Below are 258042 nucleotides of genomic sequence, written 5' to 3'. Positions count from 1 at the left end.
CGTGACTGTAGGAAGTTCAGTACTGTTAATTGAGCACTTACTAAGTGCCAGAGTTTTGCTGAGCGCTTTACAAGCATCCCATCATGTAATACCCCAACAACTCTTTTTGACAGGCAAGCTACTTTTAACCAAGTAGCTTAAAGCTGGGAGAAGGCAATGGCACCCCACTCCAATACTCTTGCCTGGAAAATCCCATGGATGGAGGAGCCTGGTGCCCTGCAGTCCATGGGGTCACCAGGAGTCGGACACGACTGAGGGACTTCACTTTCCCTTTTCACTTTCATGCATTGGAGAAGGAAATGGCAACCCACTCCAGTGTTCGTGCCTGGAGAATCCCAGGGACGGGGGAGCCTGGTGGGCTGCTGTCTATGGGGTCGCACAGAGTCGGACACGACTGAAGCGACTTAGCAGCAGCAGCAGCTTAAAACTAGATTCTGGTGTCAGGCTGTCTGAGCTCAAATCCCATTTAGCTGTTTATTGGCTGAGGACCTTCCAGGGTCTCACTTGTAAAACGGGGGTTATGTGGGTAACTACCTCACCGACTTGTGCTGAGGATTAAATGAGTTAAAACACAAAACAGTATCTTAAGTGCAGACGGTGGTTGCAATTGCTAAGCGCCTGCTAATAGTACAAGCAAAGTGCTACTATGATCCCCATTTTTATGGAGGTTAAGGATCTTGCCCAGGGCTCACAGTTATTATTTTGGTAGCAATATGACTGGAACTCAAGCAGTTGGACTTGCGGTCAATATGATTAATATTTTCTAAATTGCATACCAAGGCCCATCTGTGTTAGGCTGATTTCCCCGAAGTCGTTATATCCAAGCTTTCTTAATTTGAAAAAAAAAAAATGTTTAACTAGTATTGAAAAAAGTAATGCATCTTAACTTAAGGAAATAGAATGTGCAGATAAGCACCTGGATGAAAAAATCCATCCCTAGAAGGAACTACTGCTAATAATACCTGAGCTATCTTGGAGCTTTTTTCCTTAGGATTTGATAAAGGAATTTAAGGCCAAATTGAACCCTCTGCAGGGGATACAGACCGATCTTCCTGGGCGCACAGGCAGAGTACAGGCAACTTCCCAACCCCCAAATTCCACTTTAGGAGGTCCTGTCAGGGGACTGAGGGGGAGAAATCAGCCAAAGGCAGAAGGGGCAGTCCTTGGGTGACAAACGGTATTCTGAGTCCAGCAACTGAACACTTGTAAGAACAAAATCCTAAAGAGGCACATCACTATATCCTGCTTCACACTGGGGCTCAGGCACTTTGACCCCGAGGCCCCTCTAAGCCACAGCTTTATGAAGAAAAGAGAATCCTTCCTTTCTGTCAGCCCCTGAGGCTCCAGCCCCAGAGCTGCACAGCTTGCAGTTTACAGCTATGGAAAGTTGGTCAGATTATTTAGTGCTTCAGTTATCTCATCTCTAAAATGGGGGCGATAATACTATCTATCCCTGAGGGCTGCTTCAAGAATTAAATGAGATATTATCTGCAGAGTGCTTAGCTTGGGTGTATGGCATACCCTAGGAGTTAATGTTTTACTATGCATGTGAGGATCTGTAAATACACTTGTAGCAAGTTTTCAAAATGTAAATTTTGTGAGGTTATTTGGCTAAAGGGGTGTAGTATTGCTGGCATCAAAAGAAGTTTGTAGTGCATCTCAGTGGAAGGGTGAAAGCCTCATCATAGTATTTCTGGGATTATACTTGTGGGGACGGAGACAGAAATGGGCTACCATAGACATGGTGGTTAGAATTTTTTGTTGTTATTCTAAGGGCTAAAGGAGGGGAGGACTATTGAATCATATGGTAAGAGCAAAGAAAACAGAAGGAGGTGATTTTGTCTGAAGGAAAGAGACTGGGGAGAACAGCAGGAGGAAGAAGGGGTTGAGGCCCTTAGGGAAAGTGGGGCCCATTTGTTGGGTGTGGCCCTAGAGCTATGGTGGCCCTAGGAGGGCTGTAGGTGGGAAAACAGAGACAGACTTCCCAGAAGAGCTCCCAGGCAGAGAGACTAGAAAGTGCAAGGGGCTTAGGTGGGAATGGATTTACTTTTATAAAATTGGGGTCATCTGTTCCACCCCTCAGGGGCTAAGCTGGACTGGAACTGGAGGATCAACCCCTTCCCTTAATGCATATGAGGCCCTGCCCAACAACACTTGTCCCCAAGAAGCCTGACTGCTAAGTCACTTCAGTCGTGTCCGACTCTGTACGACTCCATGGACTGCAGCCCACCAGGCTCCTCCGTCCATGGGATTTTCCAGGCAAGAGTATTGGAGTGGGGTGCCATTGCCTTCTCCCAAGAAGCCTAAGGATACTCATCCCCCAAGTCGTGGCTCTCAAGCTTTATCAGACCACAGAATCACCTGAGGTGGTCAGGGAAGAGGAGTGGTTAAGCAGACAGGCTTCCCAGGGAGATTCTCATTTACAAGTCTGAAACTAAGATACAAATGAGCCCTCTGAGCACTCCTAGAAACACTACCCTGAGGCTGTGGTGACCTATTGGTATGTGGTCTCCAACCAAGAAGGGGCGGAGACTAGCATCAAAGAAAGAAAGTGAAAAAGAAAGGAAGAGAAAGAAAGGAAGAGAGGGGGGAGAGAAAGTAGGAAACATTGCTCCTAGTAAGGGTGTTTAGGTTGTTTCAGTGACATATGCATGTACAGGTGTGAGCACTGGAGATTGAATATATTTTTCTGAGAATCATGATCAAAAAAGTTTGAAAGCTGCCCCTCTAAGGTGACATTTGGAGCCTTGGTGGGAGTATGGGGGAGGGGAGTGCTGAACTTGAACTTTAGGGCTTGCAGAGGCAGGACATGGTGAGCTAGGGACAGAGAAGAATGTAACCTTTGTTACATTTTAGTCATTTAACAGATTTATGGAGCACCTTCCTATGTGCCAGGCTGTGCTTAAGACACTGAGGATACAACTGTAAAGAAGAACAAAGTCTACGCTCCCAGACGAATAAAACAAATGGGTATGTAATATAATGTCGGTAAGTGGTAAGAGGGACGAAAAGGACTCACAGATCACAGGAAAGAAGGCTTGATGGAGGTGCTGATATAGAAAGGATGCAGGAGGAGGTCTCTTGGAGACCTGGAACTGTGTCCTAGATAAAGACAGCAAGCAAACTGTGAGAGTATCTGGGGAAGAAACTTTTCAGGCAGAGGGATGAGCAAGGGCAAAATTTCTTTTTATGCCATGAATTCTGCTCTCTCCCCTTGCCAAAGAACTGTACACTTGTTACTGCTTGTACACTGTACAACTTGTTGCTGAAGGAGGAAACAGACAGAACAGGCTCCATCTTGAAAGCAGGACTCCATCTTGGGCCGGAATTGTGGACTTTGAGCTATATGCCCAGTATTTATGGAAACGACACACCAACTGGAAAACCAGACCCCACCCCCCCACACCACCTCCACCCTCCACCCCGTGATGGAAGAGCCCCAGGGCTTGTATCCAGACTCTCCATCACCTGAAAGAATACACCAATTATCTGTGTAACCAAATAGAATCATAAATTCTATTACGCTTATTGGGGTATGACCACAGGCCTATTGATAATTGTCCACTGTTAACTACCTAGGCTTAAGGCATACGAATCATGGGTTAACTTTGATTGTATCTTTCTTTTCCTTTGTTCAGACTAGTTTCAGGGAATCTGGGGATGTGGGTTTGAACATGTACACTTAGAGTATATAAGGTTTTCACAAAAACTGGTCGGGGTCCTTGGCTAAAAGGAGACTCTGCCTTGGGCCCGCCAGTGTAATAAACTGCATTGTCCTTCTGAGTGAGTTTGTTTCCCGGAACGCATGGCTACATTACCGCTCTGCTCACGGAGGACTGGCTAATAAGTCTACAGATGAGGTGTTGAAGCAAGGAATATGACTTTATTCAGAAAGCCAGCAGACCAAGAAGATGGCAGAATAATGTATGAAAATAACCATCATCTCGAGGTCTGGATGCCAGGTTCTTTTGCAGATGGGAGTAAGGGTGAGGAGGTAAAGTAAAAAAAAGACCATTAGTCTTACAAATATATCCTGGAATAGCTAGCCTAGGGTAGGGGATGTGTTAATATCTTCCTTCCTGTTCAGTTCAGTTCAGTTCAGTTCAGTCGCTCAGTCGTGTCCATCTCTTTGCGACCCCATGAACCGCAACACGCCAGGCCTGCCTGTCCATCACCAACTCCCAGAATCCACCCAAACCCATATTCATCGAGTCGGTGATGTCATCCAACCATCTCATCCTCTGTCGTCCCCTTCTCCTCCTGCCCTCAATCTTTCCCAGCATCAGGGTCTTTTCCAATGAGTCAGCTCTTTGCATCAGGTGGCCAAAGTATTAGAGTTCAGCTTCAACATCAGTCCTTCCAATGAACACCCAGGACTGATCTCCTTTAGGATGGACTGTTTGGATCTCCTTGCAGTCCAACAGACTCTCAAGAGTCTTCTCCAACACCACAGTTCAAAAGCATCAATTCTTCAGCGCTCAGCTTTCTTTATAGTCCAACTCTCACATCCATACATGACCACTGGAAGAACCATAGCCTTGACTAGATGGACCTTTGTTGACAAAGTAATGTCTCTGCTTTTTAATATGCTGTCTAGGTTGGTCATAACTTTTCTTCCAAGGAGCAAGTGTCTTTTAATTTCATGGCTGCAATCACCATCTGCAGTGATTTTGGAACCCAGAAAAATAAAGTCAGCCACTGTTTCCACTGTTTCCCCATCTATTTGCCATGAAATGATGAGACCAGATGCCATGTTTTCTGAATGTTGAACTTTAAGCCAACTTTTTCACTCTCTTCTTTCACTTTCATCAAGATGCTCTTTAGTTCTTCTTCACTTTCTGCCATAAGGGTGGTGTCATCTGCATATCTGAGGCTATTGATATTTCTCCCAGCAATCTTGATTCCAGCTTGTGCTTCCTCCAGCCCAGCGTTTCTCATGATGTACTCTGCATATAAGCTAAATAAGCAGGGTGACAATATACAGCCTTGATGTACTCCTTTTCCTATTTGGAACCAGTCTGTTGTTCCACGTACAGTTCTAACTGTTGCTTCCTGACCTGGATACAGGTTTCTCAAGAGGCAGGTCAGGTGGTCTGGTATTCCTTCCCTGTAGCCATCCACAAATGGACAGGGTCCTAAACAAAGGCATTTTGGTTTAACATTCAGGCAGAGGGGAGGGTTCCTGAAGCAGGCCATTGTGTATGTGTTAGTCGCTCAGTTGTGTCCAACTCTTTTCGACACCATGGACTGTAACCCACCAGGCTCCTCTGTCCATGGAATTCTCCAAGCAAGAATACTGCAGTGGGTAGCCATTCCCTTCTCCAGGGGATCTTCCCAACCCAGGGATCAAACCTGGGTCTCCTGCATTGCAGGCAGATTCTTTACCATCTGAGTCACCAGGGAAGCCCTTCCATTAGGTATGGACAATTTAATTTTAGTGAACAAAAGCCACAGGAAGCAAAGGTTAAACTAAAATAAACAGATCCAATATGGAGTCAGTTCTTCCCTGTAACAAATTTACATTCTGAAATGGCACCACAAGTATATTTTACAGATTCCCACACACATGATAAAATTTTCATTAGCTCCTACAATATGACATAGGTGGGAATGTGTTTATTTTTATAAAATTGGGATTATCTGTACATTCTGCTCTGTAATCTGACTTTTCACTTGTTTATGATGTTTGGTTTTGGTCTTTTTTTTTTTTTTAACTTTTTAGTAGTGAACATTTGAGAAAATTCTGTTGAAAAGGACTATCCCCGGCCTTTACTACCCCTCAGGCCTGCTCTTTAGTGGTGGCCCTTGTCTGCCTGCCTGTCTCTGATGTCAGGCCTGGAAATTATCTGACTGGGGCTTGCATGGTTTACAGGAGTGGCAAGAAGTCTTTCAGCACTGTGGCTTCTTTTCTCCTGTGATGTATTCACAGCATAACCAGTCTCAACTGTCACCTTTAAGAGGGGCTAGGCCGTCTGCTGAATGACAGCCTCAGACCACATAGCTGCCGTGTGGTGAAGCCTAGGCCGCTGAGCAGAGAGAGTCTTCTCCACTTTGGCCAGACAAGATCCAAGAAGAGACTGGGTGAGACCAGGGCTTGTCTCCAGAAGGCTCTCAGGATCAGCCCACTTCAGAGGAATGACAGTATCAAACTAGACAAGCAGGAGAGAATACTGCTAAGGCAGTAAAAAGCCAAGAACTAGGTTTATATCAATATGTATATAAGGCAGAATTAGAGGCACTGGTTTCATTACACTAAGGGGCGAAAAGGTCAGGGGTAAAAGGCAGTATGTGAATTTGCCTTACTTACACCCACAGCATTCTATGTTGTGTCCTAATTGGCTGTCCATGACTGACTTCCACTCTCATTTTTTTATTCAAAAATACTCAGTGATTAAAAAAAGAAAGAAAGAAATACAACCATGGGAAAAATCACCATAAAGGATCACCTCCATCCTTAAATGCATCAGTATTTGGCAGGTGAGAAGTGAATATAATGACCAGAAGTGGCTGTTTAAAAAGAAAAAAAGGAAAAAAATACAACCAAGGCAAAAATATTCCATGAGCATAACTGAGCTCCCCAATACTATAGCCACAAAAACATAGTACCATGGGTACTAAAATTTAAAGTTAAAATTAAATTGTAAAATCAACTCTACTTCAATACAAAATTTAAAAAAATTTTAATGTTATTCACAGGAAAGAAAAAGTGGTTCAAAATAATAGTTTGTCTAGTGCCTATCTCATCGGAGAAGGCAATGGCACCCCACTCCAGTACTCTTGCCTGGAAAGTCCCATGGACAGAGGAGCCTGGAAGGTCCCTGAGGGTCGGACACAACTGAGCGACTTCACTTTCCCTTTTCACTTTCATGCATTGGAGAAGGAAATGGCAACCCACTCCAGTGTTCTTGCCTGGAGAATCCCAGGGACGGGGGAGCCTGGTGGGCTGCCGTCTGTGGGGTCGCACAGAGTCGGACACGACTGAAACGACTTAGCAGCAGTAGCAGCAGCAAATAGTCAACGCTATACCTTCTTTTTCTCTAAAGAAAAAAAAGTGTTTCACAGCCCAACAGATTCTAAGAAACAACAGGGCAGGAAAAAAATCCTGACAATTACTCTTAAATACCAAGATCTTAAAGCTCAGGGTCTGGCTTTCTAATGAACAGACCCACCCAGAAGAAGCACCCCCACCACACACACAGTTAGAATTAAATACAATTTAAAAATCAGTTCTTCACTTAAACTAGCCACATTTCAGGTGCTCAATAACCACAAGTGGCCGGGGCTAGGAGATGGTAGAGAGAAGATACAGAACACTACCATCATAGTAGAATGTTTTATTGCAGCACTATGCTAGACGCTGTGTTAACACAGCAATCGATCCAGGTGGGATCTATCAGCCACTGCCCACATGGAACTCCCAATCAAATGAGAAAGACAAGAAAATGAAAAATCATGCTAGATGGTGGAAAGTGTGGGGGTTTTGCAAGCACAAAGGAAAGATGGCTAACTCAGGCTGGAGGAAGAGAGGTATGGTGGGGAAGACTGTGGGCAGAGAGGGAGATGGCCTTTAAGCTGAGGATAGTGAGGCAGAGACAGGTGATCAATGTAAGGACTGTGGACAGAGGGAACACCTGTGCAAGGATTCACAAGTGACAGCTGAATAAGCCAGGGAGCTGCAAGTGGCTTCAACCACTGAAGCATATAGTATGGGTGGTAGAGGTGGATGCTGAGATTCAAAGATAAAGTATATTCCAAACCTTACAGAACCTGATGAAGGAATTTGGATATTAGTTATCTTTTGTGTATAATAAACCATCCCAAAGCTTAGTGGCTTAAACAGCTGTTTATTTGCTCACAGTTCTTGGGGTGGCAAATTGGGCTGAGCCCAACGGGGCTGTTTTTCTGATGTTTTTCTGGTTGATCTAAAATAGCCTCACTCAGGGATGTCCCTGGTGGTTCAGTGGCTAAGACTTTGCATTGCCAAGGTAGAGGGCACAAGTTCGGTTCTTGGTCAGATAACTAAGATCCCACATGCCGTGCAGTGCACAGAAAAAAAATTTTTTTTAATTAAAATAGTCTCAGTCATACAGCTGGCATTTGGTGCTATCTATTGGATGGGCCGTGTGTGTTAAACAGGCTAGCTTGGGCTTCTTCCTGTGGTGGCAATATTTCAAAAAGGTGAGAGCAGAAACTACTTGGCATTTGAGGCATGAACTCACCAGACAAGTTCAAGGCCAGCTCTGATAGGAGAAGCTACAAAGAACTTGTGGCCATTTTTAATCTATCACACTGGGATGATGTTGGCCTAAAGCAGGGTGGTGGGTATAGAGAAGCGGAGAGATTTTTATTTTTTGGATATTTAGGAGTCAGAATTGAGAAGTCTTGGGGATTGTTCTGGAACACAGAGGAGAGGGTGAAATTACAAATGACTCCTGGATCCTTTGGCTTAGGTGATTGATGAATGGTGGTGCCCAGTACTCAGAAAAGAGGAAGAACAGGTTTGGGGGGAAGATAATGTTTCCAGTGTGAGTCATGTCAAGGATGAAATGTCATCTAGGTGGAAGTAGGCAGGAAGCAGGTGGATATGCAGATCGAAGGAGAAGTCTGGCTAGAGATACCAGTTTGGGAATCTCTGGTGCCTTCGGCCTAAGGCAGCTTCCAGGGGGTCTGCAAACTCAGAGCTGGAACATATTACCAGGCAGGGAGGGACCTGGTAAGTCAACTCTGTAGCCGCGCTAAGCCTAACCTAGTATCCCAGGCAAAGTAATCAGTCTCTCCTGGTTGAAAGTTGCCAGGCTGTTATGAGAAACAGGGATGAAGTTTCTAGGCAGAGTCCTTGGCTCTGAACTAAGATTAATGTTGTAAATGGCAAGAAGGTAGATCCCAGCTCCTGTCAGGAGGAAATCTCCTAACAACAGACCACTAACTGATAAAGTAATGAATGTATCGTCACTGAGGGAGCATTAACAGAGGCTAGAGAAACTGTGATGCAGAGGCTTGGAGGGGATTCCCTCTCTGGGTCCAATGATAGACCTCCATGTCCAGCCCTGACACTCTATGAAGGTAAATTTCCCTCACCATCTCAACTTCTGATCCTACAGATACCTAACTTTCAGAAACTCCACGAGTCTTCATTGAAGGCAGTTTTGCTGGGAGATCAGCACTGCAGGAGGCACCTATTAGGGTGCAAAAGAAATGTTGACTAGGGTCCTTGCCGTTTATTCATTTGTTTATTCATTCAACACACATTCAACCAGCCGCTAGCAAATCCTGTGCTCTGTACTAGGAACAGAGAGATGACAAGACTCTAATCTAGAAGGAATTCAACCGCAACCACAAAAACTGTCTTGTAGCTGCTGTTAGTTTCTAGAACCGTCTTCCCAATGGATCTCAAGAAGTACTCCAGGGTCTCCTTGCTATGGTGTTGGGCTGTCAAGGTTTGATGAAAGAAAGAAAGAAAGAAAGGAATGGGGGTGTCTGAGACCTGGAGAAATGTACAAGGGAGGGATCTCTGCCTTAGCGGAATAAGGGAAAACTCCTAAGAAATAAAGCAACATCCCTATCTGAATGAATAGTTAAAAAGAAGACATTTATTAAGTGCTTTCTCAGTGGCTATTACAGTGATACATGGTTTCCTTGTTTTATACAGATTCTCTGGCATTGGTGATCTTGAACACATTAATCCTATTTTCTGGAACCTTGACCACGCACTGTTGCAGTAAGAAGGCGGCGGGGCGTTCTCGGCTCAACCCCCGAGAGACGTCAGGTGAGCGGAACCCGGGTTCGGTGGCTGGAGAGGGCGCCCGGAGGGTTTTCGCAGGACTCCAGACCTAGCGACGCGCACTTCGTTGCTAAGGGCGGAGGCGCCGGAGGCTGCGGAGCCTGGAGGCTGTGGACGCCGTCGGGTTCGGCGTCCTAGTTGGGCCTCAGCTCCCGGCCCGGCCGGCCCGCCGGTGGGTATGGAGCCCGAGGCGGGAGGAAAGGGCGCAGCTGATGGGAGGGGAAGTGGGAACCCTCGCGCTCTCCGAGCCGAAGCCGCCTGACTGGCCAAAGCGGGGAGGGCGTTCCCGGGGCCCGCCTTGGGTTGGGTGGCCTTACATCCAGTCTTGGGTGAACACCCCTCCATCCATTCCCACCCCCCACCCCCCACCCACCTCAGCTTCATCAAAAATAAGCTTTGGCCAAACGCTTTGAAGAGGCGCAGGGCATTTGTGTGATCTGAAAGGAAAAACTGCACAGAGTTTGTCCCCACAATTTGGGGCAACCTTGGGAGTTCTGACGTAGTGCTGATTCCCTAAATGATCTTGGGCAAGACCCTCTTATTCTCTGAGACGCTCTTTCCCCTACCTGTACCATTAGAAGGTCATATCGGACCATTTCCTACTTGCTTCTACCTGTGGTTTTGTTTCTGTTTGAGCTTTGGTTTTAGATTCCTTGGTCTTCCAGAGTGTAGTTTAGATAAGTGCAGAAGGAGATTTGGGGAGAAGGAGGGGGATATGAAATCATCATTTACATGAACAGTGGACCAGTAGTCCAGCTGAATAAGATCCAGTGCCCCAGCTTCACCCCTTTGTGACCTTTGGAAATGGAAAAAAGTGAAAGTGTTAGTCACTCTTTGTGACCCAGTTGACTGCCGCCCAAGCTCCTCTGTCTGTGGAATTCTCCAGGCAAGAAGACTGGATGGAGTGTGTTGTCGTTCCCTTCTCCAGGGGATCTAACTGACCCTGGGATCAAACCCGGGTCTTGTGCATTGCAGGCAGATTCCTTACCATCTGAGTCTCCAGTCCCAGTTTCTTTATGGAAAGTGACAGGTGGAAATATTCTGGAGTGTACCAAGGAATGTTGCACTGGAAAGTTAAAAGAGAATTCTCTGAATTATGCTTAGAGTGACCATTGAGGGGCTTTCCTGGCAATTCAGTGGTTAAGGTTTCATGCTTCCACTGCAGGGGGCACAGGCTGGATCCCTGGTGAGGGTACTAAGATCCCACATGATCCACAGTGAGGCCAAAAAATTAAATAAGATAAAAATTTAAAAATAGAGTGACCACTGAGGATCTTAAAGGCCTTTGGAGAGTAGCTTGGGGCAGAAATGAGTTCTAGGATTCAGATTTAGGCCTGATTTGACCTGGAATCAAGTCCTCTATGTGGAACGGGTCAGAGTAACTGCTACCTGGAAAATCTGTTATTGGACAGTGGTAAACGACCCGAATATTGTTGGGGGCTTCCCAGGTGGCACTAGTAGTAAAGAACCCGCTTGCCAATTCAGGAGACATAAGAGACATGCCTTTGATCCCTGGGTTGGAAAGATCTTCTGGAGGAGGGCATAGCAACCCACTCCAGTATTCTTGCCTGGAGAATCCCATGGATTGAGGAGCCTTGTGGGCTATGGTCCACAGGGTTGCAGAGTCAAACACACCTGAAGCAATTTAGCATGTATGCACATATTGTTGCTGCTGCTGCTGCTAAGTCACTTCAGTCGTGTCTGACTCTGCGCAACCCCAGAGACAGCGGCCCACCAGACTCCCCCGTCCCTGGGATTCTCCAGGCAAGAACACTGGAGTGGGTTGCCATTTCCTTCTCCAACGCATGAAAGTGAAAAGTGAAAGTGAAGTCACTCAGTCGTGTCCGACTCTTAGCGACCCCATGGACTGCAGCCCACCAGGCTCCTCTGTGCATGGGATTTTCCAGGCAAGAGTACTGGAGTGGGGTGCCATTGCCTTCTCTGCACATATTGTTAGGTCCTTAAAAAAAGCTTGCCAAGCAGACTCTCCCACCTTAGTATTCCATTCATTCATTCAAGAGATATTTGCCTTGCATCTGTTTTCCTAGGCCATGCTTAAAGCGCCAATACAAAAATGAATAAGACATTTTCCTTCCTCTCAAGTATACTGCAGGTTCACAATATAAACTATGGCAGATAACTTGAATAGTGTTTTCATTTCTTAGTCTACAGCAACATGGACATTATCCAAGTACATATATTTTGTTCTCAAGGTTTTAAATCGCCTTGCTATATCATATCTGGGCTTCCCGGGTGGTGCAGTGGTAAAGCATCCTCCTGCAATGCAGAAGGCACAAGAGACGCAGATTCAGTCCCTGGGGCAGGAAGATTCCCCCAGAGAAGGATGGCAACCCACTCCAGTATTCTTGACTGGAAAATTCCATGGACAGAGGAGCCTGGCGAGCTACAGTCAGTGGGGATGCAAAGAGTCAGACACAACTGAGCGAGTGGGAGCATCCTTTCCTTTCATATAATATCTAACATAATGAATTCTTAGCCTTAGTGTGATCAGTCACTCTGGTCAGGAGACATAATTGGCTTCAGTTTAATATACTCCAGACTCACTTTCACATGTGTATATTCTCTGTGTATATTTGTAATGTATGTTTAATATCTGTGTATTAAGAGTAGAATTAATAATAGTGAAAATTGCTGCTTTTAGCATTGCTATCTCTGTCAATCCAGTAACCATTCTGGTAGTCATCATTTGTTACTAACAATCTGCAGCTCGAACCAAGAGTTTGAAATGCACTAGTTTTTGCAGAGAGGGAGTGTAGTAAGCTGGTAGGGAGCAAAGCCCCTGGAGCCCAAATGCCTATACTCAGGTTTCAGCTAGGACACTTACTTGCAACTTATGTGTAAACTTGGGCAAGTAATTTAACATCTCTGTGCCTGACTTTTCTCATCTGCAAAATGAAGATAGTAACGTCTATCTCAGAGGCTTGTGGAATAGATTAAATGAGTTAAATATAAAGCGTTTAAAAAAGTCCTTGGCATATTTTAAGTGCTGTTTTAAAAAATATTTATTTATATATTTGTTTGGATTTCCCAGGTGGCTCAGTGGAAAAGAATCCCCCTGTGATGCAGGAGACTTGCGTTTGGTCCCTGGGTCAGGAAGATCCCCTGGAGGAGGATGGCAACCCACTCTAGTATTCTTGCCTGGAAAATCCCATGGACAGAGGAGCCTAGCAGGTTGAAGTCCATGGGGTCACAAAGAGTCGGACCCAACCTAGCTACTAACCAAGAGCAACAGCAAATTTATTTGGTTGCTCTGGGTCTTAGTTTTAGCACACGGGATCTTTAGTTGCAGTGTGTGAGATCTGGTTCCCTGACCAGGGGTGGAATCCTGGCCCTCTGCATTGAGAGCTTGGAGTCTTAGTCATTGGACCACCAGAGATGTCCCTAAGTGCTATTTTTAATCTTCACAGAAGCTGAATGATAGAGTTATTATCCTATTTTACACATAGGAAACTGAGACTTAGAGAGGTTCAGGAACTTGCCCTAGACTGAACGAAGCAGAACTATAATTCAGACGTAGGCCTCATTTCAAGGCTAATGCGCCTAATGAAATATTATTCTGACTATTTTGTGCTGCTCTTAGTAATTAGAATAAGATCAATCAATAATTAGAGTTTATCTGAGTTCTTAAAATTTAGTTGTTAAAATGCTGTAAAGCTGTTTCTTCTTTGTAGATGTTTATAGTGGAAATTCTGGGCTAGAAGTCAAGAGCTCTACCTAGTTAGAATTTTGAGCAAATGATGTTTCTGCTCATATTCTGAAGATCTTTAAATAAAGAGTTTATATGTGATGATTTTGAGAAACTGTTTCTACTTAAAGTAATATTTTAAAAATTCATACTTAAAGTATTATTTTAAACAGGAGAATTTGACTTTCTCACAAAAACAGTAAGCTTGGAAGTAAGCAGTCACTCCTGAAGATTTTTGATAAATGAAAATATTACTATGAGTAAAATAAAAATATTTAATGATGAGTTTAAATATATCCTGTTTTGCATATTTAAAAATAGTTGTATAATTAACATTATGGTATAGTTTCCCTAAGTATTGGAAATGTACAAGTTATAAAATCTTTGAATTTTGCAAAATAAATCTTTGTGAGGGGAAATGACACTTAACAATCTCTTTAACAGTTTCTTATTTACCTTGTAAATCTCCTTTCAGTACAAACATGGTTAGAGAAGAGATTAATTGTCTTTTCACTAATTACAGAGATTAAGAAGTGGCTGCCTGAACTATTTTCCAAAGGATAGCTTTACAAAGCAGCAGCTTACCAAGTTTACAAAGTTTACAACTTTTAAATACGGCAGTTCACCAAGAAGATCCCACTGGTTTGGGCGTAAGTAATTCTAAAGATTTTCTTTTCCGTAGATTGTCCCATGAATATGCTTCAGATAGGAAGTATGGCTCTCAGAAGATACCAGCTAAAAATCCAATCAGTTTTAAGCAGAGTCAATCCATTTATAGCATCAGTGACCTAGATCTGTGGGTGGCATCTGTCCTTAGTTTGATGGCAGTGTTAAAAAATGGGTTAGGTTGGCAAATAGGAAGCCCTGCAATCTCTTATCTAACTACAGCAGTACAACACTGCAAGCTTTTTGAAAACTATCCTGGAATTTTTCCTGGGGACAAATTTGTGGTAACTGAAAAACTAGGTTCCCCTCTTGCTGAGTGTCAAGACCAAAAATACACAGCCAAGCCAAAGAGCAGAAGAAAGGATTTACAACTTGCAGCAAGTTGGGAGAACATGGATACTTGCCTAAACTGTGTCTCTCGGAACAGCAAAACTGGAGAAGTTTTAAGATAAGAGTGCACGCATATATATGAAAGGGCTCAGGTGGTGTATGCATATTCATAAGGGGCTTGAGTAGAGGAGAGTTCAGCATAAATTTGGGACACAGGTTGTCAGAGTCACAGCTTTAGTTGATTAAGTCACCAGGGTCAGCAGAGGTCAGCATCATCATTCCTTAAGTACTAGATAGTCTTGTGGTTCGGAGAAGGCAATGGCACCCCACTCCAGTACTCTTGCCTGGAAAACCCCATGGATGGGGGAGCCTGGTGGGCTACAGTCCATGGGGTCGCACAGAGTCGGACACAACTGAAGAGACTTAGCAGCAGCAGCAGTCTTGTGATTGAGTGTTTGAGGGGGTTTGGATCCTGCACTATAGCTCAAGAACGTGCCTCTTGCTATCCTGTACCTTCGAAACAGAACTGGGAGTCCTTTTTTAAAAATTTTAAACATTATCTAGTATTTCAGCTCTGATGGGTCTTTGTTGCTGCACGGGCTTTCTCTGCTTGTGGTGTGTGGGTTTCTCATTGCAGTCGCTTCTCTTGTTGCAGAGCACAGGCTCTATCGGGCTTCAATAGTCATGGCTCCCAGGCTCTAAAGCACAGGCTCAGTAGTTGTGATGCCCAGGCTTAGCTGCTTTGTGGCATGTGGGATCTTCCTGGACCAAGGATCAAACCTGTGTTCCCTGCACTGGCAGGGGAATTCCTTACACCTGAGCCACCAGGGAAGCCAAAGAACTGGGAATTTTTACAATTGATTTATCATCTCCCTGGAGAAGGAAATGGCAACCCACTCCAGTATTCTTGCCTAGAAAATCCCATGGATCGAGGAGTCTGGGAGGCTACAGTCCATGGGGTTGCAAAGAATCGGACACGACGGAGTGACTTCACTTCATGTGGTCAAGAGCAAGCCTCTGGCCAGGCTTAGATCACAAAATGTCTAGGCCTATAATGGTTCTCTTATGTCAAAGAAGTTCCATCTGGTTCTCTTCCTCTGGGAACCCTCTGGTCTATCCGGCAACACTTGTGCTTGTTACAGAGAACCCTACATCATCTGAACTAGAAGAGCCCTTCAGTTCAGTTCAGTCGCTCAGTCGTGTCCAACTCTTTGTGACCCCATTAACCACAGCACGCCAGGCCTCCCTGTCCAACACCAACTCCCAGAGTTCACCCAAACCCATGTTCGTTGAGTCGATGATGCCATCCAACCATCTCATCCTCTGTCGTCCCCTTCTCCTCCTGCCCTCAGTCTTTCCCAGCATCAGGGTCTTTTCAAATGAGTCAGCTCTTCACATCAGGTGGCCAAAGGATTGGAGTTTCAGCTTCAACATCAGTCCTTCCAATGAACACCCAGGACTGATCTCCTTTAGGATGGACTGGTTGGATCTCCTTGCAGTCCAACAGACTCTCAAGAGTCTTCTCCAACACCACAGTTCAAAAGCATCAATTCTTCGGCACTCAGCTTTCTTCACAGTCCAACTCTCACATCCAGAGCCCTTAGGTTTGTGGTTTCACAACACATGTGTTTGTCACATCGTGCAAGCCGCTTGAAGTACAGAGAAGGATATGAGAGTCCCTCGTCTTATGGAGCATACAGTCTGCTCGTAATCTTGGAGTCTGGTGTCCGTGTTTATGCATTAGAGGGGAGGCTGAGGCACAGTGTGGAGGATGGAGGAGCTCTATGACACATGACACACGTGAGACGAGGAAAGCCTGGCACCAGGGCCCAGAGCTCTTGATGCCACTCACCGTGTTCTTTCCACTGCATTTGCTTCTGTCCCTTGTCAACTTAAAGAATATTCACCACCTAAAAGTTGAGAGTTACGTTTTATTCGGTAGGAATTTTTAGGACTTCATGCTCGGGAGGCGACATCTCAAGTAATCCCAAGAGAACTATTCCAAGGAGGCGAGGGGGTGAGCTCAGATATATAGGAGTTTTGCAATAAAGGGCAGGTAGTCTGAACATCAAAAAATTATTGTTAATTAAAGAAAACCGCACACACAAACAAACAACAAAAAAAAGAAAACCAGATGCATCAAGTTAGGGAGTTTAGCACTTTTCTATGTATGGGAAGATGCAAGAGTCTGGGCTCACTGCAATCATGCCTTTGATCTGCAGGATACTTTTCATATCCTGAATTTCCTCAGGATTCACCAGCTCACCGTAGTCTGTGGCTGCAACTCCTGATGACTGTGACATCCTTTGTTTCCTGATATGGCAGGAAATAGTCTATTTCTCACTGGTTACCTGTTCTTTTCAGGAGGTCAGTTCTGGCAGCTTTCAAATGTAGGCTGAAATTCTTCTGGAAGGCTGTGGTGGGTTTTTTGTTGTTTTTAAGTGTTTTGTTTTTGTTTTCATCTATTTTGTTCAAGTATAGTTGATTTACAATGTTGTGTTTATTTCTGCTGTACAGTAAAGCGATTGTTATACATGTATATGCATGTATTCTTTTTCATTCTGGTTTATCACAGAATGTCGACTGTAGTTCCCTGTGTGATACAGCAGGACCTTGTTGTTCATCCATTCTGTATATCATCGTTTGCACCTGCTAGTCCCGAACTCCTAGTCCATTGCTCCCCCTCGCCCCCTTGGCAGCCCCAAGTCTGTTCTCTGTGTCTGTCAGTCTATTTCTGTTTTGTAGGTAGGCTCATTTGTGTCATATTTTAGATTCCGTGTATAAGTGACAACATATGGGATCACTTCCTCTTTCTGACTTACTTCACTAAGTGTGATCATCTCTAGTTGCATTCACACTGATGCAGATGGCATTATTTCATTCATTTTTATGGCTGAGTAATATTCCATTGTGTGTATATGTACTACATCTTCTTTATGCATTCATATGTCAGTGGGCATTTAGGTTGTTTTTATCTTGGCCATTATAAATAAATAGTGCTGCCATGAACATTAGGGTACACTTATATTTTCAAATTATGGTTTTCTTCATATATATGCCCAGGAATGGAATTGCAGGATCACATGGCAACTCTATTTTTATTTTTTTGAGGGACCTCCATAGAGTGGAAAACTGTGGGGTTTTTTTAAAGGTAATGAATGATATGGGACTTCCCTGGTGGTCCAATGGTTAAGACTCTGAGCTTCCACTACAGGGAGCCTGGGTTTGATCCCTGGTCCAGGAACTAGGATCATGCATGGAGAATACTTGGTGAGTTTTAGCTGCTATTTCTCATTATAGACTATTCTTCCTAGAACTAGGTAGGCTCATCATTCCCATAAGAAACTCATCTCCTAGAATTTCTTCAAGCAGAGCCCTGGAAGAGATGGCGACTTGGTACTCCCACCTCTGCCACTCTCACTCCCACTCCCACCTCTGTCCCTCTGCCATCTCAGGGGACAGCTAATTGAGTAGCAGATGAACGTTACCCAGAGTAGCTGAGACTATGTCCTAGTCATGTGCCTTCAGTCCCATCAGACGTCCACACTGGCCACATATTCTGATCTTGACATTAAAACCGAGATATTAAAAAATATTTACATATTAACTCTTTTAAAAATAATAAACCTTATTGCATGTAAACATAAATAATTTTATGAAACATAAATATACTTTTGAAAACACACAAAAATGTTTGATTGGAAGAGAACGGTATTGTTTTACATTTTTGCAAATCTCTTTACTGTTTGGCTTAAACAGAAGAAAGTTGGATTCTCAGGTCTGCTTCTGCATTCAGTCTATTGCAGTATGTTGTTTGCATTGTAGTGTGAGCAGAAAGTCAGGACTCGCATGGAGACGTAGTTGGGAGAAGGATTTCACAGACCCCCTGCAAGGGTCTCAGGAACCCCCAGCAGCCCTGAGATCACACTGTGAGGCCTGCCGGTCAGGTCATTACCTGTACTGTCTCATTTAGTGTCACTGTCTCCCACGCCTCATTCTTATTACAGAATAACCTCATGACCCTGGAAAGTATTTAATAGCAGTCCCACAGGCTAGGAAGGTTATGGACTTTTAGAATAACTAAAGCTGTTTCGCAAGAAGCTTACTGGTATAGATTGGGTTTTTTTTTGGCCTTGCCTCAAAACTTATGGGATCTCAATAAGTGAAAGCGCTAAATCCTAACCAGTGGACCACCAGGGAATTCCCAGTACTTCATTCCTTTTAATGGCTGAAAAATGTTCCACGGTATGCATAAACCACATTTTGTTTATTCATCCATTGATGGACACTTGGGTTGTTGTTAGCTTTTGACTGTTGTGAACAGTGCTGCTCTGAACATACATGTTTAAATTTTGGATTGAACACCTGTTTTTGATTCTTTGGACTATATACCCAGGAGTAGAATTGTTGGATCACATAGTGATTCTATATTTGACTTACTGGGGAGCATCTTAATATTTTTAAAGTTAGTTTTGTTTTTGTTTATCTGCAAATGCTGTATGGTGGGATGTTGCCTTCCCAGGGCTATAAGAGTGTGAGGCAGGGAAAGGAGGAAAACCAAATGCCTACAGTTAGTCTTTTTTTTTTTTAAAAAAAAAAAAAGGTTTTAGCATAACCATAATACCTGTCGTTCTTGTGCCTCCCAGAGTTAACAGTGTGTATTCTTCCTTTTACCAAACAGGGAACACAACTTCCAGCAGCCCCAAGGGATGCTGCTACTCAGGTGCCATCTGAAACGAGCTCTTCCCCAGAAGGTCTCGTGCAGGTTCTGTGCAGTGATGGGGAAACTGCAGAGCAAATTCAAACACAGCACTTACAAATACAGGTATAGCAGTCTGCCCTCGGGTGGGATCCCCCGTTTTGTGCCCCATGACAATTCTTTCCTATAGAAAGAGAAGGCCCGGAGCCATCGTTGATGCCCTCCCTGAACAGTCAGTTTGGTCTGTTTCCTTTTGGATAAGAAACATCTTAGTTGCTAGTGCCTACAGCCCCATGGCGAGGGGTCCCACATCTTTGGGAATCATCTCTAGAGCAAGCAAAGACTCTGGGTTTCTTCCCTTATCAGACCCCAGTCATGCACTCCTGAGCATTTACAGAGTTAATCATGCCATCCTGGTGACATCGGTGTGTCTCCTTTCTCTACTCCCTTTCTGTCTTTCTCCTCAGCCTGGCCTTGTGGTCCACACTCTCTTCCCCTTGCTCCACTGTGCACCCTACACTGTGGGGCTCATTTTCCATCCTCTCTTTAGCAGGCCTGATGGATTTATCGAAGAGAAGATTCAAACTAAAGCCTTTCAAGAGTATAGCCCAGCTCATGTGGATACCGTCTCTGTTGTTGCTGCTCTGAACTCAGACCTCTGTGTTTCCGGAGGAAAAGATAAGGTGGGATTTGCAGTGCTTCCCAGGGAACCAGCTTATTGCAGAGAAAGGCAGATGTTTGGAAAGGAAGTGCTGGCTTTTCATTTCCAGCAGCAGGGTTGAATAGTGTAAAAATATGCGCTTTAGAGTTAAAAAGACTGGGTTTAAATTCCTAGTCTGCCGCTTCCTGTTACTTTGGGCAAGTCTTTTCATTTTCTTGAGCTTCAGGCTCCTTACCTATTAAATGCGGGTAGTAATGCCAACCACCCAGGATAGTTGTGAGGATTAAATGGGAATACCCTCAGCACTCTGTAAGACCACCCACATGCTTTTTATAAATGACAAGTATTACTCCAGCCTATCCATTTTTACATCTGCATGCACACAGGAGTTATTTATCAGCAAAAGGAAAGTTCTAGTCTCTTTTATGCATCTCTTTTGCCAAAATATCTACCAATACTTCGAGACTGCTCCCATTTTCAGTGTAAATCTGGTTGCTATATCTCCCTCGTATTTGGATCTGTCATAGCACTCAGACCTAGGCTCTTGGTAGCAGAAATGCTGATTCTTTCATAACAAATAATGCCTCTAATCTTCAATAGCCATTTAGAATCTTCAGATTCCATTTTCATACCATATTTCACTGATTCTAAGATGTGCATGTTTCCATATTTTAACACCTCTGAAATCAGGATGCATCTAGAAATTGATAATAACATCATTTAATTGGCAGCATTTTGTTTTAACATCTAGACATATGAAATTATATTTCTATGATCCTCACCTGTGAGGGGTAGACAGTGCAAGGATTAGCCTCTCTGTTTTGCAGGTTATGAAACTGGGATTTAACTAGGTCATAGTACTGAACTACAGAGAGTAGGCCAGAGAATGCTTCTGAATCCTGTTTAGGGGAGAAATACAACAAAATACTAAAATGTATTCCTGGAAAAAGGATGGGAAGACAATTTTCATAATGATTCTCTCTGGCAGATGGGATTATGGATGAGATTTTTTGAAATTAAAAAACAAAGTATGGGGACTTCCCTAGTGACCCAGCGGCTAAGACTCTATGCTCATAACGCAGGGCCCGGGTGCGAGCCCTGGCCTGTGAACTAGACCCCACGCGCTGCGACTAAGGCTCCTGTGTGCTGCACTGAGGATTGAAGATCTCACACGCCTCGACCAAGACATGTCGCAGCCAAATGAATAAATAAATATTAAAAAAATACACAATCTGTTTCACAACAGTGTAAATATACTTTTATTTTTTTGGCCATGCCACATGGCGTGTGAGATCTTAGTTCGCCAGTTCAGTTCAGTCCAGTCACTCAGTTGTGTCCGACTCTTTGCAGCCCCATGGACTGCAGCACGCCAGGCCTCCCTGTCCATCACCAACTCCTGGAGTTACCCAAACTCATGTCCATTGGGTCGGTGATGCCATCCAACTATCTCATCTTCTGTCGTCCCCTTCTCCCACCTTCAATCTTTCCCAGCATCAGGGTCTTTTCAAATGAGTCAGTTCTTTGCATCAGGTGGCCAAAGTATTGGAGTTTCAGCTTCAACATCAGCACTTCCAATGAATGTTCAGGACTGATCTCCTTTAGGATGGACTGGGTGGATCTCCCTGCAGTCCAAGGGACTCTCAAGAGTCTTCTCCAACACCACAGTTCAAAAGCATCAGTTCTTTGGTGCTCAGCTTTCTTTATAGTCCAACTCTCACATGCATACATGACTACTAGAAAAACCATAGCTTTGACTATACGGACCTTTGTTGGCAAATGTCTCTACTTTTGAATATGCTATCTAGGTTGGTCATAACTTTTCTTCCAAGGAGCAAGTGTCTTTGAATTTCATGGCTGCAGTCACCATCTGCAGTGATTTTGGAGCCCCCAAAAATAAAGTCTGACACTGTTTCCCCATCTATTTGCCATGAAGTGATGGGACCGGATGCCATGATCTTAGTCTTCTGAATGTTGAATTTTAAGTCAACTTTTTCACTCTCCTCTTTCACTTTCATCAAGAGGCTCTTCAGTTCCTCTTTGCTTTCTGCCATAAGGGTGGTGTCATCTGCATATCTGATGTTATTGCTATTTCTGCCCGCATCTTGATTCCAGCTTTTGCTTAATCCAGCCCAGCATTTCTCATGATGTACTCTGCATATAAGTTAAAAAAGCAGGGTGACAATATATAGCCTTGACATACTCCTTTCCCGATTTGGAACCAGTTTGTTGTTCATGTCCAGTTCTAACTGTTGCTTCCTGACCTGCATACAGATTTCTCAGGAGGCTGGTCAGGTGGTCTGGTATTCCCATGTCTTTAAGAATTTTTACAGTTTGTTGTGATCCACACAGTCAAAGGCTTTGGCATAGTCAATAAAGCAGAAGTAGATGTTTTTCTGGAACTCTTCTTGATTTTTCAGTGTTCCAGTGGATGTTGGCAATTTGATCTCTAGTTCCTCTGCCTTTTCTAAAACCAGCTTGAACATCTGGAAGTTCACAGTTCACATACTGTTGAAGCTTGGCTTGGAGAATTTTGAGCATTACTTTGCTAGCATGTGACATGAGTACAATTGTGCGGTAGTTTGAGCATTCCTTGGCATTGCCTTTCTTTGGGATTGGAATGAAAATTGACCTTTTCCAGTCCTGTGGCCACTGCTGAGTTTTCCAAATTTGCTGGCATATTGAATGCAGCACTTTCACAGCATCATCTTTTAGGATTTGAAATAGCCAGGGATCAAACCCATGCCCCCTGCACTGGAAGTGCAGAATCATAACCCCTGGACCACCAGGGAATTCCCTGAATATACTTTTAACACTACTAAATTGTACATCTAAAAATGATTAAGATGGTAAATTTTTTTTAAGTAGGGAAAAAAAATCTAATCCCATGGAGATTTTCCTTCAGCATCTACACCCAGAACCTCAACCTAAACCAGATGCCCCTGGGGAGTGTTATCCCAAACCCATAATTAAGGCCCAGACGCTTCCGTGGAGTGGCCCAATGGCTCTGGAAGAGACAGAGAGCTCAAACTTGGGGAGCATGAGGAGCGACACTACAATAAAACCTTGGTAGAAATGGAGAAATTAGGTAGAGAACAAGATAAAGGCTTGTAGTTTCAGCTAAACAAAAAAAATCAATTAAACTGAAATATTCTACTGACTCTCTGCAGACAGCTGTGGCCTATAACTGGAGAACTGGAAATGTGGTGAAAAGGTTCAAAGGACATGAGCGAGAAATCACCAAGGTAATTGTCATACGATTAGCATCACGAGGAAATTTGGAATTGAATAAAGGAACACCTGTAGCTTTCGGTAGTAAGAGTGGTTGAATATTTCAGTGTTAAGGAAAAATGCAGAGGTTTCATTTGACGTCACCGTGTGAAGCCCCACTCACACCAGAGCAAACCATTCACTCAGCTATAGTTACAGGTATAGTAGACACAGTTTTTGTTTCATCATTAAGCCCTTCCCAGCTAGCGCTAACCCACCTGCCAGTGCAGGAGATGTAAGAGACATGAGTTTGATCCCTGGGTTGGGAAGATCCCCTGGAAGAGGGCATGGCAACCTACTCCAGTATTCTTGCCTGGAGAATCCCAGGGACAGAGGAGCCTGGTGGGCTGCGGTCCATAGTGTTGCAAAGAGTTGGACACGACTGATCGACTTAGCACATAGCACAGCACAGGTAGTAAATAGAGAACAGCTGAGATCAACTCCCCCTGCCCTGTCCTAACTCACCAGGGTCATGTATCGAAGCCTTACTAAGTGTTTAGGTAAGAAAATGACAAACTCTCCATACTGAGGAAACTTTTAGTCTAGTTGGGGAAATTTTTTAAAAGCCAGAAACAGTTAAATAATTAATTGTTAAAGAGCATGACAGAGTAGACTGAGATTCCAGCAAAAATGATGGAGAATGTCAGATTATGTAACTCCCCTCTCTGAAGTCCACCTACATGAACCAAAAATTGAGAAGCAAACTCCACCGTAATGAGACAGTATCAGCGACAGCCACAGAGCACAGACCTGCCAGATACAGTGCATTTTGAACCAGCCTGAGAGCAAACACCAGGTTCTAGCACTTTTATCTCCAGGCTTTTTCCATTTTTAACGTCCAAACAAGCACACTAGAGCTGTCCTTTTTTTTTTTTTTTTTTTGAGCAGATAGCGTGTATTTATAAATCAAGCCAGTTCTTCAGCGCCTCTCGCGATAAGATGGTCATGATGTGGGACTTGCAGAGCTCCTCACAGCCGAGACAGCAGTTTTCTGGCCACACCATGGTGGTCACTGGACTGACAGTGAGTCCAGGTGAGGTTAAACCAACGTCTTCCCAACACCAATACTGTGGTACTTTCCTGAAAAGCCCTGTCCCAAGTCCGTCTCATGGACCATCTTCTTGCCATTGTTCCCTAAGATTCATCACAACTGTGTACCGGCTCCCGTGACAACACCCTGCTCTTGTGGGATGTGGGGACTGGACAGTGTGCAGAGAGAGCTTCAGTCTCCAGGAACCTGGTACGAACTCAAACTTGGTCCAGAGGAGGGCAACAGAAGGGAGCCTGGGGTGAGGAAGAGCCTAGGAGAGAGACATGGAGACTGCATGACCAGGCCTTAGAGTCTTGGGTCCTAATTACTGCTCACGCCTAACTAAGGTCTTCTGCTCCAGAGAACAACTCCACTAGTTTATATTGGAGTTTTAAATGGTGTCCTCACTTATGCCTTCAAAACATAGTTATTCCATATCTTCTGTGGGCCAGGCACTGTGCTAGAAGCAGGATTAGTGGCCCAGGGCTTGGTTCCTGGCCTCCAGAAGCTCACAGTTTATGCTTATCATGTGTTCAGTATATGTAACATTATGCAGAGAAATAAGCATGATCTTTTGCTATTTGTATAATTTGATTTGCTTATGAAGACCAGTGTTTGCCAGTAGCAGACTGATGTCAACTCTACTGCCTATGAGGTTAGTCATACCTGGGTTTAAAGCATGGATACATCACTTTTTAGCTGTATTAACCCAAGAAAGTTACTAGAAGTCTCGGTGTCTTCATTTATAAAATGGGGAGAACTATATCACCCGACATGGCAGTGTCCTTTAGTGGTTTTCGGACATCAGTCACGTGATCTTTTCGAGTTTTGAAGACAACTGCCAGTGGCAAGATGTGCTCGCCCTGTGCCCTCCGCATTTGTACAGGTTGCTGGAAGAAGTGAAAACCGTGTTACCTCGGGTTGTTTTGAAAACTGTTTCATGCCTATCCAGCAGGGGGCTGCAGGGATAAAGGGAAACACGGACACGCTTCCTGAACCCGAGGAGGCCTCAAGTTAGGGTTTCATCAGTCCCACTTGAAAGCAGAGGCCGCTCTCCTTAGCTGCCACTCGGCCAGCGGTGTTTGGGTTTCAGACACTCTGAGAGTGCTGCGTGCATTTCGAGGCTCACGCCTGGTCCAGGTGCTTCTGTTGCTGCTGATAACTTAGGAGCTGCAGCTTGAGCATGACCGGTGGGCCTCTGCACCACATAAAATCCCTCTTAAGTCAGATGTGCTAGGCTCAGCATCCTTGAGAAGTAATGACAGGGCTGCTCTTTAGTGACATTTACAGAAATTACAGCGGAGAAATGGCATGGTGTGGAGAAGTTTTGAAACTTTTGCTTTTTCCAGGTCACTCACTTGTGCTGGGTCCCCCGAGAACCGTACATACTCCAGACCTCCGAGGATAAAACCATCAGGTGGGCTTACTGAGCAGCAGTGCAGGTGTTTCTGGTGGAGGTCTGTGGCTCCCGCGCTTACCTGGCTCGTCCTGCTCTGCTTCTCCGCGTTGCTGTGCCTTGCCCAGGGCCTTCCCCTCCTCTGCACTTTGCCAGTGCTGGTGTCTCTCTGATCTGGCCCCGCGGATCACCTGGATAGAGGTTAAATGGCAGGAGGTCAGCTTGTTCTGGCTGGTTTTTAGAAGCAGCTGATTCTGCCAGCCCTGACTGTGGGAACGTGTTCAGATTAAACTCAGGGTCAGTTGCTTGCTTGTCCCACCCCTTAAAGTGGCCCTTACTGGGCTCCAGGTGTTCTCAATCACCCAGCCCTCAGAATCACCATCAGGGAAGTCAAATGAAGTAAATCCTTCTTAGACTAGAAAGCATGACCAGAAACATTGGATCTCAAGAGATTCTTCTTAGAAAATGGTAGGAAGAAGATAAAGAAGTAAAATTGAGACAAGAGGTAAAACAAAACGGTCCCCAGTTGACCCCATGAATCAGTTGGCCAAGTCCTATAAATCTTCTGTGTCTGACTCTGGAATGATGCCTGCTTCTCTCCATCATGATATGTATCTTTGAAAATTTTTGTTAAATCACAGGCACAGAAATATTCTCTCTCATCTGTTGAAAGTAGTACCCCAAGAGACCAAATTAACAAATTAACTTGAACAATTAAGATGCTTGGTCTAAATTCCCATTAATTAGATCTCAAAATAGAAAGAACTCAGATGTCATTCAGTTTGGTTATTTCCTGACAGCTTTACCATCCCTGAGATTGATCTGGTTCCTGTTGCTGTTTTTAGGTAAATCCCAGCGCTCTGTTCTGACTTGCCAAAGCCCGCAAAGAGCCAAAACTTCGGCGTTTACAGGCAATTACAGGTGCACTTCAGCACATTTACTGCAAACTCATTCGCTGCCGTAATTTCTTTCAGACTGTGGGACCGTCGGGGGCTGCAGGTAGCTCATACATTTCCCACCCAGCAGCACATCCAGACGTACTGCGAGGTCAGTGAGGATGGGCACAAGTGTGTCTCCTGCAGCAGCGGCTTTGAAGGGGAAGGCTGTGAAGCGACGGTGAGAGACTGCGGGGTCCAGGTGTCGGGGTGCTGATGAGAAATGACTTCCTCTCGCCTCCTGCCTGTCCTGAGCTATACAGGCAGGCTCTACTACAGTCTCAGGCCTATTCCAAGTGCATACTATACACAATCCTTGGCATTCTGCATGCTTCTTTCAAGAAAACTCCATTGCCTAAGCTCTCTGCATCGGTCATAGAAAAGAGAAATGTGATGGGAGTCAAGACAGGAAGGCGTTAGACACAGAACCACCTGCTAATGTCCCTGATCCCAGTAGAATTTAGAAAAGGGATGAACTGATCGAAGAATCAAGTGTGTTCCCATTTTACATGTGGTCACAGTAAAGGAATTCAAGTTCTTTAGGAAGTTTGGGGCTCTAGTGTTGGTCAAGGGCCCACTGCATCCTGAACCCCTGTACCTTTCCTTGCAGTTAATTTCAGGATAGATTGCCTTGGCTCCTCCAGAGTACCTTGGATTTCTCACAGTAAAATATTAGTTAAAAGATTTATCTAGTATCCAAACAGGACAACTACAATTCCCATTTTATTGGACATTTATTATGTGCAAGGCACTGGGCTGAGCATATCATGTGCATTATCTCATTTAATCCTTAAAACAATCTTGCTAGTTCAGTATTATTATAGTTCCCATTTTACAGATGGGGAAATAGAGGCATGGCAAGTTGAAATCTCTTGTACAAGACCACACTTCTCATAAGTGGTAGGTTAAAGTGTTGAATCCCAGGCTTCTGATGTAGCATTTCTTCTCCAAGCTAAGCATTTGCATTTCCAGCTCCTACAATTATTCCTTGGACAGCGACTCAGTGTCCAGAGATTTCATTATTTTTTTGGACACAATCCATGTGCTCTTGTCTGTGAACATTAAGTGTAGTCGGATTAGTATCAACAGGAGTGGACTGGCAGGACTGTCGTCTCCCTTGTTATAGACTCTAGTCTTCCTATACCAAGAGTCAGTGTCTTGGTATTAAATCAGAAGGTCTGAACCTGTATATACTTATGAGAAGCTGTCCCTAACTGTGGTGTCTCCATGGGACCCACAGATGCCAGGAGGCTGGTATAAGGCCACTCTTGACCTGTTGTAGAAAATAGGCCACCCCCTTCTGTCCTTCCACTGTGCTGCCATGATGATAATGAAAAAGGCAACAACCTCAGGTTAAACCATCTTTAACCTAGCTTGTTTGACACATAGTCACTGCCTGACTAGATGGATGGATGGGAGGGATGAAGATAAGGGTGTCTGTGAGGAGGTAGGTTGAGGGAGTAGGGGCATCATGAGAGGCTTGGGAGAGGAAACTAGAGAATGAAGCATGTCTGAAGCTGGGAAATATGTATGCAAGCCAGCCCCTGTCATTACTTTGCAGCTGTGGGACCTAAGGCAGACACGGAGCAGAATCTGTGAGTACAGGGGACATTTCCAGACTGTTGCATCCTGTATTTTTCTACCCAGAGCTTTAGCCTCGATGCCTGCAATTGCTACCTCATCACATGACTGCAAGGTGAAGATCTGGAATCAAGACACTGGAGGTAAGGAGCCTGCCTCTCAGCTCAGTTCACTTCAGTTCAGTCGCTCAGTCGCTCTGTGACCCATGAATCGCAGCACACCAGGCCTCCCTGTCCATCACCAACTCCTGGAGTCCACTCAAACTCATGTCCATCGAGTCGGTGATGCCATCAAGCCATCTCATCCTCTGTCGTCCCCTTCTCCTCCTGCCCCCAACCCCTCCCAGCATCAGAGTCTTTTCCAATGAGTCAACTCTTTGCATGAGGTGGCCAAAGTACTGGAGTTTCAGCTTTAGCATCAGTCCTTCCAATGAACACCCAGGACTGATCTCCTGTAGCATGGACTGGTTGGATCTCCTTGCAGTCCAAGGGACTCTCAAGAGTCTTCTCCAACACCACAGTTCAAAAGCATCAATTCTTCAGCACTCAGCTTTCTTCACAGTCCAACTCTCACATCCATACATGACCACTGGAAAACCATAGCCTTGACTAGATGGACCTTTGTTGGTAAAGTAATGTCTCTACTTTTGAATATGCTATCATGTTGGTTGGTCATAACTTTCCTTCCAAGGAGTAAGCATCTTTTAATTTCATGGTTGTAGTCACCACCTGCAGTGATTTTGGAGCCCCAAAAATAAAGTCTGACACTGTTTCCCCATCTATTTTCCATGAAGTGATGGGACTGATTGCCATGATCTTCGTTTTCTGAATGTTGAGCTTTAAGCCAACTTTTTCACTCTCCTCTTTCACTTTCATCAAGAGGCTTTTGAGTTCCTCTTCACATTCTGCCATAAGGGTGGTGTCATCTGCATATCTGAGGTTATTGATATTTCTCCCGACAATCTTGATTCCAGCTTGTGCTTCTTCCAGCCCAGCATTTCTCATGATGTACTCTGCATATAAGTTAAACAGGGTGACAATATACAGCCTTGATGTACTCCTTTTCCTATTTGGAACCAGTCTGTTGTTCCATGTCCAGTTCTAACTGTTGCTTCCTGACCTGCATATAGGTTTCTCAAGAGGCAGGTCAGGTGGTCTGGTATTCCCATCTCTTTCAGAATTACTGTCCACAGTTTATTGTGATCCACATAGTCAAAGGCTTTGGCATAGTCAATAAAGCAGAAATAGATGTTTTTCTGGAACTCTCTTGCTTTTTCCATGATCCAGCGGATGTTGGCAATTTGATCTGTGGTTCCTCTGCCTTTTCTAAAACCAGCTTGAACATCTGGAAGTTCACGGTTCATGTATTGCTGAAGCCTGGCTTGGGGAATTTTGAGCATTACTTTACTAGCGTGTGAGATGAGTGCAATTGTGCGGTAGTTTGAGCATTCTTTGGCATTATCTTTCTTTGGGATTGGAATGAAAATTGACCTTTTCCAGTCCTGTGGCCACTGCTGAGTTTTCCAAATTTGCTGGCATAATGAGTGCAGCACTTTCACAGCATCATCTTTCAGGATTTGAAATAGCTCAACTGGAATTGCATCAACTCCACTAGCTTTGTTCATAGTAATGCTTTCTAAGGCCCACTTGACTTCACATTCCAGGATGTCTGGCTCTAGGTCAGTGATCACAGCATCGTGATTATCTTCATCGTGAAGATCTTTTTTGTACAGTTCTGTGTATTCTTGCCACCTCTTCTTAATATCTTCTGCTCTGTTAGGTCCATATCATTTCTGTCCTTTATCGAGCCCATCTTTGCATGAAATGTTCCCTTGGTATCTCTAACTTTTTTGAAGAGATCTCTAGTCTTTCCCATTCTGTTGTTTTCCTCTATTGCTTTGCATTGATCGCTGAGGAAGGCTTTCTTATCTCTCTTTGCTATTCTTTGGAACTCTGCATTCAGATGCTTATATCTTTTTTTTTCTCCTTTGCTTTTCATTTCTCTTCTTTTCACGGCTATTTGTAAGGCCTCCCCAGACAGCCATTTTGCTTTTTTGCATTTCTTTTCCATGGGGATGGTCTTGATCCCTGTCTCCTGTACAATGTCACGAACCTCAGTCCATAGTTCATCAGGCACTCTATCTATCAGATCTAGACCCTTTAAATCTATTTCTCACTTCCACTGTATAATCATAAGGGATTTGATTTAGGCCATACCTGAATGGTCTAGTGGTTTTCCCTACTTTCTTCAATTTCAGTCTGAATTTGGCAACAAGGAGTTCATGATCTGAGCCACAGTCAGCTCCCAGTCTTGTTTTTGCTGACTGTATAGAGCTTCTCCATCTTTGGCTGCAAAGAATATAATCAATGTGATTTCGGTATTGACCATCTGGTGATGTCCATGTGTAGAGTCTTCTTGTGTTGTTGGAAGAGGGAGTTTGCTATGACCATTCTCTTGGCAAAACTCTATTAGCCTTTGCCCTGCTTCATTCCATATTCCAAGGCCAAATTTGCCTGTTACTCCAGGTGTTTCTTGACTTCCTACTTTTGCATTCCAGTCCCCTATAATGAAAAGGACATCTTTTTTGGGTGTTAGTTCTAAAAGATCTTGTAGGTCATCATAGAACCGTTCAACTTCAGCTTCTTCAGCATTACTGGTTGGAGCGTAGGCTTGGATTACTGTGATAGTGAATGGTTTGCCTTGGAAATGAACAGAGATCATTCTATCGTTTTTGAGATTGCATCCAAATACTGCATTTTGGACTCTTCTGTTGACCATGATGGCTACTCCATTTCTTCTAAGGGATTCCTGCCCACAGTAGTAGATATAATGGTCATCTGAGTTAAATTCACCCATTCCAGTCCATTTTAGTTCGCTGATTCCTAGAATGTCGACATTCACTCTTGCCATCTCTTGTTTGACCACTTCCAATTTGCCTTGATTCATGGACCTGACATTCCAGGTTCCTATGCAATATTGCTCTTTACAGCATTGGACCTTGCTTCTATCACCAGTCCCATCCACAGCTGGGTATTGTTTTTGTTTTGGCTCCATGCCTTCATTCTTCTGGAGTTATTTCCCCACTCATCTCCAGTAGCATATTGGGCACCTACCAAGCTGGGGAGTTCCTCTTTCAGTATCCTATCATTTTGCCTTTTCATACTGTTCATGGGGTACTCAAGGCAAGAATACTGAAGTGTTTTGCCATTCCCTTCTGCTTCTCAAAGATACATGATGTCCTACAGGTTTCTTTAAAACTCTTTCTTCCATTGCTCAGCATATACAGAGTCACTCATGTCCTGCCACTGTCCACCACCATAGTGGTTAAGAGATGACATTAAGAGATCAGACTCCCTGTCCAACTGGCTAGAAGCTGTCACCACGTAACCCCTGGTATCATGTACAGACACCTTCCTAAAAGCTCAAATATATTTGGTTCCTTCATTCTTTCTACCTGAAGTTCCTCATCATGTTTTAAGTTGTGATGCTCAAAATGTCTGGAAAAGAGAACAAGAATTTCCACTTTAAGATTCATTTTCAAGGGCTAAAACGAGAGCCTCAGTTTGGTGGGGGTGACGTATGGGGTCAGGATAGTCTCAGAAAGACTCTGGCCTCTCTTGACTCTGCAGCTGAGGTTTGGGATCGTAGTAAGGTCACGCAAAGCACCAGAGAAAGACACGCTTTGGGGAGCCAGCTCACCACCGTTTCCTCGATGTGCTGGTGTGCCGGAGCCAGCTTCTACTCACTGACTGTTAAATATTCAGGAATATTTAATATGGTCATGGCAGGAGTATTTAACATCATAAAAATTGGCAAATGCTGTGAATGAAGGTTTTTTTTTTTCTTTCCAAAAAGCCAGTTTACCAGCACCCCACTGTCTCCATACTATTCTGTCCTAGACACTGGCTTTTGGCAGACACAGGGCTAATGTTCATTTAGAGACCCTCAAGCCAAATCCCTTCGACAATCATCTCCCAGAAACTCAGCTCCTAGCAGGGGAGGATAGGGTCGCCCCCCTCAGACGTGTGGGGTCACGTCTAGCAGCTTCCACAGTGAGTGCATCAGGTACCCTGACCTGGGCCCTGGGCGTGTGGGAGGAGCAGCTGTTGTGGATTCAGGGATCGAAACCGAGACCAGGGAGGACCAGGTGTGAAAGCGCTGCTCTGCCCGCCAGGCGTGCACTTGTGCTCTTAGAAGAGCAGCCTGCAAGATGCTGACGGAGGAGAGTGGGTCAGCAGCCCCAAACTGCCCTGCAGGTGCCCTGTCAGCCTTTGTCCTGAAAGGACAAAGCAAGTCCCTGGGGCGCTGCAGCTGAAGATTGGTATCCTTACCTTTTGCTCTGCGCTTTGTTCTCTGGGCAAGCACCTGAGGGCAGCATTTTAACATGGCCTTGCAGTGAGGCCCCAGTTGTCCAGTGTACTTCCAGGTGGAATACGTCCTGTGCTGACAACCTGGGGTTGACTTCCCCACTGAACGCTTCTCTGAGGCACTGGATGCCTCTCTTACCTGGATTAGATGCGTATACATAGCACGTGTTTTATTTCTGTAGGTTTCTTACAAAGACGCCGCCTTTCATGATGTGGCACCCTTGGTCTAACATGCCGGCTCCCCCTTCCTCCCCAGCCTGCCTTTTCACCTTGTCTCTGGATGGATCAGGACCTTTGACTTCCCTGGCGGTGGCCGACACCATCTCCTTATTGTGTGTGAGTTTCAGCAGAGGAATTCACTTACTCAGGGTGGACCGCAGCCAAGGGCTGGAACTGCGGGAAGTGGCAGCATTCTGAGGCCAAGAGACCTTCAGTGGACAAGAGCAAACTGTGGCCCCTTCTTTCTCAGTGTGACTTTGTGTTTTTTCATGTTCTCTTGAGGGGAGGGTGATGTGGAGCTGATGTTCTTTGCTTAGGTTCCCTTGGAAGATATGTCAGTGTTAGAAGTCAATTTAAGTCAAAATCAGGTGCAGAGATTAGAAATACGGACTCAAATATGGTTCTCAATTGAAATTAAATCCAAGTACAATTTTTACTTGGGGGCTTTGGGGACTACTCTTTAAGAAAAGTGAGTTTAGGAGCCTCTCGCCTTTTGAGATGGCCCACACTCTTGTATCTGTGGAGTGTTTCTCCCAAGGCCATCTTACCTTCTGAGATGGACTGCATTATGTTCATGGAATGTGTATCTCTCTTAAAAAAAGAAAAAGGTTTATAGCTCAGAATGATGACCTGTGGGTGTAAGAGTGATAGGCCTCTGTCTGTGAGAGTCAGAACACAGGTCTGAGTCTACTGAACTGACCTTTTCCATGTCTCCACGAAAGAAAAGAGTGTAGCGGAGAGAGAAACTGTTGTGGTTGCCTCACAATTATCTAGATGGGAAAGGTTAGTGCAGCTCCATGGAAGAAATGGATTGCAGACATGAGATTAAGCTCTAATCACAGCCCCTTCCCAGTGTGAAGAGTCAAAGTTAGGGCCAGGAAGCAAAAGCCGCCCAGGCAAGCACTGCATGAGCAGGAAGCCTGCGATGGCGGGCAAAGAGGCTGACAGCCACCCTGCCCGCCCGGAGTTAGACGGATCATCAGACCCATTCCACGGATACGGGAACCAAGAGATTAAGGCTAAGAAGAATTTCATTTGTGTATTTTAGTATCTTTACTTAGTTTTATATAACCCTTCCTGGGAGATGGCCAGAGTGAGGCAAAGGGAGTGCCTGCCATGACAATGGAACATGTAGAAAGAAGTAGAAAGATGGACTCAACTGTGCCAGCCACTGAGCCCCACCTCGGTGAAGAGGAGCAGAGTGCTCCCGTCTGTCTGGGTGGTCCCCAGGAGATCAGTCCTGAGCCTGGTGCTCACAAGCCTGCTTTCCTCCAGGGAAAGTAGACTCACTCCTGCCTCCAGGCAAGCCCACACATAAGGCAGCTGAGGCTTGGAAAGTCACTTTCTGACGAGTCCCAAAGAGCCCTCTCTGGCCCCTGCCTGACCCTGATACCTGTCCCTGACAGCCATCTTCCATGTCCCCCTCTTGCTCCTCTTTGGGGCCAGCTCCCCCATGCTGTCTCCAGCCATCGGAGAGGAGTATCTTAAGCTGATGCAAAGCATCAGACCCATGTTGGACTCTCCATTTCCCCATTCAACTGGATGATCTTGGGAAAGTTAAAAAACCTCAGTTTCCTCACTTAGAAGATGGAGTTCATAACCCTACTTTCCTCACAGGGCTGTTCTGAGAATTGGACCATGTTAAATGCCAAGCAAGCTGCTGGATGCTCACAGTTGGCGGCCCCAGCTCCTCACTGCCCTCTTTGCCCAGACTAAATGCTGTCCTTCCCATATGACACATTCACCACTTCTTCACCCATTCTCCTTAGATGGTGATTTCTAACCCTTCAGTCATTGTTCAGCTTCCCTGTGATCCCTTAAGTTACAGATTTTTGAGCCTAGAAGGACATGGTGAGAGAGGAAGAGGCCTCACCGAGCACCAACAGATGGCTGAACACACATATTCCCACTGTGGTTCTGCTAGTCCCCTGTCACAGATGAGAAAACTGAGGCCTGGGGACATGCAGTCCTCTGCCCGAGGTTACACACGTGGGGAGGAGCCCTTTGCCTCACCCCTTAGCCTCTGCATGATGTCACAAAGTCCACTTTAGAAATTCTTAGACCGTGACATTGTTTGTATCTTTTCTAGACCAGTTATCAACTTTTTGGCTCCAAGGAGATCCTCCTGACAAAGGGCCTGGGAGTAGTAGGTGTCTCCGGGAAAGTCCTGCTGCTGCTGCTGCTAAGTCGCTTCAGTCGTGTCCCACTCTGTGCGACCCCATAGATGGCAGCCCACCAGGCTCCCCCGTCCCTGGGATTCTCCAGGCAAGAGTACTGGAGTGGGGTGCCGTTGCCTTCTCCGGGGAAAGTCCTAGCGAGTCTTAAACTAGTAGTGCTACAACTGAGCCTTTTTTTCTAGGAAGAAGACAGAGGGTCTAAGGGAGTGGGTTGGGAGGGGGTCTCAGGGAAGACGAATTAGAGGGAATGTATGTGAGAAAATTCGGAGAAGGCAATGGCACCCCACTCCAGTACTCTTGCCTGGAAAATCCCATGGATGGAGGACCCTGGTAGGCTGCAGTCCATGGGGTTGCACAGAGCTGGACACGACTGAAGTGACTTAGCAGCAGCAGTAGCAGCCTGTGAGAAAATTAAAGGGCTCTGACAAGCCCAGTTCTATTACCAATTAAATCGTTTCCCTACACTCTACACCTGCTTGATGTAAAAATTCTTTATCTGTGCATTTTAAGTAGAAAATAGATTCATAAATGCACATGTTTTTATAGGATTTTTCAGTCTTATATGCCCTGATGCATTCATTTGTTCATCGAACATCTCATTTTAGAGTCTATTCCTCTAAAACCACATAAGGGAACCTTCCAAAGACAGTTGACTTTTTTTTTCTTTTTTGGCCATACCACACACATGGCATTCGGGATCTTAGTTCCCTCACCAGGGATCAAACCCATGTCCCCTGCAGTTGAACTGTGGAGTCTTAACCACTGGACCACCAGAAAAGTCCAGCCTTTTTCTATGAAAGTATTTAAGCCCTTGGAATCTGGCTAATTATATTGCAAATTTTTTTTAATTCATATATTTACTTATATAAGTTGAAAATATTTATATACTAATATTTAAGGAAAATGCATAGTGATTATTTATGACCTTCTTTTTAAAATATTTATTTGGTTTTTTTTAGTGGCTTAAACTATCTTATGAGGACCTTTATTTTTTCTAAAAGGTTAAAAATAACCTGGAAAAGGGTGTTTTCTTTAAAATAGCAGCATTTCTACCTGCAAGTATTGTGATGCAGTGAACATCTTTGGTATCCTCGCAGTATCGGACAAGTCCTGATTATCACTGACTTCCTGAACAATGATTATTAAAGAAGGTTCCTGAAGAATTCTGAGTTTACAGTCACCGAAACAGAAATAATAATATCTGATCTTTCAGGACAGCAGCAGAAATGTGCCTTCAGATGTGTGTTTTCAACATTGGTATTGAGATTGTTTTCAGTCTATAAGGACCTTTGTTTTGATACAGGGATTGCAAGTATAGAACTCAAGAAGAGGGGACTATAGAACTCCCCTTCCCTTCTCGCCTTTAGTCTTTCCCAGCATCAGGGCCTTTTCATATGAGTCAGTTCTTCACATCAGGTGGCCAAAGTACTGCAGTTTCAGCTTCAGCATCAGTCCTTCCAATGAATATTCAGGAATTATTTCCTTTAGGATGGACTGGTTGGATCTCCTTGCTGTCCAAGAGACTCTCAAGAATCTTCTCCAACACCACAGTCCAAAAGCATCAATTTTTCTGCACTCAGCTTTCTTTATAGTCCAACTTTCAAATCCATAAATGACTACTGGAAAAACCATAGCTTTGACTAGACGGACCTTTGTTGGCAAAGTAACGTCTCTGCTTTTTAATATGCTGTCTAGATTGGTCATAACTTCTTCCAAGGAGCAAGCGTCTTTTAATTTCATGACTGCAGTCACCATCTGCAGTGATTTTGGAGCCCCAAAAATAAAGTCTGACACTGTTTCCACTGTTTCCCCATCTATTTGCCATGAAGTGATGGGACCAGATGCCATGATCTTAGTTTTCTGAATGTTGAGCTTTAAGCCAACTTTTTCACTGTCCTCTTTCATCAAGAGGCTCTTTAATTCTTCTTTGCTTTCTTCCCTAAGTGTGATGTCATCTGTATATCTGAGGTTATTGATATTTCTCCCAGCAATCTTGATTCCAGCTTGTGCTTCATTCAGCCCAGCATTTCTCATGATGTACTCTGCATATAAGTTAAATAAGCAGGATGACAATATACAGCCTTGATGTACTCCTTTCCCTATTTGGAACTAGTGTGTTGTTCCATGTCCAGTTCTAACTGTTGCTTCCTGACCTGCATACAGATTTCTCAGGAGGCAGGTCAGGTGGTCTGGTATTCCCATCTCTTTAAGAATTTTCCAGTTGGTTGTGATCCACACACTTAAAGGCTTTGGCATAGTCAATAAAGCAGAAGTATGTGTTTTTCTGGAACTCTCTTGCTTTTTTGATGATCCAACGGATGTTAGCAATTTGATATCTGGTTCCTCTGCCTTTTCTAAATCCAGCTTGAACATCTGGATTCACATACTGTTGAAGCATGGCTTGGAGAATTTTGAGCATTATTTTGCTAGCGCTTGAGATGAGTGCAATTGTGCGGTAGTTTGAGCATTCTTTGGCATTGCCTTTCTTTGGGATTGGAATGAAAACTGACCTTTTCCAGTCCTGTGGCCACTGCTGAGTTTTCCAAATTTGCTGGCATATTGAGTGCAACACTTTCACAGCATCATCTTTTAGGATTTGAAATAACTGGAATTCTATTACCTCCACTTGACTTTGCATGGCAGGATGTCTGACTCTAGTCCAGTGATCATTCCATCATGGTTATATGAGTCATGAAGATCTTTTTTGTATAGTTCTTCTGTGTATTCTTGCCACCTCTTCTTAATATCTTCTGCTTCTGTTAGGTCCATACTATTTCTATCCTTTATTGTGCCCATCTTTGCATGAAAAGTTCCCTTGGTATCTCTAATTTTCTTGAAGAGATCTCTAGTCTTTCCCATTCTGTTGTTTTTCTCTATTTCTTTGCACTGATCTAAGGAAGGCTTTCTTGTCTCTCCTTGATATTCTTTGGAACTCTTCATTCAAATGGGTATAGCTTTCCTTTTCTCCTTTGCCTTTCACTTCTCTTCTCTTCATAGCTATTTGTAAGGCCTCCTCAGACAACCATTTTGCCTTTTTCATTTCTTTTCCTTGAGGATGGTCTTGATCCCTGCCTCCTGTACAATGTCACGAACCTCCATCCGTAGTTCTTCAGGTGCTCTGTCCATCTGATCTAATCCCTTGAATCTGTTTGTCACTTCTGTATAATCAAAAGGGATTTGATTTAGGTCATACTTGAATGGTCTAGTGGTTTTCCTTACCTTCTTCAATTTAAGTCTGAATTTGGCAATACTATTCTGAATTTGGCAATAATGGTAATCTATTATCATTATCAATGGTAGTCTATTGATGGAGTCTGTTTTTTCCACCCCTTGTATCTGTGATGACCTTTGACTTGGCTGACCGACAGAATGCAGAGGAACAAATGCTATGCAAGTCTGAGGTTCAGCCTTAGAGCTTGCAGCTTCACTTTTACCCTCTTGGAACCCTCTTGTTGCTCTGAGGCCTCCACACTGGAGAGGTGACTGAGGCCCTGTGGAAAAGAAGCCAGAACCACTACACAGATGAACAAGGTCTCCTTGGACCTTCCAGCCCTGCCAGACCCACAGCCGAATGCAGCCACTGATGACATCAGAAGAGAAACTGGACAACTAGCCACTCAATCATGAAGAACAACCAGTTGTTTTAAGACGCTAAGTTTGGGAACAGTTTGTTACATAGCAGTAGAGCTAAGTGAAACAGTTTGTGTTCTAATCTTGAGCCAAGTTTCTTTGTTTCAACATGTTTGCGACATAGATTCATATTGTTGGATAGTATTGTATTGTGTGACAATATTATAATTTATCCACTTAACTACTGATGGGCATATGGGAAGTTTCTAGTTTGGGATGCTTATAAATAGTGCTGCTGTGAACATTCTATTAATAAGTCATGTGATGAAATCTGCTTGCATTTGTGTTCACTGTATAAGCAGGGGAGGCCTTTCTGAACCATAGGTTATCTTACATGATCAGCTTTAGTAGATACCACCTCTTTTCTAAAAAGTTTGTCCCAGTTCACATTCCCACCAGCTGTAAGACATTTAGCAGAGTTTCAGTTCCATATCCTTGCTAACACTTTGTGCTCTTAAACTTTCCTTAAAACTCTCAGCTTTAAAGATGAGTGCAGGGACTTACCTGGTGGTCCAGTGGCTAAGACTGCACTCCCAATGCAGGTTTGATTCCTGATGAGGGAACTAGATCCCACATGCCACAACTAAGACTCAAAATATAAATAAGTAAATGAGTGTGTAAATGAAGACCGCAATAGGGAGGTGTCAGCTCTGTGAGCCAACATTAGAAAGAAGCTGGACCAACTGGTTTTGATTCTACCATTCTTCCTGACACGGCCAGTTAAGAGGCCAGAATTTAAAACAGAATCTTATATGCTCTATACTTTACAAACCACTTTCACAACCATAATTTCGCCTGAGTCTCCTAATAAAATAACCCTGGTATCAACTAGCACTGCATATCTAGGTGCTGAACTCAGTCTATCCAGAAATATTCCTTTGGAAACTGGCCTCCTTTATATGACTGATAACCTTGCTGACATTTAAAATGAGGCTGCATGGAACATTGTCCATGATTCACCCTAAGTGAAAAACACAGGTGACAAAACAGCCCCATACAGCCTCATCCTATTTTGGTAAAAACATATCTGCATATATGTCTATACTCATAGATGAAGGTCTGGAAGAAATTGAGCAAAAATATTAACAGTGTTATCTCTGCGTATTGAGCTTAAAGATGAATTTATTTTCTACTTTATGCCTGTATTTTTTTATAATGAGGATGAATTGGTTTCATTTTTAAAGTTTAATTATTTTTGAAATCAATAACACATTTATATAGTCATAATCAAGAGTACAAGAGGTTACACAGCAGTCTCCTCCTCATCCACATCTGCCTTCCATCTGGCTGCCTCAAGAGGTAACCAGTGTTCCAGCATCTGCAGAACCCTTCCAGAGACGTTTCATGCATACACTACAAGCAAACACATAAATTTAATTCTTCTGACACTTTTATGATAAAAAAAAGACTATTTTCATTTTGAAGAGAACGTTGAGAACGTGTCGTGATGTGGAAAGATAAGTAGAAAGACTACACAGCAGTGCATGGAGCAGACATTTTATAATGGTAGTGCTGTGGTTGCTAAGTCGTGTCTGACTCTTGTGACCCCATCAACTGTGGCCTGCCAGGCTCCTCTGTCCATGGGTTTGTGTTTCTCCAGGCAAGAATACTGGAGTGGGTTGCCACTTCTCCAGGGGATCTTCCTGACCCAGGAATCAAACCTGGGTCTTCTGCATTGCAGGCAGGTTCTTTACCAACTGAGCTACAAGGTAAGCACCTATTTTATAATAATTTATGAAAAAAATTGTATATTTAAAATACTAAAAGGCTATATACCCAAATGTCTTGGTGGTCACTTCTGTGTGTAGGATTTGGGGATGTGGCCTGGGTTTAGGGTGTGGACCCCAGCACCACAATGCCTGATTCGGATCCCAGTCAGCCCCCTCTTAGCCTCACGGACCTGGGGCCAGGGACCTACCTGTGTCTCCGTGCCGTCACCTGTGAAATGGAGATTATATGATGGTAACACCTGCTCACAGAGCGTCATCAGAAATGTCACAGGTTCAGGTAGAGCCCCTCAAATAGTGCCTAGCATCGCTCCTGAGTATCGTATTATTATTCATCTGAGTCACCTAATTTTTCCATATTGCACATGTATTACAATAAAAGTTAAAGAGTAAATTCCCATGAGAGAAGGGAAACAGATGTAGAGGCAAGCGCCGATGAGAAAGTGCCACAGAAAAGCGTGCAGACCATGAGGCCCTGTGGACCCACTACGGAGGGTGGGGCCCGGCTTCCTGATTTTGACTGACAGCCCCGTGAGAGGGTCCCTTTGCCTGGTGCTGCCCGCTGAGCACTCCAAGAGCAGAGATGGACTTTGGCCATCTCTCTCTGGGCATTTGGAGAAGGCTTTTGAGACCTTCCTGGAAACTCCCCTGTCCCTTCCTTTTATAAACAACCTCTTGCAACTCTGCCACTGTCTTCCTTCCTGGCAGGGGTCACATGAGGAAAGACTCCAGGGTAAGTGTGAGGTCTTACCTGGCTGTGCCTGGCCCACCTCATACCAAGGAGCTTCGGGGGACCATTACTGCCAGCCCAATGTGGCAGAAGGTCTGGGGGTTTGGAGAATGAGATGCTTCACAGCCCAGCTGGAGGAAGAACTGTCCGATTACAGTTTTGAGTTTCCGAATACAATCCAGGCAGCATGGGCAGGAGACCTGTTGTCCTGTGTCTGCCTGGGGATAGAGCGGGGAGGGGAAAACAGATGAAGGAAGGGGCTGAAAGCCCAGGGCTGGAAGCTGGAGGCCCTGGTGGGTCCAGCCTCAGCTCCCACATTTCGAAAACTGATGTTAGCTGGGAAAAATTCTCAGTTTCGTCAAAATTCAATCACTGCTTACAGAACTCCTCAAGTTGATCTGGGAATACAATGCCAGGTGTGACCTGCTTGGCGAGGGTAATTATGTGAACTACTTTATATTTGAAAGAATATCTAGATCTTGTGTAGTTCCTGCTAAGTCTGAGGTAAATGAAGTTTGGGAAATACTGCAAATCAACATTTCTAGATTTATTCAACCGGTACACTTTAAAAATAAAATGGTGGTCCAGTGTTTAAGTCCTTGCCTTCCAATACAGGGGTTGCGGGTTCGATCCCTGGTTGGGGAGCTAACATCCCATTTGCATCACAGCCAAAAAGCCAAACCATCAAACAGAAGCAGTATTGGTTGGCTCTCTCTCGAGCCAACCCACTGTTCTAACGGCATGTCCCACTCTAATGCTGTTCTCCTCTCATTCCACCTCACGTCTGGAAATTTGTTTCCAACCCACACACAGACCACGACAAACCCTGCAAGCTGCATGGGGCAGCCAAAAATAGATAAAACAGAAGCAATATTGTAATAAATTCAATAAAGACTTTAAAATGGTCCACATTAAAAAAAATCCTTAAAAAAATAGAATAATAAAATAGTTTATAATCCTTATCCACGATTCTAAAATTCCCACACTCTGGAGACAAAGTTTGTTACTTGCTCAGTCGTGTCCGACTCTGCAATCCCATGGAGCCCACCAGGCTCCTCTGTCCATGAAATTCTCCAGGCAAGAATACTGGAGTGGGTTGCCATTTCTTTCTCCAAAGTTTTTCTTATTAAATTTGGTGCCAAAATTGGCCTGACGGTGCTTATTCTTTCAGCTTTCACTCTATAATAAATTGCAGAATATTAGTACATTTTATTACAGTGTGCTGCCTCAGATCTCACGAGTGTATGGTCAGTGCATCATATTATGTTCCTAAAATATGAAAAACTCTGAATTCTAAAACACATTTGGCCCCAAGGGTTTTGCATAAGGATTGTGGCTTGTAAAACAGATTCAGATGCTACACAAAGGAGACACAGAGATGTCCATTCCCACGCTGAGATTTACCCAGCCCTGACTGGAACATTATCTTCTTGGTGTCAGGTCCATGGGAAGTCTTTAGGAATCTGAAGATGAATGTACTCAGGATGAGTCAAGGAGCATGTATTGGGGATATTTTTCCTAAATTAGTCCTCCTCATACTCCAGTGTGTCTCTGAATTTCCCCGGGGATCTTGTAAAAATGCAAATTCTGACTTAGTAGGTCTGGAGTGGGCCTGAGCTTTGGCATTGCTCTCAATCTCTGGGTGAGACCTCTGCGGCTGGGACTTTTCTAGGCTCTGGGTGGGCCTAAGGCCAGGCGCCAGGTGACCCCCATATGGTGCCCCACAGGGGGAGCTGCCCCTGCCCTTTTGGGGTGGGGTGTCACTCAGGCCTGATCACCGGACCGAACCTGCCTCATCACCGCCTTTACTCCCGCCTCCACTGTCCGTTTCCTGCCTTCTGCTGCCTCTTCCTCCCCACGTGGTTCATGCCACCTTCCGCCTCCACTCCAGATCTTGGCTGGGCTCCACCACGTCTCATGACTCTTCACTCACCCAGTTTCAACGGACTGCTTAGACAAGGTGCTTTTCCAGCTGACTGACCTCACTTCCCAAGCATGAACTAAGTTTGTTCAACTCTCAGATTCCTGAGATGCCTCACTATCTCCCCTGGGTATCTCCCCGGAAAATTTTCCACAGTTTGCAAAGTACTCCCTAGCCCCGACCACCCAGAGACACTGTGATAGCGCATTTGCTCACTAGACAAGAAGTGACCCGGGAAAGGGCCGTGGTTAGACGAGGTGTTTTATGCTTGCAATGCCCTGATTTCTTACACACCCACCTTCCTTTCTCCTTAAGTTCTGGATTCCCTGGTTGCAGAAAAGTCAGACTTACTTATTTTCCAAGTGAATTCCCCTACTCCAGAAGTGAAACCATTAGGGGGCTCCACTCCAGTCCTTTATGTCTCAGAACAGAAAGAATTCAGCAAGAGGCAAAGTAATAGATAAAAAGTGATTTATTAGAATAGGACTCTTATGAGGCTTACAATTGATTGGTGAGAGGGTGCCGCCTCAAGAACTCCATGGCTTATGTTTTTATAATCAAAGGAAATGTGGGGAGGGGAAAAAGACCACTTTCTTTCTCATTCTTCAATAGATGTCACACTTCCATCATCAACTCCTCTTCCAGGTTGGGTAGGGGAATTTTCTTGTCCCTACATGGTCAAGCTGGCACTACGGAAAAATTACTTCAGGTCTCAGTACAATGAAGGTCTTTCACTTTGAACTGTCACCTTTCCATAAATCATTGTTTTTTATGTGTGCAAAGAGCGTGTCCTAGGAGTCATTAACTTCCTGAGCTCCCTGGGCGCGATGTGGGCCTCATGCCGCCATTGTTGTATTGTTCCGGCCATGCTTCTGCTTCATGGTTTCTGTTGCTACGCAAGCCTACTTGATTTTACAATTAATCAAATCTGATTGCTTAAGTGATCATTAACTTACTGCTGCTGCTGCTAAGTTGCTTCAGTCATGTCCAACTCTGTGCAACCCCATAGATGGCAGCCCACCAGGCTCCCCTGTCCCTGGGATTCTCCAGGCAAGAACTGGAGTGGGTATAGTCCCCCAAAGTCCCTTAAAATTCCCTCTCTATCTATGATCCCCTAATGAAATTTCTGGGCTACATATTTGATTATCCTACTTTGTCCCTATCAAAAGTAATACATATTTATTAATAAAAGTTTAAAAAATATAGATAAGAGAATGACAATACCAGTAAGCCTAGCATGCAGAGATAACCACTGTGACATTTTGTCTCATGGCCTTCAGCCTTTACAAGTTTTGTTTTACAAAATCTGACTCACGCATACAATATTTTGTAAACTGCTTTGCCCCGTCCTTTTATAGTATATTGTGATCATTTTCACAAGTCAATAAAAATTCTTCCACAATATCATTTTAAATGATTGTATAGTTTTCCACTTAACTGATGTGCTATAGTTGGCTCTATTTTTTAAAAAATTAATTTGTAGTTAAAACTGCAATGAACATCCGCACTTAACCAAAAGATATAGGTATATTCTGATTGTGACTGATTCTGATGTGTCTGTAGTTCTCACACCAGCTGGGTGTACAGTTCAACTCCGTTCTGACACTGCCTGGCTAGAGAAAGCATCAGATCCCACAGCTAATAGGTTCAGTGTCACAAGACTGCCTCCCCTCCACACACACTTCAGAAAGTCCACGTAGTTCCTTGTGCTTCTGACCAATTGGCTATAGATCAGAGGTTCCCATGACCCCATCCTTGGGTTTGATTAATTTGCTAGAGCAACTCACAGGACTGAGAAATATTTGCTTCCATTTACCTTATATAGGTAATTATAAGGTAGCATATTATAGAGGATATTATGAAGGATATAGATGAGCATATGTATGTCTAGTCAAAGCTATGGTTTTTCTAGTAGTCATGTACAGATGTGGGAGTTGGACCATAAAGAAGGCTGAGGCCAAAGAATTGATGCTTTCGAACTTTGGTGCTGGAGAAGACCCTGAGAGTCCCTTGGACAGCAAGCAGATCAAACCACTCAATCCTAAAGGAAATCAACCCTGAATATTCATTGAAAGGACTGACTGATGCTGAAGATGCAGCTCCAATACTTTGGCCACCTGATGCAAAGAGCCAACTCATTGGAAAAGACCTTCATGCTGGGAAAGATTGAGGGCAAGAGGAGAAGGAGGGTGACAGAGGATGAGATGGTTGGATGGCATCACTGACTCAACGAACATAAATTCGAGGGTGACAGAGGATGAGATGGTTGGATGGCATCACTGACTCAACGAACATAAATTCGAGCAAACTCTGGGAGATAGTGAAGGACAGGGAAACGTGGCATTCTACAGTCCATTTATTTAGTCACAAAGATACAACTTAGCGACTGAACAACAACAGATGAACAGCCAGATGGAGGAGATGTGTAGGGCAAGGTATGAGGGAAGGGCTGTGGAACTCACATACCCTCTCAAAGCACACCATCCTTCTAGCACTTCATCAGTCCAGAAGCTCTCTGAACTCTATCCTTTTGGATTTTTATGAGGCCCCATTACACAGCCATGATTAATTAAATCATTGGCCATTGGTGATGGAAGTTAATCTCTAGCTCCTTTCCCCTCCCAGGAGGTGGAGGGTTAAAGTTAGGGTTGTAAGGACCAGACTGAAAACTCAGACACAAAATCACAAGGTTGATTCCCTTGGCAATCAGCCCCCATTCTTAGGTTATCTGGTGGTATTTTGAAAGTTACCTCATTAACATAACAAAGACACCTTTATTGTTCTCAATCACTTAGGACATTCCAAGGGTTTTAGGAATCTGCACCAGGAACAGAATGAAGGCCAAATTCTTACTATAAATCACAATATCACATGTATATTTTGGATACTTGCAGGAAATTATATTATTATGTCAAATTGTATAAACTTCATGGTTTGCAAGAGTTGCCAAACCAGAAAGCATGGCTTCCAAACTTTCAAATACAAACCAGGTCTTCTGGGCTTAATCAGTGTTTTGAATTCTCACTAAACTTAGTTAACCAGAAATGAAAAGTAGGGCATTCCAGGGCTGAAAGGGAATTCCAGGCCACCAGGTCAAGCCGTGAGACATCCCTCTGTTTCCTGATCAGACAGAGGAAAAATGCTTCCTGAAGAACACAACTATTTTTCAGGCAATTCTAGGCTTATTTAAATCCTGCAATCATTTTGGCATTTATTTTTCCATCCAATGTTTATATATTTAAAATGAAGGGATTAGGGGGAATTCTCTGGGGTCCAGTGGTTAGGACTCCAAGCTTCCACTGCAGGGGCCCAGGTTCTGTCCCTGGCGAGGGAACTAAGATCCTGCATGCCTTGAGGCACAGCCAAAAACAAAGACAAAGGGGTTAGATCAATGAGGGAATGGCTGGGCAGTTGGTCACTTGGTGAGGGTGGTGGTAAAGGGGACGGCTTTAGTTGGCCTATGTCTATAGTAGACCAATGGGGTGATAGTTGATCCCCAACTGCAAGGAGATCAAGTCAGTCAATCCTAAAGGAAATTAGTCCTGAATATTCACTGAAAGACTAATGCTAAAGTTGAAACTCCAATACTTTGGCCACCTGATGTGAAGAACTGACTCATTGGAAAAGACCCTGATGCTGGGAAAGATTGAAGGCAGGAGGAGAAGGGGACAACAGAGGATGAGATGGTTGGATGGCATCACCAACTCCATGGACATGAGTTTGAGAAAGCTCCAGGAGCTGATGATGGACAGAAAAGCCTGGCAAGGTACAGTCCACAGGGTCGCAAAGAGTTGGACATGACTGAATGACTGAACTGAACAGAACTGAGCATCCAACTGCTTACCCAGGACAGAGCTCGAGTATATGGCACCGCAGGAACTGACTTCAGGGCCCTGATAACAGGCTGCCCCTGTACCTCTCAACATGGGGCAGGGCTCTCCTCTGGTTTGAGAATGGCTACCCTTCAAGATGAGCCAGTCGCTGAGATTAGTGTTGGTGCCCATGGGATGGAGTACAAGGCCCATGATCCCCCACAGTGGCCACTCTGCAGCCCTCAAGAGCATATGAATGCCCTGGAAGGGGCCTACTGGACACCTGTGCCACAGCCTGAACTGATCGGGAGACCAAAGTGATCCTGGTGTGTGAATATGTGGCTCAAGACCTGTGGTCCAGGACAAGACACCCCCACCAGGCTTACCCATGGAGACCATCAAGGGTCTGAGGCACCAGTTTCTAAGAGGCCTAGATTTCCTTCATGCCCACTTCTTCATTCACCAAGACCTGAAGCAGAGAACATTCAAGTGACAAGTGGTGGAAAAGTCAAGCTGGCTAACTTTGGCCTGGCCAGAACCTGCAGCTTCCAGCTGGCACTTACATCTATACTTGTTACAGTCTGGTACCCTGAACTCCAGAAGTTGTTTTACTGCCTATGTATGCAACACCTGTGGACATGGGGAACGTTGGCCATATCTCCACAGAGATGTTTCCTCAAAGGCCTCTCTTCTGCGGAACCTCTGAAGCTGACCAGTTAGGTAAAATCTTTGAGGATGACAGGCCCTGAGAAGTGTCTCTGCCCCATGGAGCCCTTTCCCCCAGGGGGCCTGGAGCCCCTAGTCGCTGGTACCCGAGGCTGAGGAGTCTGGAGCACAGCTACTCCAGAGATGCTAGAGATGCTGACTTTTAACCCACACCAGCGAATCTCTGACTTCTGAGTCCAGAGGCACTCTTATCTACACGGTGACCCAGGGTGAGCAATGGGAATGGTTGCATCAGAACCAAGAGAGGAGATACTGACATTTCCCTTCCTTCGAATCCTGGAGTGTGACCTCTGCCTTGGTCTCTGAGGCTTCCAAGACTGGAGACTGGAGACTTCCTCCAGTTTTTAATAGAGACTATTTTGCTGCCTTAATGACATCCCCCTCCAACCCCTCCTTTTTTTTTTTAAAACATTTAACCTAATTTTTGCCGGGAGCCGGCGAGAGACATTCCACTCGTGACAAAGGTCATGAGGAAGGGGGCTCGGCATACACAAAGGCGGGATCGAGCCTCGGGAGTGCCCCCGGATATTCTCGAGCATCTACCCCCCAAAAAACCAGAGTCTGCCTACTTTATTGCTTTGTGCTCTCACCTCTGACTTTACTGGGGGCTGTCCCGCACCACCATCTCACTCTCTCTGTCAAAGAGTTAACTTACAGCTCCAATTAATAAAGTTCCTGGGCAATTAGGAGTGTTTAAATCCAAACCCCTCAGATGGCTCTCTAACTCGCCTGACAAGTTTACCCGGACACCTACAGCTATGCATACGATTGTTTACAGTCTCCCAGCCTCCAGAGGCACGGGAAGCTTAAGATATTCAAATAGCTTAGAGCCTCTCAGAGAATTAGAAACTGTCAGAATAAAACTAGTAAAAGATTTCATTGATGAGCCAATGTTTGTTGCCAAGTTTTCACATCCCCTGAATTGTATCCTTGAATGTGCATTAATTAATATAGTTGGTATGTAGAAAAAATAAGTAGTGGCCTGGTGTTAGTAACTTTAGACCCTTAAGGTAGTAAATTCTTTCCTTTGTAAACCCATTACACATCCACCCTACAGGAACGTAATCTTATCTTCGGAAGATGGCGCCAAACCTTAAAATAATTACTCTTAGAGAAAATAAGTCTTTGTTGATAAGTCCTTGTCAAGAGTCATAAAATGTTAATAGGCCTCTGGCCAGAAGATGATGTAAATCACCTAAACCATTTGTATACGATAAATCTGCAGGAAAGAAACCCTGGTTTTTGATAAACATCAAAGACTGCTGATTTTGCATCCCCTATTGTCCTCTATGTGTAACTTAGGGTATAAAAGCCCCTGTTGAAAATAAAGCTATGGGCCTTGCTCACCAAACGCTTGGTCTCCCCATGTCATTCTTCCCTTTAACTTCCAGCTGAGTGTCCATCTGGAGCGTGGATATCCTCTGCGACCATTTATTTGCCTGGGCTTCTAAGACCCACTCGAGAAGGTGTCTAAGGTGGGGCACCTTCCGCTATTCGAGAGGGCGCCTGCGGCCTCCGTGGTCAGAGCTAACCTGGTGTCACGGGTTATATTGATTTTCCGCGTAAACCAAGCCACTCAGCTTCTTTTCTCCACTGAATTTTCCTACTGAGCTATCCTCATTCTATTCCTCTTTATTATATCTAATTAACATTTGAATAGGTCGCCTAGCCGTCTCTCCTTCGAATACCCTGGATCAGCCGGGGCTGGACCCCGGCAAATTTTATTCATGCTTGCCTTGGGATAGAGAATAGATCTCTCAGTAAAAACATATGGTAAAAATAAAATATGTCTTACCATGTACAACTTTTAAACTACAGTAATGATGTACCTTAATTACTTCCAGGCATACAAGTCTAACAGTACAGTTTTTTTGTTTTTGTTTTTTAATAAACAAGGAACATTTTGTAATAAAGTACTAATCATTCTTAATTTTTCTTTGCAGATAGATCAAGCACCTCCAAAATACAAATTCCTATACACAGTGAAACTTAAAAGCTCAACATTCAAAAAACTAAGATCATGGCATCTGGTCCCGTCACTTCATGGCAAATAGATGGGGAAACAGTGGAAAGAGGGACCGACTTTATATTTGGGGCTCCAAAATCACTGCAGATGATGACAGCAGCCATGAAATTAAAACACCTTTGCTCCTTGGAAGAAAAGTTATGACCAACCTAGACAGCATATTAAAAAGCAAAAACATTACTTTATCAACAAAGGTCCATCTACTCAAAGCTATGGTTTTTCCAGTGGTCATGCATGGATGTGCGAGTTGGACTATAAAGAAAGCTAAGCGCTGAATAATTGATGCTTTTGAACTGTGGTGTGGGAAAAGACTCTTGAGAGTCCCTTGGACAGCAAGGAGATTCAACCAGTCCATCCTAAAGGAAATCGGTCCTGAGTATTCATTGAAAGGACTGATGCTGAAGCTGAAACTCCAATATTTTGGCCACCTGATGCAAAGAACTGACTAGAAAAGACACTGATGCTGGGAAAGATTGAAGGCAGGAGGAGAAGGGGACGACAGAGGATGAGATGGTTGGATGGCATCACCAACTCAATGCACACTGAGTTTGAGTAAACTCCGGGAGCTGGTGATGGACAGGGAGGCCTGGCATGCGGCAGTCCATGGGGTCACAAAGAGTTGGACACAACTGAGTGACTGAACTGAACTGATACACAGTGAGTGCTTTACTGAAGACTAATGGTGCTAAAGCTGAAACTCCAGTACTTTGGCCACCTCATGCAAAGAGTTGACTCATTGGAAAAGATTCTGATGCTGGGAGGGATTTGGGGCAGGAGGAAAGGGGGACGACAGAAGTTGAGATGGCTGTATGGCATCACCGACTCGATGGATGTGAGTTTGAGTGAACTGCGGGAGTTGGTGATGGACAGGAAGGCCTGGCGTGCTGCGATTCATGGGGTCGCAAAGTGTCAGACATGACTGAGCGACTGAACTGAACTGAATACTTAAGTAAATTAGGTACATGGACAGCCTTAGGATAAGTTGACATTATATATTCAGCTAAACAGGCAACAAACCATGGAGCTAAATGGAAAAAAAATGTATTTGCAAATAAAATTCAAAAACTAACATTTTGTAATTAAGTACAGAAGATATACGTGAACCGTGAACTTCCAGTTGTTCAAGCTGGTTTTAGAAAAGGCAGAGGAACCAGAGACCAAATTGCCAACATCCGCTGGATCATCGAAAAAGCAAGAGAGTTCCAGAAAAACATCTATTTCTGCTTTATTGACTATGCCAAAGCCTTTGACTGTGTGGATCACAATAAATTGTGGAAAATTCTGAAAGAGTTGGGAATACCAGACCACTTGACGTGCCTCTTGAGAAATCTGTATGCAGGTCAGGAAGCAACAGTTAGAATTGGACATGGAACAACAAACTGGTTCCAAATAGGAAAAAGAGTACGTCAAGGATGTATATTGTCACCCTGCTTATTTAACTTATATGCAGAGTACATCATGAGAAATGCTGGGCTGGAAGAAGCACAAGCTGGAATCCAGATTGCCAGGAGAAATATCAATAACCTCAGATATGCAGATGACACCACCCTTATGGCAGAAAGTGAAGAGGAACTCAAAAGCCTCTTGATGAAAGTGAAAGAGGAGAGTGAAAAAGTTGGCCTAAAACTCAACATTCAGAAAACGAAGATCATGGCATCTGGTCCCATCACTTCATGGAAAATAGATGGGGAAACAGTGGAAACATTGTCAGACTTTATTTTTTGGGGCTCCAAAATCACTGCAGATGGTGACAGCAGCCATGAAATTAAAAGACGCTTACTCCTTGGAAGGAAAGTTATGTCCAACCTAGATAGCATATTGAAAAGCAGAGACATTACTTTGCCAACAAAGGTCCATCTAGTCAAGGCTATGGTTTTTCCAGTGGTCATGTATGGATGTGAGAGTTGGACTGTGAAGAAAGCTGAGTTGCGAAGAATTGATGCTTTTGAACTGTGGTGTTGGAGAAGACTCTTGAGAGTGCCTTGGACTGCAAGGAGATCCAACCAGTCCATTCTGAAGGAGATCAGCCCTGGGATTTCTTTGGAAGGAATGATGCTAAAGCTGAAACTCCAGTACTTTGGCCACCTCATGCGAAGAGTTGACTCCTTGGAAAGACTCTGATGCTTGGAGGGATTGGGGGCAGGAGGAGAAGGGGATGACAGAGGATGAGATGGCTGGATGGCATCACCGACTCGATGGACATGAGTCGTAGTGAACTCCAGGAGTTGGTGATGGACAGGGAGGCCTGGCGTGCTGTGATTCATGGGGTCGCAAAGAGTCGGACACGACTGAGCAACTGAACTGAACTGAACAGAAGATACAATGACTTGCTAAAAAAAATAAGATGTGATATAGTAACACTTGACTATAAAGAATGCATACCAGAACATTTTTAAATGGTGAGTGAAACTTATTAAGAATAGTTTACTACAATAAATGCTGGCTGAATAGAACCACCTCTCCTTTTGCAGCTTATCCTTCTGCCCCCGTGTGTCCTTACACCAAGGGGATGTCCCTTGTTCTCTCCTTCACTATACCTTGATATTTGGATCCTTTTTTATACAGGAAAAACAAAACAAAGGAAAAAAAAAAAGGAATGGTTAAGTAATTTCTGGTACAGTCATTCAATGAAATCCAATACAGCCATTAAAAAACTGAAGGGGCTTCCCTTTGGCTCAGTGGTAAGGAATGTCTCCTGCCTATGCGGGAGACACAGGTTCGATCCCTGGTCTGGGCAGATCCTACATACCACAGAGCAACTAAGCCTGAGCGCCCCAACTACTGACACCCGAGTGCCCTAGAGCCTGTGCTCGGCAGCAAGAGAGGCCAGTGCAACGAGAAGCCTGCACACCACAACTGGAGAGTGGCCCCTGCTTGCCGTAACTAGAGAAAAGCCCATGCAGCCAAGAAGACTCAACGCAACCAATACATACATAAATAAAATTATTTTTTTAAAAAGGAAAAAACTCTTTATACACTAATACAGAATGATATCTCAGATACATTATTAAACGAAAAAAGCAAGATGTAAAAACGTGTACCATATGCACATTTGTGTAAAAGGGAGGAAAAGAAATACATAGACATTCTAACATAGGAGTTTTGCTTGTGTATTCATAAAGCATCTTGAGAAAAATACAGAAGAAATTGATAGTATAATATGCTAATTTTTAGGGAAATGAGGTAGCTGAGAGAAAAACATTTCCATTGCCAAATCAGACCTCTCATTGTGCTGAATACATGAATGTGTCACCTATTCTAAAGTAAAAATTGTAAAACATAAATTAAGGGGACTAGGGCATTTGATTACATCACCAATACTTTCATTTCTGTTTTTTTTTTTTTCCTCCAAACCCCAATTTAAAGGATCTGTAAAGGAAAGGATCCCTACAGTCCATGGGGTCTCAAAGATTAGGACATGACTTAGCGACTGAATAACAAAAACAAAAAGGAATAAAAGAAGAATAGGAGAGGGAACAAAAAGTAGGTCATATGAACATGATTTGGGGAGAGAATGAGGCAACAGAACAGATTTCAGGTCACACGTCCAGTCCCAGCTCTTTAATTTGTTTCTCCTGAGCTCTTGGGCAAATAAATCTCTTTGAGCTTCTGATCCCTTATCTGTGGAAGAGTAAGGATGGGTCATTGATGTTCTGTTTTCTTTTTTTTTTGTTTTTTGTTTTTTTTTTTTTTGATGTTCTGTTTTCTATATTGTGCCTTGTGGGAATACTGGGAGGATTCACTGTCAATGATCAGAAGGATTTAATAAAGTACATAGACTGCTATTATTACTTTTAATAATAGTAGCATTTTAAGCTATTAATTCAATCTTTCTCAGTCTTATAGGAAAAATAGCAGTATCTTATTTAAATTTGAATTTCTCTAATTATAAATGGGGCTTCCCTTGTGGCTCAGCTGGTAAAGAATCTGCCTGCAATGCAGGAGACCTGGGTTCAATCCCTGGGTTGGGAAGATCCCCTAAACAAGGAAAAGGCTACCAGTATTCTGGCCTGGAGAATTCCATGAACTATAAATGAAGAGAGTACGAAAGCTGGTTTGAAACTCAACATTCAAAAAATGAAGATCATGGCATCTGGTCCCATCACATCATGGCAAATAGATGGGGAAACAATGAAAACAGTGACGGATTTTATTTTCTTAGGCTTCAAAATCACTGCAGATGGTGACTGCAGCCATGAAGTTAAAAGATGCTTGCTTATTGGAAGAAAAGCTATGACCAACCTAGACAGCATACTGAAAAGCAGAAGCATTACTTTGCTAACAAAGGTCCATCTAGTCAAAGCTATGGTTTTTTCCAGTAGTCATGTATGGATGTGAGTTGGACCATAAAGAAAGCTGAGTGCCGAAGAATTGATGCTTTTCAACTGTGGTGTTGGAGAAGACTCTTGAGAGTCCATTGGACTGCAAGAAGATCAACCAGTCAATCCTAAAGGAAATCAGTCATGAATATTCATTGGAAGGACTGATGCTGAAGCTCCAATACTTTGGCCGCCTGATCCAAAGAGCCGACTCATTAGAAAAGACCCTGATGCTGGGAGGGATTGAAGACAGGAAGAGAAAGGTTCAACAGAGGACAAGATGGTTGGATGGCATCACCAACTCAATGGACATGAGTCTGAACAAACTCCAGGAGATGGTGAAGGACAGGGAAGCCTGGCATGCTGCAGTCCATGGGGTCGCAAAGAGTCAGACATGATTTAGCAACTGAACAACAGCACAATTATAAACGAGATCGAATCATTACATGTCTATTCCATTCGTATTTCTCTTTCTGTGATTTGCCTGATTGTTTATAATAGTTAACATTTACTGCATGTTACTGTGTACCAGGCACTGTGTTATGATCTCTATCCAAATTATCTCATTTAACCTGCAGATCAAATGGGCAAAATTATTATGCTCATGTTCAGCTGAGAAAACCAATATTTAGAGAAGTCAATTTGCTCGTCTGCATCACTAGTAAGTAGAGTCCGGATTCTGATTGAGGACTTGACTCTGACCCAGAAATCTGACTTGATTGAGAACCCAGGCTCTTCGGGCTTTGGCTTCAAAGACTCTCCCCCTGATCATTTTCCTTGTGCATTATTTGCCTTTTCCTAATATTTTGCAAGAGCCCTTTGTAATTTGGTGGTAGGGCTCAGAGTAGTGGAGGATCTATCTGGGCCAAGGGGCAGAAGTGACTTCAAAGAAGCACCCTGCCTGACCTTCAACTACCCCTATGGTGGTGTGTCAACCTAGGCGGTGCAGTCAGACCTGATGGCCGCAGACCCAGCTGTGTTCTGTGTTACAGAACACGGGTCTGCAAAGACAAGTGGACTTCAACCCCTTTAGAGAGAAAGCAAGAGTGACTCACAGGAGGAGGATGAAACCAGAGCTTTCAGGCTGTCCAAAGTCATCAGAGGGAAAGAAGAAGAAAACATGAGGCGGGAAGCTGGCCAAGAGCTTCCTGAAGACCATGCAAATGAGGCCCGCCCACAGCTGCCTGGAAACCGCGCGCCAGGAGCAGGCGGAGCCCAGAGAACAGGCTGCAGGACCGCTCAGCCAAGGAGGAGGAGGTGGAGGAGGCTCTGAGGAGCAGGTAAGGAGTCAGGGAGGGTCGTGGAGGGAAGGGTCACAGGGCCTTGCATTCTGGAGAGGCAGCTCATCTCTGGGTGAACACCGGCCTGGGAGGCAGGGCTCCTGGGATCATCTTCCAAGTTCAACCATTCTTTAGCTGTGAAGCCTTGGGCAAGTCAATTCACCTTTCTGAGTCTTGACATTCCCATCGAGAAAATGAGTGCAAAAATGTCATATTAACTACGCGTTGAGCATCTGCTGTGCTTTGCTGGGCACATAATAGCCATTATCTGTTCCTCACAGCAAGCTCATGAGGTGGGCTCATTAGCCTCTATCATAGAGGAAAACAAAGCTCAGAGAGGTTAAGCCATTTGTCTAAGACCTCACAGCAAAGAAGTCTGGTTCTAAAACTACATACTTTCCACTCTTGATCCTGCTTTTTTCTGAGGGTGGTTTTACACAATCAAATGGTCTATGCAAATGGAAAAAAAAAAAAAAAACTGTAAAAGGCAATTATACCATCAAAATGGGAATCACTCCACTCAGACCCTGGCCAGAACTGATGCCCTTTGTAAACTGGGAAGTTCTATAAAATGGTAGTTCTTCACCTCTTTCCTCTGTCCAAGTTGAAAGCATTGGGGTGATGCTACAGACAACTGATATTTGGCTGAGTGAGCGGGTCACAGACGGAGGTGATGTCTTGGGTGGTATTGGGATATCCCAGCTTGAGAGTGAGTCCAAGTTGGATAAGTGGCCAGTGTCTCCTGTTTCCTGGAGACAGACTCTGAAACCACAGCCAAGGCCTGAGGGGACCATGGCCAATAAGGGCCCAGGTGCTGATTCGACCATAATCATCCCTTCTCACAACCCTTAACAGATTTAGCCATGGAACTTCAGAAAATGGAAGTCTACCTTGTGGGGAAGGAAGTTCTTTAAGGGTAGTAATATAAGCTTAGCACAGTAAAGTTTGAATTTTCAGATAGAATAAAAAACAAGCCAACAAACTTATACTCTTACCCGCAGAGATAAGCACTGTTGACAGTGTTTGTTTTTCCACGCATTTTTCCCATTGCACACATATATTGGAAAATTGGATTGTACTGTAATATGGTTTTACTGCTGGTTCTTTTCACTAATGACATGTCATGAGTGTATTTCCGTATCAATAGGTGTTTTAGGACATTGTTTACAGGCTGCAGAACGTCTCTTTGTATGGATGGAGAGAACTTATTTAATCAGTGTCCTACTATTGGATAATTGAGCAGTTTTCAATTTTTCACCATTAAAGCAGCACTCAGATCTTTGCACAGGACCTGGATTGTTTACACAGTATAAATTTCCAGCGAGAGATACTGCCGAATCAAGGTTATATACATTTTAAGGTCTGCTTCTGACACATTCTGGAATTCAGGGGCTTCTCAAAGCTCAATGCAGAAACCTTCATGGCTTCAAAGTCAGCCTTTTTAAATTTTATTTTATTTTTGGTTGTAGTGGGTCTTCGTTGCTGTGGGGACTTTTCTCTTGTTGTGGCAATCAGGGGCTACTCTGTAGTTGTGGTGCATGGGCTTCTCATTGTGGTGGCTTTTCTTGTTGCAGAGCACAGGCTCTAGATAACAAGGGCTTCAGTAATTGTGGCACTTGGGCTCAGTAGTTTCAGCTCCCAGGCTCTCGAGCACAGGCTCAGTAGTCATGGCATGCTGGCTTAGTTACTCTGTGGTGTGTGGAAACTTCCCGGACCAGGGATCGAACCTGTGTCCCCTGCATTGGCAGGCGGACTCTTTACCACCACCTGGAAGTCCTCAGAGTCTACCTTGAGCCTTCCTCTCTCTCAAAGCCCTTTGCAGGGATAATTCAACCACCTCATAGACAGTCTTTCCTGGGTGCCAGGTTCTGTCTAAGAACTTTACCCTCTGAGGCACCACCACTTTTAGCTTCCTTTTCAGAAGAAATGGAAGAACAGAGAGGTTAAGCAATTCAGCTGAAATCACAGCCCTAATAAGCAGTGGCTTGGAGAGCAATAGCCTTGACAATCTGGTTCTAGAATCTCTGCTGTCCACTGCTTCTCAGAGAGTACGTTTGATCCCATCTCCAAAGATATCTTTTACCCATCCCTTTGATCTTCTCCACCATCGCCTCACCTGCAGCAAGTTCCACCATCCCAACGTGGACCACCACTAGCGCCCCATCTGGTCTTTGATTTCCACTCATCCCTTTCAGTCTGTCTTCTGCTCTGCAGCTGAAATGGTGTTTTTAAAATAGAAACAGGATCAGGTCAGCCCCCACTCCCCAGCGCCACTGGCAAGCACACACAGACACAGACTCAGCCCTAGAATAAAAAATCCAGATGCTTTCCCCAGCCTCCAGGGCAGTCTCCCTTACGATTCTCCTAAGTCCTCTCTTAGGATTCTTCCTAAGCCACTTTCCAATCTAGACCTGCCCACTACACCTCAGTTACCCAGCCTCCTTTCACTTCCTCAAAGCTGCTTTTCCTTAGAGTTTTGGCACAGGCTGTTCTCTTGAGCTGGAATGTTCCTACTCCACTCTACAGGGTTGGATTCTTTTCATATCCCTTCTCTGGTAATCTCTTCTGAAGCAGCCAGTCCTCTAAGCTCACTTTCCTTTTTGTTTATAGCATTCATTAAAATTGTGCGTTTATTTATTGCCTGTCACTCATTCATTAAATGTTGCCTTCCCTCACTAGACTCTACATGTCGTGAGGTCAGAGGCTACGTCTGTTTTGTTCCCTGTTATTTACCAAGTGTCTAGCACAGTGCCTGACCTGTGATGTTCAGTTCAGTTCAGTTCAGTTCAGTCACTCAGTTGTGTCCGACTCGTTGCGACTCCATGGACCGCAGCACACCAGGCCTCCCTGTCCATCACCAACTCCCGGAGTTTACTCAAACTCATATCCGTTGAGACCTGTGATGAGCTCTTGTTAATTCAATGACTGCTGGATGGATGGACGAAAGATCCACAGGAGGAGGCATTCATTGGTCGGGATCTTTGGCAAACTATCCCAGCCTTGGCCAGAGCTAGTTCATCCTCCTCCGGCATGTCTTCCTCTTCCCTACACGAGATAGTGACCGAGGTCTAGGGTCTAGCAGGAAACCAGGAAACCATGGTTGAGAGCGTAAGCAGGTTTTGCTTCAGGTGCCATTTCAGTCAGGGTAGATGAGGTCATGTTTGAGGCACAAGGGAGACACATTGTCCCCAAATCCCCCCTGCATGCTTCCTGGATTCCTACCATGAGAGGAATATTTATGGCCGCTAGAACTCTCCTAGTGAAATGCAAACTCTCACTATCCAGTCAGTAACACATATGCAGCAGGTGAACTGAATGGTGGGTTCTGTCTCTCTGACAGCAGCATGGTGGTGGCCTAGAAGTCCTGAGGTCACCAGTGGGTGACCCTGATGGTGGTTTAGTCACTAAGTCGTGTCTGACTCATTGCGACCCCATGGACTATAGCCCACCAGGCTCCTCTGTCCATGGGATTATCTAGGCAAGAATACTGGAGTGGGTTGCCATTTCCTACTCCAGAGGGTCTTCCTGACCCAGGGATCGAACCTGGGTCTCCTGCATTGCAGGCAGATCTCTACCCACTTAGCTATGAGGGAAGCCCATGTGTGACACTGGGGGAGACTAAAGGGCTCCCCAGGTGGCGATAGAGATAAAGAATCTGCCTGCAAATGCAGAAGACACAGATACACGGGTTTGATCCCTAGGTCAGGAAGATTCCCTGGAGAAGGAAATGGCAATCCAGTCCAGTATTCTTGCCTGGGGAAAATCATGGATAGAGGAACCTGGCGGGCTACAGTTCATAGGGTTGGATATGACTGAGTGCATGCGCGCGCGTGCGCGCGCGCACACACACACACACACACACACACACACCAGCAAAATGAGGGCTTAGGTTGGAGAAGAGGTTTAAACTTTTTTCTTTTTCCTCAGAAGCTCAACTCTTCTGCTTGTTCAAATGATTAATATAAGGAAAGCCAAGTGTTTCTGGCTGAAATACAGAAGTGGGGCTGGAATGCTGCTCCTCCTCCATGACTCCCCGTTTGAAGTCCCCAGGGTGGTGGGAGGGTCAAGTCTTAGACTCAACTCAGTAGTCAGTGCCTGCTGGCTGACTGTCTGTGTTCTAAGAACAATGAAGGCAGCGAGGCCTGCATGTTCTGGGTGTAGCTCCTTGGGCTCATTAAGTGATCAGGAGGGCATTTGCTGAATCTGATATTGAGAGAATAGTCAGAGACTTTAGGCAGGGCAGCAAGTGAATTTCATAGCAATTGAAGGGCAGGGCTGGCAGCCCCTTTGTGCGAGAAGGAGGTTTCAGCCATTTTAGAAAAGAAATGAGGGCCCAGGAGAGAGGAAGCCCAGAAGGCTCATTTACCCTCTCCACAATCTAGAAAAAGGAAATTGCCACCCCTGCCTTTCCAGGCCAGGGATCCCAGGCCTTGAGGAGACCGCCCACAATCTCGCAGATGCTTGGCTTCCGGGCGCGCTGTTGGCCACACCCCAGTGCAACGCTGGTCCCCCACCTCCCCACCTGCCGCTCTGGCCGGCGCTGCAGGCAGGTGTGCTCCAGAGGCTGCAGGTCGGGCCACCTGGCAGCTGCAGGCACTGCGTGTGCGCTGCCATGGAGATGGGCCCTGGGGTTGGTGGCGAGAAGGCAGTCTCCCAAGGCTTTGTGGATGTTGGAGAGGAAAAGACTGGAGCCTCCGACCTTCCGGGGCAGTCTGCCTTACTACCCTAGTGCCAAGGAAGCCCAGGTGGGTGCTTTGGGGGTTTCTAGGACAAACAGATGGAGGAGGAGCCAGGGGAGACCAGATCTTGGGAGAAGGCTCTGGAAGGGTTGATCTGGGGAGCCAGGGAGGGAGGAGCCTGTCCATGATTTCAGGTCAAAGGGAAAAGCCTTCACAGAGGTCCCTTTGCCAGGCCAGCGTGGTGCCCTGCACAAACACTGGGCCCATGGACTGTGGGGATTGGCCCTGCAGCCCAAGGGGATGAGGAAGGGAGGGCCTGGCATCTGCCCCCAGAGGAGGGGTAGACCAGGTATCGGCAAAGCCCATCTCTGCCCTAGCCAGGGATGGGAGGTAGCAGGTAGGGAAATGTTCATCCTCCAGGAAGATCTCCTGGGGGAGGGCATGGCAATCCACTCCAGTATTCTTGCCTGAAGAATCCCATGGATAGAGGAGCCTGGAGGGCCACTGTCCATGGGGTTGCAAAGACTCCGACAGGGCTGAAGTGACTCAGCACACCTAGCACATGAGGCACCATCTGTGGTTCCCCTGCCTCTCCCTGGGGTCCAGGGAACCAAGGGCAATCCCATACAGCACAGGGAGCATTGTAATCCGCTTTCAAGGCCAGAGAGCTGTCTCCTCCAGCGTGAGCTCAATGATGCTGCGGTGGCTTAGGCCTTTGCCCAGCAGAGGGGATGCTGCCGGAGCACCAGGCTTAGGAACCTGGTGATCTGGAACAATCACTTTTTTTTTTTTAATTATTGGCATATAGTTGATTTACAATGCTGTGTTAGTTTCAAGTGTACAGCAAAGTGAGTCAGTTATACATATTCAGTTCAGTCGCTCAGTTGTGATCGACTCTTTGCAACCCCATGGACTGCAGCACGCCAGGCCTCCCTGTCCATCACCAACTCCTGGAGTTACCCAAACTCATGTCCATTGAGTCGGTGATGCCATCCAACCATCTCATCCTCTGTCGTCCCCTTCTCCTCCTGCCCTCAATCCCTCCCAGCATCAGTGTCTTTTCAAATGAATCAGCTCTTCGCATCAGGTGGCCAAAGGATTGGAGTTTCAGCTTCAACATCAGTCCTTCCAATGAACACCCAGGACTGATCTCCTTTAGGATGGACTGGTTGGATCTCCTTGCAGTCCAAGGGACTCTCAAGAGTCTTCTCCAACACCACAGTTCAAAAGCATCAGTTCTTCTGCGCTCAGCTTTCTTTATAGTCCAACTCTCACATCCATACATGACCATTGGAAAAACCATAGCCTTGACTAGACAGACCTTTGTTGACAAAGTAATGTCTCTGCTTTTTAATATGCTGTCTAGGTTGGTCATAACTTTCCATATATCCACTCTTTTTTACATTCTTTTCCCATATAGGTCATTACAGAGTACTGAATAGAGTTCCCTGTGCTATACAGTAGGTATTTATTAGTTATTTATTTTATATATAGTACTGTGTACATGTCAGTCCTGATCTCCCAATTTATCCCTCCCCCGCCTACCCCCTGAGAACCACAAGTTTGTTTCTACATCTATTTCAGTTTTATAGATAAGTTCATTTCACTTCATCTTTTTGAATGTAAGTTTCAGTTTCATCTGCGAAATAAATATGGATGATAATGCCTTTCAACAACCCTCAAGACACAGCCTGGGGCCAAGCACGGGCATGGAGACTAATGGGTGTTCCTTTGCTCCTTTTCTGCCAGGACGTCTCCTGTCAGACCCCCGCAGTGTCTGGTCTGAGGATGGCAGAGCAGCAGGGCCGGGAGCCTGAGTGCCCTGTCTGCTGGAACCCCTTCAACAACACATTCCACACCCCCAAAGTGCTGGACTGCTGCCATTCCTTCTGCGTGGAATGCCTGGCCCACATCAGCCTGGTGACTCCGACGCGACGCCGCTTGCTGTGCCCGCTGTGTCGCCACCCCACCGTGCTGGCCTCCGGGCAGCCTGTCACTGACTTGCCCACGGATACCGCCGTGCTCACCCTGCTCCGCCTGGAGCCCCACCATGTCATCCTGGAAGGCCACCAGCTCTGCCTCAAGGACCAGCCCAAGAGCCGCTACTTCCTGCGCCAGCCCCGGGTCTACACGCTGGACCTGGGCCCTGAGCCTGCGAGTCAGGCTGGGCAGCCCCAGGACGTGGGCCCTAGCACCAGGCCAGTCCCCATCCCCAGCCGTTACTCTCTGCGGGAGTGTTTCCGCAACCCACACTTCCGGATCTTTGCCTACATGATGGCGGTCATCCTCTGCGGCACCGTGTTGTTCATCTTCTCCATCTTTTGCACCAGACGATTTTTCTGGGGCGTGGGGTGAGCATCTATTCCAGACACCTTTCCTGGCTGCTGCTGGGTATGGGGATTGTGGAGCACCACTTGGGGTTGGTCTTCCTTCATAGTATTGTTCATTTTTACAATCCAGGGGTCGGCTAGGCTGTGCATCTGCTTCTAGCAAGAGTCCTAATACAATGAGAACCTCTGAAAGCTAACGGACTGGGGAAGATGTGAAGAGACCTCTGGGTGTGAACCGTGGGTCATGGAAGGGCAGAGAAGCAGACCTGTGATTACAGAGCCAGAAGCAAGTTGTGCCAAAAGGCTGGATGAGGGTACCCAGGAGCCTGTCCAGCCCAAATAGCAGGTTGCAGTTCTTACTGGAGCTGCTTTGAACTCAGTTCACATTTTTTGTTTTGTTTTTTGAGTTGCTCTTTTTACCATTGGTTGCTAAAAAAAATCTGGAGTGAACTTCAATCGGGAGCAAGTGTGCTTGTCTTCTCCTTTCAGTTTTCTCTTTGGCTATCTTGCCACCATTCCCGGTAAAAAGGGCCTGCATTCATTAATTTATTCGCTTATTCAACAACCCATTGGCTGGTCCTCTGTCAGAACTAGGGGCAGAGAAGGGTAGGATTAACCAGGAGTGGCAGAGTCCTTATCAGTAAGGAGGGCAGGCCCACTCATTTGCTTCTTGTTCACGATGACCTCTTATTAGTATGTGGTTTATGGAGTGTTAAGAGTATAAAAGTTTAAAGGGAAAAGAAACCAGAGTCAGTGGATCAAAAGAAATCTGGGATTTGGAGGAAAAGATTCTTATTCCTCCTGGTAGGTGCAGGGTAGAGTTCTGATTCCCTTCCTTCAACCATTGTAATTCCGGCCTTAAGAGGTAAGGCAGGGTGCATCCATCGTGGCCAATGCAGGGGACACAGGTTTGATCTCTGGTCGGGGAAGATACCACATGCCGAGGAGCAACTAAGCTGCAACTATGGAGGCCGCATGCCTATATCCTGAGCTTGGCAACAAGAGAAGCCACTGCAGTGAGAAGCCCCCGTTCACTGCAATAGAAACAGGCCTCGCAAAGCAACGAAGACCCAGCGCAGGCAAAAATAAATAAAATTATTTTTTACAAAAAAAGAAGTAGTAAGGCAGGGAATTCTCTGGCAGTCCAGTGGTTAGGACATCCTGAGTCCACTGCAAGGGAACTAAGGTTCCACATGCCATGAGGTGCAGCCAAAAAAAAAAAAAAGAGGTAAGGCAGAAACTCCGGATAGAGTAAAAGCCTTAGCTCCCAGCCCAAGCAACACAGCCAGGGGACCCTGGTTTTTATTTTGTATGACAGCATCTAGGGACCAAGGACAACTGGATAGAATTTGGATGCCACTTGACTGCCAGTGGCCACCTCTGCAGTATCTAAAACCCTGACTTCTGTTTTAATGCTACCTGGTGACTCAGGTCTCTGAAACGACCTCAAAGCAAATTAGAACACCATCACAAAACAATAACATTTTGTTTTGGGGGGATGAATTTGTAGAATAAGCTTTCAGAGGCCAGAAACTGAGTTGATTTCATATGTTCTATATAACATTTTGTGAGTTTCATGAAGGTAGCTTCTATAACGGAGAAGGCAATGGCACCCCACTCCAGTACTCTTGCCTGGAAAATCCCATGGACGGAGGAGCCTGGTGGGCTGCAGTCCATGAGGTCGCTAAGAGTCGGACACGACTGAGCGACTTCACTTTCACTTTTCACTTTCATGCATTGGAGAAGGAAATGGCAACCCACTCCAGTGTTCTTGCCTGGAGAATCCCAGGGACGGGGGAGCCTGGTGGGCTGCCATCTATGGGGTCACACAGAGTCAGACACGACTGAAGCGACTTAGCAGCTTCTATAAATTCTTATGTGTCTTAATGTATAAAATAGTCCCAAATTGCCAAGACATGCAGACTTCATGTTTAGCAACACCAAAGCCTTAAGCTCCACTGTGAAGGAAAAGTTCTCCATTACGAAATTGGAAAGCCGCCTTCATATCCTGCCAAGGGACTAGCATCTACCTCTCCATTTGCGCCATCAGGTAATTACCCTAAAGCTGGGACTCCACACTTCTCCCCACTGACTTCATTTCTTTACACATTCTTGCTTCTTAACCTTGTGGCGGGTAAATTAGGCAATGAGCTCATGTTCTCAGAGCCATGAGGAACAGAGAGGAGCTGGGGGAAGCTCAGGAAGGAACACCCGTCTCCGTACTAGGGCCGACTGCTCCTGAGTTCAGGAGGTCTCACCCCTATTTCACAGATGAAACTGAGGCTCCCCAAGTTTAGCTACCTTGTTCAAGGTCACCCAGCTAGCATGTGGTGGAGGCCTTACAGTCAAAACAGAACCTCTACTCTTGGAGTGGCTGATTCACCAAGCAAGACTCAGCTTTGAGTATTCTGGAATAGGGAAGGTTATAGTTAACACTGCAGCATCTTCTGTTTTCACATTTAATATTAATGGTTCTAACACTGGGCAGTGCCATCCTTCTAGAGCGCATTTAGAAATCTTTGGTCCTCCAATGCAGGGGTGAGTTTTGTTTCTGGCTGTTGGTACTCAGAGGTCAGGGATGCTAAGACATGCTGCAATGCTGAAGACATTTCTACAGAACAAAGCACCATCTGACCCAAAATACAAATAGTTTCCTGTTAACTAACACTGCAGGCTCCTTGTAAGTTCACAGGTACAAGTGATGAAATTAACTCCCTTTGGCATGAAGTCAGAGTAACAGATGCAGTGATGTGGTATAAACGGTGGAACAGGCTTTTCTAGTAAGTGACCTGAGGTGACTTTTTTTTTTTTTTTTTTAAGGAATGAGGCAATTTATTAACCCAGGATCATTTGCCCTAATGCTGCTTGTTGCCAGCTGCCACCTGTCTGGTGATTCTGTCCAGATCTTTTTCCTGAGATGTCAGTTTGCAGCCCCCATCTTGGTCCTTTTCCCCCATTTTCAGGCCCTGCAGGGCTTGGAGGACCTGATGGGCCACACTCTTGGAACCTCTGCTGAAGTGGCTGGGCATGACGCCATTCCTCTGATGCCCCTCCAGATATCGTGGTCGTGGGGCCAAGCCCAGCGCCCCTGGAGGTACAGGTGCTGTGCGATGGAAGCAGCTCGTGTGTAGGATCAGTTCTCATTGTAGGGAGCGAGCTCTTTATGCTTGGCCAGCTTGACAGTGTCCAGCCGTTCAGGGACTTTCAGCTTCCCGAACTTTTTGAGGAAGGCGGCCAGTGCTCTGAGATTCCTGCTGGTTCATGTCTTTTCCAGTAACTCCAGGCATCACGCAGCCTCCATGCGCCGGCCAGGGGAAAAGAAGGTGACTTCTAAAAATGGTTTGCTATTCAGTTGACCCAGAAATCCCAGAAAATCATGCAAATCAAGAGGTTCAAAATCTTCACATGTTCACTTTAAGAACACTTGTGAAACGGCCCAGGCCATTTAGGGTATGCATATTTGAAATGCCACCAAGTATCTGAATGATGTCCCTTTACAGAACATGTGCCATGCCATTCTGTCGTCACAATGGTAGAGTTTGTAGGTGTGCTCAGGCCAAAGTGGAACTGGATGCAGGGTTGGTGGTCCAGAGGGCTGAGTTTTTACTGTATATGCTCAAAGATGCAGAGAGCAATGCCTAACTGAAGGGCTTAGATTCATATGCTCTGGCCACCAAGCACATCCAGGTGAACAAAGCCCCCGAGAGGGGGCGCAGGATTTACAGAGCTCGTGGTGGGTTCACCCGATCCAGGAGCTCTCCCTGCCACACTGAGACGATCCTCACTGTCCCTGCAACGGTGAAAAAAGGACAAATTCTCACTGAAAGAGGAGACTGTTCCTAAACCGGAAGAGGAGGTGGCACAGAAGAAAAACATACCCCAGAAGAAAATGAAGAAACAAAAAACCTAATGGTCTGGGAATAAATGCCGCCAAAAAATAAATGCAAAACAAGGTAGAGTGGTTAAAAAGTTCAGGCTTTGTACAGGGAACAGGCTGTGCTGGCTGGACTGGTGGTTTTTTTTTGTGGGGGCTCTGGTCAGTGTTGCTAAAATACTAAAGTCCTATGAACCTCTTATAAGGTCAGAGTCAAGACTTTACCACTTACTAATTAGGTAATCGGGAGCAAGTTACTTCTTTGAACTGTACTTTAGTTTGTAAAAAAGGCAATAATAATTAACTCAGGAGATTGAGAATTAAACAAGATGTCTGTGTGGCCGGGCAGTATCTAGACAAAGTGTCCCTTTAAGTGACGGCGGTAGTGTTTCTCTCACCATTACCATGAAATGCCACACTTAGTGTCTGCTCCTCAGCCAAAGGCTTTCTAACAATATTTCCAGTGAGGAAATGTATATTCCGCATTTCTTTTGCCAAAGGCTTAGATGAAATGTTTTCACTCAGTTGCTACTTCTAAATCACTTGGAACCCCCCATCCCCTCAAAAAGAAGACAAGTTTGAATGATAGTAAAATTTCACTTTGAGAAAATCTTGAACACACTATATTTAAAAATTGCATGCTAATATACTAAGGTTCATTATTAGTTACAACACACTACAAAGGTAGTTATGAAAAAAACAATTCTTCATGGCTTAACTATGGAGGAAATGGTAACCCATTCCAGTATTCTTGCCAGGAGAATCTCATGGACAGAAGAGCCCGCTGCGCTACAGTCCATGGGGTTGCAAGAGTCGGACACAACTTTGCAACTAAACCACCACAACTATGGAGGAAATACAGCCTGTTAAACAGCGAAGAGTGAAGTGGCCAACGGAAGGCAGAGCTGATAATCCAGAACCTCCAGAGGCACACAGGATGCGTGCCCACTTGGTTGCAACTGAAATCAGACTAAAAAGTCCCTTTAGCTACATGTCACTCGTTCATAGTTTGTATAAGAGTAACTGTCAGCCTCCCTGGGAAGCAAAGGACAGTGTTTTGAATGTTCAAGAAGCCATCATATAAGCCCTTCAATTTTCTATATACAATCCTTGCCAATTCTATTTTTGTGTGAATCTGTGTGAATTCAGAGTTCAGTGGTTGTTTATCTGGGGTAGAAAGAGAAGGTAACTGCTGCGTGGCCAATGAATAAGAATTAGAGGGTCCAGATACAGCTCACTGGTAGTCTGGCCTACAATGCAACAGCCCTCTATTTTTAAAAAAATGACTGACAGAATGCTTACTCAGGAGATGGAATTGGAATAAGCCATACTTGAGATCATTTGTTATATCCCAAACTTAAAAAAAGGGATCTCTGTGGACCAATGGCTGGGACTCAGGAAAGGCTTCACTATAAAAATAATTCTTTAAAGGACAGTTTTTTAAATAGGATTTTACTCTGTAGCAAGTGTGCAATAAAGAAAAAAAGTTTATGTTTAGGAATACCCATTAGGGATTTTTTTTTTCCCCAGAATTATCTCCACATGAAGGATACATATAAATAACCAACAGAAAAGAACTTGCACAATAGAGACATCGTGTTTGCTTTCTAAAAATTTCACTGAATCTTGACACAATGGCCTAGTTTTGGGGTAACACAAAGGATGCCAAACTTCAAAGCAAAATGGAAGACATCTTCTCAAGAGGCAGATGCTCAGTTCTGGACTTCCTGATGCAGTTAGCATTCTAAGTGAACTCAACAGGATGAGGTGAACCTCTGCTGCGTAAGCCAGGACACAGCTGTGGCCCACGTCTTCGCCTTCCATGCTCAGGGCCCTCCTCTGTTAGGTGCTGTTCAGCCAGCGCACAGAGAGATGCGCTTCTCTACTTGAGGGCTTCCTGCAGAGCACGGCCGTCGTGCTCTCTGGGTCACATGGAGTCCTGAAACACGTACCATGTAACGGAAAGCCAGGTTTCAAGAAGTAAAAATCTTGAGTGCTTTGAGGGAAGCAAGAGGGCATTTAAACAAAAGATTAAAAACAATGTCTACAAAGTTCATAGAAGGGCTTGAAGAGGAAAACTAAAATTTTTCAACCATGGAAGGGGTTGACCAATACCCAAGGATTGGGCTGCTTGCCTGAAGTGGGAGCTGAGACAGAAATTCGATTCTTTTGAGGATCTATATACATGGTAATTGGCAAAGTACATGATAGAACAAAACACATCAGTTCCTTTCTTTTGAAAATGGCTCTAAAGGGAGATTGAGTCCTTCTTCCATGGTCCTGCCTATTCAGCCATCCAGAGCTTGAAGGTCCTGTCATAGGAGCAAGTGGCTATGAGCTGCCCATCGGAGGAAATGTCTAGGCCCATCACTTTGCCTTCGTGGCCGGCCAGAGTCTTCAGAGGGGACCAGCCTGGGTGAGTCCAGATCTTGGCTGTGTTATCATAGGCACCAGTGAGCAAGAAATTCCCATGGATAGCTACAAAAGAGAAGAGGAATTACTTCAGGAATTGAAATATTCAAGAACGTAAGAAAAAGAACAGAACCCAAATCTGCAGGGTGTGTGCTCAGTCGTGGCCGACTCTTTGTGGCCCCATGGACCGTAGCCCATCAGGCTCCTCTGTCCATAGAATTTTCCAGGCAAGAATATTAGAGTGGGTTACTTCCCTGGTGGTCCAGTGGTTAAGATTCCATGCCTCCACTGTAGGGGGCATGGGTTTGACCCCTGGTTGGGAAATTAAGATCCCACATGCCACATAAGGAAAAAAAAAATCTGAAGAATTAAGAATACTGGAGTGGCTTGCTATTTCCTCCTCCAGGGGATGTTCCAACCCAGGGATTAAACCCACGTCTCTTGCATCTCGTGCACTGGCAGGTGGATTCTTTACCGCTGTGCCACCTGGGAAGTCCCAAAATCCACTAGAATATACTATCTTCAAAAAGATGTTATTTTGGCATTCATAAAACGCCAACCTCCGATCTGCATTTTTACTAGGCCTCTCCAAAAAAGAGAACGACTACAGACAGACTTAGGGAAACAAATAACATTATTAAGGTCTTTTGGTTCTTGCCCTGATACACAACCTATTCAAAATAATATTAAGAACTAAGTGCTTGGACCTTCCATGGAAAGCAAAACATGCACAGAAGTCTTCTTTACTTCCTAGCAACAAGAAGCATGCGGTCATAGCTCTGTCTGAAAGGGTGGTTGAGGGAAGGAAAGGATCATTTGTTCCTTCAACAGGGTCCAAATTCTCTCATGTTCCCCTTCCAAGTTAAGCTAACACCTGGCCTGCATTTCATGCCAATGCAATCTGTGTCTCGTAGTTAGGCTTACAACAGAAGGAAAACTTACGCTCGAACTTGACACCTGTCACTAAGTTCTGATGGGCAGGAATGGTGTAGACACAACGTCGCTGTCGGAGGTCCCACACCTTGCAGGTGTTGTCGCCACTGCCGGTTGCAATGTGGTAGCTGTGGATCGGACAGAGGGAGGGAGTCAGAAGCACAGAATACTTTCTGACCAGTAACCCTGTCCACCCCTCATTCAGTGAGCTTATTTACCCATTGGGGGAGAAATTTATTCCATATATTTCCTTCAGGTGACCTTCTAGGAACATGATACAACGTCCTGTGCGCAGGTCCCAAACTCGACCAAATGCATCCAGTCCCCTGACAAAACAGTTCATGAATGAGTATTGTGAACCCAGTTCTCTGTGGAAGCAGGCAGATGTCAGAGGTCAGACAACTGAGCTGCCCCGGCTATGTGGAAGAAGCCTTACCCAGTGCCAGCCAAAGAGCCATCTTGATGGAAGGCAATGTCATACACACCCATGCTGTGGCCCTCCTGGTGCAGGATCTCCTCTTGAGCTTCCAAATCCCATAAGCGCCATGATCGGTCATAGCTTAAAAAGTCAAGCTAATAATTAACCAGCAGATACTCAAAGTGTACAAAGCGCTATAAATTACAAGTGTACAAAGTGCTTCAATGTACCGAGTGCTGTAAATAGTTGGAGCTCAGGTTATATTCCTGAAACTATTCATACAACCATATTAACAAATTCTTTTCTGGCATAAATAATGTCTCCACAACTAAGCGTATCTGTCTTGGGTGCTAAATGGGAAACTGTGGACTGCCTATGCCTAAAAAACTACCTCACTGGCTATTTTAGAAAACAGAATTCCCTAAGAATGGCCCAGAACAAAGACTCTGTCACCTACTTTCTTCCCCAATTTCACTGTTATGTCCTTCCATTCACTGAGCATTTACTGAGTCCTAAACTGAATGTTGGAGATATAATCAATCACAAGTAAATCAACAGAATATAACAGAATAGAGAGTATATATAGAGGCCCACATATACACCATCGAATGATTTTCAATGCGGCCACCAAAGCAATTTCAATAGTGAAAATCTCAATAAATGATGAGAAAACTGTAATACATATGGGAAAAAAGATAAAACAAATAAAAAATCCTCAATTAAAAAATGAGTAAAGCACCTGAACACTGAACAAAAGAAAATACACAAAGGGTCAATAAGCGTATGCCTCAACACCAACAGTCATCAGAGTAATAAAAACTGAAACCATGAGATTTCACTACATACTTGCAAGACTGGGCAAAATGATGAAACTGCCAGTGCCAAATGTTGCAAAGATGTTAAAACAACAACAACAACAACAACAACAACAACAACACTAGAATGCTGGGAATGCAGAATGACACCAACACTATGGAGAACCCCTTGGAAATTTTAAAAGTTAAATATACATCTACCCTATAATCTTGCAATTGCATTCCAAGGTATTTATTCAAGATAAAGGAAAGACAAATACGTCCACAAAAAGTACTGGACAAGAGTACGTATAGTAGCTTTATTCTTACCAGCCAAGAGTTGGAAACAGCCCAAGTGTCCACCAATGGGAGAATGGATAACCTGGCAGTTATGCAACTGACTATTTCTCAGCAATAAAAAGCAACTACTGATACATGCAACGACAAGAATGAATCTTAAAAATATGCTGAGTAAAGAACCCAGACACAAACGAGTTTATAAGGTATGACTATGTAGAATTAATTTATGGTGACAGAAATCAGGGCAGGGGTTGTTTTGGAGAGGGGAGTTGGCTGGGAAAGGCATGGGGGAACTTTCTGGGGTGATGCAAGTGTTCTCTCTATCGACAAGTGTATGGCTATGAGCGTAACTGATGCCGTCTTGGGCCCATACAGTTCTTCCTGTCCTCCTGCTGACCCCACCCAGAACTGTACTGTGTGGTAAATCACTTTTCTATTGTCAAGGGCTTTTATTAATAGTTAATAGATATTGTTTAACAACCATTAGGACCAGGAGACCTCCATGCTCTGTTAGTCGTCAAACAATGAAGACCTTTGCTGATGTATTCCCAGCACCTACTGGGTTACCCACTCATAAATCTTGACTTAGGAATGTACTTCCTGCTCCAAGCACAGACCCCCGTACCCTAGGTTAACTATAAAACTGCAATGGCTTCTTGAAGGTGCAGACTGCAGCTGTGAATGCTTCCGGACTGCTGACCGCCAGATCCCACCCTATAAGTGACCCTGTAATAAACTGATCCACTGGTTATATGGATGGAGTTGTCCACCTTGATTATTCATCTCCAGATGCTTCTCGGGGACATCCCTCGTGATACAGTGGATAAGAAGCCACCTGCCAATGCAGGGGACATGGGCTCAATCCCTGGGCCACCCGTGCGCCGCAACTACTGAAGCCTGCGTGCCTAGAGGCTGAGCTTAGTCAGCAACAAGAGAAGCCACTGCAGTGAGAGGCATGTGCACTGCGACAAAAGCAGCGCCCGTTCACAACGAGAGCGCCCACAGCGGCAACGAAGACTCAGTGCAGCCAAAAGAAAATGACTATCGGTTTGGTGGGCACTTTTTGTTCCCTTGGACCTCCAACAACAGGGATGTGGGTCATGTGAATGTATGCATTTGTCAAGACTGACTAAATTATACACTTAAATCCATTTCACTGCATGTAAATTGTATCTCAAAAACTTCTTTAATAGATTCTGGCCTCACTGAATTTATAGAACCAAGAAAAGAGACTGATCTGTAAGCAGTGAAGTTATAATACAACATATAGCCCACCCCACCGCCCCTCTCCATCAAAAAATGCACTTCTAGTATTGGCCAAGAAAGAGAAGAGGGAAACTCTAGCTCTCTGGCATTTAGTGACCGAAATCTCAGATTAACTGCAATTTAAAGTCAAATACACTTAGCCTTAACTGTACCATATAGTCTTTTTTGATTCTGATTCATTGCAGTCCAAGAAAATATGACTTGAAGACAGAATAAGAGGATGGCTTACCAGGTGGTACCTAAGAAACGTCCTGATGGATGCCACATCACACGGGCCACACGCACTGTGTGCCCTTCAATATCTGCCACCGGTTCATCACTGAAAAGGAACCAGATACCCTAAGTAAACTATTTTACAGTCGTGCAAATATTCACTAAATTTTTTTTTAACTGTTGAGCACACAGGCACTCATTCTGCATGGGTGGACAGGCCAAACTGTAACTTGTAATCTGTTAAAATTTTAGGGCCAACGATAATCTAATCACCTCCCAAGGTTATAAAAGCTTTGGGACTATTACATATGTCCACAGGTGAACATTGCCCATTTTTGTTGTTCAGTAGCTCAGTTGCGTGCTACTCTTTGCAACTCCATGGACTACAGCCACCAGGCCTCCCTGTCCTTCACCATCTCCTGGAGCTTGCTCAAACTCATGTCCATTGAGTCAGTGATACCATCCAACCATCTCATCCTTTGTCGTCCCCTTCTCCTCCTGCTTTCAATCTTTCGCAGCATCAGGGTATTTTCCAATGAGTCAGTTCTTCTCATCAGGTGGCCAAAGTATTGGAGCTTCAGCTTTAGCATCAGTCCTTCCACTGAATACTCAGGGTTGATATCCTTTAGAATTGACTGATTTATTCTCCTTGCAGTTCAAGGGACTCTCAAGAGTCTTCTCCAACACCACAGTTCAAAAGCATCAGTTCTTCGGAGCTCAGCCTTCTTTATGGTCCAACTCTCACATCCATACATGACTACTGGAAAAACCATAGCTTTGTTTATATGCACCTCTGTTAGTAAAGTAACGCCTCTGCTTTTTAATATGCTATCTAGGTTTGTTATTGCTTTTCTTCCAAGAGGCAAGTGTCTTTTAATTTCATGGTTGCAGTCGACATCTACAGTGATTTTGGAGTCCAAGAAAATAAAGTCTGTCACTGTTTCCATTGTTTCCCCATCTATTTGCCATGAAGTGATGGGACCAGATGCCATGATCTTAGTTTTTTCAATGTGAATTTTAAGCCAGCTTTTTCACTCTCTTCTTTCACCTTTCATCAAGAGGCTCTTTAGTTCCTCTTCGCTTTCTCCCATAAGGGTGGCGTCATCTGCATATCTGAGGTTATTGATATTTCTCCAGGCAATCTTGATTCTGGCTTGTGCTTCATCCAGCCCGGCATTTCTCATGATTTACTCTGTATGTAAGTCAAATAAGCAAGGTGACAATATACAGCTTTGACATACTCCTCTCCAAATTTTGACCAGTCTGTTCTTCCATGTCCGGTTCTAACTGTTGCTTCTTGACCTGCATACAGGTTTCACAGGAGGCAGGTCAGGTGGTCTGGTATTCCCATCTCTTTCAGAATTTTCCACAATTTGCTGTGATTCATACAGTCAAGGCTTCAGTGTAGTCAATGAACCAGAAGCAGATGCCACAGCACTTCAATAAGCATTGTCCTTCTATTTCAATTCACTGTCAACAAATTCTTAATTCTATACCACTTAAGATTAAGAGAAAATAAAATATACTTCAACCTAACAAGTAAAATAATTTCTCTGAACCAAAGGACTGCTGAGATTCTAGAGAGAAACATACTTTGATAGAGATGCAGGGCAATATCATACATTTCTGGTGCAAGTGGATTATAGATAATTTTATCTCAAACCTCAGCTTGTTCAAGGATCCACATGAAAGAAGAACTCCTAAACAGAAGCTTAGTTTCCTTTCAGTGGCCATTAAATTCTACTACCAGCAACAGCAGAAAGAAGATCTGAAACACCAGTGAAAGGAAATAAACACAAACCCTAAAGAGGGCAATTAAAAAGGGAACACTATTAATGTGGATACACAGAACTAATCAAAGCCCTAGGGGAACAAATATTGCTACATATTACCAAAGCCAATTAAAACTTGCTGTGCTCACAGCTAAGATCCTATCTAGCAGAGTGGAGATACTAATTAGCTCCTCACAAAATCCTAGAACAAAAGCCTCATGTGCTTTCCCAAAGAAGGAAAACTAAGCAACTGAATTCAGAAGTCTTTTAGGCAACAAGGTGCTTCTAATTATTTCTTGGAAAATAATAAATAATCACAAACACATTAAAACAGACAAGCCTGCTGTAATTGGAAAATATGGTTTAGGTAAAGGATGACAATATTGGGAGGAGATATCACTTCCTTGGCAATACTGCTGGACATAACCTTCTTTCTTTCCCCTGCGGCTGTTTGCTAAGAACCAATGTGCTGTCTGGAGTATTATTTTCAGTCAATCTACCAAACAGCACATTTGTCCAATGTCAATCTATTGCAATGGCAGGTATAATGGATCGTTCCAGAATAACTGGAGCCAGGAAACAGCAGTCACTGTATTAGAGGCAAAAACCAAGGTACAGAGTTCTAGGTCCCTAGGGCCAACCAATCAACTGTTTACTGCGGTGACTGCCGTGCGGACAGAGCAGTAATATTCACCTGTCAAGGCTCCACAGCTTCACAGAACCGTCAGCAGCACAAGAGGCCAGATTGACGTCTTTTTGGTCCAAGGAGACTGTGGATTTGGGATGGAATACGATCGCTCCCACGTTTGTGTTATGGCCTGAAGGAGTGTAAGAGATGGAAATTAAAGGGCTGCTGTTCTGTTATAACTTAAGTGTAAATATACACAATGAGGAATATTATATATACACATTCCAGAAAACATGAACCTATAAAGTATTCGTTATTCAACTACTAAAAAACTGAACTTTTAAAATTTAAACTAACGTATAAATTACATTAAAAGAAAAAGCTTAACACAAAAAAATATGTTTCTTGCTTTAGAGATTGTAAATGCCAGAGTAGGGCTGGACATGAGAGAGAAATATGCATATGATGTCATTATCATTCAGCCTTGCAGTCAAAGAAAACCAAACCAAGTCAGATCATATCAAGAATTAAGTGTGTGTGTAGCGGGTCTGAGTGTCGGTAGAGCTTTAAGAGTTACACTGCTGGATAGAGTCTGAACTGGGAAAAAGAGCAAGATTTAGGTAAGAGTCTAACCCACCTCGAAGAGTGTGAAGGAGGTTGCAATCGGGAACAGACCAGAGCTTGCAAAGCCCACTCCTATCAAATACAAAGGAAAGCATCTCAGCCAGGGTTGGTCTGGGAAGGAAAAGGTATCTTGGTAACATTACTAAAGGACAATTTCTTCTTACCCCCCAAAATCGTTATAGTGGCAGACAAAAAAGAAAAGGCTTATCACTTGGAGGGTTATGTAAGAAAGCTATAGCCAGGTCCGAAGCAAACTAAGGCCTCTACTGGACTATAAATATTATAGCACAAGTTGCTCTTCTCCTTAGCTGTTGGACCAATTTCTAGGCAAAGTAGGACAAATGAAATTACCTACCTGTAATATTAATAATGATACTATCTCCTTAAATATGAACAGCATATTACTACTTACAAAGTAATTAAACAAAAAAAAAAAGCTTTATTTTGAAAAATTCCAACAAATTACTTTTATATCTATCATCTCAAATGATCCTTATAACAGATTTGTGAGGTACATAAGACGGAATGATCATTTCTACTTTACTTGTGTATTCGTTTTATTCTCTGGTAATTAACTCTTTAAACTGGAGTCCAGATGATTTACAACACTGTGTCAGTTTCTGCTGCGCAGCAGTGAGTCATTTCTACTTTATAATAAAGACAGCTGAGGCTTGAAGAGGTGGACAGATCTACATAGGTCCTTGGTTTTCTCCTGAATTGGTCTCGATTTCTGCCTAGTCACATAGCTCCTGTGTGTACAACGTAAGGAAGATTGCCCCTCACTAGACGACAATGTCCCACAAGAACAACTAAGTGACTGAACAGAACAAAACAACAAAGTTTTCACATCTTAAAAGTTTTTTGCATATGCGATGGCAAACAGAAAACAGAATAAACACAAAAACGGTAATTTGCTTTGCTTTACAGATAAAGAAACTGAAGCTTACACAGAAGTATCTTGCTTAGGTCACATAACTAAAACTATGAAGTATCTTGCTTAGGTGATATAACTAAAAAAGAAAAGCTGTATCAAGGTGTATATAGTTAGTCTATAAACTCCCTGTATTAATATATCTGCTCCAAAATGATGCAAATGCCAAGAATGTGACTGACAGATGCGAACTGAAAGCTCTATTATAAACTACAATGGGTACGCGTTACCACCTCTAGTTTGATGTGATCATGAGGCAGCAGAGGAAAATGGGATGGCAATGGCCTTCTATTTATTTTTCACATTTTTTTTGAAAGTAGCTCAGTCACATCCGACTCTTTGCGACCCCAGGGACTATACAGTCCATGGAATTCTCAAGGCCACAATACTGGAGTGGGTAGCCTTTCCCTTCTCCAGGGGATCTTCCCAACCCAGGGAGTGAACACAGGTTTCCCACAATGCAGGCGGATTCTTTACCAGCCGAGCCACCAGGGAAGCCAAGCAATGGCCTTCCAAAACAAATGTTGACTTTTCCCCCAGAACCCCATTCAGGGAAAAGAAAACAGAACACTATAAAATGGGGACTTACCAACAGGCTGTGGCCAGCATTTTGGAATTGGGACTGAAGTGACAGTAGGAGATAGGCCGATCATCCCCAATCTGACTGCAGAAATTATTCAAAGACTTAAAAAAAAAGACAAACAAGGGATCATTAAATGCTAACCCAAGACTTTCTTGGCTTTTCCACCATTAAAAAAAGAAAAAAAAATCTTTCCAGTTTTATCCCACCCTAAGATTCCCCATCCCTCCTCTTTTGTCAGGAGACACTTCTACAAATGAACGAATGAACGGAGTCAAGGCTTATCTGGAACTCCCCCATGCTGTCATCTACAGTCTGTGTCAATAGCTTCTCTGTCAGCTAAAAATAAACCAGAAAGCCATGGCAAGATTTAAAGTACAGTCTAACATATTAAAAGGGAGAAGTAAAGCACAGGAACCATAGGCCTCTGCCTGGTACGAAGTGCAGTAGGTTCCCTGCCACCTTAACTGATGGGTCCTCCCAAGCAGCAACAGTGCAAGCAAGGAAGATGTACAGCTGCCTTTTATTTGTTAGAGGCGGGCCAAGGTAGAACATTTAACAAATACTGCAGAAATCTTTAAAACATCGGGCAATCGCTGAGAGAGCCTTACTCGGAGAGATTTGTGCAGCTCTTGCATCTGGGAGGTTCTAGTTGTCTCAGGAATCTCTTTATGAAGACGGGCCTCTTCTAAGCGTTTCATTGCCCTGTAACACGGAAAACACGACCCTGGGCAAACAGGCTGGAAACAAGGGTCCAAAGAAGTCTCTGTATCACTCAATCTCAACTAACAACCACAGTCATTATAAAGCAGATCCTCAGTCCCTGAGAGGAAATAAGAAGCATGCTTCTTCCTCCTCCTCACATTTCTCCTTACCTGGGCAGTGAATAATTAGCAATCCACAGTCTAGCAACCTTCAGGCTGTTTGGTCCTTCATGGTACCAGGTCTGCTGATACTGAAAGTTAAATAAGAGCAGAAATGTCAAGTCTGAAGCATCCCTGCCTCTTTCATAGCTATCAATTCCCTACTGTAACTGCCCAGGAAAAAGGTGAATTAGTTCAGTATAATATGATGAAATCAGGTATATGCGTTTTCTGATGTGTTTCTATGAGTTCTTATTGGATGATTTCTGGTTCCTTTTTACAAGGGAAACCAGGAATGCTGTGCTTCTTTCCCGAAATGGGAAACTCACTTACTTCCATTTGTATCTACAAAGGAACCACAAACAACTGCCAACAACTATTCCTGAACAGCAGTCTCCAACCCCTGCTCTGGCCCTCATCTGAGGCAAAGTAAAGCTCTGAAAACAGAAAACGAGAGAACTAGCCCCTTGTCTCCTGCGTGCTGACACTATGAAGCCAAGGACGTATTTACCTCTTCTTTGGACTTCTTTGATTTCTCATCATCTTTTTTGGTCTTTTTTAAGGCATCAGTACCGACCACTGAGAGAATATTTCTTAACCTGTAACAAAGAAGATCAGAATTTAAATAGAGTTGAGGTAAGGTAAAGTAGGACTTTCACCTTACTTCACTCAGCGTGTTGGATACTCTTGACGCGCTAAGTATAAAAAATGACTAAGAAACAGCCCTTGACTTCACAGGGTGCTAAGGGGAATCCTGAGTAAACAACCTAGACTTGGAGGGAATCAGGGAAGGCCTTACGGAGAAGATGTTCTCTAAACTGAGACCTCAATCAATCAGGTCAAAAGGTCAAGAATTTTCGGAAAGGACAGCTAAGGCAGAGGGTTCCACAAATGTGAAGGTCTAGAGGCAAGCATGTTGAGCCTGGAATCAAAACAGTTCAGTATGGCTGGAGCATGGGGTACTGGGAAAGGCTGAGTGAGAGAAATGGCTGCCAATCTAAGTAGGGGCCAGGCCACAGTGCACTCCTAATGCCAGGGTGAGCAGAGTTCACATTTGAGAAAGACTCCTGGAAAAGTATGGAGAATAAAGAGGGAAGAACAAAGGAGGGAACTCAGCATACTGTGGTATCCTCCCACTTGAGTCTTAATGGACTGAATAAGACGGTGGCGGGGGAGACTCCAGACAGTCACCTAAGGGACACAAGCAACAAACAGTAAAAGTGTATCCTTTGCGAGGCTATTAAAGTAACATAACAAAGTGACAGAGCACAGTGTCAGGGCTCACTTTACCAGGGACCAGAGGTTAGGAAGGGCTTCTTTAAGGAGGTGGTATTTATGCTAAAACCAAAAGAACTGAAAAGCTCTAAAAGGCGAGAGCTCCACTATTCTTGTCTAGAAAATCCGTGGACAGAGGAGCCTGGCAGGCTACAGTCCATAGGGTCGCAAGAGTTAGACACAACTTAGCGACTAAATCACAACATAAAAGGCGAGAGAGGGGAACAAAAAAAGGAAAATTAAGTCGAAAGACACACACAAAAAAGCTTGAGCATCCTAGGAGGATCATTATGGCTACTAAGTCTAGTAAACGGGAAGAGGGGTACAAGGTAAGGATGAAGAGCATGTTAGGAGTTTTTTATTCTAAGTTTAGTAAGAGACACTGTAGGATTTTTGTTAAGCAAATTGTTAAGCAAACAATTAATACAGCACATCTGGGGTTATTACAATAGTCTAAAGGTGAAACTAGTGGAGGGAGAGAAAAGAGGACATGCTGGAGGTACATTTCAGAAGTAGAATAAAGAAGATTTTGCTGATGGGTTATACAGAAGGTGACGCAGGTTTTTAACTGAAAACCGTGTGAATGGTTGTGTTATTTGCAAGAATAGGAAAAGGATGGGAAATAGATGAGTTCAACATCAGTTAACTTCAGTTCAGTTGCTCAGTCGTGACCGCACGGACTGCAGCACGCCAGGCCTCCCTGTCCATCATCAACTCCCAGAGTTTACTCAAACTTATGTCCATTGAGTCGGTGATGCCATCCAACCATCTCATCCTCTGTCGTCCCTTTCTTCTGCCCTCAATCTTTCCCAGCATCAGGGTCTTTTCCAATGAGTCAGCTCTTCACATCAGGTGGCCAAAGGACTGGAGTTTCAGCTTCAGCATCAGTCCTTCCAATGAACACCCAGGACTGATCTCCTTTAGGATGGACTGGTTGGATCTCCTTGCAGTCCAAGGCACTCTCAAGAGTCTTCTCCAACACCACAGTTCAAAAGCATCAATCCTTCGGCACTCAGCCTTCTTCACAGTCCAACTCTCACATCCATACATGACCACAGGAAAAACCATAGCCTTGACTGGACGGACCTTTGTTGGCAAAGGAATGTCTCTGCTTTTTAATATTCTGTTTAGGTTGGTCGTAACTTTTCTTCCAAGGAGTAAGCGTCTTTTAATTTCATTCAATGTAGGTCCATGAATAAAGGTAAATTGGAAGTGGTCAAACAGGAGATGGCAAGAATAAACATCGACATCTTAGGAATCAGTGAACTAAAATGGATGGGAATAGGCAAATGTAATTCAGATGACCATTAAATCTACTACAGTGGGCAAGAATCCCTTAGAAGAAATGGAGTAGCCATCATAGTCAATAGAAGAGTCTGAAATGCAGTACTTGAGTGCAATCTGAAAAATGACAGAATGATCTTGGTTCGTTTCCAAGGCAAACCATTCAACACCACGGTAACCCAAGTTTAAGCCCCAACCATTGATGCTGAAGAAGTTGAAGCTAACCAGTTCTATAAAGACCTATAAGATCGTCTAGAACTAACACCAAAAAAAGATGTTCTGTTAATCTCAGGGGATTGGAATGCAAAAGAGGCAAGTCAAGAGATACTTGGAGTAACAGGCAAATTTGGCCTTGGAGTACAAAATGAAGCAGGACAAAGGCTAACAGAATTCTGCCAAGAGAATACACTGGTCATAGTAAACACCTTTTTCCAACAACACAAGGGACAACTTTACATGTGGACACCACCAAGTGCCAGACTGATTTTATTCTTTGCAGTCGAAAACGGAGAAGCTCTATCCACTCAGCAAAAACAAGACCTGAAGCTAACTGTGGCTCAGATCATCAGCTCCTTAAAGCAAAATTCAGGCTTAAACTAAAGAAAGCACGGAAAACCACTAGCCATTCAGATACGCCCTAAATCAAATCCTCCATGATCATAGTGGAGGTAACAAATAGATTCAAGGGATTAGATCTGGTAAACAGAGTGTCTGAAGAACTATGGACAGAGATTCGTAACACTGTACACAAGGAGGCACTGACTAAAACCATCCCGAAGGAAAAGAAATGCAGTAAGGCGGAGTGGTTGTCTGACAAAGTCTTACAAATAGCTGAGAAAAGAAGAGAAGTGAAAAACAAGGGAGAGAGGGAAAGGTATACCCAACTGAGTGCAGAGCTCCAGAGAACAGCAAGGAAAGAGAGGGCCTTCGTCAAAGAACAATGCGAAGAAACAGCGGAAAACAGGACGGGAAAGACTAGAGATCTCTTCAAGAAAACTGGAGATATCAAAGGAACATTTCATGCAAAGATGGGCACAATAATGGACAGAAACAGTAAAGACCTAATAGAAGCACAAGAGATCAAGAAGAGATGGCAAGAATACACAGATGAACTGTACAAAAAGATCTTAACGATCTGGATAGCCATGATGGTGTGGTCACTCACCTAGAGCCACACATCACGAGTGTGAAATCATGAGGGCCTTCAGAAGCACTGCTGCCAATAAAGCCAGCAGAGGTGATGGAATTCCAGCTGAGCTATTTCAAATCCTGAAAGACGATGCTATTAAATGATGCTGCATTCAGTATGTCAGCAAATTTGGGAAAACTCAGCAGTGGCCACAGAACTGAAAAAGGTCAATCTTCATCCTAATTCCTAAGAAGGACAGTACCAAAGAACGTTCAAACTACCAGACAATTGCGCTCACTTCCCATGCTAGTAAGGTTATGCTCAAAATCCTTTAAGCTAGGCTTCAGTACTTGAAAGGAAACTTCCAGATGGACAAGCTGGGTTTAGAAAAGGCAGAGGAACCAGAGACCAAATCGCCAACATTTGCTGATCATAGAGAAAGCAAAGGAATTCCAGAAAAACATCTACTTCTATTTCACTGACTATGCAAAAGCCTTTGACTGTGTGGATCACAACCGTGAAAAACTCTTAAAGAGATGTGAATACCAGACCATCTTACCTGTCACCTGAGAAACCTATATGCAGGTCAAGAAAACAATAGTTAGAACCTTATATGGAATAAATGACTGGTTCAAAATTAAGAAAGGAGTATGACAAGGCTGAATACTGTCATTCTGCTTATTTAACTTATACGTAGAGTACATCATGGACATGCCAGGCTGGATGACTCACAAGCTGGAATCAAGATTGCTGGGAGAAATATCAACAACTTCAGATATGCAGATAATACCACTCTAATGGCAGAAAGCGAGGAGGAACTAAAGAGCTCCTTGATGAGGGTGAAAGAGAGAGCGAAAAAGTCAGCTTGAAACTCAATATTAAAAAATCTAATTAGATGGCCTCTGGTCTTAACACTTCATGGCAAATAGAAGAGAAAAAGGTGGAAGCAGAGACAAATTTCCTCTTCTTGGGATGAAGAAAATCACTGCAGATGGTGACTGCAGCCATGAAATTAAAGATGACTGCTTCCTGGAAGGAAAGCAACGATAAACCCAGACAGTATATTAAAAAGCAGAGATACCACTTAGCTTAAAAAGGTCCATACAGTCACAGCTATGGTGTTTCCAGTAGTCACGTACGCATGTGAGAAATGGACCATAAAGAAGGCAGAGCACTGAAGAACTGATGCTTTTGAACTGTGGTGCTGGAGAAGGCTCTTGAGAGTCCCTTGGACAGCAAGGAGATCCAACCAGTCAATCCCAAAGGAAATTAACCCTGAATATTCATTGGAAGGACTGATGTTGAAGCTGAAGCTCCATACTCTGGCCACCTGATAAAAACAGCCAACTAACTGGAAGAGACCCTGATGCTGGCAAAGACCGAAGATAGCAGAACAAGAGGGCAACAGAGGATGAGATGGTTGGATGGCATCATCAATTCAATGGACATGAACTTGGGCAAACTCCAGGAGATGGTGAGGTACCGGGAGGCCTGGTGTGCTGCAGTCCCTGGGGTTGCAAAGAGTTGGACATGACTTGGTGACTGAACAACAACTTAGAGATGTCAAATTTGAGACTATAGAACAGCTAGGCTACAGAGATCTGGGAGTCATTAGACTCCATGCCATGGGAGTCCATAGAAACTCCACATAAACCATGCCATGGGAACGGACCTGATCCCTCATGGTTGGTGTAGGACAAGGACAAACAACAGCAGTTTATAAAGGTTACGCAGGGGGAAAACGAGGCTTAGAAGAATTAGCTAAAGAAACAGGAGGAAAACCAGGAGGATTGGGTTTTATGGAAGCCAAGGAAAGGGAGCGTTTGAAGGATGGAATAGGTGGCAGTGTACTGGGGCTATTCTTAGTAAAGATGAGCTGATGACCTTAATGAACAGCCATTTCAATGTGGAAGTGGTCAGTCAGTCTGCACTGGGCTGAAGAGTGGTAAGGGCCTTAAGAGAGTAAATGTTATAAGTGAGGAATAGTTAAGCCCCAAGTCCTGAAGAGGCAGGCAGGTCACATCCTCATAACTGCACACGACTAGCCTGTCACCGAGAGATTTTGGAACTTCAGAATCACAAGAGTAGCATTATCTGAGGAAAGTACCTCTTTTCAATAATGTCCAAAATACACTTACCATCATGTTTTATGTTAATAACAAAAAACGTGTTTGCTGTTTAAATTTTCAGAGTTCAGTGACAAATTTTACCCAACTCAAAACTATACACTAAGGAGAGGAAGGGGAGGGAACATGTTAACATCTTCACAGTTTATAAAGAAAAATTAGTAGTGCAGAATAAACTGACCTAAGACTTAGATTATGGACTAAACCATATTCACACAACTTAATAAGATATTCTGTCAACATTATGTGAGACATTCTATTAAAGGTTTAGCTACAAGTACCAACTAAATAATGGCAGAAAGTGAAGAGGAACTAAAGAGCCTCTTGGTGAAAGAGGAGAGTGAAAAAAGCTGGCTTAAATTCAACATTCAAAAAATGAACATCATGGCATCTGGTTGAATCACTTCATAGCAAATAGATAGGGAAAAAGTGCAAAGTGTCAGATTTCATTTTCTTGGGCTTCAAAATCAATGTGGATGGTGACTGCAGCCATGAAATTAAAAGACACTTGCTCCTTGGAAGAATAGCTATGACAAACCTAGACAGTGTATTAAAAAGCAGAGACATCACTTGGCTGAAAAAGTTCCGTATTGTCAAGGTTATGGTTTTTCCAGTAGTCATGTATGGATGTGGACCGTAAAGAAGGCAGAGTACTGAAGAATCGATGCTTTTGAACTGTGGGGTCGGAGAAGACTCTTGAGAGTCCCTTGGACAGCAAGATCAAACCAGTCCATCCTAAAGGAAATCAACCCTGAAAATTCATTGGAAGGACTGATGCTGAAACTGAAGCTCTAATACTTTGGCCACCTGATTCGAAGAGCCAACTCACTGGAAAAGACCCTGATGCTGGGAAAGATTGAGAGCAGGAGAAGAGGACAACAGGATGAGACAGTTGGATGGCGTCACCGACTCAATGGACATGAGTCTGAGCAAGCTCCGAGAGACAGTGAAGGACAGGGAGGTTCATGGGGTCACAAAGAGTCGGACATGACTTAGTGACTGAACAACAACAACTAAAATCTGGAACTATAATCCTGTGATTAAAAAAGAGTAAATACTTAGAAAGGGTACCTTTCTCTTCTTTCAGCAGGACCTTCTCCAAAAAGTGTGATGGGTTCCCCCAAAGCTCTAAGGCAAGCCTTGACCTCTGAGTCATCTGTGGAAACGTTGATTTGCCGGGCTCGCTTCCTTCTCTCAAACTCTGCTAACACTTCAGCCTGTCTCTCACTGATGTGCTCTTCAATTTCAAACACTTCTCCTATAAAGAGAACAGGCAATATCAGCATGATCACCAATCTTCTTCAATTAGGCAGAGAAATAAGTTCTTACAACTGGAGTCTGCATGCCTCTGCTGCTGCTGCTGCTAAGTTGCTTCAGTCGTGTCCGACTCTATGCGACCCCACAGACGGCAGCCCACCAGACTCCCCCTGGGATTCTCCAGGCAAGAACACTGGAGTGGGTTGCCATTTCCTTCTCCAATGCATGAAAGTGAAAAGTCAAAGTGAAGTCACTCAGTCGTGTCCGACTCTTAGCGACCCCATGGACTGCAGCCTACCAGGCTCCTCCGCCCATGGGATTTTGCAGGCAAGAGTACTGGAGTAGGGTGCCATTGCCTTTTCCAGTGCATGCCTCTAGGGACAGTTAACTAATCTGTAAGAAACTTTACAGTTTCTCAGTTTATTCAAGTATGCCAAAAACAGAAAACTAAATGAGGTTTTAAAGGCCAGAAACTGGTTCAAGTCATCTTGTTTCCTTTGGCAACTTACACGTACATAAACACACAGCTTTCATGAGACAATGCAAATACAGAGCACTTTTAACAAGTTAACTAGGCTTTCTCTCCATGGCAAAATAGAAACATTATTTTAACAGTTGCCAAAGCTACTCTCTGAAACAGTCTCAGTATAGGAACACTAACAAATATAACAGTAAACTGGAAATAATTACCATGAAAATGATAAGCCTTAACTATAAGGCTTTTTGGATAATGTAGTAGCTAGTTTTAAAACTCACATAAAAAACAAGCATTTGGATGAGAAGTGAGTACAGTCGTGATGCCGTCATGTTTAAAATAACATAAAAGGTTTAAAACTCATGAAAAGTGCACGTGTATAGAAAAGAAAATGTGTGGGAGGGTCGATGAGAAACTTGACAGAAGTCCTATCTGCACGCAAGTCTTTTTTATACCCTTCCATACTGTCTGATGGAGAAGGCAATGGCAATCCACTCCAGTGTTCTTGCCTGGAGAATCCCAGGGACGGGGGAGCCTGGTGGGCTGCCGTCTATGGGGTCACACAGAGTTGGACACGACTGAAGCCACTTAGCAGCAGCAGCATACTGTCTGAATTTCTTATGACAAACATGAATGATTTTATTTTTAAAATATAGTAGACTACTAGTTACTGGCATGAAAAAATACCCTCAACAGTGTGTGTGTACTTATTGGCTTACTTGTTTCCAACTCTTTGCGACCTGGTGGACTGTAGCCCACCAGACCCCTCTGTCCATGGGGTTTTACATGCAAGAAATACTGGAGTAGGTTGCCATTTCCTCTTCCAGGGGATCTTCCCCACCCAGTGATCAAACCCACCTTGTCTCCTGTGTCTCTTGCATTGCAGGTGAATTCTTTACCCACTGAGCCATCAGGAAAGCCCATTTAACAGAATTCAGAATTGACAATGCAGGTTACAAAACAATTTGTTTATCGTGGTTTCATTTATGGAAAAAAAATGTTTTTTTTTATAGCTTTATTAAGTTCTTGAAATGATATAGCTCCGATTAATAAAGATTACAGGTTTTTCTACTTCATATATTTCTTTATTGTTTAACTGCTTTCAAAATAAAGATGGCTATCACTTTAAAAAGAGATAATTTCATTTTGGGTGAAAAACAGTTGGAAAACTAAAAAGAGGAGAATATTAGGAAACACAGTAGCTTCAAGCTAACGCCAGAACTACACTAGATTCCAGAAGACAAAGGAAATCACTGAATCCAAATACACACTGAATAAATTCCTAGTAAAATTACTAACAATTCATTGAAGAAAAACTGTATAAAAGGTTTAAGAAAAAGGTTCTCTGGATAATACCAAGTCAGGCAGGCAGAGAATACGGACTTCGATAGGTGCAAGCTTATTATTTGTAGTTTTTTGACATAAACTAGTGATATTTGAGGCAGGTAATCATTACAGAAAATTTGAGCACCAAAGGTAAAGATGAACTCACAATTTGCATCTTACCAGAGGTTATGTTAATGTTTCCTGCTTCAATTCCTGCTTTGAGTCCTTCTTTTCCCAAAAGCCCAGATTCTCCTTTGGCCAGACGCTCCCTCTCCTTCTCTTCCAAACTTCCATAATAGATGTGTGGTTTCTTCACAACAGGAGCTACTAAGTCATCTGGTGCCTTAGTTTTGGTTGCCTGCTAAAACAAAGACCTAGATTAACCTAAAGCTTAATCTTACAATCTAATAAGCTTCCCAGCAGAATGCAGCTTATTTAGAGCTTCAAACCTATTTCTTCCCCACACAAAGGACAAACCAGGCACCAGTGAAAATGTGTCTTTCTTGATCTGGGGGTGGAGGTAAAGAGTGGTTCCAGTCTCTTAATCACTTAAATTTTGTAGATAGGAAGAGATGGATAAAACTAGTGAATTTCTGGTGCTGATTTTTCTGTCAAAGGTTTTCTCTCGAACATGTTTATTTCATACGGTTGCAGTAGGTGCAATCTCTTCTTGGCTTTTACGAAAATTTCCAGAATTACTGCTCATCACAGGGGTATCAAGGATAACTGAAATAATCAAAGCGATGGTACGGGGGACAAGTTAGAAAGTTCCTGTTCACACATTTCAAACGTTTCAGACATGAAGCAGTAGATAAGTTAGGAGCAATTAAGAGTTCGGAAAGTGTCATAAATCTTGGCCAAGACTCTACTCCCTTTCAGAGCTCCGTTTCTGAACCAGACGGAAAAGATATTTACATTTCGGGGCTGTAGTGAGAGGTGAAAACGAGCTGAAACAGATGAAAGCACTTAAGAATTAGGAAAACACAGCAGCCTTCCTCCTCGGCCCTCCACTGCCGTAGCCCGTTCCCTAACGGCCCTATTTCGCAGGGACCCCCACCCTCTCAGCGCTCTCTGCCAGAATGAGACCTGTACCGTGGAGGAGGGTCGTGTGGAAGCCATGCTGGGCTCCGGAGACGCGAAGCCCCAGCGAAAGCGGCGCTCTACGTTTCAGACCGTCCACCGCGCGCCCGGCAAAGCGGAACTACGTCGCCGACCGGAAGTGGTCCGAGGTCCGACGCAGCATCCTGGGAGGCGTGGAGCATTGTGGGAATCGTAGTAGCAGGGAGTCTGGGCTAGTTGAGAGATATGATCTGCAGAGCCTCCGAGAAAAGCACGCGGAGGACAAGGTTCTGCGAAGAGAGAGACTCAGAGGCAGTGTGGGAAGTGTAGTCCAGTTGGCTTAGCGGATGATTCGGGGTGGGCGCCGAGGTTCCGGAAAGGGACTGAACAGGCCTGAAAAGAGGTAGGTGCGGGGAATCGCGCGGCTGCGAACTGAACTCAGGGAGCGAATCGAGGGATTCCGGGGCCTGCTGTCGGCTCCCGGCACGGCCAGGGGCTCTAAGTCCTCCTGGCGCCAAGGGCCATGTTGCCATGGAAACTCTCGCCCTGGACCCTCTAGTGCAGCCCGGGAGCTGCAGCAGGAGTGCTGTTCTCCGCTGTCAGGAAGTTCTCTTGGCAGTTTCTTCTGAGCTGGGTGGGTTTTCGGTGGATTTGGGCAGTGGTGAAACAATAAGTTCAAAGAGCCCTCTAGCGCCGAAGTGAAATAAAGACCAGGCGGAGGAGCCACGCCCCGCTTTTGCTGTCTTCAGCAGGTCTTTCTGTCTTATTCTGAGTGAGATGATGAATGTGAGGCGTCAGGTAAACTGCAAGCAAACAACTTGGCACAACCCTGCTGCCCTGGGTGCTGGGGCATCAGAGGTGGACAAGACAAGATTTTTGCCCCCTTGTAGGGGGTGAAAGTGAAAGTGAAGTCGCTCAGTCGTGTCCAACTCTTTGCGACCCCATGGACTATAGCCTCCCAGGCTTCTCTGTCCATGGGATTTTCCAGGCAAGAGTACCGGAGTGGGTTGCCAATTCCTTCTCCTTGTAGGCGGTGGAGATGCACAAAATATTGGTGTTTCCAGAGCTGGAAAGAGCCCCCTCCCCTCCCCTAGGCCTCTTTACGATAATAATGGCTATTTACTGTGAAAAATTCTGGAAGAGATGGGAATACTAGACCACCTGACCTGCCTCCTGAGAAATCTGTATGCAAGTCAAGAAACAATAGTTAGAACTGGACATAGAACAACAGACTGGTTCCAAATCGGGAAAGGAGTAGTAAAGGCTGTATATTGCCACTCTGCTTATTTAACTTATATGCAGAGTACATCATGCAAAATGCCAGGCTGTATGAAGCACAAGTTGGAATCAAGATTGCCGGGAGAAATATCAATAACCTCAGATATGCAGATGACACCACCTTTATGGCAGAAAGCGAAGAAGACTTAAAGAGCCTTAAAGATGAAAGTGAAAGAGGAGAGTGAAGAAGTTGGCTTAGAACTCCACATTCAGAAAACTAAGATCACGGTATCTGGCCCCATCACTTCATGGCACATAGAAGGGGAAACAATGGAGTGACAGACTTTATTTTTCTGGGCTCCAAAATCACTGCAGATGATGACTACAGCCATGAAATTAAAAGACACTTGCTCCTTAGAAGAAAAGCAATGACAAACCTAGACAGCATATCAAAAAGCAGAGACATTACTTTGCCAACAAAGGTCCATCTAGTCAAAACTTTGGTTTTTCCAGTAGTCATGTATGGATGTGACAGTTGGACTATAAAGAAAGCTGAGCGCTGAAGAATTGATGCTTTTGAACTGCAGTGTTGGAGAAGACTCTTGAGAGTCCCTTGGAGAGCAAGGAGATCCAGCCAGTCCATCCTAAAGGAAATCAGTCCTGAATATTCATTGAAGGACTGATGCCGAAGCTGAAACTCCAATACTTTGGCCACCTGATGTGAAGAACTGACTCACCTGAAAAGACCCTGATGCTGGGAAAGATTGAAGGCAGGAGGAAAAGGGGATGACAGAGGATGAGATGGTTGGATGGCATCACTGACTCAATGGACATGAGTTTAAATAAGCTCCAGAAGTTGATGATGGACAGGGAAGCCTGGCATGTTGCAGTCCATGGGGTCACAAAGAGTTGGACACAACTGAGCAACTGAACTGAACTGAACTGATTGAGCGTTTGCTAAACGCCAGGTTTTGTTACAGGAATTTACACTGCAATGCAACATTTAATCCATATAACAACAGATACAGACCAGGAAACCAAGATCTAGTAAAAGGTGAAGCCAGTTATCCAAAATCAGTGGGGATGGAATTAGAATCTCTGCCTCCAATTGTTGTTCAGTTGCTCAGTCATGTCAGGCTCTTTGCGAGCCTATGGACAGTAGCATGCCAGGCTTCCCTGTCCTTGACCATCTCCTGGAGTTTGGTCAAACTCCTGTGCATTGAATTGGTGAAGCCATCCAATCATGTCATCCTCTGTCATCCCCTTCTCCTGCCTTCAATCTTTCCCAGCATCAGGGTCTTTTCTAATGAGTTGGCTCTTTGCATCAGGTGGCCAAAGTATTGAAACTTCAGCTTCAGCATCAGTCCTTACAATGAATACTCAGGGTTGATTTCCTCTAGGATTGACTGGTTTGATCTCCTTGCTGTCCAGGGGGCTCTCAAGAGTCTTCTCCAGCACCACAGTTTGAAGGCATCAATTCTTTAGTGATCAGCCTTTTTTATTGTCCAGCTCCCACATCGTATATGTCTACTGGAAAAACTAACTTTGGCTATATGAACTTTTGTAGGCAAAGTAATGTGTGTGCTTTTTAATATGCTATCTAAGTTTGTCATTGCTTTTCTTCTAAGGAGCAAGTGTCTTAATTTCTGGCTGCAGTCACCATCCACAGTGATTTTGGAGCCCAAGGAAATAGTCTGTCACTGTTTCCATTGTTTCCCCATCTATTTGCCATGAAATGATGGGGCCAGATGCCATGATCTTAACTTTTTGAATGTTGAGTTTTAAGCCAGCTTTTCACTCTCCTCTATCACCTTCATTAAGAGACTCTTTAATTCCTCTTCACTTTCTGCCATAAGTGTCATCTGCATATCTTAGGTTATTGATATTTCTCCGGCAGTCTTGATTCCAGCTTGTGCTTCATCTAGCCTGGCATTTCTCATGATGTACTCTGCATAGAAGTTAAATAAGCAGGGTGACAATATACAGCCTTGACGTACTCCTTTCCCAGTTTTGAACCAGTCCGTTGTTCCATGTCCAGTTCTAACTGTTGCTTCTTAACCTGCATACGGGTTTTTCAGGAGGAGGTAAGGTGGTGTGGTATTCCCATCTCTTTCAGAATTTTCCACAGTTTGTTATCATCTACACAGTCAAAGGCTTTAGTGTAGTCAATGAAGCAGAAGTATATGTTTTTCTGGAATTCTCTAGTTTTTTCTGTGATCCAAGGCATGTTAGTTCTAGAAGGTCATGTAGGTCTTCATAGAACCATTAAGCTTCAGCTTCTTCAGCATTAGTGGTTGGGACATGGATCTGGATTATTGTGATATTGAATGGTTCACCTTGGAAACGAACAGAGATCATTTTGTCATTTTTGCAATTGCACCCAAGTACTGCATTTTGGACTCTTGTTGACTGTGAGGGCTACTCCATTTTCTTCTTCTAAGGGATTTTTGCCCATAGTAATAGATACAGTGGTCATCTGAGTTAAATTCGCCTGTTCCAGTCCATTTCAGTTCACTGATTCCTAAAATGTCTATGCTCACTCTTGCCATGTCCTGTTGGACCACTTCCAATTTACCTTGATTCATGGACCCTGGACTTCAAGGAGAGCAAACCAGTCAATCCTAAAGGAAATCAGTCTTGAATATTCATTGGAAGGGCTGATGCTCCAGTACTTTGAGCACTGATGCGAAGAACTGACTCCTTAGAAAAGACTCTGATGCTGGGAAAGATTGAAGGCAGCAGGAGAAGGGGATGACAGAGGATAAGATGGTTGGATGGCATCACTGACTCAATGAACATGAGTTTGAGCAAGCTGTGGGAGTTGGTGATGGATGGAAGGCTGGTGTGCTGACGTCCATGGGGTCACAGAGTCAGACATGACTGAGCAACTGAACTGAACTGACTGATGGACCTAACATTCCAGGTTCCTATGCAATACTCTTCTTTACAGCATCAAACTTTAATTTCACCACCAGACACATCCACAACTGCGTGTTATTTCTGCTTTGGGTCAGCCTCTTCATTCCTTCTGGAGCTGTTTCTCTGCTCTTCTCCAGTAGCAATTGGACACCTACCAACCTGGGCGGTTCATCTTTCAGTGTTGTATCTTTTTGCCTTTTCATACTGTTCATGGGGTTCTCAAGGCAATAGTGCTGAAGTGGCTTGCCATTCCCTTCTCCAGTCGACCATGTTTTGTCAGAACTCTCCACCATGGCCCGTCCATCTTGGGTGGCCCTACACCACATGGCTCATAGAGTCATTGAGTTAGGCAAGGTTGTGGTCCATGCGGTCAGTTTGGTTAGTTTCCTGTGATTATGGTTTTCATTCTTTCTGCCCTCTGATGGAAGAGGATAAAAGGCTTGTGCAGGCTTCCTGATGCGAGGAACTGGCTGTGGGGCAAACTGGGTCTTGTTCTGGTGGGCAAGGCCACGCTCATCTCCAGAGCAGGCACTTTTATCTGTTACTCTATACTGCTCCCTAGTGGTGAGCTTTTTATAGTTTGCAGAAAGGTTAAAATGTGTCTCAGTTCTTTTTTTAAACATTCTCCACCCTTGGAACTTTGGCCTCCTCTACTTTTTTTCTACATTGGAATCAAGATAATATCTGATTTAGTACAAAGCAATTTGAAATGTGATGTGCCAGTGTTTTGTATTGATAACATTACTTGTGTCTGTCCCAACCTTCGTGGGAGGAGGAGACATTTCTTCCTTTGTGTATTCCAAAGTCCTGTCTATATCCTAGATACATGTATTAACAATTTATATCTATACATATATTTTTGGTTTTTGTTTGTTTTTTGCTTGGTAAGAAGTGGATTTATTTAAAGAGAAACACACTCCACATAGTGTGGGCCATCAGAGAAGGCGAGAGGGGCCTATGCATACTTTAAAGGAGCTTTCACTTACATGCTTCTCATGTAATCCTCTCCCTGTGGCCTGTGTACAATTTTTATAGGAGGGTGACTTTTTTTTTTTCCCCCCTTCTCGAGGCATGTGGATCTTAGTTCCCCAACCAGGGATCAAACCGGTGCCCACTGCAGTGGACACAGAGTCCTAACCGCTGGACTGTCAGGGAATTTCCCAGGAGGCTGACATTTATTAATCAAACTGAGCAGCTAAGACTTTATCTGAGCTAGCTTTATCTAAATAGGGGTAATTTTGCCAGCATCATGGTATTTCTGTGTTAGAGTAAACCTGAGAATGTAAAAAGAAGAGTGTAGCACAGTGCTCAAGAAAACTTCATTTCCCTTTTTTTTTGGTTTGGATCTCTCAGTTTATTCAACAAAGCATTTACTAACGGTTATTATAGATGATCTCTACTGGATACGGTGAGGATATAAAGATGATGCCATCAACAGGTTTTAAACTCAATTGAGGAGTTTTATTTTCTTCTAAAAGAAAAAAAAAAGCTTTTTTTTTCTTTTTTAGCATAAGCATTACCTTTCAGATTCCAGAGTGTTCTCTTGAGCCTCTGTGTATACTTATTCTCTCTGCCTGGGATGCCTTTAATCCCCGTTTTCTGCTTGTCCTTCAAAAATCAACTTAGACATCATCTCCTCCACATCCCTGTTCACCCCACTGGATTGGGTGCCTTTGTGATGTCATTACATTACCCTCATCAAAGTTCTTACTACAGTATACTGAGGTTTTCTCTTTATGTTTGTTTTCCCCACAGACTGTGACTATGCCTTTTAACTCAGTAGCTGGAGCACAGGAAGTGTTGGTTGAATGAATGACCTATCTATTGAGGACCTATTTAGACCTTTAGGATAACCCTGTGAACTGGTGAGTTAGAAGGAGTTTTCATACGATTTCACAAACTAATTTTAGTATTCAGGAGTGATCATAAGTCTCTCACAATTCCTACATAGTGTTGGTCAAATCTATTGGCTTGTATATTCTCCTACTAACTATACTGAATTAAAATTGTGATATTTTAGCTTTATTCTCTTAGCTAGAATAATTATCTGGGAATGGACATGAGATTAAAGTGATTGATGCCTAGAATCCTCTTTTATAGGCAGCTTGCTATTTTAAATTCTGGAAGAAAGAGATTTTTGGAATTACAGAGTTGTGGATCTGCATCATGTAATAAAAACATGATAATTATATCCCTAAGGACTTAGAAGCCAGTGTGTGATTCCAGATGAGTCTTTTGTATCACCATTTGTTCTAGTGTGCATGCTTACAAACTGATCTTATGTTTGTAGCTAAGATTTATGCCTTACAATTTTTTCTCCTTTCTACCATTTTTAACAGCTAATAGTGTACTGCATCTGCCCTTTAGTATTGATTTCATTATGCTGCGACGAAAACCAACCCGTCTAGAGCTGAAACTTGATGATATTGAGGAGTTTGAGAGCATTCGAAAGGACCTGGAGGTGAGTACAACTTTCAAACCCTTAGGAATATTTAAAACAGTAACCCTTAACTTTTGAACTCCAGATTCTCATACCAACAGCTTGTTTGAAATCTCTATTTGGATGCTTTACAGGCATCTTAAACATAATGTATTAGCTTCCTGTGTCTGCTGTAATGAATTTCCACAAACTTGGTGGTTTCAAACAACAGAAATTTAGGCTTTCACAGTTCTGCAGGCAAGCAATCTGAAACCAGTATCACTGATCCAAAATCAAGATGTCAGCAGGACTGTGCTCCCTCCAGCGACCGTAGGGGACAGTTCTGTTCCTTGACTGTTGCAGCTTCTGGTGGCTGCTGGCATTCCTTGACTTGTGGCCACATCAGTCCGGTGTCTCTGTCTGTAATCACATTGTCTTCTCTGCCTGTCAAGTCTCCCTCTGCCCTCTCTTACAAGATACATGCATTGGCATTAAGGGCCCACCCACATATTCCAGGGAAATGTCCCCATTGCAACATCCTTAATTGAATCACATCTACAAAGACCATTTTCACATACAAGGCAATAATTACAGGATCCAGAGATTAGGGCCTGATAGCTTTGGAGGTCATTATTCAGCATACTAAACTTAATATGTTAAAACAAAAAACTCTTGATTTCTTCCTCGAACCATGTTCACCTCAGTATACTCTACTATGTCAGTGTCTATATAGTTGCTCACACCATAATCCTGAGAGTCAATCTTAAGTTCTCCCTTTCCCTCACCTTTTATATTCAATTTTTCCATAAATCCTTTGGTTCTACCTCCAGAATATTTCTAGTATCTACCCATACCTTTTTTATCTCCACCGTTAGAACCCTATTCCAATAACCGTTATCTCACTGCACAATTTGAGTAGCATCCAAGTTCTCTCTCCACGTCCATTATTGTGTCTTCATTCCTTTCTCCATTAGGTATCTATATAGAGTGATCTTTAAAAAATTTCAGCTCATGTTATTCTCATGCTTAAAAATCCTCAGTGGTTTCCTGAACCTGGAATAAAGCCTCAGTTCCTTGTCATGCCTCAAAGTTTTTGTATGTTCTGGCCCCTCTCAGGTTTCATCTTCTACCACTCTTGCCTTGCCCTCTGTACCCTAGGCACATTCGTTTTCCTTTGTCCTTGAACATGCCAAACTGTTTATAACTCGTGGCCTTTGCACATGTTATTTTCCTCTGCCTGGAGTCTTTCCTCTTTCTTGATGTCTCAGTTTGAATGTGACCTCCTCAGTCTGAGGCCTCTTCTGACCCTGCCCAGCTTCGGTGTTTTCATTCCTACCCGTGCTCTCTCCATCTCATTAGGGTCTCTCAGAACACTGTAATCTTTTATTTCATAGCACTTATTATAATTTACAATGATTTGTTTATTGTAAAATCATTTACATTAGGAATGCTGATTGTAAAAATCATGCCTGTCTTCTCCACTGTTGAGTTCCCAGCATCTAGTAGGAGTTCAATATGTATTTTTTAAGCATAGCCTTACCGTACGGTATTAGATGTCAATCAGTAAGACTTAAATTCTTTTCTGGCTTTTGGAATAAAGTACAAATTCCTTAGGATGACATAAAAGGCCCTTTTGATCTGGTCCTTGGTCATCTCTCCACTTTATCTTCTCCTGATGAGTTATCTTTAATTTCAGTGTCAATAAACACTCTGTGCTCTTCCCCTGAAATGTCCCTTATGGTTTAAACTTCAGTTGTAAAAAGTCTTATAAAGTGTTAGTCTCATACTGAAATTTGACCTTGCAGAGTCAGCTCCCCATTGAGTTACTTTTTTTTTTTTAATTGAGTTAATTCTTATGACTGAGTAGTATTGTATGGTATATCTATATAGATATAGATATAGATATACCACATCTGCATTATCCATTCATCTGTCATGAGGCACTGAGGTTATTTCCATATGTTGGCTATTGTGAATGATACTGTGATGATATGGTGGTGAACTCATCTTTTTGAAATAGTGTTTTCATTTTCTTTGGATATATACCCAGGAGTGGAATTGCTGGATCATATGGTAGATCTACTCTTAACTTTTTGAGAAATCTCCTTTCTGTTTTCCTTAGTGGCTGTACCAGTTTACATTCTCAGAATGTGTGGTTTCCTTTTCTCCACGTCCTCTCTAACACCTGTTATTTCTTGTCTTTTTGATAATGGCCATTCTAATGAGCATGAGATGATATCACATTGTTGTTTTGATTTGCATTTCTCTAGTAATTAGTGATGTTGAATATCTTTTATTATACCTCTCGGTCATCCATCTGTCTTCTTTGGAAAAATGTCTATTCAGATTCTTGGGTCCTCTGTTTTTTTGTTGTTGAGTTGTATGAGAGTTTTATATATCTGGGGTATTAATCCCTTATCAGATAAATTATTTGCAGCTATTTTCTCCCATTTAGTATCATGTCTTCTCATTTTGTCGATGGTTTCTTTTGCTGTGCCAAAGATTTTTAGTTTGATATAGTCCCATTTGTTTCTTTTGTTTCCCTTGCCTGAGGAAACAATACTCAGAAAGACTGATAAGACTAATACAAATAGCATACCACCTATGTTTTCTTCTAGGAGAGTTTTATTGTTTCAGGAGGTCTTATAATAAAGTCTTTAATCCATTTGGAGTGAATTTTTGTGTATGGTGCAAAATAGTGGTCTAGCTTCATTCTCTTGCATTGGCTGTTCAATTTTCTCAACAGCATTTATTTAAGAGACTGTCCTTTCTCCATTGTATGTTCTTTGCTACTTGGTTGTAAGTCAATTATCTGTATATGTGCAGGTTTATTTCTGGGCTCTTAGTTCTGTTCCATTGACCTGTGTCTCTTTTTCTGCCAATACCATGCTGTTTTGATTACTGTGGCTTTGTAGTATAATTTGAAATCAGGGAATGTGATACCTCCAGCCTTGTTCTTTTTTTTCAAGATTGCTTTGGCTCCTCGGGGTCTTCTGTGGTCCTATACAAATTTTAGGAATTTTTGTTTTATTTCTGTGAAAAATGTTGCTGGGATTTTGATGGGGATTGCATTGAATCTGTAGATTGCTTTAGGAAATATAGACATTTTAACTGTCCTATCCATGAGCATAGAATACCTTTTCATTTCTTTGTGTCTTCAGTTTCTTTCAACAATGTCTCATTTTTAAGTGTACAGGTCTTTTTACCTCCTTGGTCAAATTTATTCCTAGATATAAATTTATGCCTTGATATTTTTGTTGTTGTTTTTCATCTTTTTACTACAGACAGTTATTTAGAGGGTTTCACTTGTTTTTTAGAGCAACTTTGGAGGGAGGAATAGTTTTTGTCCTATGCTAAAATGGAACAGAAAACTGGTATTTTGTTACTAAAATTAGTTTAATTACATTTTGCTGATTCTGGATTTTGAAACAGTCAGCAGTTGTTCACAGTTGGAAGCCTTTTAAATGATTTCATTTTACTTGGATATTCTGAGTTTCTCACAGCTTATAAAATGATATATCATCCTGTGCCTTTTAGAACTTATCTTCACAAAGGTGTTTAGGGAGAGCTTTTCTAATGTTATGTTAGGTAGTATAACCTAGAGAGTAACTCAGGAGGTCATTATGTTTATATATATATATATATATATATATATATATGTGTGTGTGTGTGTATGTATATATATAAAGTAATACCTCACTGATGCACTATATACTTTGATGCTGGCATTTAAAGGCTCCCAGATCAGCAGTGGTGAAGAATTGCAGTAAGTGGTGAAGAATAGCAGTGATTCCAGGGATTGGGATTGGTGTAGTGGAGCCATTCTTCTAATAAGGAACTCTCAGGTAGGGTAGTTGTGGGATGTTAGTTTCTCTCTTTGAAAGTGATCAAACTGAGACATTGACTGTGAATTCTGTAGTAACTTGTGGCTGGAGCCAAACCTTTTATCTGAAAACAAAAATGAATTCCCCAAGTCAGACAAACCTCATGATAAGATAGCACAAAACTTTCTATTCTTGTGTTACATTTAATCTCATGGTGTCATCTGTTAATTTCTGGTGGTTATTGTTTTACCAGTCACTTTAATTTCCATCTATTGTGTGGACTTTGCTCTGTCATAGCCCTGATTCATCTTCTATTTTAATGGTCTATTTCCCTTTTAGACTGTGACATCCTGGAAGGTAGGGCTTTCATCTTTTATCACTGCATCCTCTTATATCCTCTCGGACCCCTAACCATCTAAACCTAGGATTTCAGCTTATTGTTGTGTAATCCCAAACCGTATCCTTTACGCTAATGCCTAATATATGGTAGGTGCTAAATAAATGTTTGTTAATGAATAGAATATTGCCTTAACACTAAAACATCTAAACTTTCAGACCCGTAAGAAACAAAAGGAAGATGTGGACATTGTAGGAGGCAGTGATGGAGAAGGTGCCATTGGACTCAGCAGTGATCCCAAGAGCCGGGAACAAATGATTAATGATCGAATTGGTTATAAACCCCAACCAAAGCCCAACAATCGTTCATCTCAATTTGGAAATTTTGAGTTTTAGAAGTGGATTATCTTGCGTGCCAGAGCCCTGGAATGGAGTACAATGATGGCAGAAACACAAACAAGATTTAGAGAATGAATCAGACAGAATGTTTTACCTCCTGCAGAGAAATACTTCTGCATGATTACGGATGCTTAACTTTCACTCTGAAAGCTGAAATTCAAACTCTGGTTTGTCTCTGGAAAATTTGACTTGATTTTTGTTTTTAAAAATAAATATATTTTTGGGAAACTGTGTGACATCTTTAATGAAATATAATAGCACCATTAAATTGCTACATCATTCTTCTCAACTTTATTAAAAGACCCTATGCACAGAATGGGCTTTCCCAGGTGGCTCAGTGGTAAAAAGAATCCTCCTGCCATTGCAAGAGACGAGAGTTTGATGCCTGGGTCAGTAAGGTCCCCTGAAGAATGGCAACCTACCCAAGTATTCTTGCCTGGGAAATCCCATGGACAGAGGAGCCTGGTGGGATACAGTCCATGGGGTTGCAAAGAGTTGGATACAACTTAGCAACTACACAGCAAACACAGGACACATCCAGTTGATCCCTGTAACTGATTTTCACTTAGTTCATTTATTTGACAAGTATTTCTTGAGTGTCTCCTATGTGCCAGGTACCATTCTAGGCACTTAGTAACAGCAGTGAACAAATCGAGATCCCTGCCCTCATGGAGATTAGAATCTCACGATTTTGTATAAACCTGATCAAGCTGTGGAGAATGGCTTTGTAACTTGTTTCAGAGGATAGGCAGTGGAGTATTAGCACTCCAACCATCCCAGTTTTCCTTCTTTCCCAAACTGCCTGAGAGTTTTCCTAATGAGTCAATCTGAGAGGAAGCTCAGAGACTAGAATTATGTCCTGTTGTTTTCACTGTTTAATTCAACTACTGGGAACTGCCAACTATAGTAGAAAAGAACCTCTGGAGTCAGCAGTTCTGTAGAGACCCACTAGCAGGATTTTACCCAGCCTTTCTGGGGTAGTTTACGTCTGGGTAATCACACTGTGGGAGGCAGGAAGAGAAGAAGATATGTAGTCACGTCTTCCCTACTATTCTGACAATAGTTTTATTCTTCCACTTTTATCTGGGATTTTCCATTCTTTTTTCTTAAAACACAGCAACAGTGGCTCCAGATAGGGAAACGGAGTTCAATTATTTTGAATGCTACAAAGGCCAGGATCAAAGAGAGAGAGAGAAAAAAATCATCCAAGCCTGCCTCAACCAGTCACTGTGGCTTCCCAGCATGAGTGGGCACAGAAGCACAAAAACACTGAGCCTTCTGAGTTTCTTCTTCCCTCCTAAGAGCCACACTCAGGAGGATGTTCTGTCAGCACAAACACAGGGAAGCGATTACGATATGATAAAATCTTCAGTGTACTGAGATATTGCATCTTCATGAAGACCGTCTCCTGTGCAAAAGGTCATGTGAACTCTTCTGGCGCGTACAAAGCCTGTCGTTTTAAGTAAAGGAGGAGGGCAGTGAGATGAAAATATAACTGGATCACGCCACCTGAAAGACGGACATCCTAAAAACTGATGATAATGAGTCCATGCAGACAATGAAGAGACCACTGACTCTGATATCACTCTGGGTGGAAGACATACATAGAATCACAAAATCAAAATATTTATTTGTTCTTTTGCACATGACAGTGTTAAAATATTCCTACGACAGCAATACTGCCCTCCAGGAGCTTACAATCTAAAACAGTCAACATTAATTGTAGACCCAGTGATTAAGGCATTATATCAAATGCAGACTTTATATCTTTAGATGTATCTTCTCAAGGAAGCAGCTGGAGAGGGCAGGACCAACAGTAAATGACATAAAGTATACTCCCTACCACCTCCCCTTCCAGCTTCTACAGGGAACCCCAAACCAGTGCCCCACAGCCTAAAAGGGAATTCCAGACAACCCTACCATAGAAGTAGTGAAGAAACTTTAGTCTCTGATTCCCTGGTGGACAGAGGACTCTGTCTGTGGGCAGTGTGGGGCTGAGTGTTCCTCTGGCATAGGTTGGAGACGGTACCTAAGATTTTGTAACTTAATGGATAGTACCAGGTAGCCCTTTACCCAGCCTCATAGAAATTCCAACAGGACAATTGCTCCTCAAAGTGTGCTTAGGGTCTCGAACAAGTTTTACAGCTTCCAGTTGCTATCAATATCCAAACCCACTGCACAGCATTGTCCAGTGCATTGGGAGGGTTAGGGAGATTACTAGACTAGATATATGGGATAAAAGACCGAAAGACAGTAAGGGGCCAAAGACACGTGATACAGCTTCCACTTGTGAACAGGAGGAAACGAGCAATTGGCATCCAAAAGGAACAAAGAAGTCAGGCACTAAAATTCTAAATGAACAGGGGTATAGATATGAAAATCAACAAGATTATCAATATGAACACAGTCCAAGAGCTCAAGAAAGACAGAATTTAAGGTTTACTTTTTTCCCTTCACTAGTTTCTTCCTTTGGCAACCTAGCTCAAGATCACAGAATTCAGGTTTTTCATGAGACTATCTTGAATACCCAAAGACGTATCCCAAATTGCTTCTCTCTGAGAGTTTGAAATTCACAGCATTTTGTCTTAACTGGCCTTGATTTTTCATACCTTGAAAATAACCTGATAAGGTTATTTCATAGCAGATCATGACAAGATGTCTAGAGAGTACCAGGGTTACTACTAAACATTGATTCTTATTTTATTTCTCAGGGTTTTATTATTCATTGGCTTCTGAGACAATACAGGCTATTTGTACCTTAATGTTGGATTTTTATCAGTACCTGTCATTCCCTTTGCTTATACTAAGTATCAGCACTACAAGGGGTTGGAATGAGAGAAAAACATAAAGTTATAAGTGTTGGTTCAAGGTTTTAACCTCGATCCGGTAAACTTATAACCCTCTCTTGGTTCAAAGCCATGCAAGTACACATTTCTTGCCCTCCAATATTTAACTGGCATCAACAGAGAAAGTACAAACTTCAAAACCACAACAGAGGCCAACAGGATAGCTGTGTTTTCTCTCTCCTGCCCTGAGGCACAAAAGGAGTCTAGCACCAAGGAGGGCAGGATTTAATAGACCAGCACAAAAAAGTCACTATACAGAGGTAGGTTGGACTGGGAACAAGACTGCAGTGTAGATTAACAAGAATAAAAATCCAAGACCATTCTTCACTGAGAAAAGTAATTTTTGGCCACTTGTGATCTAATTAAGCTCTCCCCACCCCGAGTAACAAAGATGGTCATGCAGAGAATGAGGATCTGCCTGGTATGCCTTTGGATGTAGGGGCTGAGGAAAATCTGCCCATCAGCCAACCACACCCTAAGCCTCTCAAAGAGATGACTGGGCTTTTGCCCTTCTAACCCAAGACTGGCTGATTTACATTGCAGATCAAAGGTCTTTCTCAACCTTCAGACTACTTCCAAGAAATTACAGATCTTTAAAAATAAGGACTAGTGATTTCATACATGCTAAGAAAAGTTACTTTGGCTCCAGCCCTTCCGTGCATGTGGGCCTGGGCACACAGACACAGCTGGAGCTGAATAAATGTTTATGGAATGATTAAGTATTGACCAGCAGCATTTAGTACATGGGTTAAGCCCAGACACACCACCTACTAATAGCAAATCAAATTCCCGTGCCCAGTCCCAGGTAGCTCACCCACCAGGTGATACTCCCTTAGTTTAAAGCAGAGATGCTCAAAGTATGGCCCCCTGATCATCAGCAGGAGCATCACTTGGGAATTTGTTAAAAATACCAATGTAGGAGCTCTGGGTCGAGGCCCAACAACTGGGTTTTTAACAAGCTCGCTATGTGATTTTCTGATGCATGCTAAAGTTTGAAAATCACTGGTTAGAGGCAGACACATGAAAACAATAACAGAAGAAAATGTTTAAACGCTTGCTTCATTCAGCTGTGACATACTAAGGTACCAAGTGAAAGTAAAAATGTCAATGGTTTCATTTTAAAATATCTATTTTCTCAAATTGATTGTCACCTTTTTTTCTTGATTAACAAGCTCATTCTAATTAAAATGTTGAGTGGGAACATAGGTTGATTGTCAGCCACCCAGGAATGCACTGCCCTGCAAGTTCTGGGCCTGTATTGACACAGTCTCAGACCATCTCTGCCCCCTACAAACATTTCAGTGCAACACGTCACATCTAGGGAAGCATAACCTATCTTCCAATCATTGAGTCCAAAGACTAAAACATGTTTGGGTTCTGGGTTTAGCTGGGCAAGACTTTCCCTTGCCTGCCATCAATCTTGGCTAAAGTTAACCCATTTTCATCACCAACCCAGGAAATACCCATCAAATTCACAAACTGTCTGTTTAAAAGAAAAAAAAGAACACAAGACTAAAAAAAAAAGGAAGCAGGCAATGCAGCCATTGAACAGAAAGCTACCCAGATTAGATAAGAACATATAACTCAGATCTAAGATAATGAAGGAGGAGAGGACTTCTCCTGAGTGGCTTCTCAAGAGAAATGGGAAACTCAGCTCACTAGGGAAAGAAGTGTGGGGGGAAGGAAGTTACCACTTTAGCTCAGAGACTGTAAGCTAAACCTGTTAAGCAGGTGTATGTGTGTCGTAAGGAGATAAGAGAAGGTGGAACCCTGTCTTCCAGTCTTGAACTGCTTTCCACTGCAATCGATAAGGCCACACCATGGACTTTGACGTTAATGGCAATGCTCTGTGATATCCACTACCACCGCCTTCTTCCAGCTGAAGAGGAAGTACCCTGTGCCCGCCCCGGCCGCTACAGCAATGCAGAGGTACCCGTTGTAGGTCATGAAGATGAGCATGAGGAAGTAGCTGATGACCACTTGGATGATGTGCAGCACTGTTTGCAGGAGATGCGGGAAGCTCAGCATTTGCTGCCTGGAAAGCAAACAGGGACACCAGAGTTAGGGCCCCAGGAGCGCTCAGGCAGCTCGGCACGCGCTTCAGGCACAAGAAAGGGAACAGTTGTAGTCCTGAGCTCAGCCTCAGCTGCCCTCTCAGTCACCCTGGCAACTCCAGGGTACCTGTGTCTACGAAAGTTTTGTTAATTGGTCCTTGGAATGAAAAATGATAGGGCTATGAGGTTAAAAGACATCAGCCAGATATGGTTCTATGGCAGCAGGAGTCAAGCTCTTCAGGAGGAGGGCAGAGGGAGGCTGGAGGGTGACTCACCTCCCCCGTGGAACCTGAAAGGGATGACCCACACCCTTCCACACTTATTTCTGCGAACATTTTCAGGCCTTCCACCTTCACAAAGCTCATACTCGTAAAAACTTGGAAACAGAATTGACGGTGGGGGTGTAGTAGACAGTCCTTAATTAGGGGTCAGGGGACCTGGCTGTTTGTCTCCTCTGTCACTCACTGGTTCTGTCACCTTAGATGAGTCACAATCTGGTTGGCCCTCAATCATGGGTACTATTGGAATAAATAATATTGTGCTTCCTTGAGAGTAAGACATTGGTCTATAGGATTCCTTGAATTCCAATTTAGCTTTAAGATCTACGTTTCTATTATAACTGAATTTTAAAAAGCACTTGCCAATCTGTGGGGAAAACCAAGTCATCCAAATACTTTAAGTGAAATACAGACCTTTGCACAGTGTCATAACAAAATGAGACCAGAGCTGGGCAGGTACAACTTTCTATAGAAAGGGTTCTGCCATTCTTCTGTACCCTGACCTGAAACTTCTTTCTTTTAACTTGTTTCTTATTATTTGACTAATATGTTAAAATATGGATTCTTTTCCTTCTTCCAAAGTGACCAGTGCTTAGAATTCAGAATGAACTCTAAGAAGAGTTAATATCATTCCTCTTTGGGCCTAATGACTCACAACCCTAAGCCTCCAAAGAGTGCTGATCAAGGTGACATAGAATCATTAACTCAAGAAAAGGGCTGTTGCTAATAAAATAGCAACTTTGCTATTTGCCTAGTTCAGCTCTCCAGAACTTCCACCTGGATCTGTTCAATCTCCTTACCCGACAGTTTTGTGTGTCTCCATAAGGATAGTTCCATTTGGTCCTGGGACGGGCATGGAATTGTACCGGATGCTGACTTGGGACTTGCGCAGGAGGCCCTCTCGGGCTATCTTGAGTCCTTCATAGAACATGGCTAGTAAAAACACTGCCACAAAAGCTCCAGCCATTTCTAAGTAGGAAAGGAAAAGATGGCAGTAATGTCAAACATACAAAATGCTTAGCTGGTGTGCTCTCCAAGCGAGAAAGAAAACGCAGAAAAACTGCTCCTCTTTTTTTCTTATTTTTTTTTGGGGGTGGGGGGGTGGGGGTGGGTGGGAATGGGCCTTGCCACCCAGCTTGCAGAATCTCAGTTCCCTGACCAGGGACTGAACCCAGGCCCTGGGCAGTCAAAGTGCCATGTCCTGATCACTGGACTGCCAGGGAATTCCAAAAAACTGCTACTCTCTACTGTCAATTCCAGAATCTGTTATATTGTTACCTCTTCACTCCCATGGATGGAAGAGAAGGACTAAGATGGTCTTAGTGAAAACTACAGTCTCTACTAAAGAATATACTCATTTTCTGATTAACATAATAAAAAAATAATTGGAACAACAATAACCTTTGGTCTGGCTGCTTGACGTGATTAAACTAGTTTCACATAGACATACGATGTAGAATACGCTTATTGTTAGGACTCTGACCTCCCAGCGCAGGGGCACAGGCTCCAGCCTTGACTGGGGATCCCACATGCTGCACTGTGTGCCCTGCCTGCCCCTCAGAAGAGTGCTGACTCTATTTCTTGAATGGGCATTTCAATCCTACGTCTTTCACACTGTGAATTGTTGGTAACAATATGAATGTATTCAAAACTGATTCAACATACTACCTGAATTAAATGCTTCCCTTCTTCCCAAAACAATCCGATTTTGTGGGTCCAAAGACTTATCTTATACCTAAAGTGGTCCACCTGACCACTGAACTTATACAGTTTGAATTTAAGGCACACTAACTCAACATTATAGACTCCAAAAAAAATGGATGGTTAACTGCCCCCAAACTAGGACTGACCCTAAGATGGGTCAAGAGTCATGAATGCTGTAGACCAGTTCAGTAAAGGAGAAAGAGCACTGGATTAGGTCAGAAGCCTTAGGTCCCTGTCCTAGTTCGGACATACTAATTTATTTAGGGCTAATCATTTCACTATTTGAAGCTTAATTTTTCTGTAAAATGGAAGGACTGTACACGATTAATAGTTTTGAAGCTAGGGTTATTTTGTGGTATGTATATATAAAATGCTTCTTATGCCATTCAAACCTGACCATAGTCTTCCGTCCAAGACCAATCAAACAAGGAAACACTCTGGAAAAGGGTGAAAGACAGTGGTCTGCAAAAGACTCTGACCTGTATCTAAATTATGTTTCAGAAACTCTAAAACATACACATGTTATTTAAGAGAGGTTTACAGTAGGACCTAAATAGTCATTGTGTATCCTTATCTTCCAGGTAGGAAATAGGAAACCAGACGGTTACAATTGCAACCCTCACGACTCAGTAACTCTGGCAGGAAGAGGCGCTGGGTTTCCAGATTCTTTGTCACTGTCTCTCATGTGAGTGTCACCTTCAAACAGCACCTGATGGCTTACTCACCTCCAGCCGTATTGATCACCAAACCAGAAAACAATAGTTCCACGTTCTTAAAGCCAAAGTAGAAGGTCATAGGCTGCCAGGAAACCAAAACATGTTAGTTAGAAACAATCGAAGTTTCTACATGAGAATCTCAGGTCAAGAAGCTTAGAACACTTATAAGCAGCAGTTCTGGGAAATAAGAAGCATTCACTTAAGAGGAAAACTTTCTCCTCATTTTCGTATCATTAACACAGGCACTTCTCCACATGTACTCTCCTTTGCCCTCACTGTCAACTTTCATCTTTTTTCTCGTCTACACAAAGCATAAAGAAATTAATCCAGAAAAGCGTCAATTTTGAAAGGAAGACACACTGAAGAAAGAACCATAGAAATATCGATTCTGGTATAGCCCTGAAATTAACCTGCCACATAATCTTGGGCAAATCACTTGACTTCTCTAGGTCTGCCTTAGTTTTTCCTCATCGGTAAATTGATCTTTAACCTTGAAAAAAAAAATGCTATGACAAACCAAGACAGTGTATTAAAAAGCAGAGACATCACTTTGCCGACAAAGGTCCATACAGTCAAAGCCATGGTCTTTCCAATAGTCACATATGGATGTAAGAGTTGGACCATAAAGAAGGCTGAGCACCGGACAATTGACGCTTTTGAACTGTAGTATTGGAGAAGACTCTTGAGAGTCCCTTGGACTGCATGGAGGTTAAACCAGTCAGTCCTAAAGGAAATCAACCCTGAATATTCAATAGAAGGACTGATGCTAAAACTGAAGCTCTAATACTTTGGCTATCTGATGCGAACAGCCGACTCATTGAAAATGACCCTGATGTTGGGACAGATTGAGGGCAGGAGAAGGGTACACAGAGGATGAGATGGTTGGATGGCATCACCAACTCAATGGATGTGAGTTTGAGCGAACTCTGGGAAATAATGAAGGACAGGGAAGCCTGGCGTGCTACAGTCCATGGGGTTGCAAAGAGTTGGACACAACTTAGTGACTGAACAAAAACAACAAACATAATCATCTTTTAGTCCTAAAATTTGATTATTTTTTTGACCCAGGTGGGTGGGAAAGGGCCCGGGCTGCCTTTCCTTCGGCACTTACCATCATCATCATCATGTGATCATGGGAGTGGGCAGATGAAGTGGTCGGGTGATGGTGAGGTGGCATGGTACTGTTGTCTCCACCACTCATATCCATGTTCATCCCCATGATGTGGGAATGGCCCATTTTCCCAGGAAAAGTTGAGTCAGCAGAAGATCCTTTTAAGAAAAAGAATTATATACAATAATTAAAAATACAAAATCTTGATTTTTTTTTTTAAATCTTCACAATGTTTCATCTTGTCTTTTTTTCTCTTTTGGCCACACTGTGTGGCATGTGGAATCTTAGTTCCCTGACCAGGGATGGAATCTGTGTCCCCTGCCCTGGAAGCACAGAGTCCCAATTTCTGGACTGCCAGGGAATTCCCCAAATCTTGTTTCTTGATAAATATTTAGTCTACATGGGATTTCAGCCAATAAATATATGCTCCCCTAACATTTTATTCAGAATTATTTTTTAATTATCTACAGACACAGAGAGGAGTAACTGCACCAATAGGGACGTCCTCTGGAAACTGTGGCAGAAGGGATTTGTACATAGGGTTTCAGAAACCTCTTTTTTTTTTTTAATTCATTTTTATTGAAGTATAGTTGATTTACAATGTGATGTTAGTTTCTGCTATGCAATACAATACAAAGTGAATCAGATATACAATATCAGAAACCTAACTCTTATTCTGAAGAATCAATGCTCTTCTAGATACATTCAATGTATGTTCAAACTTAAATATAAGGAGAAGAAAAGTAGCTTCTTTGGGTGGCAGGAAATAATTTGTATAAAACTGATGCCATGGATGAAATTTAACAGCCTTTCTGATCACAAATGTCAGTAGATAAAAAGCAAGAGTTTCAAGATAATTCACCTAATTGGATGGCCTGTGTTCAATCAGGATATTATGAATACACTCTCACATATGGGACCACCAGCCTTCGGCTAATTTAAATTAGAAGGAAAGGTCTACTGCTGCCCTAGGCAAGCAGTGTGTTCAGAATTTGATACACTATCAATATCAGCAGGGCATTAGACCTGGGAACATGGGGGGAAAAAAGGTATAAATTAGATATTCTCTATTAAATTAAGTCTAGACAACTGCACGTTCAGTCTTGTCTCTATGTTTACTACCCCTTAATGGTTTTATTGCAAAAGTCCATCCAAGATGTTATCCAAAGAGCAAAAATTCTGGTAGATGGGGTGGGGAGTGGGAAGGTGAAGAGAGTAGAGAGGGAGGTGGTGGGATCCTCTTGATGTGTCCCTGAATGCCAATTTGTGGAGGAAAGAGTTCTTTAGAAATCCCAAGTAGGTGTTCATGTTCATGAGCCTGTGTGCCTCTTTTATTAATCCAATCAATAAATATTTATCCAGCTTTCGCCAAACTCTGAGCTAAGTGCTAATAATTCAACAGTGAATAAGACAAACAAAGCACAGGATGGAGACACAGTAAACAGAACAGTTTCATGTGGTGATTAGTGCTGTGAAGGAAAGAGACAGGGGAATATGGCAGGGTTACTAAGAGGCTGAAAAGAGGCATGCTTTAGATACCAAAGCACAAATACTCCACCATTTATTTCCCCCTCTTCAACTTCTATCCCACGATTCTATGATAGCAAGCTGAAAAAATAGGTTCCAGCAAAGGAAATGGCAAAGCATCCGTTACAGATAATCAAAATTCAACTATGAATTTAAATAACTTTCATGCCAGATACTGTATTGCTTCATCATGAGAGAACTCAACAAGCTGGTATTGTTAATACCATTGCCATAAGGGGACTAGATTAGAGGTACAAACAGATACCTAATAAGATTTTTGTCCACAAAGGTTTATTTATAGTGAATGGTTTAAAAAAAAAAAAAAGAATACACACAAAAATAATCAACAAGAGAGAACACACGAATGTGGTGTGCCTTCTGGCATCAGCGACTGAGGGACATACATAGATGAAGCAGACATAGACTCCTTCCTCATGGAGCTTCAGGGCTAAAGTTAGAAGGGGAAACTGAACAGTCACAACTCAGTTTAGGGCATAAGATGAACTGTAAAGGACAATTTAAAAAGTAAGGACATAGCATCAGAAACTAATTAAGATTTGTACCCTTGATTTTCCTCATGAACTTTTACATATTCTTCCTTTCACCGAGTTTCTTTTGAAGAATCACGGGTTCCTAATTGTCCAGACATCTCATTACCAATCAGAGACACCTATTTAATGAGAGTACTTAATCAAATCTCTTCAGATGTATTAGTGTTCTATATGTCCATATAGACATATAGAATATGTACCAGTATTCTATATGTCCAAATCCTAAGAACTTTCTTTCAAGTTATGCACCTGTTTTGAAGTATCACCTTGTAGGATACATTTCACACTGAAATATACTAGAGAACAGAGCAGGAACTGAATCTATTTCCTCCCACAGTCAATAGACAACTAATTTCTTTTTTTTTTCTTTTAACTTTAATTTTAATTTTTTTTTAACCTCACCATGTGACTCATAGGATCTTAATTCCCTGACCAGGGATTGAATCCAGGCCTCCAACAGTGGAAGCACTGAATCCTAACTACCGAACCACCAGCAAACTCTCACAATGGATTTTTTTTTTAATAATTTAATGAATTTATTTATTTTTGGCTGTGCCAGGGGTTTGTTGCTGTGCAGGCTTTTCTCCAGCTGTGGAGAGAAGGGGCTATTCTCCAGCTCTGCTACTCAGGCTTCTTATTGTGGAGCACAGGCTCCAGGGCATGTGGGCTTCAGGAGTTGTGGCTCAAGGGCTTGGATGCTCCATGGCATGTGAGATCTTCCCCGAATCCCCGTTTGCTGCATTGGCAAGTGGACCCTTTACCACTGAGCTACCAGGAAAGCCCACAATGGATTTCTTATAGTGGAATCCTAGGTAAAAGTCAGCTTTCTGTTAGCTTCTCTCTCAGAGTATTCTAGCTAACTAAGACCACTTTCAAGCCCTTTCTGCCTATCCTCTCTCCCAAGGCCACAAAATGACTATCAACACATGTGTATGGTTCATAAAAGCTCTTTCGTCTAGCATAGAAAACTTCTTTGCTCTTTAAGAAAATAGATCAGAAACGGTCTAGGAATTGGTGAGAGAAAAATATCAAGTATGAATTTCTATGAAACTTAGTTCATATAAAAATAGGTGAGAAGCTTATTTCTTTGGAAGGCTTTACACTATTCAGTTTCCAGGGAACATTCATGTTCAGCTGGGTACTTGAGGTTGGCTGTATACCAACTTGCTTGTATTGCCTGGAATACTATTAGAATGAATGACACATCCTATACTGAATAACCTGATGCTGGGAAAGACTGAAGGCAGGAGGAGAAGGGGACGACAGAGGACAAATGGTTGGACGGCATCACCGACTCAATGGACATGAATTTGAGTAAGCCCTGAGAGATGGTGAAGGCCAGGGAAGCCTGGTGTGCTACAGTTCATGGCATCACAAAGAGTCAGACATGACTGAACAACAACAGCACTGAATCCCATATAGCTTTGCATTTTCTACCATCCCCTTTCCCCCATTTAATAAGTATGGTGCCATCTTTATAAAAATAGGTTTCAAAACTACCTTGGATTCAAGGATCTAATTCCTTCTCAGTCTACTTTTGAGAATCATCAAAAAGAAACTTCCTCTGTTCCTGCCAACACTTCCCCCAAACACACGCATTGTAAAGCTGAGAGGGCCAGAATCTTTTTTGTAAAATCTATCATCTCTAGCAAAATATATATCAATTTATAGAGAGAAGACAGGGAACTAGTGAGCAGGTTAAATTCTGATGCCCATTCTGCGTCTTAGCACTGACTTTAAACTTTAAATCCTCTTTTATTTTCCTGGTATTTCACAATGGTGAATTAGAAACAACAGTCCATAACACCTACATTAGATCCCACAAAAGACTACACGGAAGTGGTCACACATCTGTCATATGGTCCCTTCTCCTCCAGCTCAGTCAGATGTAATCCGGAGCCTCAGATAATTCTTTTGGAGACTGCCACCAGTCTTTCCTGACTTTCATGATAAGGAAGAAAGCTTTTATTCTTAAAATGATTAGGGTCATGTTCTTTTTTAGATTTGTAAAAACATTTAACAAAGGGAACTCTATCTAGTCACTCTTCTGCTTTCTGGAGTCAATAGTTATGACTGATGATACAAGCTTTTGGCAAGCATAGACAGGGGAAATTCAACATCAAAGACAATTTACTACCATAAACAAGGATTCCTGCATATGGACTATGTTCATGTGATTACACAACAAGTTTAATTGGACTAATCCTGCCTTTTCATGACCTGTATGGGGTCAGCAGATATTCTGAGGAATGACTTTGGGTTTGTTTCAAGTGCCTCTATAGGTGAACTTTGAAATTTTCCTATACATGGCTCAGATGATAAAGAACCTGCCTGTAATGCAGGAGATCTGGGTTGGAACCCTGGGTTGGGAAGATCCCCTGGAGAAGGGAAGGCTCCCCACTCCAGTATTCTTGCTTGGAGAATTCCATGGACAAAGGAGCCTGGAGGGCTATAGTCCATGGGGTCGCAAGGGCTTGGACATGACTGAGTAACTAACACGATCTTTTATGAATCCTGCACTTATGCTGTTTGCAGGAAGTGGTAAAGGAATGTAGGAATAAAGGAGAGATCTTGATATAATGCAGTAACAAATCAGGCCTTGGTGCCTCTCCATAACCTGATGTTTCAGGCCAATATACTGAAGTTGTTTAGAAAAAAAATGCAGTGGTTTCTAGGGAAGGGAAATACAATTTGATGACTATAAATAGGGAAGACCCTTTCCCTTGATGGCCATGATGTTGTTTCACTCATACTCTAGGCCCTGGCCTCACATTTTTACTCCAAATTGACTGACAGAAATGTAGTCATAACTGTTTGAATATAACTGCACCATGCTTTGGATATTTTAACTCTCTTCCCTTGGCCTGTATCCTTCTTGGAGTGCAGTAATCATAAGGATACTTAAACTAATTTCATTTACAAAGAGTATTAGGCGTGAGTAAATCTTAAGTTTATACACAGGTTCTAGCCAGAACTGGCAAAAATTTTTGACTCCCAGAGTTCTGCCATATCAATGTATTAAATAACAGTTTAGGAAAATGAGACAGTTAAGAAAATAAGTCAGGCCAATAAGAAAAAGGAAATGGTAAAGACCTTAAAATCTCAGAGTTCTGCCCAGATTAAATTTGGCAGGTGATGGGAGGGGATAGGGCATGTGCTATAATTGTAGCTTTATAAAGAAAGAACGCCGGAGAATAATTTCCAAAACCCCACCACCAACACTGTGTTAATCACTCAGTCATGTCTGACTCTTTGCAAACCCTATGGACTAAAGCCCGCCAGGCTCCTCTGTCCATGGGATTCTCTAGGCAAGAATAGTGGAGTGGGTTGCCATGCCCTCCTCCAGGGATCTTCCCAACTCAGGGATTGAGCCCAGGTCTCCTGCATTGCAGGCGATTCTTTACCATCTGAGCCGCCAGGAAAACCCAAGAATAGTGGAGTGGGTTGCCATTTCCTTCTCCAGGGGATCTTTCCCTTCTTTCCCACCCAGGGATTGAACCTGGGTCTCCTGAATTGTAAGCAGATTCTTTACCATTTAAGCCACCAGGGAAGCCCTTACCACTAAAAATATACAAAATGAAAATGAAAGAAAGAAAACTTAGATTTTATACTTTAAAACCTAAAGCTACCATCTTCTCTTCTAAGTTTGTGGCTTTGTTGATAATACCAAAGTGAGCTCTACTGTAAACAGATAGTGCAGGTGTTACTGAGTCCAAGCTCGGTCTGCTCACTGCTGGACAGGCCAATTAACCAGAAGATTGAGGCAAGGAATATGATTCTATTAGGAAAGCTGGCTGACAAAGACAGCAGACTAATGTCTCAAAATAACCATCTTGTCTGGGTCTGGATGCCAGGTTCTTTGGAGGACAGAGACAGGTAGGAGTTGAAGAAGTAAAGACCATTATCTTGCAAATATCTCCTGGAATGGCCAACCTCCAGAGGTGATGTATCAGTCTTTTCCAGCAGAGGTGCAGTCTTCCCCAAGGCAGGTCATTATAATAACAAAGGGCTTCCCACTCCCTCAGAGAATCCACTTGCAGTGCAGGAGACCAGGGTTGGATCCCTGGGTCAGGAAGATCCCCAGGAGAAGGGCATGGCAACCCACTCCAATATTCTTGCCTGCAGAATCCCATTGACAGCTACAGTCCTTGGGGTTGCAAAGAGTCGGACGCAACTGAGCAACTAACAACATAATAACAAAAGCAACACAAAACAAAAGTTAAAGTCAAAGAAACAGATCCATCATAGAGACAAAACTGGCTCTTTGCTGCAGCATAGGAGGTCCCTGAGGAAAAGAAGCAGGTTTAGCCTTTTGATTTAAGAGAAGCCACTTTAGGCCTAAACCATTTTGTGATCTAAGTCTGGCTACCATGCACTCCCTTGAACAGGGTCTCAGTAAAAACAATCTTAAGTGAACATAAGAAGTAACAATAGCAAAGATGATAAGTTTGTTGCAGGATTCCTTGAAAGCACTGTTTGTGGAAAGAAACCAAACTACACTCTACACACTAAAGAGACAGCAAAGTCTATGTGGCTATACCACTCACGCATCAGACTAATCGGAAGCATCAATAGTAACCAGTGGACAGAGACAAAGGGGAAAACTACTTCAAACGGTTACACTTTAAAGGGCCTCCATTTATGAGTGGCCAATGCCCTGGTGGTTCAGATGGTAAAGAATTGTCCTGCAATACGGGAGACCTGGGTTCAATCCCTGGGTTGGGAAGATCCCCTGGAGGAGGGCATGGCAACCCACTTTAGTATTCTTACCTGGAGAATCTCCATGAACAGAGGCAGGCTACAGTCCTTGGGGTTGCAAATAGTCAGACACAACGGAGCGACTAAGCACACACACCATGATCTAGGCAAACAAGAAAGGCTACACGGACTGAAAGTTTTTAGAAGAACAAAAGAGCTGTGAATTAGCAGGAGTAGATCTTTTATACTGAAGTTCTTAGCTAAGAATGACCACTCAGGAGCTGCCCTGTGAATCTCATTCTAACTATCTATGGAAAAGACAGAACGCAAACCCATGATTTGATTCTAATCAGAATAAGACAAGAAAGGCTTTGCTTCCAGGTGATTCACCCCCTTCTATCATAAACTTTATCTTTCTATAGCTCCACTCAACAATGGTTAATCTGCTCAGGCTGAGCAAAGGAGATGAGAAGCCTGCTTGTCCTGGAGGAACTGATTATAAGACAAATTATACAGGTATATAATAACAGAGGCTTATCATTTTGACGGGAAAGCATGCTAAGGACAAACTTAATTTTTTAAATACCCAATGCAGATGATAACACCTTAATGGCAGAAAGTAAAGAGGAACTAGAGCCGCTTGATGAAGGTGACAGGGGAGAGTGAAAAAGCTGGCTTAAAACTCAACATTCAAACAGCTAAGATCATGGCATCCAGTCACATCACTTCATGGCAAATATATGGGGGAAAAAATGGGAACAGTGGCAGATTGTATTTTCCTAGGCTCTAAAATCACTGCAGATGATGACTGCAGCCACAAAATTAAAAGATGTTTGCTCCTTGGAGGGAAAGCTATGACAAAACTAGACAGCACCTTAAAAAGCAGAGACATTATTTGCTGACAAAGGTCCATATAGCCAAAGCTATGGTTTTTCCAGTGGTCATGGACAGATGTGAGAGTTGGACCCTAAAGAAGGCTGAGTGCCAAAGAATTGATGCTTTCGAACTGTGGTGTTGGAGAAGACTCTTGAGAGACCCTTGGACAGCAAGGAGATCAAACCAGTCAATCCTATAGGAAATCAACCCTGAATATTTACTGGAAAGACTGATGCTGAAGCAAACCCCAGGAGACAGTGACGGACAGGGAAGCCTGGCATGCTGCAGTCCATAGGGTCACAAAGATTCAGACACGACTTACTGACTGACTGAATAACAACAACAAATCCTCACAGTATCTCTTCTTGTTTCAGAGGAACCAAGGCACAGGAAGTGAAAAGTGGAAGTATTAGTCACTCAGTCGTGTCTAACTCTTTGCAACCCCTATGGACTGTAGCCCGCCAGGCTCCTCTGTTCATGGGATTTCCCAGGCAAGAATACTGGAGTGGGCTGCCATTTCCTTCCCAGGGGAATGGAATCTTCCTGACCCAGGGATCAAACCTGCTTCTCCTGTATTGGCAGGCAGATTCTTTACTACTCAGCCACCACGGAAGCCCAAGGCATGGAAAGTTTAAGCAACCTGTTCAATGTTATTCTAGAAAGTTGTGGAAGACCCTGGCAAGAACTTATGTATCCTCACTCCTAGGCCAGGGATTATTCTGTTAAATCTGCCTTACTATTTATTCAGTGTCAAATTTTGATCACTTTTCCTAATCCAAATAAATTAGAAGATTCACTCAGCCTGCCTCTGGTTTTCACAATCACTCTCTTACAAACATGGGTTTTACTCATGGTACTTCTGCCCTCTGTTCATCCTATGTGATACATCAATGACAAATCAATCTACCTAAAGCATGGCTCTACTTATCTGTCCCCAACATTCCACTGCCTACCAACCTCTCCACTGAAATATTAACCTCCTTGTTCTAAGATCATAGATCTTTAAAATAAAGGCCTCAACCTACCTTTCTGCCTATAGGTACTTTGTGTTTCAGCTGAACAAGCCTAATTAGCCCAGTTTCTACTCTTACCACTCTTTGCTGTCTGGTGTCTTCACTGACATTGTTTCTCTAGTCTGCCAGGCCCATCCTTACAATCTCTAAATGCAACAAATCTTCCTCCTCTTACAAGGTCTAGTTCTAATACCTCAGACCATTCATATCACAATGTGCCTTTCCTCATTATCCAACTGAGACTAGGTCTCAAATATCCCAATTTTTTTTTTTTTTAATGCTCTTTCAATCTGTCTGTTTTAGTCATCACCTGATAGAACACTGTTGAGAAAATGTAAGAGAAACAGTTGAATGGAGTGTTTCTCCAAGTGTTCATCTTCATCAACTGCAGACATTTAACAAGTTCCTCTTGGATGCTTAGCCTCCTGACTCAGCTAAGGAGAGAAGTCTGGCTTCAACAAGTAGACCTAGAAAGAGATGAACGAGCCATCTCTTCATCTATCGGCAGACCACCTCAAAATAAAACCTAGTGCCCTGCCTCTCAATTTGTGGATCATAGAAATCTCACTAAGAATTGGAAGGGCTTTAGGACTTCCATGGTGGTCCAGTGGTTAAGACTCCATGCTTCCACTGTAGGGGACATGGGTTCAACCCCTGGTTGGAGAACTAAGATCCTCATACCACACAGCGTGCCCCCCCCCCACCCCCCCCCAAAAAAAAAAAAAAAAAAAAAAAGCCTGGAAGGACTTTAGAAGTCATCAGATGCAGCTATTCAGTAATAACCAAATTCTGTAACAACTGTTATAACACCCCTCAGGATGTTTCCGTTCCAGAAATATAAGGATGCAAACACTCTGTTTCCAGCCAAACCAAGCATAGGAGGTGTTTCATAGGAGCTGCATTTGGCTATTTTTTGGTGATGGTGTCGATAATAGAACCAGTAGTTCCAGTGAAACCAGTATCCAGATACTATTTGCATATATTTCTCAAACCGTGATTTGCATTTTAGGTTTTACTCCCACGAACTAATCTGTCTGCAAAAGAAAAGTATCTTCACTTCACCCTTCTCATCATTTATTTTATGTCCACTACCTGGCATTTGGGGCTTCCCAGATAACTCAGTTGGTAAAGAATCCACCTGCAACGCAGGAGACCGTGATTCAATTCCTCGGTTGGAAAGAAACGCTAGAGAAGGGATAGGCTACCCACTCCAGTATTCCTGGGCTTCCCTTGTGGTTCAGCTAGTAAAGAATCCACCTGCAATGCGGAGACCTGGGTTCGATCTCTAGGTTGGGAAGATCCCTTGGAGAAGGGAAAGGGTACCCACTCCAGTATTCTGGCCTGGAGAATCCCATGGACTGTATAGTCCATGGGGACCCAAAGAGTCAGACACGACTGAGTGGCTTTCACTTTCACTGGCATTTATTTATGTCTCTGTTACAGATTTCCTTCCCAGCCTTACCCCAATCTAATCCTCTTCACATTCAGATATTCCACTGAAAGTCACCCATTCACTCTTCCTGAATTTAGTACTTTGATAGCTGTACGCTTTTTTGGCTCAGTAGTTCCCGTCCCATCTTCTGAATATGTGAAAATCCTATCATTATTTATTCAACATTTACAGTTCACTTAAAATGTGTCAGAAGTAAGTGAAGTGAAGTGAAAATCGCTTAGTCGTGTCTGACTCTTTGCAACCCCATGAACTATACAGCCCATGGAATTCTCCAGGCCAGAATACTGGAGTGGGTAGCCTTTCCCTTCTCCAAGGGATCTTCCCAACCCAGGGATCAAACTCTGGCCTCCCGCATTGCAGGTGGACTCTACCAGCTGAGCCACAAGGGAAGCCAGAAGTAGGATAAAGTTAAAATATCTATGAGGTTTTCCTTGAATTCCTGACAGAAGAAATTGCTTTTTATTGGATATCTTTAGCAATCTTCTCTTATGGAACATTTGACTTACAGTTCCTAAAATACACGATAAAAAACACCATATACACACAGCAAAGTTCTTAGAGGGCAAGTTACTAATTCATACCTCCTTACTGCACCTGGAAGAACACTGGACAAAATATTCATTCACTCAAAATGTATTTAATTCTTACAAAACCCATGTAGGCTTTATATCTACTTACAAGGACCCAGGTGCAAAAGACAAGATTCTTCCCTTGGCAAAACTTACCCTAGAGGAGGAAACTCTCATTAAATATTTAAGTAAATGTGTTTAAGTATATAGTTGGAAGTACACATGGTGCTGTGGCAGGAGAATAACAGTAAAGGAACTTAGACGAAGCAGGGGAGGTAGAAGAGAGAACAGAGAAGCCCTCTTAAGGTAACATTTAGGCAGACTGAAAATTACTGGAAATGGGTAGATGGGCAGAGAATAGCACCCCTGAGGCAAGAAAGAATCAAGGTCATTCAAGGTCAGTATGAATGGAACGTACGGAGTACAGGAAGAGAAGCCAATGAGGCTGAAGACAGGCAGAAGGGGACAGTGAAGAAGGCCCTACAGGTCATGTAGAGCAGACTGAATTTTACTCCAAGGGCAGCTGGAAGCTATTTAGGGTAATAAGCAGGGGAGGGATGTGACCAGATTTAGACTTTAATAGAATACTTTGCTGTGTAGAATAACTGGCCTTTATTTGTTCTTACCTAATAATATTTTCTGCTCTAGTTTTCTGTGAGGCGTTCACAGATGGAAAAAAACAAATTCCTTACAGAGCCATGGACCATAATCCTTTAATTTCCCCAAATCCAGACAGACATCTGTTAAAACTTCCAAAGGATTAGACAAACCTTCTAATTTCTGGGTTATTTAATGGTTTGAGGGGCAAAACTGAAGAATACAAGGACTACCTTGGATTGTAAGAGCTTCTAAAGTCACAGGTCCACTTCTGTAGGAGGGAGTTAAGCTTACAGAATATTGTTAAGAGCATGAGTCAGGTAAGATTCAATCCTGGCTGTGCTACTTTCTCTCTGAGTATCTTGGTGACATTTCCCATAAAAGTCTCATGAGTCTTTCGATAGGCAGTAGGTACTATGCAGAGCCTGTTAAAGGGGCTGCGTTCAGATTTCAATAGCATTTGGGTAACTTACTCAAATTTGGTAGTTTCTCAGTAAGGTAAAAAATATGATGAAGGTAGACTAAGCTCCCTGGACAGCACGTGCCTAGTGGATTGTTATTGGGTTATACAATCTGTACTAAACATGGAAATCTTCAGCCATGATATTTGACAAATCCCACTTTTCACTCCACAAAACACTAGCAATAAATCCAGAATTTATGTGACCCCAGTTTTTAACGCTAAGGGCATTGGAGAATATACTAGACTGAGTTCAAGACCTGGATTTCTGCTTCATCCAACTCCATCACTCTGTATTCTTTGGAGGTAAAATGCCAATGTCAGTTTCTCAGTTTTGACCTCACTGACATTTGGGGCTGAACAATTCTTTTTGAGCTGTCCTGTGCACTGTAGGAAGTTTAACAGTACTCCAAGCCTTTACTCACTAAGTGACAGAAGCACTATCCCAGCTGTGACAATCCAAAAAATATCTCCAGATTTTGCCAAATATCCCCTCGGGGCAAAATCACCCTACTTCTTTTTTTTTGGTCATACTTCATGAATGTCAGAATCTCAGTTCCCCAGCCAGGGACTGAACTGACGGCCCCTGCTTTGGAAACACAGAGTCTTAACCACTGCACCACTTAGGTAGTCTCTGACAATCACTTTTGATCTCTGAGTTAGGCATCTCATCTGAAAGTCAGGGGAATGAGATAAAATCTGTCTTGTTCCTTTTCAGGGCTTTTGTATCATTAAAATAAGGTAATGAATGGCAAGAAATACTGAGAGAAAAAGACCATGTAACATACAAAAATGCATTATTATTACTTTTGGGTTATGTTCTACGAGTGCTCAATAAGAAGGCTGAAGAAAACTACTCACATCTTGTTCATGGAATGCATAGTAAGGCCTACTTTAGACTATGTGGAGTCTAATATACCATTTACCTTGGTATTCAATAAATACTTGTTGATTGAATGCTTCTGAGTCTAGGTCCAATCAAGAGTAAACTTTCTTTCCAGCACGTTCTCAGGTTTTCCTGCTGAGCAAGCACAGTGTAGTATGTTGCTAGACCTAACTGCATGCGAAAGATAGGACTGGATTAAACAAGAACGGCTACTTGCTTTAATAGCTGGAAAATAGAGGTACAAGAGGTTGACTGACTAGTCAAGGTCATGTGGCAGTCAGTCTAGTGGCAGTCTGCAATTAGAATCCAGATTCTGACCTCAAGTCCAGTGATCATTTTATTACTCCTATCATTGGACTTTCACCCAACTCTTCTGTCCTTGTCTCTTAACATAAAGGTGTTTGGGACTTCCCTGGTGGGCCAGTGCTTAAGACTTCATGCTTTCACTGCAGGGGGCATGAGTTCAATCCATGGCTAGGAAAGGAGGAACCTCCCCCCCACCCCCAGTCAAAGGGAAACAAAACAAACAAAAAACAAAGGTAGCTGTTTCTGGAGGCAATTCTGAAAGATTGAGATTAGGAAACACAGTTGTAGTTTTTAGGGAGCTTGGAAAGAAATACAGACCTATTTCTATCGGGAGGAAGAAATGAATACTCTCTATACTCAGGATAAACCAACATCAAGTTATCTAAGGGCCGGCAAGTCTGTAAAGCGGATTAAAGGAATTCTTCAGGTGTGATTACTGGAGTGGGTATTACTGGAGCCATTCCCTTCTCCAGGAAATCTTCCTGACTCAGGAATTGAACCTGGGTCTCCTGCATTGTAGACAGATTCTTTACCGCCTGAGTCACCAGGCACGTCCATTAAGTTGTCGAGGAGGAGCTAACTCTAGCTGTTATCCACCTCCAGAGTAGTTGTGCCTTGTGTTAAAACGGTTAACTGCGGTACTGCAGGCTGCTTTGCCTCTGTGTGGCTCTAAGTAATGGATTTCCATGTAGCCTGAGCTCCAGGCCACATTTCAGCATTCCACTGAAATTAACAAAAGTCCCAAATGCCGTTCTACTATATATTTTCAGTGTCAAAAACAGAACTTTAAAAAACTAACTCATAAAAATGTCACCATTTATTCTACTCCTTTAAAATACCAGAACACTTCTGATTATTATGCCTCTGTGTGAACTTTCAAATGGTAAATGTCACAGAGTGATCACTCCCAACCACTGATTCAACAATCTGAGGTATTCTCAGGCAATGTATGGATTATAGCCCACCTGTGCCTTTATAATTATTACAGCTTGAAAGAAAAGAGTAGAAATTCTGAGAGAGCTCCCTGAAGCAAAAGTACCAAGAGCAAGAGCCCTCCTGGTTCTTGGAGTCAGACACTGACTATCACAAGACCATGCCATCTTTGGAGCTAAGAACAGGTTTACTAAAATTTTGTGGAAATAATACACATAAGTCTGGGATAATAAAATCTCACTGTTTTTTGAACACCAAATATAAAGATACATACGAAAGTGACTGACACATTAATAACATACATAGAAAATAATAAATGTTAATTACTACCCTCCTAACTCACGAGTTTCTCAAAGTGTGGTCTAAGGACTGCCTGAATCAGAATTATTCAAGAAGTCTGGCTAAAAATGAAAATTATGGACTCCACTCTAGACTCTCAAATCTCCTCTCAGGGAATGGGGCCTCAGAATCTAGATATATATCCAAGTATATAGCAATTCTTACGTACTCTAAAATTTGAGAACCAAAATTCTGAATTATAAAGACAAACAATAGAGATAAGGGCTTCCCAGGTGGCTCAGAGGTAAAGAACCCGCCTGCCAATGCAGGAGACGCAAGAGATGCATGCGGGTTCCATCCCTGGGTTGGGGAGATCCCCTGAAGAAGAAAATGACAACCCACTCCAGTATGCTTGCCTGGAGAATTCCATGTGCAGAGAAGTCTGGTGGGCTGCAGCCCATGGGGTTATAAACACAACTAAGGGAATAAGCACAAGCACGAGACAACATAGATACAGTGCACAGAATCGCAGGATTGCACTGGATTGGCCAAAAACTCTGTTCGGGTTTTTCCATAAGATGTTACAAAAACCTGAATGAACTTTTTTGCCAACCCAATATATTTAAATGAGGGAGCTAAAAAGAAAGAAAGTTAAGCTTCAACCAGGAACTAAAATAAAGCATTTCTTTATTATGATATCCCAAAAGGGCACAAAAGTAGTCCAGTCTCACTCAAAATTTACACATAGCACCACCTAATATGGTGTTGACAACGTGCTGCACTCACTATGCCAGCAAATTTAAAAAACTCAGCAGTGGTCACAGGACTGGAAAAGGTCAGTTTTCATTCCAATCCATGGCATCCAGTCTCATTACTTCATGGCAAATAGATGAGAAAACAAGGGAAACAATGACAGACTATTTTCTTGGGCTCCAAAATCACTGCAGATGGTGACTGCAGCCATGAAATTAAGAGATGCTTGCTCCTTGGAAGAAAAGTTATGACTAACCTAGATAGCACATTAAAAAGCAGAGACATTACTTTGCCGACAATGGTCCGTCTAGTCAAAGCTATGGTTTTTCCAGTAGTCATATATGGATGTGAGGATTGGACCATAAAGAAGGCTGAGCACTGAAGAACTGATGCTTTTGAACTGTGGTATTGGAGAAGACTCTTGAGAGTCCCTTGGACTGCAAGGAGATCCAATCAGTCCATCCTAAAGGAAATCAATCCTGAATATTCATTGGAAGGACTGATGCTGAAGCTGAAACTCCAATACTTTGGCCACTTGGTAAAAAGAACTGACTCACTGGAAAGGACCTTGATTGCTGGGAAAGATTGAAGGCAGGAGGAGAAGGGGACGACAGAGGATGAGATGGCTGGATGGCATCACCGACTTGATGGACCTGAGTTTAGCAAACTCTGGTAGTTGGTGATGGACAGGGAAGCCTGGCATGCTGTAGTACATGGGGTCACGAAGAGTCGGACATGGCAGAGCGACTGACCTGAACTGAACCACCTAATAATCAAGGAACTTTCTGGGCTAACACTAAATTTAATACAAAATGGCTCATCTCTGGAATTTGACAGCAGTTTCTTTTACACACTGTGGGAACAGTTCCCAACGTGATTAATGAAATTAAGATTGGCTCCCAGCTAAGCACTCCAGGGCCTGTCCCTAACCATCGGCTCCTGCTTGTACGAAAATGGGAGTTCAGCTTGAGATCCTGAATAGACCACTAAAAATAAGCAATAAAAAACATGAGGAGGAAGTTGTGGGCAGAAGGGATATTTTCTTTTTCTGTTTTATGGCGGCTCTCCAAGTATGCAAGGAAGTTATGCTCAATCTGTAACTGGTACAACTGTACCTGCTGGTTGTGGGCCCTTGGGTGAATTACTCAACATCTCTGGCCTCCGTTCTAAAATCAAGTAATAGAAGTAGCCTACCTCATAGGGATTGTTATGAAGAGCTCACTGAGGCAGCAGGATACTCAGTTTCCATGACGACAGCAATGAGAGCATTGCCTACCTTGTGGCAGCGTGCCCTTAAACATGAACTCAGTGCAGCGCCCAAGCACAGTGAGCCCTCGATCAACAGTCATTACTGTTACTTCTCAATCTACTGTTCTTTCTAAACTTGGCATAGGTATAATCCCCTCCAATCCTTTGATTTGTCCTTCGTCCATTTCCCACTTGGGTTCCCAGGTGGCTCAGCGGGTAAAGAATCTGCCTGCAATGCAGGAGATGCAGGAGACTCGGGTTTGACCCCTAGGTCGGGAAGATCCCCTGGAGCAGGGCATGGCAAGTCACTCAAGCATTCTTGCCTGAGAAATCCCCTGGACAGAGAAGCCTGGAGGGCTATGGTCCACTGGGTTGCAAGAGAGTCAGACGCGACTGAGCACGCACGCATAGCTACTCCATAGCTAATTTTTCTTTCTAATCTTTGTTGTTCTCATTTTGGGAGTGTTCAGGGTATGCCAGTGAACCCTATCCACTGCACTTCACAGGGAAGGATGTTCTTCACCCATGTTGAATCAGGTGGTCAGTAATTTGCTTCAATTTGATTCCAATCTGCATTTATAGTCTTTGAGATGTCTCCAAGTTTCAGGTTTATTTAATCTCTATTTTCTAATGATAAAAGATATTTTAATGGGTGGTTTCCCTGCTGCCAAGCAATTCTCTAACTCTAGTGGGGTGTCCTACAACTCAACTCAATTCTATCTTTTCAGAGATAGCATCAGATTATGCAGATTAGAAAGTCCCACAAGACTGCCCTTCACTTCAGATGTCAACTGCAAGCCTGTGTTTGTGATCCACTGGCTATAGGCCAGAGGCTCCCACAATCTCTTCTCCTTGAGTTCTATAAAATTTGCTTGAGTGGCTTATGGGTGCTTAAGTTGCTTCACTTGTGTCCGACTCTTTGAAACCCCAAGGATTGTAGCCCGCCAGGATCCTCTGTCCATGGAATTCTCTAGGCAAGAATACTGGAGTGGGTTGCCATTTCCTTCTCCAGGGGATCTTCAGGACTCAGGGATCGAACCTGTCTCTTGTCTCCTGAACTAGCAGGTAGGTTCTTTACCACTAGCGCCACCAGGGAAACCCAACTCTAGCCACTTAGGAAATTCCAAGGGTTTTAGCTCTGAGCCAGAAATGGGATAAAGATCAAATATTTATCGTAAATCATGACAACATAGCTTCTCTTGTTTTTATATTTCTAAAGACATTTCATTAGCATTTTGAGAAGGAAAAAAGATTGTTCAAAGTGCAACCTTGAAATGTAAATATGTACATTATAAGATGTTTTGGCCCATCTTATATTTTCTACATTCTAAGTTTCTTAAGAATAGGTAAGACGTAGTTAACTCTACCCATTAATTCTAAGCTATAACACAGCACCATACACCTTGGCTATTTTTGAAGCCATAATAAACGAAACTCTTTTCATGGTTAGTTTCTAGAAAGTTCGTGGGCGTTTTACAAGTTGTCCAAATAACAGGCAGAAAGAAATCTAGTGAGGCATCTCATTGGCACTCCCTAGCAGTAATTTCCCCTGGGAATCTGGCATTAAAAAAAGCTTATATTTGAAAAGATGGGACCCATCTGGGTAACTTACATGCTAGGGCCTATACGCCGCTCACCTTACTACAGGAGTTACAGTCCAAAAGTAAGCCCAGTCATCTTCTATCCCACAGAGATTATCAGAGCTATGCCACAGAGAATTTATGAGTACTTAAAGCATGGCCCATAGACAAGTTTCTTTATTCTAAAATCATAAGTTGACAGTTTGTGTTCATCTAATATTCATGTTTATCTTTATGATTATATACACATAAGATGAGATCTGCGGGAATCAAAAAATACACATTTATTTTGAGTTGAAGACTCAAAATAAGTAGGTTATTTCTACTGAGTATGTCTAAATCAGGCTTTCCTGGTGGCTTAGATGGGAAACAATCTGCCTACAATGCAGGAGACCTGGGTTTGATTCCTGGGTGGGGAAGATCCCCTGGAGAAGGGAATGGCTAACTACTCCAGTATTCTTGCCTGGAGAATTCCATGGACAGAGGAACCTGGCAGGCTACAGTCCATGAGGTTACAAAGAGTCGGACATGACTAAGCGACTAACACTTTCACTTTCTCAAGTCTAAATCCATAATTACCACTTGTGTGTAGCTTAATAAATAAGGCTCCAATTTTTTAACTGCAGCACAAACAATGGCACCTGGAGCCAGGATTGTGTGTGTGTGTTAGTTGCTAAGTCTAAGTTAGTTGCCGGATTCTTTGTGACCCCATGGACTGTAGCCTGCCAGGCTTTATCCATGGGATTTCCCAGGCAAGAACACCGGAGTGGGTTGCCATTCCCTTCTCTAGGGGATCTTCCCCACCCAGGAATCAAACCCAGGTCTCCTGCATTGTAGGCAGATTCTTTTCACTGTCTGAGCCACCAGGGAATCTGCAGGCTCTTTGGGCTAGTCTTCTACATGGCAAATACTTGTAAAAGTAGCTAGGAGACAGTCCCCTTTTGTCCTTAGTGTATAACATCCCTTTACAATGTAATAATACCCTGAGTAATACTTCACTGAATAACACTAGAAAAAGGATTGTGATGTGACTTTTGGCAAGTTCTCAGTTCAACATCATTTTGATGAGACTCCTTATACTTGGCCCTTTACTTAAATCAAGATATTTTTAAGGAAATGATACTTTCTCATCTCTCTCACTGATCATTTACAATTTCACTTCTAAATATCTAGTCTACAGATAATCTGACACATATGTGAAATGTTATATGAACAAAATTATTTGTTGCAGGGCTGTCCTTAACAGCAAAAAATACTGAAAAAACAAGCTAAACATTCATTGACAGGGCACTGATGAAGTAAACTGTTTCCATCGAATGGACTCCTTCGTAGCCATAAACAATGAAGAAGCTCTTACATATTGATAGAGAATGACCTCCAGGGTATATTATGAGATGAAAAAAGATGGGATGCTGTACACTATCATTTGTAAAAAATTTTTAAAGGGAAAAGAGTATATGCATATTGTTTGTAAACACCTATACTAACTCTGAAAAGACTGAAGGCAGGAGGAGAAGGGGCTGACAGAGGATGAGATGGTTGGATGGCATCACCGATTCAATGGACATGAGTTTGAGCAAGCTCTGGGAGTTGGTGATGGACAGGGAAGCCTGGCATGTTGCAGTCCACGGGGTCGCAAAGAGGCGGACATAACTGAACAACTGAACTGAACTGATATTAACTCTGGGGGCCACAGGACATGCAGGATCTTATTCCCCAATCAGGGATTGAACCTGTACCCCCTGCAGTGGAAGTGTAGAAGTATGGAAACCTGGAGTCTTTACCCCTGGACAGTCAAGAAAGTCCCAATGATGCTAATATACTCTTTAGTCACCTGAGCCCGTAACATCTGCTTTTCGACCCAGCTTCTGAGTAACACTGGGCTAGCTACTTTCCCCAACCCCCATGATTTCTCCAAACAGTTTGCCGGGAAGCAGCAGCAGGAGGGGTTTCTGAGCTTTACATATCCTGTTTTAGTGACAAATAATATAGAAGCTCTTATTTCTCTTGCCCACTCTCACCTTTCTCTACAAAGAAGATCAAGTATACAACTACATTCTTCACAGAAGCCTTTAGAAAAGCTTTTATTTGCCTGGTCCGAATAGGACAGCTCAAATTTGATATGTCAAACAAACAAACTGAAAAGGTCTTTTAGTTATGCAATGACAGAAGGGCCTAAGTCCAATGGGGACTGGATCTCCCAGTTACTATACTCCACTTCTCTGATACCTTTTGTTGTTGGCTAAGCCACATCCTGGAATAATGCACTCAGGAGATGCACCCTTTCAAACTCCTCTTATAGGATCCTTTTGCAGTCTTGACGCATTTCCACCATGCTAATCATGAATGCTTAAGTATGATTTATGTTAAGATCTCAGTGTTTTATGAAAAGTGTGAGAACAGTGGGGACAGCCCTGGATTAGGCAGCAGAGGCTCTCAGCTGTAGACATTAGTTCGCCATGCTGCTGCTAAGTCACTTCAGTCGTGTCCGACTCTGTGCGACCCCATAGATGGCAGCCTACCAGGCTCCCATCCCTGGGATTCTCCAGGCAAGAACACTGGAGTGGGTTGCCATTTCCTTCTCCAATGCATGAAAACGGAAAAGTGAAAGTGAAGTCACTCAGTCATGTCCGACTCTTTGCGATCCCATGGACTGCAGCCTACCAGGCTCCTCCATCCATGGGATTTCCCAGGCAAGAGTACTGGAGTGGGGTGCCAGTGCCTTCTCCATAGTTCACCATATATCATCTATATTAAGCAAATCACCTGAATTCAACATGCACTAGATCCTTTATTGCAAAATGGATATACAAATACCCACCCTACCCATCTCACAGGTTTGTAAGGATCAATAAGTCAAAATACCTCCTAATTCTAAGGTAGCATAAATATGAGATATTATTATTAATGATAGCCTGCTTTCTCATTAGAGGACAGAATTTATCTCTGAAAGGAGACATCCAAGTCACACACAGGGGTCACTTTCATGTCACTGAAAACATACAGACTTGGGACTTCCCTGGTGGTTAAGAATTTGCTTGCTAATGCAGGGGACAGGGGTTCTCGGAATCAGAAGACCTGGGTTCAATATCTGATTCTTGAGGCTTATTACCTGTCTGACCAGAGAAACTCAGTCTCTTCATTCATTCATTTGTTTTTATATTTTTTGTTCATTCATTCAAATTTACTGTGCACCTATGGAGTGAAGGTACTGTGATGAAACCCTCTCCTCAAGAAGCTCAGTCTGATGGAGAAGGGATACATACAAATAATTAAAAAAAAAAAAAATTAAAACACAGCAGGAGATGTACTAAGATACAGGTGATGCACAAGGTGATGGCACCCGACAGAAAGCCATCGGGAGAGGCAGGAGAGGGACGGGCACCTGTGGGGACACAGCAGCATTCCTCTTTCATTTCATGAACTGAGCAAATACATTCTAGATGCTCTAAACTGCTTAAAATTACATAAAAACTTTGTATAGTTCTATAATAACTCTATTACCTGTTTAGGGAAAGACTCAAACTGGCTGGAAAAAAAAAGGTCTGCTAACATTTTACCGGTTGCTAGAGTTTTGCTCTCTTCGCGTGTTCCCCCCCAAATCATTTCTCTTATTTACTTTTGTCAAGCAGGTTTCCATCTCATTATGCTGCATTGCACAATGTCCTCAGCCTACAAAAGCAGGTTGTATACAAAAACCTAGGTCCTTTGTGCAAAGGAAAAGAGGTAGGGTGGACCCTTCTCAACCCTTTCCTTCTCTGCAGGGCTTTGTATTCCTAAGGATGGGCCCCTCCTCTGCTTGGGGATGTTACCTAAATCATGAAATTATATTACTCAAAGCAAAGGAAACTTCAAAAGCACTTCCTTCCCAGTGCCTACTCTAAGATTTCTCTTGGCACAAACTGCTTGTTTTAATAGGATTAAGAGTCAGACCCTTGCTGACTTCTCATACTTAGTCACAAACTACAGAAAAGATTTTTTTTGATGGCTTTATTATGCTAAAATCTGCATGTGGGAGTGCAGGCATCAGTCAGCAACCTGCCTTCTCTCTTCCCTCCCTTTCCAACCATTCCTGGCTTGCCAACTTTAAATGGCAGAGTTATCTGGGCGCTGCCTGGTTACTGACTTATCTGACATATTCCACTAGTTGAAGTCATCTTGTCGCTATAAACACTTGCTTTTCCAGTGACAACTATGTCATCTTTTTCTTTTTTGCAGCATGTCTGGTGAGGAAGGCAAAAAGAAGAATCAACAGCAGAGGCAAACGGGAACAGGGCTTAAGAAACAGATTCTTAGGGGCACGGTATACATTGTTACCTTTAGAGAAGCCATTTAATTTTATTCACATTCAGTCTAGAACATTTATTTTTCTCAATTCAAAATTGAGATTATAATCCAAAGAAGAACTGGATTGATGTTTTTAACAGATGAATACTAGTGCCCTAAGTAATGTTTACCATACCATATTGCACTCATTCCTCACATCAACTCCATATCCTAAACCATTTGCATTTTTTTAAATATGACCCACGTCATTTAGAATAAAAAATTCCATTTCCTACTGGGCTAAGTACAAGCTTGGCCTTCAGTGTATTTGACAAATATGGTCCTGGTCTCCTTTTCTATTTTAATCCACTATTTGCCTATATATACTATTGTCCTAAACTCTCAGCAAACTATTGCACAGAACTCTCTTAATCAATTTAACTAATGACACATTCGAAGAAGGCAATGGCACCCCACTCCAGTATTCTTGCCTGGAAAATCCCATGGACGGAGGAGCCTGTTAGGCTGCAATCCATGGGGTCGCTAAGAGTCGAACACGACTGAGCGACTTCACTTTTACTTTTCACTTTCATGCACTGGAGAAGGAAATGGCAACCCACTCCAGCGTTCTTGCCTGGAGAATCCCAGGGATGGGGGAGCCTGGTGGGCTGCCGTCTATGGGGTCGCACAGAGTCGGACACGACTGAAGTGACTTAGCATAGCATAGCATAGCAATGACACATTAGCTAGGCTATTCTCCAGTATCAAGGGAGCAACACTAGCTGTCTCTCTCAGTGAAACTATGTGTTGATTGAGGGTATCAGTTGTGTTTATCCACAAGCCCATGTACCGCAACTGTGTTTATTATTCTAAATATATAATTTAATAAAATATTAGGTAAAGCAATGAAGTAAAAAGGAGAAGAGGAAAACAACAGCAGCTATTACTGAGTACTTACTACCTGCCAGGCATTGCTCTAAGTGCTTTAGGTGAATGACCTCAGAAAATGTCACAAGAACCCTAGGAACTAGATACTATTATTGTCTCTATTTTACAAAGGAGGTACATTGAACAATGTACCCAAGGCCTACACAACTCATAAGTGGCAAAACAATTTGGCTCCAGAGCTTAAGAATGTAACTCCTATGCTATACAGACTCTCAAGAAGTTGTCTATGAAAACCGAGCTGAAAGCTAAGGCAAGACTAGGTAAAGATGAGTCACACAGATACTCACAACTATACTCCGCTCTACCTTATATGTGCAAGTAGCCATCAGACAATAAAGCGTCTGCCTGCAATGTGGGAGGCCTGGGTTCAGTCTCTGGGTTGGAAAGATCCCCTGGAGAAGGAAATGGCAACCCACTCCAGTACTCTTGCCTGGAAAATTCCATGGACTGAGGAGCCTGGTAGGTTACAGTCCATGGGGTCACAAAGTCGAACATGACCGAGTGACTTCACTTACACTTTCAAACAAGTGAGCATGGCTGTGTTCCAATAAAACTTTATTACAGAAACAGGCAGCAGGCCAAGACGAGATTTTGCCCTTACACTGTAGTTTGCAGATGCCTGATACCCACATTCCAAGAAAAGACTTCTGTTAAAAAATGGCAAAAAGATGTTTATGTTTTAAGTTAAAATATAAAATGCTTAAGGTCTACGGGTAACTAATATCTGTATCATTCCCTGCTTTAATTTACTTTTTTTTCAGCTAGCCAATTACTAGCCCTAATTGCATCAGATAAGAGTGGTCATGTATGGATGTGAGAGTTGGACTGTGAAGAAAGCTGAGCACCAAAGAATTGATGTTTTTGAACTGTGGTGTTGGAGAAGACTCTTGAGAGTGCCTTGGACTGCAAGGAGATCTAACCAGTCCATCCTAAAGGAGAGCAGTCCTGGGTGTTCATTGGAAGGACTGATGCTAAAGCTGAAACTCCAATACTTTGGCCACCTCATGCGAAGAGTTGACTCATTGGAAAAGACCCTGATGCTGGGAGGCATTGGGGGCAGGAGGAGAAGGGGACGACAGAGGATGAGACGGCTGGATGGCATCACTGACTTGATGGACATGAGTTTGGGTGAACTCCGGGAGTTGGTGATGGACAGGGAGGCCTGGCGTGCTGTGATTCATGGGATGGCAAAGAGTCAGACACGACTGAGCAACTGAACTGAACTGAAGAGTGCAACTTGTCTTAAACTTGGAAAGCCTTGCCTCCTCACTTCCACTTGGAATCCCAATCCCAAACCTACATTCAATTCATAATCCTAACACCACACTTAAGATCTAACTTGGTTATAATTTTAAACTATTAGTTTTAAAATCATTCACCAGAACAGATTAATATACTATATAGAATTATATAGTACCTGTATATAAACACTGTCATCTCTGTAGCAAAACTGTTGATAATTCAAAAGGAACTGTTAAAATTCATGCTTTCTGATTAATCTTTGGGGGGGTCAATACATTTCACAAATACGCCTAAAAGCTATATACTTAAGCAAAACAAAAACGCTTTATTCAAACTTGAGACAAACAAGGTAGTGCCTATTTACCTCCGTATCCCCAGCAGTACTATCTAATAGATGTCTGGTAGATTTTAGGGAGCCTGGCCCAAGCTCAGAGAGAGTTAGAAGGGCAGGGACGGGAATTCAAGTTTCCTGATTCCTAGTCCACTATTCTACTTCAGGAAGACAGTGGCTTCTTTAGGTGCACTCAATCCTGCAGTCCAAAGCCTGGAACACTGGGCTTCCTCGGTGGTCTAGTGGTTAAGAATCTGCCTGCCAATGCAGGGGACATGGGTTCGATCCCTGGTCTGGGAGGATCCCACATGCCATGGAGCAACTAAGCCCATGTGCCTACTGAGCCCGCACTGTAGAGCCTGTGAGCCCCAGCTACTGAAGCCCACGCACCTAGAGCCCACACTTCGAAACAAGAGAAGCCCCTGCTCTCCGCAACTAGAGAAAGCCTGTGTGCAGCAATGACGACTCAGGACAACCAAAAATTTTACAAAAGTAAATAAATCTTAAAAAAAAAAAAAGCCTGGAAGACTGAGGAAGGCTCACCACTGTCTTCTCGTTTCTCCCATTGCCAATTAGAACCAGCAGCTGTGTCCTACAAGGGCAAACTAGGCATGCATATTTGTGGTGTCTCACTAAAAAGGCTGATCCATGATCCAGATTTTAGGATTCCTGCCTATCTAGAAAGGCAACTTAAACACCCTGGATATTTGATGTTAACCTAAAACTATCACAACATTGTTAATCAGCTATATCCCAATACAAAATTAAAAGGTTTAAAAAAAAAAAAATGCTTTGCTGAAAAAACACTCCCAACTCAAGAACACAAGATAAGTGCTCAATGGTCTCCTTTAGCATTTGTAAAAAGCACTATTCAGATGCTGCAGTGATGGGATGACAATAACCAGTCCTAGGGAGAGGGGGAAGAAAGAGCTGTTACTTATGTAGATTATTCTTCCCCTGCACCCAGAGCAGCCAAGCTCACATTCAAAAGACAGCTACCACAAAGCATTCCAGTTCCAGTGCTTAGACTCCAGTTGCATCATTGCTTTAACACTGTCAGCCTTCACGGCTTTAACCATCTTAATCTGTAAAATAAACACAGGAAGCAGACAACAGTCCTGTCCCTCCATTTAACAGAGGAATCTTTACAAACAAAAATTAGACCTACATATAATATTTCTAGCTATCCCATTCCTCTTTTTCCCCTTCCCTAGAGCTTTAAACAACATTAAAGTCATCTTCAACTGACAAGAGACTAAGCTACCCAGACAGTTCACAGCTAGTACAGCACTTTTATCTTTCTGGAAGCTACTTAGACAAGGCAAGAGCCATTGCTAGGCTCTCTGGGTCACATGGGAAAAAAATATGCTAAGAGTAAATTAAGGAATAAGGAAACAAGGCTGAATTACACTACTCAGTCTAACAAAGAGTAAATGAGAACCCATTACAGGCAAGAGGGCACAGTGCTCGGCGACACAGGAGACACCAAGATGAATAAAACGGTCACCGTCCTTGAGGAGTTTACTATTTAATAGAGGCACACAAACTATAATAAAAAGCAGAACAAGCTAAGTGCTAAGAGGCATTAAAACTCTGGGAAGGAGTTACCAACCACTTCACTCCGCATTCATGCTAACAGATTAAAACTTTCAGGTAAGGGACACATGTTGTCCTAATATGATTGAGATCTGTGTAAAGAAGCTAAGGTGGGACATAATCTGCTTATCCACACCTATTCGGTTAAGTTAGGCCTACCCAGAAATTGTTCCAAAAATGACACCAGGTTAACCAAAGAAATGCTTATATCAGATAGAGAGGATGCAAACTGGAAAGAAGTCGACAACAAATCATGTTTACTTAGGTTTGTGGCAAGAAGATTAAGCAAAACCCAGGCCAAGGTTGGGGCCAGGGATTTCCAGCTTCTGAAGTTTCCTCCTTTCCATCACCCGCCCCCAGAACATCCCAGCTCTCCTGCTCCTCACCTGCGTAGGTAGACACTAGGGAAGGAACCTCTCTCCAGAGGTATCCCCACTCTGTGAGAGTACACAGTACTTAAGGGTTGATACCATTCTTGTTGACCAGGCAGCTCGCTCAGTTCCTAATCAAGAAACCAGGGATCCACCCTCAGTCAGCCCTTTACTCTGTGTGACCTCGGACTAGTCATCCAAGTGCTGAGTTCTTGTCTTTCCATATTTGTGAAGTCTGGGATTACGAGGAGACTGGGATTGAATTGGATGACCTCTGAGGTCTTAAAGCTTCTTGACCAGCCAGCACACTGAAGCACTGGACAAACAGCTCGTTGAACAAACAGCGAGGGCGGCCACAGGGAACAAGCGGCAGGGGGACCAGACTCGTTTTCTACACAGGGAAACGGAGGCACGCAGCACCCTGACCCAAGGTCACTCCAGTTATGTCCCAATGGGGGCTGGGCCGAAAGCTCAGGTCTCCAGACCTCCGGTCCCGGGCCCTTTCTCCTTTTGCGGAGCAGAGAAGAGTGGCGTGGAGGTCTCTGTCCCGGAGAAGAAAGGACTGTGTTCGTGCCCGAGTTGCGAGAGGGGCAGAAGAGGCCTTACCTTTCCAGATCGAGTCCCGCCACCGGTGCCTCTCTCTCAGATCCTTAATCCGTCACACCTCCAGGACTCTTCAGAAGCCCCTCCACTTCTGACCCTCGCGACGTGTCCGAGACCGCCAACGAAGCGTCAATTCCCGCCCCTACCCCGCCCCCTGACTCGCTGGCCAATCGCCGCCCAGAGTTTTGGAGCGCCTGCTGTTCTCACCGCCTCTGAGGGCTGGAGAAGCTTACGTCACTCATCAGGCCTCGCCCGCCAGGTCCTCTCATTTGCCTTTGCTCCACCTTCTCCAGAGCCTAGTCTCCTCCCGGCCCAATAACCATGCGAGAGTTCGTCTTGCCGGAAAGCAGCACGCCGCCGCGGCATTTTACGACGTCGGCGTTGAAAGTCTCTGGAAACGCTCCGACTTCCTCCACGAAGTGGGGCGAAAGGCGGCGCAATGTTCGGTGCGGTCGACGAAGACGATACCGACTTCCTCTCGCCTAGCGGCGGGTGAGTGCAGAAGCGTAGGGCAAGAGAGCGTGGCTGAGAGCCTGGCAGATCGGTTGGAGGGGGTCGCTCTCTTTTCAGACCTCTTCCCAACTTCCGGGTCCCGAGACCCTTGCCACATTCCGGTGCTGTGCAGGTTCCAGAATCTGGGCAGAACTGAAACTGTGCTGAGTCTGTTCACCCGGATTCTGGACCTGACATCTCCCCTGAAGCATAGTATGACCATAGGGTTGGAACTTTTGCTTTCTGGGTCACAGTTTGTCCTTCTGTGAAATGGGTATAATTGTTGATAAAAATACCTAAGAATTTTTATGAGTCCACCGGTGCCGATATGAGGCTTTCTCTGCTCCGTGGACAAGACGTTGACCCTTCAGAATTGGCCCTGGTGGGTCAGCTTCAGCATCCTTCAAGGCCTAGCTCGGATGTCACCTTTTCGGTGCTTTCCCTTCTCCCACGGCCCCAGGCAGAATAAATTGCATTCTCTTTCTTATCCCCACAACTAGGTGTGTTTACCTTTATCTTTGCACACCGAACCTACTAGATTATAAGCCCTAAACAGGACATGGACTGTTCAGTCTGTTCTTGCTGTCGAGCGCTCAGCACAGTACCTGGCACATAGTGACTGCTCTAGGAGGTGCCTACCCAGTGAATAATAACTGGGAAATTGCTCTCTAAAGCTTAGAGCCCATGTAAGAAACTGCAACTGCTGTCCCCTGTCCCCAGTCAATATATATATATACACACACACCAGTCTGGGGTACAGGTCTTCAAGAGGCAGGGCCTTGTCTCTTCCAGTAATCATTTTAACCTTTTCCCTTGTGATGTGTTGGTAGACCGCTTGACTGCCTTCAGACTTGTGAACTGCCAAATTCTGATGTTTTCAGAACCTTTCTTTGAACGTCTGTTTAACCAGTTCTGGCCTGGAGAATTCCATGGACTGTATAGAGTCTGCGCAAAGATTCCCCGGGAACTGAGAGACTTTCACTTTCACTTTCTTTGAACATCTGTTTAACCAATTTAAGAAGGTACCCAAGAATGAGGAAAACACCAGTATACAATCCTACAATCCTTATTCTACTAAATGCTTAGAGGTTACAGAGATGATTAAGCTTCTGTGTGTGCTCTCTGATTGCTTCTAGCCCTGGTGGAGAGTTCAATTAACATAAAATGGCACTGACTCTGTTTTGCTCTTAAATAGGATCTTTTGACTTGCACAGTGACTAGTTCTATATTAGCCAGCCTAAGTTCCCTTTTCATCCTCACTGCCCTGTTCCACCCCTGCCCTCGCTTTGGATGGCCTGCATCCACTTAATTTCATCTTGAGTTCTTTCGGTTGCTCAGTTATTTTAGAGTTAAGCAATCTTTGGTTCCTTTTTTTCCCTACTCCACCCAAAGCATTCACTAATATTTCCACACATCCAGCCTGTTGCTGTTGACTGTGTAGTCAGCCATTTGGATGAATGTTTTTTTCTTAACAACCTGTTTTTCAAATGGCTGTACCTTTTGAAAGTTTACGAAGTATGCTTTAGATTCACATTCTTCACTAGGTCAAAGTGTTGGAGGGAAGTTTAAATGAATGTTAGGGTTCCCAACTTTTTTTAAATTTAGTTTTTATTTTATATTGGAGTATAGTTGATTGGCAATGTTGTTCAGATTCTTTTCCCATATAGGTTATTAAATTAGAATATTAAGTAGAGTTTAGGGCTTCCAACTTTGATGCAACAAACACTGCTGACTGAAAATTCCTGAATAGATAATAACAGTCATGTGCTCTTCCTGAGGTTCCTGGCCTGAGATAAGTTCTTGGTGGCTCAGCTACGCTGCTTTCCTGTGCAGGCTTTTCAAGGACTTGAGAAGCTAGTTGTAGGCATGAGACTCCACCCCTAAACACAGACAACAGCTAATTGAATGAAAAAAGTCTTAGTAAACAAAGGTATACAGAGAACTTTTAAGTTTAAGGTTGAGAATACAGACAGTTTCACCAGCATTTCCTGATTCAGCTATTCCTATTGTGATTCCCTGTAAGGAAGTAGAACATATGACAGTGAGCACTGCGGCTGCCTTTCAGTTCCTCTTGTATATTACTTATATTTGTAAGTATTCTCCACTGAAAAAGATGCACAACGTGAGAGTTGCAAGTTAAGTTTTATTTGGGGCAAAATGAGGACTGCAGGCTGAGAGGCAGCACCTCAGATAGCTCTGAGAGACTGCTCAAAAGAGGCACTCAGGGAAGGTCAACATATAAGATTTTGGTGAAGGAGTTCAGTGCAATCAAGCTTATTTTACAAGAGGTTTTCTGATAGTTGAAAGGATCTAATGTCATCATGAAGGGATTTAGTACTTTTCTAGATATGAAGAGATGATAGGATTGGGATCATGAAATACCCCAACTATCCTGAAAATACCCAACTATCTAAAGACCTGTCCCACCAGATATCCTGGAGCACAGAGTGCCTCACTCCACCCTGAACTCCCTCAGGGACTGTCAAGGTAAACAGCTGCAGCAGCACAGGGTTCAATCTCCTCAGAGGCAGCTGGCAAATGCCCTTGTTGTTGTCTCTGCCAATACTCTTGGCAAGAGCCAGTTTGTAGTTGACAGTATCTTGACTTCCCTATAGCTCAAATGGTAAAGAATCTACCTGCAATGAAGGAGATCAGGGTTCAGTCCCTGGGTCGGGAAGACCCTCTGGAGAAGGGAGTGGCAATCCACTCCAGTATTCTTGCTTGGAGAATCCCTTGGGCAGAGAAGCCTGGCGGGCTGCAGTCCATGAGGTGGAAAAGAGTCGGACATGACTGAGCAACTAACGCACGCATGCATGACTTAAATGTGTGACTTGCTTGATTCTATTTAAGATAGTCAAGCCTAAAAGAAGTGGGAGTATTGGTACCTAGGATGGCTGTCTAGATGATTAATAATTTGTGTTCCAATTTTTCAGTCCTCTTGGTCCATGGTTAACCTAGAAGTAGTAAAGTAATAATCAGGATGCTTTTTTTGGTGGGGGTCTTGGCCCTTTCTCCACTTTGAGACTGAAATGAAGAAATATGTGAATGTCTACCAGGTGTATGGTACTTGGCTTCAGCTGACAAAGATAGGAATAAGGCACAGTTCCTGCCACTAGGAAACTTCCAGTTAATAATGGAATGAAACAGTTCAGTAATAATAATCGAAAAGCATTTTTAGGGGGCCAGTAATATATATGCTTGTGTTTTAGATTATGTAAAAGTTATATGTAGACAAATCTGATTAGCATAGTAATGATAAATCCCCATTGTAGAGGTAGAAAAAGGAAATTTAGAACTGATCATCAGAAAGCATCTTTAAGTTCTATAAAAGATATGGAAAAGCCTCGATTCTGAAGTTGATTCTGCCCCCAGTTAGGAATATGACTTTGAAGTCACTCACTTCCCATCCTTGGCTCTCCATGCTGCTGCTAAGTCACTTCAGTCGTGTCCGACTCTGTGCGACCCCATAGACGGCAGCCCACCAGGCTCCCCCGTCCCTGGGATTCTCCAGGCAAGGCAAGTGAAAAGTGAAAGTGAAGTCGCTTATTCGTCTCCAACTCTTCGCAACCCCATGGACTGCAGCCCACCAGGCTCCTCCGTGCATGGGATTTTCCAGGCAAGAGTACTGGAGTGGGCTGCCATTGCCTTCTACCCCAATCTATTAAATAATGGGGTTGTTCTCAGTGATCTTTGAGATTTTTCCCAGTCTTGTAGCTTTGTATTTATGCTGGTATCTGTTCATAGTTCCAGGTCAGCTTGTGCATCAGTCAAGCATGCTCTCTCCCTTCTAGGGGTATCTGAGTTGAATTGATATTTTTAAGGTTATTACCTTAAAAAAGGATGTGTACACCTGTGTATAAAACATATTGTGTACTTACTCTGTGCCAGGTACTATACTAAATACGACATATGTAATATCGTATTAATTTCTCTCTACTACTCTCTGAGGCAGTTTTTACTATTATTCTCATTTTGCAAATAAAGATCAGAGAGGTAGGTTGCTCATGGTCAAAGAGCTAAAAGGTAGAAGAACCTGGATTTGAAATCAGGCAAGCAGATTTCATATGCCTGACTACCCATGTGCCTTCTTATTATAATAGAAGTAAATGTTTGATACAACAGTTTGGAAAAGAAGTACTTTAACAACAAAAAGAATCTGCATTTATTAAAATATATTGATAGATCCTAAATGTGTATATTTCTGTTTTGAATGAGAAAAGAAAAGGAATATAAAACTAAGGTTAGATAAGGACTTTGATACCTGAACGCATTGGCTAGCATTTAGTTTTTAAATGTGATTAATGCTGTAATGACTTTTCCTATGAATTATAAAGTTAGAGACTAAAGTCCAGAGTTAGCAAACTCATTCTTGCTAAAGTAATTAGGGGGGTGTGTACATTTGGGACTTCCCTGGTGGCTCAGACGGTAAGGCATCTGCCTACAATGCAGGAGACCCGGGTTCAATCCCTGGGTCAGAAAGATCTCCTGGAGCAGGAAATGGCAACCCACTCCATTGGAAAATTCTTTGGACGGAGGCGCCTGGTAGGCTACAGTCCACGGGGTCTCAAAGAGTCGGACATGACTGAGCAACTTCAGTGTCAATGTCAATGTACATTTGAGAACACTTTAGAAGTAGAAAATGTAATAATTTAGAAAAATCCTGTGCCCTTAGTCTGTGTAGAGTTCATTTTAAAAATTAATAGAAAATAGCTTTAATCTGAAAGGTGATGGGGTTGACCTGACTTGTGGATTGACTTGCAGTCATCAGTTGGCTGGCCTTTAGGGCATCTATGGAGCAGAGTTTACCTATAGTACTTTTGTCTTTCTGTTGAAAAAAAAATCTGAAAAATTAGAACAATAAATTCAGTACTGAAGCTAACAAGGACATTCATGATTTGTGCATAATCTGTTAATCTTAACAAGGTTTTAACCTTTGCAAAATTTTCACAAAGTTAAAGGCATTGCTCAACTCTCCTAGGATCTTAAAATTCTTTTAGGGAACCTGCTCTGATTGCCCTAGGCAAAAGGAGATCTCTTGGTCTTCTTGAAATTTCATTAGCATTTGTTGATATCCTAATGTGAAGTAGGCCAGCACTGCTCTCTATGTAATCTCATTGAAACCTCTTGGTCCATCAAAGTAGGCATCGCTGGCTCTATTTACAGGAAACTCACAGTATACTCACTACCTTGAGAAAACAAGGTATTAGTTTAAAATCATATTAAATTTATTTTGTAAAATCTAGTATGTATTATATGTTAAAATTATCCATGGGAAATAGCCAAAAAAAGTTGTTGGGAAGCTTCAATATTTACTTTACCTAAACTAAAGGTGGCTTTGGAGAAGTGGAACTTAGAGCTATATTAGACTTTGAGTTCACTTATTGAGCCTGTTACATACCAGACCATAGGGAAAATATAGTCAAGTTTGTTGTTTAGTTGCTAAGTTATGTTGGACTCTTTTGAGACCCCAAAGACTGTAGCCCACCAGGCTTTTCTGTCCATGGGATTTCCCAGGCAAGAATACTGGAGTGGGTAGCCATTTCCTTCTCCTACAATGCAGGATTCTTTACCACTGAGTGAAGTGAAGTCACTCAGTTGTGTCTAACTCTTTGCGACCCCATGGACTGTAGCCCACCAGGCTCCTCCATCCATAGGATTTTCCAGGCAAGAGTACTGGAGTGGGTTGCCATTTCCTTCTCCAGGGGATCTTCCCAATCCAGGGTTCGAACCTGGGTCTCTCGCACTGTGGCAGACACTTTTCCTTCTGAGCCACCAGGGATGACGCCTGAGCCACCTAGGAAACCCATACAGTCAAGTGAAGTGAAATCGCTCAGTCGTGTCCGACCCTTTGTGACCCCATGAACTATACAGTCCATGGAATTCTCCAGGCCAAAATACTGGAGTGGGTAGCCGTTCCCTTCTCCAGGGGATCATTCCAACCGAGGGAACAAACCCAGGTCTCCCGCATTGCAGGCGGATTCTTTACCAGGTGAGCCACCAGGGAAGCCCATACAGTCAAGTAGTGATCATAATAAATAATCAATTACCATGTTAGATGATAAACGGCTGAATAACTTTTATTGATCTCTATGTTACACTCTATAGCGTGTTAACGTGATCTATATGTTATACTCCATATAACAGCCACTTGCTATATATCTCATGTTATAGGTTACAGTTGTATAGTGTGTGTCTAATTCCCTTGTTAGAGTATATAAGCTACTTGAACACAGAACCCAGTTTTGCTCACTGGTGTATATGTAGCACTTAACATAGGGTATGCTGCATATTTCTTGAATGAATGAAGTGCAGAGTTCTCTGGGATAGGAAGATCAGCTAACCTAGTCTTTGAGATTAAGGAGCAGCTTCCAGAGGAAGAATGTTTCAGGCAGAGAGAATAGCATATCCAAAGACTGGAGAATAGAAAGATAGTGCCTTGTATGAGAAATTAGAAGTTCCACCGTGTAACTGTAGCCTGCATTTGAACCTGAGACTGTTATCCTTAGAAAGTCCTGCTTACAAGGTTGACCCTTTGCTGGCAGCTGGGAACTTGATTGACAGACAGTTCGCCACAGTGATATAAAGCTTTCCACAAATGATAAGAGCAGCTCACTGTGCCTCAACTGTTTGTGCAAATGATATGGTTTATACTGAACCTTGTCTTTCTTCTTGAGAGTGCCTTGGACTGCAAGAAGATCCAACCAGTCCATCCTAAAGGAGATCAGTCCTGGGTGTTCATTGGAAGGACTGATGTTGAAACTGAAACTCCAATACTTGGGCCACCTCATGCGAAGGGTTGACTCATTGGAAAAGACCCTGATACTGGGAGGGATTGGGGGCAGGAAGAGAAGGGGACGACAGAGGATGAGGTGGCTGGATGGCATCACCGACTTGATGGACATGGGTTTGGGTGAACTCCGGGAGTTGGTGATGGACAGGGAGGCCTGGCGTGCTGCAATTCATGGGGTCGCAAAGAGTCAGACACGACTGAGTGACTGAACTGAACTGAAATGTCTTTCTTCTGGGAGTCTAGATTTTTTTTTTTAATGTTTCTAGCAGCTTTATTCATTATTGCCAACAATGAGAGTCTAGAATTTTGGTACATGTTAGAAGGTTTCTATGTGACTGTTGGCTCTCTAGTTGCTAAGTTGTGTCCAGCCTTTACAACCCTATGGACGGTAGCCCACCAGGCTCCTCTGGCCTTGGAATTTCCCAGACAAGAATACTGGAATGGGTTGCCATTTCCTTCTCCAGGGCATCTTCCCAACCTAGGGATCAAACCTCTGTCTATTGTGTTAGCAGGCAGATTCTTTATCACTGAGCCACAGGGAAGCACCTTCTGTGTGATTAGCCCACAGTAAAAAACCTTGGGCATTGAATGTCTAATGAGTTTTCCTGACAGACCGCACTCACGTTATTACAACTTATTGGTGGAGGATTTTAACATGTCCTATATCACTCCATTGGGAGAGGACTCTTGGAATTTTGTTCCTGGTTTCCTCTGGACTTTGCTCCAGTGCACCTTTTCCCTTTGCTGATTTTGCTGTGTATCTTTTTGTTTTAATAGACCTCAGCCCTGAGTATAATATTATATATATTATGCTATAACTAGGTGTTAAGCCCAGCGAGTCCTTCTAGCAAATCACTGAGCCTAAAGGTGGTCTTGAGGACCCTGACATAAAATGTCATTCAGGGAGAAGCACAAGAGTAAATACAGGTTTTATGAGGCAGTGGACACTGGAAGATACAAGTTTTGGTTTGGACATGTTGCATTTGTGTTCCCTGTGGGATTCTGTGTTGTCTGGCATTCAGAAGAAATTTTGTACTAGAAATACTGATTTGAGCATCATCAGCATTTGGATAGCACCGATATCAAGGTAAATAAATTCGATTGCCAAAGGATAGAATGAATCTTGGAGCATGGATGCTTAAAGGTTGGACAGTGGTAGAAGAGACCAAGGAGTTAAATGAGCCGGAGAGATGGAAAGACAACAAGAGAGCGATCCCATTAACATTTATTGACCTCTTATTTGGGCCATCCCCTCTTCCCACCCTTGCAGATATTCCCACAGAAGTCAAAAGAAGAGTTTGTTTAAAGAAGAACAAATTAGTTGACAGTGTAAAAAGGCAGCATGAAAGCCAAATAAGATAAAGACAAACTGTTTATTAACAAAGAGATTGTTGGTGACTTTAGTAAGAGCAGTTTCAGTGGAATAGCTGGTACATAAGATTCATCATAAGGGATAGTAAAAGAATGATTCTGCCATGAAGGATGGAATCATAGATGGGATTATGTTTGATGGAGTAAGCTTATAATACAGTTGTTTTTTTTTTTAAAGGTGACAATATTCTTTTTCTTTCTTTTTTTTTTTGAAAGCTCAGAGCCCTAACCACTGTACCACCAGGAATTCCTTGTAATATAATTTTACTTCAGTGTAACAAACTAGCAAAAAATAGGAAACTATGACTTGCTAAAGGTAAGAATGTACAGTTTGAAGAGGACACCTGGACTAATCCCTTTAATTTACAGATGAAGAAACGGAGGTCCAGAAAAAAGAGACACCTTGACCAAAGTCCTGTGGGTGGGCAAGGCCACTTGGTGCTGCCCAGATCAGAAATACAGTCTTGACTTCAAAGATACTTAGCTGCTGCTTCTGATAACAAATGGTGGGATATACAGTCGAGGAGGGATTTGTTCAAGGGTGGAGCATGAGCAGCATTTGTAATAATCCCAGGTTTGAAATATGTCAAATGAAACATCATTTTCATTTTCTGCAACAGTACCAGATTGGCTTCTCTTTTTGGACTGGATCAAGCAGCTGCTGGCCATGGAAATGAATTCTTCCAGTACACAGCTCCAAAGCAACCCAAGAAAGGCCAGGGAACAGCACCAACCGGTAAGTTAAGAGGTTAGGATTGACCTCTGACAGGCTAGTTGGAACAGTAAACAGCCTTCCAAAGGTGACATGCCAGGTCATCCATCCTTGATCGGTTTGGCCAGGCTCACCACCAGTGAGGTACATACTGCTCTGAGCTCTCAGATTCTGAATTCTGGCAGCTAGATAGTATGCTCATTTTTGGAATCTGATGGAGGAAGGTCACAGGCAAGCCCTTCTGCCCCACGTGGAAACCACTCTCCAAAACTCTGCCCAAGGCTCTCTAAGTAGGCACTGTCCAATGTTTTGGCAAGAAGGAAGAGCTGCCTTTCACATCCTTCACCTGGATGGGTTAGATATGTGCTGACAGTGAGTTTTTCCCAACTAGACAATGATGCTCGATGCTGTATCACCTGTACCTTTCATCATGATGAACACAAGAAATAATGAGTGAAAACTTGTTGAATAAAAAGAGAAAAGAAGAGTCTAATATTTTTTAAATGCCTGCCACATGTCTGGTCTCAGGCGCTTTACTTGGATTGTCTGATTTAACAATTCTGTGAAATAGGTGAGACTGCCACCATTTTAGAGGCTCAGAGAGGTTTAGGGGCATAGTTAAGGTCACAAGCAGTAAGTGAGAGAATTGGAATTTGAACCCTGATCTGACTTACTCCAAAACTTTTCTGCCCTCCTCTGCACTTTGCTGTATTTGTGTAAAAGTCTGAAGAGGAGTGAGGGACTGATAGACATAGCCCAGGAACTTCCCTGCTGGTCCAGTGATGAATAATTGTCCGCTTGCCAATGCGAGGGACACGGGTTCGATCCCAGGTCTGGGAAGATCCCACATGCGGCAGAGCAACTAAGCCCCCGCACCGCAGCTACTGAGCCTGTGTGCTGCAACTGCTGAAGCCTGCGTGCCTAGAGCCCGTGCTCCGCAACAAGAGAAGCCACCGCGAGGTGGATGTGAGGAGCCCGCTCACCGCAACTAGAGAGCAGTCCCTGCTCACCGCAACTGGAAAAAGCCCACGGATAGCAATGTAGACCCAGTGTGGCCAAAAACAAACAAGTGAATAAATAAATTAGCAAACAAAAGTTGACGTTAAAATATTTTTTAAAAAAGAAATAAATAGCCCAGAGCAGAACAAGCGGTAAGAGACATTGTATTAAATTTGTGCTGGATGAAGGGGGGGAGTATTGAGAGTCTTTTGTGTGCTCGGCACAGTGCTGACACTGAGGGTGGTGTTAGGATATTTAGAGTCGAACCCTTGCAGCAAACACTGTATGGCCTGTAGTGCAAAATAGTCACTCTTTGGCCCTTTACATACAGCGTTTGCAGACCCCTGCTCTAAGTCTTACCTGTCACTTTTGACAGCTTTGTCGTGGATTGTGGGTCCTATTCTCCAAGCCATAATCTGGCCAGATTTCTAGTAGGCTGTGCTTTTTACATTTCCTCTGGCATATCTTTTCATTAGCAGTGTACTTGTGACTCAGTTTTATGGTGATTGAGTTAATGGATGTGGATAAAAACAAATACCCTCAGTCCCTACCCAGTGAAGTAACTTGGTTTTTTTAAATTAGAAAACAACAACTGTGAATTCATTATACTTTTGGGGGATTATAGAGGTATTTAAAATGAAAAATTAACTATATTGTCTTATGTAGGCATTCACAAATAAAATGAAAACTAGTAATACAGGAGATGCTCTCTGTTCAAGGAATATTTATGTAGCAAATTATTGTAGAGAAGGAGGTGGCTGCAGCATAGCTCTTGAATCTCTTCATAGATCTATAGAAACAGAGAAACTAGATAAAATAGACAAACTTATGGATAATACTTACAATAAAACCAGTTGAAAAAGGATCTTCATGAACCTCCCAAGTATGAGCAGGTATAGACACAACTTGCATGGTATCAACATTTGTGTGGGAGAAAACCAGGAAGCAATGGAATAATATCTGCCTCTGAGAGTGGGAGAACCCCAAAGTAGCCAACAGGTGTTCATGAGAAATACTGCAGGTCAAGCTGGAACTGCAAAGCATTTTGCCTGTTTTAATTGGCTGAGTACAAGGGGTTGATGATGGGGACTAGAAGAACTGGAGCATTCTTGCTTCTATGAACTTTTGAGACTCACCCTCTATGATGACCTTCTCAGAGAGGTCCCCACCCCAAGAAGAACCTGCTGGGAATGGAATTAAAATTGAGGAGGTTAAGGATATTAGAAGTGAAGGTTAGGGACTTCCCTGGTGGTCCAGTGGCTAAGACCTGGTGCTGTCCTGCCGAGGGCCCGGGTTAGATCCTTGGTCAGGGAACTAGATCCCACAAGCCGCAACTAAAGATCCCGAGTGCAGCAACTATGACCCAGTACAGCCAAATAAATACATTTAAAAAAAAGGAAAAGGAGAGAAGATTTAGATTAAAGTAGGGCTAGAACAGAATCAGGAAGCAGGCAGAAGCCCCCTGCTTTTTTGAATCCTCACAGCAGAGGAGTGAGTTCCATGAAGTTAGGAAAGCCACCCTGAACCATGCCTTTGTCTAAAAGTTCAGAAAAGCAAATTTCACATAAAAATAAACAATAGAAAAGTATCAAACTCCATGCAAAGTTATTGCAAGAGCAAGGAGCAGAATAATATCCCTACAACATGAGCTCTATTCTGTGAGAATGTTTCTTAACAACTAGATCAAAACTGCAGCCACCTAGTACCATTAAGAAAATAACATAAAGACATGAAATGGGACCATAAATTGAGAAGTTTAAAATCCCAGAAGTAGGTGACAGGACTCAGGCAAGAATTAGAGATATCAGAAAAATTATTTCAGAAATGAAGGCTAAACAAAAAGGAACACAGTGTGAATACACACAACAGGTTATGCCTTAAGAGAAATAGGAGGCTGGTAAGAGGACATTTTTAAACTAAAAAATTTAAGAGAGAAAATGTTTTCAAAGGAAGGTGAAAGACTTTGCAGGAGAAAAAGATTTCAAATCACATATTAAAAGCAGTCCTTATGAGCAGGGAATTAAAGAATCTGTACAATCCTGATTTCAGAGAGGAAGAAATGCTTAGCCAATGAGAAGATCCCATGATTGTGACATCTGACTCGCTTATCCCTCTAGCAAATCCATGAACAGCCTTCCATTTTCAGGATGATAGATAGGTAGGGAGATGAGAGCCTTGGGAGACATTAATTTTTTTCTCAGTGTTAACTGCGGCCTGAGTTTCTCTTTTTCTTGGTCATTTACTATTTCTCCAGAGAGAAGTTTTATATTCTGTAGCATCACATACATACAACTGGAAAGTACTGTTGTCGGTTTTTACAAAATAATAAGGAGAACAAGAATACCACAGACTAGGAAAATAAGCCAACAATCTAAAATAGGCAATTCATCAAAATCAAACAAAATAAATGGCCAATACAAATCTATAGAAAATGTTGAATTTCTGCTTCCCCGTAATCAATAAATGCTAATGAAAACAACCGTAAGATGGCATTCCCCTTTCCCTAATGCCCCCCATCCCATCGGTAAAGATTTAGAAAACTCATCTCCTCTTGTTGGCAAGGATGCAAAGCTGGCATATTCATACTGCTAGTGGTATTTTATGTTTGTTTTGGAGATTCTTTTGAAGAGTATAAGGAAATGTGTATATTACGTGAGAAAAGGAAATTGCCAAATCATATCATTAATGTTGTTTTTAAAAAAAGATGAAAAAGCTGAGAAGTTTATGTGTATAGAAACAGGGCTAGGAATAAATACATCATACTATTGATGTTTATGTTTCGGTGGTGAGATTATAAATTGTTTTTATTTTCTTTGTGTGTTTCTGAATTTACCAGGTTTTCTACAGTGTACATGTACTCTATATAAACAGAAAAAATATGTCAATACTGTTAATAAAATTTAACTGACTGAATTTTAAAGATCTTATTGGCTATATTCAGCAGTTCATGAATTGAGTGGCATCAGATGGTAAAGCATCTGCCTGCAATGTGGGAGACCTGGGTTCAATCCCTGGGTCGGGAAGATCCCCTGGAGAAGGAAATGGCAACCCACTCCAGTATTCTTGCCTGGAGAATCCCATGGACAGAGGAGCTACAGTAGGCTACAGTCCATGGGGTTGCAGAGTCGGACACGACTGAGAGACTTCACTTTCCTTTCCTTTGCATTCTAGAGTTGAGCAGCATCCAGTCTAGTAGATAGGGGCTATAAAGAGCTCTATGAAATGAAAGTCTCTTATAGGCAGAAAGGAGCAGAAACAAGGCAGAAGGGATTCTCGTATCATGCTAGGCAAAACAAAACAGTGGGCTGCTTATTACAAGGTCACTTTCCTTTCATTTCGGTTCAGTTCAGTCGCTCAGTCATGTCGACTCTTCGTGACCCCATGAACACTTCCCTTTAGGAGATAGTAGAGACCTATCACACATTATCTATCTGGTACTGATGAGATCATTCCTGATTGGTTTAAGATTCCATTTCTTAAAGAGCCAAAACAGTGATTATGTTGAATCTCTGTTTAGTGGATTGGAGCTTAGGCTCGGTGATTCCATTTTGGGCCTGTTGTCTTGTTTTTTAACAACAACCAAAAGAATCAAATGAGGATTCTTTTGAAAATAAGTTCTTAGCTGCTGTGTCCACACCTGTGTTCTCACTATTCTATCATTGCGTTCCTGTGGTGGGTGTGAATATATGATTTACTCTAAATGTACTATTTTTAAATGTTAGTGTTGCTTTACCACTGCGAAGGTAAAGTTATGAATGTAATCTCAATATCAAAATTTTTCAACTCTGAAAGTAAAGGAAGGGGAAACAACTTCATTTTTACTAATTATCGCTGTCAAAATATTGGAAGGAGAAAAGAAAGTAATGGAATGTGATCTTGCTTTCTAGACAGTGCTCCTTGTCCAGCCCCCAAATTTGTTTGGAATGGAGCCAGAATCCTGAGCTCTAGTCTAGGCTGCTGCTGCCATCATGTAAGGTACTTGGGGCCTAGAGGCTCAGTTTCTTCATCCCCAGCCTTAACCATAGGGGCCCTTTGGTGGATCAGATGAGGACAAAGGTTGTAAAAGCATTAGAACATCAACTCGAAGGTTAAAGAAGAATTTTGAAGCTGCTTTAATGGTTAAAAATCAGTTTCAAGCAAGAAATGAATGACACCTTTTGTTTTCTCCTTCATCTCTTCATCAGGGAATCAGGGGACACCAAAAACAGCGCCCAGCACGGCAGGCACTTCCACGTTGTTGGTTGCCACAGCAGTCCATGCCTATCGTTAGTAAGTAGCTGAGAAGGACCGCTTTCTGAAGTTGCTTGGGGCCACGGGATAAGCTCCTGTCTTTTCACAATAGGCCTCTCTGTTGCAAAATGGCTACTCAGTCCTGCCATAGACAAAGTATTAGTAATGCTGTTAATGTTTCAGTTGGGCAGTTCTGCACACAGAACTTTGAAGAGCCGTTACCTTGTGTACTCTCTCTAGGAAGTGCTTATACCCTCAGCAGCAGCCTTTTTAAAAGTTCAGAAAAAGCCACTCCACTAAAAGATCCTGAGTAGTAGATGTTTAAAGAGTAAAGAAGTTGTGTCAGAGCTTTAAATTATAAACTGTTGTCTGTCCCTTTCTGGAGGCTGAATGCCTAGATTCCCCACTTCTAGAATTCTTTTTAACAGTTACTTTTAATCTAATAAAGTCCATGCATTACCGGTGGTTACTGTGTTTCTTAAATCTCTTTCATTCTCCCATTGGGAGATATATAATGTCTGAAAGCTGGTTCTACTTGTTTGAAGGAAGTGTTAATACCTGTTTCTCTTACTTCTGTAGCACAAATGGTCAATATGTAAAGCAGGGCAAATTTGGTGCTGCAGTCCTGGGAAATCACACAACCAGAGAGGTGAGAATGCCCCCTTGTCTCATGTATATTCAGGTGTTCCAAATCATACCAGTGAACTGGTTTTTATGGGGACTTGTCTTATATATCAAGTCAGAGGATTAGAATGATTGTACTCAATGTGAATTTTTAATGTTAGGTGTATAATGATATTTATAGTCACATTTTGCTTACTGTTGTGCATTAAAACAAATTCAACCACTCAAATTCCTTAAGTTTGACCTTTGTGATATGAATCTAGCTTAAGAATTTGTAGAATCTTAGAGTCATTCAGTAACCAAGGACATTCTTTTGTTAGGTAATGAGCAATGCTTAGAGTATGACCACTGTTTATCTTGTGTGTGTGTGTGTTTATCTTTTTTGAAAGTTTGGTGAGTTGGGCAGTTTATCACACAGCAGAATACTGATTTGAGTCAAAAAGATGTGATTAGAAGCCCAGAGACTGATTTCCTTTTGTAGATTGTTCAGTTCAATTCAGTTCAGTTGCTCAGTCATGTCACTTTGCGACCCCATGGACTGCAGCACGCCAGGCCTCCCTGTCCATCACCAACTCCTAGAGCTGACTCTAACTCATGTCCATCGAGTCGGTGATGCCATCCAGCCATCTCATCGTCTGTCGTCCCTTCTCCTCCCGCCTTCAATCTTTCCCAGCATCAGGGTCTTTTCAAAGGAGTCAGTTTTTTGCATTAGGTGGCCAGTGTAGATTGTATCTAGCTTGCTTCAAATTCTTCTCCAGAAGGTTTTGAACATTGTTAAAATACACATAGGAAACAATAGCATTTCAGCGGTCCAGATAACATGCAGTCCACATACCTCAGAAACTCTGAGACACTGAGAGAGAAGATTACCTGTTCAGGGTAGCTAAAGTAATGAACAACACTCCTGTATATGAAAAACAAAAAGCTTAATTTTGGAAATTTGCAAAACACATGTAAAAACAGTGGGACTAGAATAACAAACACCCACATATCCATTACTGAAGTCTAACAGTTATTAATCTTTTTCATCTCAACTCCAACCTGTCTTCTTATCTCCTGCTCAGATTATTTTGGATAAATCTCTAGCATACAGTTTTAGCTGGAAATATTTTAGTACATATCTCTGCAAGATAAAGATTCTAAAAAACATAACCATTATTGCTCCTAAACAAAACCCACAGTAATTCTTTGATCTCACGCACACTACCAGTTAGTATTCAGATTTCCCTGATTATCTGTTTTTTTCTTTTTAACAGTTACTTTTAACCTAATAAGGTCCATGCATTGCAGTTGTTACTGTGTTCCTTAAATCTCTCATTCTCCCATTGGGAGATATAGAATGTCTGATTGTCTCTCATTTTATCATGTTAGCAGCCATTGTTTTTTTCTTTTTGGACCCACTGGGAGGCATGTGGGATCTTAGCCCCCTGACCAGGGATCAAACCTGCCCCGACTGCAGTGGGGGTGTACAGTCTTAACCACTGGACCAGCAGACAAGTCCCTGTTACCAGGCATTGTTGATTATTATCTAAGTTCGTTAATTCATTAGAGATTGCCATTTGGATTTAAAAAATCTGGTATTGGGACTTTGAGCTTCCCAGGTGACACTACCGGTAGAGAACCTACCTGCTGAGACAGGAGACTTAAAAGACGTGAGTTCCATCACTGGCTTGGGAAGATCCCCTGGAGGAGGGCATGGCAACTCACTCCAGTATCCTTGCCTAGAGAATACCATGGACAGAGGAGCCTGATGGGCTACCCAGTCCGTAGGGTCGCACAGAGTTGGACATGACTAAAGTGACTTAGCACAGGCACATTGGGACCTTACCACCCTTCACTTCCAGATAGAATGTCTTATGTTGTAGCAGGCAACAGTATAAAAAGACAAAGTGAAAAAATTGTATTTTAGAATTCATTAGGGAGCTATGGAAATGATGAGGAGTAGATGAATTAAAATTTTGAGAGGAAAGAGCCAATAAGCTGAGTGTTTCCTTGCCTTGAGACCTTTGCTGATACTTAGGAGTAGACTAAGCATCAAGTGTGTCCCAAGCAGAGACTGCTGGGGAAAAGAGACATTGGCAAAAACTGTAGACGCTCCAAACACAAGATTGGTTTTTCCCCAAGGGACATTTGATGAATTGGGGTGTGGTGTGGAAGTCCGTGGACTATACCAGAAAAGCAGAAGGAAAGATTGCCTTTGGTTCATAGGAGATAAAATCCAACTTAGGGCTGGAAAGCAACAACTTTCCTCTCAAAACATTTGCTAGATTTTGAACTTCATGGGGAAGAGACTAAAGAATCTCAGCTCAGAATCTCTGATGGGCAGAAAACTTCAGGACCAAAGAATCAGAGGCCATCCAAACTGTCAATGAAAAGCCTTCATAGATAGTGCTCAGGAATAGGGACAGCCCAGAAGTGAGCCAGTTCTTCATATATCTGTTGTCCTTCACTGAGCAGCTCAGTCTATAATTGGATTGGCGTGAGGTGATCAGTCCCTGCTGTATCTGCCTCACATAGTATAAGGGAAGTCCTTTCTAGTACAAGATTGTATATGAGCTTCTGTAGTCAGTCCCTCCCTCCCTTCTAGGGTTGAATTTTAATTTCTGTGTGTGTGTGTTGTAAATATATATGAGACATAAAATTTGCCATTTTAATCATTTTTAAGTATATAATTCAGTTGCATAAATCGCTTTCACAGTATTGAGCAACCATCATCACTCTTTCCACTTTTTTCATCACCCCAAACAAAATCTGTAACCTTTAAGCAATAACTCCCCATCCCCTTTCCGTTATTCCCTGGTAACCCCTAATCTACTTTCTGTTGTTGTTCAGTCACTAAGTCGTATCTGACTCTTTGTGACCCCATGGACTGCAGCATGCCAGGCTTCCCTGTCCCACACTATCATGAATTTGCCTACTCTAGGTATTTCATATAAGTGGAATGATAAAATATTTGTCTGGCTTATTTCACTTAGCAAAATGTTTTCAAGATTCATCCATGTTGTAGCATGTATCAGAAATTGGTTATTTTTATGGCTGAATAATATCTTATTATATATATATATATATAAAACACATTTTTAATATTTATCCGTTCATTATCTGCTAAACACTTAGTTGTTTCCACCTTTTGACTATTGTGAATAACAGTGCAGTGAACATTGATGTACAAGTGTATGTCTGAGTCCCTCTTTTCAGTTCTTTTGCATGTATACTAGGAGGGAAATTGCTGTGTCATATGGCCATGAAATTAAAAGACAGTCCTTGGAAGGAAAGTTATGACCAACCTAGACAACATATTAAAAAGCAGAGACATTACTTTATCAACAAAGTTCCATCTAGTCAAAGCTATGGTTTTTCCAATAGTCATGCATGGATGTGAGAGTTGGACTATAAAGAAAGCTGTGTGCCGAAGAATTGATGCTTTTGAACTGTGGTGTTGGAGAAGACTCTTGAGAGTCCCTTGGACTGCAAGGAGATCCAACCAGTCCATCCTAAAGGAGATCAGTCCTGGGTGTTCATTGGAAGGACTGATGTTGAAGCTGAAACTCCAGTCCTTTGGCCACCTGATGCAAAGAGCTGACTCATTTGAAAAGACCCTGATGCTGGGAGGGATTGAGGGCAGGAGGAGAAGGGGACCACGGAGGATGAGATGGATGGCATCACCGACTCGATGGACATGGGTTTGGGTAGATTCCAGGAGTTGGTGATGGACAGGGAGGCCTGGCGTGCTGCAATTCATGGGGTCGCAAAGAGTCAGACACAACTGAGTGACTGAACTGAACTGAACTGAACTGAATGGTAATTCCTTGTTTAGCTTTTCGAGGAACTGCTGAACTCTCTCTACAGCATGTATACCATTTTACGTTCCCATAAGCAATATATGAGGGTTTCAGTTTCTCCACTACCCTGCTGACACTTCATATTTTTCCTTTTTCTACAATAGCCATTCTAATAGGTGTTAACTGGTACCTTATTGTGGTTTTGATTTGTATTTTCTTAATGCCTAATGGTGTTGAACATCTTTTTTATGTACCTGTGGGCCATTTGCCTATCTCTTTAGTCACCCCTCATTCAAATAAAAACACCAACAAAATAAAGACATTGCTAATTACAGTTAAAAGAGTAGGGTCAAAATGAGAAGAGATTAAAGTAGATGGTGAGAAGATAAACTCTAAACTTTAATGGGTTAACTGAGGTTTGAGTTTTATACCTGCATGATGCATGACCCCTGACATCTTTGTATTGTTCTTTAACTTCTCTTTTTTCTGCCCGTCTTTGCTTGAGTACAGTATAGTATTCTTCTTTATATCAGCCAACAACAGCCAGTAACTGTTGCCAGGATTCATCTGAACTTTGAGCTGATGGTAAGGCTTTCCCTATTGGAATCAGTAGCTCCTTTGGGACTGGTTTATAGGACAGGTGGGTCTGTGCATACCTGGTGGGAAAAGTGGGTATCTTTTTTTTTTTTTGGCTGTGCTTGTCAGGGAATTCCCCAAAGTGAATATCTTAACAGAACCTCTCGGAAAGGTCTCTTGACTGCCTCCTGGGAATGTGCACTAAGGGGTGATTGGTGGAGGATGGGAGGAAATAAGAAAGTTCCCTGATAACTCTCCTTGGGTCCACCTGAGGCAAAGCCCTTCTACATGAGCTTAAGCAGTCACATTTATCCACTGTGCTGCCTGCTGTTGAGTTATCTCAACATTTTTCCTTTCTCCAGGTTCGGCCCAATAACTATAGCACCTTTTATGATGACCAGAGACAAAACTGGTCCATCATGTTTGAGTCAGAAAAGGCTGCCGTGGAGTTCAATAAACAGGTAAGACTATTTTATTGTTTCTGTGAAGAGCCAAACACTAGTCTGGATTTTCCTTGATTTTAAGAAAATATATGGAAAACTCATGATTTGCTATATTTTTAGTTACAAGCATTAAAAAAAAAAAAACCCTAAATTCATCCCTTGAACTTATTGTATTTTAGGGAAATAATAAGAATACTTATTGCTTGAAAGGAGAAACAAAAGGCTAAATATAAACATATCTTTAAACACCTCTCATAAATTATCTTAAGGAATAAATACAACTATTTTTTTAAGATACTATTTTAAAAGAATTTTTTAAAAGTTGTTTCATTGTCATTATAGAAAATTTAGAAAAGCATTTGAAAGCATTCATAATCTTACTACCCAAGGTAATCACTGTTGACATGTGACATTTCTTTTTTTTCCTGTGCATGAGGTCCATAAATAGTTATAGTCCTTTCAGCGTGCATGTGTATTCAGTAGCTCAGTCATGTCTGACTCTTTGCGACCCTGTGGACTGTAGCCCATCAGGCTCCCCTGTCTGTGGAATTTTCCAGGAAAGAATACTGGAGTGTGTTGCCACTTCCTACTCCAGGGAATGTTCCCAACCCAGGGACTGAACCCATGTCTCTTGCATTGGTCTCTGATTATTTCCTCAGACTAGAAGTGAAAGATGTAATCAAACAGTTCATGTATGTTTAGATTCTGTATAAATTGTACTGTTTTACATCCATATCAGTTCTCACTATACCTTTGCCACATTTATTTATTTTTGACTGTGCTGAGTCTTCCTTCCTGTGCTTGGACTTTCTCCAGTTGTAATAAGAAGGGGCTGCTCTCTAGTTGTGGAGCACAGGTTCTAGGGCACTCAGGCTTCGGTCGTTGTGGTGCGAAGGCTCCGTATTTGCAACTCACAGGCTCCACAGCCTGGGCTCAGTAGTTGTGGCACAAGGCTCAGTTGCCCCTGGGCATGTGGGATCTTCCTGGACCAGGGATCAAACCAGTGTCCTCTGCACTGCATGGCGGATCCTTAGCTACTGGACCATCATGGAAGCCCCTTAGCCAACATTTAGAATTATTATAGTATTTTTTTCCTTCTTACTCTTATTTGCTTGATAAAAAATGACTTCTCATTGTTTTAGCTAGCATTTGATTGCAATAATGAAACTTTTTTTTTAAAGAAAATGAGTAGCAAGTTTCTAAGGTATATATGTTCAAACATTGACTATAGAAAAATTATTCATTAAGATAATGTTTGACTTCTTTATCTAGTGTCTGAGCTAACATAATATGGGTACATCTATAGGTGGTAGAGATGAATTCTAGGAACACATCATGGTTTTGTAAAGGGCCTTTATTTTATTTCTTTAAATAGCCTTTTGACATTTTTTTAGATGCTCCCCTATCTTTCATAGGCTCCCAAACACTGAAGCAGTAAACTAGTATAGTAATGATAACAAATGTTTATTGTGTACTTACTGTTATTTGCCAGGCATTGTGCCAAGTACTCTCCTTGTATTATTAGTTCAGTCTTCATAGCTAACCCTAGGAAATATGCAAAGCCTTTATCTTCATCTTACAAAACAAAACTCTGAAATAAGGTTCATAGGAGTTATGTTATTTGGCTGAGGTCACACATTAATAAGTGGCAGTGCCCAGATCTGTACTCAGACAGTCAGACTCCAAAGCCATACTCTTAAGCACTTTGATTGCTGGCAAGATTACTGACTTTTGGATGGTTTGCTTCTAAACATGTAATTTGTTTCGTAAGTGGGCGCCACTGTTTGGAAAAGAGCAATTAGTAGTAACTGAGTGAGTCCTTAACTGAGCTTAAACTAGGTTCATGCTGCTTCGATTTCACCTCGCAGGTTTGCATTGCCAAGTGCAACAGCACCTCTTCCCTGGATTCAGTGTTGTCACAGGACCTGACGGTGGTGGAAGGCCCTGCTGTAGAAGCTGGAGATTCTTTAGAAGTGGCCTACACCAGCTGGCTCTTTCAGAATCACGTTCTGGGCCAGGTAAGAAAAAGTACCCTGCAAGTTCTTTTGTAATTTAAATAGCATGAGAGCTATTCAAATGTACAGTATATTACTGTGAATTGCTGCTGTTAGCAAATAGAAATCTTTTAGGAGCCTTGGTTTGACCTCTGTAGCCTCTTCTGTGGAGAAGGCAATGGCACCCCACTCCAGTACTTTTGCCTAGAAAATCCCAGGGACGGAGGAGCCTGGTAGGCTGCAGTCCATGGAGTCGCTAGAGTCGGACACGACTGAGCGACTTCCCTTTCACTTTTCACTTTCATGCACTGGAGAAGGAAATGGCAACCCACTCCAGTGTTCTTGCCTGGAGAATCCCAGGGACTGGGGAGCCTAGTGGGCTGCCGTCTATGGGGTCGCACAGAGTCGGACACGACTGAAGCGACGCAGCAGCAGCAGCAGCAGCAGCAGCAGCAGCAGCCGCCGCCGCTTCTGAGGCATAACCATGAAATGCTAGTATAAAATCTGCTTGGTGCCACTGTGTCTCTTCCTTAGAGCAGGTGGAAACTAGTTTGCGCCAGTGTTAGCTTTGGTAATTGTTCATGTGTGCATCTTGTCCTCCTATACCAATTTTAAATTTGAATAGATTCTTATGGGATTAGGCCTTAAACTTCTTAGACGTTCTTCACAGTTGTTTCTCTGTTTTTCTTATACTAGTGTGAATAGATTGGGCTTATATTATTAAGCCCTCAAAAGTAGTATGATTTGATAAAAGGAGCTTTAGATCATGAGTCCAGAAATGTGGATTCAAGTCCCAGTTTTATCCTAACTTGACTTTGTCGAATCATTTCATTTAAGCTCTTAGTTTTTTTCCCCTGTGAATTGAGCTTAGTTAGGGCTCTATCTACTTTCTTGGCCAGATGGTTGTTCGCATCAAATGAGATAATTTATTTGAAAATTCTTTATAGATTAAGATAATTTTAAATATGTGGTGGTAGAAGTTTATTTTTTCTAAATGTGGAAAATCCTTGCCTCGGAGATACTCAGTGTGATAACACTTTTAGCCATGATGTGGTCCCTTTTTTTCAGGTCAGAAGTATTTTTCCAGTATATTTGACATTACCTATTTCAGAAGTACTGTGCTGTTCTGTGTTAAGTTGAACATCATAATGATTATTACTATTTGTGAAGTTGGCTGACATTTATTTTGATTAACTTTCAGGTTTTTGATTCCACTGCTAACAAAGATAAGCTTCTTCGCCTGAAATTGGGGTCAGGAAAAGTCATCAAGGTAAAGGCTTAACTGTGTTCTTGTAAGAGTTTATCAGTTGCAGTGTGCTTAATTTAGACTGAATTTTATGAAATCTCTAAGCTGGGTTTATTTTCTAAGAATCTGGAAAGGCTTGATTATAAAATACAGAAAAATGTGCTATGTTATCTGGATTTGAGAGACTTTGCCCTGTGAGACAATATATTGGAGAAGGGTACATTTCTTTTTTGTGGTCCTTGCCTTTCATTTTTCATTCTGTGGTTCTGAGGGAACAATTAAATTCTTCCTATTGTCTCCTTGGGAAAGAGATTAAATTGTTTCTTCTAGAAGTGTATCATTAATGAGTGATTCTAATCTGTCTGGGATGCTTCGAATCATGCTGGGAAGCAGCTGCAACATAGCAGGAGAGACGTTGGGATTGGAGTCTAAGGACCTGGGTTCACATCGTGAATTTCTTCTCTAGCAACTGTGGATGTATTTTATAAAGTAAAGCTCATTTTACAAAACAAAAACAGACTCACAGACTTAGAGAAGAAACTTATAGTTGCCGGGGGGGGATGAATGGGAGGGAAAGAGACAGGGAATTTGGGATCAACAGGTACACTCTGCTGTTTAAAATGGATCACCAGCAAAGTCCTGTACACACAGGGAGCTGTTGCCAGGAGTTTGGCTGTCGGTGCACCAGTGCCAAACAGAAATATGCAGACAGAGTTACAGAGTAGAAAAAGAGTGGCTTTGTTACTTTGCCAGGCAAAGGGGGAATACAGTAGGCTAGCCCTCAAGAACCTGTGCCCCCCTCCCTGGTGAGTAGGGAGAGGTTATATGTCAGGGTATAGGATAAAGGTCAAAGCAGTAACAACCTTCATTCCCTCAACAATCTTCATTCCTTCTTCTGCACTGTTTCAAAAGGGTGGGGTTGCTGACCTGGTTAGGGTGTGTGCAGGGTCTTGGGTCTCATCTCCCAATCTTGATGAGCCTCTCTGAGCCTTTTAACCTTGCCTCAGGTGGTTTCCTTGCTGCTTCTCCTTTGTTTCAGTCAGTTCAGTTGCTCTGTCAAGTCCGGAGAACTCAGAGAAGGTCATGCAGGCTGGAGTCTTGCCTACAAGGAATGGGAGACAAAAAGGCTTCCGTTCCCAGGAGCCCCACAGGGCCCTGCTCACATCAGAACTCTGCTAAGTGTTACCTGGCAGTCTGGATGGGAGGGAGTGTGAGGAGAATGGGTACATGTATATGTATGGCTGAGTCCCTTTGCTGTCCACCTGAATCTATCACAACACTGTTTTTGGTTTCTTTTTCTTTAAAAAAAAAATTAATGTGGCTGTGCCAGATCTTAATTGCAACATGCAGGATCTAGTTCCCTGATGAGGGATTGAATCTGGGCCCCGTGTGTTGGGAACATGGAGTCTTAGCCACTGGATCCCCAGAGAAGTCCCTCTCAACATTGTTAATCAGCTATACTCCAATATAAAATGAGAAGTTCTTTTTGTTTTTCTTGTTTTTAGAAGTTTTTTTAAAAAAAGAATATTTTACGCATGTGAGGTATCATTGTGTCAGGACATACTGATGCATTGTTAAGCACTCATTCATCCGTGTGGCAGAGTGTTTTTCTCCATAGCTTTGTTAATGACTCCTTTTCCCAGAATCCTTTGGAAACTTTTCCCTGGAGATCATAGTAGACTTAAAGCTAGTGTTGAATCTTGGCTTAACAATGTACTAACTGATCTTGGGCTAGTATCTTACCTCCTTACGCCTCAGTTTTCTCCTCTGTAAAATGGGGCTATTGCTACTAATCTTATGAAGTTATTTTAGGAATTAAACAACATAGTGGAAGTAAAGCACTTACCCAAGTACTTAGAAAAAAGTGTGTTTAATAAATGATAGCTTTTATTTCTCTTTTAATGCCATTCTTTTCCTCCCAATTTCTCTCATCATCTAAGATATTTCATTTAGCCCTGGATGTGCTGGCTTTGACAAGTCAGCTGAGAAGAAGTATTCTAGATGTTCTTATAACTGGTGTGTGGGAGTGGGGAGCATAAACTGATGAACCTCTGCTGTGTTTTGTGTTATGAGAAGCTTTGTATCTGATGAGCTTTTCCTCTTCTCTGATTCCTAAAGAGCTGGGAGGATGGAATGGTGGGCATGAGGAAAGGAGGGAAGCGGTTGCTTATCATCCCCCCAGCCTGCGCTGCTGGCTCTGAAGGGGTAATAGGATGGACTCCCTCAACAGACTCGATCCTGGTGTTCGAGGTGGAGATTAGGCGGGTGAGTGAAATGGTACTGTGTTGTGTTTGATGAGTATTCTTTGCTAGTTAGGTAAAATGAATAAATAATTGTGTTGGAAAAGATTCTAAAGATCTCTCTCTCTCTCTTTTTTTTTTCTTTTAAGTAGAAATGGTATAGTTGGAAAGAACAACAGCTTTAGAATCTATTTTTATTTATTTATTTTTTAATATAAATTTATTTATTTTAATTGGAGCTTAATTACTTCACAGTATTGTATTGGTTTTGCCATACATCAGCATGAATCCGCCACGGGTATACACGTGTTCCCTAAAAGCCAAAGTTTACGTCCTTCTTGGCTCTGTATTTATAGTCACTTCTCTTTTTATTTTTTCTGTAAAATAGTGATTCTTACCCAGGGTTCATACTTTTTGATTTAGTAATTCTGTGGCTGCAGATTTACCCTGTCAGTATGTTTACAGAAGTGTGCGTGTATACCTGTGTGTAGATGGAGAGCTAGAGATAGATGCATGGCTTTTTGCCACATTGTTTGTGATGGTGGAGAACTGGCAACAGCTTAAGTGTGTGTCATTATGAGACTGATTGAATTATGGTTTTTCAGGGCGTGGACATCTGTGTATTTCTTAAAGAATATCAAAAATCTGTTTTTAAGTGAAAGACACAAGTTGCAGAACAGCATGGGTAGTATGATTTTGTGTGTATATGTATATATACACAAATAAATATATACATATGCCCATATATTCATATGAAATTTCTGGAGGCATTTAAAGAAATGTAGTGATTTTTCCTCTGGAGAATGGGAATGGAGTTTAGAAACTTTTACTTTTTTACATTCTACCCTTTTGTACTATTTAAAGGTTTTATTACAAATAATTTCTATGTTAGTCACTCAGTTGTGTCCCACCTCTTTGCTACCCCATGGACTATAGCTTGCCAGGCTCCTCTGAGCATGGAATTCTCCAAGCAAGAATACTAGAGTGGGTAACCATTCTCTTCTCCAGGGGATCTTCCCAACCCAGGGATCAAACCGGGGTCTCTTGCACTGTAGGCAGATTCTTTCCTGTCTGAGATACCAGGGAAGCCCAAATGAAGTTTATAGCAGCTGTGGTCCATTAATGTTCCCCTCTAATCCCTTGCCCCTCACCCCCAAAAAGACTCTGTTTAATGTTCCCCTCTAATCCCTTGCCCCTCACCCCCAAAAAGACTCTGTTTAATGTTCCCCTCTAATCCCTTGCCCCCTCACCCCCAAAAAGACTCTGTTTAATGTTCCCCCTCTAATCCCTTGCCCCTCACCCCCAAAAAGACTCTGTTTGCTTTACACTGTGATTATTAGGTCCAAATGTGATAGTGTTTGGGACTGTAAACTACAAAATACAATGCAAGTAGATACTATGGCCATCGTCATTGTGGTTGTTATTCCTGCTGCGACAAAGGGTATGCATCGTTTCTCAGTGACTCTTCCCACCCTTATCTCTGGTGGGCATTTCAGCCCTCTTTGATTGACATGCTTCCAGATGCCTTTTTCACAGCTTTTATATTCTTTCTCCATTTCCTTTGAGGACATCATGGCTGTGATAGATAACAAATCAATTTGAATCCATAAAGACTTTTTGTAAACATAAGAAAGAAATACCCTATTTTACCAATAATCAAAGAATTACAAATTGTTTACTAAACTGACAAGGCTGGGGGAGTTCCCTGGTGGCCTAGGGGTTAGGATTCTGGGCTTTTCATTGCCATGGCCTGGGTTCAGCCTCTGATTGGAGAACTGAGATCCTGCAAGCCATGAGATATGGTGGGGAAAAAAAAACAAAAACTGACAAGGGTGATACAGAATGGTAATACCCAGTGTGATAAGAGTTTTGGGAAGGATTTATACACCACTTTTGGAGTATAAGGGCTTCCCAGGTGGTGCGGTAGTAAAGAATCCACCTGCCAATGTAGGAGGGGCAGGAGACTTGGGTTTGATCCCTGGGGGTCGAGAAGATCCCCTGGAGCAGGAAATAGCAACCCGCTCCAGTATTCTTGCCTGGAAAATTCCATGGATAGAGGAGTCTGGCAAGCTACAGTCCAAAGAGTCAGACATGACTGAACAACTGAGTACAAATAATGGAGTATAAAGTAGTTCAGCCTTTATGGTGTGAAATTTAATGGTATATATCAAAAGTTTTAAAAGTAAGTATAACTTTTATCCAGCAATTTAACTTCTGGGAATTTGTATTTTGGGAAAGATTATGTGCAAAGATACAGAGATAAAACTATTCGTAGAAGTATTGTTTGTATGGAAGAAATTAGAAATAAACTGAATTTCCACCAAGTAGGAAATGATGAAATATATTTTGTGATAACATAGATATTTATGACTTCTGTCCCCAAAGTCCTTTGGAGACTTTTTCCTGCAGTTGATAGCAGTTAAGGGTATGACCTTTGAAGTTAGAAGTTAAAAAGGATGTTGTCGATTAATAATTTAGTTAACATGGAAATATTAATATGTTAATCAGTGAGTGAATAAAGCAGTATGGCCCCATTTTTGTAAAACACACACACATAATATAAATGTGAAATAGTACATCTGAAATCCTAACAATATTACTGCTTAATAGTTGAATTGCCAGTAATTATCTTTTTTTTTTTTTCCTTTTGGCTTGTCTCCATTTTCTCTTTTTCCTACCATGAGCAGATAATGACTTTGTATGATGAAGAATAAGTAAGATGGAAGGAGAATGGAGGGGGAAGGGGGCTGTTTTTGTGGTCTGTTGGCCTATTCAACCTGTGGTTGATCTTTCCCTAGGTCAAATTCGCTCGAGATTCTGGCTCTGACGGGCACAGCGTTAGTTCCCGGGATTCTGCAGCCCCTTCTCCCATCCCTCCTGCTGACGGCATCTCTGCTGATCCTATTGTGTCGCCATCCACATCGGTGCCTTTCAAATCAGGGTAAGACACTGCAGTTGTATCAAGCTCTTTTATTGTCCATAAATAGGATTCTTAGGGTAGTTCAGAAATAGGGATATATTAAGTTGGCCAAAAAGTTTGTTCAGATTTGTCTGTTGCCTCGTATAGAAGAACCTGAATGAACTTCTGGACCAATGCACTAGTTAAAAACTGAAATAATTTTAAATAATTGAGGGGGAAATGGGATAAAGGAAATGGGAAACATAATTGCTTCAGATTTTCTAACAAAGGATTAATGTTCATAGTCTATAAAAGCACTAATTCAGATATAAAAGAATACCCTAAACTTTGGAGAAAAATTGGGCAAAAGCCATAAACACTTACCTCTAAGGATTAAATGTAAATTTTTCTGTTTGAATGGAAAATTGTTTATCTTCAGTAGCTTTCAGAAATTATGCAAACTACAGAACAGTTGAAATTCTATTTTATAGCTGTTAAATTATCAAACGTCTTAAAAAACAGTGTTTAGGGGAAAGGAAGTGTAGGACCAGAAAAGTAGTCAGTAAGACTCCTAGCAGCACCATGTGGCTGCTGCTGTATAAGAAAAACAAACAAACAAAAAAAACAGTGTTTATCCAGTATAATCTGGACTTGTGATTATAGATTTTGTTTTTATCTCAGGATATGTCTTATTTGCTTTCAGGGAGTCAGCTCTTCGTTCCAAATCTAACTCCCTTAGTGAACAGCTTGCAGTAAATACAGTGAGTATATGTGTCTTATCTCCTTAACCCCAGTTTGCTAGGAAGATTTCATGTGCCTTGGGTGTGGTAGGTTAGAGAAAAAAAAAAGAGAAATGTTGATTTAGGGTAGAAGTCAGTGGTTACTTGATTCACTGTTCTTTACTTGGGAGTCAGTTTAAATTAGCCTGGGCTTCTGCATAGACCTGGATTCAAATCTTTATTCTTACAAACATGTGACCTTGAGAAAATTATCTAACTTCCCTGAAAATCAGTTTCTTCCTTATTAAAATGAAAATAATTCTCACAGCCCCTCTTTGTGATCTGTTTTTGTGATACGTGTATAAAGCCCTAAGTTCAGAGCCTACATAAAACATGTCTTCAGTAACCTCTCAAGATTTTTATGAGGTTTCATTGTGTGTGTACGTGTGCATGTGTGTGTGCTTGCGTGCGCTCAGTTATGTCTTACTCTTTGCGACCCTTTGGACCATAGCCTGCTAGGCTCCTCTGTCCATGAGATTTTTCAGGAAAGAATGAGCAGGTTGCCGTTTCCTTCTCCAGGGGATCTTCCCAACGCAGGGATTGAACCTGCATCTCCTGCATTGCAGCTGGATTCTTTATCTGCTGAGCCAGTGGGGAAGCCCAAGAGGTTTAAATGAAATAATGCCTATGGAGTTTCTAGTATTGTGTCTGGAATATTGTAAGAGCTCAATTAACATTGCTTTTTGTTATCATAATTACTGCTAACACTACATGTCTTTATACTTTCATTTTCTCAGAGGAATTCTACACTAATTCACCAGCTAGTTGGCTTTGAGCAGGTTGCTGGGCCTCTGTGGCTCCCAAACTGTGAGATAAGGAGACTAGCATATTGTTGTAGTAAACTTTGGATTTGAAGACCTTTGGGAGGATGTACACTGTATTGAAGGCTGCCCTGCCTGCTCCATGAAGGCATCTGTTTCTGCGTGTGGATGGGATGATAGCTGAGTTGCTTGAAGTTCTAAAGCTTTGTAGCTTTCACCTGCCACATTAGGATAACTGTGTGGACTGAAATTGATGCTTAATTTCCCTCCAACTCTAGTTTACTTGTTTATATCCAATCCAAAGTAGGAATTAATTAAGCAAATAATTGATCGGATATGTATAAAAAGTGATCTAAACCCAGAAGGTTAAGCCAAGGAATCAAGAAAATGGGAAAACTGTAAAATCTCAGATCTTTGAATGCCAACAAAATTGTTCAGTATTAGTTCTTTTGTACCCTCTAGACACAGCAGGGGATTCCTTGGTGGCTCAGAGGTTAAAGAGCCTGCCTGGAATGCGGGAGACACAGCTACTTTTAGCAAATATTTCTAAACTTTGGTAACTTTTGGTAAGTTAGTGGTCTACAGTGTTTTTTTTTCCTTTCTTTTTTTGCAATTTTGTTTTTTTAATTGAGACAAAGTTCATATGACATAAAACTTTAACCATCTTTTTACATTGAAGTTTTTATTTAAAAATTTTTTTTTATATGGACCATTTTTAAAGTCTTTATTGAATATGTTACAATATTTCTGTTTTTTATGTTTTGGTTTTTTACCTGCGAGGCATGTGGGGTCTTAGCTCCTCTACCAGGGGTAGAACTTGTACCCCCTTCTTTGGAAGACAAAGTCCCAACCTAGACTGCCAGGGAATTTCCCAAGTTTTTATCTTTTGCTTTTAATATATAATTGCATTCATAGGGCACAGTTAGCAAAATAGTATAACAGGATATACGTTGAGAAGACCATTCCTACCCCTTCCCTCATGTACCCTTGTTTTATTTCACCCCCCCTCCCCACCCCCACACCTTGGGTAAATGCTTTTATTAGTTTCTTATGTTTTCCTTCAGTGTTTCTTCATGCAAATGCCAGCAAGTAGGAATGTATATTTTATTTCCCCCCTTTCACAAAAAATAGCATATTATATGTATTATCTACCTTGCTTTTTATACTAACAGTGTCTTTCCATGTTAGTGTATGGAAAACTTCCTCATTCTTTTCTATCTTTAGATCCCAGTGTTCCATTGTGTGGATATTGATTTATGTAATTAGTCCTCTTTTGAGGGATCTAACTTGTTTCGCTGATGTGCCTCCACTGTTACAAAAAGATGAGCACATACTCTCAGTATATATTTGTTTACAAATTACATGAAGTATTATCCATCCCTGTAAGCAAGTTTAATGTCTTATGTATACAGTAGCTTGAGCAAGCTCTGGGAGATGGTGAAGGACGGGGGAGCCTGACGTGCTGCAGTCCATGGGGTCGCAAAGAGTTGGACACGACTGAACTACTAAACAGTAATACTGTAGCTTATAAATAATTTTAAAATAGAGGCTATGGTCATTTCATTTTACACTCACTAGATTACCTTGCTACTCTTAGGGCTGTACGCTGCTCTGAAAACTGTACTTTGAACCAGTTAATGACTACAGAGGCGTCCAGCTCAGGGACTAGTGTGTCGTCAGTGCCAAGTCAGGTTAAATGAAGCTGAATTTAGAACACAGAGTTCCTGTTTACCCCTCTCCCTAAATCTGCTCTGAATGTTTACCTACTGAGTTGCTCTTGGGCTTTTGAGAAGGTATTATTATCTAAAATGCCTCCCTCCCTTAATCTGTACTTGAGTTTTTCATCTGTAAAGTGAGAATACTTATGCCTGGTAAGGAGACTTGATTGAAATGAAGGAATACAGATGGAACCACTGTGTCCATTCCAACACGTAGGGAATTATTTTTTCTACTATCATTAATTGTGACTCATGTATGCTTCTAGGAAAGAAGTCTTTAATTCTCATTTTATAGAAAAAGTGCTTTCAATAGATGTGACGTAAGAGTCAAAGACATAGAGTTGACTAAAGGTAATGAACCTTGATTACAGTGATTTTTGTGACTTTCCTTTCTTTTTAGAATCCTGATACCGTCAAGGCCAAGTTGATCTCTCGGATGGCTAAAATGGGCCAGCCCATGCTGCCCATTCTTCCACCACAGCTGGATTCTAATGATTCAGAAATTGAAGTATGTCCCACTGGTTGTCTTAGAATGAATAGTGCAGATGTTGCTGTCTTCTGTTCTTTTTTTTTTTTAATATTTATTTATTTGACTGCCCTGGTTCTGCAGCATGTGGGATGTACCCTGACCAGGGATTGAACCCTGGCCCCTTGCATTGGGAGTGCAGAGCCTTAGCCCCTGGACTACCAGGGAGGTCCCTCTCTGTTCTTTTAATTGAAATTATTGCTTTTCCTGCCTCTAAACAGAATCATTATTTAGAGAGCTTATAGTCAAAATGATACAGGTTGGTATTGGTACATGTGTTTCTCCTATAATTAGCACTTCCCCTGAGAAATGGAAGCAATTCTGTATATCTGTCACAAGAACTGGGTGGTTTTAAGTGGTTAATTTAGTTTTCTACTGAAATCTCTATTGTTAGTAAAAATCAAACCTTTGAGACTGCATGATGCTCAACCCATAAAGAATGTTCAAGTCATATTTGTTGATCGAATTGCTTAGATTCTCTTGGGAAATGTTGATTTTTCAAGTTTAAAAATTGTATTGCAGTCAGATCTATCAAATTTTTCCCTTTGTTTTTTGCTTTTGACAATATGCTTAGAAAGCTTTCCCACTTTCAGATATTGTAAACATTACATGTGTCTTTAAAATGTTTATTATTATATATTTAGATTTGTTATTTCATATTTAGTCCATCTGGAATTTGGTGAATGACAAGAAGTAACAATTCCAATTAAGTTCTTTAACCATTGGTTAATTCTTTATTGAATACAATAATGCTTTCTCAACTGAATTGAAACACTTAACAGTGATTAATTTTTAGGATTCTTTGACATTGATGTTCAGCAAAGCAAAGGTTATGATCTTGAGTAAAAAATTCATAAACAGTTTTATTTTTTCATATTTTTATTTTATTTCTTCATGGAAAAGCTGTGTGCAGATTTAACATTTTAAACAAAGATAAGATTTCTGGGACTTGTTATAGAATTGATTTTTATCTGGGTTCTAGAAATGAAATTTGGGTAAGATAATATTCTCATTAAGATTTTTAAGTGCTACTTACCTATTATAGGGTAATTTAAATTAAAAAGAAGACATATTTAACAAAAAGGGCATTCTTTTTGTGTCGTTTTATAATCAGATTTTTAAACTTAATATTATATCATGAACATTTATGTTAGTATTGATAATATAAGAAAAAGAAATAAAGCAAAGCTTTATCACCTTTAAAGATAGATAACCCAGTGTTCTGTTATATTGATTTATCATAATTCCTTTCATTCTGTTGTTAGACATTTAGGTTGATTTGTGTAATGAGGTAAACCTGGGATGCTTTTCCAGAAACGCATAATACATTTCTGAGAATTTCAGGAGATAAGAGGAAGTTCTAAAGTAAAAGAACGTCCAAGAGATTTCAGCCCTTGAACTACTGTAGCAGAGCAGATGACAGTCTCTGTATATTGTGCCTCAAGTTTCTTTTTTCCTTGTGTGAATCAGGAAGATGTCTATACATTAACTTTGTTTAGACATTCTTTTTTTTTTTTTTTGGCCACTTTGTGTGCCACACAGGATCTTAGTTCCTTGACTGGTGATTGAACCCATGCTCCCTGCAATGTTAACTTTATTTAGAACTAGAATAGGACCAGCATCACTTTGCTTTTATGAAGAAAAAGAATGAAGGGATAACACTCTATATTGTCAAAAATAGCCTGGTAATGAGACACAGTGACTCCTGCTGTGTGTGATTTTCTGTGAGTACCTTGAGGTCTGTGGAGGTTATTTGGCAGAAGAGAAAGGCTACATTATTCCCTGGGGTTCCTTGTGAGAGGCCCTAATTCTGTGGAAGCAGACTAGGTCAGTCTTAAGGTAGCTGCTGGTTTGGAAAATGATTCATTATGGAGAGCAGTCACTCTAGCTGCTTCAGATAAAATAACGTCATCAATGTACACTGGAAATTTAACTATAATTATTTGATATAACTTACAGGGAGAGAGATCCTACTCTAGTACATAAGAGAGTGCTTTTCTCCCAGAGCCCAGGCCTTAAATTCGTGCCTTTCTGCTTACCTTTCCTTCCTCTTTTTTTTTTTTTTGGTCTAAAACTGATTGTAAGCAGGTTTAGGGTGGATAGTCGGTCTCAGTCTTCAACTAAGGACCCATAGTTGTAATAACCAAAATGCTCGTGCCTGTTGTAGGACGTGAATGCTCCTCGAGGAGCTAGGCAGCCCTTGGCGACCCCATCCGTCCAGCCCTCTCTTCAGCCAGCCCATCCAGTGCTCCCACAGATGACCTCACAAGGTAAGGAACCCCTCTGAGGCTCTGTGGTCTTAAATTGGGTTGGTACCAAAATTATCATCACTGTACTCTAAAATATTAGGCTGTATTATTTTAGTACTGAGAACTGGACTAGAGTATAAAACTTCCCAGACTGTCCCTGGATAGGGCATTTTCAGACCTGAGATGTATTTGGTCTGCCTGCTGTGTCTTCTGCTGTGTTGCATTCTTAGGTTTTGAAACTGGCACTCAGCTGATGAGCCATCTCCCTGTGTGTAATTCTGCACTTCCTGTCAGCTGATGGGGTCATAGGTCTGAATCTCGTGCACCCAAAAACACCCAGTTTCCTTTCACTAGCCCAGTAGGTTTGGATCCTACTTGCTGAGATCCAGTAGGTCTGGTTTTAGGAGAATTAGGTGAGACAAGTGGTCAAGTGTGAAGGGTGCTGGTGTGTAAGGTGATAGTCCGGACTTGTACCAAGAAGTGGGGAGTAGGTTTAACAGTGAAAACTTTTTGCTGTATCTTAGCACCTCAGCCACCTGCTTCCGGCCTCCAAACACCATCTGCTGCTTTGGTGCAAGTTGCATCTCTTGATTCCCACTCAGCTGTATCTGGAAATGCCCAGTCCTTTCAGGTAACATTTTTTAACCATGTCAGTTATATGCTGTCATTTATTATTGTTCTATACAGTCTCTTTTTCTCTTTTTGCTCAATTTGTACAGCAGCAGTTCCCCCCAGAGCTTAAAATTTTTCCCCTTCCTGAACCACCACATTTTCGTGTCTAAACAAGCAAAGGATTGCCTGCCTTGCCGGTTGTTGTCAAGATTAAATTTGAGAACCAGCAAAACACCTGGACAAGGCCTGAGAGTGAAAGCTGACTGATGTTTGTTTCCCTTCCTTTTCACACACGTCTAATTTAGAGACGTATATTCAAGTCTTCTGTGTTCTTCTCTATCAAACAGCTGATAGGCTAAGACTGTGCTCTACACTCAGTAGAATGGTTGTGGTGGAGGGGCAGTGGGGGAGGCTGTATACAAATACAGCTGAACTCGAATTGTTTAGTTATCCTCCAGAGGTGAGCTCTTAAAAGTAGGTTTTTTGTTTTTGTTTTTGTTTTTTTTTCTGTTTTCATAGGAAGCAGTGGCAACAGCCTATGTGTCTCTGCTGACAGTTTGCCAGGACAGTAGACTCTTTCTTTTGCCCAACACATTTGATGGATAAGACTTAACTCCCCATGATAAAAGACTCTCACTTCTTTGGTGATTCTTCATGTGGGGTGCAGGAGGGTGACGGGGAAGGGGTCAGAGCAATGGTGGTCAGCCAATGCCTCATTAGTAAGGGTGCATCAGAAATGAGAAAAGTCCTAGCTTGGCCTCTCTCACTCCTGAATGGACCTAATGGAGAGTTATATCCTGTATACTGAGATTCTTCTTTAGTAATGGCTGGGTAGTTATACCTGTTCCTGGAAACGAGCTGTATTTCCTTAATTCAAGGAAGAATAACCATCATTATTAAAATGATAGCTGCTGTTTATTGAACACTAATTGTCTTCCAGGCACTTACTTACCAGGGGGTTAGGAACTTTAGCTATCTGTCACTTCATTTAGCCCATACAACAACCGTAAGAAGTGGTATTGTTATTTTCATTTAATTGTTGAGGTGACTGAGGCTCAGAGGAAATGAGAGTGCTTGGTCATACAGATAAACATCAGAATCTAGCTAGGCAGAGGCATCCTTTGGAAACTAGTGGATTTAGTTTGGAATCAGAACGCCTCTTTTTTTACTTTAATGAAACCAAGTAGAGTTTGGTTAGTTTTAAAATGTCTCAGACCATCTATTGGCCCAATGGCTGAGGGATGAATTCCTACTGAATTAAATCATCACAAGAGGACTGGGGAGTAACCTGAGATGCCCGTAAGGCTTTAGTGACTAGCATCACTAAATGCCAGGAATGAATTACATCATTCCTCTCCTGCTGCAGTTACTGTCCAATACCAAACCCTGGTCTATCCATCTCCAGCTTCAATACGTTTGAGTCTCCTTCCAGTTTACCTACCTTATTCCATCAAAGACAAGCTAAGCAGAAAAGAGAGAGATGAATGTTTTGTAAACCGGCTGTAATTTGGCCTCTTCTCAGCCCTATGCAGGTGTGCAGGCCTACGCTTACCCCCAGGCACCAGCTGTCACTTCCCAGCTGCAGCCCGTTCGGCCCTTGTACCCCGCACCACTCTCGCAGCCTCCTCATTTTCAAGGTAGGCATTTCTCATCTTCTGCTCTTGCTGGGCTTCCCCATCTCCCTTCGGTTCTCATTTTGACTCCAGTAGATCTCTGCCATTTTTGTCTTTTCTTTTTTAAGAAGCTTAGTTGAGGTATGACTTACATACCATGGAGTTCACTAGTTTTTTTCCTTTCTTTTTTAAAATGTAATAAAGATTTATTTCTTGTGCATGCTACATGTCCATTATGGGTAGACTGGAAGTTGGGTCATGCCTGGTCATCACTCTGGAAGGAGGTTCCTGGAGCAGGAACTCTCTGAAACACTGACCTTTGCGAGTTTTGTGTGGATCCATATGTTCCTTTCTGCTGGTCAGGGACTCCTGTCCTCTGTCAGCTGGTGCTCTGTGAGATCCTCTATATCTGAAGATGTATCCCTAATGAATCAATGGAGAGAAAAGTACCCCACATCCACCGACTCCTCTGTGTCTTGTCATCTCCCCAATTCACTGGTTATAAGTGTACAAGTCAATGACTTTTTTTTTTTAGTCTACACAGTTGTGCAGACATCACCACGATCCAACTTTAGAACATTTCCAGCATCCCCCTCAAAGCCCTTCTGACTGTTTTGTTTCTTGCATTTTTTTCCTCCCAGCCCTTTAAATTCCTCTCTAAGAGTTGCTCTGTAGAGTTCTTAGTAGATAGTAAAAGAGGAAAATATTGGAAGAAATTGGGAGAAAGCATGGCTGTTTAGTATCTCATATGAGAGCTACTTTGTTACAAGTTTAAAGTTGTGAAAAGAATATACTTTTATAAAAAGTCCACACAAAAGAGTGTGAAATAAAACTTTACTGTCTTCCATCTTTAAACCCCCTTGACCTTAGGAAGCAGTCACTTGAGTAACTTTTCAGGTATCTTGTATACATGTACAGTATGGTTGCCTTGTGTAAATACGAAGCAAAATAAGTGTATGCAGCTGGGATGGTATCCTGCCTTCTTCTGAAGCTTGTGTTTTGCATAGTGATCACTTTGAGTATTAGGACAGGGGTAGAAAGAAGCAAGAATATCCCCAACGAAATGTAAGGTCCGGGAGTGGTTAAGAGTTTCCTGTGTGTATCCTTGGTCTGGAAGCCCTGCTCTTTTCCATCTGGGAAACTACTAAATCTGTAATCTCTTCTGAGAAGCCTTCCCTGTTACCATCCCTGCCTCTCCTTCCAGAGATGTAAATGTATATGTGTCACTAAAAAGTTAATGTTGCTGTTCTCTGTGCTCCTTTTTGTACCTTGTAACCTGGTACACGGTTCATTCTTTGCACTTACAACAAACACTCTGTTACAGTGATCTGTTTACATGGGAGTCTCCTCACCAGGCTAAGCTTATCAAGGGCAGGAACCATGTTTCACTCGTTGCTTTATCCCTGGTACCTGATCCTATGCCTGGCATGCAGTTGGGTGAATGGAGAAGCAATCTGAGCTGCTAATGGCCCCACGTGTGCTCTGGAACCAGACTGTACCGCTGGTTGCATGCTGCAGGAGCACATCGTGGTTATTGTTAGCTTTGGAGCCCTTTGACCTTTACCACTGCTCCGTCTTCTCCTGACAGTGTGACTCACCGCCAGCCTTTCCTAGTCTTTGGAAATGTTCACTTCTTTCTTTCCTCTGCTGATAGAGCTATTGGCTTTTCCTCATTCAGTGTCCTCTGTTACAGTTTCATAAGTTTCTTCTTGGCTTTTGTCTGTTTAGGATCAGGTGACATGGCTTCATTTCTCATGACTGAAGCCCGGCAACATAACACTGAAATTCGGATGGCAGTCAGCAAAGTGGCCGATAAAATGGATCATCTAATGACTAAGGTAACGGAGTCATCTCATTTTGAAAGTAAGGGTATAAAGTGAATTCCCTGGTGGTCCAGTGGTTAGGAATCATTGCTTTCACTGATTCAGTCCCTTGTTGGGGAACTAAGATCTGAAAAGCCGTGCATGGTACATCCAAAAAAAATTAAGTGGGGGTATAAAGAGGGAGTACAAAAAGACAGCCTCCAGCACTATGGGTAAACTCTTTATTGTTTTCTGTATTCATAGTGCGTGCTCAGTCACTCAGCTGTGTCCAGCTCTTTGTGACCCTATGAACTGTAACTTGCCAGGCTCTTCTGTCCTTGGGATTCTCCAGGCAAGAATACTGGCATGGGTTGCCATTCCCTTCTCCAAGGGATCTTCCCCACCGAGGGATTGAACCTGCGTCTCCTGCATTGCAGGCAAATTGTTTACCACTGAGCCACCTGTGAAGCCCCGTATTGGTAGTGGTTAGTAGTTATTTCCCAAAGGAGTTGCTTTATTTAGGGATACAGTTAGCAGAAGAAAACTCCTGCTTACATTAGAGATTGTCTCAGAAACTTAACAACCCTCTCAGTGGTCAGATCTTGGATACATTGTATTTCTCCTTGCAAAAATTTCATTAAAATGAAAATTAATTTTAATTAAATTAATTCATTTAATTCATTAATTTTAATGAAATTTTAAAGACTTTTCTGGCACTAATTTTGTAGGTTGAAGAGTTACAGAAGCATAGTGCTGGCAATTCCCTGCTCATTCCCAGCATGTCGGTGACCATGGAAACAAGCATGATTATGAGCAACATACAACGAATTATTCAGGTGAGAGTGGTCTCAGCCTGGAGATCTTCCCGTGCTCTGTCCAGAGATGTACTGCCTTTAAAACCTCCACTCCAGGAATAAGAGCATGTAATAAATGCTCACGCTCCATGGAATTGGGAAATTTTGGAAAATCCACTGTGGCTTAATCTAGTCCAAGTGACATCACTCTGTGATCAGAAGGAAGCATTTCTCTTTTCACCATATATCAAAAATTCACTTCACTTTATAGCCATTTATATGTTTAGTCTGTTAGATATAGTGATTTGTATCCATCAGGTAGAATTTGATATGTTGTTGTAAGTATTTATATTTATCTGGGCAGAAGTTCTAGGTTTTTTTAACAGTATCACCCATCCGTTCAAGTTGATTCCCTTTAATCTGATGCTTTTCTCTTAAAAACTTCAGTTTTACACATCACATATTTTTGAATTTAGGAAAATGAAAGGTTGAAGCAAGAGATCCTTGAAAAGAGCAGTCGGATAGAAGAACAGAATGACAAGATTAGTGAACTAATTGAACGAAATCAGAGGTAATGACAGGTATGGGGCACTGGCTAGGATGAGCAGAAAAGGGTTTAGCTTGTAAATGCCCAAGTTCAGTGAACATTTGTTCAGGGGGGTTTGTGTATGTTTCTGCTCTTTTCTGCTTCCTGCCTGTTGCATGAATGACTTCTTGGTGACGGAGAGGGATTTCAGGAGAGAGGGCTCAGGAGGCTACAACAGAACACACACCCGTGTTTGAGTCCACGCTCTGCTCCTCATTTGTTCTGTGGCTTTGGGCATTTTATTTATTCCTTTTGGCTCTAGTTTCCTCATCTGTAAAAGTAGTGTTAATGCCTAGAAAACTCTGATGTCAGCTCTTCTGTCTTCTGTGTGGGCTGGGCTGACTCTGTTTTATCAACCAGAACTTCACAGATTTCCACATAAACCCAAGCACTGTATAATTTTTCTAGATACTTCTGAAAAAGAATTTTGGGGGAGTGGTCAGGAGAACATGTCACAGCATATAGCATTTCATTTTAAAAATACCGTTTTCCATATTTCTTTTCTTCAGTGTCCCTTATCTCCCACATGGAGGAGGGGAGGGAATTTTCTTCTCTTCCTTCCTTGCAGCCTTCATATTCCTATCTATCTCTTTCTTCTCTCATTTCCCCTCACTACACCTGATCGAATTCCTCTCCTCTTTATTCTACACATTCAAAGCAGTTCACCCCTGGGCCCAGGTTCCTGCCTCCAAACTTGATTACCGCAGATCTTAGGAAAAGGAACTGCTTTCGGATTGTTGCTGATGATGGAGCAGAGCAGTGCTCTGGCTGCACCTTGGGTTGTGCCTGCTCTGCATGGAGCGCCTGATACATGTTTTCTTTTCCCCTCCTTATTTCATAGATATGTTGAGCAGAGTAACCTGATGATGGAGAAGAGGAACAACTCACTTCAAACTGCCACAGAAAACACACAGGCAAGAGTTTTGCATGCTGAGCAAGAGAAGGTAAAGAAACCGGGGAGAGAAAAGCCCAAGTCAGGATGTGTAGAGCCAAGGAGTGTGTCCTCTGTACGTACTTACCAGTCTCCTTTTGAGCAGAATTTTTGCCATTGTCGGGAAGAGAACTAGAAATCTCCCAGCAGATTTTTAATATATCCACCATCCAGATTTCTGTTTTTTAAATACGTTACAGTTAGTTGACTCAGAAGAAATCACTGTTCTTAGTAATTTGGTTAAGGTGAGGATTAACCCAATTTATTAGAAAGGAATCCTATTCTGCTGAAAAATCAGCAACAGTTTCTGTTATGCCACGTAACACATATTTATTGTGAAGTTTGAGATGGTTTAAGTAAGCAATCCTTCATCTGTGTCTGCCAGAGCATTTTAAAGTACTGCTGTTTGACTTCAGTCAGCTCAGAATTATGTATTTTGACCTGTTTCTGAAGTAGCTGTTAGGAAGACTGCTGAGGGTCTTGGGTTGAGGAGGACTGGTTTGGAAGCCCCATTCTTCCTGTCTTTGCCGCAGTGACACTGTTTATCTGGAATGAGTTCCTTCCTGTTTGGCCTCTCCCTCATCAGCTGGGAGATTGCAAGCCTTCATCTGCTGTTTTTTCAGAGGTTTAAGAAGTAGCTTATATTTTGTATTTGAATATTTTTTTAAAACAAGAAAAGTTAAGGTAGGATGCACTTTATAACTTTACACACTTTTTTACATTTTGGTAGTGACAAGGATTCCTTTCTTGGGTCTCATTGCTGTTATTCTTTATGTTCTCTTAGCTAGTATCCAGTCAAGTAATAATAATAATAATAATAATTTAAAAGTGGACACCTTATCCCCAGATAAGCTGTGTTTTGCCGAGTCCAGTCTTGACCCTGAATCTTCCCCATTGCTACTTGACACTGCCCTTTGTTTGTCGTGGCTGAGTCCCAAAGCCTGGGTCCCCACTCCCCATGAAGTCTACTTTTTTTTACTATTTCTCTTTCATCTACTTTTATTTGCTTTCTCTTTCCTAACAAGGCAGCCACATATCTTACTTGTTGTGGCTGTTAACTATTATTCAGGTCTACAATTGATTATATAACTTGTTCTAGATCAGTGGTTCCCAAATACTGGTTTGGCTGCCTCAAAATCACTTAGGGAGCTTGATCAAAAATATACATCTGTAAGCTTCACCTTGAGATTCTAATCCAACATTTCTAACTGAGGTCTGAATCTGAACTTTTAAAAGGCTCCCCTTGATTCTGAGACAGAGCCAGGTAGGAGGCACTGCTCTTATGAGTGATTTCTTTTGCCACAGTCTGTGGAGGTGGCAGCTGCCACACCTTTGTTTTTAGCAGGCTCACAATGTGGCTCCCATTCTGGGTGTCAGTGGTATGTGTGCATGTGAGTGTGTATTCCAGTCAGACTTTATTCACAGACATAGACAGCAAGCCAGTTTGACCTGCAGGTGATAACTTGCCAATCCCCTGAATTAGCTAACTAATCCACCCAAATGCTTATTGATAAACTCCAAAAGTGTCTGGTACAGTACATGAACCTGGTCAATGCTCTACTTACAATAGCCAAAACAGTAGTGATAATAACAAAAACAGTACTACCTGTTGTTGTTTGGTCGCTAAGTCATGTCTGACTCTTTGTGACCCTGTAGACTGGGGTACCAGGCTTCCCTGTCCTTTACTATCTCCTGGAATTTGCTCAAACTCATGTCCATTGAGTCAGTGATGCTATCTAACCATCTCATCCTCTGCCACCCTGTTCACCTGTCAAAGACCTCCTCGGTCCTAGGCACCATGCTTACACAGATCTGTTTGATGACATCTCCTGGGCTGAATATCAGGAGATAGTCTTGATATTCTTGATGAGTCAGGTACCATATACATGCTTCACTTGGTCTCCTTTATTCCAGTAAAACTTATCGAGCCTTGACTCTCCCATTTTTCTTTTGATCCACCTCTTAAGAGTCTTCCCTGTGATATCTCTCCTCTTAAATGGAAATAATCAAGGTTCTTTCATGCCTGGAGGTACTTCTCTGCCTGCAAGCACAGTTCAGAAACCTGTGGTTATATGCTCAATGAATATTTGGTAAATGAAATTATTTTTCTCTATGGCAGTATTAATATTTCCACATAAAACCATGGAATAATGGTTAAAACTGGAGAGAAGTTACAGTTCATCTAGTTTGATATTCTTTTCCAGAAGAGCAAGCTGAGGCCCAGGTAGAGTAAAAGACTTGCCTGGGGTCTCACCTGCAGCTGGCTGTGTCCTTTTCCCTTTGCCAGATGGCCATCTTTCTTCGGTACCATGTTCCTCCTCCTATCCCGAATGCTTTTTCCCTTGTTTTTCTGAATTCTTGGTTCTTTCTTGTCATGGCTTCCTTTTCCCAGCTCTCCATGTCAGCAGTGGAATTTGATCCCAGGTGCGAACCAGGGAGCTGTCCTATCCACTGTGTAGGTTTTTGATATTTTCCTTCTCATTTGATATTGCAGACCCTTACTTAAAACAATCATAATTTACACACCCACACACATGTGCACACAGATGAACATACATATACATATTTATATATATTCACACATTTCTTTCTGATTACAAACATTGCATCTGTTTCTTCCAGGAAATACAGATAAGCAAGCATAAAACATAACTCACAAATTATCCTCCCACTCAGAGATGCCCTTGTGCTTAGATTCTTCGCAACCCCACGGACTATAGCCTGCCAGGCTCCGCAGTCCATGGGATTTTCCAGGCAAGAAGACTGGAATGGGTTGCCATCTCCTATTCCCAAGGGATCTTCCTGACCCAGGGATCAAACCCACGTCTCTTGCATCTCCTGCATTGGCAGGTGGATTCTTTACCACTGAGCCACCTGGGAAGCCCCACACTCAAAGATAATTTTTATGTGTATCATTCATCCCTTAACAGTTTTCGCTATGTGTGTGTTTGGGAGAGAGTATTACTTGCTTGTAAGAGGCCTTTCTCTATTAGGGCCTGAGTCAAGAGCTTTTGAGTGATCTTCCATTCTGCTTGTTCTTGGTGAGAGTGAGCACTGCCTCTCCTCTGGAATTTGTCCCCTCCCATGGTCTTAGCTGCTCCGAGGTGCTATGTGAACGGTCTTCACTCTGATTTTAGTGAACTCTGGAGCTATGATGAATACGGAGCTCTCTGAGCATTGTGTTAGTTCAGTTTCTACCAGGCCACTTGGGACAGGACAGTGAGTAAAACTTTTATTCTACTTGTGGCAGATGAAAACCCTCTTCTGTCTGGAAATTCAAGCTGCCATTGTCCTCTGTGTTTAACAGATGAAAACGTAAGGCTGCTGAACAGCAAAAATAAGTATCTTAGAGCTCACTCTGAAGGATGTTGTTAAAAAATTTATTCTGATACTTACTAAAACCATAAGGGAGACTTTTGTTTAAGACTGTTGATATAGATGAGAGTTCTGTGGTGGCCTTGGGGTTAGGATTCTAGGCTTTTACTGCTGTGGCCTGGGTTCAGTCTGTGGTTGAGGAACTGAGATCCTGCAAGTCACAAGGCACAGACAAAAATCAAAAGACTACTGCAACAGGTACGAAAGATTGGGCTCAGCTCTAAACACAATAAGGGCAAGAGAGCAAGTAGGGAATTTACAGCCACGGAACAGAGTGAGAGGGTCAGTGGATGGAAAATTACTAAGAGGAGAATCATAGGAAGGGGGATTCTTGCTAACGACAGGCCAAGGACTTAGATAGCAAAGGTTGGGATGAAGAGCTGTGATCAGTTATCAGGGGTAGAGATTCTCTCTAAACTGACATAGCAGGATTCTTGCTAAAACTGGGCTGGTCAGGCCAAAGACAGGGTGGGGAGACCAAGGCTAAGTGCTCTGAGGCCCTGACTTGAAGTTTGGTCAGAGAGAGCCTTTGCCTGTGGACGCTCATATGCTCATTCCTAGCCTATTTCTTTTTACTTTGTGTACCATTTGTTTTATTTCCTCCACCTTTAAGAGAGCCAAAATATCAGATTTTAAATGCAAGCTAGAAACCTGATTAAGGCTTTGGAATAAAGTTTAAAACTGAGGTGGGCACAGTGACAACCCTAAGAAGGGACAAGTGATACCAAGAAAGGAGACAGCAGTAGAAATGCATGTGCAGTACGGTCGTCTAGGGAGGAGTAATGGTGGAAGCCGTACAGTATGGAGAGATGGTCCCACCCCAGATACACCCTGCTGTCCGGAAGTCACGCCCGTCGGAGCCGTCATGCACTGCCTTTCCTGCCCTGTTTTGACAGGAGCTCGTCCGTGCAGGTGAAATGAATGTGGCATTTGTCACTTGTTTCCCATTCCTTTTCACTGACTATCCTTTCGTTTGCATCATCACCCTTAATACACAAAACACAGTAGATGATTTTTCCAGGGGGTCATTTTGGTTTCATCGAATGTAACTTGAGAATATTTAGCTCCTGTTTGGCCAGTACGAGCCCCATTTAAAATGCATTGAGCAGCCAAAGAAGTTGGAGTGTTCCTTTCTTTTATTACCACTGTTCTTCCCAAAACCCTCAACACAGTTACTCTGACGTGACTGGTCTTTATAGTACCATTAGTACCACAGTGCTCAGGAGAAGTTAGAGACTGAGAAGTGGATTGCCATTGAAAGCATTCAATTTAAAATTTAAAATGCTCTTTTCTTCTTCTTCTTTTTTTTTAAAAAAGATTGTCCTTTATAGGAAAACTAGAAAATGGCAAGAATACCATTTTTACAAGGTAATTCTCAGGTCAGAGACCTTGCACATTTGAGGGCTTGATTTTGATTTAGTGCAGGTCGAAGGTGGCCTTAGCTCTCTTCCCACCAGTTCAGCCAGCACAGAGTATGTGAGCTTGGGGCATCACCATGTTTAAAGTGATGTCGTACTCTGTCGCTTTTCAGGCCAAGGTGACGGAGGAGCTCGCTGCTGCCACTGCACAGGTCTCTCATCTGCACCTGAAAATGACGGCCCACCAAAAGAAAGAAACAGAGCTGCAGGTCCAGCTCACAGAGAGCCTGAAGGAGACAGACCTCCTCAGGGGCCAGCTCGCCCAACTGCAGGCAGAGCTCTCAGGTACGCCCTTGTGGAGGGGGCTGGGACTGTGACCAAGTAAGCGTAAGGAATTACACTGTTTCCTTCCCCTCGGTCCGTCTGACAGAAGGCTCATGAAGGTTATGAAGGATGAAGCCCAAAATTGAGGTGAACCAGTATAAACCTACAGGATTGACATAAATGACAAGAGAACTGCCCGTCCATTTAGTGCCACCAAGTGGCCACAGTTCTGCTTTGTTTGGTCAAGTGTTCAGTCTCTTTGGTACTTGGGATTGGCCTCACAGGCCTTGAAGAAATAATCTAACTTGTGACTAACCTAATTGAGGGGTTCCTCTAACTTGTGACTCAGTAGAGGCTTAAGAAGGTGCTTCCTGCATTGGTTGCCTCTTTCCTAGAGGATGGATTGCAGTCTTTCAGCCTGGCGCTCAAGGCCCCTCCACCTTGGCTTATTTCCTGTTATGCTGCTTAATTCATCGTAGCTCTGGGCATACTAGCCAGCCTGCTGCTTCAGCATATCCTGTATTTGTCTTGCTTTTTATCAATACTGTTCTCCGGACTTGTGGTGTGCCCACCATCACCAAGATTTACCTCTAGTTCTCTCCAAAAACTGCCTCTTGCAGAAACTTCACCCTTTTTTTTGCCTCTAGAATATTTGATCTCCTTTAAAGTCTTGCATCTCTGAGTGCATTATTATGACCATTTTCAGAGTTAGCCTTTGATCAGCACTACTTGTGTGTCTGTTTTCCCTTCTATAATGCAAGCCTCTGAAGGGCAAATATGATGCCTTGCTCATCTTGTGAAGTCCTCCCCTTAGTACTAGTTCAGTGCCTGGCGCAAAGGTGCTGCTCGTCACATGGTGAAAAACAGATTTGTGAAGACTGGCATGTTGATTCATCCACCACCTTGTAAAAATAAATGTAGAAGGCACAAATGGGACCAGTGGGTCAGGTATGGCAAGAACAGCAACAGTTAAGAAACAAAATTCACTTGCCCAAAAGAGAGCTAAAAAACACTGATCTCAGTTGGTGAAGTGATACCTTGAAGATAAATCCTTTCCTTCTTAGAGCATCACTTGAGCAAACTTGAGGGAAAATCTTAGATTCAAATATCATACTGATATCTTCTTTCCTGTTTTCACAGTGCCCTGTGACAGTTACCTTAAGGGTACCATAAAAATCTCAAAAGTTTTCCAACAAAATTAATTTTGATGCATTACATTTTAAAAATTACTATTTTTCTATTGAAGTATAGTTGATTTACAATGTTTTACAATATTGTGTTAATTACTACTATACAGCAGAGTGATTCAGTTATACATATATATGTATATATTCTTTTTTTAAAATCTTTTCCATTATGGTTTATCATAGGGCTGTTACCCCTATGGCACAGATATCCCTCTGTGCCATACAGTAGGACCTTGTTTGATGTATTACATTTTAAAGAAATTTTCCAAATAGCTTTATTTGAGAAGGAGTGTTTAGAAAACAGACTATTGATAGAATGTCCCAGCTACCAAGAAAGTTGAGAATATCTTACCAGGCATTGAGAAAGGGCCTGGACTAAACAAAGATCTCAGTGTGTTGAGTCCCGTGGGTTGAGATGATGACTGACATGGAACTGAGGGACGGATACATTTCAGGGGTGATCTCTGACTGCTTGCTACACTTCTCTTCCATTTTGTGTGTGTCAGAGCTGACCTGTAGGTACAGAGATAAATATGGATGGGTGTGGAAGTCAGCGGGTCAGTTTATGGCTTGATAAGCCTGTTGCTGGTCAGTGAGGTGATGCTGGAAGAAGTGAGTGGAAGAGGCTCGTGTGGGAGGGTTGGAAGATGAGAGAACGCAGTTTTGAAGGGGCTGTCGGGATGCCGTACAGCCCAGGGCAGCTCTGGTTCTACAGCCAAGCCTTCGTGCTGTCATATCTCAGAGCTCCAAGAAACCTCCCAGCAAGTGCAGTCCAAACTCAAGAGTGAAAAGCAGAGCCGCAGACAGCTGGAACTCAGGGTGACCTCCCTGGAGGAGGAGCTGACTGACCTGCGAACTGAGAAGGAGTCTCTGGAAAAGGTAAGCTCTCCATCTGAAGTTTCTCTGTTGTACCCAGCTGGCCAGAGTGGGCTGTTTCATAAACATTATTATTTTCCTTTTAAAAAGTACTGTAGCGTGTGCTCACTGTAACATACAAATAATACAGAAAAATATAAAATAAAAAATGAAATTTATGTTTTCCTCTTCTCTACACTAGAGGCAAGAACTATAAAAAAATGTGTGATTATTCTTCCAGATTGTTTTCTTTGTGTATAATATATACATGCACATAGCACGCATGTGTGTATGTATAAAGTATATGTTTACACATATGTGTACACTCATAACATTTTTAATAATAATGTGATCACTTTTAATACTTTAAAGATTGTATTGTGGCCGTTATACTGATAAGAATGAGAGCTTTCTCATTCTTTGTAACTACTACAGAGTAGGCTGCTGCAAGGCTGTACCATAATTATATTTGACTATTCACCTGTTGATGGATATTTCTAACTGTTCACTGTTTCAAACATTGCTTTCGTGGATACCTTTGTACTATATAACTTTTTTTGCAAATTCATTTGAGCATTTCCATAAAAATGGATTGCTTGAATTTGAATTGCTGCATCAGAGAAAATTCTCAACATTTAAATTTTTAAAATAAATGTTGCCAGATTATCCTAGAGTATGTTAGCTTACATTTCCAGTTCTGTGTAAGCAAGCCTATTTCTCCATTATTTTTCCAACTCTGCCTGTATAAGTTTTTACAATCTTTCATAATAGGTGAAATATGCTTATCTTTAGGTGTATTTTTGTTCGTAGTAAAGCTCATATATTTAACACCTATTTGTATTTCCTCTGTTATAAACACTATTAAAGTGCTACTCCTTTGTCAGTCATAGGTGTTTCAAATATTTTTCTAGTTTGATGTTTTTTAACCTTATTTAGTGATATTTTTTGTTATTTTATAAATTTAACGCTAGGATAATACTAGCCCCATTGAACAAATTGGGAACATTTCAATCTTTTTCTATATTTTGGTACAGCTTAGATATGAAAAGAGTGGTCTGTTTCTGAGCTTTTAATAAAACTCTCTAGTAAAGCCCTTTTGCCTAATGCCCTTTTAGAGGATAAATCTTGGTCTGTACTTTGTTTCTTCCATAATTTTATCAGGTTAGTTCTTTCTGATTTTGAGGGCTGTTTCAATTTTTCATTGTTCTCGATACTCCTACAGTGATCACCCTTGTAACACATAATCTTTATGATCTACTGCTTCCTTAAAATAAAGTCTAATTTGTGTAATTTCTGGGTGTGTGTATGTATTTTGAAGGTCCTGTCACAGAATTGTGACTTTCTTACCAGCAGATTGTGAAAGATGTTCCTCAGAGATGAGGAACATCTTAACAGTGGTAGGTATACAGGGAAATAAGATAAAGTAAATAAAGCTTTACCTTATTTAAATAAATAAATAAATAAAGCTCTTCTAGTTTACCTTCTTATTGTCGCAGTTTTTTTTTTTCCCCTGCCAGTAGTCGAGAATGTGAAATATATTGGGGAAACTAAACTGAAAAAATGAATTGTTTCCATTAATGAAGTAAGGACCCAGTGATGTTAATAGCTAGCACCACCATCACCATCACCATCTCCATTTATCTTCTTCAAACAACTGGAGCTGATGACGGTTCTCTTGTTCCTAAGAACCTCTTAGAAAGGAAAAAGAAGTCCGCTCAAGAGCGCTGCCAGGCTGAGGAGGAGATAGACGAAATTCGCAAATCACACCAGGAGGAACTGGACAAACTTCGACAGCTCTTGAAGAAGGCTCGGGTGTCCACCGACCAAGCAGCTGCAGAGCAGGTAATGGGAAAATGAGGCTGGGAAATCAAGGGCAGTGGCAGGACACAGCTAATCTCTAGTCATTTGACAGCAGCCTTTCTTTTTGTAAGTTTCTGCATTCATGTTTATATGTTGTATGTTCTTTAGTTAGAGTGAATTGGTGTCCTTCATCTGATCATCTGTGGAATTTTGGAGGGAAATAAGTTTCTTCTGTTTAAAAAGGTCTGAGGGTCCAGATCCTGAAAAGTATGATCATATTATGGCCCTGGGGACCTGTCTATAGACAGTCACCCCTTTATCTGGTTGTAGTACCTTTTGGAGTCCTGACAACCAAGGTCTTCCAGATGGTTGTTTCTCTGCCAAATCTGGGCTCTTAACTTCTTTGCCTTATTAAAGATGGGGTTTCCCAAGATGCAGTTAGACCCCCCATGATACAGTGATTACTTTCTCTTGGCAGCTGTCTCTAGTACAGGCTGAGCTGCAGACCCAGTGGGAAGCCAAGTGTGAGCAGCTGCTGGCCTCTGCCAAGAATGAACACCTGCAGCAGTACCAGGAGGTGTGTACACAGAGAGATGCCAGTCAGCAGCAGCTGCTCCAGCTGGAGGAGAAGGTGAGCGTTTTCCCTTGGACTAAGTCCAGGGGATAAATAAGCCCAGGCAATTTAAGGTAAACAGGTTGTTCAAGTCTTGTAGATCCTTTTGTACCCAAAAGATGTTAATCACTTTTGAAAACAGAATCATACTTGTCAGCTCTCTGGTTGATCAAGTCATATTACACGTACTCATTTGGGATGACAGGTCAGTGACTTAGAAAAAGAAAAAGCAGCATTCATGTTTTGGACTATGTTTTCCATTATAATTTGATCCTTCATTTATTAAGCAAATACTTATTGAGTGCCAGTTATGTTCCAGGCACTGTGTTAGGGAAAAGGCTTACAAAGAACACTCCTCAGGAGTCTCACAATCAAGAAAGGGAGACCGAGAAACAAAGATAAGCATTAAATGCTGTGAGGCCCAGAAGAGGAAGTGCCCAGGGGAACAAAGCCAAGAGGGACAAGGAGCTTTGATGAGGTGGGGAAGGCCGCAGGTGTTCTGGGCAAAGGCCCTGAGATGGGCTGGAGCACAGGTGTGGTGGAATCATCTGGCATAAAACGAGAAAGAGAAGGAGGGATGGCTTACCACCATGTATGGAAGTCCTCATATCTGGAGGTCAGTTAAAGTGTCCAGTTGAAAATCTTCCACTCAGAGATGAGGAAGGCAGTCTTGGTGGTGACCGTTCATATGTCTATGTGACTAGGGTTATCAGACCCTTCCTCCCATTTTTCATCATATTCTTGACCTAACTAGGAACAAGGCACGTGACCTTGTTGGGAAAGAGGAGATGGAGTGGTGAGTTGGGACTGAGTGATGAGGAAATGGAGTGCTCTGGGTCAGCAGGCCCAGGGTGGGGGTGGAGGGGTGTGGATGTCAGCAGGCCAACGTGAGGTTGACACGTAAAGCTTAGGATGCTTCTCCTCCTCCTGGGCTTCCTGACCTTCACCTGGAAGCCCAGGTTCCCAGGCCACAGCCACAGCCTATTCGTTTTTGCAGTGTTCAGCCCTCCAGGCCCAAGTCACATCCCTGAGAGAGCAAAATGCACAGCACGTCAAGGACCTAGAGAGCAAGGCCCAGATGTCTGGGGTCGAAGCCACTGCCGCTGACCCCTCAGAAAAGGTGAGCTGACGTTTCAGAGACGTGAACCGTGTCCTACAGGGCGCTCGCGTTTGCAGAGCAGGCCCGTGGAAAGGGCTTTGTCGTCAGTGTGCTGTGTCGTTAGCTTGTTGTCCGATCCACCACCATCTGACCTGCTGCTGCTGCTAAGTCGCTTCAGTCGTGTCTGACTCTGTGCCACCCCATAGACGGCAGCCCACCAGGCTCCCCCATCCCTGGGATTCTCCAGGCAAGAACACGGGAGTGGGTTGCCATTTCCTTCTCCAATGCATGAAAGTGAAAAGTGAAAGTGAAGTCTCTCAGTCGTGTCCGACTCTTAGTGACCCCATGGACCGCAGCCCACCAGGCTCCCCCGTCCCTGGGATTCTCCAGGCAAGAACACTGGAGTGGGGTGCCATTTCCTTCTCCAGTGCATGAAAGTGAAAAGTGAAGGTGAAGTCTCTCAGTCGTATCCGACTCTTAGTGACCCCATGGACCACAGCCTACCAGGCTCCTCCACCCATGGGATTTGCCAGGCAAGAGTACTGGAGTTGGGTGCCATTGCCTTCTCCGACCATCTGACTTAAATCAGAGTTAACCCATTGGAACCTGTCTGTTTGGTGGCAAACCCAAAGAGCCCCATGCTGAGGTCTTGACAGGTGAGGGAAATGTTTCTAAGTCATAGGAGAGGAGTGGGGAGCGTGCCAGCCTCTTCTGGCCACTCGTCCTCGTAGCCTGTGGCAGCTCCAGTGGTGGCCTCAGTGGGAGGGTGGCATCGGGGAGCCGTCTTTGAGAGTCTTAAGCACACACACTCCGCAGCTTACCCGCCCTTCCTATACCCTTCTGTCGAGTGCTGCTCGTTATTCAACATTGTCCCCTCCACAGTGTCAGCCTTCGGGGTCTCAGTTCCTGACCAGCTGTGTCTCACTGCAGAGTCCTAGGAGGGCTTCACTGAAGCCTTCCAGACCTCTCTCTGGAATTTATTTATTTAACATCTAATTCATTTGGCCGCGCTGAGTCTTTGTTGTGGCATGTGGTATCTCGTTCCCTGACCAGGAAGGGAACCCGAGCCCCCTGTGTTGCGAGCCCAGTCCTAGCTACTGAACCACCGGAGCGAAGCCCCTCTCTGGAATCTACATGCGTCCCTCAGTCGCTTGACTTTGGCAGCATGCATTTTGATCTTGTTTTCTCTCTCCTCGCGTGGTTGTGCAGGTCAAGAAGATAATGAACCAGGTGTTTCAGTCCTTGCGGGGAGAGTTTGAGCTGGAGGAGTCTTACAGTGGCAGGACCGTTCTGGGGACCGTCATGAATACCATCAAGGTACAGCCGGCCATCGTTTGTGTCATTGAGACAGGTATCTCATTGCTTAAGTGCCGTAGGAGAGGATCCTGACTGAAAAGTTATTCAGGATTGTTGATCAGTAACTAGGATGTCTGTACAGATACGGGCAGCCTCTTTTGAGAGGAAGAAACAAAGGCATTTGTACTGAAAAATAACAAACAGAACAACAGAGTTACTTGAACTCAGTGACCAATTGTGTTAATAGAGACTGAAGAACTAGGAGTGCCTCCGTTTCTGGTCAGTGATCCTCTCCTCCTTCTTGGCTTTTGAACAGATGGTAACCCTTCGGCTGTTAAACCAACATGAGCAAGAGAAAGGAGAGAGCAGCAATGAAGAGGAAGAGGAAGAAGACGAGGCGCAACCTCGGAGCCCTTCGGGACAGTCTCAGGCACCCTTGGACGGGGAGAGCCAGGGGCCCCCTGCAGTGCTGTCGGAGCGGGTGGTCCAGGAAGATGCCCCGCTGTCTCCTCAGGGCTGCCCCACTCCCCAGGATGACGCACAGAGAAGGGAAGGGGAGCCCTCAGAAACAGAGGCAAGCTTAGAGATAAAAGAATGTTCGGTCCCTCCCGAACTGGCTTGCCTCCCCTCCCGAAGAGCTCTGGGGCCCCCAACTTCAATTCCCCCCAGGCCTCCAGGCCCCGTAGCTGTGGACTCTGAGGGCGAGGAAGCACTGGGAGACGCCCATGTCAGGGAGGAAGAAAGCTCCACGAGACTGTCCCTGACCTCAGACCCCGAGAAGGTGGACCCACTGGCCATGGGGCCTGAAAGTCCAGGAGGAGAGCCTCAGCCTCCAGAGCTCCAGGAAGACAGGGATGTCACAAGCTCGGCTGCTCCCTCCCAGGAACCGTGCGGCCCAGAGGCAGCTCCGGCAGCTGTGGGAGCAGCACTTGGATCTGAACACTGTTCTCAGCATTCCAGGTGTGTCCCCTGAGCAGTTTGAGGAGCAGGCGGCTGCCTGTGGAGGTTGTCTCCAGTTTTTCCAGGGCAGGTGATTCATCCTCAGAGACTGGCTGGCTGGCTGAATCACTCATTCATTCACGTATTTACTCGGTACCTGCTATGTAATAGGCTCTGTGGGAGTGTGGGAGGCAAGGTGGAGTTGGTTTTTGACTTGAAGAGCTTACAGTCTATTAGGGAAGACAACTGCTTATACAGTTGACCTTGAACAACACAGGAGTTAAGGGTGCTGACCCTGTGTGTGTAACTTACAGTTGGCTCATCTCCAGATTCAAGTGGGGTCGCAAAAAGTCAGACACGATTTAGCGACTGGACACCCCCATACTCACCCAACTGCAAATCGTGTTTATTGAAAAAAGTCTATATATCAGTGGACCTACATGATTCAAACCTGTATTCATCAGGAGTCAACTGTATGTTATAAATGCATGATAATTGCTTTCTAAAAAAAGAAAGAAAGAATCAAGGTTATAATAGAGAATAAAGGGGGACTTATTCTACTTTAGGTAGGGTGACTAGGGAAGGATTCCGAGAAGGTGACATGTAAACTGAGACCTGAAGGATGGATAGGAGCCTTCTATGCCAAGAGTGGGCAGGAGCGTTTGCAGAAAGCAAGGCCAGCACGCACAAGGCCCTGCGGTAGGGGGTGCGTGACGCAGTCCAGGAAGAAGGCACAGTGGGTGGGAGAACAGTGGTGTTATGCCAAGGTTGGAGAACTTGGTAGGAGCCAAGTCATGTGAGATTTTGTTGTCACTGTTAGAAGTTTGGACTTTAAGGGCAGTGAGCAGCTTTTGAGGGGATTTAAGCACAGGAGTGATGTGACTGATTTACTGGCTTTAAAAGATTGCTCTGGCTGTAGGTTATGGAGGGAGTCAAGAGTGCTGGGGGTGAGTGTGGAGAAGTGGGGGGATTCCTGGGCAGTCACTGCAGCTGTTGGATATTTAGCCAGAGCCTGTGGGCCCTGTGGCCTGGGGCAGAACATTTTCCTATGACTTGATTTTCCTGATTTTTCTTTCAGCCTCTCTGAGGATGAAGAGGATGAACTGTTTAAAGGGGCATCTCTGAAAGTTCCGAAGCCCAAAGCACAGGCTGAGGAGGAGGATGAAGACGAAGTGGTAAGGAACTCCCAGGCCCTGCCAAGTCCTCACGCCGCCCCCGGGGGGCCCCTCCCCGCTGGCTGTGAGAAGAGGAAGGGGGTCTGCTGGTGGCCCACCCCCTGGGCTCTGTGTTCAGGGCCCTGTGCGAGCAGGCTTGGGGCTGGGAGGGAGCAGCTCTGTAAGCCTGGTGGGGATGGGCAGATACCACTCTATTCTTGAAAAAGGATCACAGTCTCCACTCATGCAGCAGTAATTTCTACTTGAAGAAAGTTGGGCTGCTTAGTCCCATATTAGAATGCTAAAGCCTCAGGTTTCCGGACCTCAACTCGGCTAAGGTGTTTTATTTTAGAATTGGAAAGGACTTTGAAGATCTTCTTGTCTGGCATCTGTATTCATAGACAGACAGGTTCAGAAGGATGATTTACCTAAAGCCACAGAGTGAGTTAATGGTATAGCTAGGACTCAAACCCCAGGCTCCTACTCAGACCACCTGTTTCTAAGCATTTTCTGCTTCATCAGCCTGCTTTCCAACCTGCTGCCTTGTTTTGTTATCACAATATCCCTGGGCAGAGAATGGATTAAGTACTGATAGTGTAGGGCTTCCCTGGTGGCTCAGTGACAAAGTATCCACCTGCCAGTACAGGAGACACAGGGTACACGGGCTCGGTCCCTGGGTTGGGAACATTCCCCTGGAGTAGGAAATGGCAACCCACTCCAGTAATTTTGCCTGGGAAACCCCCGGCAGGCCACAGTCAGTGGGGCCACAAAGAGGCAGACACAACTTAGCGAGTAAAACAACAGCAACAGCGCTGATAGGGCAGCCTCACTTTACAGAGCTCCAGAGTTAAGGCCAGAAAGGTGATCTGCTGATGAAGCCTGGATCAGAACCCCGTTTCTCGCATTCATGGTCCCCGTTGTGCTAAGTTACAAGCATTCTTAGCTCTCTTTAGGACGTTTGACTGTTGTGATAATTTCACTAGGGTAAAATGTGGGTGGAGAACACAGATCAGAGTCAGGCTCAGTCCATCCCAGGAACAGAAATATGAGGTGAATGGGGGCAGATTTTCTCCCCTTTTGTATCCACCAAAATGGATTCTGCCTTTTGCCAAGACCTTGGGAAAACGGCTGTGGCAGAGCTGGGATCCGGCTCCTATGGACCAGAACCCTTCTCTCTTGCCTATGTTTCCCCTGGAAAGCGCGGTGGTTCCTCTATTGGCCTTTCTTCCCAAGAATTACATTTTCATTTGAGAGTTCTGAATATGAACAAAAAGCCAATTGAGTATCTCAAGTGGCTGTCCTATATATGGATGGAGTTTTCTGACTTTAGCAGAACATTATTGGTGTTAATACTAATATCATCAAGTTAATGTCTGTTTTTTGGGTACTCTGAAAACTAGAGACATTTAATCTTCTGCCAGTTCAGTGAAATGTAGGCACTTTTATTCCATTTTGTAGAAAGACGGCCACGGCTCTGGAACATTAAATGGCTGATCCAAGGTTCTATAGTGGTGGATGCACACCAGAACCTCAGCTGGAACAAAACAGAAGCAGTGAGCCACATTTTAAGATCCCATACCATCAGAGTTTAGAGATCACTTCACTGATGCCCAGGGAGAGGTTCATGGTCTGTTAGTTGGGGGTGGAGATGCAATTAGCCCAGGGACCTCTGACCACATCACACCACCTTCCTTTGGCTGGCCCTGGGAAGTCCGATCCCGGGCCAGAGTAGTTCACCAGAGCAGAAGGTACCTTACTTAGTAGAGAACACTCGGGAGTGCCTGTCTCTAGCGTCAGTCCCAGCAACCCATAGGATTGTCCCTGCCAGTCTAGAGGGAAAAGGCCAGAGGCTCAAGTCATGAAAAGTGGGGCGAGTTTCCTCTGGCTCGTTAATCCCCCTTATCCTCCTGCCTGATGGGAGGGAGGGTGGGAGGGAGGTGCCAGTGATACCAGGGATATGAGCCTACGTTCCTGGGTTTTCCTCATCTTGGGATTCTCCACTTGGTAGGGTGGCCAAGACTTTAAATTCGACTCTCTCTCAAATGGTGGGCCCACGTCCAGAGCCAGGCAGGCTACCACAGGCCACAACAGCGTTTTTTCAGATGTGACTGTACTCTTCCCAGCTTCCTTCTTCCTGTGTTCTGTGCCCTGAGGGTGGCTCTGCTTCTCTGTTTCCTTATCCTGCGCCCCCTTCCTTTTCCCACACGAAATGTGTAAGTTACCACATGCGAGAAAACCTGTCCAATCAATACATGTGTTTCTCAAATAAATGACGAAATGAGCCAAAGTTGGTCTTCTTGTCTCTGTGTTGAAAGATTGCCTCCCTTCTCTGACTGCTTGTCTCAGCTTTTCCGGAAGCCTGGGGTTTGCTGGCCTCAGGGTTCGTTCCTTCAGTTAAACCCTCACCAGCAGTCTCCTTTCCAGCCTGGAGCCGGGGAAGATGCTGGTCACTTCATCTTGCACAGGCGGGAAGTCCATCTGGTGCAGGGACAAGTGAGGACTGACTACTCTTTCCTGTCTTGTCAGAGCATGAAGGGACGCCCGCCCCCAGCACCCCTTTTTGGAGATGATGACGATGATGATGACATTGACTGGCTGGGATGAAGACCCAGGAAACCGGTGCAAAGGCTTCTCTACCAACCCTTCCCTAGGCATGATTTGCACAGCCAGCGCTGGCTTTAGACGAGCCACGGGGTGAGGTGAAGGTGAGCACGCTGAGGACAGTAGTTCAGATGCCTGAGCTGGCCCACCTCCAAGCCCCCGCCTGACCCGGTGAAGCAGCGTGGGACCCTGTCTTCAGAACACTGGGGTTGGCAGCAGCCCGCCCTGGTCCTGCCTCAGAGTCCCCCATGGAGAAAGGGCTGGGGGGCTCCCCTCCAGCGAGTCCCTGTGAAAGTCGTGCCCTCTCCCAAGCTTTTTATTCTCTGAACTCCCAGACTGACCTGCCTGTCAGTGCTCAACTGTGTCCCAGCGCCAGTACTGTCCCCTGTGGTAAGGTCTCCCCTGGTAGAGCTGGTAGAGGGTAAAGTACCCCATCTAAACCCAGTTAACAGCCTTGCCTGCAGTCCTGGGACGTATATCTTTTCTCTGCCTTAAATCTGATATAAGAGGTCAATGAATATTTGAAATTAACAGAACAAAAATAAATGTCTGCAATGAAACCTGACTCAAGCTTTTGGGGTGAAATCGAATCTGGTTCCGAGAGCAGTCTGTGCTCTCTGGGAATGTGAGGGCAGGGGCTGTAACAGATGTGGGTTGGTTAACATGCGTGAAAGCACTGTGACATGCTTCCTTTGGCACTTAGCCCTGGAACTCTTAGGCTTTTCGAGCACTATCCCAGCATCCCAGCTGCTTTCGGGCTCAGGGCAGCAGGGTTAGGACCAGTCCCGTCGTCCACTGCCTCCTGCAGGCCCTGCACCCTAGGAAGCCAGGCAGAGAAGATGGGGAGGGTGCCTGTGTCGTCATCCATCATGGATGGCACCTGAGAGACTGAGTCTTCACTTGAAGAGCAGCTTCCATTTCCTCTGATTTCAGGCCCAGGACTAATGCAGGGAACAGTAGTGAGAAAATATTCATGGCCATTTTACTTATTTCAGCATTTTCCAAAGACCATGTAAGCAGTCTTTTAAAAGTAGAATAACTTTAATAAAAATGTTCCCTGATTTTAAATGTTTATAAGATAGGAACCCAGATTCCACTCCATCTCACCTGCCAATCAGACGTATCCTTTTTGGTGATAGCTTTGAGCCTGTCTTCCATCTGTGGGCCTGGGAGGCCTAAGAACTACCATTTACTAAACTCTGTTGATTCACAAGTAGGCGCTGTTGTGGGGCACTTTACCTAGACTGTCTCATCTCCAGGGGCCCTCACAGAAGATATTTATCCCCTTTTATAGAGGAGATTGAGGCTTAGACAGGTAAAGTCACCCGTCCAACCTTACATAGCTAGGAAGCGACAGAACGGGGATGCAGATCCTGGCCGTGGGATTCTGAAGCCAGGGCTCTCGGCCAGCCCAGCAGCATTTGTCCTGGGTTGAGGGAGGAGGGCAGTGTTGTATGTCAGAAATACAGGCTGCTGGGCCCCACCCCAGGTCCCCTGAAACAGAATTTCCGTCCTGTTAGGGTGAAATACACACAGCATAGACTTTTCTGTCTCCACTGTCTGCATTCACACCCTTGTTCCACTGGGTGCCATTTGGCCGAAGCCAGTTACTGCCTCAGCCACAACCCTCATGTGAGTTGATGAGCAGACTCCAGGCCAGGGAGCCTGACCACTTATTAGCTGGGTGACTGTATTTAGCTGCCTTAGCTTCCTCATCTCCAAGACAAGGGCAGAAATACTTTCTACTTTATTGTGCGAATTAAATGAGTTAATACTGTAAAGTGCTTAGAACACTGCCTGTCTGGCACATAATAAGTGTTATATAGGTGTTTGTTAAAAACAAAAATTCGAGTAGAGAAAATACCACCTTTTGTGGCTTGACTCTGAGGACCGTTGAAATGCCTACTTAACCTGGCCATATAATCCATTTCTCCAGACAGTAGATTTTTTAAAAAGCCCTCCATGCTGTGAAAGCCTCAACTGTATTTAAAGAGACCATCAAACAAAAGAGGCTGCTGAACTCCTATGGAGATATCTCAGCAGGGCCTCAGGGCAGGGGAGGGGCCTTAGCTGGACAGAGAAGTGGATGCCTGACCGTCCAACTCCAAGACTGCAAATCTTAACACCTGTTGTGACACTGAGCGGCTTTCCAGCCCCTGCTTGTGTGGGGAGAATACACGATCAGTACTGAAGGCGGCACGTACTATACTTTCTGTTTGAGCCCTTTCTTATTGCAACTTTTAAAAAGTGGCTTTGGTATGTTTTTGCTTCTGCCCTCAGGGAGAGAAGGTGCTAATAATGGTGCTGACGTGGGCGTTTAGAGTCCCTGTGGCAGTTCTTTTTCTAATCATTATTTGTTACATGAACAGAAGAGTGGCTCGTTGAGTAGGCTGGCACTGAGGGTGTCTGCTGAGGGAGCAGCCTTTCGGGGCTGGGTTTGTGGAGCACAGAGTTGTCTTCATGGGAGACAGACTCAGGCTTTGGGCAGCCCTACTCAGCTCCTGCAGTTGCTCTCAGGGTTCCGTGAGCTTGCTGTTTGAATGAGGAGAAACAGAAGACAGTCACAGACTATTTAAAAATATATATTTATTAAAATAATTTCGTTTTTAATTCTCAAAGCTTCAGACCATCTTTCCTCTCGCCCATGAGGTACTTGAATGTAGACATTACAGTAGACAGCAGTGATTTTTCTCTCCCTGGGTCTATTTTTTCCTTTTCTTTAAAGAGAAAAGGTTCAATATGTGTAGAGCCCCCACCTAACTCTACTAATGTAAGGCTTTGGCTTGATGGCTTATTACATCTTCAGTTGACACGCCCTGTGGCTTACTCACTATGTGAACGAATCATGTTTCCCCACCAGATCACTATGGGTGAGCAGTAAGTAATAAATAGAAAACATCAGTATTGAATATTACTCAGTGAATTCTTGGTTTTGCATTAGGGGGAGGATCAGGATAAGATTAAGGCCATGAAGAGCTCCCCGCCCGACACCTAAAGCCATTTAACTATCACCTTCCCATCCCATGGGAGGAGCTTACTGTATTGGAGGGTAGGTCACAGCCCTGGTAACTTCCTGCTTCTTTGCCTTTAATCAGCTGTCACTTACTCTCCCCCCAAGAGAGGGAAAGGGGTCCCAGCAAATGCTGCCATGGTTATGAAATCTGCCCCCGGGTGCTGGTCTCCATCCCACCTCCTGTCACAGCAGCCTTCTTAAAGGCACAGAAAGACTTCGCCAGGGCCCTCTGCAGCCTGGCTGAGGAGTGGCAATGGCCTCAGAACTCCAGGGAGCAAGTGCTGGCTTCAGCTGAAAGTTTCCAGGAGCTGGCAATGCCTTGAGAACAGCCAGCTGAAAAAACAGGAGACGTGGGGCAGGCAGTTCAAGGTCTGGCACGAGGCGCCCCAGGTCCTTCCAGCCCCCAGAGCCCTCACCCTCAACCAGCTAAGTCATGCTGAGAAGTGGGTAGGCCAGGTAGTAGCCCACACCTGAGCCCAGGACCACGCCGAAGAAAATCCAGGTGTTATAGGACATAACCGCCAGCATCACGAAGTAGCCAACGACCACCTGAGCGACATGGAGCAGAGACTGGCCGAAGTGACACAAAAACCACCTAGATGAACAGGAACACCCAGTTAATGCCGGCAGCGAGCTGGAAGCTAGGAGTTGGTGTCAGGGAGTGGAAAGAGCAACCGAGGTATAGGACTAGCTTCTTTATAATCCGTATGCTTAACCCAGGAGATTTATTTTTAAGGAGACATGTCAGAAACCAGTGATAGAGAAGGAAAGAGGGACTTGTACAAGGAGTTTGGGATAATCATTTCTCCACCACACTGAGCTCTGAGTTTCCCAGTATCCAGGGCAAAAAGGGAAAATGTGTGATCAACCACATCTGACAAAGGATTATACAAAATCATCAGTAAGGCAGACTTTCCCCCCCTCCCCCGAATCAATTGTGAGCTGTGAAAGGAAGTATTACAATGGAAAGAGCATGGACCCTGGTAACATTAATCTCTAGCTGTGCCACGTGCTAACTGTGGCTCAGCATAAGCGTCTTAACTTCTCTGAACTGCAATGTCCTGATCAGTAAAACATACATTAGTAAGACCTGTATGAAAACACCTGCCTTGCAGTGGGTTTGTGACTGTTCGAGTCCCCCGCCTAAGGAGCAGACGGACACAGCACAGCCAGTGCTGCAGAGAGGACAGAGTGGGGATCCCCAGTGGCTATCAGAATGGGGAGGGAAGGAAGGAGCAAGAGGTTGCCATCTACCAGGCTGGTACACTGCTAACCACAAATTTTTTTTATCATTTATATAGGAAGAACTGCAGGTACCATCTTGGGTTTGGAAGCCTTAGTGACCTAAGAAAACCTGCTGTGGTTTGGGGTGGGCTGAATGGACACCCTTGTTGCTGGACTGAGGCTTGCACCGGAGTCAGAAAGATTGGAGCCTCCCACGTGGCTGTTCAGAGAGCCCCAGCCTGGGTATCAGGAGACCTGGCTGTAGTCCACAGCATTGCTAACTAACTGGAAGCGCTTGGGCAAGTTCTGGTCCATCCCTGGGCCTCAGTTTCCCTTGGATGAAGTGGGGCTAAGTGTCCTGCGGGTCCAGCCTACCTCTCAAGGTGAGTGTGAGCACTCTGCCCGTTGCCCCCCACCCCACGTCTGTTACCTGAGAGGGCTTCTGCTGACAGGCAGGGAGTCTGAGCTTGAAGAATCCTGGTCTGCCGCTTCAATAAGCTGCTGGCTTGGGATGGACAGGTTCATCAGGGCCTGGTAGAGCAGCCTGGCTTTGCCAACCTTGATGCTTTCATACAACACAGCCAGAAGCAGGATGACCAACACGGAAAGGGCCATGCCTGTCAAAGGAGACTGAGTTACAGAGCCCAGCCGGGCAAACACTGCTCCCCTTCTGGCAGCTTTGCTGGGGACTTGGCACAGGTGGGGAAGGGCACCTCCCCCCACCCTCCCTCTGAATCCATTCCTCCTCCCTTCCCCTCGCATCTTCTTCCCCACTCTTGCTGGGCTCAGAACTCCTGTCTCGTTCCCCTTCCAGCCCATTGTTGGTAGAAGTGGCCTGCTGGAGTGTGGCTTTGAGCCCAGCAGGAAAAGCCACCTGGCAAAGCCCGGGGCGGTGGGGGGCGGTGGCGGGGAGCACGCCCAACGGCCCGCCGCCCCAGCTGCGCCCCAGCAGGCAGCACTGCGTCCCCTGAACACGGAGCATGGGTTCCCTTTAGTTCACGGAGGTCCACCTTATTTCTGTGGCTTCATAACGTCTGTGAAAGATTAGATTCTCCGGAGATGGCCGCCTTGCTCTATCCCACCCCACATTCTCTTCTTACAGTGCAGCCTTCCTGCCATCAAGGGGTGGCATCTGTGTTCCCTCCCCTTTAGTCCCAGAAGACCTCTGGGACTGCCTCAGCCAATAAAGGTGGAAACGATGCTCTCTGACTTCCAAAGCTAGGTCTTAAAAACTAGGCTTTTTTTTTTTTTTTTCTTTACCTTGTTCTTGCTTTCTCCCTTTTTTCCCCTACCTTTTTCTCTTGGGACACTCACTCTGGGAACCCAGTCACCCTGCCACGAGGACTTCAGCCAACAACCCCTGCTGAGGTCCTAGCTAACAATCAGCATCAATTTTGATCAATACCTGTAGTAATGGGCGTTTGGGCTTCTTCCAGCCCATTTTTATTCATTTTATTTTTTGATGGTACTCAACACAATTTATTGAAGGAATAAATTAAGAACTAAGAATTGACACATCCAAAACACAGGAATTTTTAAATTGTTTTATTTTTATTTATTTAAATTATTTTTTAATTGAAGGATAGTTGCTCTACAGAATTTTGTTGTCTTCTGCCATTAAGTGGCATTGTTTTAAATGGACCTGAGCTCTATAGAATTGGATTGTTCATAATCTTTGCCACTATCATTGCTGATCTAAGAACAGTCCTCTTATCACTTTTATTTTACAATCTGCCTACCAAGCTAGAGTTAACAAAATCACATGTCCTATTTCAAAGTTACTTTTTGAGAAACATGTATTATTTCTGTTAACAGAGGTAATAACAGACTTTGTAACTAAATAGAGCTACTCAACTAGGAAACAAGGCGTCCTGCTCTGTTTCTTTGTTCCTTCTGTTATGTTACAATGCCTTTCATAGTCTATTCCCCAGGTTGTAGGTAGGTACATTGTGATCACAGCAATTTCCATCCATAGGTTGCCAGCAGAGATTATAAACCCAGAAATTAAAAATGGTGAAAGGCTGAAGAAAACAAGTGTGGGCCAGGTCTAACACATATAGGGGGAGAGTATAAAGAGCTGGAGAGAGAGAAGGGTCAGAGAAGATGGGCAGATGGGAGACGTGGACTCTTCACAGAGACAGCTGGATCCCTGGGGTGAAAGCTCTGGTCTCAGCAGTCTATTTTTAACATGTAAGTACTTAAGTGGAAACACAACTCCATCATGATTTAGTGTCTGACTCTGCCTTTTCAAGTCAAAGGAATACTCGTCTCTTTCAAATTTATGTCTCATTTGAGGTCAAAGGCTGCAGCAGCTACTCTGGGCTTCTGAGCTGACGCTAGACAGTGAACCCCTGTATGAAGGAGGTGCTAGGAGGCAACAAGAGGACCTGATCTAGTTCTGGCTCTGATGCACACTGTGTGTCCCTGGACAAGTCTTTCCCCGTCTCTGGGTGTCAGTTCCTTCCCCATATTGGGGGAAGCTGCACCCTCCTGCCTCTCTCTGGGCCTCACAAAGAGCTCTTTGCAGTCTGAAGGGCAGAGATTCCAAATGGAATTACAAATGCAAAGTTACCGCTCAATATTTATGCAAGAAGAGTCAGGCTCCTGAAAATGTCCACAGAGCATAACAATAACGAGAACCTGGGTTCCCACTGCCTGGAGGTACTCAATCTACAAGTCTGGGCTTCCCAGTTCTTACCTGTAGGACTGTGGACGCTCCAAAAATCAAAGAGAAGCACTACCTCATCTGAGAAGATGAAATGCATCTGAAAGAGAAGGGACCGCATCAGAGGGGGCTTAGGGCAGTGGAAATCATGTTCCCGATTGCTCTCCAGCAACCTCTTCTAAAGGCCCAGGAAAACAAGGTCACTGGATTTAAGTGCTGCAAAGGTCATTAGAGCCATCAGAGCCAACTGAAGCCAGACAGGGCAGGGAATTGCCCAGGGTCCCACAGTGGGTGAGCAGTAGAGCTAGAATTGAGCTGGCCTGTTCCAGTTAGGAGCCTCCCTGGTGACTCAGATGGTAAAGAAACTGCCTGCAATGCGGGAGGCCTGGGTTTGATCCCTGGGTTGGGAAGATCCCCTGGAAGAAGGCATGGCAACCCATTCCAGTATTCCTGCTTGGAGAATCCCCACAGACAGGAGCCTGGCGGGCTACAGTCCATAGGGATGCAAAGAGTCAGACATGACTGAGCGACTGAGCATAGCACAGTTCCCGGTAGAAGTAAGGTGCTTGGCGGTGCCCGTCCTCACTGGGCCAACCAGTCACAGTGCTCTCAGTCATGCAGAGATGACTTCTTTGTGGCCTTGAAAGGCAATGAGGACATGCTAGGCTGAGGACTGACTGCCTCTTCTTACCCCCAGGGCCCCAGCCATTCTCTTCCAGCAGTGCGTATCATGGATGAGCCCAGGGTCAGCTGTCTTCAGTGTGTACTGCACACCTGTTCACCCAAAATTCACTAAACAGTTGCTGAGCCTAATCCCGTGCCCAGCATTATGGAGAGGTTAATGTGTCTGCCCTTGATGAGCTCAGTCTTATGGAAAGAATGAAGGTGGAAGCGAAGAGCACACAGCATCTGTCTGAAGGCTCTTCTCAAAGAGCAGCTGGTCCACCCTGTGTTCTGGGTGGCATCAAGAGCTTTGCGTATAATATCTCACTTCACCACAATCTTCTATGTGGCAGGGCCGATTAGGTCCATTGTATAAGAAAGAAAAGAGGGAACTGGGCTCTGAAAAGTAATTTGCTGAAGGTCACAAAGCTAGTATTAATAAGTTGGCAGAACTGGGATTCAAACCTGAGTCTAGTTAGATGCCAAAGCCCCATCCGTCTATGCTGCCTCTCAGTGACCAAGAGAAGAGGACAAGATGGGAACTGAGTGGGATTCTAAATGCCTGCATCAAGCTTAATGATTGGCGAGATTAAAGCCAGAGAAATCAATCAGTTCACACTCTCAAGGAAGGGATGTTTCCCTCTTGTCACCAGGTAAGACCTCAACCAGCAGAAGCACTGTCAGTACCCAACTATAGCTAAGCAGATCCTGGCTGAGTCGGGATCAGTTGGTGGAAGACTTCGCCTCCAAAGACAATGGCCAAATATTAGAATCTTCAAATGCCAGAGTGACGAGTGTCCTCAGAAAGTTTTTTAAATTGAGACGTAATTGGCAAATAATGTATTTGTTTCAGGTGTACAACATGATTCCATATATGTGTATATTGCAAAATGGTCACCACAAGAAGTCTAGTTAACGTCCATCATGACAATGTTTCTTTCTTGTGATAAGAACTTGAAAGATCTACTCTTAGCAACCTTCAAATCTACAGTTCTGTATTATTAACTAGTCACCATGCTATTATATCTCCAGAACATTTTCTCAGAGAATTTTTAGTCACCTGTTTTTCACCTTTTTTTCCCACAGAACACTGACAAATAAAATCTTCCTTGTAACTCCACGATATAAAACACAGGGCTTTTGGTGAAGAGGGGAGAGAGGTCTGAGCTTTGCTGAAATTCAATGTGAAAAACATTGATCTGGTCCAATTCTAGTCCCTTTCTAACCACTTCTCATTTGCAGATGGGTAAAAGGAGTTCCAAAAGGGGAAAGGATTTGTCCAAAACCTCGTAAGATGAAAACTGAAACCTAGACAGTCTTTTAAAAATCATGTTGAATAATTTTAAAATAGCTTTTTATCTCCCAAATATGAAAGTGATACTTGCTTAATGGAAAAAGCTGAAACAGTACCAAAAAGAAAGTAAAAAAGTATTTTGAGTCCTACTACCCAGAGATACCCTATGTCACGATTTCAAAAAGAGGAGGCAAAATGTTCACAAAAAATTGATATGCAAAAACAAATAGGTACAGGTAATCCTGTGAAACTGCATTTACACTGGAATTGCACTCATGGAATTTCAGAAGCCTACAGCACCATCTCTGCAGGTGGAGTGAGGTGTGACGCCTTGACCCCCACTCCAAGTTCATTTGATAAAGCAGCTGGCATGACTGGAATATCCCCTGTGGCTAATTAATCAGAGAGGTTCTATAACTGGATTCCTTCTGTCATCCTTAGGCTTGGGTCAGCTATCTCGGGGACCCCAAACAGTTTTCGCAGTAGATCAGAACACCCCCGAGAGCTGTGCTAGGGGTGCAGGTGCTGGAGACAAACGAGACAAGTCCTTGACCCCCAAGGAGCAACTGTTTGTCAGGGCAGAGGGAGTGAACAAATAGTACAAAGGGGTTTATGTATTCAGCAAGGGGGAGGCCCGTGGAGGCTGGGGGTAGTGGGGACAGAAGATCCCTGGAAGACACGTAACCCAGCCAGGGAGGCAGGTGGCTAGGACGTCTTCTGAAGCAGGAAGCAGTCAGGGAAGATGGACAGTGCAGGTTTTCCAAGCCGCAAGTGTCCTTACAGAGCGTCCACCCCACTGGAGTGAGGGGCCCGAGGGAGGGACAAAGACTCACCTCTCTTGCCTTTTCACCCGTGAAAAAGATTCAAATCAGCACACCCTGACTTGGAGCTGCAGTTTTCAGTCAAAGAGCCCTGTGGTCAGACACTTAAGGGGCGGGCCTCTCCTCCAGTTTCACAGCTTTGGATAAACCAGGGCCTCCAGTAGCTATATCTGTGTCTGGTTCAGGGCCCCACCCTGTGGGGAGGGGCTACGGGGAAAATGACAGCAATCACGGGACTTGGTTCTTCTTTATTTTCTCATTTGGAGTTACTCACACTTTGAGAATCCCAAGGATAGAGGAAGCTGGAAAACTACCGTCCATTGCCTCACAAAAGAGTCCGACACTACATAGCAACTAAACAACAACAAGTGCCCTCATTTATAAGCCAAAGAGTTTAGGGGCAGATTAAGGTCCCAGTCCTATCACTGCCCGGCTGGGGAACTTTTCATATAAACCCTTCCCATCTGTTTCCCCTTTTAGAGGGCCGTCGGGAGTTGGGTGTGTGCGTTTGACTAAAAGACCTGCGTTGGCTTCCTGAATCTTCAATTCTATGGCATTCTTCCTGGAGGAAGAAAACTGTGTACATGATTTATTCATAGACCGAAGAGTTTGCAAGCTGTCAATTCTCTCCAGCTCAGGTGAATCTGAAATGCTATTTCTAACCCAAGTGTAAGAGGATGGAAAGTGGCAAGGTCTGTTTGTTTTTTCTCCGAAAGAATCAGATCACGAACTTGCGAAGGCAGGGAACCGCCCCGGGGGGGTGTGTACGCGCGCCCAGCCGCCGGCTGAAATGCTCCGAGAATTCCCTCATGGGCGCCTCCCCGCAATCTCCCCCAAGTCACCGCGCCCAGAGCAGGGGGAGCCCCCGCCCGGATGTCTTCACCCAGCGCACCCCGACCCTCGTCCGCGCCACACCAGCGCGTAGTGACTGCTAGTCAAGCTGGACTGACTCCCAGCCGGAGGAACAAATAAAAAACCCCAAAGCCCCGGCCAGCTCTCCTGTTCCCGATGTTGACACAGCTGCCAGCACACCCCCTCAGCGGCCCCCTGCCAGGGGCGGCGGGCACCGCGGGATGCCCGGGGTCGCCTGCTCCAGGGTCCCAGCGCCCACCCCGCGTCCGCTCCTCCAGGAGGCGCCCGGACTCACCGCCATGGTGAGCGTGCTGGGCGGCCGGGCGCCGGGGCCGCGTCTGCTCGCTCGGGACTGGGGCTCCGAGCCCGGACAGCCGCCGCGATCGCGACCGGGGCTGCGCGGTCACGTGGTCCGGGCGAGGCGCGCGCGCGGGCGCCTGGGACTTGTGGTCCCCACAGTGCTCCCCGCATCCTCGGGCGCACCCACCGGCCGGACCTCCTGCCGAGTTCCAAGAAGGGAGCGGAGCCGGCCTCTGGGCCAGAGCCGCCAGCACAGCGGGGTCCCTTCTGCCTACCCTTTGGGCCCCTTCCTGTTTTGCACTTGAGTTGTCTTCCAATTATCATAAAAGGATTTATTGCTTGTTATAATAAACAGCTTAACACCTGTTAAGTCCATCTTCTGGACGTGATAACAAGAAGTTAGAAGTAAATTAAAGAAATTATGCCCCAAGCTTTTCATGTAACCATCCTTCTTCTTTTTCTTCTTCTTGTCTTTTCCAATCTGAAATGAAAAGCAATGCACGGTTGTAATTTTAATTTGTATTTCTTTAATAACTAGGATGGTAAACTTTCTTCTTATTGGTGTAGCCGTTTTTCTGTATTCTCTGTCCAGTTCATCCATCCTGCTTGGGGTGGGGAGAGTTTTATAGGGGATGAGGGACTTTTAACAGTATTTACTTTAAAATATATTTAGTAGCGACTTCACTTTCACTTTTCACTTTCATGCATTGGAGAAGGAAATGGCAACCCACTCCAGTGTTCTTGCCTGGAGAATCCCAGGGACGGGGGAGCCTGGTGGGCTGCCGTCTATGGGGTCGCACAGGGTCAGCACGACTGAAGCGACTTAGCAGCCGCAGCAGCAGCAACCCTTTGCCAGTCCTTCTAGGAGGCAAGTGGCTTCTTAGAGAAACCTTACCAGAGGCAGCACTAACAGACCTTGAACCTGGAATATGACCTCATTTCAAATCCTGCGCCAACAAGAACTGGCTGCAGGACCCCCAGCTTTACATTTCTGAGCCTTGGTTTCCTGGTGGGTAAAATGGAAAGAATAATAGAAGCATGTCATAGAGCTATGGTAAGGCTTAAGTGAAGTCTAGCGTGTTAAATCCTCATCGGAGAACCTGGCAGTCAGAGCTTGCTCAAAAAACAGTAGCCACTGTCGTCCTTAGTGGCAAATATTTCCATTCTGTTGTAACTGAATAGGATCCGGTGGTTCCTTCCTGGGACAGACCCTCCCCACCTCCTCTGCCTGCTTCATTTTTGTAGAAAAATTCATCTCCTAAGTCTCTCCTGAGCCACAAAAACCTGACTCAAGAATTATTGACTGAAAGGGTGAACATGTAGTGACAAAAATTGGGTACTGAGCCAGGAGAAACTGGTAAGAACTTACAAAATAAATGGGCCATACGGCAGTCACAGAATCTTATGTTCCTTCCTGAAGTATCTAGATAACAGTATCTGATGCAAATTTCCTGAGTTGTTTTACAGATGCTAAAACCCACCAAATAGAAGAAGTTAACATTAGGTGACCGTGAGTGTGTAACCCCCAGACCTCCTGGAGCCTGAAGATTAATGTTGTTGACCCCTGTGACACCACCCTGTTACCTCACCATCAGCCAGTCAGAGAACTGTGCACAAGCTGATCACACACCCTGCAACTCCTCTCCCTCACCTGGTCTTTAAGAATGCTTCCCCAAAGGAACTTCGCTGGTGGTCCAATGGTTAAGACTCTGCCTTGCAATGCAGGGGACATGGGTTTGATCCCTGGTTGGGGAACTAAGATCCCACATGCTATGGAGCAACTAAACCAGAATGCTGTAGCTACTGAACCTGTGCTCTACAACCCGTGTGTCACAACTAGAGAGGAAAGATCCCACATGACACATGGAAGACCCTGTATGCTGTAACTAAGATGCAATGCAGACAAATAAATAACGTTTTTTTTTTTTTTTAATGCTTCCCTGAAACCTGTTAGGGATTTTGAGTCCTTTTGAGCATTACCTGCCCTGTTCTTCATGCTCAGCCCTGCAATAAACCTTTCTCTGCTCAAACTCTGACACTTCGGTTTGTTTGGTTTCACTGTGCTCTGGGCGCATGAACTTGGGTTCGACAACACTATGAGAGGAAGCCCCTTCAGAGGTCAAGCCACTTGCGCAGGGTCACACAGCTTCTAAGGGCCTCAGTCTGAAAGATAGTGAGTGTTAAGGGAAATCAGGGGTTGGGCAGCCTCAGGGAAGAGCATGGGGCCAGCACTGTGAGGGGGTCTCAGGGGGACGGCCTCGGCTGTCAGGGATTGCCAGGCCCCATGGAGGAAGCAATGGGGAGAAGAGGTATTCTTGAAGCATCTGGGCCTCTGGAGCTTGGTGATTTCGGTGTAATTTCTCACCTCTCTGGGTCTCACCTGGGCAACAGAAATAAGAGGACTTAACCTTCACACTAGCAGGCTCCCATGCACTCCCCAACCTTCCATTGAAGGATTTTCAACACAGCTTTATTCATTTGACTATTTTTGTTGGCTTTGTTACAATCTGATGAACTTCACACTTAGTTCTCACTTCCTCATGTGTGTTATGATTATAACAGTCCTAAAGTCCTAAAGTGCCCCTTTACTTCCTGAACTACCAAAGACGTCCTTCCTCTGGTGCCCAGGCAGAGAACAGAATCCCAGTTCATAAAGGTAACACCATAGATGGCCAAGCCTCAGTCCATGGCAAGAGATTCTTTCTGGATTCTGTACTAGTAGGCTCCCCTTCTCCTGAGAAACAGCAGAGAATCTGTCCTTGTCTTTCCAGCGCACACCTACAGCCCCAGGACAGGACAGAATCCCTGGTCAGAAAAGACGGTGCTGCCTCAGTCATCACAGAGATCAGCCAGCACCCCTTTAAACTGGGTGCTCAGCTCATGCCTGCTCAGTTGGTGGAGGGAAAATCCAACCAGTCATTTCTCCTGTTGAGGTTCAGTAGAGGAACTTGATGTCTCATGAAAAGTCTACAAAATATTGTTTCTGCAGAATATCTGGCTTTGATGTGCAGATAAGGCTGTGTGACCCCATGGGCACTGCTATCCCTCTCTGGGCCTTTCTGGAATGGAAGACCTCTAACTGCCCCTTCATATACTAATGATCTACACTTATAAGGGAGCTTGAGGTTGGGGTTGAATACTTTATGGCTAGGATTTTTGCCATGTAGCTCCATTCAGCTAACTTACCTTGTTCTTCCACAAACCTCTGCTATGATATATATATATACATGTAAATATGTATGTGTATATATATATATGCTATGAGTAGCATAATGTATAACACATACATGGCAACCCACTCCAGTACTCTTGCCTGGAAAATCCCATGGGTGGAGGAGCCTGGTAGGCTGCAGTCCATGGGCTAAGAGTCAGTCACAACTGAGCGACTTCACTTTCACTTTTCACTTTCCTGCACTGGAGAAAGAAATGGCAACCCACTCCAGTGTTCTTGCCGGGAGAATCCCAGGGACGGCGGAGCCTGGTGGGCTGCCGTCTATGGGGTCGCACAGAGTCAGACACGAATGAAGCGACTTAGCAGCAGCAGCAGCAGCATACATAACACAACATTATGCATCTGGGCTGTGTGGCATAGCGGGAGTATGCACACTGGAGGTTGATCAGAATATAGAGATAGAGTGTGCCTGTGTGTTTCTGTATGATGTGGACTTTGTGTTGATGAGATTGGGAAAAGCAGGAGCCAGGACACCAACCTGAAGTCCATGGTTAAAGCCAGGACTTTGGGACTTCCCTGGTGGGTCCAGTGGTTAAGACGCTGAGTTCCTAGTTCAGGGGGCACAGGTTCCACCCCTGGTCAGGGAACTAGAGCCAGCATGCCACGATTAAGACCTGGTACAGCTGAATAAGTAAATAATAATAGTAAAGTCAGGAATTTATGCTGTGACAAAGAACCACTAAAATTTTTTTGCCCCACTGGGCAAGGTTCCCCAATAAGGGATCAAACCCATGACCCCTGCATTTGTAACATGGATTCTTAACCACTGGACCACCAGGGAAGTTCCCCAAAGTGGTTTTTAATGTATGCTTTTCTCCCTGCGGTTTCCCTTTTCTTTCCCAAATGTCACTCTCTTAGTGAGGTCTGCTCTGATCACTGATTTAAAACTGCAGTCTTTTGTATCCCTCACCAACCGTTGCCACCCACCCCCCATCTTACTCTGCTTTATTGTTTTTCCATGGCATGCGTCACTGGGTAGTAAGTATCCTGTTTATATTGGTTATCTAGTGTTCCTTTCTCTGCACTCAAATGGAACCTCAAGAACAGGGATTTCTGTATTGTTATTCAAGAAGGCACTCCCAGTCCCTACAAGAGCTCATGTTACAACATGCACTGTCTGCTTGTATTCGTTAAATGAATCAGCACACCCCAGCAGGCATGTGCTTCATTGCTTCAGAGGAAGGAAGTGGTAGAAACCAAGGCAGCCTCTGGATGGGATGGTTTTATTTCCCATGAGATGGTGGCAGGTTTGGGGAGGTTTGTGGGAGCAGTTAGAAAATAATTTGTGAAGAAGCACAAGGAAAAGCAGGGATACCCTCCCCCAACCCACAGAATACCCCAGCTCAGAAGACGGAGCTTGCAGCGAGGGGCCTCTGGGTCACCAGGGGAGGAACAGCGACAGACAAGACAGAGGGCCATGCACCAGCTCTGGAAAAGAGCATCTGCGAAGTCATGAGGCCTTGCAGCCCATAATAATGGTAGCAAACCCAAGCATGGCCCTTCCTCCCAAACTCACAGAGCAGGGGTGGAGAGACTACCAATCATACCCAAAAACACACAACCTGTTTCAGTTCAGTTCAGTCGTTCAGTCGTGTCCGACTCTGCAACCCCGTGGACTGCAGCACGCCAGGTTTCCCTGTCCATCACCAACTCCCAGAGCTTGCTCAAACTTCATGACCATCAAGTCAGTGATGCCATCCAACCATCTCATCCTCTGTCATCCCCTTCTCCTCCTGCCTTCAAGCTTTACCAGCATTAGGGTCTTTTCCGAAGGGTCAGTTCTTTGCATCGGATGGCCAAAGTATTGGAGTTTCAGCTTCAACATCAGTCCTTCCAATAAACACCCAGGACTGATCTCCTTTAGGATGAACTGGTTGGATCTCCTTGCAGTCCAAGGGACTCTCAAGAGTCTTCTCCAACAGCACAGTTCAAAAGTATCAATTCTTTGGCACTCAGCTTTCTTTATAGTCCAACTCTCACATCCATACATGATTACTGGTAAAACCATAGCCTTGACTAGATGGACCTTTGTTGGCAAAGTAATCTCTCTGCTTTTCAATATGCTATCTAGGTTGGTCATGACTTTTCTTCCAAGAAGCAAGCGTCTTTTAATTTCATGGCTGCAGTCACCATCTGCAGTGATTTGGGAGCCCAAGAAAATAAAGTCTGTCACCGTTTCCACTGTTTCCCCATCTATTTGTCATGAAGTGATGGGACCAAATGCCATGATCTTAGTTTTTTGAATGTTGAGTTTTAAGCCAGCTTTTTCACTCTCCTGTTTCACTTTCATAAAGAGGTTTTTTTAGTTCTTCTTCGCTTTCTGCCATAAGGGTGGTGTTGTCTGCATATCTGAGGCTATCGATATTTCTCCTGGCCATCTTGATTCCAGCTTGTGCTTCATCCAGCCTGGCATTTTGCATGATATATCTGCATATAAGTTAAATAAGCAGGGTGACAATATACCAGCCTTGATGTACTCCTTTCCCAATTTGGAGCCAGTCTGTTTCAGTTCAGTTCAGTTCAGTTCAGTTGCTCTGTCGTGTCCAACTCTTTGTGACCCCATGAATCGCCAGGCCTCCCTGTCCTTCACCAACTCCCGGAGTTCACTCAGACTCACGTCCGTCAAGTCAGTGATGCCATCCAGCCATCTCATCCTTTGTTGTCCCCTTCTCCTCCTGTCCCCAATCCCTCCCAGCATCAGAGTCTTTTCCAATGAGTCAACTCTTCGCAGAGGTGGCCAAAGTATTGGAGTTTCAGCTTTAGCATCAGTCCTTCCAATGAACACCCAGGGCTGATCTCCTTCAGAATGGACTGGTTGGATCTCCTTGCAGTCCAAGGCACTCTCAAGAGTCTTCTCCAACACCACAGTTCAAAAGCATCAATTCTTCGGCCCTCAGCTTTCTTCACTGTCCAACTCTCACATCCATACATGACCACTGGAAAAACCATAGCCTTGACTAGACTGAAACTCCAGTACTTTGGCCACATCATGTGAAGAGTTGACTCATTGGAAAATACTCTGATGCTGGGAGGGATTGGGGGTAAGAGGAGAAAGGGACGACAGAGGATGAGATGGCTGGATGGCATCACTGATTCGATGGACGTGAGTCTGAGTGAACTCTGGGAGTTGGTGATGGACAGGGAGGCCTGGCGTGCTTCGATTCATGGGGTCGCAAAGAGTCGGACACGACTGAGCGACTGATCTGATCTGATCTGATCTGACTAGACGGAACTTTGTTGGCAAAGTAATGTCTCTGCTTTTCAATATGCTATCTAGGTTGGTCATAACTTTTCTTCCAAGGAGTAAGGTTCTTTTAATTTCATGGCTGCAATCACCATCTGCAGTGATTTTGGAGCCCCTAAAAATAAAGTCTGACACTGTTTCCACTGTTTCCCCATCTATTTCCCATGAAGTGATGGGACCAGATGCCATGATCTTCATTTTCTGAATGTTGAGTTTTAAGCCAACTTTTTCACTCTCCTCTTTCACCTTCATCAAGAGGCTTTTGAGTTCCTCTTCACTTTCTGCCATAAGGGTGGTGTCATCTGCATATCTGAGGTTATTGATATTTCTCCCGGCAATCTTGATTCCAGCTTGTGCTTCTTCCAGCCCAGTGTTCCTCATGATGTACTCTGCATATAACTTAAATCAGCAGGGTGACAATATACCGCTTTGACATACTCCTTTTCCTATTTGGAACCAGTCTGTTATTCCATGTCCAGTTCTAACTGTTGCTTCCTGACCTGCACACAGGTTTCTCAAGAGCCAGGTCAGGTGGTCTGGTATTCCCATCTCTTTCAGAATTTTCCACAGTTTCTTGTGATCCACACAGTCAAAGGCTTTGGCATAGTCAATGAAGCAGAAATAGATGTTTTTCTGGAACTCTCTTGCTTTTTTGATGATCTAGGAGATATTGGCAATTTGATCTCTGGTTCCTCTGCCTGTTCTAAAACCAACTTGAACATCTGGAAGTTCACAGTTCACATATTGCTGAAGCCTGCCTTGGAGAATTTTGAGCATTACTTTACTAGCGTGTGAGATGAGTGCAATTGTGCGGTAGTTTGAGCATTCTTCGGCATTGCCTTTCTTTGGGATTGGAATGAAAACTGACCTTTTCCAGTCCTGGGGCCACTGTTGAGTTTTCCAAATTTGCTGGCATATTGAGTGCAGCACTTTCACAGCATCATCTTCCAGGATTTGAAATAGCTCAACTGGAATTCCATCACCTCCACTAGCTTTGTTCGTAGTGATGCTTTCTAAGGCCCACTTGACTTCACATTCCAGAATGTCTGGCTCTAGGTTAGAGGGGCTTAAAAAGGTGAGGGGCTTCCCTGGTGCCACTAGTGGTAAAGAACTTGCCTGCCATTGTAGGAGACATAAGAGACATGGGTGCAATCACTGGGTTGGGAAGATCCCCTGGAGCAGAGAATGGCAACGCACTCCGGTATTCTTGCCTGGAGAATCCCACGGACAGAGGAGCCTGGTGGGCTAGGGTCCATAGTGTTGCAAACAGTCGGGCATGACTGAAGCAATTTAGCATGCACACATGCAAAAAGGTGAGAGGTCTTCAGGAAGCCCTGGTCTTGAGTTGTGAAGTCTTAGGAAAACATAAACAGAGGACAGGCAGGCGGGAGACAGATTCCTAGAGGGCAGCCTACCTTTCGGCCCTCTCGCTTACTCCTATCTGGGTTGTGAATACCTTTCACTGATCAGGTCAGGCATTTAGATCAGCTTGATTCCTCCTGGGTGAGCATCAAGCAGTTACCCCTGCAGTCACTTTCTTTCTGTTTGCAAAGGCTCTTGCTGTCAATCTGGATTCTTGCAGCAGTCCAGGGGCCAGAAGGACTGATGTGGTCACCTGGATTGGCCTGGAGAGGACGGGACTTCCCAGGGTTGATAGTGAGTCAGTAGCAGACTCCGGCCCCTCAACTTGCACCTGGTCCAGCACTGTTCACGGTGCTGTAAACAGTTGTTACAACCTCAGACTAACATGTGCAGGATGGGAGAAGAGACCACCTCCTCCCACCCACCCCCACCAGCTGCAGTGGGAAAAGGGGCCCTAGGAAAGTGTACATATTTTACCCAAATGTACTTGAGATGCTTCCTGGGAAAACCCTAAACAGGAACTTGAGAACTCATGCCTTACTTCTACAGTAGTTTTTTGTACATATTAAATCATTTCTTGATTGTTCATGATAATAGATGATACACAAGCTTCATTCCCATCTATAACTTTATCTGGTATCAATTTTCATATTAGATATATTGCCTAGGATGTGGCAATAATTATATTAATAACTAAAAACCTCTGTGACTTTGCTTGGGTGACCCTTTTAACAGTGAACTCCAGGTGACAACACAGTGATTGTCAGTTCAGCTACATCAAGGTTTTTGAAGATGATGGCTTCTCCACTAAAGTAGGATGTAAATAAATTTTGAATGGAGCCTGGCATCACCTGGAAGGAATTCTAAACTTCACACCTTTGGGGTAGTTGACCCAAATGGCTTCAGAGTAGGCTAACTTTACAGAGCACGTTAGAAAAAAGGACACACTTATTCAGCTGAAGCTAAAGCTCCAGGACTTTGGCCACTGGATGCGAGGAGCCAACTCACTGGTAAAAACCCTGATGCTGGGAAAGATTGAAGGCAAGAGGAGAAGGGGGCGACAGCAGATGAGATGGTTGGATGGCATCATCACTGGCTCAGTGGACATGAGTTTGAGCAAACTCCGGGAGGCAGTGAAGAGCAGGGAGACCTGCTGTGCTGCAGTTCATTGGGTTGCAAAGAGTCGAACACAACTGAGCGACTGAACAGCAACAACATTCAACATCATAATCAGACTATTACAGTTAGCAATCAACTGCATGGGTGAAAAAAAAAATCTACCTTAAAACCCTTTGTTGGAATGCTTTACATTTTCCACAGAACAAAAACTGAAAATCCTGCTGTACAGTTAGTCAGAAATGCAGTCCTCAGGGGATTTTTTTGCCTATACACAGGAGTGTTGTCTAAAACATGTCTTCTTTGTAGCAGCTGGGCCCTGCCACCACTGTTCTTGGCTGAGCCACAAATCTGTTGTAACCTGTAGCTTCTCTGTCACTGCACTGGCTTTCCTCTCCTGTCAAGCTTTGTTTTCTGGCAGTAATTAAAACCTTCTGCCACTGCCATAGCTATTGCTCCTGTTGAAACTGCCGTAGCCACCTTGGTTTCATGGTTTGGCAAAGTATTGGCCTCTACCACCATAGGGGCCAGAGCTTCTGCCTCCAAATTTCCTCCTTTCGTGTGTCCAAAATTTGAAGATTGATTGTTGTAATTGCCCAAATCCTTGTAGCTTCCATCACCCCCAAAATTGCTTCAGTCACTACCAAATCCATTATAGACATCCCATTCTACCACCATGGAAGCCACCAAAGCCACCTTGACCACTTAAGTTCCCTCCACAACCAAAGCTGTCATTCCCACCAAAATTACCTCCATGACCACCACCAAAGTTTCTGGAACTATTTTTGACCTCTTTGGCCTGATGAAGCACTAGTCCTTCACAGTTGTGGCTGTTCGCTGTATGGTGTTTCTGAATGACAATCTAGTCATGGTCATCAAAGGCTATAAAGCCAATGCCTCTCTTTTTGCCACTGCTTCGGTCAGTCATGATGTCAGTCACTTCAATTTTCCAATACTGTCCAAAGTAACCTCTTAGGCGATATTCTTCAGTGTCTTCTTTAATGCCACAAAACGAAAATCTTTTTCACAGTTAAGTGGCCATCAGGTCTTTGAGAATCCTCTCTTGAGACAGCCTTCTTGGGTTCCACAACTCTTCCATCCACTTTGTGTGGCCTTGCCTTCATGGGCACATTCACCTCGACAGATGCACATATGACAAACTCGAAGCCTGTGGAGTGCCTGTGGTTTGGATCCTTCATTACCACACAGTCTGTGAGCATTCCCCATTGCTCAAAAGGGCTCATCAGGGACTTCCCTGGTGCTCCAGTGGTTAAGACACTGAACTTCCACGGCAGCAGACACAGGTTCAATCCCTGGCAGAGAACTAAGATCCTGAACAACACCGGCAGTACTGCCCCAAAAGAAAAACAAAACAACAACAACAACAAAAAACCTAAAATGGCTCCTCAGACTCTCATTGGTTGTTTCAAAGCTCAAACCTCCAATGAAAAGCTTTCACAACTGTTCAGGCTCTTTGGGAGACTCTGACTTAAACAAGATGGCAGTAGATGGGGAAGACTTAAATGAAGCTTCTTCAGTGGCATCCAGGGGCAGAAAGGAGTAATCTAATGAATGTATCTCTGTCAGGAAGCATTTAACAGGAGGCTTCCTGTGTGCTGTTTTGGATCTGTCATGAATGTCTGTTCCTTATTAATTCCTGAATATTCAGGAATTAAGAGGAGAGGCAAACCACTCCCAGGGCAGAGGAATGCATGCATTTCCTTCATTAGTTTTTCCATACAGTGAGAAGTAACTATTTACCACCCTCTTCCTTTTTATGAACCATATGGTAACAATGATTATTCACAATGCTCTCTCTTTGATATGGATTGCCTTATGTTTCTTTGATAATTTGTAAGTCTGGACTTTTGATCTTTATCTTTGCTGAACAAAGCTACCTTGTAAGACAGTATATATACCCACACTATGTTGAATAAAACACCTTTGCTCCATGAGAGCTTGGGTCCCCATGTCTTTCTTCTTTCTCTCTCTCTCTCTCTCTCTCTCCCCCCGGCTAATTCTCTGGAGCCCATTGTGCTCACTCCCCTGCCCGGGCTTCTAAGGCCGTCTCGAGAAGGTGCACTATACCTTCACCCCCTCGAGAGGGTGCCCGGTGCCTTCGTGAGTGACGCAAGCCCTGTGTCAAGGACTTTATTGGTTTTCTGCGTAAACCAGGGAATATCGGCCTCTCTCTCTTTTGCTTTCTTATCGTCAACTGCGGACCACCAGGTTCTGGTCCATTAAAGGACCTCTATAAGTGGTGCCAGAACTGGGACCTGGTACACCTGGCAGATTCGGACGGAGTGACTCCAAGGACCTATTGAAGTCAGTAAGTACTAAGACATGGGTCAAACGGCTGGAAAGCCCCATCACTTTTCTACTTTACTTCATCACTTATTTAAAGTTCAGGGACTTTCAGTTTCACACTAGTGAATAGAGGCTTGCCTTCAGACAGTGGTTGAATGTAACCCTTGGTTCCCTGATGAAGGTAGTTTTGATTTATTTGTTTTTCTTTTATTTATTTATTTATTTTTAATTTTTACTTTATTTTATTTTTTAACTTTACAATATTGTATTGGTTTTGCCATATATCAACATGAATCCGCCACAGGTATACACGTGATCCCCATCCTGAACCCTCCTCCCTCCTCCCTCCTCCCTCCCAGTACCATCCCTCTGGGTCATCCCAGTGCACCAGCCCCAAGCGTCCGGTATGTTGCATCGAACCTGGACTGGCGACTCGTTTCATATATGATATTATACATGTTTCAATGCCATTCTCCCAAATCTTCCCACCCTCTCCCTTTCCCACAGAGTCCAAAGACTGTTCTATACATCAGTGTCTCTTTTGCTGTCTCGTACACAGGGTTATTGTTACCATCCTTCTAAATTCCATATATATGCATTAGTATACTGTATTGGTGTTTTTCTTTCTGACTTACTTCACTCTGTATAATAGGCTCCAGTTTCATCCACCTCATTAGAACTGATTCAAATGTATTCTTTTTAATGGCTGAGTAATACTCCATTGTGTATATGTACCACAGCTTTCTTATCCATTCATCTGCTGATGGACATCTAGGTTGCTTCCATGTCCTGGCTATTATAAACAGTGCTGAGATGAACATTGGGGTACACGTGTCTCTTTGAATTCTGGTTTTCTCAGTGTGTATGCCCAGCAGTGGGATTGCTGGGTCATACGGCAGCTCTATTTCCAGTTTTTAAAGGAATCTCCACACTGTTCTCCATACTGGCTGTACTAGTTTGCATTCCCACCAACAGTGTAAGAGGGTTCCCTTTTCTCCACACCCTCTCCAGCATTTATTGCTTGTAGACTTTTGGATCGCAGCCATTCTGACTGGCATGAAATGGTACCTCATAGTGGTTTTGATTTGCATTTCTCTGATAATGAGTGATGTTGAGCATCTTTTCATGTGTTTGTTAGCCATCTTATGTCTTCTTTGGAGAAATGTCTATTTAGTTCTTTGGCCCATTTTTTGATTGGGTCATTTATTTTTCTGGAATTGAGCTGTAGAAGTTGCTTGTATATTTTTGAGATTAGTTGTTTGTCAGTTGCTTCATTTGCTATTATTTTCTCCCATTCTGAAAGCTGTCTTTTCACCTTGCTTATAGTTTCCTTTGTTGTGCAGAAGCTGTTAAGTTTAATTAGGTCCCATTTGTTTATTTTTGCTTTTATTTTCAATATTCTGGGAGGTGGGTCATAGAGATAAATCCATGCACCTATGGACACCTTATCTTTGACAAAGGAGGCAAGAATATACAATGGATTAAAGACAATCTCTTTAACAAGTGGTGCTAGGAAAACTGGTCAACCACTTGTAAAAGAGTGAAACTAGAACACTTTCTAACACCATACACAAAAATAAACTCAAAATGGATTAAAGATCTAAACGTAAGACCAGAAACTATAAAACTCCTAGAGGAAAACATAGGCAAAACACTCTCCGACATACATCACGGTAGTTTTGATTTAGAAATTTGGCACCAGGTCAAGAGAATGTTGAACGAGCCACCAGATGGGGAAAAAATATTCCGATAGATTTCTGGCCCCTATGGGCTCTCATTAAAGCTGTGATTCTACCATTTCAAGGTAATTCTAGCCCTCCTGATATTTGGCAACAGGCAGAACACTTATTACATGAATATGAATTAGATGATGAAACCTTACAAAAGGCCTAATTAGAACAACATAAAATATTTCAGAATTTTCCTACAAGCCCTGCGCTTGTTGCTCCAAGCGCTCCTCCCCTGCCAGTGGGCACAAATCCCAAAGTCTCTCCCTTGCTAGAACCTAATGATTCTGGCAACAACTCCCCTAAGACACCTTTTGACATTAAAACCGACAATACCTTTCTGAATAACAATAATAAGTTTTTACCACATACTCTTAATTGTAAGAATTTGCTGCCTACTCACTCTCCTTCATGACAGAGGCTCTCTGAATTTCTGGCTTTGCAATCACAAGTCTCTGAAGCCGATGGTTTCTCTACCTTTCCAGTTTTTAGAAATCCTGATGCTCAAGGGCACGTAATACCTCAATATAAAGATATTAACTTTTATCACATGCAACAAATTAAAAAAGCTATAACTATGTACAGCCCACATTCACCTTTTACTAAAGCACTTCTAAATTCTATAACATTCTCTATTGGAAATTTTATTCCCCATGATTGGCGAACTTTAATAAAAGCTCTCCTTAAACCAGGAGAGTATCTTCAGTGGATAATGTGGTTTCATGATATAGCCAGAGATCATGCTAACAGAAATGCTCGAGCTGGCGCTCCCCCAAAATCAAATTACTTTTGAGATGTTAACTGGTACAGGACAATTTGACACTATAGAAGCTCAAATACAGTGCCCTCCTGTATTACATGGACTATTATAAACAGTGGCCCTTGAAGCTTGGGATCAAATTACTCCTCAAGGGGAGCCTACAGGTACCTACACTAAAATACTGCAAGGACCTAATGAAATGTATGCTGATTTTTTAGCTAGATTAGAAACTGCTATTTCACATACTGTAATTGGAGAAGAAGCCAAAAGGCAACTAGAGAAATTACTTGCTTATGAAAATGCAAATCAGGAATGTCAAAAGGCTATAGCTCCAATTTGTGAGACAGGGACTATTATTAATTATTTGAAGGCTTGTCACAATCTAGGATCAGAAACTCAAAAGTTGCAAATGCTAGCTGAAACAATGGTTGCTGCCTTAAGAAAGAGAAATGAAGGATGCTTTACATGTGGAGATAAGAATCATTTAAAAAGGGATGGCCCTAAAAAAGCTAATAAAAAACCTCCAAAAATCTGCCATCGCTGCCATAGAGGAATGCATTGGGCCAAAGATTGTAAATCTAAATTTGACATTGAAGGGAAACCTATTCCGGGAAACTCCAAGCAGGGGACCCCCCAGGTCCCCTTCAACAAAAACCAGGGGCAAATTCCATCTTCTCCCTCAAACCCTCAACATCCAGCAGTGCTGCTCTCGATATACCAGCCCTAAATGACTTTCTCCTTTACCCTCAAGCAGTCCCCTCTAGAATACCTACCGGACTTTTTGGACCCCTGCCCCCACAAACCTTCAGTCTTTTACTTGTCTGATCTAGTTTGAGTTCTAAAGGAATCACTGTTCACCCTGGAGTAATTGATTCAGATTATAAAGGAGAAATTCAAATTATGATGTCATCTCAGATTTTATGGCAATTCAAAAAGGGATTAAAATCGCTCAATTACTTCTTTTACCTTACATTTCTATTAACTCCTCTAATGATGTGGTGGGTGGATTTGGCAGTACAGATCAAAAACAGTCCTTTTGGACATCATTAATATCTGAATTTGCCCGACAGACTATAAATATCAAAATTAATGGTAACAGATTTTCTGGTCTCCTCGACACTGGATCTGATATTACTATTATTTCCAAACATTTATGGCCCAAATCCTGGCCTGCACAAAAAAATTCTTGCCAAATTGCAGGGATTTCTCAAACCAAAGTACAAGAGGTTTATCAGAGTACTCAAATTTATCCATGTGAGGACCAGAAGGCCAACCTGCAACATTAAGACCTTATGTAATAGATGCACCCCTTAATCTAATAGGAAGGGACTTACTTATGCAATGGTAAACTCAGATATACGTTCCACATTTTTCCTAGGGGCCACTGCTCATTTAACAAACAATACAATTATTAAAATAACTTGGAAGAATGATGAGCCTATTTGGACAGAGCAGTGGCCCCTCATGAAAGAGAAATTACAGTGCTGTGATTCATGGGGTGGCAAAGAGTCGGATACGACTGAGCGACTGAACTGAACTGAACTGAAGGAACGTATAGACACACAACTAGAATTAAAACATATTGAGGAATCTTGTTCTCCTTGGAACTCTCCTATTCTTGTTATAAAAAAGAAATCTAACAAATGGCGTCTCCTATCAGACCTTAGAAAAGTTCATGCATCTATGAAACCTATGGGTGCATTACAACCAGGAATCCCATTACCTACCACTATTCCTCAAAATTGGCACATTATTATTACTGATGTACAAGATTGCTTTTTTAATATACCTTTACACCCTTTACGTTGAGAGAGATTCACTTTCTCTCTCCCTTATCCTAATCATATTAGACCTCATAAACAGTACCAATGGACTGTACCACCACAAGGGATGATGAATTCTTCCACCATGTCAGTACTACGTAGCTAAAGCCCTTGAGCCTGTGAAAAAGCAATTTCCTAACTTTCTTGTTATTCACTATATAGATGATATATTGTTTTAGGCTCCATCTATCTTAGAAACTCAACACATGTTTGATATAGCTCAACTATGCTTAAAAGACTCTGGATTAATCATTGCCCCTGAAAAAATTCAAACCTCTATACCTTACCATTACTTGGGGTTTGTTGTTAATAGACAACGTATTACTCCCTGACTAACTCAGATCCGTACTGATAAATTATCAACCTTAAATGATTTTCAATAGCTCTTCAGTTCAGTTCAGTTCAGTCGCTCAGTCGTGTCCGACTCTTTGCCACCCCATGAATCGCAGCATGCCAGGCCTCCCTGTCCATCACCAACTCCCGGAGTTCACTCAGACTCACGTCCATTGAGTCAGTGATGCCATCCAGCCATCTCATCCTCTGTCATCCCCTTCTCCTCCTGCCCCCAATCCCTCCCAGCATCAGAGTCTTTTCCAATGAGTCAAGTCTTCGCATGAGGTGGCCAAAGTACTGGAGTTTCAGCTTTAGCATCATTCCTTCCAAAGAAATCCCAGGGCTGATCTCCTTCAGAATGGACTGGTTGGATCTCCTTGCAGTCCAAGGCACTCTCAAGAGTCTTCTCCAACACCACAGTTCAAAAGCATCAATTCTTCAGCACTCAGCTTTCTTCACAGTCCAACTCTCACATCCATACAAAAACCACTGAAATAGCCTTTACTAGATGGACCTTTGTTGGCAAAGTAATGTCTCTGCTTTTCAATATGCTGTCTAGGTAGGTCATAATTTTTCTTCCAAGGAGTAAGGTTCTTTTAATTTCATGGCTGCAGTCACCATCTGCAGTGATTTTGGAGCCCCCCAAAATAAAGTCTGACACTGTTTCCACTGTTTCCCCATCTATTTCACATGAAGTCATGGGGCCAGATGTCATGATCTTTGTTTTCTGAATGTTGAGTTTTAAGCCAACTTTTTCACTCTCCTCTTTCACCTTCATCAAGAGGCTTTTGAGTTCCTCTTCACTTTCTGCCATAAGGGTGGTGTCATCTGCATATCTGAGGTTATTGATATTTCTCCCGGCAATCTTGATTCCAGCTTGTGCTTCATCCAGCCCAGCGTTTCTCATGATGTACTCTGCATATAAGTTAAATAAACAGGGTGACAATACACAGCCTTGACGTACTCCTTTTCCTATTTGGAACCAGTCTGTTGTTCCATGTCCAGTTCTAAGTGTTGCTTCCTGACCTGCATACAAATTTCTCAAAAGGCAGGTCAGGTGGTCATGTATTCCCATCTCTTTCAGAATTTTCCACAGTTTATTGTGATCCACGCAGTCAAAGGCTTTGGAATAGTCAATAAAGCAGAAATAGATGTTTTTCTGGAACTCTCTTGCTTTTCAACGATCCAGCAGATGTTGGCAATTTGGTCTCTGGTTCCTCTGCCTTTTCTAAAACCAGCTTGAACATCTGGAAGTTCACGGTTCATGTATTGCTGAAAAGCTCTTAGGTGATATAAATTGGATTAGACCTTCTTTAGGCATTGCTAATTATCAACTGAATAACCTATTTAATACTTTAAAAGGAGATCCTGATTTAAATAGCCCTCGTTCACTTTCTCAAGAGGCAAGAAAGGAACTCTATTTAGTGCAAAATAAATTACAAAAACAATTTCTTACTCCCATCAAACTAGATTTACCTCTAGAATTATTTATACTCCCCTCTCTTCATTCTCCCACAGGACTTCTTGCCCAACAAGAACACCCAGTAGAATGGATCTATACCCGTTTTAGGGTAATAAAGACACTTACACCCTACCTTGATTTAATTGTTCTAATCATTATCAATGGAAGAAATAGGACTAAAACTCTAATTGGCTCTGACCCTCATAAAATTATAATACCTATCAATAAACCTCAATTTGAGAATGCATTACAAACTTCTACCGATTTCCAAATAGCTTTTACTCATGGTAAGGAGCAGGCTGATAAACTGGTTTCCTTTGCTATTCTGGAGGAACAGCATGCTCTGTTGCATAACAATGCTGGCTCCCTACACCAGCTATGGAAAATCCCATACCGCCAGGCTAAAGAAATTATTAGTAATTGCTCTACTTGTAGACCCCTACATCTTCGACCCATTGCCCAAGGTATTAATCCTCGCGGTTTGCAACCTAATGAACTACCGCAAATGGATGTAACTCATTGCCCTGAACTTTCTCCATTTTTTTTCTTGCATGTCTGTATCAACACTAATTCTTCTTTTATTTGGGCCACACCTCTTCACGGTGAGGCTACACATGTTATAACTCATTTATTAACTTGTTTTGCTGTAAGTGGAACTCCTAGTTCTATAAAATGGAGAAGGCAATGGCACCCCACTCCAGTACTCTTGCCTGGAGAGTCCCAGGGACGGGGGAGCCTGGTGGGCTGCCGTCTATGGTGTTGCACAGAGTCGGACACGACTGAAGCGACTTAGCAGCAGCAGCAGCAGTTCTATAAAAACAGACAATGGCCCTGCCTTTATTTCTAGACACTTTAAACAATTTTTACAATCTTTTTCTATTAAACATATTACAGGTATTCCTTATAATCCACAGGCACAAGGCATAGTCAAACGAGCACATCACGCACTAAAGTTGCAAATAAAAAAATTTTTAAAGGGGGAATACACAGGAACACTACTGTCTTCCTTATCTAAAGCAGACTTTACTAGATTCCAACATAAGATATTTTCTAAACCTATAACTATTGTTAATACAGCTTTATTTGTTTTAAATTTTTTAAACTTACCACATGGAGATATCTTAACAAAAGCAGAAAAGCATTTTGAGGAATTGAAGGACACTTCTCTTCCTCTGCCCATTTGGTACCAAGACGGGTTAACGAAACAATGGAAATCTGGGAAACTAATCTTACAAGGAAAGGGGTATGCTTGTATATCCCCAGATGGATCCAACGAACTTACATGGCTTCCTTTTCAGAATATTCGACCCAAGGGGGCCCCCAGTCTTCAAAATGGAGACAGGACAACAAGGACCCCAGGAGGAAGAGATTTCAGTGCGGGCCACAGTGGCTGTGAAGATCTCCAGGAAGCACCACCATCAGCGGCATCAACCTTATGATCTCCCCACTTGGGGACAAATAAAAACCCTTACTAATCGAGCTGAAAATTTGGTCCCTCAACAGGGAATGCCTCGGAGCCCTGAATACATTCTCCTAGCAATGGTCAGTCTCCTGGCCTGTGCCTCCCCCGTTCTAACTAATCATACTTACTGGGCTTACATACCAACCCCCCTTTACTACAGGTGGTCGAATGGACAGAAAGAGGACCAATCATTTCAGCTAATGACTCTATACATATGCCTTCTCCCTGGAGCATTAAAGGGCCCTCACACCCTAAAGAAGAAGGAAAACTAATTAATAGTTCTCTAGGTTATGAAGTCCTTCCTTTGTGCATGGGCCCAGCAGAATTATGCATGAACGTTAGCCGACAAACGGGCTTTCGCCCTGCCTCCCAAAAAGGATTTTCGGATGTTGCTTGGATTATTTACTGCCCTTTCTTTGTCTGTGAACCATATTTATACTACTGAGACTTTACGGAAAGAACAAAGAACATTATGCAAAGAGTTTACTTATAAGAACTTTACATATACTCCTGTTTGTTGGGACAAATGTCAAGCCAAATCAGGAAAATTAATGTTTGTGGCTAATTATACGATTGTCGACTGGGGACCCCATGGTATGTGGTTATCTAACTGCTCAGATGATGTTAACAGAACTGTGTGTGACTATGCTACTCAAATGGCATGGAAAATTAATGACACTACGATGGAGCATTACCATGACAAAGGACTTCTTGGGTGGCTTGACGGTGGATTAGCCCCACCTCGTCCTAGGATCATCCTCGATAAACAGAGTGATAAACAGAGTGGGCCTGAACAATGGGACATTTGGAAACTTGCTGCGAGCACCGAAAAACTTGGGACTTGGACCGGACATTTCACAGGGACCAGTCATAGTCACAGTAACTATTTCTTTCACTATAATCAATCATATTTTATACAGGCCTGTGTCCCACTCCCTTTTGTTATAGCCATAGGAAATTTACAATTTAATAAGACTTTACGTTCTGTAACTTGTATTAATTGCGAACTATATACTTGTCGTAACTCCTCTATTTCTTTAAGAAATTATTCCCTTATGATTCTTCGATCTTGACATAATTTGTGGTTACCAGTAAATCCCCAACGACCCTGGGAAGAAGGTCCCATGGCTGGACTTGCTTCCAGACTACTTACTAAACTGCTCCAACGATCTAAACGATTCGTTGGATGGCTGATTCTTGGCATTTTGGGGTTAATAGCTATTTGCACCACTGCGGCTGTCGCTGGCCCTGCTTTACATACCTCGACTCAAACACATAATTTTATCCAAAATTGGACTGAAGATGCTCATAATATGTGGGCTACTCAGGCTCAGGTAGATGAGGATATTCAAGAGGAAATACAGGAACTAAAAACAGCCATCAAATGCATCGGAGATCAATTAATAGATCTGCAAAAGCAGGTGATACTCAATTGTGGTTGGAATTCTACTCAATTTTGTGTTACTCCTGTTCATTTCAATCATAGTGCCTACAACTGGGTTACAAATCAAATTTCATTTACAAAACATATATGATAATGCCTCTCTGAATGTACAATTACTGCAAAAGGAAATTCTTGAAACATTTTCTAAAGGTCTGCCCTCTTCCACTAATTTGGAAACTTTAGCTGAACAACTAGCTGATCAATTATCTGGGCTAGACCTACGAGGATGGTTTCAAAGTATTACCCACAGCATCAGGTCTAGAACTGTAACTTTCGTGATTGTCTTGGTAATTATATTTGTTGTTTAGCATTGCCTTTCTATAAAGTTGGTTAATACTAAACAAACTCAGTTGGTCAGGACCTTTCTCACAAATATAATAAAATAGGGGGAATTTTCAGGAAGCATTTAACAGGAGGCTTCCTGTGTGCTGTTTTGGATCTGTCATGAATCTCTGTTCCTTATTAATTCCTGAATATTCAGGAATTTAAAGGAGTGGCAAACCACTCCTGGGGCAGAGGAATGCATGCTTTTCCACTGTTAGTTTTTCCATATGGTGAGAAGTAACTATTTACCACCCTCTTCCTTTTTATGAACCATACGGTAACAATTATTCACAACCCTCTCTCTTTGATATGGATTGCCTTATGTTTCTTGATAATTTGAGAGTCTGGACTTTTGATCTTTATCTTTGCTGAACAAAGCTACCCTGTAAGACAGTATATATACCCATACTATGTTGAATAACACCTTTGCTCCATCAGAGCTTGGGTCCCCGTGTCTTTCTTTCTTTTTCTTTCTCTTTCTTTCTTTCTCTCTCTCCGGCTAATTCTCTGGAGCCTAGAAACCCGTTGTGCTCACTCCCCTGCCCGGGCTTCTAAGGCCCTCTCGAGAAGGTGCACTGTGCCTTCACTCCCTCGAAAGGGTGCCTGGTGCCTTCGTGAGCGACGCAAGCCCTGTGTCAAGGACTTCATTGGTTTTCTGGGTAAACCAGGGACTATCAGCCTCTCTCTCTCTTTTGCTTTCTTATCGTCAACTCCAGACCACCAGGTTCCGGTCCATTAAAGGACCTCAACATATCTTTACTATTTGTTTGTTTGCGGTGGTTTTAAAACTGTAAATTCTTTGACATTCCTCCCATTGAGAGGTGGGGGAGAGGTCTCTGTTCTCTCTGGGTCAACCTTAGCGACTCACTACTGACAGAATGCAGCAAGAGTGATGCTATACAGCCTCTGAGCTTTGCTCATAAAATGCAGTTTTGCAAGATGAAAAGAGTTTTGGAGCTTGGTTGCACACAATAAATACGCCCAACACTGTGGAATTGTATACTTTGAAACCGTTAAGATGGTAGGTTTTATGTCATATGTATTTTACCACAATTTTTTAAAAAATTAAGCACTTTTTTATGATAAAAATGGCAATAAAAAGGAATGAAGTTTTGATACATGCTACAATGTGGATGAACCACGATAACATTATGATAAATGAAGGAAGTTAGTCACAAGGGCCACACATCATATGATTGAGTACATATCAAATGTCCAGAATAGGCCAAAAAAAATAGACCACTGGTTGCCAGGGACTAGGAGGAAGGAAGAACGGGGAGTGACTTGTGATGAAACATTCTGAAGTTGGAGAGTGGTAATATTTGCACAATCCTAAGTTATGACCAACCTAGATAGCATATTAAAAAGCAGAGACATTACTTTGCCAACAAAGGTCTGTCTAGTCAAGGCTATGGTTTTTCCTTTGGTCATGTATGGATGTGAGAGTTGGACTGTGAAGAAAGCTGAGTGCTGAAGAATTGATGCTTTTGAACTGTGGTGTTGGAGAAGACTCTTGAGAGTCCGTTGGACTGCAAGGAGATCCAACCAGTCCATTCTAAAGGAGATCAGTCCTAGGTGTTCTTTGGAAGGACTGATGCTAAAGCTGAAGCTCCAGTACTTTGGCCACCTCATGCAAAGAGTTGACTCATTGGAAAAGACTCTGATGCTGGGAGGGATTGGGGGCAGGAGGAGAAGGGGACAACAGAGGATGAGATGGCTGGATGGCATCACCAACTCAATGGATGTGAGTTTGAGTGAACTCCGGGAGTTGGTGATGGACAGGGAGGCCTGGTGTGCTGCAATTTATGGGGTTGCAAAGAGTCGGACATGACTGAGCCACTGAACTGAACTGATGACTATTCTAAAATTGTATACTTTAAAAGGGTGAATGCTATGGTATTAAATTATATCTCAATAGAGTCATTAAAAAAAAAACAAAAAACTATGAAGTTTCCACTTTGTATGCTAGGTGTCTTTCAGGACTCTGAACTGCCAAGCATTAAAAAAAAAAATCTGAGTTGCCCGAGGCCACCATTTTATAAGGAAGTCCAAGCCATATGGAGAGGCTATGGATAAGTGCTGCATTTGACAGCCCACTTCACCTCCCAACTGTCAAACAGCATCAGGTGAAAGAAGCCAGATTTGAGGTCTGGCTGGGTTGAGCTTTCAGATGACAGCAGCCTCAGTGGACATCTCAGTGAAAGCTCAGGAGAGATTCCAAGCAAGAACTGTCCAGTCAAGCCCTTTCTAAATTCCTGTCACACAAGATCTTACCCAGAATGAAACAGTGGTTCTACTTTAAGTTGGGGGGTAATCTGTTAAGCATTAATAAAAACTGGAACACTTATAACACAGTTGATTTCTGCTTCATCCCTTGGGTTCATTTTGTGGAGGTGAGCTGAGGCCAGGGATGTAGAATGTCCTTAATATTTTCTGAAGGTCTTTGTTTGTTTGTTTTGGTTTTTGTCTTTTTTTTTTTTTTTTTTTTTTGGCCTCCCCACATGGCATGCAGGATCTTAGTTCCCTGACCAGGAATAGAACCTGTGCCCCTTGCATTGTGAGCACAGTCTTAACCACTGAACCCCCGGGGAAGTCCCTGGTTTTCTTTTTTAATTGACCATTTGTTTATTTACTAACATGTCCTTCCTCCACACAGGGGCTTTGAGGCAGTTCCTAAAGAGAGTTAATAAAAGATAAAAAAAAAAATGAAATAAGTGAGGGAAAGATTCACGATGATCTGGGAGGAAAAGCAACAGAGTTGTTCAAAAGAGCCCACAGGGAGAGTGACATTAGCTCTGAGCACACATGGGGTGTCACCAGCCAGCAGCTGTAATGAGGTTGTGATGTGGGCTCCCAGGCCCTGCAGAAGCCGACCTCAGCAGGGACTCGCAGGCCAGCAGTAGGGAATATTCTGGGAGGAGTCACATGTGGGCAGCTGTGCATGACCATCAGCCCTGGGGACTGCCCATTCCAGAGGCTGAGAGCTCCAGTATGGTTCTGGGCCCCGTTCTCCCTCAGAATGATGGTCAGAGCCCAAGTTCTTCCCTGTCTGAGACATCTCTCTGCATTGGCTCTGTCACCACCACGACTTTAAGGTTTTTCTTCACTCCTAAACATGACCCTACTCATCTTGGGTTAGTGAGCACCCAGAGGGCAGCTCCCTGGGGTTCCTGTGACCTGTTTCCTAGTTCTCAGGGAGCCAGGGCTGCACTGGTGTTCTTTTTGTCTGCTGGGGAACTTCCCATGCTGCATCCCCCAGGCCTCTGTGCCCCCATGTTCCAGGAGAAAGCCCCAAGGAATACAGGGTGGACTTTAGGATGGACTCCCCATCCATCATCTCTACTTCTGAAGCCTGCAGGATGAAGGAGGGCATGGACCAGCCAGTCTGCCATGGCGGGTACTTTCATTTTCTATGGCTGTAGAACAAATGACTACCAAGTGAGTATCTTAAAATAACATCTTTATTCTCTTTCGGTTCTGGAAGTCAGAAGACTGAAGTCAATTTCCCTGAGATGAAATCAAGGTGTTGCTCTTCCCAGAGGCTCTAGGTCAGAGTCCTTTCCTTTTCTTTCCTGCTCCTATAACTGTATTCCTTGCATTCCTGGGCTTCAAGTCACCTTCCTCCATCTCCATAGCCCTCAGTGTAGCATCATCAAATCTCACTGCCTTCTCTCTCCTCTGTCTCCTTCTGACTCCCTCACCTTGATTACAATTAGGATCTATGCAGATAATCCAGGATAACCTCCCCATCTCAAGATCGTTAATCATATGTGCAAAATTCTCCTTTGCTATATGAGGTAACATTCACAGGTTCCACCAGTATGACCTGGACAATTTTTAGGGCCATTATTCAGCCTATCAAAGGGAGCATCAATATTTATGACTTTTCTGCTTGTCTAGAAGGGCCTTTAGCCAAACTAGAGTGAGCCACAGGACTACAGACAGATGAGAAAGAAAAGAATGGTTGGCTTTGGCCTCAATGGGAGCGGGTTTTCTACATAGACATGTTCATTCTTGAAGCCAGGGTTGCCTCTAAGACTTCTTGGGTACAGGATTTCTGCCTGACTTCACAGGGACCCTGGGCTTGTCTTAATAGACTCTTTGACACCTCTGTGAGGTTGTCCATTCTAGCTGCCAAGGGCTCCCAGGCCTTGCATGCTTGCCTCCTACGGGAAGACTTAAGGGCCCCAAAGAGTTTCCATCATGTTGAGGTTAGCCCATGATGTCACACCACAACAGTGACTCAGAGGCAAATGGGAGAACCATATGATAAGCAGTTGGTCCTGGTTGACTCAACAGACATCTCGTACTGTTTGGTACTGCAAAACAAAGAACCAATCACATGGAAGTTTACAGTTCAGGAAGATTTTTCTGCTGTGAGTACCCAGACGTCCAGGCAGTTTTCCCAAACTCATCTGAATGTCCCCTCTGAGAAGTCACGAGTGATTGGCAGGGAGAAGTCAGCAGAGCACTGTGGATGAGGGGCCATGTGTACGTGGATGAGGATGTGATGTGTGTATGGAGAGTGTGTGTATATATGTCAGAGTACATGTGGTTGAGCACGTGTGTAAGTGTGCACATGTATTGGGTAGATGTATGATTCTGTATTTCTGAGAGTGATTGGTGAGTCTGAGTTTGTCTGAGTTGAGAACGTGGGTAAATGTTGGGATGGTGTGTGTGTGTGTGTTTGTGAACATGTAGGCAACTTCAAAGGATGAGGGAAAAATGAAGGGGGTGAATTCCCACTGATGGTCATGAAAAGCCCCCAGGAAGTAAGTCTGGGACACGAATGCTGCAGGGTTGATGGGCAAACCACATCCTTGGTCCCTGAGGTGGCAAGGCCCAGGGCTGGCACTGCTTCCAGCCAGAGCCAGGGTTGATTGCAATGTGCCTTTCTAGACCCAAGGTCAGTCTGTCTGGGTTCCTACTCTCAGAGCAGCGTTTGAAAGCTTCCTCTTATTTCTTCATGCCCTGAAACCCCCTCCTCGATAGAGAGTCTCCATCTGCAGGCCCTAGCCTGCTTTGCAAAGGGGGAGATGGGGTTGTTGCCTTTCAGAAAGCAGCTTAGAGTTGCTTCTGTATAAATGTATGGAGCCAAGAACCAGGTAATGAGGTCACCTGGCATGTCTCTGCAGTCCCAGAGAGGTTTCTGTTTCTAGACAACTATAATCAGAGCTCTAGGGAATTTGAAGGAGCAAGGATATGTTTTTTTCTTTCAGAGACATCAACAGCAGGGGATGTCCCCTCTGAACTGAGACTCAGGAGGCCTGAGTCCAGATGGTGTCATTTCCCTCCTTGGGCCTCTGAAGGGATAAAGATAATCTATAACACAGAATCTCTAAATTTTCTTTTTTTCCGAGTGGTTAGCACACGGTATTTTAATGATCAGTAAACTTGTTCTAGCTCCCCCCACTAGAACCCAATGGACTGTTTCTGTCCCCCTGATCCCCATTCATATGTTGAAGCCTTAACCCTCAACATGACGGCTTTTGGAGGTGGGGCCCTTGGGAGATAATCAGGTTTAGATGAAGTTTTGAGGGGTAGGTCCCTATGGTGGGATTAATGTAATGATATAAAGAGAAAGAGAGACTTACAGCGCTCTCTTTCTCTCTGTGCCATGTGAGGACACAGCTAGAAGGCAGCTGTCCACAAACTTGGAAGAGGACTCTCACCAGGAACCAGATCTGCTGGCTTGATCTTGGACTTCTCAGCTTCCAGAATTTTGAGAAATAAAAAAAATCTGTTGTTTAAGAAACCCAGTCTGTGGTATATTCTGTTATAGCGGCCTGAGCTGACTGATGCATACGTGGGGTTTTCTTCAGCATTTCCAGGACCTGCCCAAGCTTCCGGCATATATTAAGCATGTTGTTGTTGTTGTTGTTACGTTGCTAAGTCATGTCAGACTCTTTTGCCACCCCACTGACTACAGCCCGCCAGTCTCCTCTGTCCATGGGATTTCCCAGGAAATACTGGAGTGGATTGCCATTTCCTTTTCTAGGGGATCATCCTGACCCAGGGATCAAACCCATGTCTCCTTCATTACAGGCGGATTCTTTACCACTGAGCCACCTGGGAAGCCCCATATTAAGGACGGCAATAGCAATAATGGAATCTAACAGTTATAGTACATTCTATGCTGATCACTTCCCCTGGATTATCTTTTCTAATCAGCACAATAACCAATGATGTGGATCCGTGATAGTCTCTGTCTTTTCAGAGAGGCCAAGTAGCTTGCTCTGGGCACACAGCTGTTAAAGGGAAGACCCCAAGCAGTCTGATTCCTGAAGTTCCCTCTTGGGCAAAATAAAACTTGCTTTCCTTAGGAAGCATATTAAGGTGCTCAATAAATGAGGATTAAGCACTGGTTGAGTGAAAGAAGCTGTTCCCTGCAGTTGAGTGCCTTCCCCCTCCCAGTCTGTCAAATCCCTTTTTAGGGCTCAGTTTTCCTGCCTCATAATAAGGACATGATACTGTTTTGTGGATACCTTTTGTTCTGAACATTTTTTGATGCTTTTTCCTTATTCTTACCTTAGTGATCTCTAACTTACTTCTTACAGGCCTTTGTGGACTCCTTCAGGATGGGCTTGCATCTCACCTACTTCTGTATTTGCAATCCACTACCTAGAAGCTTTTAGGCACATGATAGGTGCTCGATGGACATCTGGTCCATCACTCCATGGCAAATAAATGGGGAAACAGTGGAAACCATGACAGGCTTTATTTTGGGGGCTCCCAAATCACTGCAGATGGTGACTGCAGCCATGAAATTAAAAGACGCTGCTCCTTGGAAGAAAAGTCATGACCAACCTAGACAGCATATTAAAAAGCAGAGACATTACTTTGCTAACAAAGGTCCATCTAGTCAAAGCTATGGTTTTTCCAGTGGTCATGTATGGATGTGAGAGTTGGACTATAAAGAACGCTGAGCACCAAAGAATTGATGCTTTTGAACTGTGGTGTTGGAGAAGACTCTTGAGAGTCCCTTGGACTGCAAGGAGATCCAACCAGTCCATTCTGAAGGAGATCTGTCCTGAATATTCACTGGAAGGACTGATGCTGAAGCTGAAACTCCAGTCCTTTGGCCACCTGATGTGAAGAGCTGACTTATTGGAAAAGACCCTGATGCTGGGAAAGATTGAGGGCCGGAGGAGAAGTGGATGACACAGGATGAGATGGTTGGATGGCATCACTGACTCGATGGTCATGAAGTCTGAGCAAGCTCTGGGAGTTGGTGATGGATAGGGAAGCCTGGCATGCTGCAGTCCGTGGGGTCGCAAAGAGTTGGACACAACTGAGTGACTGAACTGAACTGAACTGTAGTGCTCGATTAATGCTGGGTTGATTGACTAGTAAAAAGCCAAGGATCATTTCTGAAAATTTCCCCGAAGTGACCACATAATCAACATATATAAAATCATTGACCCACGGAATCATATATACAAAACAAAATGCGTAAGTAGAGTTATGGGGAAAACACATTTTCCTAAAACAACTCTCGGTCTTTCCTTAATTTTGACTTTCAGAAATAACACATAATTTAATAAGGTGTTATTAATTTACTCAATGAGGTACAATGTACACTTCAATGAGTTTTGACAAATACATATACCTATAAAACCGTCACTACAAAGAAGACATAAACTTTTTCAACATTCTAAAGTTACTCTGTACCCTTTCTAGTTAATTCTTCCCACTCCTTGCCCTTTACAAAAATTGCTCTGATTTTTATCACTATAGTTTAGTTGGTCTGTTCTAGAATGTCATCTAAATAGACTCATACAGTATATACTCTTTTGTATGTGGCTCCTTTTGGTAAGCCTAATGTCTCTGAGTCCATCCATGATGTTGTCTGTAGTTTATGCTTTTCATAGCTGAGGTAGTATTCACTGTGTGCATATATTATTTCTAGGAAATATATATATCAAATATCAATATATATTTGGGGTGAACATGAATTCTTCATGTACAAGTGATCTTGTAGGCTAATGATTTTTCTTGGATAAATACCTACAAGTGGAATTGCTGTGTCAGGCTACTTTCTTTGGTACACAGAGTCCTTTGTAAGGGTTAGAAAAAAATATTTTTCAGAAATGTGACTACTTAAAACGTCACATCGTCATCTTAGGGCCTGGGAATTTCCTGGAGCATGAATGCTTTGTGTTCCTTTAATTGGTACACTAGGCAGTGTATTCAGGGCTCAGAAAAAAGAACAAAGAAAGAGTATGACCTCACAGAACTGTATGAAGTTTCTGAGAGCATTTATGGTTTGAACAGAGCAACGGAAAACACTAAAATCACTCGGTCAGTGCAGAACTTCGGGGTAAAGACTTGGATAGGACTAAAGATACACTCAGACCCTGTTTAGTTGGGTGTTGGCTAAGCCATGTCCTAGCTGTGTGACCTTACACAAAGCTGCACAACCATCTCTGCATCTCAGTGTCAGCTTGTAAAATGAGAGGTAAGCCTTGTGAAACAAAGACATTTTCTGCCCCCTGCTTAGGGATGCTGTGAGGATGCACAAAGATAAAATTTACCCAAGTCTCACCTTGATAAACTGTAAAGTGCCATGCAGTGTGAGATAATACCATGTGGAGAGAAGCAGGAACACACACAGAGCTCATTTTGTGCTCTGATGACTCGCATCCATTGCCGCGAGGACTTGGCTGCCTTTCTTTCTGGGGACTTCGGGCAAAGTCAGATACACAGTGACAATAACTCTTTGTGAGCTTCCAACTGGACCGGGATATCTCTCTCCATTGTGTTCATCTCTGCAGTAGAGGACTGCCAGTTTCTTTATTCCTTTACACCTGCAGGAGAATTGTTCCCCAAATCACAGCCACCCCCCACCCTCCACACAATATGTCTTCAACAATTTTGTCCTTCACTGATCTTATCATGCAACTCATTCTCGGTTCACCACTGAAAATATAACCTAAGGGTGACTATTTTATAGAAAGTCTCTTTAGGATAGTTCTAGCCAAAGACCCCAAGAAGACAAGATATCTTAAGTGGAGATAAAAGATGAATGCAAGCAATGTCACATGCCAGCTGTATTTACTGAGAACTTACCTCTGAGAGCTACGTGTTCATAACCATCTTATGAGCTGGCCACTATTATTACTTTACAGATGAAGAAGGACTAGGAGTCTTGGAACCTGAGGATTCCATTGTGGTCACTAATCAAGGCTGCTGCCAGGTCACATGATCTTGGGCCTCAGTTTCCCTATCAGTAAAATGAGAGTGCAGACTACTTTCCTTTAATCTTTGATGTCTTTTCCAGCATCAATATCCTGTGAGCCTGTGTCTGATTCTGGATGAGTCAAGTAGCCCTTCAACTATTTTCTCATCTGTAGAAGGGGGAGAACCACAACTGCCTGGCTAGTCTTCCCCGCAGGGCTGCTGTGACCACATGCTGTGAAGAGAGAACTGTGCTGAGATGCTGAGCGTATGTCTCGGCTATCTCCTCAGGGCCCCTGAGCCCCTAGGAAACGGTGGGAACCCACGATGAGCAGGAAGCCAGTCGCTTCGTTAGGTTCGCTTCGAAAGGTTCCCCATTCACTTGGTCAAGAGAAGACAGAAGAGACAATAGAGATTATGTGATATTTTGCCCTGATAGGGCTATTTATTTATTTATGGAAGCACTGCAGGGCATGTGGGATTTTAGTTCCCTGACCAGGGATTGAACCTGCGCACCCTGCAGTGGAAGCGTGTAGTCTTAACCACTGCATCTCCAGGAAAGTCCATTGCCCCCAAAGGGCCTTGAGATCAGCTTATTAAATACTTTCCATTCCACAGACAAAAAAACTGATGCCAGCAAGGGTAGTGCTTTTCCTTACGGAGCAAGGGAAGAGCTGGAATTGCAGCCCTGGCTCACTGATGCTGGGTCAGTTCTTCCTGAAGCATCAAGGTGCTCAAAAGCAGAAAAGAAAGTCGCATCACTCCCTGAGCCCCACTCTATGCCTGGCTTTGCTTCCTGTCTAGCCACATTTCGTCACGTGTGACCAGTGGCTGCCATGCTAGATAACTGCCTCTTGAGAGAGAAGCGATGCTGCTTTAACGAGGATGAGCCACTGGGTGGCGCTGTTACCCATTTTGCTCAGCACTTGAGAAAAAAAGGAAAACAATAGAATGGGAAAGACTAGAGATCTCTTCAAGAAAATTAGAGATACAGAAGAAACATTTCATGTAAAGATGGGTACAATAAAGGACAGAAATGGTATGGACCTAACAGAAGCAGAAGATATTAAGAAGAGGTGGCAAGAATACACAGAAGAACTGTACAAAAAAGATCTTCATGACTCAGATAATCACGATGGTGTGATCACTCACCTAGAGCCAGACATCCTGGAATGTGAAGTCAAGTGGGCCTTAGAAAGCATCACTAGGAACAAAGCTAGTGGAGGTGATGGAATTCCAGTTGAGCTATTTCAAATCCTGAAAGATGATGCTGTGAAAGTGTTGCATTCAATATCCCAGCAAATTTGGAAAACTCAGCAGTGGCCACAGGACTGGAAAAGGTCAGTTTTCATTCCAATCCCAAAGAAAGGCAATGCGGAAGAATGCTCAAACTACTGCACAATTGCACTCATCTCACATGTAGCAAAGTAATGCTCAGAATCCTCCAAGCCAGGTTTCAACAGTACGTGAACTGTGAACTTCCACATGTTCAAGCTGGATTTAGAAAAGGTAAAGGAAACCAGAGATCAAATTGCCAACATCTGTTGGATCATCATAAAAGTAAGAGAGTTCCAGAAAAACATCTATTTCTGCTTTATTGACTATGCCAAAGCCTTTGACTGTGTGGATCACAAGAAACTGTGGAAAATTCTGAAAGAGATGGGAATACCAGACCACCTGACCTGCCTCTTGAGAAATCTGTATGCAGGTCAGGAAGCAACAGTTAGAACTGGACATGGAACGACAGACTGGTTCCAAATAGGAAAAGGAGTACATCAAGGCTGTATATTATCACCCTGCATATTCAACTTACATGCAGAGTACATCATGAGAAACGCTGGTCTGGATGAAGCACAAGCTGGAATCAAGAATGCCGGGAGAAATATCAGTAACCTCAGATATGCAGATGTCACCACCCTTATGGCAGAAAGCAAAGAAGACCTAAAGAGCCTCTTGATGAAAGTGAAAGAGGAGAGTGAAAAAGTTGGCTTAAAACTCAACATTCAGAAAACTAAGATCGTGGCATCTGGTCCCATCACTTCATGGAAAATAGATGGGGAAACAGTGGAAAGAGTAACAGGCTTTATTTTGGGAGGCTCCCAAATCACTGCAGATGGTGACTGCAGCCATGAAATTAAAAGACACTTGCTCCTTGGAAGAAAAGTCATGACCAACCTAGACAGCAAATTAAAAAGCAGAGACATTTCTTTTCCAACAAAGGTACATCTAGTCAAAGCTATGGTTTTTCCAGTAGTCATGTATGGATGTGAGAGTTGGACTATAAAGAAAGCTGAGCACCGAAGAATTGATGCTTTTGAATTGTGGTGTTGGAGAAGACTCTTGAGAGTCCCTTGGACTGCAAGGAGATCCAACCAGTCCATCCTAAAGGAAATCAGTCCTGAATATTCATTGGAAGGACTGCTGCTGAAACTGAAACTCCAATAGTTTGGCCACCTGATGTGAAAATCTGACTCATTTGAAAAGACCCTGATGTTGGGAAAGATTGAAGGCAGGAGAAGGGGATGACAGAGGATGAGACGGTTGGATGGCATCACTGTCTCAATGGACATGCGTTTGAGTAGACTCTGGGAGTTGGTGATGGACAGGGAGGCCTGGTGTGCTGCAGTCCATGGGGTCGCAAAGAGTTTGACACGACTGAGCGACTGAACTGAACTGAAAAAAGTCTCAGACACAGACGTAAGGGGAAAGCAAGGTAACTTATTACCCTTATCCTTGCCTTCCCTGGTGGCTCAGACTGTAAAGCATCTGCCTACAACACGGGAGACCCGGGTTTGATCCCTGGGTTGAGAAGATTCTCTGGAGAGGGAAATGGCAACCCACTCCAGTACTCTTGTCTGGAAAATCCCATGGATGGAGGGGCATGGTAGGCTACAGTCCATGGGGTCCCAAAGAGTTGGACACAACTGAGTGACTTCACTTTCATTTTTTGCATTCCCATGCCCGTCCACACCCTTCAGAAGACCCATTTCAAAGAAATTCAGCTTAGCTCAGGCACAGAATTCTCTGAACACAGTAGGTGAGCTCTCACAGGGCCTGGGACATCCGGGCTGTTCAGCAGTGCCAAGTGGTGGGTAGAGACGCTAGCTGAAGCCAGATGCCCTCCAGTCATGCCAGGTTTCCAGGTCACACAAGGTCCTGGGGGAAGCTTGTGCAGAATTTTACAAAGGAGCTCAGATATCCACGCCGATGCTATCAGAGCTTTCTTAGGAAAAGGCAGAATATACACCTGTGATCCATTTCTTAAGAAAAATCATTTGGAACAAAGCCTGAAGCTAAATAACCTGATAGGAAATTCTAGCTAACCATGACGTCTCTGGAATGTTAGCTGCTAGGCTTTCTTGTGCAAGCTTTGCAAACAAGCTTTAGTATTTTCTTTGCTCTCTGAGAGAGGAGTACAGAAGCTCATTACAAATGTATTTGGCAACTAAGAAGACTATGCCTACAAATGGAGTTTATGTAGTTACACCCTAAGACACAGCAGTCCATGGGAAGTTCATTATTTTCATGCTGAAACAGTCCAGGTCATGAATCTGGGTATTCCTACCCATTTTAGAGGCAGCACCAAAACTGTGCATTGAATAGAAGGGTTGAAATATACATAATCTCGTACTGTGTCTGCATTCTGATCTACTGGGAACACTCTAAGCTTCTTATAAGATTCTTACCTTTTAGATACTGATCTAGCATGAAATCTGAATCTCCAAAAAGATACCACAGTATGGGCAATACTCTGGCTCCCAACTGTTGGAAGGCTGGGTGTGGGGGCACTTCCATTCCTCTCCCACTTAGGGATCATGTAGAACACCTGCCACCTTCTGTGAAAGAAAGTTCAATGTGAGTTCCTACCGCCTGCACTGTGACCCTTCTCTGAGTTTCTTGGGTTTGCGGGAAGCCCCTGATCAAGTTGGGTTCACTGTTAGAAGGCAGTCAATTCCCTCAAGTGTGAGTCTCTCTTTTTAATTAACTTTTTTTCAGAATTTATTTTTGGCTGCTCTGAAACTCCAATACTTTGGCCATCTGATGTGAAGAGCTGACTCATTGGAAAAGACCCTGATGCTGGGAAAGATTGAGGGCAGGAGGAGACGGGGATGACAGAGGATGAGATGGTTGGATGGCATCACCAACTCAATGAACATGGGTTTGGGGGGACTCTGGGAGCTGGTGATGGACAGGGAGGCCTGGCGTGCTGTGGTTCATGGGGTCGCAGAGAGTCGGACACGACTGAGTGACTGAACTGAACTGAACTGAAGCTTTGTTGCTTTGCTCAGGCTTTCTCTAGCTGCCGAGAGCAGGGCTACTCTCTAGTTGTGGTGCCTGGGCTTCTCACTGAGTTGGCTTCTCTTGTTGCAGGGCACCGGCTCTAGAGCACAGACTCAGTAGCTGTGGTGGGCCGGCCCAGTTGTCCTGAGGCATGTGGAATCTTCTCAGACTAGAGATCCCACCCATGTCCCTTGCATTGGCAAGCAAACTCCAAAACACTACACCAGCAGGGAAGTCCCAAAGGTGACTCTCTAGGTGTGGCCTTACAGGTGGCCCAGGGCAGGGGTACAGCAGAGGAAGGGGAGAGTGCTGGCTAGGGATCTAGGAAGCAGACCTGGCAAGGACCCAGGAGCAGTGGAGGCAGAACTGCACTGGAACCCAGCCCTGATTTACCACCAGAAGGCTTCCACTGCCCCCTAGAGTGCAGTGAGCCAAGGCCAGCCACGCAGGTTTGAGGAGCAAGGAGGGTGAAGGAAAAGATATTTGAAGGCATGCCCTCTGCCAGGTCAGTCAACTTTGGTGGATCTGATCTAAAGATTCCCTGGAGATGGAGCAGCACTTGAGAAACAGAGTAAGATATTGACACTATCTAGATTGGCTTGGTTATTATAAAAAGGAATCATAATCCTGGCTTCTGAGATGCTTTAGGACTCAAACATCCCTTTTCTGGATTTTTAAAACCCCAATCCATGGACCTCTGAATTTCAAAAAGCCACAGAAATTACATGCAAAAGGGTGTGTGTGTGTGTGTGTGTGTGTGTGTGTGTATGTATATATGGGCATTTCTCTAGAGAGAGAATCCGTAGTTCATCAGACTCACAAAAAAGAAAATGGTAACAATTCTTGCATTAAAGTACTCTGAGAAAAGGGGATAAATTATCTCAGGGGGTTGTGGAAAGAATCACTTTGGACGGATGAAGTTCTTGGTAGAACTTACCGGGAAAAATAGGCTTCATGGCAAGATAATATATAAGTATTTAAGATTTGACAACTGTTTAGTAAAGAAACATGCTTAAAAAGACCACCAATGGAGGTATGACTGACATACACAAAGCTGATCATATTTAATGTATACAACTCGATGACTTTGGGGATAAGTATACAGCTGTAAAACCATCATCACAATCGATGCCACAACCATATCCATCATCTCCAGAAGTTTCCTCCTGTCCTCTTCGTTTTTACTTTCTGTGGTATAGGCATAAGATAACTTAAGATCTACCCTTCTAGCAAGAATTTAAGGGTTACAATTAGTTCAGTTCAGTCACTCAGTCGTGTCCGACTCTTTGCGACCCGATGAATCACAGCACGCCAGGCCTCCCTACCATCACCAACTCCTGGAGTTCACTCAGACTCACGTCCATTGAGTCAGTGATGCCATGCAGCCATCTCATCCTCTGTCGTCCCCTTCTCCTCCTGCCCCCAATCCCTCCCAGCATCAGTCTTTTCCAATGAGTCAACTCTTCGCATGAGGTGGCCAAAGTACTGGAGTTTCAGCTTTAGCATCATTCCTTCCAAAGAAATCCCAGGGCTGATCTCCTTCAGAATGGACTGGTTGGATCTCTTTGCAGTCCAAGGGACTCTCAAGAGTCTTCTCCAACACCACAGTTCAAAAGCATCAATTCTTTGGTGCTCAGCTTTCTTCACAGTCCAACTCTCACATCCATACATGACCACAGGAAAAACCATAGCCTTGACTAGACAGACATTTGTTGGCAAAGTAATGTCTCTGCTTTTGAATATGCTATCTAGGTTGGTCATAACTTTCCTTCCAAGGAGTAAGCGTCTTTTAATTTCATGGCTGCAGTCACCATCTGCAGTGATTTTGGAGCCCCAAAAATAAAGTCTGACACTGTTTCTACAGTCCTGTTAACTAACTGTACAGCAGATCTCTAAGACTTATTCACTGTGTATAGTTGCAGTTTGTATTCTCTGACCAACACCTTCCTGTTTCTCTCTGCCCATAATCCCTGGAAACCACCATTCTACTCCCTGCTTCAGTATATTTTATTATTTTAGATTCCTCATATAGATGATATCATGTGGTATTTGTCCTTCTGTGTCTGATTTATATCACTTAGCATTATGTCCTCCAGGTTCATCCATGACATTACAAATGGCAGTATTTCCTTTTCTTTTAAGGGTAAATAATATTCCATTGTATGTAGATACCACGCTTTCTTTATTGATTCACCTATTGATGGACACAAGTTCTTTTTTTCTTGGCTATTATGAATATTGCCACAATAAACATAAGAATGCAGTTATCTCTTCAAGATCCTGATTTCAATTCCTTTGGATACACGTCCAGGAGTGGGACTGCTGGATCATATGGTAGTCCTTTTTCTCTTTTTTCTTTTTTTTCCCTGTGCCATGAGGCATGCAGGATCTTAGTTCCTTGAGCAGGGATTGAACCCACACCCCCTGTAGTGGAAGTGCAGATGCTTAACCGCTGGACCACAGGGAAGCCCCTGGATCATACGATAGCTCTAGCTTTAATTTTCTGAGGAATTTCCATATCCCTTTCCACAATGCCTGCACTGATTTACATTCTCATTAACAGTATATAAGAATTCCCTTTTCTCAGAGCTTCACCAACACTTACTCTTTTTAAAAAATTTCATAACCATTTTAACAAGTGTGAGATGACAGCTCATTTTGGTTTTGATTTGCACTTTCCTGATGATTAGTTGAACGGTTCTATGAAGACCTACAAGACCTTTTAGAACTAACATCCAAAAAAGATGTCCTTTTCATTATAGAGGACTGGAATGCAAAAGTAAGAAGTCAAGAAACACTTGGAGTAACAGGCAAATTTGGCCTTGGAATACAGAATGAAGCAGGGCAAAGACTAAGAGTTTTGCCAAGAAAATGCACTGGTCATAGCAAACACCCTCTTCCAACAACACAAGAGAAGACTCTACACATAGACATCACCAGATGGTCAACACCGAAATCAGATTGATTATATTCTTTGCAGACAAAGATGGAGAAGCTCTATACAGTCAGCAAAAACAAGACCAGGAGCTGACTGTGGCTCAGATCATGAACTCCTTATTGCCAAATTCAGACTTAAATTGAAGAAAGTAGGGAAAACCACTAGACCATTCAGGTATGATCTAAATCAAATCCCTTATGATTATACAGTGGAAGTGAGAAATAGATTTAAGGGACTAGACCTGATAGATAGAGTGCCTGATGAACTATGGACAGAGGTTTGTGACATTGTACAGGAGACAGGGATCAAGACCATCCCCGTGGAAAAGAAATGCAAAAAAGCAAAACGGCTGCCTGGGGAGGCCTTACAAATAGCTGTGAAAAGAAGAGAAGTGAAAAGCAAAGGAGAAATGGAAAGATATAAGCATCTGAATGCAGAGTTCCAAAGAATAGCAAGGAGAGATAAGAAAGCCTTCCTCAGTGATCAATGCAAAGAAATAGAGGAAAACAACAGAATGGGAAAGACTACAGATCTCTTCAAGAAAATTAGAGATACCAAGGGAACATTTCATGCAAAGATGGGCTCGATAAAGGACAGAAATGGTATGGACCTAACAGAAGCAGAAAATATTAAGAAGAGGTGGCAAGAATACACAGAAGAACTGTACAAAAAAGATCTTCACGACCCAGATAATCACAATGGTGTGATCACTCACCTAGAGCCAGACATCCTGGCATGGGAAGTCAAGTGGGCCTTAGGAAACATCACTACGAACAAAGCTAGTGGAGGTGATGGAATTCCAGTGGAGCTATTTCAAATCCTGAAAGATGATGCTGTGAAAGTGCTGCACTCAGTATGCCAGCAAATTTGGAAAACTCAGCAGTGGCCACAGGACTGGAAAAGGTCAGTTTTCATTCCAATCCCAAAGAAAGGCAATGCGGAAGAATGCTCAAACTACTGCACAATTGCACTCATCTCACACGCTAGTAAAGTAATGCTCAAAATTCTCCAAGGCAGGCTTCAGCAATATGTGAACCATGAACTTCCTGATGTTCAAGCTGGTTTTAGAAAAGGCAGAGGAACCAGACACCAAATTGCCAACATCTGCTGGATCATCAAAGAAGCAAGAGAGTTCCAGAAAAACATCTATTTCTGCTTTATTGACTATGCCAAAGCCTTTGACTGTGTGGATCACAAGAAACTGTGGAAAATTCTGAGAGAGATGGGAATACCAGACCACCTGACCTGCCTCTTGAGAAACCTATATGCAGGTCAGGAAGCAACAGTTGGAACTGGACATGGAATAATAGACTGGTTCCAAATAGGAAAAGGAGTTCGTCAAGGCTGTATATTGTCACCCTGCTTATTTAACTTTTATGCAGAGTACATCATGAGAAATGCTGGGCTGAAAGAAGCACAAGCTGGAATCAAGATTGCCGGGAGAAATATCAATAACCTCAGATATGCAGATGACACCACCCTTATGGCAGAAAGTGAAGAAGAACTAAATAGCCTCTTGATGAAAGTGAAAGAGAAGAGTGAAAAAGTTGGCTTAAAGCTCAACATTCAGAAAACTAAGATCATGACATCTGGTCCCACCACTTCATGGGAAATAGATGGGGAAACAGTGGAAACAGTGTCAGACTTTATTTTGGGGGGCTCCAAAATCACTGCAGATGGTGACTGCAGCCATGAAATTAAAAGACGCTTACTCCTTGGAGGGAAAGTTATGACCAACCTAGATAGCATATTCAAAAGCAGACACATTACTTTGCCAACAAATGTCCGTCTAGTCAAGGTTATGGTTTTTCTAATGGTCATGTATGGATGTGAGTTGGACTGTGAAGAAAGCTGAGCACCGAAGAATTGATGCTTTTGAACTGTGGTGTTGGAGAAGACTCTTGAGAGTCCCTTGGACTGCAAAGAGATCCAACCAGTCCATTCTGAAGGAGATCAGCCCTGGGATTTCTTTGGAGGGAATGATGCTGAAGCTGAAACTCCAGTACTTTGGCCACGTCATGTGAAGTGTTGACTCATTGGAAAAGACTCTGATGCTGGGAGGGATTGGGGGCAGGAGGAGAAGGGGATGACAGAGGATGAGATAGCTGGATGGCATCACTGACTCGATGGACGTGAGTCTGAGTGAACTCCAGGAATTGGTGATGGTAGGGAGGCCTGGCATGCTGTGATTCATGGGATTGCAAAGAGTCGGACACAACTGAGCTGAACTGAATTGATGATTAGTTGAGCACTTTTCATTTGTTGGTGATTTACATGTCTTCTTTGTAGAAATGTGTATTCATATCTTTTGCCCATTAAAAAAAATCAGGTTATTTGGATTTTTGCTATTGAGTTATAGGAGTTCCTTATATATTTTGGATATTAATCCTTTATAAGATATAGGATTGGCAGATATTGTCTCCTTTTCCTTTAAAATAGCCTGCCTTTTCGCTTTGGTGATTGTTTCCTTGTTATGTAGGAACATTTTTTTTTTAATATAGGTTATCTCACAGACCTTCCCAAAGCTGACAGTCCGGAGATATTAAACAGCTTGTCCAGGTCTCAGCGCTTACTGACCAGTCTCCAGGTCTTCTAACACCTGCTCAGTGCTATTTCAACTGCAAATCTGAGAGGCCAGTGCCGGGAGCCAGCGAAAGACATTCCACTCGTGACAAAGGTCATGAGGAAGGAGGCTCGGCATACGCAAAGGCGGGATCGAGCCTCAGGAGTGCCCCCGGATATTCTCGAGCATCTACCCCCAAAAAACCAGAGTCTGCCTACTTTATTGCTTTGTGCTCTCACCTCTGACTTTACTGGGAGCTGTCCCCCACCACCATCTCGCTCTCTCTGTCAAAGAGCTAACTTACAGCTCCAATTAATAAAGTTCCCGGGCAATTAGGAGTGTTTAAATCCACACCCCTCAGATGGCTCTCTAACTCGCCTGACAAGTTTACCCGGACACCTACAGCTATGCATACGATTGTTTACAGTCTCCCAGCCTCGAGAGGCACGGGAAGCTTAAGATATTCAAATAGCTTAGAGCCTCTCAGAGAGTTAGAAACTGTCAGAATAAAACTAGTAAAAGATTTCATTGATGAGCCAATGCTTGCTGCCAAGTTTCCACATCCCCTGTATTGTATCCTTGAATGTGTATTAATTAATATAATTGGTATGTAGAAAAAATAAGTAGTGGCCTTGGTGTTAGTAACTTTAGACCCTTAAGGTAATAAATTCTTTCCTTTGTAAACCCATTACACATCCGCCCTATAGGAATGTAATTTTATCTTCGAAAGATGGCGCCAAACCTTAAAATAATTACTCTTAGAGAAAATAAGTCTTTGTTGATAAGTCCTTGTCAAGAGTCATAAAATGTTAATAGGCCTCTGGCCAGAAGATGATGTAAATCACCTAAACCATTTGTATACGATAAATTTGCAGGAAAGAAACCCTGGTTTTTGATAAGCATCAAAGACTGCTGACTTTGCATCCCCTATTATCCTCTATGTGTAACTTAGGGTATAAAAGCCCCTTTTGAAAATAAAGCTACGGGCCTTGCTCGCCAAAGCTTGGTCTCCCCATGTCATTCTTCCCCTCAATTTTCAGCTGAGTGTCCATCTGGAGCGCGGATATCCTCTGCGACCATTTATTTGCCTGGGCTTCTAAGACCCACTCGAGAAGGTGTCTAAGGTGGGGCACCTTCCGCTATTCTAGAGGGCGCCTGCGGCCTCCGTGGTCAAAGCTAACCTGGTGTCATGGGTTATATTGATTTTCCGCGTAAACCAAGCCACTCAGCTTCTTTTCTCCACTGAATTTTCCTACTGAGCTATCCTCATTTTATTACTCTTTATATCTCTAATTAACATCTGAATAGGTCGCCTAGCCGTCTCTCCTTCGAATACCCTGGATCAGCTGGGGCTGGACCTCGGCAGGCCAGCTCTCCTTTCTACCGGTGCTGCAGCTGGCCCTCTCTGTCCCACTCTGAAGCTGAGTCAGTTCTTCTTTCTGTGGAGACATACCAAGAAGTGACTTGTCTCAGTCAGAATCTTGCTGCTGCTGAATCTGGAACACTCGAGTTCAAAAAGAACACTGAGCCAGATCCTGAAAGTGCCCAATTTGGCAGCTTCCTCTTCCAGCAATTGACTCCCAGGTACATGGAAACGGGGTTGCGAGTGGCCCTAATACCAAGATATTATTTCCTGTGAACTCCTGGAGGGGGATGGGTACTCTGGGGAGTGAAAGGTGGAAAGGGCTCAGTTCAGTTCAGTTCAGTTGCTCATTCGTGTCCGACTCTTTGCGACCCCATGGACTGCAGCACACCAGGCTTCCCTGTCCATCACCAACACCCAGAGTCTACTCAAACTGAAGTCCATTGAGATGGTGATGCCATCCAACCATCTCATCCTCTGTCATCCCCTTCTCCTCACGCCTTCAATCTTTCCCAGCATCAGGGTCTTTTCAAATGTTCTTCGTATCAGGTGGCCAAATTATTGAAGTTTCAGCTTCAGCATCAGTCTTTCCAATGAATATTCAGGACTGATTTCCTTTAGGATGGACTGGTTGGATCTCCTTATAGTCCAAGGGGCTCTCAAGAGTCTTATCCAACACCACAGTTCAAAAGCATCAATTCTTCGGCGCTCAGCCTTCTTCACAGTCCAACTCTCACATCCATACATGACTACTGGAAAAACCATAGCTTTGACTAGACAGACCTTTGTTGGCAAAGTAATGTCTCTGCTTTTTAATTTGCTGTCTAGGTTGGTCATGACTTTTCTTCTAAGGAGCAAGTGTCTTAAAATTTCATGGCTGCAGTCACCATCTGCAGTGATTTGCGAGCCCCTCAAAATAAAGCCTTTCACTGTTTCCACTGTTTCCCCATCTATTTTCCATGAAGTGATAGGACCAGATTCCATGATCTTAGTTTTCTGAATGTTGAGTTTTAAGCCAGCTTTTTCACTCTCCTCTTTCACTTTCATCAAGAGGCTCTTTAGGTCTTCTTTGCTTTCTGCTATAAGGGTGGTGTCATCTGCATATCTGAGGTTACTGACATTTCTCCCTGCAATCTTGATTCCAGCTTGTGCTTCTTCCAGCCCAGCGTTTCTCATGATGTGCTCTGCATATAAGTTGAATGAGCAGGATGACAGTGTACAGCCTTGATGTACTCCTTTTCTTATTTGGAACCAGTCTGTCATTCCATGTCCAGTTCTAACTGTTGCTTCCTGACCTGCATAAAGATTTCTCAAGAGGCGGGTCAGGTATTCCCATCTCTTTCAGAATTTTCCACAGTTTCTTGTGATCCACACAGTCAAAGGCTTTGGCATAGTCAATAAAGCAGAAATAGATGTTTTTCTGGAACTCTCTTGCTTTTTTGATGGGTCCATCGGATGTTGACAATTTGATCTCTGGTTCCTCTGCCTTTTCTAAATCCAGCTTGAACATCTGGAAGTTCAAGTTTCACATACTGTTGAAACCTGGCTTGGAGGGATTTTGAGCATTACTTTGCTACATGTGAGCTGAGTGTAATTGTGCGGTAGTTTGAGCATTCTTCGGCATTGCCTTTCTTTGGGATTGGAATGAAAACTGACCTTTTCCAGTCCTGTGGCCACTGCTGGGTTTTCCAGATTTGCTGGCATATTGAGTGCAGCACTGTCACAGCATCATCTTTCAGGATTTGGAATAGCTCCACTGGAATTCCATCACCTCCACTAGCTTTGTTCCTAGTGATGCTTTCTTAAGGCCCACTTGACTTCACATTCCAGGATATCTGGCTCTAGGTGAGTGATCACACCATTGTGAATATCTGGGTCATGAAGATCTTTTTTGTACAGTTCTTCTGTGTATTCTTGCCACCTCTTCTTAATATCTTCTGCTTCTGTTAGGTTCATACCGTTTCTGACCTTTATTGTACCCATCTTTGCATGAAATGTTCTTTCAGTATCTCTAATTTTTTTTGAAGAGATATCTTGTCTTTCCCATTCTATTGTTTTCCTCTATTTCTTTGCACTGATCACTGAGGAAGGCTTTCTTAGCTCTCCTTATAATCTTTGGAACTCTGCATTCAAAGGGTATATCTTTCCTTTTCTCCCTTGCTTTTTGCTTCTCTTCTATTCACAGCTATTTGTAAGTCTTCCTCAGACAGCCATTTTGCCTTTTTGCATTTCTTTTTCTTGGGGATGGTCTTGATCCCTGGCTCCTGTACAATGTCATGAACCTCCATCCATAGGTCTTCAGGAATTCTGTCTATCAGATCTAATCCCTTGAATATTTTTCACTTCCACTGTATAATCATAAGGGATTTGATTTAGGTCAACCTGAATGGCCTAGTGGTTTTCCCTACTTTCTTCAATTTAAGTCTGAATTTGGCAATAAGGAGTTCATGATCTGAGCCACAGTCAGCTCCCAGGTCTTGTTTTTGCTGACTGTATAGGGCTTCTCCATCTTTGTCTGCAAAGAATATAATCATTCTGATTTCAGTGTTGACCATCTGGTGATGTCCATGTGTAGTTTCTCTTGTGTTGTTGGAGGAGGGTGTTTGCTATGACCACTGCGTTCTCTTGGCAAAACTTTATTAGCCTTTGCCCTGCTTCATCCTCTACTCCAAGGCCAAATTTGCCTGTTACTCCAGGTGTTTCTTGACTTCCTACTTTTGCATTCCAGTCCCCTGTAATGAAAAGGACATCTTTTTTGGGAAAGGCTGGCAGATCCTATATTGTGGAGCTGGGCCTACCACAGCGCACACTGCTCCTGCTGCCACCTTGAAAACAGGATTCCTGACTCCCAGGCCAGGAAATTTCCCTCCCATCAGACCAGTCCTCTGGGGATTTCCTGGGTGGTCCAGTGGTCCAGTAAGACTCCATGCTCCTAATCTGGGGGGCCCAGAATGGGTCAGGAAACTTAAGATCCCACCTGCCACAACTATAAATCGCACATGCTGCCACTGAAAGAAGATCCTGCATGCTGCAACTAAGAACCTTCCCAGACAAATAAAAAATAACATGGGGCTTCCCTGGGGGCTCAGTGGTAAAGAATCTGCCTGCCAGTGCAGGAGACAAGGGTGCAAGCCCTGATCCAGAATGGCTCCACATGCCTCTGAACTTCTAAGCTTCTGCACAGCCATAAATAAATAAACTTAAAAAAAATAAACCATCCCTCTGGTGCATTCTCGGGTAGCTCAAACAGTAAACAATCTGCTTGCAATATGGAAGACCTGGGTTCCATCCCTGGGTTGGGAAGATCCCCTGGAGAAGGGAATGGCTACCCACTGCAGTATTCTTGCCTGGAGAATTCCATGGACAGAGGAACCTGGCGAGCTACACAGTCCATGGGGTCGCAGTCAGACACGACTGAGGGACTGACACTTTCACGGGTGCATTCACCAGAAACCAGTTAAACAAGCCCAGTGATCAGGATAACCACGGTGCTCATCTTCTGTCCAACCCGGCTACCTTGAGGGAATTTAATTTGAGGAGTGTGTGAGCCACCTCTGAGGTACAAGAATATCCCCTACGAAAATAAGACAAAGTAAGATCAGGATTCAAGTTGAACCTTCTTTTGGTTTTATGAGTAAAAATGTCTCTCATTTCTAAACCACGACTTTAGATTCGCATGATATGTTCACATATTTTAAAAAGCACCTATCTAGGAGACGGTCCCCCGGCCCCACCGCCGGCGGCTTCCTCCGTCTGCTGCGCGCTCTCGCGAGGACCCCGGACACTGCGAGTGTCTCCCTGCGGTCTCGCGGGGACCGCCGCCTACCGGCGAGTCTGGAGAAGCCGCCGCCACCGCCTGATAGACCGCGGAGTCCGCGCCGCCGAGAGATGAAGAGCCGCCCGCGGCGCTGAGAGGACAGCTTCCTGTCATCTCCGGCTGCGGGACCTCCTGCCCGGGCACTCGCGCTCGTCCCGGTGCCCGAAGCCTGTCCACGGCGGCGAGGGGGACGGGAAGGGACGCCCCCGCCCCAGGCCATGGAGCCGCGCGCGCTTGGCGCGAGGCGGTCCGAGACTCGGCCACGAGCGGCCGGCAGCCCGAGATGGAGAGCGGAGCCCAGCGGGCCGGGTCTGGCGGCGGGGACCTGCAGACCCCTGAGACCCCGGAGGAAGAGGTGACACAGCTTCCAGCCGATTCCGCCCCGGTCCCGGAGGGACTCGGCGGCGCCCTTTCCCGCGGCTCGCGGACTTCGCTCCGTGACGAAGTTTTCTCTTGTGTTTCCCAGAGGACTGTTCTCCATCTCTAGGACGCGCGTTCTGGCGGACACACGCAGTTTGCTTTGGGAGATAACTTGCTTCGCTCCCACCCACATCTCCTTTCCTTGACTCCTTCCAGTCGGACGTTCCGGACGACTGAATGGAGTTTTGAGTTGGACTCTTGTGTCCCTTACGGAATCGAGCCTGATCCTGGAGCACTGGGGCTGGAAGGGTTTCTGTAAATGCAAGTTAGATAAAAGGAAGACCTCTCGCCGAGGGATCTAGTGAATGGCACACAGTCTACCATCACCGACAGGTTGAGGCGAAGCTGACTCTGTGCTTAGCCTCCCTGGATGGGGCCCCCGACCTCGTAGGAGAGTCGGGGATTGCCTAGTGCCTTTGTTCCGTGAAGTTGACAGGCAAGTGACAGAGGGTTGTTTCCAAGCTCTGCGATTAGCCTGGGCTTGTTGCAAGTTACCCGGTTGATTGAACTTGGAAATTCAAAAAATTGAATTTTTTTGGTTTATTATTGCTTTTGAAGAGAAACTTTTCTCCAGATTCTCAGAAGAGGGGTAAGTAAAGCCACGGTTGTGCTTTTTGTCTGCAGTGTGAGTTAAGATACTGTACTGATCTTGGAACCGGTTGTTGTTCAGTCACTCAGTCGTATGTGACTCCTTGTGATCCCATGGACTGCAGCTCGCCAGGCTTCCCTGGCCTTCAGTTCTCTTGGAGTTTGCTCACACTCAGTCGGTGATGCCATCCAGCCAGAGGAAGGTCATTCTGGGTGAAGGTCAGTGCCTGAAGCCAACGGGGGTCGTGGGTGCAATGTCAGTTTTACTCCTGCGTTGCAGTTCCCTAAACCCTGATGCATTTTAGGAATTTATATTTGTGAACTGCATTCTGAGATGGCCCTATGATAATTTATGAATTTGATACAGTGTTTATCATCTAATGGTTGTCCAGAATGTTGCAGTTACTAGTAAATCACAGGCTCCTAGTGGGGACCATAACAAGGAACTAAAAAGAGGTGAGGGAACCTCATGGGGCATGATTTTAATTATTGCATTTTATTATTTCATCTTCCAGAGACATTTGCATTTAAGAGGTATAAAACCTAAGTGAATTATAGAAGCTGACGGGTGGATTTGTTGAGTTGAGTGAGTCCTTTATAGTACTTACCTATGTTGCTTGATCCCCTGGAGAAGGAAATGGCAACCCACTCCAGTACTCTTGCCTAGAAAATTCCATGGACAGAGGAGCCTGGTGGGCTACAGTCCATGGGGTCACAGAGAGTCGGACATGACTGAGCGACTTCACTCACTATGTTGCTTGGTGGTGGTTGGTGAATTGAGCTAGACCATATGTGGTTTAAGTGGTGTTCCCTTATTCTTAAGAGTTGTTCTTTGGAGTATTAGGTGAAGTGATAAAAGTATATTCTTTTACTACATTTTACTTCTCAGTTTAGTTATAACATTGTGTTCAGGTCCCAAGTTTCAATCAGTGTTTTTTCCGGGGTGGGGGCGGGTCGACCTTCAAAGTGTTACATCATTAAAAAAAAAAATAACTAAAATAAGGGACCAAAGAAAGCACTTTGATGAGAAGTGCAACAGTTGTGTTCCTGCAGAAATTAGTTGAATTTCCTAGTAAGAGTTTCACTCAGTTGTAAGACTCATTTGTTGATTTTAAAAAGGCCAAATTCCATTATCATAGCATATTAGCTACTCCAGAAACAGAATTTCCTCTTCCTGTTGATGCAGTCTAGTATCATGTGAATGCCTACCTAAAAGATTCCATTAAATATTTAACCTATTTTTTTTTTTTTAAAGCATCTATGGAGTGTATGTGCCAAGCACAGAGCTGTGCCTAGGAGTCAGCAGTGAACAAGTCATTCATGCCTCCCCACCTACATGAGTTCACAGCCTGGCCAAGAGTGAAGCCCTAAACCTTGGTGGGTTTTGACAGCTCATGGGGAGACACATCACCTTGCTGCCTGGTTAGACTTTTCTGCGCCTTCCCAGGTGATGCTTCCCAAGCCACACAGTGTCCTAGTTACCACATAAGGACTGCCCAGTGAGCAACAGTGTCGCTCTAAGGCCCAGATATGTGCAACTTTTGCACCTTCCTTCTGTACCCAGCAGAGGAGTACTTACTAGGCTCATTCCTCTGGTAGTACCTTTTCCTGGGAGATGTTGGCTACTTCTCTCTCCTTGACTCACAGCAGAGTGAAATCTATTTCCTCACACTCATGGCGATGCAAGGGAGTATCATGAAAAGATGGTTTTTAAGAGAGATAATTAAAAATGTTCCTGTGCTGTGTGCTGAATCTTTCCCTCTTGGCACAGCTAGGGTGGCCCATCCTTGTCAAATTACAGGAACTATTGTGGTAATCTCCAAATTACATTAACTTGAAAGTGCCATTTCTGGAAGGGACATCTTCCTGGTCTTTCTTATAAAAGAGCTTCTTGTACAGGAACAAATGAGGAAGATCCACATTGACTGACTGCCTCAGACACAGACATCTGTGCGGAAAGAGATCCACAGGCAGTTTTACATCTTCCTCTCCTAAAAGTGCACTTACAGTCCTTTCCTTCTGGGATCTCAGTACCCTTTGTGGCTCACATTAGACTGAAGTGATGCTTGACAGGTCTAGGAGAGCAGTGTCCAATCCCAAAGACTGATCAGACCCTTTCCAGAGTTTGAAATTCCTGCCTTATTATTAAGATGCTTTAGGATAAATTCTGATATTTCTTTCCTCCTTAAGGGCTTTCTTCTCCAATCTTGAAAACATTGAAATTTCAATACTTTGAATCTGTTAACATTCTGTACTAACTTTCTTTATTTCTTTTTCATTTGTTGTCCTAACAGTGGTGTGAACAACTTGGAAAATAATGAGTCATTAACCTTTGTTTTCCACATTTGCCAAAATCATCACTCTGGTTTCATTCTTGAAGACTATAGAAAAGAGTTCAGAATCAGAAATTAGAGAATTCTCTTCTTGCTGTTCTGCTTAAAATGGATTTTTAAATTTTTAATTTATTTTTTAACTTTCTGGTTGCTCTGGGTTTTCATTGCTTTGTGTAGGCTTCCTCTAGTTGCAGTGAGTGGGGCTACTCTTCATTTTGGTGTACAAGTTCTTCATTGTGGTGGCTTCTCTTGTTGGAGGGCACAGGCTCTAGATGTGTGAGCTCAGTAGCTTCAGCACACACACTCAGTAATTGCTGCTCGCAGGCTTAGTTGCTCATTAGGATCATAGTAGCATTCTTGCCTGGAGAATCCCAGGGGCAGAGGAGCCTGGTGGGCTGCCATCTATGGGGTCGCACAGAGTCGGACACGACTGAAGTGACTTAGCATGCATGCATGCATGCATTGGAGAAGGAAATGGCAACCCACTCCAGTATTCTTGCCTGGAGAATCCCAGGGACAGAGGAGCCTGAGCCTGATGGGCTTCCATCTACGGGGTCGCACAGAGTCGGACACGATTAATGTGACTCAGCAGCAGCAGCAGCAGCAGCAATCTCTTAGTGTAATAATGAAGGTTATCTTAGTAAAATGTATATTGATCAGCAAGGAAAGGGTATTCAGATCCAAAATACCACGTCCTTCTTTGGGTCAATCTAGTGCCTGAAAGGAGAAGGTAATGGCACCCCACTCCAGTACTGTTGCCTGGGAAATCTCATGGATGGAGGAGCCTGGTAGACTGCAGTCCATGGGTCTCGAAGAGTCGGACACGACTGAGAGACTTCACTTTCACTTTTCACTTTCGTGCACTGGAGAAGGAAATGGCAACCCACTCCAGTGTTCTTGCCTGGAGAATCCCAGGGACAGGGGAGCCTGGTGGGCTGCCGTCTATGGGGGTCACACAGAGTCGGACACGACTGACGCGACTTAGCAGCAGCAGCAGCAGTGCCTAAAAATTGTCTGCACTGGGAGCTGTCTGTGGTGCTGATTTCACCAGCGCTTCACAATCTTGGGAACACCACACTTTGCCTGCGTCATCCTTCTGGGGTCTGAACTGCTGCCTCCGTCTCAGCCTAGGCTGAGACAAGCCTGGGTGTGCAGACACCACCTCCTGCCCATTTCCAGTCTGCCAGTTTAGCCTTTCTGTGAGCCTTGTGGAAGAAGGGCTGACTCAGAACCATATGATGGGTTGAGGTTCTCAGTATTCACACTCCTAGCCCTGTAGGGGTAGAATGGGGGAATGGATGTTTATTCACATCCTCCACCTGTCTGAGAGGAGTGCCAGGATCCAACTCTAAACTTCTGCAGAGGAAACTCGGCCCTTCTCTCAAAAGCCTAGGAAGTGTGTTAGCTCCTGCTAAGAGCAACGAGGCACAACTTTGTCCCCTAGGGGACTCTTGGCAATGTCTAGAGATATTTTTTAGTTGATCACAACTAAGGGGTGGGGGCATCAATTACTGGCTTCTAGAGGATAGAAGCCAGGAATGCTGCTAAAGATTCTACAATGCACAGCACAGTGCTCCCATACAACCGAGGAATTATCCGGCCAATTTAGCCCAAAAACTAGTGCTGACGTTGAGAAACCCTGCTCCAGGGTTTGAGGCAATTTGGTATGGTGACCAGAACTTTACTGGCATCAAGGTCTAGCTCAATATTCTTTATTTACCACCTATTATCTTAGATAAATCATTGAACAGCTCCGAGCCTCCTTTTCTACATATGAATGTTTAGGTTCTTGGACTAGAAGTCTTAAAGGCCCTTCAAGTTCAAACTCAACATGTCTGCATAAATAACTTGCTGAGTACACTGCTAGGAACTAACATTCTGGATATATAAAATATCCAGAAATGCATAAAATACCATAAGAAAAGGAATATACCGGGGGAAGGTGAGAGTTGATAAATGGTTACTACCAAATATCAGCATCCTAAGAGCATTCTGGATGAGGTCATTTTACTATTTTTTTCTCCTTGAGTCTATGCCAATACTGGGATTGGAGGGGATCCAATTTCTTACATTTACACATTTAATCCTAACCATGTCTTATTTCAGGTGTGATTCAGAAATTAAACACAAGGGAGGGAATTGAAGAATGCTCCATCATCCTGTCACTGAAATATTATTACAATCAATATTTTCTGATTTTTTCAATTTTTAAAATAGTAATTGGATGTTTTTACAATTAAGCCTTTCTTTAGTGCAGTTTAAGGTTCCGAGCAAAAAGGAGGGCAAGCACAGAGATTCCCAGACACTTCTGCACACGGGCACAACCTCCCTTCCTCATGCAAAGAGGCCGCTGGGTCACAACTGGAGGACTCGTACTGGCACATCAGGATCCCAAGTTCACGCTTCTGCTGTACATCCTGTGTGTTTGAACATTAATGTTTTTACAATAAAATATCAGTTTTCAATTGAAGTGTAACCGATATATACGGGACAGGGAGGCCTGACGTGCTGCGATTCACGGGGTCACAAAGAGTCGGACACGACTGAGCAACTGATCTGATCTGATCTGATATATATATACTGACATGTTCTGTTCCATTGTGGTTTATCACAGTATTGAATATACGTTCCTGTGCTCTTCAGTAGATGTTTTGCCTATCCATTCTATACATACACTTGTGAGCACACTCACAAAGTCACACTGACAAAAGATTGCAATATTTAAAAATTTATTGCAGTCCATGTAGAACACAATGTTCTATAATAAGTAAAAATGTAGTTTTAATTTCAATACCAAAAATCTACAAAGTTCTTCATACAATCCAGATTTCTTATTAAATATAAAGATTTGTTCAAGATAGGTTTCTACCCATAACCTCAAAAAAACAAATCTCTAGAAAAAAAAAAAAAGACAATTGTTCCTTACAGTGGAATCCACCCCTACGAATCAATCTATATCTCTATGTCTCATCTGTCGATCTTTCTTTCTCCTCGCCATGCCCCTCATCCACCTGTCTCTCATTTCATTTTTCAAGTAAAACAGGAAAATATGGAGGGATGCAAAGGCACAAATCACATCACTAAGGTCTGCAATCTGAGCCATAGGATTAAAGAAGCGTTGTCCTCAGAATGCACGTCCTAGCAGGACACATGACTTCTGGACACAGGAACACATCTCCCTGAGCTGGGAAGCAGCAGGGGATAAGGTCTGGTCCCTGAGGAACACCGTCCCCCAGAAAGGTGGGTTTCTGTCCTTTATGGAGGAAGTTCTTGGCCTCAGGGTACTGAGATGCTGCCTCGGAGCCTTGCAAGACCAGAGAAGTGGTGGAGAAAGGCGAGGTGCGCCCCTAAGGCCCAGGCGCCCAGGGCGGGTAGACCTGCGGGCCCGGAGGTCGGTGGTGCGCGGGAGCAGGGAATCGAGCGCCGTCAGCGCCCAGTGCAGGGCGGCGCCCGCGTGCGTCAGCTGCCAGGTGAGCCAGGCGCGCTGCGAGGCTGTGGGCTCCGTGTGGTCGGTGGCCACCGGTAGGAAGGCGCCCCCCGGGGCCCGCAACTCATCCAGGACCACTTCAAGGGCTCCCATCTGGTTGGAGAGCTTGGACGTGAGCGCCTCCAGGGGCTCGGCGGCTTCAGGTGACTGGCTTCTGCGAGGGCGCTTGGGCGAGGCGGGCCTGGACTCCGGGTTGTACTGGCAGCGTCTGTGGCCCCGGGCCCACACTGGCGATTGGAACCGGGCTCCCCTGTCCTGGAGACGCCCAGAAGTATGGGCAGAACCTAGGAGGGAGACAGAACAGGAGGGGTTCCTGTGATGTGCGCTGCCCCTGAAATTTCTCATCAAATGCACCACGCCCCCTTGCCTGTCCCAACACCTCCACCCCAGGCCTCACACGGCACCATACCTGACTCTGTTGGCCTCTTCCAACATCTGCTGACAACCCAGGTCAAGTCCTGGGCACCTTCCTCTCAGCCTGTTCCCACTTCATGGGCATCTCACCAGGGTCAGAGGCTTTCTCTGCCCTCTAGGGGTTCAGTTTGCCCTCGGGGACTTTGCCCACATCCCCACCTCTACCAAGCCCAGCCCAGAAACCTACTTCCTCTGTGGTAAAGTCCTGCTCTGCAGGAGTTTGGATGCTCCTTAGTTCTCCACTGGGCTGGGGGTGGTCGTCCCCTCGCCTTCTCTTCTTCATGGCCATTTCTCTTGTGACTCTCAGGGGAGCCATCCCGGCTTCTGCATCGCTTGTGCCTAATGACCTCTGTGGGTGGAGAGAAGAACAGGAGTGAGTGTTCCCTGACCTACCTCTGGAATCTGGGGAGAGTGGATTAGAGAAGGTTCCAAATCCCACTGCTCCTCCACCTCCTTGCCATCCCCTCCCCCAAACTCTGGTTTCCTCTATCCCCGCTCTCCCTCCATGAGCATCTCACCTGGACAGAGTAGTTTCTGAGCTGCCTGGCAGGCATGCCCCAGGAAACCCTCTCTCAAGTTCAGACCTCAAGGATGGCATAGCTGGTAGAGCTCCTGATCACAGGGGATCGGGACTTCACCCTGGGTTTCTCCCCCTCCTTTCCTAGGGTTCAAGGTCACATCTGGCACCCTTCCCTCTGTCCCACAGCCCAATCTCTATGTCTCCCAAATTCTTTCCAAGATCACTTGAAACAGATGTCTGCAAAAAAGAATCTGGTATCTTACCTGCTTTGCTCTGAGAGCCCTCTTGTGTCTCCATGCTTCATTTTTCTCTCTGTCTTTCTGAGGGCTGTCGATCTCCTCCCTTCTCTTTTACAGACAGATTTTCCTTTGAGGAAATCCTTCCATTTTCCCTGTGGGAGACACCTTGTTTCTGCTGGCCAGGCCTTCTGCCACTTGCAGCCCCTTTCATTGTGTCCATGTCTCCCATCTGCAGCACATGTCTGGATGCCTCAGAAGTGGACCACGGAATGACCAGGTGAGCAGAGGGTGTGGCCTTGTCTTGCTTCCGGACAGCCCCCTGGGGAGTCACAGATTGGTCCTCAGGAGGATCACACCCCGAGAGCATTTGCATGATGAGGTTAACACTCTTTGCTACATCCCACTGATTTTCTTGGTCCTTGGGACACTGTAACTGTTAATTTCAGGGCATTTTGATTCTGTGCCAAATATTGATATCAGAGGAGGACAATTTAAAGAAAATTTTTAAGATTTTTTGATGAGGAAAAGTTTTAAAATCTTTTTTGAAATTGTTAAAATATTACTACTGGTTTTTTATGATTTGGGTGTTTAGCCACAAGTGGTATGTTAGGTCCCCACCAGGGATCGAACCTGCACTCCCTGCACTGGAAGGAAAAGTCTTAACCTCTGGACTGCCAGGGAGGTCCCATAAAAGGGCAGGTTTTTTTCCTTGTTTGTTTCATGCTGCTTTTTCTCTAGTTGTTTTCATAGTTGTGTGTCTGTACAACTGTCAGCATAGGTCACTGTATGCCAGGGGTCACCAAGGTGTTGGTATGCTGCTAAGTCACTTCAGTCGTGCCGGACTCTGTGCTACCCCATAGACAGCAGCCCACCAGGCTCCCCCGTCCCTGGGACTCTCCAGGCAAGAACACCGGAGTGGATTGCCATTTCCCTCTCCAATGCAGGAAAACGAAAATTGAAAGTGAAGTTGCTCAGTCATGTCCGACTTCTAGCGACCCCATGGACTGTAGCCTACCAGGCCTCTCCACCCATGGGATTTTCCAGGCAAGCCTTTGCAGTCTGTTTTACTTACTTTCTCTTTGGCCCCTACTCAGGTAGACTGTCCTGACACGATGCCACCAGAGACTCCACAGCTGGAAGATCCTATTTAAGCTCCAAATTACTGTTTGTTTTTTTAAAGGCATGACCTCTGCTCTCCACATCATACTGAGTTTATTTAATTTTTCTTCTTTTTCTCACTCTTGTTTCTTCTTTTGTCTGGATATGGACCTATTTTTCAACTGGGATCAGACGGTACAAAACGACATAATAGGTGAGTGACAAAAATATACTGGGACACAGCCTGAGAGCACTGGTCCATGAATAATTTGAAGCAAGTGATGGATATATTTATCCTGCTTGTGGGGTCCTCAAGGCAAGAATACTGAAGTGGTTTGCCACTCCCTTCTGCAGTGGACCACATTCTGTCAGAACTCTCCACCATGATGCAACCATCTTGGGTGGCCCTACACAACAAACTGTGGGAAATTCTTCACGAGATGAAAATACCGGACCACATTACCTGCTTCCTGAGAAATCTGTATGCAGGTCAAAAAGCAACAGTTAGAACCAAACATGGAACAATGGACTGGTTCCAAATTGGAAAGACATACCTCAAGGATGTATGTTGTCACCCTTCTTATTTAACTTCTATGCAGAGTACATCATGCAAAATTCTGGGCTGCATGAAGCACAAGCTAGAATCTAGATTGCCAGCAGAAATATCAATAACCTCAGATATATAGATGACATCACCCTTATGGAAGAAACTGAAGAGGAACTGCAGAGCCTCTTGATGAAAGTGAAAGAGGAGAGTGAAAAAGTTGGCTTAAAACTCAACATTCAGAAAACAAAGATCATGGCATCTGGTCACATCATCATGGCAAATAGATGGGAAACTAGGAAAACAGTGACAGACTTCATTTTCTTGTGCTCCAAAACTACTGCAGATGGTGACTGAAGCCATGAAAACAAAAGGCACGTGCTCCTTGGAAGAAAAGCAATGAGAAATCTAGAGAGCATATTAAAAAGCAGAGACATTACTTTGTTGATAAAGATCTGTATAATCAAAGCTATGGTTTTTGCAGTAGTCATGTATCGATGTGAGAGTTGGATTGTAAAGAAAGCTGAGTGCCAAAGAATTGATGCTTTTGAACTGTGGTGTTGGAGAAGACTCTTAAGAGTCCCTTGACTGCAAGGAAATCCAACCAGTCAGTCCAAAAGGAAATCAGCCCTGACTATTCATTGGAAGGACTGGTGCTGAAGCTGAAACTCCAATACTTTGGCCTCCATATGGGAAGATCTGACTCATTGGAAAAGACCCTGATGCTGGGAAAGATTGAAGGCAGGAGGAGAAGGGGACAATGGAGGATGAGATGGTTGGATTGCCTCACAGACGCGATGGACATGAGTTTGAGTAAGCTCCGGGTTTTGGTGATGAACAGGGAAACCTGGTGTGCTCAGTCCAAGGGGTTGCAAAGAGTCGGACACAACTTAGCGCCTGGACTGAATGGATATATTCACTGTCTCCAGTTGCAAACAGTGTACTTATAGGTGGAATAATTTCTGTGAATGAGCAGGAGGGAGCATATGGAGGGAACCGCCCTGTCTTTTGCACATAG

The 258042-nt window shown here is 43.5% G+C and overlaps 8 protein-coding genes, 3 long non-coding RNA genes and 3 pseudogenes across 31 annotated transcripts; 7 read left to right on the top strand and 7 right to left on the bottom strand.

The window, feature by feature from the left end:
• Positions 1-9628: 9628 nt before the first annotated feature.
• Positions 9629-39807, top strand: WDR31 (WD repeat domain 31). 8 transcript variants are annotated; one of them, XM_044940474.2, is made up of 12 exons: positions 9631-9953; positions 14011-14137; positions 19165-19308; positions 19736-19865; positions 23011-23085; positions 23999-24143; positions 24250-24350; positions 25490-25557; positions 26511-26652; positions 28033-28195; positions 32676-32755; positions 34728-35622. In XM_044940474.2, exons 3-12 carry the CDS (start codon positions 19193-19195, stop codon positions 34860-34862), a joined length of 1155 nt encoding a protein of 384 aa, XP_044796409.2. In that variant the 5' UTR covers positions 9631-9953; positions 14011-14137; positions 19165-19192; the 3' UTR covers positions 34863-35622. The 8 variants fall into 8 exon arrangements, with proteins under 8 accessions (XP_044796410.2, XP_044796409.2, XP_044796407.2 ...); XM_044940472.2 differs by having other exon boundaries at positions 19733-19865; XM_025282258.3 differs by lacking the exon at positions 34728-35622 and adding an exon at positions 38184-39807 and having other exon boundaries at positions 9638-9953; positions 19733-19865.
• Positions 16257-25749, bottom strand: LOC123332959. Its single transcript, XR_006550172.2, has 3 exons — positions 25619-25749; positions 19108-19270; positions 16257-16393 (listed from the first exon to the last, which is right to left on the bottom strand). It is a non-coding gene; the product is annotated as an uncharacterized LOC123332959 (long non-coding RNA).
• A 6738-nt stretch (positions 39808-46545) lies between the features above and the next one.
• LOC102401629 lies at positions 46546-47855 on the top strand (annotated as a pseudogene).
• Positions 47856-54770: 6915 nt separating this feature from the next.
• RNF183 (ring finger protein 183) lies at positions 54771-62272 on the top strand. 2 transcript variants are annotated; one of them, XM_025282256.2, is made up of 3 exons: positions 54771-54986; positions 61415-62016; positions 62126-62272. In XM_025282256.2, the coding sequence occupies exons 1-3, from the start codon at positions 54864-54866 to the stop codon at positions 62190-62192; spliced, it is 792 nt and encodes a 263-aa protein (XP_025138041.1). In that variant the 5' UTR covers positions 54771-54863; the 3' UTR covers positions 62193-62272. The 2 variants fall into 2 exon arrangements, with proteins under 2 accessions (XP_025138041.1, XP_044796406.1); XM_044940471.1 differs by having other exon boundaries at positions 54800-54986; positions 61415-62264.
• A 2285-nt stretch (positions 62273-64557) lies between these two features.
• Positions 64558-66610, bottom strand: LOC102396282 (annotated as a pseudogene).
• An 858-nt stretch (positions 66611-67468) lies between these two features.
• On the bottom strand, positions 67469-87744 carry PRPF4 (pre-mRNA processing factor 4). Of its 5 annotated transcripts, none has more exons than XM_006061246.3 (14): positions 87562-87744; positions 86656-86836; positions 84489-84675; positions 78115-78202; positions 77616-77695; positions 77352-77445; positions 76750-76844; positions 75243-75301; positions 74672-74795; positions 72222-72311; positions 69651-69773; positions 69433-69540; positions 69224-69342; positions 67469-68347 (listed from the first exon to the last, which is right to left on the bottom strand). In XM_006061246.3, exons 1-14 carry the CDS (start codon positions 87592-87594, stop codon positions 68154-68156), a joined length of 1575 nt encoding a protein of 524 aa, XP_006061308.1. In that variant the 5' UTR covers positions 87595-87744; the 3' UTR covers positions 67469-68153. The 5 variants fall into 5 exon arrangements, with proteins under 5 accessions (XP_006061308.1, XP_006061309.1, XP_006061310.1 ...); XM_006061247.3 differs by having other exon boundaries at positions 86656-86833; XM_006061248.3 differs by having other exon boundaries at positions 87568-87744.
• Positions 87745-87778: 34 nt separating this feature from the next.
• On the top strand, positions 87779-98877 carry CDC26 (cell division cycle 26). Of its 2 annotated transcripts, none has more exons than XM_025282254.2 (4): positions 87779-87937; positions 93427-93536; positions 94039-94132; positions 98470-98877. In XM_025282254.2, the coding sequence occupies exons 3-4, from the start codon at positions 94052-94054 to the stop codon at positions 98644-98646; spliced, it is 258 nt and encodes an 85-aa protein (XP_025138039.1). In that variant the 5' UTR covers positions 87779-87937; positions 93427-93536; positions 94039-94051; the 3' UTR covers positions 98647-98877. The 2 variants fall into 2 exon arrangements, with proteins under 2 accessions (XP_025138039.1, XP_006061312.1); XM_006061250.3 differs by having other exon boundaries at positions 87781-87937; positions 94011-94132.
• A 1377-nt stretch (positions 98878-100254) lies between these two features.
• Positions 100255-134598, bottom strand: SLC31A1 (solute carrier family 31 member 1). Of its 2 annotated transcripts, none has more exons than XM_006061251.3 (5): positions 134448-134598; positions 107359-107516; positions 106257-106329; positions 104628-104796; positions 100255-103530 (listed from the first exon to the last, which is right to left on the bottom strand). In XM_006061251.3, exons 2-5 carry the CDS (start codon positions 107482-107484, stop codon positions 103329-103331), a joined length of 570 nt encoding a protein of 189 aa, XP_006061313.2. In that variant the 5' UTR covers positions 107485-107516; positions 134448-134598; the 3' UTR covers positions 100255-103328. The 2 variants fall into 2 exon arrangements, with proteins under 2 accessions (XP_006061313.2, XP_025138037.2); XM_025282252.2 differs by lacking the exon at positions 134448-134598 and adding an exon at positions 133857-134003.
• A 179-nt stretch (positions 134599-134777) lies between these two features.
• On the top strand, positions 134778-192374 carry FKBP15 (FKBP prolyl isomerase family member 15). 5 transcript variants are annotated; one of them, XM_006061253.4, is made up of 28 exons: positions 134778-134936; positions 143718-143833; positions 148993-149077; positions 149618-149687; positions 153955-154029; positions 154383-154481; positions 156332-156481; positions 157659-157727; positions 159822-159968; positions 162742-162884; positions 163546-163603; positions 166501-166608; positions 168794-168896; positions 169400-169506; positions 171010-171124; positions 172829-172938; positions 173631-173738; positions 174173-174267; positions 175124-175196; positions 180120-180291; positions 182200-182336; positions 183999-184154; positions 184591-184743; positions 185723-185845; positions 187034-187141; positions 187437-188080; positions 189138-189234; positions 191740-192374. In XM_006061253.4, exons 1-28 carry the CDS (start codon positions 134884-134886, stop codon positions 191815-191817), a joined length of 3552 nt encoding a protein of 1183 aa, XP_006061315.2. In that variant the 5' UTR covers positions 134778-134883; the 3' UTR covers positions 191818-192374. The 5 variants fall into 5 exon arrangements, with proteins under 5 accessions (XP_006061315.2, XP_006061314.2, XP_044796402.2 ...); XM_006061252.4 differs by having other exon boundaries at positions 175124-175226; XM_044940467.2 differs by having other exon boundaries at positions 175124-175289.
• A 2006-nt stretch (positions 192375-194380) lies between these two features.
• On the bottom strand, positions 194381-202864 carry SLC31A2 (solute carrier family 31 member 2). 3 transcript variants are annotated; one of them, XM_006061254.4, is made up of 5 exons: positions 202642-202864; positions 198750-198816; positions 196482-196668; positions 195298-195422; positions 194381-195160 (listed from the first exon to the last, which is right to left on the bottom strand). In XM_006061254.4, the coding sequence occupies exons 1-5, from the start codon at positions 202645-202647 to the stop codon at positions 195087-195089; spliced, it is 459 nt and encodes a 152-aa protein (XP_006061316.1). In that variant the 5' UTR covers positions 202648-202864; the 3' UTR covers positions 194381-195086. The 3 variants fall into 3 exon arrangements, with proteins under 3 accessions (XP_006061316.1, XP_006061317.1, XP_006061318.1); XM_006061255.4 differs by lacking the exon at positions 202642-202864 and adding an exon at positions 201507-201982; XM_006061256.4 differs by having other exon boundaries at positions 194381-195422; positions 202642-202846.
• Positions 195421-202484, top strand: LOC123332958. Its single transcript, XR_006550171.2, has 2 exons — positions 195421-196434; positions 201975-202484. It is a non-coding gene; the product is annotated as an uncharacterized LOC123332958 (long non-coding RNA).
• A 9160-nt stretch (positions 202865-212024) lies between the features above and the next one.
• On the bottom strand, positions 212025-247934 carry LOC102401953 (annotated as a pseudogene).
• A 468-nt stretch (positions 247935-248402) lies between these two features.
• Positions 248403-249998, top strand: LOC123332957. Its single transcript, XR_006550168.2, has 2 exons — positions 248403-248608; positions 249645-249998. It is a non-coding gene; the product is annotated as an uncharacterized LOC123332957 (long non-coding RNA).
• A 3848-nt stretch (positions 249999-253846) lies between these two features.
• On the bottom strand, positions 253847-255821 carry LOC123332481. Its single transcript, XM_044938471.2, has 3 exons — positions 255407-255821; positions 254811-254972; positions 253847-254493 (listed from the first exon to the last, which is right to left on the bottom strand). The coding sequence occupies exons 1-3, from the start codon at positions 255438-255440 to the stop codon at positions 253847-253849; spliced, it is 843 nt and encodes a 280-aa protein (XP_044794406.2). The 5' UTR covers positions 255441-255821.
• Positions 255822-258042: the final 2221 nt, after the last annotated feature.

The sequence above is a fragment of the Bubalus bubalis genome, chromosome 3 (genome assembly GCF_019923935.1).
Source record: "Bubalus bubalis isolate 160015118507 breed Murrah chromosome 3, NDDB_SH_1, whole genome shotgun sequence".
NCBI classification, from domain to species: Eukaryota; Metazoa; Chordata; class Mammalia; order Artiodactyla; family Bovidae; genus Bubalus; species Bubalus bubalis.
Note: the sequence above shows the minus strand (reverse complement) of the source record. Positions and strands in the feature narration are given on the sequence as shown.

Bases quoted from the DNA above. Each gene is read 5' to 3' on its own strand.
- SLC31A1 (XM_006061251.3), bottom strand. From the start codon at position 107,484: ATGGGCCATTCCCACATCATGGGGATGAACATGGATATGAGTGGTGGA. The intron at 106,330-107,358 runs GTAAGTGCCGAA...GTTTCCTGGCAG, and splicing joins ATCACATGATGATGATGATG to CCTATGACCTTCTACTTTGG. The intron at 103,531-104,627 runs GTAAGGAGATTG...TTTGCTTTCCAG, and splicing joins GAGACACACAAAACTGTCGG to GCAGCAAATGCTGAGCTTCC.
- CDC26 (XM_025282254.2), top strand. From the start codon at position 94,052: ATGCTGCGACGAAAACCAACCCGTCTAGAGCTGAAACTTGATGATATT. The intron at 94,133-98,469 runs GTGAGTACAACT...CTAAACTTTCAG, and splicing joins GCATTCGAAAGGACCTGGAG to ACCCGTAAGAAACAAAAGGA.
- RNF183 (XM_025282256.2), top strand. From the start codon at position 54,864: ATGCAAATGAGGCCCGCCCACAGCTGCCTGGAAACCGCGCGCCAGGAG. The intron at 54,987-61,414 runs GTAAGGAGTCAG...CTTTTCTGCCAG, and splicing joins GAGGAGGCTCTGAGGAGCAG to GACGTCTCCTGTCAGACCCC. The intron at 62,017-62,125 runs GTGAGCATCTAT...TTTACAATCCAG, and splicing joins CGATTTTTCTGGGGCGTGGG to GGGTCGGCTAGGCTGTGCAT.
- LOC123332481 (XM_044938471.2), bottom strand. From the start codon at position 255,440: ATGGAGACACAAGAGGGCTCTCAGAGCAAAGCAG. The intron at 254,973-255,406 runs GTAAGATACCAG...CTCCACCCACAG, and splicing joins GGGCTCTCAGAGCAAAGCAG to AGGTCATTAGGCACAAGCGA. The intron at 254,494-254,810 runs GTAGGTTTCTGG...TCTCCCTCCTAG, and splicing joins AGGACTTTACCACAGAGGAA to GTTCTGCCCATACTTCTGGG.
- FKBP15 (XM_044940467.2), top strand. From the start codon at position 134,884: ATGTTCGGTGCGGTCGACGAAGACGATACCGACTTCCTCTCGCCTAGC. The intron at 173,739-174,172 runs GTGAGAGTGGTC...TTTTGAATTTAG, and splicing joins ACATACAACGAATTATTCAG to GAAAATGAAAGGTTGAAGCA. The intron at 184,744-185,722 runs GTGAGCGTTTTC...TCGTTTTTGCAG, and splicing joins TGCTCCAGCTGGAGGAGAAG to TGTTCAGCCCTCCAGGCCCA.
- WDR31 (XM_044940472.2), top strand. From the start codon at position 19,193: ATGCTGCTACTCAGGTGCCATCTGAAACGAGCTCTTCCCCAGAAGGTC. The intron at 19,309-19,732 runs GTATAGCAGTCT...TCCTCTCTTTAG, and splicing joins CACAGCACTTACAAATACAG to CAGGCCTGATGGATTTATCG. The intron at 32,756-34,727 runs GTGAGTTTCAGC...TATCTTTTCTAG, and splicing joins ACACCATCTCCTTATTGTGT to ACCAGTTATCAACTTTTTGG.
- SLC31A2 (XM_006061254.4), bottom strand. The intron at 195,423-196,481 runs GTAACAGACGTG...CTGTTCATCTAG, and splicing joins GTCAGCAGAAGCCCTCTCAG to GTGGTTTTTGTGTCACTTCG. The intron at 195,161-195,297 runs GTGTGGGCTACT...CTGTTTTTTCAG, and splicing joins CGGCGTGGTCCTGGGCTCAG to CTGGCTGTTCTCAAGGCATT.
- PRPF4 (XM_006061246.3), bottom strand. From the start codon at position 87,594: ATGGCTTCCACACGACCCTCCTCCACGGTACAG. The intron at 74,796-75,242 runs GTGGGTTAGACT...ACACTCCTTCAG, and splicing joins CCTCCTTCACACTCTTCGAG to GCCATAACACAAACGTGGGA. The intron at 69,343-69,432 runs GTAAATAAGCTC...TCCGATCCACAG, and splicing joins ATAAATTTCTCCCCCAATGG to CTACCACATTGCAACCGGCA.